This window comes from Pavona decussata, unplaced genomic scaffold, assembly GCF_977016875.1.
Source record: "Pavona decussata unplaced genomic scaffold, jaPavDecu1.1 SCAFFOLD_202, whole genome shotgun sequence".
Classification (NCBI taxonomy): Eukaryota; Metazoa; Cnidaria; class Anthozoa; order Scleractinia; family Agariciidae; genus Pavona; species Pavona decussata.
This window is the reverse complement of record NW_028145610.1, coordinates 1,430,943-1,715,000: the sequence shown is the minus strand read 5'-3', so window position 1 is coordinate 1,715,000 and position 284,058 is coordinate 1,430,943. Positions and strand designations below refer to the sequence as shown.

At 39.0% G+C, this 284,058-nt stretch overlaps 18 protein-coding genes, 1 long non-coding RNA gene and 1 pseudogene across 38 annotated transcripts in view; 10 read left to right on the top strand and 10 right to left on the bottom strand.

Annotated features, from left to right (window-relative positions):
• LOC146461068 (uncharacterized) overlaps positions 1–773 on the bottom strand; it is a 177,152-nt gene extending 176,379 nt beyond the window's left edge. For 2 of the 3 annotated variants that reach the window (XR_014857482.1, XM_085087316.1), the window contains exon 1: positions 319–773. The gene's annotated coding sequence lies outside the window, so the exon portion shown is untranslated. The remainder of the gene's footprint in view (positions 1–318) is intronic. The other variant, XM_085087314.1, reaches the window with a different exon arrangement.
• A 1,121-nt stretch (positions 774–1,894) lies between these two features.
• On the bottom strand, positions 1,895–10,438 carry LOC146461067 (ADP-ribosylhydrolase ARH1-like). Of its 3 annotated transcripts, none has more exons than XM_085087350.1 (5): positions 10,341–10,357; positions 10,154–10,236; positions 9,659–9,984; positions 6,262–6,490; positions 3,104–3,718 (listed from the first exon to the last, which is right to left on the bottom strand). In XM_085087350.1, the coding sequence occupies exons 2-5, from the start codon at positions 10,197–10,199 to the stop codon at positions 3,159–3,161; spliced, it is 1,161 nt and encodes a 386-aa protein (XP_084943476.1). In that variant the 5' UTR covers positions 10,200–10,236; positions 10,341–10,357; the 3' UTR covers positions 3,104–3,158. The 3 variants fall into 3 exon arrangements, with proteins under 3 accessions (XP_084943477.1, XP_084943476.1, XP_084943475.1); XM_085087349.1 differs by having other exon boundaries at positions 10,154–10,239; positions 10,341–10,356; XM_085087351.1 differs by lacking the exon at positions 10,154–10,236 and having other exon boundaries at positions 1,895–3,718; positions 10,341–10,438.
• Positions 10,439–10,482: 44 nt separating this feature from the next.
• On the top strand, positions 10,483–16,408 carry LOC146461066 (uncharacterized). 3 transcript variants are annotated; one of them, XM_085087327.1, is made up of 2 exons: positions 10,483–10,561; positions 13,024–16,408. In XM_085087327.1, the coding sequence occupies exon 2, from the start codon at positions 13,053–13,055 to the stop codon at positions 16,146–16,148; it is 3,096 nt and encodes a 1,031-aa protein (XP_084943453.1). In that variant the 5' UTR covers positions 10,483–10,561; positions 13,024–13,052; the 3' UTR covers positions 16,149–16,408. The 3 variants fall into 3 exon arrangements, with proteins under 3 accessions (XP_084943453.1, XP_084943454.1, XP_084943455.1); XM_085087328.1 differs by having other exon boundaries at positions 10,500–10,579; XM_085087329.1 differs by lacking the exon at positions 10,483–10,561 and adding an exon at positions 10,822–10,867.
• A 15,274-nt stretch (positions 16,409–31,682) lies between these two features.
• Positions 31,683–38,023, bottom strand: LOC146461065 (uncharacterized). Its single transcript, XM_085087318.1, has 2 exons — positions 37,412–38,023; positions 31,683–36,677 (listed from the first exon to the last, which is right to left on the bottom strand). Exons 1-2 carry the CDS (start codon positions 37,992–37,994, stop codon positions 32,233–32,235), a joined length of 5,028 nt encoding a protein of 1,675 aa, XP_084943444.1. The 5' UTR covers positions 37,995–38,023; the 3' UTR covers positions 31,683–32,232.
• Positions 38,024–40,878: 2,855 nt separating this feature from the next.
• On the top strand, positions 40,879–42,523 carry LOC146461064 (uncharacterized). The gene is made up of 2 exons (XR_014857492.1): positions 40,879–41,382; positions 42,214–42,523. It is a non-coding gene; the product is annotated as an uncharacterized LOC146461064 (long non-coding RNA).
• Positions 42,234–53,643, bottom strand: LOC146461063 (ADP-ribosylhydrolase ARH1-like). 3 transcript variants are annotated; one of them, XM_085087338.1, is made up of 5 exons: positions 53,493–53,643; positions 53,306–53,391; positions 52,811–53,136; positions 50,658–50,886; positions 42,234–43,607 (listed from the first exon to the last, which is right to left on the bottom strand). In XM_085087338.1, the coding sequence occupies exons 1-5, from the start codon at positions 53,510–53,512 to the stop codon at positions 43,048–43,050; spliced, it is 1,221 nt and encodes a 406-aa protein (XP_084943464.1). In that variant the 5' UTR covers positions 53,513–53,643; the 3' UTR covers positions 42,234–43,047. The 3 variants fall into 3 exon arrangements, with proteins under 3 accessions (XP_084943464.1, XP_084943465.1, XP_084943466.1); XM_085087339.1 differs by having other exon boundaries at positions 53,306–53,388; positions 53,493–53,641; XM_085087340.1 differs by lacking the exon at positions 53,306–53,391 and having other exon boundaries at positions 53,493–53,621.
• On the top strand, positions 53,626–68,627 carry LOC146461062 (uncharacterized). Of its 4 annotated transcripts, none has more exons than XR_014857485.1 (3): positions 53,626–53,731; positions 56,200–60,739; positions 60,876–62,105. XR_014857485.1 is itself a non-coding variant. In XM_085087325.1 (3 exons), the coding sequence occupies exon 3, from the start codon at positions 63,786–63,788 to the stop codon at positions 67,143–67,145; it is 3,360 nt and encodes a 1,119-aa protein (XP_084943451.1). In that variant the 5' UTR covers positions 59,348–60,739; positions 60,876–60,938; positions 63,774–63,785; the 3' UTR covers positions 67,146–68,627. The 4 variants fall into 4 exon arrangements, 1 of the variants encoding a protein (XP_084943451.1); XR_014857484.1 differs by having other exon boundaries at positions 53,646–53,713; XR_014857483.1 differs by lacking the exon at positions 53,626–53,731 and adding an exon at positions 53,972–54,017.
• LOC146461061 (oxidoreductase-like domain-containing protein 1) lies at positions 67,964–72,949 on the bottom strand. The gene is made up of 3 exons (XM_085087370.1): positions 72,738–72,949; positions 70,809–70,854; positions 67,964–70,202 (listed from the first exon to the last, which is right to left on the bottom strand). The coding sequence occupies exons 1-3, from the start codon at positions 72,801–72,803 to the stop codon at positions 69,952–69,954; spliced, it is 363 nt and encodes a 120-aa protein (XP_084943496.1). The 5' UTR covers positions 72,804–72,949; the 3' UTR covers positions 67,964–69,951.
• Positions 72,950–73,017: 68 nt separating this feature from the next.
• LOC146461060 (uncharacterized) lies at positions 73,018–80,041 on the top strand. Of its 2 annotated transcripts, XM_085087358.1 has the most exons (7): positions 73,100–73,193; positions 73,974–74,064; positions 74,222–74,361; positions 75,090–75,219; positions 75,740–75,819; positions 76,727–76,806; positions 77,937–80,041. In XM_085087358.1, the coding sequence occupies exons 2-7, from the start codon at positions 73,997–73,999 to the stop codon at positions 78,165–78,167; spliced, it is 729 nt and encodes a 242-aa protein (XP_084943484.1). In that variant the 5' UTR covers positions 73,100–73,193; positions 73,974–73,996; the 3' UTR covers positions 78,168–80,041. The 2 variants fall into 2 exon arrangements, with proteins under 2 accessions (XP_084943483.1, XP_084943484.1); XM_085087357.1 differs by lacking the exon at positions 73,974–74,064 and having other exon boundaries at positions 73,018–73,193.
• A 3,113-nt stretch (positions 80,042–83,154) lies between these two features.
• Positions 83,155–130,416, top strand: LOC146461056 (arf-GAP with dual PH domain-containing protein 1-like). Of its 3 annotated transcripts, XR_014857516.1 has the most exons (12): positions 83,155–83,309; positions 83,969–84,102; positions 98,988–99,079; positions 99,360–99,442; positions 101,086–101,198; positions 102,229–102,375; positions 103,016–103,099; positions 104,079–104,141; positions 104,589–104,657; positions 105,473–105,698; positions 107,070–107,530; positions 130,279–130,416. XR_014857516.1 is itself a non-coding variant. In XM_085087504.1 (11 exons), exons 1-11 carry the CDS (start codon positions 83,210–83,212, stop codon positions 107,168–107,170), a joined length of 1,212 nt encoding a protein of 403 aa, XP_084943630.1. In that variant the 5' UTR covers positions 83,155–83,209; the 3' UTR covers positions 107,171–110,037. The 3 variants fall into 3 exon arrangements, 2 of the variants coding, with proteins under 2 accessions (XP_084943630.1, XP_084943631.1); XM_085087504.1 differs by lacking the exon at positions 130,279–130,416 and having other exon boundaries at positions 107,070–110,037; XM_085087505.1 differs by lacking the exons at positions 83,155–83,309; positions 83,969–84,102; positions 130,279–130,416 and adding exons at positions 95,636–95,790; positions 95,921–96,054 and having other exon boundaries at positions 107,070–110,037.
• On the bottom strand, positions 87,753–95,626 carry LOC146461059 (uncharacterized). The gene is made up of 3 exons (XM_085087502.1): positions 95,517–95,626; positions 88,895–91,781; positions 87,753–88,343 (listed from the first exon to the last, which is right to left on the bottom strand). Exons 2-3 carry the CDS (start codon positions 91,763–91,765, stop codon positions 88,041–88,043), a joined length of 3,174 nt encoding a protein of 1,057 aa, XP_084943628.1. The 5' UTR covers positions 91,766–91,781; positions 95,517–95,626; the 3' UTR covers positions 87,753–88,040.
• Positions 109,069–116,751, bottom strand: LOC146461058 (N-acetyltransferase 9-like protein; annotated as a pseudogene). Its single transcript, XR_014857517.1, has 7 exons — positions 116,662–116,751; positions 114,150–114,259; positions 113,510–113,569; positions 112,174–112,251; positions 111,380–111,439; positions 111,067–111,161; positions 109,069–110,766 (listed from the first exon to the last, which is right to left on the bottom strand). The product of XR_014857517.1 is annotated as an N-acetyltransferase 9-like protein (transcript).
• On the top strand, positions 116,845–129,947 carry LOC146461057 (putative sodium-coupled neutral amino acid transporter 12). Its single transcript, XM_085087503.1, has 10 exons — positions 116,845–117,000; positions 117,395–117,516; positions 120,324–120,408; positions 121,458–121,533; positions 124,248–124,303; positions 124,965–124,995; positions 125,982–126,081; positions 127,084–127,174; positions 128,244–128,337; positions 129,090–129,947. The coding sequence occupies exons 1-10, from the start codon at positions 116,959–116,961 to the stop codon at positions 129,830–129,832; spliced, it is 1,440 nt and encodes a 479-aa protein (XP_084943629.1). The 5' UTR covers positions 116,845–116,958; the 3' UTR covers positions 129,833–129,947.
• A 2,562-nt stretch (positions 130,417–132,978) lies between the features above and the next one.
• LOC146461055 (uncharacterized) lies at positions 132,979–150,362 on the bottom strand. 2 transcript variants are annotated; one of them, XM_085087252.1, is made up of 15 exons: positions 150,132–150,362; positions 149,214–149,364; positions 146,031–146,356; positions 144,439–144,586; positions 143,323–143,688; positions 142,129–142,464; positions 140,686–141,058; positions 139,696–139,785; positions 139,075–139,137; positions 137,098–137,157; positions 136,343–136,396; positions 136,161–136,220; positions 135,768–135,797; positions 135,363–135,435; positions 132,979–134,197 (listed from the first exon to the last, which is right to left on the bottom strand). In XM_085087252.1, the coding sequence occupies exons 2-15, from the start codon at positions 149,314–149,316 to the stop codon at positions 134,159–134,161; spliced, it is 2,121 nt and encodes a 706-aa protein (XP_084943378.1). In that variant the 5' UTR covers positions 149,317–149,364; positions 150,132–150,362; the 3' UTR covers positions 132,979–134,158. The 2 variants fall into 2 exon arrangements, with proteins under 2 accessions (XP_084943378.1, XP_084943379.1); XM_085087253.1 differs by lacking the exon at positions 150,132–150,362 and having other exon boundaries at positions 140,686–141,064; positions 142,150–142,464; positions 149,214–149,579.
• A 6,075-nt stretch (positions 150,363–156,437) lies between these two features.
• LOC146461054 (uncharacterized) lies at positions 156,438–160,227 on the bottom strand. The gene is made up of 2 exons (XM_085087297.1): positions 159,975–160,227; positions 156,438–157,626 (listed from the first exon to the last, which is right to left on the bottom strand). The coding sequence occupies exons 1-2, from the start codon at positions 160,225–160,227 to the stop codon at positions 156,494–156,496; spliced, it is 1,386 nt and encodes a 461-aa protein (XP_084943423.1). The 3' UTR covers positions 156,438–156,493.
• A 5,184-nt stretch (positions 160,228–165,411) lies between these two features.
• On the top strand, positions 165,412–201,143 carry LOC146461053 (putative pyridoxal-dependent decarboxylase domain-containing protein 2). Its single transcript, XM_085087333.1, has 28 exons — positions 165,412–165,559; positions 165,807–165,862; positions 169,927–169,980; positions 174,873–174,941; positions 177,654–177,803; positions 178,065–178,120; positions 178,537–178,606; positions 179,078–179,141; positions 179,368–179,398; positions 180,298–180,335; positions 183,192–183,270; positions 183,846–183,930; positions 184,301–184,349; positions 184,977–185,048; positions 185,160–185,189; positions 185,917–185,998; positions 186,236–186,279; positions 190,567–190,620; positions 191,410–191,533; positions 192,293–192,381; positions 193,058–193,163; positions 193,645–193,703; positions 194,064–194,176; positions 194,606–194,777; positions 195,669–195,746; positions 195,886–195,978; positions 196,925–197,027; positions 197,958–201,143. The coding sequence occupies exons 1-28, from the start codon at positions 165,455–165,457 to the stop codon at positions 198,101–198,103; spliced, it is 2,271 nt and encodes a 756-aa protein (XP_084943459.1). The 5' UTR covers positions 165,412–165,454; the 3' UTR covers positions 198,104–201,143.
• Positions 201,142–205,467, bottom strand: LOC146461052 (ribonuclease H2 subunit C-like). Its single transcript, XM_085087368.1, has 4 exons — positions 205,246–205,467; positions 204,305–204,417; positions 202,756–202,875; positions 201,142–202,027 (listed from the first exon to the last, which is right to left on the bottom strand). Exons 1-4 carry the CDS (start codon positions 205,421–205,423, stop codon positions 201,974–201,976), a joined length of 465 nt encoding a protein of 154 aa, XP_084943494.1. The 5' UTR covers positions 205,424–205,467; the 3' UTR covers positions 201,142–201,973.
• A 54-nt stretch (positions 205,468–205,521) lies between these two features.
• Positions 205,522–233,309, top strand: LOC146461051 (uncharacterized). Of its 2 annotated transcripts, none has more exons than XM_085087324.1 (27): positions 205,522–205,615; positions 205,708–205,765; positions 207,074–207,133; positions 208,343–208,404; positions 208,537–208,568; positions 209,313–209,388; positions 209,924–209,968; positions 210,454–210,682; positions 211,616–211,711; positions 212,230–212,355; positions 212,931–213,170; positions 213,847–214,044; positions 214,893–215,054; positions 216,224–216,553; positions 217,658–217,732; positions 218,613–218,756; positions 219,449–219,602; positions 220,367–221,258; positions 222,488–222,588; positions 223,296–223,813; positions 224,598–224,761; positions 226,218–226,376; positions 227,297–227,515; positions 228,069–228,206; positions 228,866–228,980; positions 230,129–230,262; positions 230,645–233,309. In XM_085087324.1, the coding sequence occupies exons 1-27, from the start codon at positions 205,607–205,609 to the stop codon at positions 230,750–230,752; spliced, it is 4,644 nt and encodes a 1,547-aa protein (XP_084943450.1). In that variant the 5' UTR covers positions 205,522–205,606; the 3' UTR covers positions 230,753–233,309. The 2 variants fall into 2 exon arrangements, with proteins under 2 accessions (XP_084943450.1, XP_084943449.1); XM_085087323.1 differs by having other exon boundaries at positions 217,655–217,732.
• A 15,414-nt stretch (positions 233,310–248,723) lies between these two features.
• Positions 248,724–263,120, top strand: LOC146461050 (uncharacterized). Of its 3 annotated transcripts, XM_085087249.1 has the most exons (13): positions 248,724–249,073; positions 251,548–251,586; positions 252,899–252,925; positions 253,623–253,676; positions 253,958–254,048; positions 254,444–254,479; positions 254,695–254,730; positions 255,658–255,687; positions 256,099–256,261; positions 256,946–256,981; positions 259,828–260,186; positions 260,720–260,943; positions 261,663–263,120. In XM_085087249.1, the coding sequence occupies exons 1-13, from the start codon at positions 248,924–248,926 to the stop codon at positions 261,903–261,905; spliced, it is 1,488 nt and encodes a 495-aa protein (XP_084943375.1). In that variant the 5' UTR covers positions 248,724–248,923; the 3' UTR covers positions 261,906–263,120. The 3 variants fall into 3 exon arrangements, with proteins under 3 accessions (XP_084943375.1, XP_084943376.1, XP_084943377.1); XM_085087250.1 differs by lacking the exon at positions 252,899–252,925 and having other exon boundaries at positions 248,791–249,073; positions 261,663–262,066; XM_085087251.1 differs by lacking the exon at positions 256,946–256,981 and having other exon boundaries at positions 248,791–249,073; positions 261,663–262,066.
• An 18,785-nt stretch (positions 263,121–281,905) lies between these two features.
• Positions 281,906–284,058, top strand: part of LOC146461049 (actin, cytoplasmic-like) — a 3,632-nt gene continuing 1,479 nt past the window's right edge. Inside the window, exons 1-2 of the mRNA XM_085087508.1 lie at positions 281,906–282,160; positions 282,241–282,351. Of these exons, the coding sequence (XP_084943634.1) occupies positions 281,906–282,160; positions 282,241–282,351 (366 nt within the window). The remainder of the gene's footprint in view (positions 282,161–282,240; positions 282,352–284,058) is intronic.

Genomic DNA, 284,058 nt, shown 5'->3' with positions numbered 1-284,058 from the left:
GTATACAGCGATAGTAAAATCAAAACAAAGTATCGCAGTCTAAGATGTCCTCTCGAATGAAATCGAGAAATGTGTCCTCGATCAAAGTAGGGAGTAGTACAAATGTCCGTAAATGGGAATATGCGAATATGATGCTACTAGTGACGAAAAGGCGCAAACAGTCCTTAAATTCCACCTTGAATTAACAACCCGCTTGCTTTCGTATGCAATATCCAATTGCCGTCCGGATGGAGTTATGTCACAATTTTGTCAAAAGATCTGCAAGCAAAATGACTTATGGAGTATAAATTGCAGAATACCTTGCCACAAGCAACTTACCTTTGAGTCATCGGAAGAGAAAAATCGAACTTAATGCAGAAAGGCGCTGTTGTGCTTCCCTCAGTTCGTCACTTCCGCGGCTGATGAGCAGAAAGTGAAAGTGATGAACGTCGGGAAGATGTTCACCCATTCCCATGGTGCCATTCGGATGCAAGTCACGCGATAAGGGATTCATCACGCAAGCTTAATATTTCTGATCAGGCTAAGGTCACGTCATTTACAATATTCGGATGCGTCACGCGATAACGGATTTTAAAGCCGGCTACTAATTAATATTCTGATCAAAGCTAACGCACGTCATTTATATGGTCAGAATGAGTTCTGGGTAATACATAACAGGGGGTGGGGATTCTGAGGTTAAAAACAGGTTGGGTTGCCATGAAAAACAGTCCATGGGGGGATTTTTTATCAGAAGGATTTTGTGTCTGAGACTATAAGGGGGTGAAATACATATGGTGGGAGGTTTATATTCACCAAGTCCGATCTTGTGAGTTTACGTGATGGGGAGAACCGTGCGTCCCTGAACAAAACCACACCCTGAAGTTTCTTATTTAACTAAATTGTGTAATTCCTAGTGAGAAATTAGACTGTTCAAGTACACATGTATTAAACTCACCACCAGATGCCCTCCAAACCTGTGGAATTATTTTTAGTACCCCTTCACGAAAACTTCTATAAATCATATGCTTTTGGTGATCTTGGAACTGATCTGATTCTTCTTCAAAAATAGCTTATATATCATTTGGAATTAATTTTAATAATCCTAGTCAATTCTGCTGTTCTATAGATTTTCATCTCAAAATTTTACACCTCTTTTTTTCAGTTGTTCTCTTTTTCATATAAATGAGCAAGGTGTTACTTTATCAGACAGCTTACTAGTTATGTGCTGAAGCAACTGGTGAGACAGTGGTTCAAACCAATTTAGTTTGGCTGATTTGAATAACCTCAACATTGACAAGCAGTCTAATTTTTAATAAATTTGATGTACGTATCCACCACAGTTAACTGTGCTATCTGAGGGTGGTGTTAAATTCAGAGTCCTAAGGGGGGAGGGTATTTGGAACCTCTCAGCCCTGAAACTTCAGCCGTGGAGTCAGGAACCTGAAGCCTTCCTCTTCTTCAAGCCTGGACAAAAATGCTAATTCTAGGTAAAGGAAACCCTGGGGTGAAAAACATAGAGCCCCGATATTTCTGTCTTGGAACGATAGAGACCTCCATTATATGGGATGGAGTCCTGTGCCCAGTTATATAAAGCATCTTAATTAAAGACAAGTACTGGGAGGCAGTTTTCTGGAGTCATTCCTTGCCTTCTGAAGGATTTTCTTGAGTACTATGTTTAATCACTCAGCTTATCTAAGGCAGTTTATTGATGATAAAGAGCACGAGTAAATCATTCAGAATGCAGGGAACGACTGCAGAAAACTTCCACTTATCTTAAGATGTTTTATGCAACCCAGCACTAAAGCCCTTTGGAACCCTGAAATAACCCAGTATACAGTCCAAAATAAATAATTTATACTGCAAATGTAAATGTTTCAGGAGGAAGGATATTACAATGAAAAGAAAATGACAAATGTGTTCTTGATCTATTTTTTTTTTTTCATACTTAGGTAAAACTGTTCACAAACTAACATAATTTACAGTAATATGGTCATCCCAAAGACAGCTTCATAAACTTATTATATTTTTATGACTTAGATAGGAATATGTGAATTGCCAGTTGCAGTTCACAAAGATGTACATACTTTTTATCCTTTGATCCTTTGAAATGCACATCAACAGGGCTAAATTTTTCCTGTTTATGTCCAAGAAGAGGACACCAAAAAGTTTGGCTAATAATCACAAAATTTCATTGATCTCGAAGAAGTTTGAGTGATTTGGTTGAGAAAAAAAAAAAGAGTTAATTACACCAAAACTAAGAAAGTCAAGGACACTAACAATCACTACTGGAATGTGTATTGGTCTGTGACTAATCAAAGGAAAACTAGAAAAAAAAAAAAAGAAAAAAACACAAAATAATTACCATTCAAGCTTGGATTTGTTAATCTTGGATCTATCTGATTGGTTTTCTTCACCAGCATAATGACCATCTCATTCGAGAAATATTTCTAGTGTGTTCACTGTTTTCTTAGTTTCAAATAACAGAAAATTAATCTGACGAGAAGACACCTTTAGCTTACAAGCTAATTACTGCATCTCTTTTCTTCTTCTCTTTTTTTTTTGGAGGGGGGTGGGGGGGGGGGGCTAGGGGGAGGGGGTGTTACATTCCAGAAAAAAAAAAATTTGAGGCATCATCATTCTACTTCATCATCTCTGCAGCCATGATCATTATGAGTACAATAGTGATTGCCATTTACATCACTGGGTTGTCTTTGAAAGGGGTAACTGGCTATTATGGCCTACAGCGACTACAGGTAGCTAATACTTTGAGTTTGAAAATGACTTATAGGCAACAAGAAGAAGAGACTTTGTTGTCAGTGTTTATAACTGGCTACCTTTCTTTGAGGAACTGGTTTTTAACCAAAGCTTAATATGATACACTCTAGTTCAGTCATTGATCATCATTGTCATGTTAACTATCAGTTGTAATCGCGATCATCATCTTCATCATAATTATCATCACCGTTGTCATCCTTCTCCTTCTGCAGACAACATTACCACCCGCCTAATCACCACAAAATAGCACCACAATATATTTATTACAATATCTGACATAGTTCAGCTATTATAGACTGTACAAGAGTAATCACTGCTTCTGGACCATTAAAAGTACCGAGATTTGAAGGGAGGTCATCAGTGTCATCACCATGAAAAAAGTGCAATGGTGCAGATTGTCTGACCTAATGCATTTCTTTTGCTTTGGCAAACAGGTCAGTAGCCGCTTTTTCAATTCTTTTTTTGTATTCCAAATTCTTGTAATTACCCACAGGAACCCCATCCAAACCATACAAGACTCCCCACCAGGCCCCTGCCATCACTCCTGTGCTGTCACTGTCACCACCATGAAACATGGCTCGGCTACAAAGCTCATCCCAGGATGCCCCTGCTCCAAGAAGTGCATCATATGCAATCATTGGTGCATCATGGCCACTGGCCCCAGCCCATCCCTGCCGATAGCTCAATGATTTGTAGAATGCATCACGGTCTACAACAGAATATTGCTCTGGAAACACAGGATCACTGTTGCCATGGAGAATTCCCCTTGTTGTGAGATATGCAGTCCAGGAGTCCGTGAAGTAAGACCAGTGCTCTTCATTCTCCTTGACATCACGGCCAACATTTTTAATGTAACTCATAGCTTTTGGGAGGGTTGATAGGAGTGCTGCACCCCACTCCCGGACAGGTCGGCCTTGGACGGCAAATGAAGTTGACAGAGCAGATGCCAGGGAACCCAGGTAACCTGGAAATAAAAAAAATAGATAAATAAAGTTTGACCTTTTGTTGGCCAAATTCTCCTTGGATAGCAGTTGGATCATGTTCTAATACAACAATAATTATTGATAAATATTCCCACAAAGAATAAAATATTATGTTAGTGATCTTTAATTTGTATAATTTATATGATCTCTCACTTGCAAAGACCTGAAAAATTCTGATGAGGGCAGGAATAAGTGGACATTTATGATTGAAAAGAAGCTGGAATTTGTCAACAAAAAATTACATTGTCAGGGATGACAGGGACATTCCTTAATGCAAATATATAAGGCCCCTTAAGGATATTTGTGATCATAACCATTTATGTGTTCATAATTCATGTCCCAATGTCCAACTATGTCATGTATGAGCATGTGTGCATACTTAGAAACCTAACCATATAAATTAAGGGCTGGTAGCCATTTCCTTTAGTTTACCCTCTCAAATGGTCAGTGAGCCCTACTTCATTTTGGATACATAATTTTCTTTTCCAATTGATACCACGGATTTGTGAAGACATGAACAAAAATCAATGCAAGAAGTTGAAAATTGTCCTCTTCTTCTACCCACACAACATCTAAATCCTGGCCCCAGTTGTTCAAAAAATGGTTAAAATGTACTCCAACCAATACATTTTATCCGCCGCATAGCGAATTATCTGTTGGATAAAGTTATCTGCTCTTTGAACAACCAGGCCTGCTCAATAATGCATGCTGCTCTCAAGAATTGCAAATATATGGTCATTCATAAACTACATTAATTTTACTTTAACGGAAGTCCAGTTAGACATATAAAATTAATGGTATAGAGAGTTTAATTCTAGGGATTCATTTGCAATATTGTTAGTAGACTTAAAAACCGACACTGGGGTCAGATGAAGTAAAGAAGACAGATCTTTCCAAACTTAAGGGTGGTCCTTCAGATTTATCATACCTCCGAAATGAAGTGGGTGACCCCCCATTTTTAGCATTTCCGACACAAGTAACTCACTACCTAGCAACAGCAAAAGTTTTAAATGAAAAAATGAATGTTAGAAGACTTTCGCGGGAATGTTCTTAAATCTTTGAAGGGCTCTTACTGGGTGCTAATTGAGCCAATTTTTTCCCTGTGAGCAAGCTTTCTATTTGGTCAGCCACGAAAGGATATAGCATGAGAGGATTGGAGTGGGGGGCAGGAGAAAGGCCCCTGCACAAGCCCAATCCTCTCGAGGCTTAATTGCTTCACTCGGTGCTCGCGCTATATCCTCTTGCGTCTAACCAAATACACAGCTTGCTTGCTAGCAGGTTGGTGTGTTATCTGATCAGGATTTTACCGACCTAATAACATGTAAATGTAAATGTAAATTTCTAGAATAATTAGCCCTGAATGGTTCTCTCTGCAAGCCCAGCACATTTTGACCAATTTTTTAGAAACTCCGTCTTCACCTCACAACAAAATGAGGCTGAGCATTAATGGACATTTAAAATTATAAGTTGAGACCTTCAGAGATACAAGTATTGAGGCCATCAAATCTTAACTTACTTTTTAATTTCCTACTTGAGATCAAACGGCTATACAAAACAATCTAGTCTCCATGATAGTTAGGTTCTTGAGAAAAATGAAGGCTCTGAGAGACTAATGTTTGGAAAGACCATTTGTCAGGAGTGTACTTAAAATGTACAGTAGCCAGGAGCTCATGCCCCAAGGCCTCTGTGTCTCATACTAAGCCTCGGAGTCAACTTTTCCCGAGTAGTATATTTTTAGAATGGGTCTCTGGGGACCTTTGGAATGCCAACAGCTTAATTATCAATATGTCCTGACTACCTGTTTAAAGTGCTCAGTTCTAAAAATAAATTTACTTGGGAAAGGGTTGACGCGAGGAATTAACCCTTTGTCTCTTAACATCAAAGAACAAATTCTCCTATCTTGTCCCTATGCCTTTCTTATAAAAGTACCGGGGAGAAGTTATCAATTGAAATGTCAAGAAAATGCACCTTGCTGTTGGGTGATCATTAATCCTTAATTCTCATGACCTCAGGGATTGAAATTAGTATATTTGATATTACAAGGAGAAATTTGATGCTGATCACTGTTAGGGCTTACAGGGTTAAAATTTATACAGATATAGGCTCCTGTCACAGCTCATATTACAGTCAATCCAGGTCACACGTAAACAGTAATTCCAAGAATGAAATGAACATTCGAATTTCTCTTTGTAATGTCCGACGTGTGAATGAAATGTTGAACATCTCTCTGGAAATCGTTCCGAAAAAGACACATTAACTGAAAAAAAGATTCAAAATACGTGGGAAACAATTGTTGTTCTTGAAATATTCAATTTTGCAATGTAAAGAAGAATTCATAGCTTTATACTGTCAAGAAGCTAGGGAAATTTATACGGGAACTCTGAAATCTCGTTGGCGATTTTGAAAACTGACATGCAAATTTCAAAACTCCGTTCAAATTTCAAAAATATCGTTCACGCGTGACCTGGGTTGACTGTAATACTATTAAGTAAACATGAATAAAAAACATCACAAAGTACAGTACCTGTTGGGTGGTTATGAGTCATTCGTCCACTTTCAATACTAATAGCAATGAGATCATCAAGCTTCTCAGGGGAGTTATATAACAGGCCTATGCACATCGACCGCATGGCTGCTCCACATCCACCCCCACGGGGATTAAATGGCACCACATATCCTTGTGGAATGCCAGGTCGGAGCCTTGCACAATTTGACATTGTAGTATCCCCTGGTGCTCGACCGATCATGTCTTCCTAGAAACAAATATTCAAATATAACAGTTATTAAGTATTAATCAAAGTTGTCACTTCTGGACATACCATATTTTGCAATCAATATATAATTTGTAAACTACTACGAAAATCATTCTCTCAAACGTACATGTAAGCCCCCAAAATCTCAGATGTAAATGTCATTCTCATAAATGATATTATTTAGCTCTCCAAAATATTTCTTTTTGACTTAAAAGTCAAAAAGATGAGGAGTGTTTGGGACAAATAATTTGGCTTTTGTGTTTCAAGCTGTTTTGATCATTCAACCCATTTGAATGCAAAATTCCCTTCAATAATAAATTTTTAAAAAACTTTTGTAGCCCTCCCTCCAAGTAAGATCCAAAAAAACTCCATTGCAGAACTTATTTTTGGGAATTAACATATGATAAAAGGTGATTTCAGGGCTTGATAATGTTTTCAGACAACAACAAAACTTTAAATTACATCTGCACAAGCAAATAAATAAGAGAGATAAGTAGCCTAGTACTGCCTAGCTAGGACAGTATAATCTGCACTTAATTTAAGCTCAATTTTACATGTACAGTCGAACCTGTATATAACGGCGCTGTATTAAGCGGCCACCCTCTATTAAGCGGCCAGTTTTTAAAGTCCCGATTTTTTGCTCATACAAACGCTGTATTTGTTACCTGTATTAGGCGGCCACCTCTATTAAGCGGCCGCGGCCACCCTGTAGCAGTCCTATGTTTGTCTTTTTTTTGTTATTTTTACCTGTATTAAGCGGCCACCCTTGAATGAAAACTAAGCCATATGTTATTTTATGCGGTATTTTATTGTGTTTAAAATGCAATCCAGCATCACTATAAAGAAACAACATGTACAAAGCTACTGTAAGCTGATACTCAGACGTTTAATGTTCGCAATGTGCTGAAGTACAGTACCATATCACGAACGCTAAAAAAAGGTTTGTTTTGAATTTGCTTCACTCTTTAGCAAGAAATTCCTCTTTTAGTAACTTGTTCTTCAGCCATGTGACATTGAACATTGTTGATTGTCCTATTGTTTCCTTGCATGAAGTGTTTTTGTATGATACGCCATTAAAATTGACATTAGACCACACCCAGTGAGTATTTTTAGTGATCCTGTATTAAGCGGCCACCTGTATTAAGTGGCCAGTTACTCAAGTCCCGAGGGTGGCCGTTATATACAGGTTCGACTGTAATTATTTACAAAACTCCCAGTCAAAACTGATTGTGTGGGATGGGAAACTCTTGAGGAACATATTCATACCCATATCTTGAAAAATGCTGGGCTAACATTTTTAAAGTTCTCTCATTTTTGTTTCCAAGATGCACTGGAACAAATCACAAGTTGTTCCTTTCAAGAATTGATGTGAGTTCTTTCCTCTTGTTATTCCTCGCAAAGCGAGGTTAATATAAATTTGTCCGGCGGAGCGGAGCTAAGCCGCACGAATTCGAGCGAAAAATATATTTATATATATCTTTGAAGATGTCTGCATTGTTGCCTAGCAACAGTGAAAAACAAAGTATGAATGACGTCAGACAAAGAGAACGTTGCTAGGCAGCAGTAGGTTGGGCCGACACACTGGCGTCAACAGTTTGCTGGAGCAAAATTTGCATACATCGGGAAAGTTTGCTTTCATTGCCGAATCAAATTTCAACTGCAATGTTCATCAATATTCACTGAATAGAAATATCTCTGCAGAATCTTTCCCCTTTCTTCCAGAAAACTTTTTTGGGAAAGATTGCATTGAAGAAATTACACATTTTTCGCCGCTGTAAAATTATTTTCCGTGGGAAATAAATTCATCAAACACGACAGCGCTGCACGCCGTTGTACATTTCGTCGTGTCAGAAATAGATGTCAACCGCAAACTAGCCTGTGGAACTACCAAAAGACCAGGCTCATCAAAATAGTTGCTATGCTCAGTAACCTTTTAATCTCCTCATTTGATGCTACAATACGAGTAAAGAGGGCTTTCCAACCAGACCCAGCTTCGCGAGGTTTTGCGAGTCACATATTTCTAGTTCTAGAATTGTTTTGTAGCTAAGTGAAGGTCTTCTTTCACCTTTTTCTGACAAAAGAGGAAATAAAACCCCATGATACTTCCTGTTAATTAAGAAAAAAACTGTAGTAACAAAAATTATCATGCTTTATCTAGGTTGTAACATGTCACAAGAAAGAATAAAGAAACAAACAAGTAGATTTAATTAACTAAATAAATAAATAAATAAATAAATAAACAATAACTAAGATAGGAAATAGAAAAAAAAGGATCACTTAGCATATAGACATCTAAATATAAATGACCATAATGTGCCCGTTGTAGCTAAACAGTCACATAATACAAATACCCACCATACTGGAGAGACCCTGGAGAGCAAGCTATGCACAGTGGGACATCCAAAACTAAGAAAATTCAAGTTTGGCTGGATTAAGGTGACTCCATACAGTTATTTGGCGCACAGCGACTGGGTTCTATAATGGGGCAAACAGTTTTCTAACTGATACGGGAATTTTCATTATGCTGGCGCACAAAACAAGGCCAGTTTTAGGATGAAAAATAAGGCTATTTTAATGAGTTTTCCACTGTGAATTTTTCTGAAAATTGGCTCAATGTTAGGATAATTTTTAGCTGGTATTTGTACTCCAAAAAATCTTAGGAAGAATTGTACACGGATCTTTAACAACTGGAATAAATGGCAAAAACGATAATTGCAGAAATTGGCCAAACGTCATACATGTATGTACAGAATTTGTTCTGACTTTACGAGGAGACATTTTGGAGTTTCTCTCTTCTTTACACAAAAAATAACGGGATTTTACCATGCGATATTCAGACAAACCCGTTTTGAAACTAGCTAGGAGTGAAGGAATCAACAGATGTATCATCGGCTAGTTGCCATGGAAATGGAGTTTACCAGTAGTAACAGTGCTCTTAGTTTGAACCCAGATATTTTCACAGGGCTGAAAGAACCAGAACATCAAGAAAAATATATATATTACTACTAGCGAAAACTGAAGAAACGGTATAGAGCCACCTTAAGTCGCTTTGTTTTAGATGTCCCATTGCAAAACTTGCTGTCCAGCATGGCGGATTCTGTACCATGTGACCGTTCGTTGTAAAGGGCTCATTCTGTTGATGCAGGCTTATGATATAGATCGACTTACCATACTTTCTTTGTACATGGAAGCTAATGTGCTAAAGAGCTCCTCATGTGTCTTCCAAGATGACACCAATGCCTCGGCGGTAGCCAGGTGTAAAACGGTATCATCACTCACCATCCAGCCTTTGATCTCAATATTCTGGAGGCCACCAAGCTCTTGCAATTCTTTATGGATATCTTGTCCAGAATGACAAAATTCCCAGTCGCCATTCTTGTAGCCCAAAGCATCTCCTGTAGCACTTAGGAGCATACAAGCTTTAAACTGATCCTTAGAAAAAGGCATTTTGAAATTGGAATCACCTCTCAATGCAGCACTACCCTTACTGTGACCTAGAAAATAAAAGGAATTAAGTTCTGTGTGAATGGGTTAAGCAGGTTTTAATTTAATATTCAAAGAGATTTCCGTGGACACTGGAACCCTAGAATGCCAGAAACCCAAATCCTTCCTTACTAGTTAGTACATTCATGGCTTCATGAAGACAGCTGAAAGTTAACTTACCGAATACAATTAAGTTATTAATTTTCACCATCTGAGCTCCCTTCATCGGAGTTATCAAATAATTTAGTAACTGTTGGCTGCGCCTGCTTGAAACGCAAAACCAGTAACAATTTTTCAGCGACTATCAAACTAAGAAAGTGTTTAAGGCTTAAAAGGAGTCATACATTTGAAAAAAAGCTCTACTTACGTGCTCCAGAGTCGGGCCATCGCTGGAATATTGCTGTGGATTGTCAATTCTTCCGAAGTAAGCTTTCGTAGGAGAAGCGTACGTGCACACAATCATGCTAGTCGGATCCAGTGTTTCTCGGTTTAATTTGTCACGCGATTTCTCCTACTTGTTCCAACTCTTTGAATGCTTGATCACGGTGGAGAATTTTGTCGTTCATCACACTTTCTCGGCTTAAAAAGGTGTGTTCTTATAACCAGGTAACACAATTTAATATCAATTTAAACCTTTAAAAAGTGTTCATCTTGAGTTTTCTGGGGCTTACAGTGTGTTTTAACATTGGGCTACTCCGGATTTTCGCAGTTTTTGAAAAGATTCACCTATAATGGTGTAAAATCTAAGCGCACAATTTCAGTCGTATAAAGATTTAAAAGTTGAAAAAAGAAAGGAAAGAGAAAGTACTGACAAGAAAGTGCAGGGTTGATGTGTCTATTCGTCTGTTCCTCGATCAATAGACAGGGAGCATCGATCATGAGTCGTACAGAGAGGTAAAAAAGGACAGAATTTACGCTTATGTGTAAAACTATATATAAGCTAATCATTTTATTAACAATGAGATTTATTATGTACAGAACAATTCAGATATAACGCAGATACATAAAACGTCCATATGAGTACTTCATGATTCGCATATTTTTAACAGTTATCCTAAGAAATCGCCCCTAATAATGATATTTATCAGAAATACACCGTCTATTCGGTCGGTAGAATATTCAATAAACGGCTCAATATTATACATCTTAAATATATTCATCTCTCTTTGGACCAAAAGCGGCCATTATCCCATGACGTAACGGCCGCGTTTTGTTCTGCATTTATAGTGGTGGGTACACACCGAACAGCGGCCTCAAAAACAGCTTCTGTATACAGGGAATACAGCCGGACAAGATTGTATGAAAACCGTGACACGAGGTCATACAGCCGTAGGTCGTGTTGGCTAAATCACGCGACATTCCGCAAGATTGAGCAGAATAATTGTTTTGTTATTCAACGCGGGTGCAACAAAGGAAATAGGGAACGTCTGCACGCAGGCTATACATTGATAACAAAGCGCAGTTTTCTTGCAGAAAAGCTGGAGATGATCTTTTTTTGTCACCCTCAATATTCGTCATCTTTATACAACATTGTTTTAAAAATATCAATTGTGTTAAAATTATAGATGATGCTGAATGTTGAGCACATTGGACGGCGTTACAATTTGTTATATGCATACAAGTATATTGTATACCCCAGCTATGTCACGAAATCTGGGTGACTTTAACCCGAAGTTAGTTTTTGTCTCTGTGCGCTTGACAAACATTTGGAACAATTTCCGTCAATAATGATACATGTGGACTTCCATCTAGAGAAAGTGTTCGATAGTCCCAATTTCTAAATCTTTTGGCAGTTTTTCTGTTTTGTTTTTTGCTTTTTAATTTTTTTCGGAAGTTATATCAATAACTGTCTTTAGTTTTAAAATAAAACTATTACAGTTAATTCAAACTCTCTGCAACGACAACCTTCAAGGGGCACTGTCACGAAATTTTCCTAACATGTAAAAGCCAAAAGATATTTTCATCAGTGAAAACCTGCAAACAATGATCCAGTTTCGTAAAAAAGTGGTCTGCCAAGGATGATGCATGCGGATAAATTGGGACTACAACTTGAAAATGTTTGCCTAGCGTTTTCAAGTTTTCTCGTTTTGAGTGGGAAATTTCTCCAGAAAACAACAGAGGTTTACTCTCCCAAGGATAATTCCGTTTGATATCGTCCTCCTGCGGTTGCAGAAACATTTCTTGCTTCAACAAACGTACGGTGGCATGATTTCACCACGGTTTTACAAGAAGGCAGCAAAATTGTCATGACAGTGTCCCTTTCAGACAGACGTTTTTGGTCATCATAGAAGGATTATGGGGTGGTTGTAAATTTAGATTTAGTCAAATTCGTCACTAAGTGTGACGGGGGAAAGAAACAGAACTTTCGCAGTTCCTTGCAAACTAACCCCCAACTATTGCACACACAAAGACCAGACCAGCACACCGGGAACTCCATGCCCTACTCTTTTCGATTACTGTGTGGTTCTTTAACGTCCCACAAGGTTATGAACATGGAAGTGTTGTGAGACGGGTCCTACGGCTTATTGTCCTTATCCGAGAAGACTAGAAAGTCTAGCCATTTGCAGATATCAGAGCAAAGGCAGAGGATTTGTATGAATGAATGACTAGTCAGGACAAGAAAACATGCAGACAAGTGGCCGTAATTTGGAGACTGCAGCCATTAGCAGAGGTTTGAGTGATTGCAACATTGTAACACATCGATACATGTTAGGAGAAACAAATATTTACAGGTTCTGTAAATATTGTTCTCGTAGTTCTCCAACCTCGTTCCCAGGCTATCTCTTCTTCACGTCCCAGGAGAGGCTGATTGTTCTCCAGTATTTCTTGTGGTTCTAGTTGGGAGAATTTGTTTTTATCAATTCAAGACAATATCTTCTTTTTTCCTTTTTTTTTTTTTTTTCATTTGTGATCATTTTACTTTATTCTCATGATGTATGGCATGCCGTGTACCATCGAGTTATGATGTTGTAAGGTTTACAGCATTAAACTTGAGCAATCAGTTGGCCCTTTCTTCAATAATAATGTCTCAAATGGATTCCCTTCAACAGAAAACAAAACTGCAAAGTTACCTTGCAATATGTCGGACAAAGAATTTACTTTGGAAGAGCTCAACTACTTCCGTGTCTGCTACATCACTGCCAACGTCATCCGGAACGGACTGCAGTCCGTGTTTAAACAAGAATGGGACAGAGTCCACGGATGGAGGTTGGGTCCATGGCAGGACACTGAAAAAAATGGACAAGACTTTTTTAACATGGAATCCCCAAAAAGTCGAAACAAGAACGTGAGATTCCTGAGTATCATACAAAATGGAAATACAAGTGAGTGGGACTGTTCATGTTTCTTCTTTGCAATTCTCTTTTCTGATTCGCTTGGATCATTGGCGAGTCCTACAGTTGCCATAAACGTCGATGATCTACGTGTTTTCCGAAACAGAGTTTTTGCACATCTTTCTCAAGCCAGTATTTTGGAGACTGACTTTCAGGCCAACGTGAAATGGGTCTTGAAAACGTTCACAGCTCTGCATCTTGACACAAAAGAGCTACAGGAAGTCAGTAAAGTGAACAGTTTTCCAACTAGGGAACTTCAGCAGCTTCGAGAGCAGATTGGTATCTTGGAAGTGGAACTACAAGCCAAGCCTAAATCCTTCATGTGCCTTCCACCTAAGCCATCCCATCAAGTAACTGAACGAAAATCAGAAGTTGAAACTCTGATGCAGACGTTCATGGACCTCCAAAACACCCATGAAGATGGGTCCGTTGTGACGGTGTATGTCTCCGGTAACCCCGGTTGTGGCAAGAGTCAGATTGCTCGTGAGGTCGGGAAAAAGTTCTATGATGAGGCAGTTTCTGACGGTAACCAGGACGCCTGCGTATTTGTAATGACCTTGAATGCTGAAAGTGAGCAGTCGATACTAGATTCATACTGTCACCTTGCCCGTGAACTTGGGGTTACAGAATACTCGCTGAATAGTATCACTGGGTCAGATTCAAAGTTGAAGCCTGATGAAAGGATTGCCCATCTTAAAACCCTTGTTTCTGCCAAAGCAAAAGACTATTCCACGTGGCTGGTAATATTTGACAATGCCAATGACTTGAGGGGCATACGGAATTGCTGGCCTGATGACAAATGGGGTGGACGTGGTAAAGTTCTCGTTACCACTCAGGACAGTGCCAGTGTACCATTTGCTGATCCTTCCTGTGGACATATTTCCCTTAGTCGAGGAATGCAAATGGACGATGCATTGTCTCTTCTCAGAAACATTTGCCAGTTTTCATGTGATGACGAGGAACTAGAGCAATCTGTTGTCATGGAATTAGATTTACAACCCTTGGCAATCGCTTGTGCCGCACTCTATGTTCGCTATTTGCAGGCCGATGGAGTCACAAATCACGTCAGTCCGGGGACCTCTACCTGGAAGAGTTACCTCAAGAAACTAGGAAAGGGAAAGAGGCATTTGACAGAGAAAATTTACGAACAAACAAGCAAGAATTACCCATTGTCAATGTCATCAGCCGTCACAATGGCTGTGCTTAAGCTTGTGGAGAATGAAGCTTTCAAACACGTAGTCGATTTCCTGGGTTTGGGTGCACCAGCACCAATTGACCTTGACATCATTGTCAGTTTCGTGACAAAACAAGAACCAGATCTTGATGAGGATACGACTGCTGCTGACATAGCGAAGTGCTCTTTGTTGATTCCGCTTGTTCTGGAGGATTGCCGAAGAACTGTCATAAAGGTGCATCGGGTCGTTCATGATGCCTTCAAGAACTACATACTTGACAAGTACAGCAAGGCGAAGATTGCCTCTCTCACCTGCAAGTTCACGGAGACATTATCTCCTTTTGCACAACATAGTTTGTTTCAATTTGACCTGGAGTTTCACATCTCTTCAAAGCAGATGGCTCCTCATTTGGAATCACTCAGCACTTATTTGGAGGCACCATCCAAATGTTTTTCAGATGTAACAAGTCATGAAAGATCTGTATTTAAACATTCATTTCTTAATTTTGGTGATATTTGCAGACAACACGACCTTCTTTCCGCAGCCCAAACGTATTTTGAACATGCCCTTGAGATCTTTAATGGTGCATGCGGTGGTGACGATAGCCAAATTAAGCTAAAAGCAACCATCCTAAACAATTTAGGCATTGTCTATCATGACTTAGGGCAGTTTAAGAAGGCTCAGGATCACCATGAGGATGCTCTGGTTTTGCTGGAAAGTATAAATCCGAACAAACCATCTCATGAAAAAGCGGATTCTTTAATCAAACTTGGAAATGTACTTTTCAGTGTTGGCAACCTTGAAAAAGCAAAAGAATATTTTTGCAAGTCTTTAACAATGAGAGAAATTCTGTATGGTGATGAGCACTCTACTGTTGCTGATGCACTTACCAACCTTGGGATGGTCCATAGCGTGTTGGATGACTTGCAAAGTGCCGAAAACCTTTTCCTAAGATCCTGTACTCTGAGGGAAACAATTTTTGGGAAAATGCATCCACGCGTTGCCGATTCTTTGAGTAATCTTGGTGTTGTATACAGCAAATTAAGCCAGCATGAGAAGGCAATACAATACCACACACAAGCTCTGGAAATGAGAAAAAAACTTTTTTTTGCAAATCATATATTGATCTCCGATTCTTTCAATAATCTTGGTCTGGCTTACAAGTTTGTTGGCAAGCTGGAACAAACCAGGCATTGCTATGAATGTGCACTGCGAATCAGGGAACAAACGTTGGACAAAGAACACCCAGCCGTAGCAGGAATGTTAAGCAACCTTGGTGTGTTGTATATGGATTTGGGTGAATTACAGAAGGCTAAAGACCTGTTCCACAGAGCATTGCAAACCAGGATCGAAGTATTGGGCCTTAATCACTGCGTTGTTGGCGATTGTTTGTTGAACCTCGGACTCGTACACGAACGTTGCAATGAGTACGATGTTGCATCCAGGCATTTTCAGAGAGCTGTGGATATCTATGGATTGACTTATCATACCGGTCACATGTTATACCAGTCCGCAGTTGAAGGCTTAGCACGAGTTTCTCAAGACAATGAGCGTTTTGATCCAACAGAAAGATTCAATTCCAATCCTTCAATTCCATCTCGCTCTGCTGTTCGCTTTCGTTACGCACGATCCAAAAGCAGTAAACGTTCACGGTGTTTGATCTGTTAATTTCGAATTGATTGTAACTGATATATATTGATGGTGAAACACAATTTTTTTCAACGTTTCTTGTTCTAGAATTCAATTCACTTTCTATATTAAAACCCATAACAAAGGCCGGAATTTATATGTAAGCTTTATTTTGTTGAATATTATGTCTACATACTTGGTCTGTTTCACAACTCGCACATTTTTTACTTACAGTGAAGGTTCATGTTGGGAATGTGATGAAAACTGGAAAAGCAACCATTAAAATATTTTGACCCAGGCTTAACAGTTTCTCAATCCTGGTGTTTCTTCCTTGCTTAAGTCAGGTTTGGTACCGAACTCCCCAAGCTCACGGTTGACGTCACATTCGACCGCGTATCAAGGACGCCTGAGAACGAGGCTTCTGTTGAGACAACAGGGTCCAGAGGAGACTGCCATCTTCGCATAAGCCTCGCATACATCTCTCATTGGTGACTCTCATTGGTGCTGTGGCCCCTTATCAATGCAAACTGTCTTCTGTTTCTTTTTGTTGGTTGCGCGGTTCCTTTCACAGTTTATTTTCCACTACAAAAAAAAAAACAGAAAGCAGACGTTGACCACGGGGGCAATATGCGTTGCAAAAAGGGCAGCAAATTTTGACATTTTATGAGCGAGACATGAAGGACATGTTCGCGAGCGAGGCATGAGAGACATGTTCGGTCAGAAGGCCTCTCAAATTTTTACACCAAGTGTTTGAAGCCGTAACTCGAAACATGTCTTGATGATGAAATACATGTCCCACTAAGCTGTTTTGGTAAAAAGAAAAATTTTGAAAAAGTAGACTACATTTTCTACTGGTCAGCTCACTTTGCTTCCTTTTTACATCATGCTGTGTCTACCCATAAATCTTTTTGCAATAGTTGAGTGTTCTTCACTGTAAAAGTCCATCTATACGTTTAGTATTTTATTTTAAATGAGCCCTCCACCCGAGAAGAAATAAAGCGCGTTTTCACAAATAACCGAAAAGCGTTTCCAATAGATGGGTTTATGATGACCATTTTGACCGCCTGTGTTTTATTGAATGGAAGACGTTGGCGAATAAAAGAACATCGTTTTGCGTCTACAAGTGAAGCGTATAGGTGTGACGTAATCTTGTGTGTACTTAGAAATATACGTTTATTTTTATTAAAAAGTCTGATAGTTCAGTCCAAGAAATTAAACCGCCCGATTGCGCAGAGTTTCCCAGAGTCCTAGGCGTATCACTTATAAAGCCGGGAGGATCTGGGGTCGAGAATGGCCCCGGTATAGAGTGACGCATCCGAATGTTGTAAATTACGTGACGTTTGCCTCGATCAGAAATATTATAAAACTAGCGTGATAAATCTGTTATCGCGTGACTTGCATCCGAATGGCTCCATGGGAATGGCAGTGAAAAATCACTTTCACTTTCTATTCATCAGACGAGGAAGTCTGACTCGTCCCCAGTCGTCTCTCTTGTTGGGAAACGCAGAGCGCGAAGTGTGATGGGAAGGAAGAAAGCGAAGCGCTCCCCGTCACGCGAGACAAGAGAGACTAGAGACCGACTGGGGACGAGTCAGCGCGGAAGTGATGAAATAGAGGAAGCAAAACAGCGCCTTTCTGCATTAACTTCGATATTTCTTTTCCGATAGCTTAAAAGTAAGTTGTTTGGGGCAAGGTATTCTGCAATTTATACTCCATAAGTCATTTTGCTGGCATGCAGATCTTTCGACAAAATTGTGACATAACACCATGCAACGGCAATTTATATTGAATAGCATAGGCAAGCATGCGGGTTATTAATTCAAGGTGGAAATCAACGACTGTTTACGTTACTAGGGGCATTATATTCGCATATTCCCAGTCACGGACATTTGTATTGCTCCCTACTTTGGTCTAGGACGCATTTCTAGGTTTTATTTGAATGACCCATCACAATCGAGGGACATCTTTGACTGGGAAATTTTGTTTTGATGCTGTTATCGCTGTAGTCTAGTTAGTTCCTGTGGTTTATATACCTTGCGTTCGCATGCAGTTACTTGCAGGCTTCAAAATCAACTTGGTTTTAATTATTCGTGTTAGCTAGGACGCCAGTTTTGTTTTATGTATATACGCCGCTGTTGCGGTAAAGGTTATCATCGTCAGGAGAGAAGAGTTGGGTATTTTTGTCCATTTTGACCGCCTTTGTTTAATTGTATGGAAGACATAAACGAAAATAAGAATGCCGTTTTGAGTCTATTTTTATTAATTATTAAAAGGTCTGACAGTTAAGTCTGAGACTTCAACTGCCCGCCTGTAGGTTATTTTAGCTGTTTCCAAGGCAGCAATTCCATTCAAAATATCAGTCCCCAGTTGTTCAAAGGCCGGATAACTTTATCCGCTGGATAAGGCACTATTCGGGGTCTAAAATATGCTTCATGATAAATGTTGTCCAAGGTTTTCGTACACTCCTAAACTAGACTGTGGTTAGAGTGTGCAAATTCGCTTGTACACGACAAAATACTGAAATCTTTGCACAGATTGAAACTGTCGGATAGTGACTTATCCACTGGATAAAGTTATCCGGCCTTTGAACAACTGGGGCCAGATATACAGAAATTTATGCTAAGTATGCCGGATCCAACTCAGCGATCGGTAATTTAACCGTGATCGGGTAACATGTTTGTTCTACGTTTTTCACGTGCAGAGATGATGACAAAATTCGGGAATTTTGTACTTCACGAAAGGCTTCCACGGTCAAAAGATGCTCCTTGGTTTTGAACAGGGAAGAACTTGCTCGTGTCAGATAGAGCGCTGTATGACAGTAACAAAGGAAAACTTGTCAAGAAAACTCGTCAAACGTGTACAGGAGCAAATATAATTTCAAAAGGATAACTGACTCGGCAACCCTTTGCAGACGAGCAGATGAAATTTGTCAGAAAAGAAAAAAACTTGTCAAGGAAAACTGGGTTACAGTCACAAAATATCATGATGGAATCATAATGGAAGAGTTGTTCACCCTTTACTTGAACAATCAAAACTTTTCAAAATAACTTGTCAAGCAAAGCGTGCCGTGTATAAACTAAGAACATAAATATGCAAATTCAAGATACTTTTTTATTGCACTGACGAGTCAGTGAAATTTGGCTAAATTTGCATAACGACACAAACACAACAAGCGATGCCCCTGGGTAGGTCTGCGTGATCGATAGAGATGGTTAGAATTTTCCTATTGACACTTGTGATGGCGTGGAGGGCCTGGACGCGTGGAGTGGCGGGAACATTATGTATTCACAATATATATTCTCACGTTTTGCACTATGTAGATTAGTATAAGCGGAACGCCGAACGGGCATTAACGGTTGCCCAGGATTAAGCGTGTAATATGACTAAAGGACATTAAATTGGCGACGAGGATAAAAGTGGAATGGCCGTCAACATTGAATACAAGCAATTTCCCGAATTCGATGTTCGGAAAGACCCTGAAAACGTCTACGCTCGTTTTGTAAAATATGCCAAACGATTCAAAGACAACCACTTGAAAGCCTACAACATCACAGACAAGGCACAACAACGGTCGTTATTCTTAGATTCGATTGGTGAAAGCACTCTCGATATATTTGAACAGCTTGGTGACACAGGAACGGATCTGGACGGAGCCATCAACGCGCTACTAAACAAGTTCAAAGAATTGCAAAAACCGGCTCTTCAATATACACAAATTTCGTTGCATCAAACAAGGCAAAGACGAAACCTGGGATTCGTTCATCTCTAAGCTCACAGCAGAAGGTGAACACTGTGATTTTCCGGCAGGCTGGTTAGATACTGAGATACTAATGGCTATGATAGAGAACGGTAAATCGAAGAGGGTGGGGAGAAAGTTGTTACAAGACCAGCTAACGTTAGTCGAAGCTCTTAAATACGCCAGAGGCCTCGAAAGCACCGATCAACACGCTACGAAAGTAGAGAGTCAAGCGCCAAATGATGTTGCCGTCAAGCAAGAAGTCGATAAAATCACAGCGGACAGAAGTAAGGAAAAATCGTACTTTGTCTGCGGGAAACATTGGCCGCACCAAGGTGGACCAAGAAAATGCCCGGCTTTTGGAAAGCAGTGTACACAATGCGGGAGAAGAAACCATTTTGCGAAATGGTGTAAAAGCATGCAAGAAGTTAAGGCCACAAGGGACCTAGGGCAAGCAGGCGAGCAAAGATCTGACACGTCGTCTGACAGCAGTGACGAAGGGTCCACGCGCATTCTGTAAGAGGTAAACCCTATGGGACCATCGGACAATAGGCCCCTAAAGAAAGTGCTAATTAGTGGCGTTGGCGTCAAGGTACTACCTGACAGCGGTGCTACGGTCAACGCTATGGATGAGTCAACGTTCAAGAAATTCGGCCTGGACAAAAAAGTAAAGATTAGAACATCAAGATGCCAAATAAGGCCGTACGGGGCTGCTTCAGAGGCAAACATGCTACCGGTGCTGGGTTGTTTTGAAGCGCTTACGGAATCTAAGACGAAAATGAAAGTGGTCACGTGGCAGCTAATAAAAGGAGATACCCAGACCGCACCGTTGCTTAGTTACATAGACGGAAGAGACCTTGGAATGATTCGGGTCGCCAATGCGATTGCAAAGGAAAGCAATCAATCTGAAGAAACCGACAATGTAAAAGAAATCTTAGAGGAATTCAAGGACCGGTTCCAAGGAATTGGAAAGCTAAAGGGAATTCTGGTCGATTTGAATGTAGACCCCGACTTTAAGCCGGTCGCACAGCCACCACGCCGACAACCGTTCAGCGTACGTCAAAAGATGGAAGATGAAATACAACATCTCATTGACCAAGACATCATTGAAAACGTCAGCGAGCCAACGGGATGGGTGTCACCACCTGTGGTTACCCCCAAGAAGGATCAGAGCCAAATGCGCCTGAACGTGGACATGCGCGTGGCAAATCAAGCAATACCCTGCAGACACACCCAGCACCCCACGATAGACGACGTGGTCAATGAACTTAGCGGATCAACTGTGTTTTTGCACCTGGATATGAGCAAGGGATACCACCAACTGGAGCTTGATTTGAGCTCGAGGAACATTACGACATTTTCGACTCACATTGGTTTGTACAGATATAAGAGGCTGAACTATGGTACAAGATCAGCAGCAGATATATTTCAAGAGACGATCAGGGAGGAATTGACGCACGACCTAAATGGAGTCTTTAACATTAGTGATGACATCATTGTACATGGGCGTGACACAAAAGAACACGATGCAAACCTGAAAGCGCTCCTCGAGAAGAGTCGCGAAAAGAATGTGACATTCAACGAAGCGAAATGTGAATTTAACAAAGATCGCGTGGTTTACTATGGCTTGATGTTCTCGAAAGATGGAGTATCGCCAGATCCGTGCAAGGTGAAAGCCATTAAGTCGGCGGAACGCCCTAGAAATGCCACGGAACTTAACTCATTCCTCTGCACAGTCAGATATAGTTCACGATTCATGGAAGCCAGCCGGTATCAGAGGGCTGCCTGCAAACTCGGTGAACTAGTTACGGGAAAATTCGAGTGGAAGCAAGAACACTCTGAAGCATTCAAGGAACTCAAGGATATGCTTAGTAGCGATACGATCTAAGCATACTTTGATCCCCAGGCGGAACACGAGCTCCACATCGATGGATGCCCTGTGGGGCAGGCCGCAACCCTCACGCAGAGAAAACCGGGGGAGCAGTGTTGGCGAGTCGTGCAGTATGCTAGTCGCAGCCTCACAGACCCGGAGAAACGGTACAGCCAGATCGAGTTAGAAGCTTTGGCCGGTGATTTCGGTTGCAAGAAATTTCATCTGTTCCTGTACGGGAGACCCTTTAAGATTGTGACAGACCACAAACCTCTGGAAAGTGGTCCAACAAACAACAAACTCACCCACACGACCTCGATCCGTGTCCAAAGGATCGTCAACCGTATGATGGACTATGACTTTGTGGTCGAGTACCGCCCGGGAAAGGAAAACATATCTGACTACACTTCACGGCACCCTGTGTCACTCCTCGAGTGTTCCAAGTTCGAAATGAGAACGACTAAGGAGGTACGCCATTATGTAAATTACGTTGTGACGTGCGACACGCCCAAAGCTGTCACCAGAGACCAAGTGAAGGAAGCTACTGATGAAGACCCGGCACTAGTTGAATTGAAGAAGTGTATCAACCAAGGCTGAATAGACACAAAGGTTTCAAGCATACAGGGACACAGGCACGTTTTCCATGAACTCACCATAGTAGACGGGATGGTCTTGAGAGGGGATAGGATTGTCGTACCGGCAAAACTTAGACAGAGGATGGTAGAGATAGCGCATGAGGGGCATCAAGGGCTTGTACGGACAAAACAGCTCCTGAGAGCACATGTATGGTTTCCGGGAATGGACTCCCAATGTGACATGTTTGTGTCCACTTGCATCGCCTGACAATCTAACACACCCCAAACACATCGCGAGCCACTGAAGATGACTGAACTACCTGTGGGACCGTTGGATAAGGTCAGCGTGGATTTTTGCGGACCTATGGCTAATGGAGACCTCGCCCTCGTATTCTACTGCCAATATTCCAGATACCCAGTGGTCGAATTCGTGGGATCCACTAGTGAAAAGGCAACCATCCCGGTGTTCAAGAGGGTGTTTGACACATATGGAGTACCAGAGGAGATCAAATCAGATAACGGTCCACCTTTCAACGGCCATAAATTTGAAGAATTCTCACAAGAAGAAGGGTCCAAGCACCGGAAAGTCACACCAGGGTGGGCAGAAGCCAACGGCGACGTCGAAAGGTTTATGCAGAGAATAAAGAAGACTGCACGGATCGCTGCATTGGAAGGCAAACCGGTGAGGGACGAAGTGCGCAGGGGAGTCAGAGCATACAGAGCAACTGAACATACAACCACCGAAGTCAGCCCGAACAAACTCATGTTCGGAAGGGAACTACGGGGAAGATTCCCAGATGTCAAGCGACAACCTAAACATCCGGACGACACGGTGATCCGCCACAACGACAAAAAACGGAAACTGAAAATGAAGCAGTACGCAGATAAGAGAAGACACACAGATGTGATGAAAATCAAAGTCGGAGACACGGTATTGTGCAAACAAGAACGGAAACACAGCTTAACGCCCCTGTATGACCCGGACCCAATGGTGGTTATTGGTGTCAAGGGAAGCATGATCACAGCCAAGAACGATGTGAAAATTCGTACCAGGAACTACGCGGATTGGAAGCTGCTTAAGAACGGGTGTAGAGAATCGGTTCAGTGTGACGACTCCGACAGTGAAGACGCATTTGAGCCGGACGCTGTTACCGTGGATAGAGCAGGTTCGGAGCAGCCCGGAACAGACCGCGGTGAAACGGATAGAATACGCGAACCTCAGCATGGACAACAGCAGCCCAGAGCCCATCCTCGATCAGACCATGATAGTGACCGTGAGCAAAGACATGCAGCCCGTGACAGGCCCAGGAGGAAAATAACGTCTACAAAGGACACTAGATACAAAAACTTTGTCTGTGAATAACAATATTTATTCGTTTATTTTGTTGTATTTTGCACCACATAGACTAATGCACCCTTGAATTTTATCCGCAAATGGGGGAGAGATGCGATGGCGTGGAGGGCCTGGACGCGTGGAGTGGCGGAAACATTATGTATTCACAATTCTCACGTTTTGCACTATGTAGATTAGTATAAGCGGAACGCCGAACGGGCATTAACGGTTGCCCATGATTAAGCGTGTAATATGACTAAAGGACATTAAATTATGTACATACTTAAAACGGCACAAACTCCACTAACAAGAGCATAACTGCCTCTGGGGAGCGAGCTACACAGCTTACTCGAACAAAACTCTGCTCCACTCAAATAAACTGAGCTAAACAACTTGTATTTATACCGGAGTAAATACGTACTACTTATGTGACAGGAAAAGGATTGTCACAAAACATACAGACCGATTACATAATAACTACGTACAATTTCATCACACACTACTTGATAATAAGATTAAAATACCAACGCCCTAATGACCTACTGATGTTATCATGCAGTGTTGCTACAAGAAACAGAAAAATGTCTTGTAATCCCGCATACAAGGAAACCAAGCCCAGGAAATAGTGAACCTTACGCAATGTAACACTTACAATACGTGATAAACTAAACCAAAGTAAACTCCAGTGATATGTGACATTAGTATAAATCTACTAGTGTTCTATCACGAATGCCGTTCTCTGATTGGCTACGCTACTCGCTATCTATTCTGTGATAGATAGCGAGTAGCGATTTTCAACAAAATGGCGGCCGCTTCTTCGCGTTTTCGAAGTGTCTGCGATGAGGAAAAAGATAATTTACTTGTTTAGTTTTGAACAACTAGTAGATTTATACTAAAACAATTAGATTATTCGCTCTCGATTTCTATGCGTGATAGTTGATTCGGGCTTCGCCCTCATCAACTATCACGCGATAGAAATCTCGAGCTCATAATCTAATTGTTAAATAGAACTCTCCAGACTATGAATGTAAACCGACTCCACTCGCGTCTGCAATAGGTCAATGATAAAAATAACACTTTAGACTACTAAATGTGACACAAGAATATTTTTTGAGAAATTGCCTTTGGGAACTGCAAAGTGACTCGGTCACACTGAAATACTTTTCTTCTAGCAATTTTTTGCCTTGTTCGTCGTCGACGACGCCTTCGTCGAAGAAACAAATTAAATCATCTCAAAGGCAACAAGTGTTTGCTCCGCCATTTTTGAAGTATTCTTCTCACCTAACCTTATGTCTTTACGTCAGTGTTCACAGATTACCGACATAAGCGATTATGTCGTTATGTCATTATGTCGTTATGTCATTATGTCGCAAGTGTGAACCAGGCTTAATCGTCCACGGTCGGCACATGATTTTGAATGTCTGGCCAAGAAACGATCTCAACAAAGCCGTTTTACCAGCGCCTCCGCTCCCCAGTAGTGCGATGCAATAGTCAAACTGCGGAATCGTTGCACAGGAAGCCATTTGCGGCGCGCCGTTTTATATAACCCCACGGATAAATTAACCAGCCTCAACAACTTTCTTCTTGAGGCCCTGCCAGGGAAGGGGGAGGGGGGTCCGTGTCGCTTGTCTGAATTTTAAAACGTCCTGTGTCGGTGTTTCGTCAGTGCTTCATGTCGCTGTCGGAAATTTAATGAAAATAGTTTGTCCTTGTCGGAATTTAAGGTTAGGAAAAACTACGCGTGATGCGGAAAATAGATCGCGAGCCGAGGTTCTTTATCACCTCAGAACTCTCAGACCCACACACGCTTACCTTGTGAAAAGGTCTGCTAATAATGCAAATCAACGGTAAAAAAGTATATGTACGAAGGCTTCACCACTCGCGGATGATGAGCCCGCGCTCCCACCAGAATTTTAGAGAAAATTTATTGTCTTTAGTTTTTATTGGTCAAACTTTCCCCTTGTTGGCCTTTACATCACATTAAAATTAGTGTAAAAACATATGAAATCACCGTTCTTTGTCGTTAATTCTCGGCCTTTAATATTGTCACTGTTGGAGTTTTGTCGAGAAAAGCTGTCTTTTGTCGCGAATTTATTTCATGCGCTGTCGCTACTTTTTGGGCCATGTCGCTTGTCGGAATTTACCCTGGCAGGGCCTCCTTCTTGCATCGAATTCGTCTCAGTGACTTTGATTCAATCTTAGATCTTGGACACGGCTTCAAACGTCTGCGACAATATGTCGGCAAATGCATTGGCATTTCTCAGGGGGAAAGAATTTTTGCGCTGGTTTTATGGATGATTTCATCAATAGTAAAATTCATCACGTCTCCGGAAATAAAGTGAATTTGCCGCGGATTTTTTAAATTTTATCGCCAGTATTGCAGTGTGCATGGTCTACATGCATGTGTACTCCAGTCCCATATTATATTTTCTAAGTAGCTCGCTGTTACGTGTCTATTGTGAAACCTGTTTATCACAGTCAAGACTACGAAAACAAACTCATTTTGTGAAATATTGGCAAAGAAATAGTAAAGAAATATTGATAAAATACTCTTCAACACGGTTTGAATCATTTAAATGTACGATCACTCTTTAGTCTAATCAACAGATCCAAAACCAAAAGTACCATGTTCAGTAAATGAGTATAGCACCACAGGAAATTCTTGATCAATAGCTGCCATCCGCAGACTCAAAAATCCTAACCACCTTGTTCGGTATCATAACCAGTCTCCCGGAGGAAAGCACTGCTAAGTAGCTTTGTTTTGAATAGCCAATTCGGTTTCAATCAAAGTGGGGAAACAAGGTTGCACAACAAAAGGATTGGCCCTTGACTGAGCGAGTGGGATAAATAAATATACGCCAAGAAATTTCTGGCACTGGCTAAACTGATTAATTCCTTTTCACTTGTTTTCTCTGAGATACTAGACATAAGTAAACAATGCGAACAGGCGACTATTTGGACGTTTTACCTCTTGCTGAGTTCTCTTCAGTTGACAGTTCAAGACAGTATTATAATCACGGCAAAGGCCAACTTTTGCGTATTTTCAATATTTGTCGGTCAGTTCTTATACTCTCTATTCAGTCGTTGATAGTGTTCATCTGTTAAATTGAAGTTAGTTCCCTGACGGCGTCAAATTCTTGATATCAGTGATTTGTTGATTTGCAAGCATATTGGGGTGTTGTTCTGCACTGATGCACGGGTCATACGATGATAATTATTTTTGCGATCACAGTTTGGCAATGTGAGCGATTTTGGAGCGAAGCACGCTCAATCGGACTCCGCCCCTGTGTTGATATGGCTGGTTTAAATAGTAGAGAATATGCCTTTTGCTAGAAGATAGGGGAATATATTTTTATCCTCTCACATAACAAGTATAATTTGCAACTCGCTTGGCTCAGCCAAGAGTCAGTAGTCTTCTGGTCGGTTAATAATCTCGTCTTCACTTGCCTTCTACTCCACTTGTACAATTTCAGAACAGCTTGTCTGGCTTTGTTATCGTTTACTTGAGCTGAATTGGAAGTGCCTTCCCATGCTATGTTTCGGCCGTACTTAGCTCTGTTCCACTCTTCCGCAGTTTCAATGCTATGTTCAACTAGCGAGCTATAAAACTACTAAGTCTCACAGCCCAACTACTGTTAACGACTACCATTTAACTACATCAGTAGATTCACCTTAACTTATACTGTAGTTAGTGTAAACATGTTGTCGATGCTATCAGTCAGCTCAGACAGTATGACCAGATGGCCATTCAAATGATATAGGATAAGGGAAACCAGGACACACCAGCAGGAACTATCAAGCTAACTGGTCTCTAATGAAAAGTTAAGTATTGATAAATGAGTGACCATCATCACAGTTGTGTACGCAACTTCAGACGTGAACGGGATTCGAACCTATGACCTCTGCGAAACCAGTGCAGTGCTCTACCAAGCCAACTGGGAGATGGTTATGTTGTGTATTTGTAATATGCCCGTAAAGTTAAGTGAAGTTAGTGATGGAGGTGAAATTTGTGAATGTTTTATTATTCTAGTTTGAAACGTCAAGAAAGGCTGGTCAAGATTTAGCGGGAACAGTGAACCTTTCTACACAGCACATTTCTTGAAAAAAAAAACAACAACAACAACAACAACAACAACAGGAAAGCGCCCTAAAAGGCCGACATTCAACGTTGACAAACAATGACACTGCCAAAATTGTTTCAAACCAAAATGACAACTAAATCAATGTCCCAAAATTGACATCACAACAGTATATGTCAGGGGCATTCAACAAGAATATTTAAAGAAGAGTGTTTCAAATTCCAAGATCGTATAATATTCGGGCGTTTAAAAGGGTAATTAACATTAATATTAATATTAGTCGATAAATACTTTGTTAATGTTTGCTTTCTATGTGCATTCAATCATAGGGTATGAGGCATCAAAAGATATGCTAGCCAAATATATAGATCAGAGTTTAAACAATTTGTTTTCTGATTAACAACTGATACGCATTATTACAAGACAGAATTAATCAGTGTGATTTATCAATTTGTCAGTATTGTACACGTGATTTTTATGTACAAAAAAAAAAACAAAATGGTAATCGTCTACATAATACATAATTTTAAAACACTTGAATGACTACAGTTGTGTAATGTGAAATATTTTGAGAGAATTACATGTTTTATTGGGCGCTGAGTCATTGCAATGTTTTGTGATTCCTCGTTGTTGTCATGGCAGAATTACCAAGCCCTGTCTTCAGTGGAGTCTCGGTTTCCTGTACTACTTACAAGTCACGTTTTGCTGAGGGTACTAACTGAACGAATAACAAAATATTGCGCACTTTCTGCATTCTCACGGATGTTGCGTCAATTTCAGTGCTTAAAAAGTTCTTGACTTACATAACCATTCTTGAAGTACTAAATATATAACTTCCCGAGAAACGCAGTGTGTGTTCGGTCTTCCTGTTGATGTTAGGAGTAATATTTTCTGGCCTTTTCTATCAAGGCTCATTCCGCGTAGAATAAGGTTCCACGAAAGATAACCAATGCAAATTTGGATCCAGACGCGAAAAACTGCGCTGACTGCTTAGCTGTTCCCGTGTAAACGATGCCTAACCCTTTTAAAATTAGATGGCTGTATGTATGATCGTGTCTTGGTTTGTTTTTCCTTGATTGGCAGAGCTTTAAAGACCCGATTGAATAAAAAAGTTACACAGGTCCATCTAATGCGGTCCAAGACCACTGTGTTTCATCATGTAACGCCTTCTCCGGATCCGGCACGTAATTATATACATTAATATTTTCTCTGACACTGACACTTTGCACCTTCCCGTAAAAACTGTTCGTTCACCGTAACATGTATTTCAAACGTCATGTTTTAAATTGAATCCGTAAAATAGTATATTTCCAATGGCAAGAACCGAACATTACTTTTGCAAATGTTAACGCTTTTTCACGGATGCGAGAGCTGACCCGTTTCCCGCTCATAGCCCCGGTGGGTTAGGCCTGATTAGTCTGATTCAAACAGGCAAGATCTTATATGTAGGCTCGATTACCAGCCGCTGTTCGGGAAATGAAAGCCGGACCCGAGGGACCGGCGGAAATCGAACCTAGACTTAATGGCAATTGGCAAAGGCAATAGCATTTGCCCATCAACATTGGGTTCGGTACGTTTGAATCAGGGCTAACCTAATCAGGTCCGAAAACTATTTTATATGCGTACTATTTCAAAAAACATCAAATTTTATTGATTTTGAATCTCTGTTACCACTTGTGTCCGATCGTGAGGAGCATTAAGACCACTCTTAGTCACTCTTAGGGCCAATAAAATGTTTGCACTTGTAACCAACAAACAATCTGGACCCTTGTTCAGATACTCATTGATCATGCACTTAGACATCGTAAGAAGTCTTAGCCCTTTAACCCCTAATATCAAAAAACAGATTCTCCTATCCTGTTCACATACACAAAATGGTTGTTTGAATTTTTGTACCTCTATTTTATACTTTCGTTAACCACCATTTGAACTTGACTGATGACGTAATAAAGACGTCAAAATGTTTTTCTTCAGTACTTCTGTGCCTTATTTTCAAGGAAGTTTGTCTGGCTGATATTAATAAGTATTACATATCATCCGTTCCAAACAATAGTTTTCAGGAGCGACACGGAGTAGTGTCTAAGAGTAAAGGCTTGTCTGTTTACGTAGAAACTGAGATAAAAGACCGTTTTGTTATGACAGCTGGGAAACACACCCGAGTTTCGTTTTGTTTTTTCAGTCGTGTTTCGATGTCATGAATCAAGATTCGTGACCAGGATGCTGTCATACGCTAAAATATTATATAGACTAAAATATTCACGTGGCACCCTAAATCTGTTGATTGACAAAATGTGTCGTTAGGGAGGGGCAGTAAAGTTTATAGTTGTCGCTTTCTCAGAAATTCCCGAGCAGCCAGCCGAATTTCTGCGGCTGGTAGGGCCCACCTGAAACAAATATATCGCTGCAAAAAAAGGTTGAGTGCCCCTGGCAGATTGCAAGGCGGCCCATGTTGTTTTGGGCTGATGGTGAAATTTTGAAGAGAAAAGTCACTTTGAACCAAGCGAGGAAATGGGGAGCAAAGATAACAAAATCAAAACCAATGTTTTGCAGTATGTCAGGTGAACTGTAATGAAATCTAATAAATCTTCTCTTGGTGAAAAACTACTCACTTGGACAAGCCTCCCGGGGGGCCTGATTCACAAAGCCCTCCTAAGTTTAGATATATCTGAAGTATTGTTTCCTAACAATGGAGTACTGTTGGAGTAACTATAAGCTAGTGTCAAGAAACAGTATAAATTTGGGTTACTTCACTCACTTGTTCCCCTGGCGCGAAAATGGCGCATAGGGCCTCAATTCGGGTTACATGTTAAGTTAACTTAATTAGGGGGGCTTCGTGAATCTGGCCAATCAGACCAACGCATTCCAACATTTGCTCCCCTAAGGTTTCTTTCTCACAGTTCGTTTGCTAGCTACAGACAAAGCCATCTTAATTTGTCAAAGCAGAGATAACAAAACTTTAAAGGCAACAAATAACGATTTCCTACAGCAGTCATCATTTCCATTACTGAGGATAATCGAAAAAAAAATCGGTCATTCCAATTTACACGAGCTGCCGTACAATACGTGTTTAAAATATGAGATTGTAAAAGTCCCAAAACCGTTTACAAATGGAGAAATCCTGTGTTTTGACCAAAACAAAGGTAAAACGCAGCCACGAGATACCGTCTGGCATACAGATGCTCTTTCTATGGGTCAACAGGAAGAAACAACTCTCCCACCCCACACCCTCTTCCTCTGAGGTGCAGTGGCTGTACAGTTAACCATAGATACGACAATATGAATTAAACTCCGTTTTGTCAGAAAATGAAGCAAACAGTCCGTAAAGCACCTACCATTGACGAAAAAGACGAGGTAGTAGGTTTGAACTTTTTACCAGCAAATTTTATTGAAAATTTGTTACCGCCGCGAGATAAACATCAACATGAAAAAAGTAATGAATAAACCTCACAACCAGAAGCAAGAATAAAAAGAGCAACCATGCTAGTACCCAAAAACGAAAACAGAGCAATGTTTCCCTGGCTTAGATGCCGTGGAGATTTAAAAATTTGAAAGAAACCAAGCGGCGAAGAATACTGTAAAAATTACAGAATCTGCCGGTCAGCGCTACGACAAGAAAATCAAATTGACATACCTGAGCCATGAAAGAGAACGCAGCAGAGCTTTTGAGGCAATATTTTCTAGAGGTAAGAGACATCAGAAAAGAAACAAATCCTTTTGATTTGAAAATGCCGTAGTTTATTGCAATTTAAGCTCATTGTTATTTACCGAGAAAGTCTTTTAAGTAAATTTCTCTTCATCGAATTTATAATCACTCTTTTTCGCTGACCTTCAAGAAAAAAAGTTGTATCCGCTGTATATGGTACATGTTCACCACAAAACATATATTATAAGCGGTCCTTGAACAGTTTCAGAAGCTCTGTAAACTTAAATGAAAAGAAATAATCAACACCATCCAACGTCGCAGGTTCATTCATTTTGATCTTTGTGCGCCGAACCCATTTAAGTGCCGTGCTGTCATGCTTAAATGACGGTTTTTGAGCCAATCAGAAACCGTCCCCATTTTGAGACGACATTATCGCAAAATAACGTGGTCTCAGTTCAATGGGAAGATCCCCCAGAATCGCGATAATGCTGAGCATCACTTTCCAGTGTTTACTTATTGTACAAAGTGGGGCTATCTTCTTAAGACGCTGTAAAAACGATATGAGGTCCCTAAATTGTGAGCATCCAAATGAATCGGAATGCACCCGTCGCAATGATTTTTCTTAGAATTGGATTGCTGTGCGCCGTTGGGAGCCAAAGGATCATCAGTTTCAAGATCACACACTTCCTAGTTTGGTTAGGGAATCAGTCCAAAAAATAGCGACGGAGGTAACTTTGGTAATGAGAGGAGCAGCAGAGTTCGTCAGAATTGGTATCCATTCACAAACCCTGCTACCTACTGGGAACCTTCAACGAAACCGTTGTTTCCTTTTCCTGGATTGTCGTTTCTTGAGCGTTCCGATGTCTTTTCTCGGGGCTTGAGCTGCGTCAGTTATGCCTTGCTCTAAAGGCACGCATTGCTATGTCCACCCAGTTTAAAGCATCTGGAATTTTTTCCAAGGGAAATATGCGATGATAGTAAACAGTGATAGTCTCAGATTCAAGATCAAAGTTTGCCAAAACACAAGCCGCCTTGATTCCCATCACTTGGTCTGGGAGGTGATGTCCGTGTCTTGCTACGAAATAGTGTGTTAAACCCTTTGGGCACTCCACCACACTACACAGGTGACGTTGAGGGCAGGCCAGGAGACAAAATTTATAAAACTTCAGCCCATGAATCAGCATGTCTGATGTCGGTTCAAAGTGTGGTGACATATTAAGCGAAGCGATCACACATAAAGAGATGGCATCTCCATTTACATCATTTTTTTCAGCAAGTGGTGGTGCGTCGTTTAGCTTTAACAATTCTAATTTAACGCATTCCTTGTTGGCTTCAAGGATGGATTTACAGACAGGATAATGAACAGCCTTAGCCTTGTCAAAACATTCCTGGTTACAGTACCTTGCTATGTGACAATTGGGACACTCGATCGCGTCACCATTTATTTGGAAATCCTTGCAGCACGTGCAACAGAAATTTGGTTCAACCTCAAGCAGCGCCTTGGAAGCTTCTAATACCCTATTTTCAAGTACAACAGGGGTCTTGAATTTACCGATGGACTCATAATCTAGTCTGGTATGTTCGAGAAAAGAACTCAGGTAAAGTGGCACGGGAATCTTCCAGGACGTTGACGCTGCCGACAACTGCAGATAACATTCCCGCTCGAAACGGCAAAGTTCATTTGAATCCCGGGGGAAAATAGAGGGCCCAAAATTCTGTATGAACTCGCATTTCTGGACCAAAACATTTCCCTTACCATTCAATATGATCCGAAGTCCTCCACAAAGATTGTTCTCAAGCACATTTCGTTCTAAATGTAAATTGCTTTCAGAACAGCACACAACACCCCAACCACAATTGTTGGAAATAACACTTTCCTCTATAGCTGCGTTGACTTTGTTTAACAAGACACCATTCTTGCCATTATTGGTCACCGAACTTCGTAATAACTTGCTTCCCTCAATAGTATTCATGGCCACCAAACCTGAAGAGATGTTTCCATAAATGCTATTCTTTTCCAAGCAAAACGACGAAGGGGAATCTATTACTATACCGTACAAATTAAATGATACGTCATTGTCATCCATAATGACGTGGCAGAATTGCTTTCCTTGAATGAGAACCCCAGTTCCATGGCAGGCACGGATTTTCGATGAGCTAACTGAAACAATAATTTGTTCGCGAGATGATTTAGCAAAATTAATCTTTATTCCCGTGGAGGCTGGACCTTTGATTTCACAGTGATCTATGACTAACGATTGCACGTCATTGGCTTCTATTAAGGCAGTAAGGTTTTCTTCAGTTCCGGCAGTCAGTTCCATTTTACCTGGCTGTGGTCCTCCCAACGTTAAAGTGTCAAACGTCTTAGAGGCACAGTAATCTTCCACATCTTTCTCCGTTATTGTGGCTGGAATCTCAAAGTCTTCCAACAGTGTAGTATTTCGTGCGAAAGTAGAAGCTACAGAATAAGGGTTCATGAAGCTAATGTTTTCAAACATAAAAGATCCATGCGATAAATGTAGCCCTTGGAAGCAATTGACCACTGCAGTACATCCAGGAAGGCCAACAAAATAGTACTGTCCTCCCGAAAGGGTCATCTCTTTCAAATCATAGTAGTCTTCATCTAAAATGATAGTAAGTGAACCATTTGAAAAGTCATTTTGGATTCCAAAGAGTCTTTCCAGTTCTTTGAGCTCGCTAACTTCAGACACAAACTTGTATTCAGTTCGATCAAGTATTCCAGGAAATTTCTTTTGCAACTTCTGTATGTCGTCTGGCTTGGAATTTGCAAACTTGAAATCTAGCACAGCCATTGCAGCTTGCGCTCTTGAAGTCAACTCGGATCTACCACCTTCAACCAGTTTGCACAAGGCATATACTTTCCAGTAGTAACCACGATAGTGGTGAATGTCTACGTATGTAGACGCAGTAAAGTCGTCTACAGCCGTCTGATACTTTCCAATTTGCAAATGCGCAATACCACGTTGACAGAGAATCTCTCCAACGGGAACGAAGTGTGGCTGTTTGTCTTTTTCGTCGAATGATCCACGACAAGGTTTTAAATTCGATATTCTAATAATCTCAGAGTATAACTCAACAGATGTTTGAAAATCGCCCTTGCTAAAGGCTTCCCTTGCCTTTGGTTCAATGGCCTTGATTGTTTTTAACAAATTGTCAGTTCGAGTGGCACCATCTGATGCGCCTGTACTGTCGTTGGTCTCTTCTCTGACAGCATCTGACCGCATTAACTTCCAAGAAATGAGTCCCCCCTCCCCAAATGGGAACAAAACTCTTGTTACTTTCTGCAGGTCGTCATTTTTGTAATAACGAATGGGTTCTTTTACTGCACAAAGAATTTCAAAGACAAGCTGTTGAAAACTGTAACCTCGAATCTCCATTCCAAGGGAATAACAGTATAAAGCTGCTTCGCAACAAAGCCTTGGTGATTCCTCACAAAAGAAACACTTTTTCAAAGTAGAATCCTGGCAGAGATTAGATACGAGGTGAAAAGCATTTATGGAAAGATTTCTCCACCGCCTTCCTTCAAGGGGGGCTGCAGCTAGAATAAAGTTGTGTAAGACGAATGCTTCCAAACGATTTGGTTTCTTCATTTTCATAGCCACTGACTTCACTTTGTCATACCAATCGCGAAGAAACTCTGTGCCACCTACACAGTTGAGAAATGCTTGGTGCATCATCCTTATAGCAGAAGATAAGACATTGTCAGTTTCACCTTCACTGTCACAACGATCTCTCAAGGTCTCTTGGACAAGGCGATGGATGCTTAAAGTATCATCCGACTTGCGTTTGAATAGTGAAAACTTAATCAATAAATCAACAATTTGCTGTGCACCGAGAGGCATTTCCAGACGTTTCTTCAGGTCCTCATGTGGCTCAATCTCGGGGGCGCCGACGTTCAGAACATCAACTGGTATATCGTCTGGGAACAGATATGCTGCGATTTTCATGAAAAAAGCGGCTGCCCCTCCAAGACCTTGGTCTTCCCCACAATCAGTGATGTAATGAAAATTGAGAAGCCACGTAGTTTGCACTCCAAGGCGTTCCTCGTTGTAGATCTCTGTGTGTGGTATGGCATTCTTCATGCTTAAAAGCTTCGCCTTTTGCGAACGATATTGCTGGAGGTATAACGGAATGGGGCATTGCAACGCTTTAATGTAGGCCGCGGCTTGTTCTAAGGCCAGAGGCAGTCCACCAAGCTCTTCGGCGAGTTCTTTTTTCCCTTGATCCTCATCTTCACAACAGGATTGTATTCCTGTGCGCTTGTCAAGGAACTCAGCGGACTCACTCACAGAAAAAGGGTCCAACTCGTAACAGTTTTCTGGCGAAAGGCGTAGGTCCTCACAAAGCACTCGGTGTCTTCTACGGGAAGTAACCAGAATGTCACCTGACGTTTTGCTTTTCCACTGGCCGAAAAACAGTTTCCTTGCACAGGAGCTAAGTTCCTTTTGATCCAGGTTGTCAACAAGTAAGAGCCACTTCTCCGTCAAATTACCTAGCCATGACAGAGTTTCAGTCAGCAGAACTTCAAACAATTTACCTTCTTTGCACCTATTGGACTGGGTGCTGTCTACGTCTACAAACTCTTCATGAATTCCCTGAAGAGATACCCTCATTAAATCATCACTCTCTCCGTTTACAACAAACACGCCCCCAGGGTAGCGTTCCATGTTGCGCCAAGCGTACTCGAGGGCAAGAGAAGACTTTCCGCACCCTCCAAGCCCGCAGATCCCACGGGTATTAATCCCTCTCTTTGGGACTCCACGGCTATTTGCTGTAGGGTTGACATCGTCAAAAGCCCTTTCTAGGGTCTCCAATATCTTCTTTCGGCCTGTAAAGTACTCATTTCTGTCGAACGCCCCAAAAAACACTGGACACTTTGTACGCTCTTCACCTTTCGCATCATTGCATCTTAGATCTGCCACTTGTTGCTTCAAGGACTCCACGTCATCCTTTATCTGTTCAACTTCCCGATCTGCCACTTGTTGCTTCAAGGACTCCACGTCATCCTTTATCTGTTCGAATTGCTGATCTGCCACTTGTTGCTTTAAGGACTCCACGTCATCCTTTATCTGTTTAACTTCCTGATCTGCCACTTGTTGCCTCAAGGACTCCACGTCATCCTTTATCTGTTCAACTTCCTGAGGAAGTTCGACGAGCTGATCAAGAGAGCGCTTAACTCCAAGCAACTGAGATTCCAATTTGCCTTTTTGTTCGACAAATTCATCCAAATTTGAGGAAAGTAGCAACACTTCATTCTGAACCAAGTTTAATAAGGAAGGGTCTACAGGGGAATTTCCACAGAAGATTGTACCTGTAAGACAAAAGTACGAATTATCAGTGAAAATAATGAAGAGTTCTTCGTTACAGCCACGCTCAGGATGACAGCTTAAGTAAATCAGTAAGTAAGTGGTTTGTGAAACAACAAATATCATCTATTCGTCTATACACATATTACTGAGAGAAAGAAGAGTCAACTCTGTAGTGTAAATTTATTTTCTCACTAGCTGAAAACCGCGGGCAACATAAATGATATACAAATGATGTGTATAAATGATTAACAGGAATTAAAAGCTTATTTGAAAAATAGATATCGCTGATAACTCGTTCATCAGCTTCTCTTGGCAATTAGGTAAGGAATATGAAATACAAAATGAGAAATTTATTTCTTAAAACGTTTTGATTCGAACTTTTCGTATCCCCGGCTGTGCTCGAAACTCACTTGAAATTCAAACTAAATTTCTCCGTTTGTACTTCATATTTCTAACCTAATTGCCAAGAGAAATTGATGGAAGAGTTATCAGCGAGAGCTATTTCTCCGATAACCTTTGAATATGAAGTTATTAGTGAGAGCCGCTTTTTAAAAATTTCGCAAAAACTATTGAAAACACTCAGAGGCCTACTTGAGAAAGGTATCATTGGATCTCTCCTATAAAAAAATGTTTTCATCTGCCTTTGCTTTGTATGTTACCATGCGTCTATGAAAACACAGAGACTCGAAATCTAGCATTCTTAGAACACCGACTAAATTTAAAATACAATAAAAACCTTTGGTCTCCCAGTCATTCAACTCTGACAAGAGCCTGGTCTCATCCGCAGTGGGTAGGCCGATGGATTGGACAAGTTGCTGCATCTCCTGAAAACAGCTCTGGAACCTGGGTGCATCCCAGTCGGTGAAGTTGCAGTGGGCCCACTCATTTCTCACATGTTCTCTCACTACCTTGGCTGATGCTTGTATAGCAGGGGAAAACACTGGTACGTCACCAAGAAACAAAAGAACAGCAGAACCATCACACTTTCCATCAAATGCACTGAACTTAGCCATGAAAGGTTGAAGGTAAAGTTTGGCCAGGTCAACATGACTTGTAACTTTGTAGTCAAACTTAGAAAAGTCAGGTTTTCCTGAGGGAAGTTTGTGGTTGCTGTTTCCGTTAATGTTCTCATATTTCAGATTTTTGGGATGCTTCCTCAGAACTCCAGGTGCAGTTTGGGCATGAATGTTATGGCTGGATCTTAAGTTCTGATATTCTGCCTGTAAAGACTGTTCCACAAATGGGCGAATTTGCTGTACCAGCTTGTTGAAAGCGATTCCAATAACAAGCCAACGCTTTTGGTCTTCTGATACATGCATGTCATCCCCTAAAGATAAATTAATTATTGGAGCAAAATGTTTGGCAATAAATGGGTAACATTTGGCTGTTCGAACAATGGCACTTATAGAATATGACCAACGACATGATATGTATTCGGAAACGGATTATTAAGTTCTAAGTACAAGCATAGAGATTTTACGTTTGTCAAGGAACTATGTGAAATGTTACTTTCATGACTTTGCTTGCACTTAAGGGACAGTTCAATATTTATCGGAAGGGCATGGGAGAGAAAATGTGTGGGGGGGGGGGGGGACTTTATAAATTTTGCCAGTGCTAAAAGGGGGGTCCCGCACTACTTGCTGAGTTATTGAGGGGGGCCTTGGAATATTAAAGAGTGGCAATGTCTCAAACAAAGAGGCAAAATATACATAGTCCCAGTATTTTGGTGAAATCAGAAGTATGATTTATAGATATGATACAATGTGTTTATTTCGTATTGTCAATTCTTGAATAGAGGATTAGCTTATTATAGGAAATGAACGCTTGTGTTAATTACGGTATTTGAAATTAACGCGAATTGAAAGAAAAATTAGTTCCCCATAAAAGAAAGAGGTGCAAAATTTTTTAAATGATTCAAATTAACGCGCCTTACACAAAGAAAAAGAATTGGTGGAGACAACAGGAAAAAAATTATTTTAACACTAAGTGTAAAAATCCGAAATGCAAACAATGTTCGTGGAATTGTCCCTAAACATAGGAATAAAGCGAAGGAATCTAGCCACTTTGACCTACTTTGAGCGTTCTTCACATGCAGTGTCCATGATACCAGCAGATTCCATCCTGATAAAACAATGCTTTCTGGAGTGTATCGAGAATTTGGGACGAACGTTATGGAAATTAAGGTAGCAGAAATTAACGCGCCACTTAATTAACGACAGGGAAATTAACGATAACAAAAATCAGTAAAGCGACTTAAATTAACGCTAATTTTTAAAATTCGCGTTAATGTCCTACAATAAGGTATGCAAAATGCTATTCAGATCTCAAAATGCCTAAATGCCAAGCTAAAATGTCCTAAATGGACATAAAACAACAAGATCTCATGACACAGAAATGACCTTTGAGGCATGAAATGGTAATTATGGTCGGCAATTGAATCATTTATCTTTCTGACGCTATTTGATGGCATTTCTTTGTAAAATAACCATTTCACAAACAAAATCTCGTGGTGATTACTTTCACCCTTTCAAGATTTCCGGTTAAAAACGCATAATCACCGGTAATTAGTTGCCCAAACGTCTGAGTTTTGTAAAGATCCAAAGTATGCATTACATCAAGCTAAACATATATAGCATCAAATCGCAGATTTTCAACAAAAATACTCATCTATGAAGCAGCCAAAACCAAAATTTTACTCTAAATGCACATCAACTAGAACACAAATGTGCAACTCAAACGCTATTTGCCTTCACCAACTACTGAATACCGCTGAGGGTGAAATCATCCATAAAGGATCAAACAAGTTATGACTCAAACCCAAAGACGCCATTGACTTGTTGATGGTGGAATTTTAATCTCGAAAAACACCGGAAAAGAGTCAGTACCGGATTTGCATACAACCATACTTTGAATTACTTTTGATAACAGAAAAGCAACAAAATAACGCAATGAGGTAACACAGGCTGTCTTGACTTCTAAAACTGACTTAAAAGCAAATCAGTTTATCTTCAGGGCAACAAAACAACAAAACATAACCGAAAAGGGCCTATTACAAGTAAAGCGTACATGCATCAGTAGCCTTTCCATTTGCATTTGATTTCTTTTCAGTCGGTACGAAAACAACTCAGCTTTACTTAAATAATATTCTTTTTTTGCTAACTTGCTTTTTATCAGAAGGATTTTGTGTCTGAGACTATAAGAGGGTGAAATACATATGGTGGGAGGTTTATATTCGCCAAGTCCGATATTGTGAGTTTACGTGATGGGGAGAACCGTGCGTCCCTGAACAAAACCACACCCTGAAGTTTCTTATTTAACTAAATTGTGTAATTCCTAGTGAGAAATTAGACTGTTCAAGTACATATGTTAGTCTAGGTTCTCTTCCGCTTTTATAAAGATTTTAAACTCACCACCAGATGCCCTCCAAACCTGTGGAATTATTTTTAGTACCCCTTCACGAAAACTTCTATAAATCATATGCTTTTGGTGATCTTGGAACTGATCTGATTCTTCTTCAAAAATAGCTTATATATCATTTGGAATTAATTTTAATAATCCTAGTCAATTCTGCTGTTCTATAGATTTTCATCTCAAAATTTTACACCTCTCTTTTTCAGTTGTTCTCTTTTTCATATAAATGAGCAAGGTGTTACTTTATCAGACAGCTTACTAGTTATGTGCTGAAGCAACTGGTGAGACAGTGGTTCGAACCAATTTAGTTTGGCTGATTTGAATAACCTCAACATTGACAAGCAGTCTAATTTTTAATAAATTTGATGTACGTACCCACCACAGTTAACTGTGCTATCTGAGGGTGGTGTTAAATTCAGAGTCCTAAGGGGGGAGGGTACTTGAAACCCTTGAACCCTGAAACTTCTGCCGTGGAGTCAGGAACCTGAAGCCTTCCTCTTCTTCAAGCCTGGACAAAAATGCTAATTCTAGGTAAAGGAAACCCTGGGGTGAAAAACATAGAGCCCCGATATTTCTGTCTTGGAACCATAGAGGCCTCCATTATTTGGGATGGAGTCCTGTGCCCAGTTATATAAAGCATCTTAAGACAAGTACTGGGAGGCAGTTTTCTGGAGTCATTCCTTGCCTTCTGAAGGATTTTCTTGAGTGCTTAATGTTTAATCACTCAGCTTATCTAAGGCAGTTTATTGATGATAAAGAGCACGAGTAAATCCTTCAGAATACAGGGAACGAATGCAGAAAACTTCCACTTATCTTAAGATGTTTTATGCAACCCAGCACTAAAGCCCTTTCGAACCCTGAAATAACCCAGTATACAGTCCAAAATAAATAATTTATACTGCAAATGTAAATGTTGCAGGAGGAAGGATATTACAATGAAAACAAAATGACAAATGTGTTCTTGATCTATTTTTTTTTTTCATAGGTAAAACTGTTCACAAACTAACATAATTTACAGTAATATGGTCATCCCAAAGACAGTTTCATAAACTTATTATATTTTTATGACTTAGATAGCAATATGTGAATTGCCAGTTGCAGGTTAGATCACTTCACAAAGATGTACATACTTTTTGTCCTTTGAAATGCACATCAACAGGGCTAAACTTTTCCTGTTTATGTCCAAGAAGAGGACACCAAAAAGTTTGGCTAATATTCACAAAATTTCATTGATCTCGAAGAAGTTTGAGTGATTTGGTTGAGAAAAAAAAAAGAGTTAATTACACCAAAACTAAGGCCCCGTTTATATGGAGAAAAGTTGTCCCTGGTAGAAGGGTCACCCGCCTACCCGAGCTACCCTGGGTGAGCCAACTTTTCCTACATTTCCTTACAAAACTTGGCGAACCATTTGCATGAGAAACAAAAAGTTGGCTCGGCTAGAAGGGTGACCCGGCTAGGTCGGTCACCCTTTTGCGATGGTAGGGTCACCCTCCTAACTGGGCCAACTTTTCTCCATATAAACACTTTGGCTCGCCTAGCTGGGTCAACTCCGTCAAGGCGAGACAATTAGAGCATGCGCGAGCTCTGTTGTCATTGGGAATGTGCGAGTTCAATGCCACCGACTTCAACGCCGACAAAGTCAAATTATATGAAAAGGTATATAAATCATTTGGCGTTTAGTGTTATCAAGTCATGCCACAACAAACACTTGTATCTCAGTTTTGTGTGATTACAGACTTAACGACAGGCGAAATTCAACGCGAAAAGAACTTGAAATGTCACGCAGCTAGATTCAGTCAACCACGACTTGTGTAGCCTTCGCAAACCGATTTTGCCCGGGAAGGTTTTAACTTCAGAATTGTTTAACTTGGTTTCAAAAACCATAGGAACCAGAATTTCTTGGGTATAAAAAGCCAACGTTTGTAAACTTACGAAAAACAACCGATTTGATTTGCAGACTTCGAGGCGGTTTTTTTTCGCATGTTTTCATGATCTCTAGACGGTCAGCTCTTGGCTTGGGCAAAAGGGTCAACTTTTTTCTCATATAAACGCTCGCTAAAGTTGACTCAGCTGGGAGGGTGACCCTCTTGCCCGGGACAACTTTTCTCCATATAAACGGGGCCTTAGAAAGTCAAGGACACTAAGAATCACTACTGGAATGTTTATTGGTCTGTGACTAATCAAAGGGAAACTAGAAAAAAAAAAAAAAGAAAAAAACACAAAATAATTACCATTCAAGCTTGGATCTGATTGGTTTCCTTCACCAGCATAATAACCATCACATTCGAGAAATATTTCTAGTGTGTTCAAGGTTTTCTTAGTTTCAAATAACAGAAAAATTAATCTGACGAGAAGACACCTTTAGCTTATAAGCTAATTACTGCATCTCTTTTCTTCTTCTCTTTTTTTTTTAATTGGAGGGGGTGGGGGGGGGGGGGGTAAAAATAAAATTTGAGGCATCATCATTCTACTTCATCATCTCTGTAGCCATGATCATTATGAGTACAATAGTGATTGCCATTTACATCACTGGGTTGTCTTTGAAAGGGGTAGCTGGCTATTATGGCCTACAGCGACTACAGATAAGATAGCTAATACTTTGAGTTTGAAAATGACTTACAGGCAACAAGAATAAGAGACTTTCTTGTCAGTGTTTATAACTGGCTAGCTTTCTTTAAGGAACTGGTTTTTAACCAAAGCTTAATATGATACACTCTAGTTCAGTCATTGATCATCATTGTCATTTCATCATAATTATCATCACTGTTGTCATCCTTCTCCTTCTGCAGACAACATTACCACCCGCCTTATCACCACAAAATAGCACCACAATGTATTTATTACAATATCTGACATAGTTCAGCCATTATAGACTGTACAAGAGTAATCACTGCTTCTGGACCATTAAAAGTACCGAGATTTGAGGGGAGGTCATCAGTGTCATCACCATGATTGTCTGACCTAATGCATTTCTTTTGCTTTGGCAAACAGGTCAGCAGCCGCTTTTTCAATTCTTTTTTTGTATTCCAAATTCTTGTAATTACCCACAGGAACCCCATCCAAACCATACAAGACTCCCCACCAGGCCCCTGCGATCACTCCTGTGCTGTCACTGTCACCACCATGAAACATGGCTCGGCTACAAAGCTCATCCCAGGATGCCCCTGCTCCAAGAAGTGCATCATATGCAATCATTGGTGCATCATGGCCACTGGCCCCAGCCCATCTCTGCCGATAGCTCAATGATTTGTAGAATGCATCACGGTCTACAACAGAATATTGCTCTGGAAACACAGGATCACTGTTGCCATGGAGAATTCCCCTTGTTGTGAGATATGCAGTCCAGGAGTCTGTGAAGTAAGACCAGTGCTCTTCATTCTCCTTGACATCACGGCCAACTTTTTTAATGTAACTCATAGCTTTTGAGAGGGTTGATAGGAGTGCTGCACCCCACTCCCGGACAGGTCGGCCTTGGACGGCAAATGAAGTTAACAGAGCAGATGCTAGGGAACCCAGGTAACCTGGAAAAAATAAAATTACTAAATGAAGTTTGACCTTTTGTTGGCCAAATTCTCATCGGATAGCAGTTGGATCATATTCTTAAATACAACAATTGATATTCCAGTAAAGAATAGTGTTAGTGATCTTTAACTTATATAATCTCTCACTTGTAAAGACTTGAAAAATTCTGATGAGGGCAGGAATAATTAGAGGACATTGAAAAGAAGCTAGAATTTGTCAACAAAAAATTACAAATTATGTAAGGGATGACAGGGACATTCCTTTTTGCAAATATATAAGGCCCCTTAAGGATATTCGTGATAACTATTTATGTGAACATGCTTCATGTCTCAATGTCCAACCATGTCATGTATGAGCATGTGTGCATACTTAGAAACCTAACCATATATAGGGCTGGTAGCCATTGCCTTTAGTTTACCCTCTCAAATGGTCAGTGAGCCCTACTTCATTTTGGATACATAATTTTCTTTTCCAATTGATACCAGGGATTTGTGAAAACATGAACAAAAATCAATGCAGGAACTTGAAAATTTTCCTCTTCTTCTACTCACACAACATCTAAATCCTGGCCCCAGTTGTTCAAAAAATGGATAACTCTATCCATGCCCCAGTGGATAAATCGCTATACAGCGGATAAAATGTACTCTGACTCCAACCAATACATTTTATCCGCCGCATAGCAAATTATCTGCTGGATAAAGTTATCTGCTCTTTGAACAACCACAGGCCTGCTCAATAATGCATGCCGCTCTCAAGAATTGCAAATATATGGTCATTCACAAACTAATTACTTTAACGGAAGTCCAGTCAGACATATATCAAAGGCTCCTGTGAGCCAACTCATGAATGCAGATGACACATAGTAAAATTTAGACGGCTACAGAAACTTCCTTGAAAGCTAAAAGAAATTATATCTTTGCCCGATTATGTAACGAAAAATAACCATTCTTGTACTATAAAAATGATTGTCATATTATTCTGTACAGATTGAATAAGCCGATTATTCTGATGCGACGATTAAAAAAAATCATGTGTTTTTTTTATTGAAAGTTCATAGAGGCACGCCATGTGCAGCTAGGTCATGGAAATTTGTGTCCCCGATAGTCCGGGGCTACTGGATTTTGCGATCGGGCTAGTGGATTCTGACCATCACTTGCCCGATGGGCAAGTGAAGTTTTTTTGGGAATTAAAATTACAAAATTACTGTAAGGCATACTTTTTTTAACTTCTAGGTAGATTTCTGTTTTTTAAGCCGATCTCACAAAAGGAAATCTGTTCAACAAAGTATCGCATTACATTTCATGCCCGACATAAATGCCTGAAATTTTTCCTTTGGAGTTCAGTCCATGCAATCCTCAAGTAAAAATATTGAAATATGACAAGCTCTTGCTAAATAAGAATTATTTATCAACCGCATCCTTTTGCTTTCCCATAAATTACCAGTTGTAAATTGCGAAAATGAAACATTTTTTCCCTTTGAAACCTCTATGAAAGCTGACAACATCTTAAAGTGTTCATTTCACCAGAAATTTGCGTAATTTTGTTTACGACGTCACTGATGCGTGACATGGCACTTTCCGCTTTCTCAGGCATTCTTTCTGACTAAAACGATTCAGTTAGTTCAATCGCAAAGGGAGTATGGGTTAAAAAATCGGTGAGGCCTACAATAAATAAGACCACCAGTGCTAAAGGTAAAAGCTCTAAAAAGCGTCTTGTTTATTCAAAGTCCATGCTGACAATTACTTTTAAATTAAATTATTTTTTAATTCAATTATTTCTAAATTAAATTATTTTTAATTCTTAAAAGACACCGATTTTTGTGGAAAAAAACATAAAAACCTATAACTGCTCAGATTCAACAAAAAAATCTCCATTCTTACACTAAAATGATTGTCAAATTATTCTCTACAGAATGAATGAGAGAATTCTAATGCGTCGTGAAAAAAATTTTTACGTTTTTTTTTTCACTAATTGAGTTTACGACCCCGGACTTTCGGAAAAACTGAAAAAACTTGTAACTTTGCTCAGATTGAACGAAAAATCTCCATTCTTGCAGTAAATGATCGTCAAATTATTCTCTACATATTGAATAAGAATTTCCTGATGCGCCGTGAACAAAAGATGTGCGCGTGTTTTTTCCACTAATTGAATTTAAAACTCATTCACTGCGCATGCCCGAAAGTTAACTAACAGAACCCAACGACCAACCAACCAAGTCAACAGCCAGCTATCGCTATAACTCGTTCATTGCGCTACGCGCATTCACGAGTTAAAAATTAATGGTATAGAGAGTTTCATTCTAGGGATTCATTTACAATATTGTTAGTAGACTTAAAAACAGACACTGGGGTCAGATGAAGTAAAGAAGACAGATCTTTCATAACTAGGGTGGTCCTTCAGATATATCATACCTCCGAAATGAAGTGGGTGACCCCCATTTTTAGCATTTCTGTCACAAGTAACTCACTACCTAGTGACAGCAAAAGTCTTATGAAAAAATCAATGTTAGAAGACTTTCACGGGAACGTCCTTAAATCTTTGAAGGGCTCTTACTGGGTGCTAATTGAGCCAATTTTTTCCCTGTGAGCAAGCTGTCTATTTGGCCAGCCACAAAAGGATATAGCATGAGAGGATTGGAGTGGGGGGCAGGAGAAAGGCCCCTGCACAAGCCCAATCCTCTCGAGGCTTAATTGCTTCACTTGGTGCTCGCGCTATATCCTCTTGCATCTAACCAAATACACAGCTTGCTTGCAGGCTAGCCAATTTCTAGAATAATTAGCCCTGAATGGTTCTCTCTGCAAGCCCAGCACATTTTGACCTTTGTTTTAGAAACTCCATCTTCACCCCACAACAAAATGAGGCTGAGCATTAATGGACATTTAAAATTATAAGTTGAGACCTTCAGAGATACGAGTATTAAGGCCATCAAATCTTAACTAACTTTTTCATTTCCTACTTGAGATCAATCGGCTATGACAAAACAATCTAGTCTCCATGATAGTTAGGTTCTTGAGAAAAATGAAAGCTCTGAGAGACTAATGTTTTGATAGACCATTTGTCAGGAGTGTACTTAAAATGTAGCCAGGAGCTCATGCCCCAAGGCCTCTGTGTCTCATACTAAGCCTCGGAGTCAACTTTTCCCGAGTAATATATTTTTAGAATGGGTCTCTTGGGACCTTTGGAATGCCAACAGTTTAATTATCAATATGTCCTGACTACCTGTTCAAAGTGCTCAGTTCTAAAAATAAATTTACTTGGGAAAGGGTTGACGCAAGGAATTAACCCTTTGTCTCTTAACATCAAAGAACAAATTCTCCTATCTTGTCCCTATGCCTTTCTTATAAAAGTACCGGGGAGAAGTTATCAATTGAAATGTCACGAAAATGCACCTTGGGTGAACATTAATCCTTAATTCTCATGACCTCAGGGGTATATTAGGATATATTACAAGGAGAAATTTAATGCTGAATTCACTGTTAGGGCTTAAAGGGTAATACATATGTGAGGCTCCTATCAGTCAGCTCATATTAATGCTATTAAGAGCAATTCTCCAGGAAAGTGAAGCAAAGTTGGAAATGAAAAATTTTAACCCCGCTTCAATTTTTGTGTGTAGGTAGGTTACCTTGGGGGATATACAAAAACAACCATATTTGGATTGGCAGATGTATCATTGCCATGGTAACCGCACTATATGACGTCGGCCTTAGGACCATGTTTTGAGCAAAAGTTCCACTCTCAAAAAGTAAAAGTAAACGAGTCTGGTTCTCGGGTGCATGTGAACCAATTCAAATGAAATTCATACAGATGTTAGAACCACTCTCCCTGATTATAAAATTGGCCGTTACAATAATTTGGGTTATATAAACAAGAAGAAAATGCTCGTCTTACTATGTTCCTTGTCAGCCATTTAAACAAGTAGGAAAAATAAGCACAACGATATTCGTTATTTCTCCGAAAGTATTCTTTCCACATAAACCAAATTAGCAGCAGAGATTACATAGATATTGACGTTTCTAAATATCATAAAATCAATTTGCGGAAAACTATACTCTGGCCATGGGTGCTGAAGACACCTGGGACAAATTGCAAAAAATTGCAAAATTCGTAATTTTGAGAGCTGTAGTATTTAGCTCAAACAGGCTTTAGAGAGAGAAAATCAGCTTCAAAAGTATCTTTTATCATCTTGTCTGCTACCTACATTTAGTAAATAAGGTTTTGGCCAACAAATTTGATGAAATATAAATTGATACAAAACTTACCTTAAGGGTTTTGGGAATTTCTTCAGGTTGCTTTCGTCGCGTGGTTCTCTCCATGCACGTTCCGTCTTTTTGACCAAATCTAGCGCAGACTAACAGTTACTCCCATCGAATATCCAGTTTGCTGTGTTTCAGACCAGGGATGATGATACAAGTAGCCTGCATACGCTTGACAAAGAATAGTTGACAAAGTCCAAAACATGGTCGTAATGCTTGCGATTTCTGCCGTCGAGCACCTAAATTCATCAATATTATTCAGCCAGGAAGTAAAGGAAAAGTGTCGAGATCGATGTACAAAGCAGATGCATGCCTTTGAACAATCCAAAGTAACGTCTTTAGCTAAAATCGAGTCAGATATTGCGATAGTCGACAAGCCAAGAATGGTAAATAAACTGAACGCATAGGTCGGAAGTCCGAGAAGCACGACTGCTGACCGGATGTAACACAATGTAATGGGATGTAACACCGGATGTATGTGTAATGATATCCTCTTGTAATGGGGTTGTTTCACAATGGCAATGGTGAAGAAAGCCAAAAAAAAAAATAAGGAAAAAAAAACAGAATAACCGAATGAAAACAAAAACAAAGGAAATGAAGCTGAACTGAAGCTTGGGTGAAAATTGAACGCAATAACAGCCGCACCCCCCGCCCCCCCAAAAAAGGATTGCTCTTTAGACTGTGAAAATGCAATTACAAATTCAGTTATGATAAACTATTCGTTACAAGGGAATGAAAACTTTGCGCGTGAAATGTTACATTTATTTACCTGCACGGCAAAGAATAAGATCCATTTCGTCGCTGATTTCATCACGGTTTATACTAAGTCCGTAGGGTTGCACGTGCCTGGAAATATCCCTTTGACATTAACTGAGTTTTATATTGTTTCCACTGCACTCACAAACCGAAACGTCCCTTTTGGGATTTGAAAGAGACCAAGTTTCCATTGTCCCGACCAGGATATTTTCCTTCGCACGACGATATGCAAATTTCCCTTACAGTGTTTTTTATCGACGGCACAAATTTACGTCCGGTCACCCCTCCCCCTACCAAAAAAAAAAAAAAACAGCAAAAAAATAAATAAATAAATAAATAAATAAATAAATAGATAAACAGAAAGAATGCCAAAATTTGGGCAGGTATTAGGTACTGAATGTGAAAATTTATCGGCTTGGAGAGGACTTATTTATTTCTGGAGGAGAGGTGGGTCAAAAATTCCAACTTCGTAACTTCTCATGTGTACGCTAATGCCCCAGATCAGCGACGTATCTTACATGCAGGCCATCCTTAACATCCAATAAGCAATGAATTAGAAAAAAAACAAAAAACAAACAAATAAACCCAGGAAACATGGGCGGCTTATGTGATTGCGTAAAACGATCAGTGAAGCGTTTTTATTTTGTCTTCTTTATTCACCACTTAAAAACAGTCATAAAAGCGGATCAAAAGTCGTCTTTTTATCCCCTATCAATGATATATTGTACCAAAAATGTCTAAAGAAGAGATAATGCCATTGTGACAATTAGCCGAAGCTACAAAAACAAACAAACAAACAAACAAAAAGCGCGTATATCGCATTTAAAACTACATCCGGTCAGCAGTTTTGCTACTCGCATTTCCGGTCTACATACGTTTGGTCGTAAACAGGTCGTAAACAACGATTTCTTCGCTTTTCAACCATGCGCCACGGAATGTACGGCTCGATTTAGCCAAAGACTTTATTCAGAATCGTCGCAGGCATGCATTTGCTCAGCTGTGATCTTGATGCATCTATTTAACTTCCTGGATGGATTGTATTGATGAATTATTTCGATACTCGACACATGACTGTTTGACCTGTTCGACTGTTCTTTATTCGGGTTAATGCATCATCATCTTTGGTCTAAAAGTAGATGTTCGGCGAGGCTAAGCAGTTAGATTTGTCCTTTCCGCTAGAGTCTGTGCAAGATTTGGTCAAGAAAATGGAGCGAGCGAACTGAGGAGAGACCCATCCTATACGACGAAAGCATCCTGAAGAAATTCCCAAAAGTTGCAAGGTGGGCTTTGATTTAATTTATATTTCATCAAATTCGTTGGCCAAAACCTAATCAATCAAATGTAGATAACAGATAAGATGAATGAGAAAACCTCTGAAGCTGATATTCTCTATCTAAAGCCTGTTTGAACCAAATACTGGAGACCTCAACATTTCCAATTTTGCAATTTTTTGCAACTTGGCTTGGATGTCTTCAACACCCATGGCCAGAATATAATTTTCCCCAAATAGATTTTATAATATTTATAAACTTCAATATCTATGTAAGCCCTGCTGCTAATTTGGTTTATGTAGAAAGAGTACTTTCGGAGAAATAACGAATATGGTTGTGCTTGTTTTTCCTTCTTGTCAAAATGGCTGACAGGCAACATAGTAATACGAACATTGTCTTCTTGATTATAGAACCCAAAATACTCTAACAGCAAATTTTATAAACTGGGAGGGTGGTTCTACCATCTGTATGAATTTCACTTGAATTGGTTCACATGAACTCGAGAACCAGACTCGTTTATTTTTACTATTTGAGAGTAAATTTTTTAGGTCAAAACATAGACCTCAGGCCGAGGTGATCAAGTGCAGTTTCCATGGCAACGACACACCTGCCGATCCAAATATGGCTGTTTTTGTTCATCCCTCCAGGCAACCTACCTCCACACAAAAAATGAAGGGGGGTTAAAAATTTTCATTTCCAACTTTGCTTCACTTTCCTGGAGAATTGCTCTTAAGTAAACATGAATAAAAAACATCACAAAGTACAGTACCTGTTGGGTGGTTATGAGTTATTCGTCCACTTTCAATACTAATAGCAATGAGATCATCAAGCTTCTCAGGGGAGTTATATAACAGGCCTATGCACATGGACCGCATGGCTGCTCCACATCCACCCCCACGGGGATTAAATGGCACCACATATCCTTGTGGAATGCCAGGTCGGAGCCTTGCACAATTTGACATTGTAGTATTCCCTGGTGCTCGACCAATCATGTCTTTCTAGAAACAAATATTCAAATATAACAGTTATTAAGTATTAATCAAAGTTGTCACAAGTTTCTGGACATACCATATTTTGCAATCAACATTATAATTTGTAAACTACTACGAAAATCATTCTCTCAAACGTACATGTAAGCCCCCAAAATCTCAGATGCAAATGTCATTCTCATTAATGATTTTAGCTCTCCGAAATATTAAGTCAAAAAAGATGATGAGTGTTTGGGACAAATAATTTGGCTTTTGTGTTTCAAGCTGTTTTTATCATTCAACCCAATTTTGAATGCAAAATTCCCTTCAATAATAAATTTTTAAAAAACTTTTGTAGCCCTCCCTCCAAATAAGACCCCAAAAAACTCCTTTGCAGATCTTATTTTTGGGAATTAACATATGATAAAAGGTGGTTTCAGGGCTTGATAATGTTTTCAGGCAACAACAACAAAACTTTAAATTACATATGCACAAGCAAATAAATAAGAGAGATAGGTAGCCTAGGACTGCCTAGCTAGGACAGTATAATCTGCACTTAATTTAAGCTCTTACATGTAATTATTTACAAAACTCCTAGTCAAATTAAACTGATTGTGTGGGATGGGAGACTCTTGAGGAACATATTCATACCCATATCTTGAAAAACGTTGGGCTAACATTCTTGAATATCTCTCATTTTTGTTTCCAAGATGCACTAGAACAAATCACAAGTTGTTCCTTTCAAGAATTGATGTGACTTCTTTCCTCTTGTTATTCTAGAATTGTTTTGTAGCTAAGTGAAGGTCTCCTTTCACCGCTTTTTTGACAAAAGAGGAAATAAAACCCCATGATACTTCCCGTTAATTAGGGAAAAAAAACTACTGAGAATTAAGTGAAAGAACTTAAAACAAGCTGAGTAGTAACAAAAATTATCATGCTTTATCAGTAGGTATGTAACATGTCACAAGAAAGAATAAACAAACAAACAAGTAGATATAAGTAAATAAATAAACAATTATTAAGATAGGAAATAGAAAAAAAAGGATCATTTAGCATATAGACATCTAAATATAAATGACCATAATTCACCCATTGTAGCTAAACAGTCATATAATACAAATACCCACCATGCTGGAGAGATTAAAGCTATGCACAGAGGGACATCCAAAACAAAGAAAATTCAAGTTTGGCTGGATTAAGGTGACTCGATACAGTTATTTGGCGCGCAGCGACTGGGTTCTAAAATAGCGCAAGCAGTTTTCTAACTGATATGGGAATTTTCATTATGCTGGCACACATAAACAAGGCCAGTTTTAGGATGAAAAATAAGGCTGCATTTTAATGAGTTTTCCACAGTGAATTTTTCTGAAAATAATATTTGGCTCAATGTTAGGATTTAGCTGGTATTTGCACTCCAAAAAATCTTAGGAAGAATTATACATGGACAACTGCAATAAATGGCAAAAACGATAATTGCAGAAATTGGCCAAATGTCATAGATGTATGTACAGAATTTGTTCTGACTTTACAAGGAGACACTTTGGAGTTTCTCTCTTCTTTACACAAAAAATAACAAAATTTTACCATGGGATATTCAGACAAACCCGTTTTGAAACTAGCTAGGAGTGAAGGAATCAACAGATGTATCATCGGCTGGTTGCCATGGAAATGGAGTTTACCAGTGGTAACAGTGCTCTTAGCAATAAGGACTTAGGTACTCAAAACTATGTTTGAACCCAGATATTTTCACAGGGCTGAAAGAACCAGAACATCAAGAAAAATGTATATATTACTACCAGCGAAAACTGAAGAAACGGTATAGAGCCACCTTAAGTCGTTTTGTTTTGGTTGTCCCATTGCAAAACTTGCTCTCCAGCAAGGCGGATTCTGTACCATGTGACCGTTCGTTGTAAAGGGCTCATTCTGTTGATGCAGGCTTATGATGTAGGCTTACCATACTTTCTTTGTACATGGAAGCTAATATGCTAAAGAGCTCCTCATGTGTCTTCCAAGATGACACCAATGCCTCGGCAGTAGCCAGGTGCAAAACGGTATCATCACTCACCATCCAGCCTTTGATCTCAATATTCTGGAGGCCACCAAGCTCTTGCAATTCTTTATGGATATCTTGTCCAGAATGACAAAATTCCCAGTCGCCATTCTTGTAGCCCAAAGCATCTCCTGTAGCACTTAGGAGCATACAAGCTTTAAACTGATCCTTAGAAAAAGGCATTTTGAAATTGGAATCACCTCTCAATGCAGCACTACCCTTACTGTGACCTAGAAAATAAAAGGAATTAAGTTCTGTGTGAATGGGTTAAGCAGGTTTTAATTTAATATTCAAAGAGATTTCCGTGGACACTGGAACCCTAGAATGCCAGAAACCCAAATCCTTCCTTACTAGTTAGTACATTCATGGCTTCATGAAGACAGCTGAAAGTTAACTTACCGAATACAATTAAGTTATTAATTTTCACCATCTGAGCTCCCTTCATCGGAGTTATCAAATAATTTAGTAACTGTTGGCTGCGCCTGCTTGAAACGCAAAACCAGTAACAATTTTTCAGCGACTATCAAACTAAGAAAGTGTTTAAGGCTTAAAAGGAGTCATACATTTGAAAAAAAGCTCTACTTACGTGCTCCAGAGTCGGGCCATCGCTGGAATATTGTTGTGGATTGTCAATTCTTCCGAAGTAAGCTTTCGTAGGAGAAGCGTACGTGCACACAATCATGCTAGTCGGATCCAGTGTTTCTCGGTTTAATTTGTCACGCGATTTCTCCTACTTGCTCCAACTCTTTGAATGCTTGATCACGGTGGAGAATTTTGTCGTTCATCACACTTTCTCGGCTTAAAAAGGTGTGTTCTTATAACCAGGTAACACAATTTAATATCAATTTAAACCTTTAAAAAGTGTTCATCTTGAGTTTTCTGGGGCTTACAGTGTGTTTTAACATTGGGCTACTCCGGATTTTCGCAGTTTTTGAAAAGATTCACCTAATGGTGTAAAATCTAAGCGCACAATTTCAGTCGTATAAAGATTTAAAAGTTGAAAAAAGGAAGGAAAGAGAAAGTACTGACAAGAAAGTGCAGGGTTGATGTGTCTATTCGTCTGTTCCTCGATCAATAGACAGGGAGCATCGATCATGAGTCGTACAGAGAGGTAAAAAAGGACAGAATTTACGCTTATGTGTAAAACTATATATAAGCTAATCATTTTATTAACAATGAGATTTATTATTAACAGAATAATTCAGATATAACGCAGATACATAAAACGTCCATATGAGTACTTCATGATTCGCATATTTTTAACAGTTATCCTAAGAAATCGCCCCTAATAATGATATTTATCAGAAATACACCGTCTATTCGGTCAGTAAAATATTCAATAAACGGCTCAATATTAAACATCTTAAATATATTCATCTCTCTTTGGACCAAAAGCGGCCATTATCCCATGACGTAACGGCCGCATTTTGTTCTGCATTTATAGTGGTGGGTACACACCGAACAGCGGCCTCAAAAACAGCTTCTGTATACAGGGAATACAGCCGGACAAGATTGTATGAAAACCGTGACACGAGGTCATACAGCCGTAGGTCGTGTTGCCTAAATCACGCGACATTCCGCAAGATTGAGCAGAATAATTGTTTTGTTATTCAACGCGGGTGCAACAAAGGAAATAGGGAACGTCTGCACGCAGGCTATACATTGATAACAAAGCGCAGTTTTCTTGCAGAAAAGCTGGAGATGATCTTTTTTTGTCACCCTCAATATTCGTCATCTTTATACAACATTGTTTTAAAAATATCAATTGTGTTAAAATTATAGATGATGCTGAATGTTGAGCACACCATGACCATGTTTGGACGGCGTTACAATTTGTTATATGCATACAAGTATATTGTATACCCCAGCTATGTCACGAAATCTGGGTGACTTTAACCCGAAGTTAGTTTTTGTCTCTGTGCGCTTGACAAACATTTGGAACAATTTCCGTCAATAATGATACATGTGGACTTCCATCTAGAGAAAGTGTTCGATAGTCCCAATTTCTAAATCTTTTGGCAGTTTTTCTGTTTTGTTTTTTGCTTTTAATTTTTTTCGGAAGTTATATCAATAACTGTCTTTAGTTTTAAAATAAAACTATTACAGTTAATTCAAACTCTCTGCAACGACAACCTTCAAGGGGCACTGTCACGAAATTTTCGTAACATGTAAAAGCCAAAAGATATTTTCATCAGTGAAAACCTGCAAACAATGATCCAGTTTCGTAAAAAAGTGGTCTGCCAAGGATGATGCATGCGGATACTTGGGACTACAACTTGAAAATGTTTGCCTAGCGTTTTCAAGTTTTCTCGTTTTGAGTGGGAAATTTCTCCAGAAAACAACAGAGGTTTACTCTCCCAAGGAGAATTCCGTTTGATATCGTCCTCCTGCGGTTGCAGAAACATTTCTTGCTTCAACAAACGTACGGTGGCATGATTTCACCACGGTTTTACAAGAAGGCAGCAAAATTGTCATGACAGTGTCCCTTTCAGACAGACGTTTTTGGTCATCATAGAACGATTATGGGGTGGTTGTAAATTTAGATTTAGTCAAATTCGTCACTAAGTGTGACGGGGGAAAGAAACAGAACTTTCGCAGTTCCTTGCAAACTAACCCCCAACTATTGCACACACAAAGACCAGACCAGCACACCGGGAACTCCATGCCCTACTCTTTTCGATTACTGTGTGGTTCTTTAACGTCCCACAAGGTTATGAACATGGAAGTGTTGTGAGACGGGTCCTACGGCTTATTGTCCTTATCCGAGAAGACTAGAAAGTCTAGCCATTTGCAGATATCAGAGCAAAGGCAGAGGATTTGTATGAATGAATGACTAGTCAGGACAAGAAAACATGCAGACAAGTGGCCGTAGTTTGGAGACTGCGGCCATTAGCAGAGGTTTGAGTGATTGCAACATTGTAACACATCGATACATGTTAGGAGAAACAAATATTTACAGGTTCTGTAAATATTGTTCTCGTAGTTCTCCAACCTCGTTCCCAGGCTATCTCTTCTTCACGTCCCAGGAGGGAGAGACCCTAGGAACGAGGCTGATTGTTCTCCAGTATTTGTTGTGGTTCTAGTTGGGAGAATTTGTTTTTATCAATTCAAGACAATATCTTCTTTTTTCCTTTTTTTTTTTTTTCATTTGTGATCATTTTACTTTATTCTCATGATGCATGGCATGCCGTGTACCATCGAGTTATGATGTTGTAAGGTTTACAGCATTAAACTTGAGCAATCAGTTGGCCCTCTCTTCAATAATAATATCTCAAATGGATTCCCTTCAACAGAAAACAAAACTGCAAAGTTACCTTGCAATATGTCGGACAAAGAATTTACTTTGGAAGAGCTCAACTACTTCCGTGTCTGCTACATCACTGCCAACGTCATCCGGAACGGACTGCAGTCCGTGTTTAAACAAGAATGGGACAGAGTCCACGGATGGAGGTTGGGTCCATGGCAGGACACTGAAAAAAATGGACAAGACTTTTTTAACATGGAATCCCCAAAAAGTCGAAACAAGAACGTGAGATTCCTGAGTATCATACAAAATGGAAATACAAGTGAGTGGGACTGTTCATGTTTCTTCTTTGCAATTCTCTTTTCTGATTCGCTTGGATCATTGGCGAGTCCTACAGTTGCCATAAACGTCGATGATCTACGTGTTTTCCGCAACAGAGTTTTTGCACATCTTTCTCAAGCCAGTATTTTGGAGACTGACTTTCAGGCCAACGTGAAATGGGTCTTGAAAACGTTCACAGCTCTGCATCTTGACACAAAAGAGCTACAGGAAGTCAGTAAAGTGAACAGTTTTCCAACTAGGGAACTTCAGCAGCTTCGAGAGCAGATTGGTATCTTGGAAGTGGAACTACAAGCCAAGCCTAAATCCTTCATGTGCCTTCCACCTAAGCCATCCCATCAAGTAACTGAACGAAAATCAGAAGTTGAAAATCTGATGCACACGTTCATGGACCTCCAAAACACCCATGAAGATGGGTCCGTTGTGACAGTGTATGTCTCCGGTAACCCCGGTTGTGGCAAGAGTCAGATTGCTCGTGAGGTCGGGAAAAAGTTCTATGATGAGGCAGTTTCTGACGGTAACCAGGACACCTGCGTATTTGTAATGACCTTGAATGCTGAAAGTGAGCAGTCGATACTAGATTCATACTGTCACCTTGCCCGTGAACTTGGGGTTACAGAATACTCGCTGAATAGTATCACTGGGTCAGATTCAAAGTTGAAGCCTGATGAAAGGATTGCCCATCTTAAAACCCTTGTTTCTGCCAAAGCAAAAGACTATTCCACGTGGCTGGTAATATTTGACAATGCCAATGACTTGAGGGGCATACGGAATTGCTGGCCTGATGACAAATGGGGTGGACGTGGTAAAGTTCTCGTTACCACTCAGGACAGTGCCAGTGTACCATTTGCTGATCCTTCCTGTGGACATATTTCCCTTAGTCGAGGAATGCAAATGGACGATGCATTGTCTCTTCTCAGAAACATTTGCCAGTTTTCATGTGATGACGAGGAACTAGAGCAATCTGTTGTCATGGAATTAGATTTACAACCCTTGGCAATCGCTTGTGCCGCACTCTATGTTCGCTATTTGCAGGTCGATGGAGTCACAAATCGCGTCAGTCCGGGGACCTCTACCTGGAAGAGTTACCTCAAGAAACTAGGAAAGGGAAAGAGGCATTTGACAGAGAAAATTTACGAACAAACAAGCAAGAATTACCCATTGTCAATGTCATCAGCCGTCACAATGGCTGTGCTTAAGCTTGTGGAGAATGAAGCTTTGAAACACGTAGTCGATTTCCTGGGTTTGGGTGCACCAGCACCAATTGACCTTGACATCATTGTCAGTTTCGTGACAAAACAAGAACCAGATCTTGATGAGGATACGACTGCTGCTGACATAGCGAAGTGCTCTTTGTTGATTCCGCTTGTTCTGGAGGATTGCCGAAGAACTCTCATAAAGGTGCATCGGGTCGTTCATGATGCCTTCAAGAACTACATACTTGACAAGTACAGCAAGGCGAAGATTGCCTCTCTCACCCGCAAGTTCACGGAGACATTATCTCCTTTTGCACAACATAGTTTGTTTCAATTTGACCTGGAGTTTCACATCTCTTCAAAGCAGATGGCTCCTCATTTGGAATCACTCAGCACTTATTTGGAGGCACCATCCAAATGTTTTTCAGATGTAACAAGTCATGAAAGATCTGTATTTAAACATTCATTTCTTAATTTTGGTGATATTTGCAGACAACACGACCTTCTTTCCGCAGCCCAAACGTATTTTGAACATGCCCTTGAGATCTTTAATGGTGAATGCGGTGGTGACGATAGCCAAATTAAGCTAAAAGCAACCATCCTAAACAATTTAGGCATTGTCTATCATGACTTAGGGCAGTTTAAGAAGGCTCAGGATCACCATGAGCATGCTCTGGTTTTGCTGGAAAGTATAAATCCGAACAAACCATCTCATGAAAAAGCGGATTCTTTTATCAAACTTGGAAATGTACTTTTCAGTGTTGGCAACCTTGAAAAAGCAAAAGAATATTTTTGCAAGTCTTTAACAATGAGAGAAATTCTGTATGGTGATGAGCACGCTACTGTTGCTGATGCACTTACCAACCTTGGGATGGTCCACAGCGTGTTGGATGACTTGCAAAGTGCCGAAAACCTTTTCCTAAGATCCTGTACTCTGAGGGAAACAATTTTTGGGAAAATGCATCCACGCGTTGCCGATTCTTTGAGTAATCTTGGTGTTGTATACAGCAAATTAAGCCAGCATGAGAAGGCAATACAATACCACACACAAGCTCTGGAAATGAGAAAAAAACTTTTTTTTGCAAATCATATATTGATCTCCGATTCTTTCAATAATCTTGGTCTGGCTTACAAGTTTGTTGGCAAGCTGGAACAAACCAGGCATTGCTATGAATGTGCACTGCGAATCAGGGAACAAACGTTGGACAAAGAACACCCAGCCGTAGCAGGAATGTTAAGCAACCTTGGTGTGTTGTATATGGATTTGGGTGAATTACAGAAGGCTAAAGACCTGTTCCACAGAGCATTGCAAACCAGGATCGAAGTATTGGGCCTTAATCACTGCGTTGTTGGCGATTGTTTGTTGAACCTCGGACTCGTACACGAACGTTGCAATGAGTACGATGTTGCATCCAGGCATTTTCAGAGAGCTGTGGATATCTATGGATTGACTTATCATACCGGTCACATGTTATACCAGTCCGCAGTTGAAGGCTTAGCACGAGTTTCTCAAGACAATGAGCTTTTTGATCCAACAGAAAGATTCAATTCCAATCCTTCAATTCCATCTCGCTCTGCTGTTCGCTTTTGTTACACACGATCCAAAAGTAGTAAACGTTCACGGTGTTTGATCTGTTAATTTCGAATTGACTGTAACTGATATATATTGATGGTGAAACACAATTTTTTTCAACGTTTCTTGTTCTAGAATTCAATTAACTTTCTATATTAAAACCCATAACAAAGGCCGGAATTTATATGTAAGCTTTATTTTGTTGAATATTATGTCTACATACTTGGTCTGTTTCACAACTCGCGCATTTTTGACTTACAGTGAAGGTTCATGTTGGGAATGTGATGAAAACTGGAAAAGCAACCATGAAAATATTTTGACCCAGGCTTAACAGTTTCTCAATCCTGGTGTTTCTTCCTTGTTTAAGTCAGGTTTGGTACCGAACTCCCCAAGCTCACGGTTGACGTCACATTTGACCGCGTATCAAGGACGCCTGAGAACGAGGCTTCTGTTGAGACAACAGGGTCCAGAGGAGACTGCCATCTTCGCATAAGCCTCGCATACATCTCTCATTGGTGACTCTCATTGGTGCTGTGGCCCCTTATCAATGCAAACTGTCTTCTGTTTCTTTTTGTTGGTTGCGCGGTTCCTGCCACAGTTTATTTTCCACTACAAAAAAAACAGAAAGCAGACGTTGACCACGGGGGCAATATGCGTTGCAAAAAGGGCAGCAAATTTTGACATTTTACGAGCGAGGCATGAAGGACATGTTCGCGAGCGAGGCATGAGAGACATGTTCGGTCAGAAGGCCTCTCAAATTTTTACACCAAGTGTTTGAAGCCGTAACTCGAAACATGTCTTGATGATGAAATATATGTCCCACTAAGCTGTTTTGGTAAAAAGAAAAATTTTGAAAAAGAAGACTACATTTTCTACTGGTCAGCTCACTTTGCTTCCTTTTTACATCATGCTGTGTCTACCCATAAATCTTTTTGCAATAGTTGAGTGTTCTTCACTGTAAAAGTCCATCTATACGTTTAGTATTTTATTTTAAATGAGCCCTCCACCCGAGAAGAAACAAAGTGCGTTTTCACAAATAACCGAAAAGCGTTTCCAATAGATAGGTTTATGATAACCATTTTGACCGCCTGCGTTTATCGAATAAAAGAACATCGTTTTGCGTCTACAAGTGAAGCGTTCAGGTGTGGACATAATCTTGTGTGTACTCGGAAATATACGTTTATTTTTATTAAAAGGTCTGATAGTTCAGTCCAAGAAATTAAGCCGCCCGATTGCGCAGAGTTTCCCAGAGTCCTAGGCGTATCACTTATAAAGCCCGGAGGATCTGGGGTCGAGAATGGCCCCGGTATAGAGTGACGCATCCGAATGTTGTAAATTACGTGACGTTTGCCTCGATCAGAAATATTATAAAACAAGCGTGATAAATCTGTTATCGCGTGACTTGCATCCGAATGGCTCCATGGGAATGGCAGTGAAAAATCACTTTCACTTTCTATTCATCAGACGAGGAAGTCTGACTCGTCCCCAGTCGTCTCTCTTGTTGGGAAACGCAGAGCGCGAAGTGTGATGGAAAGGAAGAAAGCGAAGCGCTCCCCGTCACGCGAGACAAGAGAGACTAGAGACTACTGGGGACGAGTCAGCGCGGAAGTGATGAAGTAGAGGAAGCAAAACAGCGCCTTTCTGCATTAACTTCGATATTTCTTTTCCGATAGCTTAAAGGTAAGTTGTTTGGGGCAAGGTATTCTGCAATTTATACTCCATAAGTCATTTTGCTGGCATGCAGATCTTTCGACAAAATTGTGACATAACACCATGCAACGGCAATTTATATTGAATAGCATAGGCAAGCATGCGGGTTATTAATTCAAGGTGGAAATCAACGACTGTTTACGTTACTAGGGGCATTATATTCGCATATTCCCAGTCACGGACATTTGTATTGCTCCCTACTTTGGTCTAGGACGCATTTCTAGGTTTTATTTGAATGACCCGTCACAATCGAAGGACATCTTTGACTGGGAAATTTTGTTTTGATGCTGTTATCGCTGTAGTCTAGTTAGTTCCTGTGGTTTATATACCTTGCGTTCGCATACAAGTTACTTGTTGGCTTCAAAATCAACTTGGTTTTAATTATTCGTGTTAGTTAGGACACCAGTTTTGCTTTATGTATACGCCGCTGTTGCAATAAAGGTTATCATCACCGGGAGAGAAGATTTGGGTATTTCTGTCCATTTTGACAACCTGTGTTTAATTGTATGGAAGACGTAAACAAATAAAAGAATATCCTTTTGCGTCTATTGTTATTAATTATTAAAAGGTCTGACAGTTCAGTCTGAGAAATTAAACCGCCCGCCTGTAGGTTATTTTAGCTGTTTCCAAGGCAGCAACTTCATAGACAGAAATTTATGGTAAGTATGCCGGATCCAACCCAGCAATCGGTAATTTAACCGTGATCGGTTTACATGTTTGTTCTGCAGTTTTTCACGTTCAGGGATGACAAAATTCGGGAATTTTGTACTTGGCGAAAGGTTTCCACGGTCAAAATACATCTTGCGTGGTTTTGAACAGGGAAGAACTTGCTCGTGTCAGGGAGAGCGCTGTATGACAGAAACAATAGAAAACTTGTCAAGAAACTCGTCAAACGTGTACAGGAGCAAATATAATTTCAAAAGGATAACTGACTTGGCCACCCTTTGCAGACGAGCAGGTGAAATTTGTCAGAAAGAGCAAATCTTGTCAAGGAAAACTGGGTAACGGTCACAAAGTATCATGATGGAATCATAATGGAAGAGTTGTTCACACTTTACTTGAACAAGCAAAACTTTTCAAAATAACTTGTCAAGCAAAGCGTGCTCGTGTGTAACCGCGTAGAAACTAAGAACATAAATATGCAAATATAGGATACTTTTTAATTGCATTGACGAGTCAGTGAAATTTGGCTAAATTTGCAGGCGACACAAACACAAGCGATGCGCCTGGGTAGGTCTGCGTGATCAATAGAGATGGTTAGAATTTTCCCATTAACACTGGTTTCGCCACATTACAAAGTAATAGTTTGTTATTGTAAGTTTAACGCTTTCGAAGATTTTCTGTAATATGAATGCACGGGTCACGAAGGGCGATCAGATTTTATTGGACTCATTCTGGCTGTTACTGTTAATGCTCTGTGTACGTGAAATCCATGGTTCCTGTTTTAACGGGAATGGGCGTTTTCAACTGAATTTACTGCGTCCCAAAGGAGATGGAAACCACAAGCTTCTAGATTTCGTACAAAGAGGCAGTGAAAGCATAGTGTTCTGATTGTTTGAACGAAGACCGTGATCGTTTGAAAATATCATGGCGATCTAGAAAGATAATAAGTAAGAAGGTTCTCGCCGCACTCAGTGCAAGCATTTAACTCGGTGGCTAAGGTAACGTTTAACCATTACCTAGCTGTTTAATAACTGAATGCCTTAGAGTCGTTTGAAATGACCGCACCGACATGGAATAATTTGTTATAAAAATCAAAGTGCTCAAACAGTTTACCTTGACAGTCGACATGCTTCATTGGGCCACCACAGGGTGCTTAAAGAATGTTGATTAATCATCGTTTTGTGCATTGAAGCAAAAGAGATACTGAAGTAAAATAGATTACCAAGTGCTTTTGTCGAGATCTTTCAGGATATTTGCGCTTGTTTAGAGCTGCCGATGGATTATGCACTGCGCCCAGAGTTGTAGGATTACAACTCAGTTGCGAAAGCTGGTTTCACCACTTAGCCATCATAACACTGTGATACTATAAAAACTGGGGTGGAGAACCTTACAGCAAAGGAGGGTATATGGCCGCTTAACATTGATGCGAGAAGAGATAGTGGACGGTCTGGTGGTAGTTACACCTCGTTAGGCAAATAAGAATCGCAATGCCACCGACACTCATCATTGCTTTTAAGTCCAAGCAATGGAACTGACTGGGATACGATCCCACAACATACCTCTATAAGGCCCGCAGATTACCCTGAGGTATTTCGGGGCCAGTAATTATTGATCTTATGTAACGTACTTGCTACTAGCCACCCACCCAACAATCCTTGATGAGGGCTATAATGCGGAGTATATCTAGGAATACTTTGTGTTGGTACTTTTTTGAAGGATTCGTTAGTATATTGCCAGTTTGCAGAGTAATTAAGCACGAATAGACAGGTTATGGGAATTACTGACTCGATCGCGCACCTGAGAAGAAAATATACTCTATCGGAATCAAATTTGAGCTAAAAGAAAATGAAATGTGTATGAAAAGGTCCTGATAGGGTCTTGTTGCAGCTGTTGGTGATATGAAAAAATGCGATTATGCAGTCTCGTTTTCTTGCACTTCAAATGAGTAAGATTGGCAATGATGTTCCTAAATAGCTTTTATAGAAGGATCTCAAGCAAAATTATTTTAACAACAAGGCTGCTGAAAACTAAGAACTGGCATGTTTGCCAAAAATGGGATAGACTGGGTGGGCTCAGTCAAATCCAGCTGGACTATGACAACGTTTGAAACATTTTCCTTTAAAAATTGATTTTCTTAAACAGAAAACTTCTAGGATGTCTGGCAGAGAGTACACTTTGGAAGAACTGAACTATTTCCGTGTCTGCTACATCACCATCAAGGTCATCCGGGATGGTCTGCAGACCGTGTTCAAACGGGAATGGGACAGAGTTCATGGAAGCACCTTGGGTCTATGGCAGGACACTGCAAAAAATGGAAACGATTTTTTCAACTTGGAATCACGGAGCAGCCGACGAAAAAATAACCGACTTCTTGGCATCATAAGAAACAGCAACACAAGTGAGTGGGATTCAACAAGTTTTTTCTTTGCAATTCTGTTTTCCGATTCGCTCGGGGGACTGGTGACTCCCACAGTTGCCACTAACGTTGATACTTTACGTGTTTTCCGCAATGGATTTTTTGCACATCGTTCTCAAGCCAGTATTTCGGACACTGACTTTCAGGCCAACTTGAAATTGATCTGGAATGCGTTTACAGCTCTGCACCTTGACACTAAAGAGTTACATGAAATCAGCAGCCAGGGAAGCTTTCCAACTGGGGAACTTCAACTGCTTCAAGAGAACATTCGCGTCTTGGAAGAGGAGCTACAAGCTAAGCCTGAATCATTCAAGTGCCTTCCACCAGAACCATCCCATGAAGTAAATGAGCGAAAATCAAAAGTCGATGAGATCTTGCAGATATTTAAGAATCTTGAGAAGAACGATGATGGTTCCATTGTAACAGTTTATCTCCATGGGAACCCAGGATGTGGAAAAAGTCAGATTGCTCGTGAGATTGGGAAAACGTTCTACAAAGAGGCAGTTCCTGATGGTACCGAAGTAGACAACTTCGCATTTGTAATGACGTTGAATGCTGAAAGTGAACAGTCGTTGCTAGAATCGTTCTGCAAATTTGCCCGCAAACTTGGAGTCACAGAATACTCACTGAATAGTATCACTGGGGGAGATTCAAAGTTGAAGCCTGATGAGAAGATATCTCATCTTAAAACCCTTATTTCCGCCAAAGTAAAAGACTATTTCACATGGCTGGTAATATTTGACAATGCAAATGACCTTGAGAGCCTTAAGGGTTGCTGGCCCGATGAAGATTGGGGAGGATGCGGGAAAGTTCTTGTTACCACGCAAGACAGTATCAATTTACCGTTTGGTGAATCTTCTTTTGAAGATATTTCACTGAGTGACGGAATGCAAGTAGAAGATGCGTTGACTCTTCTCAGAAGCATTTCCCGTTTCTCCTGTGATGACGAGAACCTAGAGCGTTTGGTCATCGAGGAATTGGACTTCCAGCCATTGGCCATCGCTTGCGCTGCACTCTACGTTCGCCATGTGCGTACCGTTCCTGGAGGCTTCACATGGAAGGACTATCTCTGCAAATTAGAGATGGGAAAGAGACACGAGACAGACAAAATTTACGAAAGGCAAAGCCGGAGTTACCCATCGTCAATGACCTCAGCCGTCACAATTGCAGTGCAAACGCTAGTACAGAATGAACTTTTTAAATATGTGGTTCATTTTCTGGGACTGGGTGCGTCAGAACCAATTGACCTTGACATCATTGTCAGTTTAGTGAAGAAACAAGAACCAGATCTTGATGAGGACGTGGCCGCTGCTGACATTGCCCAATGCTCTTTGCTGATTCGGTTTGACGAAGACGATGGTGCAAAAAGTGTTATAAGGATTCATCAGGTCGTTCATGATGCCTTCAGAAGACACCTCCTTGCTAATTGCAGTACGAAGGAGATCACTGCTCTCAGTAAGATTTACATCGAGACATTAGCCCCTTTTGCGCAACACAACTTCCTTCAAATTGACTTGGAGTTTCACATGTTCTCAAAAGTGATAGCTCCTCATCTGAAATTGTTCAGTACTTATTTGAAGACATCGTCCAGCTGGATATCGCCGGATGTGACATGTGACGAACGAAAACAACTTAAGAATGCATTTCTTAATTTTGGCGACATTTGTAACATTCACGGACATCTTTCTGCGGCAATTAAGTACCTTGAACATGCTCTTGACATTGCGAACGAGGAGGGCGATGATGGTGAAACCAGAATCAAATTTATTGCCACCATCCTAAACAATTTAGGCATCGTCTATTGCAAGCAAGGGAAGCTAAGGGAGGCTAAAGATCACCACGAACGTGCTCTGTCTCTCTTAAAGAGTCTAACTAATCAAAATCCAACACCAGAAATTGCCGATTCTCTGAACAAATTAGGAAATGCCTGTTACAAACTCGGCGACTTTGGAGAAGCGAAAAATTGGTTTTGCCAATCTTTAGCAATGAGAGAAGATTTCTATGGCAGGTACCACACCACAGTTGCTGCTTCATTAAATAACCTTGGATGTGTCTCCGGCGCACTGGGTGAGCACGACATTGCAAAGGACTATTATCAGAGATCACTGGCCATAGAAGAACAGGTAAATGGGAAATTTCACCCCCGTGTTGCCGATTGTTTGTGCAACCTTGGAATTGTGTACAGTGAATTGGGCTCAACAGGAAAGGCTATTCAATACCATGAACAGGCCCTTAAAATGAGAAAAGAACTTTACTTTCCAGACCATTTCTTGATTTCCGAGTCTTGTAACAACCTTGGTCTGATGCTCAAGAGCATGGGTCAACTTGAGCAGGCAATGAATTATTACGACGCTGCACTGCGCATCAGAAAAAAGGTTTTACACGATGAACATCCTGCTGTAGCAGAAATACTAAACAATCTGGGGCAGCTATATATGGAGATGGGAGAACTTGAAAAGTCCAAAGAATTCCACTATCAAGCACTAAACATCAGGAGGGAAAGTTTAGGAAGTGACCATTGTAAAGTTGGCGACACAATGCTTAACCTGGGCCTGGTGCGTGAACAATGTTTTGAACTTGATGACGAGGTATTTTATTTCAAAAGAGCTCTGGAAATCTACTCAAAGTCTTATCCGATGAGTCATCCATTGTGCCAGACCGCGAACGAATGTCTTCAACGTGTCTCACAACAACAAGAAGACCTACGAGCTCACGATCTCAGGAGCGCAAGATTTGTTTTGTCTAGTACGCGAATACCTAGGGCTGTCAGGAGGTCTAGAATTTTAAATGCATTTTTTGGCTCACACTGGGGAATAAGAGTACAACACACTTCCGCTAACACATTGCAGACATTGGATCTGGACCTGATCATTTCTTGCTTTTTGTCTTACCTGTTACTCAAGTTTGTGGAAAACTACGTAGGTGAAGCTCAAAAAGGACGTTTGAAAACTATATGGTTGACAATCCCTCACTTTGTTTATCTTCAGTTTCTCCTCCGTAGCATCACTGGTGAGACGATCAATGCCCAGGATGTTAAGTGGTTTCTGTTTTGGCTGTTTCTTTTCATCCTGGGCTATTTTTTGCAATCATGTTTTTAGTCAGTATATATCGAAATTATGACCCAAACACTGAATTTCAGGGACGATTTTTGTCTAATATACAGTATAGTAACATTCTCAGAACCTTTCCAGGTTACATCTGGTTAATAACAATTAATGCAACGGTTGGTCAAAAGTTTTAAAGGAGGATTCTGCTATGTTTTGGTCATAAAATTACTGTAAAAAGTTCCTTTGCTCAAAATTGAAGTTGCTTTTAGAGAACCAAGAAGAAAATATCAAGTGAGGAACAAACTGTACTCACTTTTTACTGAATTTTCCAGTGCGCAAGTTGCAAACTATTTCCATTCTAGCCATCCGCGGCCGGCAAAAGATAATTAATACTAGTTTCTGTGTAGTAGCAGGGTAATTCTAAACGAGGCTTGACTATTATTTTGAGGTTTCCATTGACGTAAATCTGTTCTCCGACCATACAAAATGACCCTAAAAATAGGTAACCTTGCGCGTTTAACCTTTGAGAATCAGTTTATTTAGTGAACATACGCAATTGGGTAAAGACAGCCGAGGGCAGAAGACGGGAAGATGTAGCCTGCGAGAGACGGAAAAGGCGTGTGCTCTCGCAGGCTCGGCAGGATGACACCTGAACGGATTCAATAACTACTGAGCGTGTTAGTTGATTACCTAGGCATTTTGAACTTATCTCCCGGACTGAAATACCGTTCACTGGTCGATTACAACGTGCAAATAACTTGAGAACGTAAGGAATGGTTGGACAATGTATATAGCAGTCGCACAATTTGCATGAAGGGCTAGCGCTTGAAACGTCAGCCATAACTCAATATATAAATAAACACATTGCATAATTTGAATAATATATTTGAAACTAACCATAATTCTACTTGACAATTTTTTTTTCTCAAAATTATTCACTAGTCAGGTGACTCAGGTCTTGTCATTCAGTGTGCTACCCTGGGCGCCGGTCAGGGGCTTTTCTTGTACAGTTAACGATTCCCGCCAAAGTCTCCATCCCGAAGTCCTTGTGGTACTGTACGTGAGAAAAACCTCTGGCACGGGCTTAAAACGGGCTTAAATATCTCATGTAATCAGAATGAAATTTTCAGCCCGGGCTGAAAAACGAGGTCACCTGGGTAGAATAGTGACGTGGGCATGCGCAATGATTTGTTTTCAATGAAACAAGATGGCGGCTAGGGCTGGCAGCCTGGGCTGAAATTCGCCATGTAATCGCAACAAAATTCCAGCCCGCCTACCGGGATGAAATTTCAGCCTGGGCTGAAATTCGCCATGTAATCAGCCCCTAAGATTTACATGAAACAATTGTTGATTTATTGTAATTCCATCCGTAAACTGACGATGTTACAGGAGTTGCCGAAACATGTTTTCAAAATGTAAAAGTCTTGTTCTCTTCATCAAGATTATCACTAAATTGCTGCTTCTACGTCCTTTTGTCAATAATTATAGTTTTGAAGATTTAGAACGCAGCAATAAAAAGTTGCGAAAACTTCAGCCAATGGCTAGCCAATGACCGTGAAAGAAACTTGACAGTTACTGAAGAAAATATTTTTTGAGATAGTGTATTGCATAGTGCATATTTTTTGTCTTACTATATAGAATTAATAGCCTTGAATATCTATAGTTACCCTGCAAGCAGAGGCCCTTCGATCTTCCTGACTTGTCTACGTGTAGGGAGATCGAAGGGCCTCTGCTCGTAGGGTAATCTGTAGTAAACTGAGAAAGATTTCCGCACAGCCCTGTACATTAAACCCTTACAGTGATCAGCATCAAATTTCTCCTTGTAATATCAATGCTCATTCAACCCCTGATGTCATGAGAATTAAGGATACGATCACCCAAGGTGAATGTTCTTGACTAACTTCTCCCATAGGAGAATTTGATATTAGGGCTTAAAGATTAATTATACACGCACCACTGTCATACCAACCATCTTCCAAAAATGGCGAGTGTGAATAGAGTTTAAGTTGCAAAATGCACACATAATTAATGTTTGGAGCCGTGCGGAAATCTTACCATAAAATGACCTGAAAAACCCAATGGGAGTTCGTAATATTTAAAGCATTATATTATTATTATGTGTTAGAGATAGGTTCCAAAAACCTACATTTATGCACTGTTGAATTGTTTTGAATTCTTGCATTCAGAGATTTATTCATTAAGGGTGGTGCCTACTATTGTTACTGCGCATACGTTCTGTGCATCGCAAGAAAATCTGGTTTCCTATGGGTGGTCCCTACTAATACCGGGAAGAACTTAGCAAATGCTTTTGGTGTGTCAAAAGAAAATTGGGGGTAACCATGCATTTTTCAGAGATAATTAAACCTCAATCTAGGAAAAAAATCCCATACACTGCTTTATATTTGGGCGCTTTTTAGAGATATTATTGCTTAATTATCTCTGAAAAATGCGAGGTTACCCCCAATTTTCTTTTTGGATTCCAATAGGACTTGCTAAGACCTGCTTTTCCCGCATAGTCATAAACCGCACAAAAATACTTCGGTATTATTAGGCACCGTCCTTAACGACACCGTTTGAAGCCCTTTTTGGCGTGAGCCATTCACTCACAGAGGTGAACTCCAGTTCTCAAAAGCTCAACTCCCCAAAACCATGAAAAAAAAAAGTACATACAGATTTGTTGCCAGACCAAAGGCTATATCTGGTCCAAACTTCCCCACTCCCAGTTACACAGTCAAATGTGCACCCTATTGAAATAAAGTGTCATTCATTCAAATGCTTGGGGTACACTGTGTGCCCATGAAAGGGGAGGGGGGGTGGTAAGGAGGGTTTAATTGATCATGCCTCTTTTCACTTCACCTTACTTAAGATTCAGTTCTATTTTGAGAAATGCTTTCAAATTCTCATCAGGTATTTCCTCTATGGCAGCCCTGGCAGCCGTGTCATCATCGTAAATCCTTAGCATCTCCTCTGCATGTTGAATCATCACACAGTTCTGACATCCACTCATACAGCACAACTCCAGAGGGGGTGGGGCTGGGGGAACTGGTAGCATCTTCTCTGAACTGGCATCTTGCTCAATTTTATCTGAGGGGGCTTCCTGTTGTGTACCTAAAGAATAATATAATATGCAAATATGTAGTAAAAACAGGTTCAGTCACGTAGTCAGCGATTTTAAGATTATGCATCTTGTGTCATGAGGGTGAAACCTGCCCTTGTTCATAAAATGATAGATGCAAATATAACAATGCAGAGCTGCAGTTTTTGGAAAAGGATCATTAGGCTTCATTCAGTACAAGTACAAGGCTGAGTTTGACTAACTGGTAATGTATTTATATACTGTGCGTATCACATAGTCTCATGGCAGTTTACAATTCTTCTGTGGGGTGAGATTGGACATCAGCATGTAAAGGCACCACTGGCAGCCGCTATCAGTCCATATTTTGATCTCACCCACCCACCCACCCAACCCATGTATGAATGTGAAAGACAGATGAAATCAGAGATAGAAATACACCACCACACTGGGGACTACGTGCCCTACTCTTTTTGAACAGTGTGTGGGTTTAGGAACAAGTGTTGTGAGATGGGACCTACGATTTATTGTCCTTATCTGAGAAGACTGGAAAATCTAACCATTTCTAGATGTCATTACAAAGGCAACACTTTCTCCCCTCAGTTATTTAAAGACACTGGGTGTTGTTCTAAATAGCTTACTTTCATCGCTGGTCCTTCTGTGGGATACAGAAAAGAAGCAAACACCCTGCCAATGTAATTAATAAAGAACATTTAGAGGTCACTTCGTCAAACTTCGCTTGAAAATAATGATGATTTACATTACATAATTTATGTAGCATTATTAGTCACTGACAGAAGCACAGCAGATTTAATTTTCTGTTTGGTCACAAATAGGTGTGGCATTTACCAGTTGTTCATATACGTTAACACTCAATGACATTGCAATTATCCATTGACTGGTCACTACTTTCCAGATTACATTGTGATCGATTAACCGGCTTTGGCTGTTGAGAGGATTATCGTTAGCAAGCAATTTTAACAAAAAGCCATTTCTGAGTTTCCGAAGGCCTCTTTAATTAATATCAAAGCAAAGCTATTCAAGTGAGTTCTAAATGCATGTGAATGAAAATATCTCATTTTTCTGTGAATGTTGTGCCTGTTTGGCAAGCTGGATGGTTAAATTCCTTTACCAAGTTCCTGTTGAGCCGTGCATTTGCTTTTGATATTATTCACTGAAACATCTAATTAGCAAATTGATGGCAGTTTTCTATGGTCTACTCTTATAGACCATAAAATGATACCATAAGATGTTGAAAAATTCAACCGGATACATGAGCCGCAGGCGAGTGGTTTCACTGCCAAGGTGTCATTTAATGGTCCATAAGCGTATTTATGGACCATAGAAAACTGCCGTTGATTTGTTTTTTTACAATAACATGGAAAAAGTATGAGTGGAATTGGCTATATTTTCCATTCAGAAAGCGTGTGTGTCATATCTGACATAATTTTTATTGTCTGCATTCTTGTAGACAATAGCTACCTGCCAATCAGCCTGCAGGAATTTTGACAATATTATTGTAAAAGGAAATATATTGATTCTTTGAGTTGACTGCGGGACTGTGGAACCACCAGGCTGCATTTTATGTAGGTTATGCCAAAGATCTTATGTGGGTTTCTAAATCGCTTGGTGTACTGGCGCACAATGGTGGTCTTTGGTGTAAAGTGGCGTAACACGAAGTTAATGCCTGGCATTACATTAACTCATACACGTAATGGCATGACAAAAAATTACCCAGGTTTTTAAAAAAATTCTATCATTCAAACAAACTGTTTTTGTAAAAAAGTTTCCTTGATTTCTCTTGTGTAGAAATTTGAGTGTACAGACAGTCAGCATAACATTTTCCTGGCATAGGCACTAATCAACGGCCATTTGGCATGAAAGTTAGAAACTCTTGGCGTACCTTGGGTGTGGGACGAAAACAGAATTCACCCTGATGGAATCATTTTTTTTATGTAAAGAGTTTCTGCACAACCCAATACATTAACTAGAAATATGTGACTCGCAAAACCTCGCGAGGCTGGGGCTGGGTGGACAGTTGATTTGAAGTGAAGGAATCTGCTAAGGCAGCTAGAAAGTATGAATCGTCTCACTCTTTATGATAGTGATTGAGAGGATAGTGTGCCCTTTGAATAGCCTGACCCTTAGGCAAGTTGTATGATGTCATCCCCATAGCCTGTGGGAGTGATACACTGTAATTAGCAGGGCATTAGGGATGCACATCACTTTCATGATACCCCTCAATCAAACACAAGCAGCGGGCGTGAATGGAGTATCAATCGTCAAATGTATAAGCATTTTAGCATGCATAAGCTTAATCAGTGCAAGGGGCTGTACGAAAATCTTGGGACCGGCTGGACTGCTAAGTTTTATAGTCTAAACTCGCAGGAACAGTAGATTTGTCCCACTGCAAGTGGGTCGTGTATTCTGAAATAGCTTCTTTCTTCTGAAATTGAGTTTTACTCGCTTGTACATTCGTAGTTTAAAATTTTGAAACGATGGTACGCACAGTTTAAAAGTAGACCAATTCAAAGTAGTGTAAGCTAAATAAGAAACTTACGTATACTTACATTCCTGAATTTACAGAGGGCCTGGTTTCCCTGTACATGTAGCTTTCGGCGAACAATTCTCAACATTCACGCATAAAATGCTGGGAGTCTTTCCTTCATTTAAAACTCAGATGAAACAAGTGAAGAAATTCGTTCGCTAAATCAACTGTCTCTACTTGTCCCCTTACAAATTGCAACTTGTTTACGCGCCATCTTGGATTTCATCATTGCCCAGTCGACCCAGTCCCTACTCCCTACTCCGATGGTCATTTTAGCAACCGCTGACCAAATCTTTTTCCGCTGTTTCTTGATTTTTGATTTCTTAATTTTGTTTCTTATGTTTCTCATCCGAATTTAGCTTTAATTCTTCTAAAGCAGTTTATCACTTGCAAAAATGGGTCGCATGAGTAGATATAAGAAGATCAAATCGTGTGATCCATTTTACAAAGGACCAAGAAAAGACAAAAATTCAACTTGGTAAGTCCATCCACGTGGTACTCGCGGGAAACCTTACAGTTTGTTTACCAGCAACTTAACCAGAATTAACCTTATTTAGGTGTATTTGCAAGGTGAATTACTGCAGGTTTGACTTTTTGAGATAGCCTCCCTGACCACGGAGTGACCGGTCACTCGGCCAGACAGCCTAGGATACCCCAAGAAAATGTAACAAAATCTTTTATATCAATCGATATAAATCGATATCGTAAATCAATTGATACAATCGATATCAATGGAAATCAATTACCGACTGCTATCTATTGATATCAGTTATCAATAACAGTCAATCTTGCACAAAAAAAATTGTTGATTATTATCAGAAGCTGTTGTTATCAAATGTACTAGTAATAATCAAAGATTAGGGAGCACGTTCAGTAATCTCGATCCCAGGCTCTCCCTCCTTTGTCAAGTTGGTGATGTTGTCATCCACTCCTGCATAATCTGTGGGGGATGCCAGATATACAGGCTTATGGCTCCCTTCTTGGTCAGCAGCTTGTAGCCTAGTATATGGCCTGTGGTGTGGCGTCAACGGCTCAGATATTTTCAGTCAGTGATGTATCAATGTGCATACCCTGATGTGGTGATTGGAGCAGGTGTAAAATGCCGAGTTTGATTCGTTGACCACATCAAAGTTGCACATGGATAATTTTTTTTCTGATAAATTAGATTGCTAGTCCAAACTATAAAATTAATAATATCAGGCTGTGATGTGAGGCTCCAGGCCAATAAGATAAAACATTTACTTTACTTTTATACGAGCATGGACTGTTCCATAGGTTTGCATGGTCAAAAATGAAAAGCAACGAGCCTCTGAGAAGATAAAGGGAATTGAACACTTGGTAATCTCAAGGTCAATTTCAAAGCTAAGTTAGTACATGTTTAGAAATTATTAGTGAGCACAAACCACCTTTTACTTGAGTTGTCACTTATTGACCAATTTAAGCATACAGTGCAGACGACTGTGCTTCACAGTATTGAGTCACTCAATGCAGTTTGTTTTCTTGCAGCAATAAACCTCTGCAAAAGAACGACAAACATGGTACTGAACAAGGAATGCCCAGGGCTGCAAAGGATTTGTTTAGAAGACAGCTGGCTATGAAAAACCAAACTATCATGAAGAAACAGGATAAAAAGAAAAAGAAACAAGGTCATTATTTTTCTCCTTTCATAATAATTTATTATAAAAGAATCAGCTGTATACAGTATGCAGAACATGACTTACAGTACCATAAGATTTTTTCAGTTATGCCTTTTCAAGGGGCTATTTTTGCTAAATATACAAACAACTGGATCTATCAGATAATTTTCCAACAACCTAGTTTTATTTAGTACGATTTCACAACCTTTTTGAGAAGAAAATTGCTCACATTAATTATAGTTAGCTGCCACAGCTTAATCGTGGGATAATGACGATAACACCAATACATCAGCAAAATTCTTGAATAATATGACTTTGTCGAGTAAAGAGGAGTGAACTTCAGGACACCTCATTGATTATTGTGTGACGGTGAAATAAAGAAATTATTGTCTGTTCAGTACAATTACCAGCAATGTTCTAGTAATTGGAGGGTCTTAGATTCGACTCCTGATACAAGTACTTGATTTTTTTTCCAAGTATGTTTGTGTCATTTACTGATTAATACATCATTCTCATTTATTCACAAGGCTTATCATATTCCATCACATTATTTCCATTGCACATATGTCACACATGACATTCCAATCCTAGCAGTATGCAGGATGTTTGTCCCATGAACCTAGTTTAATGGCCTTAGCTCCCACGAGTCTCCTGTAGCTCAGTGGTAGAGCAGAAGAGAGTAGAATTGAACTTATTGTTCAACGTTACACAATTTTACTGTGGTTTTAATTAAACAGCAGTAACAAAGTTTCAACGGCTTCCAGGAGAGAGTAAGAAACAATATTTTGACAGGATTGATCATGAGGCTGCCCTTGAAGTTGCAGTATCTTTAAAAGAGTCAAGGAAGACGAGAGAAGGAAGAAAAAAGTAAGCTTTATGCCCTTGGAAGGAAATGGTTTTATTTTAGGAGTACCGGTAATTAAAGCACACCATGAAACATAGGAATGTCTGAAAGGTCCTTGAGATTCTGTATGGCTGCAGGCACCATATTTATGAACAAAAGTGGCATCAAATTTTATTGTTTGGCTTTGGCTTAGCATATTGGTGTCATGTTTTACAACCTCTTGGTCCCAAATGAGTTTTCATTTTCTCTTTATTACGCTTTCTTAGTCTGCACGTAGAAGCTCTCTGAGATCATGTCTTTCCCTTGATAAGGAGAACAGTACACTAATGTTCAAATTCATTTCTGTAAAATTATACCATCGGTGACCTATTAACATGTATAAGGATGTATTTGTTTTCAGACTAAAATCCTTTCTGAAACAGTCAGACAGAAGGTCATGGTATCAACTCGTGTTAGGAGAACTCGTGTTTTTTCTGAGTATCCCTGTGTCAATGACTGAAAATATATCTCTATCATTATTTTATTCACCATATATTTTCTCAGGCATTTGGCAGAAAGGAAACAGAAGATGAAAGAAAAGAAAAGTTCATTGGACAAAAATGTCAACTTTGACTCCAAGGAAGGTAACCTTGCCATTTGAACTTGTTCCATACTCGCTCCATGTTTATTGTCATAGACATCATTGTCATCATCATTCCATCTGAGGCCCACAGGCCTTCAACAAAATATTATACATATAAACTTTATTTTAAGAGGGTAACACTGAATAGTGTACAAACACTAACAAACCTGTAGCCCTCTATCTAAAACTATAAGAAAATAAGTTAAAAACTACACTATTCTAGAAATAATATTAACTACCGATAAAACCTGCACGTAAAAGTCCAAAAAATTTGATTGTTCTTTAAAACATTTACCCCTAACGGCACATTTAAAAGATTTAAGCGATGCTTGTTTCTTTATAAAAGCTGGCAAACTGTTCCATGTTCGTACCGCTTGAACTAAAAAAGTTCTTCCACCTTCTGTTGCCCTACTTTAAGGAGCACAAATAAAATAAATTGTAGTTCTAAAATCTGGTATTCTGTGTGTGTCGTGTGCTATTAAGATTAATTGAATCTATAAAATTATCAGGAATAGCAAGCTGTGTCCTCTTGTAAAGAGGGCTAATCTTTTCCACTCCTCCCAGTCGGCCGCTTCTTTGCAAGATTTCTCCCTCTCTTCAGAAAAATAAAATATGAGTTTAAATGGAAACAGCTTGGGCCACATGTGGTGCAACAAATCAGATGCAACTGTTACATTACCTCAAAGCGAAGATTATTGTCAGGGGTTCTAATCTATCATTTTTCTCAAAATCCTGAAAACAGCCGCCATAAGCATAATTTTCCTTTCTTCAAACACTTTCTTCTTGGATGAAACATGTTTTAGGGCACTTGTATTTCCCTCTGACAGGTGCTTCACTCGGGCGGCCTGGTCTTCTTCAAATCTTGCTGACTGCTCTGCTGTACTAACTGGTGTAAACTGTATATTTAGATAACGTTCGTTTTGGAGAAGTAGCTATGGAACCTCCTTCCTTGACAGCAAAGCCAAGAAAAGCGGCAAAAACAGGCAAGGTATGGATAAACCCTTGAAATCCCAAGAGTGAATCCCTGAGCAGGAAAGTACTACAGAGCTTCATCCACAGATTCAAAACTTTGAACTGTATAACAAACAGGACCACAGGAAATTCCGTACTGTTCAAGAGCTTTCACTAAAATGCCTAGCCATACTTTGGCTCCCCCCCCCCCCCCCTGAAGTTAGGACATTACTTAGATCTTTTGAATCTTTATCATCTCCATAATTACATTCAGTTGAAAGACTTTTTTGGGATCGAAGGAGCACTGACTGAATCAAGAATTTAAGCGCCCACTTTTCGGGATGTACCTTGGGTGCCAGACTTGAGGATCTGCGTAGGTCAACTTAACACTGACTTAAGGTTACCCGGTACCTTCAGAGGTGTCTTGTGTCCAAGCGATGTAGCGCGTCCGGTTTAAACTGTAGATACCTGAACCCTTATATCAAATTAAGGCTTATAGAGCTGGCTATCCAACTAAACCAAGAATTTTGAAATAATATGAATTGCCGAATTTTTAGCGCTGTTTTCTCGAATAAATTTTTTTCGCTTGGAGGAGCCACTTCAAAGAGCTAAAACTCAAAAGGAATTTGTTCGTTTGCCTTCAAATTTGGACAGTAGCTAGTTAAACATATAAACAACAAAAACGTGTCTGCGAATTTTTTCTTTCGAAATCTTTTTACTCCGAGAGTGATTTTTGTACGATTACTCCACATTTTTTTCATCCTATTTCGAAAATGCTCAATAACATTTCACTGCGATTGAATATGGCAAAACGCAGACACCTTTTTTGGCGCTTTGGGTCCGGAAACTGAGGAGCAAATAAAATTAGCAAAAAACAAAATTCACTTTGACTTGTAGCTTTAAAAAGGTGATTCGGACGCTCGCAATTAGAGGTCGTGAAAAATTCGACAATTTATTTTATTTCAAAATTCTTGGTATGGTTTGATAGTCAGCCCTATAAGTTTTAATTTGATATAGGGGTTTAGGTATCTACAGTTTAAGCTGGACGCGCTACATCGCTTAAACGCGAGACACCTCTGAAGGTCCTGGGTAACCTTAACTTCGAGGTGTTCAACCTATTTAGCAAATAGCTTCGTTCAAATGTTCTTTGTTTTCATCTTGTTTCAGGGGTCGAAGCCACTGCTTCTCCACTCTTTATTCTTCCAGGAGAAAGAAACGAACAGTGACATCAAAACGCAAACTGAAAATTCGGCGGACTCCGGACTGCCAAAAACAAAGAAACGCAAACATATGACAGCTGCGGAGCGGGAGAAAGCTGACAGGGAAAGAGAACGTGCTATAATGGCGTACAGGTTGATGCGAAAACAACGATTGCAAGAAAAGAAAGAAGCTATGTGAAGCAAGAAGCCGAGAACATCGCGCATCGAGTTTGGAGACCGATAATACGTTATCGTTGACTTGGCGTTTGAAGGAAAGCTTTGAGCGTTTCGTCGCAACGAAAGGAAAGGATGCAGTGGAGCAAGTTAAACTTGCAACCGATGCCAACTCTGGAAATTATGCAACCACTTCCAGTTGCGGATAAACATGCAACCGGTTCCAAGTGCGGAAAACATGCAATTGGCTCCAATTGCTGGGTAACATGCAAACGGTTCCGCGCAGGAAAACGAGCAACAGTTTCCAAGCGCGGGAAAACATGCAACTGGTTCCAATTGTGGGGAAACATGCAACCGGTTTCAAGTGCGGGAAAATATACAGTCGGTTTCAAGCGCGGGAAAACATGCAACCGGTTCCAAGCGCGGGAATTTGCGAAAATCGAGCAAAGTTTTTGGGTTACATTTTTGCGGGTAAACTATTCGCCCTATTTGGTGGTACCTCAACAGAAATAGAGAAAAATGAAAACCTCGATACAGCACCGAAAATTTAGTTCGTGTCGCCAACAACACAGTTTCCCATAGCAAATATTCATCGGCTAAGTGTTGGATACATTACAAACGTACATGTACATTTGTGCATTGTGCGATATTCATTAGGCCTTGTACCTCTGTTTCAAAACGAGACTATGTGCAAAACGTTCCATGTGGATATGAGTTTTAATTTGAATGATTTTGCACCTGAACTCGTTTTGAAAACGAGACAAAGAACAATTCAGAACTGGCCAAAAACTAAAGTAATTAGCCTGCGTAGCAGTCGTTTCCGTTTCCTTCAAGCCAAGCGGGGCAAGCGCGCGAGGGCCTTGGGCAAAAAGGAGCAAAAAAGTAGGAGCGGGGGGCCAAATGGCCCAAATGGCCCAAATGGCTTTGCTCCTTTGGGGCCTACACTGTCACGTCAAATGTCACATGAGAACCAATCATTTTTAACTTCTGGTAAATCTCAGCGAAAACAGAATCGCGGCGGGCAACTTGTTTACTTGTTTACTCCAAGGTGCAGTATTTTAGAAGATTTTCTCGAACTTTACGTCTCTCGAACAAAGCGTAGGTAAAATTACTTATGTCTGAGAATATCAACTCATTTGCTTACAGCTGGAATTACGGACAGAATGAGCTTGTCCCACATGGCTAAAATACTTCCTCGCGTTTCCAGGATAAATTTGTATTTCTCGTAGCGTGAAATACAAAGTCGTTCTAAATATTGAAAACTTCCTTTTTAGACCGTGGTTAGAACTGAAATTTTCCTGCAAAGTATTTACTTGAGGCCTCCTCAATCTATTTATGATTACAGAGTTTGAATAAAAATTTCTTTGTTCGTACGCGAAACAAGCTTTCAGACCAGCCAATTTTGCTTCCAGCTTTTCGTGTCTTTGAGAACGCCTACAGCCAGAACAAATTTTCTTAAATTTTTAAAAATTCCGGCGGGATTTCAAAAAACGAATGACACCATGTTTGTTGAAACGATAATACCCACCAACGAACCAAAGCGCCATGAAAACGATATTTTGAGCGTGACCGACAATTCTTAAAGCAGTCCTTTGCTCCGGTTTCAACTGAATTAACGTATCTCCCTGCGAAAGTAGTTTAGTCGTTTCCAAAGCAAAGCAAACTCGAAATCGAAAGGAAACTCGAGAGAGTTCTCTCGCTTGGGCGGGAAGATGAGAGACCCTGGGAACGAGGTTGCCATATTTTCATCTTTGATAAATGGATGTCGTTTTGGTCTGAGTTTGATTGGCAGACGATTGGCCAATGGTAATACATCATTGCCTTCCGTTCGCTGACGAACGGCGTTCGGTAAAATGTCTGGGCTCAGCGGCAGGCGTTTCCTTTCCTTCCCCGCCCCCCTCCCCCCCCCCCCTCCGCTCCTACTGTTTTTGCTTTTTTTTTTTTTGCCTTAATGCCCTCGCGCGCTTACCCCGCTTGGCTTGAAGGAAACGGAAACGACTGCTACGCAGGCTATAAAGTAATTTGACTGGCCAGTGATAACAGATAACACTAACAGTGCCGGCAATGAGCCAATCAGAATTCGAGTCAAATTGATGTAAATAAATAAATAAAGTTAATAAATCAACTTTGTTAGACTTAACAGTCTGTTACGACTGACAAACCTGTGGCCCTCAGATTCCAGATCGAATTGGAATTTGGAAATGTTGGTTCTTGAGGAGAGAGGAAAACTGGAGTGCTCTGAGAAAAATCTCTTGGAGCAAGGATGAGAACCAACAGCAAACTCAACCCACATATGACATCCAGTCCGTATATCGAATCCGGGCCACATTGGTGGGAGAAATCTTAGAATGTAGTCAACAGGATTGTAAACTTGACGTGTGATTTTTCAAACTTATTAGTAATTCAAGAAGCGAAAACGAAGGAAATCACTACGGTGAAGGAAGTTTGGAAATGTGATCTTAATTACCACAAGATTTCCTGAACTTGGCTTTGAATTTCACCAAGAATTTTTAATGATTTGAGCCCGACGAAACTGCCCGAGCCACATCAAACACTCGAAAAGTGTTCCATCCGATTTCCAAACCCCTCTAAGTTGGTTAGAAGTAGCCTGTGAAGCAAGCATTTCCGTAAGGTTTTCGGCGGTTTTCGCTGTGTGAAAGCGCGCAAATTGGGACAAAGCGAAAAGCAAACGGAGTTTCTTTTGCTCTCGCCCCAATATCCGCGCCGCACAAAACCTCACGCAACTTTTTGCTACGTAGGCTGGGTTAAAAGCGGATCGCATTCAGAACAGTTTATTTTGTGTCATGTGGTCCCCTGCATCCAAAAGTTTCGTTAAAAGCAACTCGGCTGCGCCTCGTTTTTCCAACCCACTTCTCGGCGTTTGGAAATTGGATGAAACACTCTTCCTTGTGTTTGATATCTTACGTAACCTTCAGGGGGGTATCGAAGACACCACATGTCTCATGAACACTACCGACAAAATTTAATTGACCTTAAAATTTGAGTTGACACAGAAACATTCAGCTAGCAAGAGCCAGCATTGTTAGATTAACAATGCTTGTTTGCTGCTGAAAAGAGGGGTGGCTATGCATCTTTTAAGGTCGAAGAAGGGTAGTGCAAGCATAGACAACCATCTATTTTGTGGTTTGGTGGGTCATGTTCAAGTATGGTAGTCATTTTATCACTTCCGTTATAGATGGAATCTTATGCGGGCATAGAAATTTATATCTGGTACAATGTGAACGGAATTGTAAAGAGCGACTCAAAGTTCAAACTATACCGGAAAGGTTTCGTGTTGAAGTAAATGCGTAAGATTGTGTTGCGCCGATCCAGTTACCTGTCAACGTTATGCTTACCGCGGCACGGACACCGATCTCTCACCTTGGGTTCCATTTCTGTGCCGAAGGGCAGGTGATAAGCCCTTCATGTGTAAACAAAAGCCATATACATCCTAGGCTCGATTACCAGCCGGCGTTCGGGATGAGCAACCAGACCCGAGGGACGGCGGCTGATGTGGTGCAAAGAAGTCCTTCTCTATAAAACTGCGACAAAAGACCTCTTAATTTCATTTTGAGAATCAGTCGTAAAAAACAGCAAAAAAATCGACGACGTTTCAACGTTTACTAAACGTCATTATCAAGTCAAAGTATGAAATGAAAGTAAGTCTGTAAATACTTATAAAATAATGGATAATTAAGAAAGGAATGTTCAGTTAAACAAAGTGTTTCACAAGGACAGAGTCAGTCAGTCTGTGTGTTCAACTTGATGAACAACATCTCATAAAGAAGGCAATCTAATTTCCGTGACATTTTCTCGATGCGCATAATTCGCTTTCTTGGAGGAGATTTTTATCCTCATGGGCGTCCAAGAAAACCTTGAAATACCGGTAATATTCAAGGTAACAATATTGAATATATTACGTCTTGGAACGATCTTTGTTTGGAGAATTCTTGTACAGCTTTGCATGGCAGGTGTAGAAATGCGAGGATAGGGGTATAGTACCAGGTGATAACGGGTTTTTTCCTATTTGATACTAGCTTCCCACCCCTCCCCCACTGCACTTTGATTGTGTGCCTACTTTGTACAGTCCTGTTTGAGGAACTATTTGAAGGCTCTGCTATACGATAGGAAACTAAAATATGGTTATTATTCATTGTTTATTATTGTTTATAAAGTCTTATTCATTCAAAATAATGAGTTGATAATTTTTAACGTAGAAACTTGTGTAATGGTATTTTTTCGTAATAGCGGCGTCAGTTCTTTGCAGATGTATTAATTAGAGAACGCTGATACTGAGAAAGTTCACATGCAGTTTAAGAACACGATTTAACTGGAATTAATTTATCTTATTCCGTTTTCATTTTCGGTCTCTACGAAATTTTGCAATTTACTAAGAACTGGAACAGCTTTTGATTTCTTTCCAAATTTGTTCTGCTCTAATTTTGTAAATTTCACTGAGGGCGAACGCTAAAAATTACATTACAAATATACATTGTAATGCTTGGCTGGCGATTGTGAGCAGTTATAATGTACTATCTTTCCACATAAGGATGGAACTCGACCTAATTTACACGATATACTTAACGTTACAACGATAGATGCAATAAATACTGGATAATTTACAAAATGCAGTCTTTACTCTTCGTGAAAATATTTAATTCTTCTGTATTTAGCGTTTCGTTGTTCAAATCAGTGACCTTATGCAGATTAACATATGTGATCATAAGCTACAGGGACTTTCGGTTTCAAGCCTTCAGCCGGCAGGCGGTCAAAATTGACCTCGTCACTAATATACAAAACGTATTTTCTACTAATATAGCCAGTTTGTCGTCTTTGAAGTCTGAACAGGATGGGTGACATGACACACGCGGACTTCCGTATTTTCCCTTGGCATATTTTTACCCTTCATCGACCATCATGTCCTTTTATTCTCGGAACAGTCAGTTGACATCTGCCAATGAAAGCTAACTAATTCACAGTTTGAATTAGCATTTGTCATTTTCGTATTTTTAGAAGTTGTGTCCACTTGAAGATAATTTTTACGCCTTTTTTACGTCGTGGTAAGAAATGTCGATTATAAGAAAACACGCCGAGGAAACCAAAGCCGCTCTGTTAAGGATTCGGGACGAAAATGGGAATGATTTTTGTGCAGATTGTTCTGAACAACGTAAGTTGTATGTTTGTTTATAAATGCTGTCTAAATGCTGTATTGGAGATGAGAACTTTGCCGGCGGACTTCCGTGAAAGTTGCAACCGAGCAAGCGTTCCCCTGTGTCGCTCTCTTCTCTAGACTTGAGAGGAAACAATTTCGAAATTGACAAAAATTCAAAATTTTAACTTATCTGGTAAAGTGATAAACAAACCACGCCAAGGAAAAAGTTCTGTTCTGTTGGTTCCATTTAAGTGAATGGTCACAGTTCACGAGTTCACCGGGATGCTCAAATGATAAAAGGGAGAATTTATTTATGTTTTAGAAGTATTTGGCATGGATTGCGAGCTACTAAACACAAAATTCATGTTGGTTTCGTTGAGTTCCAAAGCCAAGGAATCTAGTCTGTAAGCAATAGATTCGGATGCTATCAATTTTGATATTTCAGGGAACAATGTGTTTTTGATCGAAATCAATCGATTGTCGTAATAATTAGGAAATCTCTGGGTAAACTGAGCGGAGAACAAGGAGACTCAAAACGACCGAAAAAAGGGGCTTAACATGTAGCAATAAAATTGCGAAACGTTTGTGAGGAGTTTGCTCTACCGGAACAACATTTTGAGTACACTAAACTGACTCATGAGTGCTATAATTGTGTTCGTTTTCTTTCCACCTAGATCCAAAGTATGCTTGCATCGTTAAGGGATTGTTTCTATGTTTGCATTGTGGTGGCTTGCACAGAAATTTTGGGACTGAAGTTTCAAGAATTAAATCGATAGATACTGATGTCTGGTCGGGCGAAATGCTACGGGTGAGTAGAAGAAAGCCACTTTTGTAATTAACATATTTTTAACCCTATTTAAACAACTAACTTCCTTTCAGTCTGAAGGGAAATTTACCGCATGAATGACGTGCTAATGAATGCATTCATTTAAGGTCACTGCAAATGACAACTTTGGAAAGTAACAATGCATGCATACTCGGCATTCAGATTTTGGCTGTACGTATGGTTATCCTATACTGCTGGCGTGTAGACAAGACCTTAACCACAGTTTTGGGTTCTGGGACACGAAAACCCGTGGCGTCATGTTCTATAATTTCCGTAAATTTCAATACAGACTTAAAAACTTATTAACAGTATTAACTTAAAATTGTACTGATCCAACTTCAGGAGTACAACTGTGCTCATAGTATTCGGTTTTGATAGTGACTCAGAAAAGCAGAAATGATCAGAACGTTGTTTGTTTTGTAAGAAACAACTTCCGCGACCTCGTTCCCAGGCATGAGACGGCATTTTCTATCGCGCAGCTTCCCGCTCTTTCCACAAAAAGTGTTGGTTCCTGGAGACTATCCAGACATGACAGGCCCGTAGCAAGGCTAAAATAACTAGGGGAGCCGAGCAAAATGGTTAAACAAAACTACTCCCCCCCCCTGCCCGTCACCCCAAAAAAACAGACAGATTAGGGAGTTTAAGATGCAACGAGAACATAAAAAAGCAGTAGATTTAGTAAGCAAATCAATAACTTTGCACCTGCGTCACACTTTATGGTAATTTCTTTGCAGTTTTTTTTTTTGTTCTTTTTTTTACGCGAACTACCGCGTAAATTCCTTATTTCTCGTTTGACGGAGGAAGTAAACAAACGAGGACAAATTTTTCTTCCTCTTTTTAAATTTGGAAGCTGGCAGTGAGAATCCGACTGTAGGAGAATTCTGCTCTTGAGAGGACATATTTGTGTAGCTTTCGACAACGCGCGAATACTAATTTTTTTATAAACTAAGGGCATTTATATTGCTATCAATGAGCGGGTGTCTTAAAAAACAAGTAGTTTATTTCAACAGCTTTCACGGTTTGAGATTGGTTGATTTCGATCCATTTTAGTTCTTTTTTCCGATTCACAAGGTAGGAGTGCCTTCGTTGCTGGTATATATAAACTGAACAAACTGTTAGCGAAAGAAACTGACAGGTAGTAAACAAATTATTGAAGGTTGTGAAAAGGCGCTTGCAGCATCAGAGTTCAAGACTGATTGATCAGTGCAGATTAATCTGTTTTAATTATCATTTTTTGGCTCATCGTTTTTTAACTTCCAAAAATTCTGGGGGGGCTCAAGCCCCCCCTGCCCCTCCCCTTGCTACGGGCCTGCATGAGCCCACCGCACACTAGCGGATTTATCTTCACTTGTCGGTAAGGGTTAGACGATACCATATGTTTCAAATCGATCCGATACCAGTATGACATTTACCGATACTTTCGCATTTTTTTTGAGATCGAAACTGGTGACGTCATCATTCAAGACTTTTCTGGATGATGTCACCTACACTCTTCCACACTCCAAAAGGCTCTCACTGATCCGCATGCTAGATATTTACGATACTGCCCGGGCTACAAACGAACCACCGAGACCACGTAAGTTACAGGGCTGTGATACTTCCTTCGAGCATAACTAGCAACAGCACCTGATACACAAACGGAAAAATCTTGGTTTTCGGCGCAAAAGCAGCCTTCAATATTCAAGTGAGCGGTCACGTGAGCAGTATCGAAAGGGATGGAAACAGCCGATATTTCCCGCAAGTATCGATACTTTTCAAGGAAACCTTAGTGTCGATAATATAGAGTATTTGGTATCGGTATAGGTTTACCCTAACTTCACTTGTACCCAAGTGCACAGCCAGCCTACGACAAGAACGGAGCTTTTCGGGCAAAATCGAGCTGGCAGGCAGTGCTTGATCTCAAAACTTCTTGTCGGGCCAGTCTTATCGGCTAGTGTGCGGCGGAGTATTTGTGCGGGGTCCACTCCCTTCGTACCCAATTTAAAACCGTTAATTGTAATGACATGCCCAAAATACAAAACTGAATGCAAGGCTGGCACTACGGCAAAGGGCAGATTTATTAGTAGCCAATATTTCGACTAATTATTATTAGTCGAAATATTGGCCACTAATAAATCTGCCCTTTGCCGTAGTGCCAGCCTTGCATTCAGTTTTGTATTTTCACGTTCAAGTGACGCCTGACACGAGGTCTTTCACAAGAGAGATCTGGCAAAATTACCAGCAAGTTTAATTCCAAAGTTGTGTGGACCTCTGCATTCAAAAGTTTTCGACATGCCCAAACTGCAAAACCAACATGGCGGCGAATATGAAACTGAAAAATACTTCTATTTCAAACCATATCATTCTGCAAAATAATTTTACTAGTCCTCAAAAAATAAAATAAAATAAATAAATAAATAAATAAATAATAATAATAATAATAATAATGATAATGATGATGATGATGATGATGATGATGATGATGATGATGATAATAATAATTTTATTAAACTCTTCTCATTGAAAAATTAAATACTCTGAAATTTAAATAAAAGTTTTGGTAAAGCTATCGAGACTTCTTGGTGGTCTGGTGGTTTTCAACAGAGCAGATATAAACAACTGTCTATAAATTAAAAAATGAAAATTTTTATGCACAACCCAATAATAAAGTATCTATAGCTGTTGAGTCTAGGGAAGTCCTGCTTGACCTTTCTCTATTTCACGATCACTGTCGTTAACATCTAAGTTCCTCCTTCTCGGGGTTCTCGATCCCCTTAGGCATAGGAGCGTGCTCCTATATAATAATAATAATAATAATAATAATAATAATAATAATAATAATAATAATAATAATAATAATAATAATAATAATAATAATAATAATAATAATAATTATAACGTGAAGATTTCCGAAAAATTTCCTTTTGATAAGCGAAAGTAACACCCAGATTCAGTTGATCTTTCTCGCAGTTCTTTGAAGGTATTGCTGCCTTTTCTTCGTAGTGTGTCGCTCTTCTCCCAGATTTTCTTTTCAACGTTACAGCGTTTTTTATTTTATCCTCCTCGGCAATAAAGGGGCTAGGTCCGGCATTTTGGGTGATCGTGTGCATTTTCGTTAATCACGAGCTCTGAACGTGGAAATGGCGATGCAAAATTCATTTATTGATGAAATCACGGCCACATAACAAATAAAGACGATTTCTGAACATTTCATAGATCAAACATTGAAATAAACTAGAAAAAAGTAAATTCAATCTTTTTTAATCTTGTATACGTTTGCCCATCCACGCTCCTTTTCAGCTTTCTTGTTTTTGTTTTGTGTTTTTCTCGAGGTTTCATCCAATTCTATGACCAGTTTGAATGTGTTAAATTCCCAATAATTGCTTGACCTTGCCCCTTTAACAACACAAGATGGACCAGGTTGACCAGATTCGTTATTTAGTTCGGCTTCGTTGAGAGGGGGTCCATTTTGGGGCGCAGCACGTTCGTCGGGAAAAAAAATCGCTTAGTGTGCGACTAGCAGATGGTCCGACAAACTTTTCTCCGATTTGGACCCGACGAAAAATCTGCACTTTTTTCCCCGGACGAAAACTCGGATAGTGTGGGGCGGGCTTTAGGAACTGTACCTATCAAAGTATACGAAACAAAACATATCAGCAGAAGTTGTACAAAGCGATTTTGTTGACTGAAAGAATAAGCAAACTCTAGGTGATATGTACCAGACAGTATCCAGTTTCCTTTGTACTTATGAGCTGACTGGCAAGCACACAATGTTCACCTATCTAACGTCCGTGCGCAAGTCTTTATTTGTGTTCTCCAAACACGCATCTCACAAAGGGCTTAATCAAACCTGTCTTTGCCCATTGACAGTGTCACTTTATTTAGAGCATTACAAACTTTACGCAGACTACGATCACCTTCATACAGTAAACTAGTGTAACTTATAATTTCACTGACTTGGAAGCGCTTTTGTCAATATAAAACATCTTATTGCTTGGGTCTTCATCCGGGTTATACCCCAGCCCCAGTCCCCTCTTGTTCCTACTGCAGTCCATGGCAGCCTCGTATTGCTGCTCTAGTCGTCTCGTCAGGGACTCTTCAGTGCCTTTTGTCATGCATCGAATTGAAGGCGGGCTGCTGACCGCAGTCGCCTGCGTCGATGGCTTCTTAAAAGCTCCCATCAGACGAAGAAATTTGTCCCTGCGTTCTGGGCTACCGAAATCAGTTTCGCCCCACTGCCCAAGCTGGAAAAAAGAAATCGAGCAATTGTAATTTTTTTTAAGAACACGTGTGGATAAATAACTTAAATAAATAACAATTCCAAAACAAGACATATTTTCTCGAGCTTGGCACCAGTTAAATGTTTTCCTGCGCTTAGCACCGGCTACATGTTACAGTTTTAAAACTTCTCGCGCTTGGCACCGTCTACCCTGCTAGCTTAGCAAGCTGACTACGCGAAATTCAGAAACGAACGCTCTGCTAGCAGGGTAGGCACCGTCTGCTTTTTTTTCCCGCGATTGGCACCGGTTACAAGCCTTCCCGCGCTTGTCGTCAGTTACTCGTTTTTCGCACTGGACGCTGGTGGCACACATTCCTGCACTTACAATCGATTGAATCTTTTCCCGTTCTTCGTTGCATCTTTTTAATACACCGTTTGATTGCATTTCCATCCTTCTACTTTTGAGCAAAGAAATGTGATTTGAACGGTTTCACAACAATTCTCAAAAAACTCTCTGTCTATGATTAATTAGGCTTACCTTTTTAAATGTCAAGCGACAATCATTTTAGTTCTTACCTCAGGTGGAGTCTTGTCTTCCTTTCCCTTTTTCTTAACGCCTTGTTCCCTTACAGACGATTCCTCCATTTCCGCTCCACTCTTCGCCTTTTTATGATCGCGCTTCGTTTCTTCTCCGGCGATTCCATCATCCACCTCACCCGTATTAGATTCCTGTTCATCTTCTTTCTTAGCCGCTTTCTTCTTCCTCGGCTTCTTGCCGCCATCTTGGCTTTTCGACTCTTCCCTTTCGACAGCAGGTTTTTCATCACGCGTTTCTTCCTCCTCTACCACAGACTTGGCTTCCTGTTCACGCTCTGTTCCTTCTGCGGGTGAATGTTCTTTCCTGTCGCTCTTTGTTTTCTTGCGGTCGCTTCTCGACTTTTTCTCAGGGACGCAATTTTCAGCCTCATTTTTCAATTCTTTTTCACCTTGAACCAGTCCTCGTTTCCTCGACTTTACTTCATCTTGTTTCTGCTCGCTTCTCCCGCTGTCACCTTCAATACTTCTTCTGACATCATTATCGTCTTCAGATAATCTTGCCGCGTCTCCTAGCTTACTTTTCTTTTGGTCGCGCTTCGACTTTTTCTCTGTATGTTCTTCTTCATCGTCGACAAAACCACCATCCACTTTTCGTTTCTTTTTCCCCTTTCTTCTGATTTCCGTACCGTCATTCAGTGCAACAGCTTTTTGCTCGTCTCTCCTGTCACTTATGTTTCCGTTTTCCGTACAATCCACTTCTATAACCTGGCAACTCTTTACTTTCTTATTTTTAAGTTCAGTTTTCTTCACATTGGCTTCCTCCTTAGTCTCGGTCACCTCAACAATCGCATCGTTTTTGTTAGCATTTTCGTCTTGTTTGCTGACTATTTTTTCCGTGTTCTTTCCTTCTTCTTCTGCAACAGACTTTCCTTTCATTTCCGTTTCGTCAGAATCGACTTTTTCCTCCTCTTCCGCAACAGTTTTTGTCTTCTTCCGTCCACGTTTAGTCGTTTTCTCGGACAGATGTCTATCTTTTTCCTTTACATCAGCAACACCCGAGTGATCATCACTCTTTGACTTCTTCTTTTCAGGCCTTTCATCCTCCTGACTAACATTTGCCTTGGCATCATCTTTGCTCACCCCTTCCCCTGCTACAACAACAGTCATCTCTTTCCTCCTTTTTCTCTCTCTTTTACTGGTGAAGCCAGAGTCTTTCAATTCGCCGGCAGCTTTTGCGGTTTCCTTACTTCCGCGATTGGACTCTTTGTCTTGAATTTCACTTGTGTGTTCTTCAGTCGTTGAGTCTGGTTCTTTCTCTCTGCCCTTCTTAGCTCTTGTGAAGTTTTCGTCATTTTCTCCATCTTGACTTTCCAGCTCCTTTGATTCTTGGTCACGATTTCGTCTCCTCTTACGATCATCTTTAGACTTTCTTTCGTACTCTTCCCCTTCAATTTTATCCTTCTGTTCCTCTGCCTCGCGACTATCAACTTTCAAAGGTTTGTTTTCTCTCTTGCTTTTCTTTCCTTCTTTTCCGCCCACTTCCTTTGCATCAACATTCTTAGATCCCTTATTTTCAACTTCAGATATCTCGTCTTGCCCTTCCAGATTTTCTTCCTTTGATATTTTCTTAATTCGCTTGCTTTTCTTCCCTTCATTTTCTAACTCCTTCGCATCAGCAATGTTTGTTTCCTTGCCTTCATTCTCCGATTTCTTGTCTTCACCCTCGCGATTTTCTTCTCTCGTTGTTTCCTTTTCTCGTTTGCTTTTCTTCCCGTCTTTTCTCACTTCCTCCTCGCCGAGTTTTCCTTCCTTCGATTTTTTCTTTCCTCGTCTGCTTTTCTTTCCTCCCTTTTCTTCTATTTCATCCGTATCGTTACTTTTGGTTTTCTCACCCTCACATTCCTCGATTTCTCCCTCAAGATTTTCTTGTTCTAACATTTTCTTTTCTCTCTTTCTTTTCCTCTCTTCTTTTCCCATTTGCTTCACAACGTTAGCAGCCAGAACTGTTTCCTTGTCTTCCACAATAGATTTCTCGCCTTCTCTCTTCACATCTTCCTCTACTGTTTTGTTCTTTTCTCGTTTCCTTGGCTTCCCTTCTTTTCCCATATCTTTCCCATCAGCATTTTTACTTTCCTCGCCTTCAACTTTAGAGTTCTTGTCGTCTCCCTCGGCATCTTCCTCTACTGTTTTCTTCTTTTCTCGTTTGCTCCTCTTTCCTTCTTTTTCCACATCCTTGGCATCAGCATTTTTAGTTTCCTCAACTTCCAATTTCGATTCCTTGACCTCTACCTCCAGACTTCCTTCTTTCAGTGTTAACTTTCCTCTTTTGCTTTTCTTTTCTTCTTTACCCATTTCTTTCACACTAGAAGCTTTTCCTTCCTTGTCTTCAACAACAGATTTTTTTTCTTCTCCCTCGACATTTTCCTCTCTCGGTTTTTTCTTTTGACGTTTGCTCTTCTTCCCTTCTTTCTCAATTTGCTCAGCATCAACATTTTTAGTTTCTTCAACTTCAAATTTAGATTTCTTGTTTTCACCTTCGAGATCTTCTTTCGATTTTTTCTTTTCCCGTTTACTTTTGTTCTCTTCTTTTTCCAGTTCCTGATCTTTCACTTCTCCTTCCATTTTCGAGGTTTTCTTTTCTCGTTTTCCTCTGCGTTCTTCGTCGCCTCTGTTTGTTTCACTGGGCTCATTTTCTTCTCCACCTTCTTCCATTTTCGATTTTTTATCTTTTCTTTTGCTTTTCTTTCCATCTTGTTCCATTCTCTTGTCTTCAGTCAAGGAAATCTCAGCCTCTTGTTTAGCTCTTTCCGTTTTCTCTTCTTCAATTGCAGTACTCAGTCCTTCTGCTTCCCCACTCTCCACTTTCGATTTGTGACCTTTTCGTTTGCTTTTCTTTTTTTCTTTTTCCATTGCCTCCAGGATATAGCTGGGAGAAAAAAATAGAGAACGTTACTCAGTTGGAAAGTTCCTAATCGTTAAGTTAAGATATAAAGCGACAGAAGCGGAAGAAACAGAAAAAAATGCAACAATGAAAGCCCATAATTTAAGAGTCTTGCACCACTGTCACAAGGCCATAGCCTCAAGTCTGGCTCAAGTTTTCCAGGCTTTCTTTCTTTCGGGTCCCGTATAGCCTCCCACACAGTCGTTTTTTGGGAAGGAGGGTAATATGATTGCCCCAAAAAAGCACGCATAGTCTTAGATCTGCCATCGCAGTTATACACCTGGACAGAGAGGGACAATATGAAGAGTTTCTCGTCAAATGAAACAACACAAAAAAGACAATGCAGAAAGTCCTGATGTGCTAATTGCTACTACAGCACCAACAAACCTTGTGAATGCCTTGCCTCATCTAAAAGCGTTGTTACATGAGGCAGTTTTTTTCTGCAGCCTGCAATATAATGCTGTTCCAAAACAAGTCAGTTAAAGATGAAATTGCATGTGTCACAATCCCCTTTTTCACAACTTCTTTTGCAAATGAAACATTGCCTTGCGAGTTGCGAGTAAAGCAGACTTGGTCTACTCTCCTACCTTTTGGTGTTTTTGCACTTGCAGCATAATGCTGATGAGAGCATTGTATTGCAACTTGCAGAGAAAAATTGCCTTATGTAACACTGCCTTAAAAATTAAATGTGCCTAATCCTGCTAACATGGCTCATTGGACCTGGGTGCCCAAAGCAATTCTTTCCACAGCAATTAAAGTAACGAAGAAGTAATATAATTACTACTTTCCCCCAATGAAGCTGGTAATGGTGTGTGTGTGTGTGTGTGGGGGGGGGGGGGGGGAGGGGAGGGGAGAGAGAGGGGTAGATAATGTTTTATGGTCATGTGCCATTTTAAGGATAATGACATGATAATTTTAGGGTCTGTTGGTTGAAAAGAGGAACTAAAAACCCAGGCTTTCTTATTTTGACATTTGTGCCACATCCAATGAAATGGAACCATACCACCTTTCTTGCATGCTTGTAGCATGGTCAAAAGTTAACTTCAAAATGAAATTAAGGTGGCTGAAAGAATCACAGACTGTGAGGTACTTGGCTATGCAAAAATTATTGCATTATATGCATGTAATAGTAGGGACTGGATGCTAGTATATGAGGGTACTGGTGCATGTTCTGTAGACCAATTAACATGGTGTGGTGTGGTTGACAGTTCTTGTTTGGTCTGTGAGGAACTTGATGAGTTATCTCTGTCTGCAGTCAGTTCAGGCTATATTATTATTATTGCTGTCATCGATTAGTTATGTTGATTGTCTTCAGTCTGTCTTTGAGCTTTGATTCAATTATTGATCAGTCTGTGGATGTTGTGGAATCACCAAAAAATTTTATTTTCCTCTTTTGGGTATGTGTCATATACAATCCCAATTTTTCTTTTTTTTTTTTTTTTTTTTGGGGGGGGGGGGGGGCAGTTCCTGATACCCAATATAAGCTATAGAGGCATGTGCAGCACCAAAGGGTATGGTTTTTGAGGCATTTTGGTCTGAAAGAAGAGGGTATAGATTTGCCTACAGACCAAAGCATCCTAATTCTAATACTACAATACTGGTAAGTTATGCGTGTTAACTATCCTTGCCTCTCCAAAAAGTGAAGTTGCCCTTGTTGATATTGATCTTTACCCAGCCGTTTTTTTTTTCTTTAGTGTAAATGGAGGCCAGATTTCAAAAAGAGTACCTGAAAATTACTTATTTTTGTCTGAAATAAAGGGGCAGGGTTTGGAGAACCGAGCCGTACACCTATACTCACCTAAATTTTTTTTGTCCTATATTTCTTCAGGGAGCATTTATCAGATATGTGGTGTTATTGTACACTACTAGGAGAGTACAAGCTCTGTGTACCAAGCAGATGGCTCTTTCAAAATGATAGAAATGCATCAGTTGTCTAAACTGAAATTATAAAGACATTTTTTCTGGGGGACAGGAAATAGGACATTTGCCGGTGGCAGATCTATGGGAGGGCCCCAGGGGATAGAGAAAATAAGGCCTTTTGCATGCCAGTGGATCAGGTGATGATGAAATTGGAAAAATTAATTATTAATATTTAAATTCTGGCTAAAACACTAACACCATAAATAAAACACAAAGGGAGGTGATAAACATAATAAACTTGCACATTTTATATATCTTGACATTTCCTATGCTAGTAGACATTAACATTTTCAAAAGTGACCGTTAAAATTTTTTACAACTATATATATAAATAGTGAAAAGGGGGTCTGGAACCAAGACTAAGAAAAACAATCTTAATGAATCTATAAAAAGCTACGGCTAATTAATTAAGCATCAGCTTCTCACTGCTGATGTTGACATTAAATTAAACTGGCTTTAGTTTTTGAATAAACAGAGTTTCCTTGATTTTACAATAAAATTCCATTTTTAGGCATCCTTGTTAATTATAGCACCGAGTGGTACAGTTTTTGAGTTATTTTGGTCTGAAATTAACGGTATACTGATTTTAACCATTTTGGTCTGAAAGTGTGAAAACGGGTATGGATTTTACTGAAACGGTAAATGATTTTAGAGACCAGCTCTGAGAAGCAGTATGAATAATTATTATTGAGGCCAGGTCGAAAGTTACATTTTTGGTCTGAAATGTGATCAGGGTTTGGAGAACTAAGCTGCACCCCCCAGCGCAAAATGCGCCGTTCCAGAAAATATCCATACCCACCCCAAGGAAGGTCATTTGACAATTCCTAGGGGGGAAAGGGGGGGGGGGGTATTAGAGGCCACAATTTTAGAAGCAAAATATGAAGCTAAACTGGAATTTCTTGGGGGGAGGGAGGAAGCAAACCAAAAAGACCTTCCGTGGGGGGAGTATGGATATTTTCTGGAACTGTACAGCCCTGTTTACAGTGTGAAAGTAATTTTGTTCCATACTCAGTCTGTTGCGGGATTATTCAACCCAGTGACATGATATAGACACCAAAACAAATACCTGAGTGAAGGTCTCAGGTCAAAAAGCTGAAAAAGCTGGCTTCCTAACGCAATAAAATAGAAGATTTGGAGAGAACCACACCCATTGACCCATCAAAATTCTTCATTGACCTCTCTGACTGCACCTCTCTCCCCCTAAAAATTAATACTCTACCCGCCTCGACTAGCTTCAGCTATTTGCGGGTAGGAATATAAACACCTTGTAACTGTCTATTTTTAATAAAGTGTTGTTGTTGTTATTGTTGTTGTTGTTGTTGTTGTTGAAGAGAAGTGGACTAAAGTGTACCTGTCCCTGTTGGCTGTTGTCTAATAAGGCATCAGTTTTTAGCCCATATCAGAAAATAAAGGCAATGACAGATTGGTAGCCTCTTGCTTTCCGCTCCCCTCCCCACCCACAAAAAAATTAAACCCCACATGTACAACCCCGGAAACGAACCTACAATGTAGTTTCACGTGTTTAATCGAAAAATATGGACTAATATGGTAAGAATGCCAACAACTCCGAACTTTTCGCCATATTTGCCAATTATGTTATATTTAGAGTAACTGAGATCATGAGAAGACTGTAAAATGATTAAGCTTGAATATTGGCGCCTTGACAGCTTGAATTAAGGCGTTCGATTCAAACGCTTTGCGAGGTGAAAGTTATTATCGAAGCTTGAAAATAATTATTGCTCTAATCTTTGATATAAAAAGAAGCTGCTCTCTTATGCGTTCAATAAATCAGTTACCTACCTGACTATTAAATGCAGAAGAAGTTTCCTGACTTTCTCAGTGCAGTAATACTGTGTAAAACTTCAAATTTATAAGCTTTCTTCGAATTTGTCACACACGTGTTTTGGCTTCGAGTTGCGCGGAGATTGGGAAGGATTACAAGTGAGGAAGTGACAAGCTAGGGACCAGTCAGTCGCTGATGCTTTGTCCAAAATGACGGAAAAGAATCGAGCTACGATATTGGAGCTCATGAAAAGCCCTGGAAATAACACATGTGCAGATTGTGGAGCGCCAAGTAAGAGTTTTGAACTCGTGTGATTGTTATAGCGCCATGGAGAAGTAGTATTCCGGGCTCTTTTATGTATTTATAATTGATTTTCTCCGCGACTTCCTGTAAGCTTGGGTTATGTCGGTTATCACTACAGATCCTGAATGGGCTTCAGCGTCGATGGGGCTTTTCATTTGCATCTCATGCAGTGGAATTCACAGAAATCTAGGTGCTCAGGTATCTGTAGTCAAGTCTTTGAGGCTCGATACGTGGACAGACGAGAAATTGAAGGTAAACATCTCCTTTCAGTCCGTTAAAGCGCGCCGTCAGTAAGTCTGTAGGCAGTGTTCTCGTGAATGAAATCTCAATGTCTAATTGTCCTTGAGAATGCTCAGCTAATTTCTTTAATCAGTTTTCAAGCCCTCTTTTCGAGTCAGTTTTCAAGTCCTGTGGGTCACATACGTTTTCATACAGTGCTGCTGCCCCGGGGTTGTAAATGTACATTTACTTTTCAACGCTTTACTGCAATCAACACACAATTTCGATTTGACGATCGCGAGTTATATTAAAACTTTTCTCGGTACTTAAGCTTAATGTTTTACGTGTTACCAGCTGACTCAAGAAAAATACAGTTTTTTAAATTGACTGTACGTAATCAACTAGTTTTTCCCAGTTCTTAAAATTCATTTCCGTGCCGCAGGAATTTAAGTCATCTCGAAGTTAATTACTAAACACATCAAGTAAGATAATTGTCAGGATAATTTAATTCATTTCCATAATGCAGTGTATTGAATCATTAAGCATTATTAACAAGTGTGTTTAACTGAAAACAACATTAAATTGAAACAAATATATACACATGTGTTATTGTATAACAACAGGTTTCCTCACAAATTAACAATCAGAAGGAAACATATTTACTTTGATCCATGCAGATATTGCTAAAATTTTAAGAATGGTAAATCTGCAACTGGCTTAAAACGAAAATGCAAATGCATTTTGGATTTCTAGTTCAGGTTTGCCTCATCCAGGTTCTTCACAGGACTAATTCTTAGCCTTTGGTTAATACCAGGACAAGTACACAATAATAAATAATTATCCACCTCCACTTTAATAGAACTGTCTTAAACACAAGAAAAACATGCATTTTCCCTAATGATTCATGAAGTTTTGAAGCTGTCATAACATGTTAAGTTTCCCCCATAACCCCCTAATACATTGCCATTTGCCAAATAAGGAAATATGTGCATTTCAGAAATTAATCCGAGGGTTATATATATGACATAAATGAATCCCTTTCCAGGATGCTGGTACATCAGATAATAATGCCCTTGGCTAAAAGATTGTTCTAAAGATATAATGGTTGCCCTTAAAGTATTTTCAAACAATATTTCAACCTCAGGCATTTAATCCTCTGATATACTTGTCACCTGAAGTGAAGGGCTTTATTTACTAACTATTTCAAAGTTCAATATTTACTGGGCATATATGACATCTGAACTTTGGCAAATACAGTCAACTCCCTTTATTGCGGACACCCTTGGGACCGCGAGTTAGTGTCCTTAATAGCGAGAGTTTGTAATAGCAGGAATTTATTTCAGTCAAATGTCTGTTATTTATTATTGCTAGGGATCTAGTTGCTGTCCGTATTATCGGGGTGTCCTTAATAGCAAGGTGTCCGCAAGGCGAGAGTTGATTTAATAGTTTATACCCCTAAAAAGGGAAAAATGCAAAACAATAATTATTTGAATAATGAAATAACATTTTCGTTATTGACTATTGGCAATAATTATTGCTGCTGTAATTTTGAAGGAAAAACACAACTTACACTTTTAATAATTTTAAAGACATGTGTCAGCCATGCTGTTTTTTTTCTCTAAAATTATAACTTGGTTCCTGTTGTGAAGACTTTAAGCAATGTTATTGCAGCTGTAATGGAATGATGATGAATATTATTGTAATTAATCATAACATTTATTGTAATTGCGTTCGACATAGAAAAAACGTGCTCCTAATACAGATTGGAGTCGAGATTGTATGGGACAACTAACATTGATTGCGGTGAATGATGGATTTTGGGAAGTGTATGATCTGGCATCCTCCACAGATTTTGCAGGGGTGGGTGACATTATCACCAACTTGGCAAAGGATCGAGATCATCAAACACACTTCCTAATCTTTGATTATTACTAGTTATAATAAAATATTTAACTAATCACAAAATGGTTAGAGTTATAATACTCTAGCCTGCTTGACCCTACCTGTCTTGCACTCTCAAAATTTGAGATGTGTGGTTCAGAAGTTATGTATTAAAATAATAAATACTTTCCTCCCTCACCTGCACTTGATTGTCGCAATAACTACAGTCAACTCTCTCATAGCGACCACTTCTCATAAGCGACCACCTCCCGTAAGCGACCACTTCGTAAACAACCGTTTTGTTTCATAGTTAAATACTCTTCTAAGAGCTCTGTCGTAAGCGACCAACACTCAAATGTCTTAAGGGACCGTGACCACTTTTTAGGCCAGAAATTACACATTATTTAATTCTTTTGTTTTCTATTTCCGGTAAGCAACCACCCAACATAATCACGTATGATCGTTAGTAAATCATTGCTCAGAAGTGACAAAAAATCAATTTCTAATGACGCTACCCCAGACTGCAGACAGATAATAACAGTTTACAGACAGAGAAGATGGCTATAATTAGGTCTGTAGGTAAACGGGAATTCTTACAGTGATCTGTTCCAAAATGTTATACGAAGTTTCATCAGAAGAATGAATACTGGTAGATGTGAAAAAATCAAATAAATTGGTTTCTATTTGCCTAATTTCAGCTGCTAAGGTAATATTTTTTTGTAATTAATTAATCAATCCAGTATTAGGCTTATTTTGTTGATCTTTCCCGTAAGCGACCACCTCCTGTAAGCCACCACTTTGTCATGCCCCAAGGGTGGCTACTTACGATAGAATTGACTGTATTAGTAATAACTCACTTGCCCAATTTGGCCGACAAGGTCACTTACAGGGATATTAAGAGCAGTGCAAGATGTGTGTGGGGAGAGGAAGGTAGAAGATCAAGGGTGGGGTGACCAATTTCATATCTCCAGGGTACGGCTCCTCTGCATTCTACATTCGCCAATTTAAGCCACTGTCAGTGTGAAATTTGTAATGCTTCTACTTTTTGTATGATTTACAATAAAATTGGGTATCTTTTCTTGCAGTTTATGGAAGAACATGGGAATGACAAAGGAAGTGCCACATGGGCCAAGAATGTTCCAGTTTTTTATAGAAGACCAAAGCCTACAGACCCACAGTAAGTATAAATATATGCTAGTGATAATAATTATTGTTTCTTTATTATGAACTGGCTGCAAATACCTTTTATTCCGCATTGTTTATTTGCAGAGAATCCATTTAAAACTGAATGCATTATTAATAGTGCTTGTCATACACCATCAATGCACCCCCTTAATATAACTAAATAAAAACTATTTTCAGATGAGCCAGACTGAATTAAATGCAGTTAATCACACTATGCCCTTTTGAACAATTATTTATTCATGCTTATGATGGTGGATTGATTCAAATTACAGTGTTCTGAAAGAGCAATGGATTAGAGCAAAATATGAGCGGAAGGAGTTTGTCGATGGAGCACCAGAACCAAGCTATTTAAATGGTAAGTTTATGTACTATAGAATGATGTCCTAAAAAGTATCTGGGAACAATTTTAGAGAGCGGTTTTCAATAGAGTGTCATAAAACCAAAACCAACTGAAGGTAATTACTCTGACCAGTCAATCACAACAGATGTAAACAACACCACAAGCCAATTGATCAGAATTTGAAGCAAATACATGTAACTGGCGCAAAGCACGGGAAAATGTGTGCAGCGAAAAAACAATTGATTTTGGCTTGGTTACCCATTGGTTGAAAAAGTGGTGCAACTTTTGTTAATCAATCACAGTGTAGTAATGCAAAACCAAACCAAACAACACTCAATTGAAAGCCACTCTAACCCTTTAAGCCCTTAGAGTGGTCAGCATCAAAATCTCCTTGTAATATCATTGCTTGTCCGACCCTTGGCATCATAAGAATTAAGGATATCATCACCCAAGGTCAATCATTGTCTGGATATTTTGATATTATAAACATTGCTGTGGAATATACACCTTTCAAGGAAACAAACTTTGTACTTGTATCACTGTGTTAAGTCATTCTGGAAATTTGTCACAAATAAATTTCTTTCCTTCCTTCCTTCCTTCCTTCCTTCCTTCCTTCCTTCCTTCCTTCCTTCCTTCCTTCCTTCCTTCCTTCCTTCCTTCCTTCCTTCCTTCCTTCCTTCCTTCCTTCCTTCCTTCCTTCCTTCCTTCCTTCCTTCCTTCCTTCCTTCCTTCCTTCCTTCCTTCCTTCCTTCCTTCCTAATCCTTCTAAAGACAAGATGCCTATACTGGCATTTACGCGAGATGCTGTGGCTGATTCATTTATTCCAACTGTATGCTTCGCCAATTGATAAAACTATCCTTGCTAGTGGAATAGTTTGAGTCACGAAGATCGCGTTACGTTGTTTCCCTTGTGTTACGCTACCCAGGGTTTCACCGGAAATTTTGGAAATTCCATTATGATAATGTAAGCTTTTCAATGACCTCTTTTTAGTCTGCCATCGTGGGTTAAGACTGTCAAACAAAGCACGATTCCTTTGCCAGGAACTCTCCAATTTCCACCGTTTTAAATGTCGAGTGCTTCTTAGAAGTTATTCTTTTGATTTACCGTTTCAAAATGGTGAAATTTCCGTTTGAAAATAGCACACTTGAGTCCACAGCATGTTTAACAATATGGCGTACAAATTTAATCCGGTTTTAATGAATGAATCAAATGATGCTTTGACTTCACACAGGTAGGGGGTGAGTGGGTCTTCTCCCTCGCGATATACGCAACAAGAAATTGGATTTTGATTGGCCTGCTTTTGTTGAAGACAATCAGAACAATACATCCCGACTAGGAGAGGGGAGGGTTTAATGAATAAATTAATGTGCAGATTTGTAGCTACTACGAAGAAAAAAAAAAGAAATCGACCTGTTTTTAGACACGGTATGCCCCTCAGGGCATCCCGTGTAATTAGCCTCCTACGCAGGCGTTATGAGGGTCGTCACACAACAAAGGGAAGAAGAGTTGCGTGATGAACCTAACAATGACTGCATAAGAGACTATTCAAAAATTTGATAGTAAAAAGCTTTTTTCAGTAATTTCAGAGAATACTTCTTTCATCAGTAGTTCATTAGACCCTCTTAAGATCATTATTAATAATCCTTTCTTAACTTAGGTTCAATGCGAGGCTATTTAAGGAAAAAGGGAAAGGAAGATAGCAGTTGGAATCTGCGACTATTTGTCCTGTCTGCAGATGAAAATTCACTCTCCTACTTTATCAAAGATCAGGTTTGTGATTCTTAGGATTCTGTGCCTTGTACTAATTTGGCTCTTGGCAAAGTTTTTTGGCGCATTACTTTGCCATGACTTTTTTGACACCTCTTTGATGTTTCTCTGATACACTGTAGCACTGGTTTTCAGTGGGCAATCAAATTTCCCAGGCTGAATTTAACCATAACTTGAGGCCACAGGTGCCATTTTTGACCAACATATCAGCAAATTTCAGCCAAACTATGGTTTACTCATCCACAATAGATGAGTTTGGGAGCTGGTGCCTAGAAGGTTGGTGGAGCCAGGCAGCAATCAGGCACGGGGAAGGAGGTATCCATGGCAATCGTGTGAGCGGCCACCATCAACAGCACCATCACACTGAACCCAATCAGTGGAATACTTACCAGACTCGATACTTACCAAACAGAGGGCAGAGAAAGGACAAAAAGAGGGGGGGGGGGGGTTGAAAATAAGGCAAGCAAAATGACCTATCTCACAGGCCAACAAGCAAGCAAATGCAATCCACACCATGGTGCAGCCTCCAGCAGAGAGCTCAACGGTTGCCCCTAAGCCGTGACGAGAGACAACCGCTGACCTCATTGAGCCGACTTTAACCTTGCCTAAATTACATTTAGCCACATAAAACACTGCTCACCAGTTTCCTTGAGTTCGTAGTTGGTACAAACAAGTTTTTCAAAGTTTGCATTATCCAAGACCCCATATTTTTTCTTTTGTTTGTTCTTGCTTTTTTTTTCCCTGGTTGTGCCTTAAGTCTTCTTTCTTTCTGTCAGAGAAGTATTCACACGAACCTTGAGGGAAGTTGAGGTTTTTATTGAATAGTGCTTGTCAGTTGGTAGGCCAAATTTTTCTTTAATTGTCCGGGAAAATGTTTGTTCCCAGCATTGATTCGTTCTTTGGTCAGATTACCACAAACTGGTCCATTGTGAGTTTGACCCATGCCATACTGTGTATGTCACATTTAAAATATATCTTGCAAGACAGAAAAATGCTTGCCTAGTGACGCATGCTTTGTTTGCTTGTGTTGTAGGATGAAAGACCAAAATGTTCTTTTAGAGTCTCAGACATCAACGTCGCCTTTGCTCAAGACAGAACAAATAAAGACAACAGTCTACAAATAACGTACGTAACAAAGGGCTTGACAAGAAACTACTTTGTGTACTCAGACTCTGGAAAGGTATGGTGGAACAGTTTATAATTTTTATTATTCTTCATAAACATTAAATAGAGAAATTACTTCTTCAACACCCTCCCTTTTCTAGTTCCAGAAAATATCCATTCACCCTAACAATTAAGTCACTGGAAATCCCTAGATGGAGGTTAAGTATGGAGCTAAGTTAGAATTTTCAGAAGGAAGAGGGGGTGCAAGTAAAAATAGTCCTCTTTGGGGAGGCGGAGAGAGAATGGATATTTTCTGGAAAAATGCCCCCCCCCCCCCCCCCTCAAAAAAAAAAGAAGAAAAAAAAAAGAAAGAAACAAGAAACAAATTCTTTCTCAACCAGTCAAGACAGTGGAATGCTGCTTTTCAACCACACAGTTAAATATGTTTTTGAACACCTTGCATGGTAATTATGGCCATTTGCAGCACTGTATGGTGAAAGCATCTTGCTAGCTTGCAGCAGTCACAGTCTAACGGCTAAAAATTATTTATGAGCCAGGAGAGTTGAAAGTTATATCTTCTGACGAAGACAATCTTGGAAAAGGAACCCTGGCATTAAAATTTTTCCTCATAAAAGGTAGCCATAATTTTTGAAAACACACAGGATGTGTATGCAGGTCGTGTTGGCTGTTTTAAAACCTGTTGTTGAATTTGACAGGAGGTAGTTGATTGGTATATGGCCATCAGATCAGCAAAGCTCAGAATACTAGGACAAAATGGACCTGGAATTGATCATCAGAGGGTAAGTAATGAGAATTTAAAGTTTATAAAATCGACGCTGTTAAAAGAGTTTCAACTGACATTTCAGCAATGCTGCCTTCTTCAGGGTACCCTGAACAAGGCAGCATTGCCAAAACATCAGTTGAAACTCTTTTAACAGCGTCAAATTTACAAACTTTAAATTCTCATTAATTAACTACGCTGCGCAGTATTTCAATCTTTATTATCAGAAGGTAAGTGATAAGACTGAGATGCCAGTGTCTAGCATTCCAGCCCTCCTCAACTGACATCATGAAGGTGCCTTTATTAGTCTAGTGGCTTACACGCCAGACTTGGAATACCTGCCAACTCATTTTCATCATATGCAAGTCTTGTATCCATGGATTGAAATCATTGATCTCATGTATGCATGTCAGTTCCTCACCCCTGACTCCCAATTCTGGACTATGAGAATGGTGTATTATTCAGTAAGTGACACAGGTATACTAGGAAAAAGGAAACCCAAGTACTCCTATCAGGAGTCGAACCTAAGACCTTCCGATTATTGGTTCGGATGCTCTACCACTGAGCTGCAGGAGACTCGTGGGAGCTAAGGCCTTTAAACTAGGTTCATGAGACAAACATCCTGCATATCGCTAGGATAAGAATGTCAATGTGTGGCATATGTGCAATGAAAAAAAAAGACAGCTATTAAATAATCAGGGTACAAGCAGCATGCAAATTTGATTCAAAGGGCTTTAGCTGGAAGACTCATGAGGACCTCACCTTTCTTTTGTCCGACTGGTTTTCATTAGCTGAGTGGGGATTATATTTCAACCAGGGTATTTTGCAGAACACCGAATTATCCATAGAAGTCCTATAATGTCAAATGCCATGACAACAAAATTAACATGGTTAGGCGTAAAATATGTCATTCATTGCTTAACCTTAAATGCTGTAGACGAGCATATTAAATATTCTGCATTGCATAATTGTGAAGATTGTTTGCTGTACCTCTTCAGCTAAATAGAGAACTTACAAGAGATTTCACAATGGAAGGATTTCTTGAAAAGAGAGGACCTAAGGTAAGATTCTCATGGTTTGTAAATTTTAACTATTATTTAATTGGTATTTTCTCAATGACTTGTTTGAGTCGGCAGACAAATGTCTCATAGTTGGCCGACAAATGGCTGACAGTTGGCAAACACTTAGTGGACAGATGGCCAACAGTTTATCCTCATCGTAAAATAAGGTTAAAACCAAAACCAGGTGGGACAAGTATTGCTTGGGTGTTAGTTTGTGAGCTCTCTGGTTGATTATTACATTTCAGACCAAAGTCCGTTGTGATCTTACAACTTATTTCTTCATGTTACCTTGTCAGTTATCTGTTGGTAATCTTTTGGCGAACTGTTGGCTGACAGATTTGTTGTTCTTCAATATTACCAAGTAATGTTGCACATATTAATAATTTATTAATAAACTTTTATGAAACAGCTTTTAACTTCTGTTTTCATACTCAACCCTTTATGTAGGGTGAACCCTGGCAGAAAAGATGGTTTACACTTGATGGCAGAAGACTTCTTTACTTCAAAGAACCAATGGTAAGAACATGTTGAGAAACATGCATGTGGCCAAAAACAGAAAACTAGGGCAACATCCATCATCCAGGGCTGTCAACTGTCCCGGATAATCCGGGAGTCTCCAGATTTTGAACTGTATCTCCCGGTCTCCAGATTTATGTCTGTAATCTCCAGATTTTGAGGTGTATCTTCTGGTCTCCAGATTTATCCAGATTTATGTCTGTAATCTCCCGGATAATTGACGAAGTGTGTCATTTGTCGTATGCTCGACTCTCTTACTGAAATGTTTAGTAGTGTTTATTTTACTGGTTAATGTACGCTTCCTTCCTCCCCCCTCCCCTCCCACTGAACCCGTGAATTTGGCCTTGATGCGACGCCTCTGTACGGTGATACATGTATCAAGTGATTTTCTCAAAAGGAGAACTGGTGAACCGTTGTCATGAGATGTACTGCAGAGAGGCCAAACTGAACACAACTGATACTTTATAAGCACACTTTATTCAATATCGCAAAACCTCACGAGCACATGGAATTTACAGTAATTGCACATAGGTGTGCAGGAAACTGGAAACTGGAATCCGGAAGTCTAGCTACATTTAACCTAAACTATGATAAGGTTCCATAATCAGTTTTCAGCAATTTTGTTCATGACACAAGAAAGGAACTTGCATGGCAGAATGAAAAAGTATTGGTCCAGTCTTTTTCAAGTTGTGATCCATTTCCATCCTAGCCAAAGATGCTTACTTATAAATGTAATACATGTAGTTTCAGAAAACTAGCTTAAGTTTCAGACAACTTATTTTAACAGTACTTCTGATCTAGCCTTGTCTTTTCAGGACCCCTTTGCAAAAGGTGAGCTAATTATTGGTTCGCGCACGGAAGGCTTTGCTATCCAAGAAGGTGACAAAACAAGGAAGCATCAAGAAGAAGACTATTGCTTCACACTGTCAGTGCCTGGAAGGGAATTCCTCTTGAAAGGGAACACAGAGAATGAGAGAAAAATGTGGATGGACTGTATATCCAAAGTTATAGCCCAACCAATGACAGATGAGGATAAGGAAGGTAAGTGCTCTTTAATTTCTTTTTAATTTGCACATTCAATACCACACAGTCAATAGTCAGTTAATTCTCCTTCTCCTTACTTTTGGAAAAAATAGCCGACAGGATTGTTTGGATGAAGGTGAAGTTTGAGCGGTGGGCCCACAAGAATGAGCAGCTGAGCTGCGAGGGAACGGGCAGCAGGCAGCTTACGTTGCTCAGTGTCTGCCGCAGTTTACAGTTTACAGTTTGTCAGTAGTTTTGTAACAGTTACAATTTTAATGAACTCCATTATTATAAGCAAATGAACAAAGGGAGTTAGTTTCTAATCAATCTGTTGTGCTGCATGGATGGGAGAGTTGAACCAAAATAAATTGTTCATGGTAAAGTGATTAAAAAGGTGAGTGCTAGCCCTTCGTCAGGGTGTATCTGTGTATCTGACAAAATGCAGGGAGTGATGTCCCCCTTCCCCAACCCCCCAGGGTCAGGAATCCCCAGGGTATACAGGGTTAATTGAGTAAGGGCCTGTTTACATGGACGGATGGCCATTTCTTGGCTAGTGGGCTGATCAACCTAGCAACATACCTTTTAGACAACATTTTTTTTACATGAGGAGGGTTATAGTTGACTGTCTTTCTAGGATTATGCACAGGTAGAACATCCTAGCCAAGAGGTAGGATCGTCCAAGCAAGATGGTTGACTTTTTTGTTATGTACAAGTTTACTTTAAGCACTTTAGTTAGGCTTAACTTGCCTACCTAAGGACAACTTTTTCAATGGCTTTGACAGGAAGTTCCAAAATCTTAAAAAACATCAGTAAATCGACAGTAAATTAATGCCAAATTTACTTCTTCTGCAACAGGAATTTTTCTTTTGAATGGCAGTAAACACTTGAAACAGTTGTTGCAAAAAGCTGCCAGTGGTAACCAAAATTTCTCATTTGGTAGCTGCCTAACCTAAAGCCTTATAATTAAGTTTGAACTCGCTAAAAGGTCAATGTATGCAAATGTTCTTTTTTAATGGAAGTTAAGCTGAAGTAACAAGTGAACATAATTTGAACCAGAGCAACAAGAATCAATATGGCACCAAAAACAATTTCCGATGGCTGTTTTTAGTGATGCTCAAGTACATGTACATACAACCTTGAGTCAACTGATTTTTAACGCTCATGCCAGAGTTAATGCATTGTCTAGTTTCCCCTGTATTAAAATAAAATGCAAAGTTCCTTCTCTTGCTATGATTACTGTACCATTTGAATCACCCTCTCTCCATGCAAACAGGCCCAACTTCAAAACCTCAGCAATGGTTTTGTGATGGTACATCTGCATGAGGAAAGTCCAGAAAACAATATTTCATTTCATATTTATAAATAATAGACGTGTGTTTTGCCTTTTAGAAATGAAAGTAACTCGTAAAGGAATGAAAGAGCTCAAATCAAAGAGCTTTACAAGAACTCTCAGAAGGGCATCATTCGCCAGAGACGAGGACTCGCCATAACCAAGACTTCGCGGGAATACAAAATTGCAATTGTTGTAATTTTATTATTTTTGGCTGGTTCCAAGAGTGCAATACAATATTAAAATTTAACCCAAGTATAAGAAATAGAACCCTCTTATATTATTGCACATGAACAAAGACTGTGCTTTCCTGCAGCAGTTTAGTGTGCTTAAAGCAGGCATTTTGTGGGGTTTATGATATAGCACAAGGCAAACATGACTTACACTGAAGCCCTGCAAAACACACGTTCAAGAAATGCTCAACTGTCTGGTTTTGCAGGCTTTACAGATATAAGTGAACCAACCAAAATGTCAAATCTAGCTGGGTTGCTGGCTTACATTAGTTGGTCTTTTACTACTGGTCTGCACCAGCTTGCATTGCAGCAGGCATTTTGTGGGACTCATGAGGCAAATGCGACATGTGTGGAAGCCCCTGCAAACACATTCAGGAAACTTTCAAACCTTCTAGTTTTGCAGGCTTGACAGATGTAGGTGAATCAACCAAAATGTCAAATCTACTGTAGGTGGGTTGCTGGTTTATAGGAGGTGGTCTTTTATCAGTTGTCTGAAAACAGAGTCTAAATTATTGTGTTGTAATAATATTATTATGACTTTTTAAAGCTGATCTCTCCAGTGTACAGACTTGGGATTTTCAAACATGATTCATTGGCAATAATAATTATTTGTCTTCATGATTTTAGAATGATGCAACAGTGATAACGAAAGTGAACATCCTGAAATATTATATTTTGTTTAAAGGTGCCTTTGATTGATGCTATTCCAGAATAGGAATACACACATGTACAATGATGACAAGAAATCCCTCACAAGAGGTTTTTGGAGTTACATATTGGGAGTTCTAATCACTCTTAAATTATCTGGCATGTGTCAGAGAAAGTTTGCAAATGTGTTCCCAAGTACACTTAAGAGAGTAATTTAACACCTGTTCCACTAATTCTTATTCAGGAATATGGCTAATTGATCAAAGGCAACCTAAAACACCCACAGAAAAATGGTCTGAATTTGTGACACCATAGTCTGGAGAAATTATGGCAGGTGAATTGTGACACCAGAATGATTGTATCTGGTGAATAAATGTTTGAAAAACTCAGGTCTGCTTGAAGAGCACTGTGGAAGGGTGAAATGCAGCTTATCACTCGTTTTTGGTGTAACTGAAGAGCTCTGTGCATAAAAGGCAAAAGAGAGAGATTGGCATTGCAAACGTTTCCAACTTAGATTTTATTTGGCTTGCACACTTGTCATCATGTGTAACCTAGTTGGGCATCAATTTTCTGACTCAAAGGCAAAGTCAAATTAATTTTGGTGAATCAATTAACAACTTTTGCAAGAATAAAACAAAACTGATAAGGAACATGCATAGCTAAAGAACTGGTAATTACTTTGGTTTTGGTTTTGCAACACTCAAATCAATAATTGTTGAAAACCACTTTATTGCAACCATAAAATTGCACTTTTTGCCTCATAAGTTACAATGTAACAAAGCCCATGGGAACTTTCACTTTCAGAATCTATAAAATATAAAATAATCCAACATTGGTACAAATTTTGTTAGTATCAATTATAACTATTTCAACAAGAATGTCAAATACTAGTAAATATACATCAGGGTATGATATATAATCTTTAAAAAAAACTATTGTGTAGTCCCAGAAAATATCCATACTCCCCCATGGAAGGTTTTTGGTTTTGTACCCCCTATCCCCCAGGAAATTCCAGTTTAGCTTCATACTTTGCTTCTAACATTTTGACTTTTAAGACCCCCCTCCCCCTAGGAATTTCTGATGACCTTCCATGGGGTGGGTATGGATTTTTTTTGGAACTGCACATTACTAGTAAATATAATTTTATATTATATTGTTATTTTCTTAGATGTTATTATATATTGTTTTTAATTTTTTTTTTTTTTTGCATTTTTTAAACTAGATTTTTACATTGTAGCCTTGACAAAGTCAATTGCTGGTATGTTTTATTTTTGGTCAAATAAATTAACAGTAATGGGAAAAAGAAATACATTACATAATAATACATTTAAGTATCTGTATGCATGTGTAATGCTTAATTGAATAATTTAATTATGATAATTTAGTACATTTGCATGAAAAGGTCAAATAAATTGGCAGTAGAGGGGAAAATTATTCTTACTACAATACTACAATATTTAGTATGTATGCATTTATGTTGTGTCTATTACAATCATTCTTGGTTGTATTTGCATAAAAAAATGTGTCATAAGCAATAAAATCAGTGTAGTAGATCTGCTACATTACAATTTAAAAATAAAAGTGGCTATGTACAAATGGGGATGTCATCTCCACAGAAAACAACAATAACAATAATTTACCTTGGATATACCAAAATAATATAATAATAATATTATTATCGTGCTCCAGGGTGCAGTTGATCAAAGCATGATAAAGCTAATCCAGGATTAGAGTGTGAGCTTCAGTTCTAGTTTGATCATAGTGATCATCAAAAAATATCTTTTCCAAAGATTTTTGTCCTTCTATTTTGACCTATTAGACATTCCCTTAAAATAAAATTAGCCTAAGAATATTTTCAAATGAGTGAGATGAAAATGTCAGTTAACTTTTCATAGTGGATTAGCATTAACTGGCTTTTGAACAACCAAGCCCAGGTTGCATTCCTTGTAGTATAAACCCTTTTTGCACATAAGGTTACCATAATCCAGCTGTTTTGGATTTTGTGGTACTACTGAAGTGAAAATAGGAACAAAAGAATAAACCATGTTTGTCTGTATTCTGAATAAACAAAGTGCTATTTATTAAATAATTGTGCATGTAGGACAAGATCTAAGTTGACCAAATAAAGCAACACTGACAACATGTATCCCAGAGCAGATTCAGACACCATTGCTTTACATGGATGGTCCAGATTAAAAACCAAAAAAATCTAGTTTGTCCTGCCTGCTAGATTCAAACTGGCCAAAAGGAACTTCATAACAACAACTACAACTAGCATTCTTGTTTTCAATAACTTCAACCCTTAATTTTCAACCACTTTGACACCAATAATGCCTTCAAATGGTTAGATCTTCACAATGTACATGTACTGACAGCATGTTATAACCACCTCTGCATGGAAAGACTGAAGACCTGCGGTGCTTTCCATTTGCCCAAAATTTTTGGTTTAACCAGCTGAAATGCAAACTGTTCATGCACACCAAATGGAAGTTTTCTGGAACAAACGGACGACCTTTAATTTGGAGGACTACTCCACTTTCTCCATTCCAACCAAAATTCAGTTTAGCATTGATCGCTCACAAGTTCTTGTACCTACAACATTTAGGCATTCTCTCTTTTAGCTGCCTCATTGCCTTAATAAAAGCCTGAAGCGGTGTGTTGTTGGCCACACATTTAGTTATGGCTGGGAGTTGGCCAGTGTCGATCTGTGATTTCAAGACGAGACCATACACTATGGACCACACCCAGTGTGGTTTGGTCTGTGGGGATATTTGTGGATACAGACATGACTGGTGGCCTGAGCAAGCCAATGTTGAATGTCTTGTGATATTTGGATCCCTAAGGTCACTTCATTGAACACTTCACTTACAGAAACCTGAAGTAAGATGCAGAGTTAGTTAGTGTGAAGTCACAAGAGAAAAATGGGGCCTACTTCACGTAACCAAAGTCTGACGCATTAATTTCTTGACCACTACCCCATAGGAAATTAACACTTGTGTCAATAATTTGCCTAATTTTCAATTGTGTCAATTTCAAATACCTCAATAATATTGAGGTATTTGAAATTGACACTATTGAAAATTAGGCAAATTTTTATAGAAAGACTGCAAAAGAAAACTAATTAAGGTTTTGGTGTGAAATCTGTGATAAAAGGAGTCAAAAAATCAAACCAAACCTCAACAAATCCCAGTTTGCGGAAAAGCCTTAAACTAGCATCATTGCTGCAACCGATCTTTGCTTCATATTTTTGGATTCCTAACTTGGTTACACCTGAGGACAAAAAAGATAATAAAAACAAACTCCCAGTTACTTAAATTAATATTATTTTATTAAAATCATAATTTTAATTATGTAGATAATAATTATTTCCAAAAAAATTAATTTGGGAAGCAAACATAGGAAGCAAGCTGTCAAGAACAAGCTGAAAATCCTTGGAATCAGTGTTTCATGACACCAAAGGAAACAGAAATGGTAAGTTTTGTGCATACCATAATTCATCATGGCTAAGAGAGCTTCTTTTCCAAGGCCGTTCCTTCGACAAGATGGCTCTGTTGAATTAGAGGGTCAAAATTTAATTGGGTGATATAGCAACAGTGAGGGAAACAATGGAAATAGTTTGACTCTCAGTGAAAAATTATTCCTCACTGAGAACTGATTGAATCTTTTTCAATTTGATAAACATATTCTGGATCAAAGCCTCAAGTCTCAACAGAACAGTCATGGGTCCATAGCTTCAGTTGCCCTACAGTCAATCCATGTCACATGTAACCTGTACTTTTGAAATCCGAACAGAGTTTTGAAATGTACACGTAAGTTTACTTTATTGAACATTGCCAACAAGATTTCAGAGTTCCTGTAGAAATGGCCCTAGTTTATTGATGGTATAAGGCTATGAATTTTTCGTTACATTACAGCATTAAGTAATAATTATTCAAGAATAACAATAATTGTTTCCCAAGTATTTTGAATCTTTTTTTTTTTTTTTCAGATAATGCATCTTTTTTGGAAAGATTTCCAGAGAAATCTTCAACATTCCATTCACACGCCAGACATTACAAAGAGGAATTTGAATGTTCATTTAATTTTCAGAAATACTGGTCATAAGTGACATGGATTGACTGTAAGATAACCCAGACCTGTATAACTTCTACCCAGTAACACAACAACACAACATGGGTCTGCAGCTTCTAGCCCTAACACAACAAAACCGTCCTTTAATGTTATGTGAATGTCACCTAAACTTTATTAATTTTCATTGACTGTTGAAGCTTGAATTTTTTACCTGCTATCATAATTTCTATCTCGGCAATATCCTGTTGACTGTCATTGAGGAAGAGATTTACATCACCTGCCATGCATTCTTCAAACAACAAAAACATTTTTTGAGTGGTGAAGCAGTATTTTACATGTTATTACGTAGGCCAAGAACTATTAGGAGGAATTTTACAAGAACATGAAAGTTTCATCAAGTACTTTCCTGTGGTTTACAATAAACTACTCTATATACCATCAGTCAAACATCTCACCAAATTAAGAAAGTTTAGTTCAACAGGGGTGACCATAATTAGACAGTGTATTTCAACCTGTTTATTAATAATTAATTTTTCATGGATCTGTTGAATCTTGACATTGTGGTGTTCCAAAAAATTGCCCACACCCCTTCCACAAAAGGGTGTTTTTGGTTTGGACCCCACACCCTACCCCTACAAAACTTCCAACTACTTTACAACAATAAACAATGAGGAAAGTTACAATAACAGTGCGATACAACAACTAATTTTATAGCTGCCAACTCTCACACATGCGTGAGTCTCACACCTGCGGACTAAACACATAGATCTCACGCATCGAGGACAATTTCTAACGCATGACTCACAAATCTGGACGAGCTGTTCTTAAAACAAACTTCGTATTAACTTGTTTGAAGGTCGTCGGAATATCTTTGGGCATTTTCGGCAACATTCGTAAGTCTTCGGAAAATCGTCGGAAATCGTCGAAAGTGGCTCAGACAATTTCGGAAATCCCGGTCATGACGAGCCAAAAATCTCACGCATTTGACTCAGAAAAAGTTGACAGGTATATAATTTACATAACAGTAACAGTTCGTTAGCAGTTACAAAGGGTACAGGAATTACAGATCTTTAGCATTTAACAATGTATTTATTGAGTAACAGAGTAATAACATAAATACCCCAGTGACAGGAGAATACATTTTGTGCCAATAAATTAAAATTATTATAAAAAGAAAAGCAAAATAATTGCACATGAAAGGATGAGGCCTCTTCTCTATACAGTCAATTTCTCCAGAACATATTTATGATTCACTCTTACTATAATTAATAAAATCTTGGAGGAGGAGTGCTTCTTTGTTCAACTTTTTCTTATAAATGTAATACCGCATAAATAAAAGTGTGTAGTTGAATTTCTTATCGAATGATGTAGGGCTATTAAGATTTCCAAAGAGTGTCGCTTCCATGATTTCATGCAAAATATAGATGGCATACTAATCCTAACGACAGAGGTGCTGAACTTTATCGAACTAAACAACAAAAGGTAGAATAACTTACTGATGCATACCTATTATATTATTGTAATTATTTTGTGCAGTGCTAACAAACCTATTTCTGTCATCTCAGATTGCAGCCATCTGTTTTTGTCCAAGATAATAAATGTACACTCTAAAACAACATGCAAATCATAAGTGAATCAAATATCAGAGAAACTATATTTCAGAATTAAAAATAGTTGGGACCTACAGTACTTGCTTCATATGGTATTCATTTTACATGACTGCACAGTGTGTATACTAGACAATAATTATTATTAATATTTTGTGATTCCATTTGGTTTGTAATAAACTGTAGCCACCAGGTCCCAGTTGAACTCAAAGAGCAGATAACTTTATCAGTGGATACATCTTTATCCAGCAGATAAAATGTACTCCAACCAATACAATTTATCTGCTGGATAATGATGTATCTGTTGTAGGTTAAAATGAATCCAGGTTAAAATGATTTCAACCTAGGTTGATTTGTATTTTCCTTTGTTAAGGTTGGGTAATTTACATCTGAAACAAAGGAAAATACATTCAACCTAGGACTCATTTTAACCTACAACATATCCACTGGATAAAGTTATCAGCTCTGTGAACAACTGGGGCCTGGTGGCTACAGTGTACAGTTGTACACACAACTACAAAAAAATTAATTATAATTCATTTTGAATTTCTCAAGCTTGAATTCATTGACAAAATCTTACTATTTTCATCCTGGAACCAGCTTTGTTGCATTTCATATTCCTGGTCGAGAGTAAGTCTTTCAGAAGCAGTTTGTTCTAACAGTTCAGGAGACTGCATCCATTCATGGTATCTAAGGGTATTAATTTAAAAAGAACAAACTAAGATGATAACCAAACAAGTGCAGTTGTTTTTTTTTTTGTCTTAGAAGGGCGTAATTATTACTCAAATCGCACAGTCAAATTCAACATAATTTGTTGATAAATGTGTTATATTTAGAAATGAAAAACTGCGGTTCAAAATATCATCTTTATATATCAGTAAATGCAAATTTATTGAATGAATAATAAATGCAAAGAGATTGTCTCTTCTCATCTTGTCCCGCTACTCGCCCATATTATTCACAAGCATCACAATTTGCATTACACTGCTTCTCATTATCTGAATGCCTGGAACAGGCTAAATATTTTTATAATTTGGGTCCTAAATCTTAAATCCAGACCTTTAAATAAATTTTTTTGACCAACCTCTCCATGCTTTTTGAGACCAAAGGAGGCACTCATGCCAACTCTCCCGGATTATCCGGGAGTCTCCCAGATATTTTAGGAACGAATCTCCCCATCTCCCGTACGGGTGACTAAACCTCCCGGATAAAAGCGACTTGGTGTCTTATTTGTATAATAGGCTAGTATTTCAACTCAAATGTTCCATAAATTTAAGAAATATTGTGTCATGGCTACATTTGCATTACCTGTTATACCCAATCTGTCACAAACTTTGACGGAAACCAAAGAAAATACGCTTTTGTCATCATTGCAATATAAACGACTTTCTGATTGGATAAACGTTCAACCAATTAAAAAGCAAGACAAAAAAGCTCTTGTGTTGTGCGAAATTTGTGCCAACTTGGGGGGGGGGGGTAAGTGCATCAATTTTGTTTTGGGGGGAGGATAGGGTAATAAGGGGGGTGCTCGGAAGAAAAAATTTCCAGATTTCAGATCTTCAGAGGTTGGCATCTCTGAAGAGGTAATTAAAAAAAGTTACTTTTTGTGGCCATTTGTACCTGTCTCATGAGGGACATTCCCCCCCTGCCCCACTCCACCCCTCCAAAAGAAAACTGACTGATCAGTAATATTAATAATAATAATAAATTATTATTGTATTGTCAATTGATCACGAGTTTTACAATGAAACAAAGACTACGGATTGATCCCAGCAGGTGGTGGCGATGGGAAATTCTAGCTGCATAGTACCGGCAGAATTCGACAAGATCTCACGTTTGTAAGCTTATAGAGAAATGAAAAATGGCATTTGCTGGACTCGAGGGGCCATTTTCTGAAGACCATGCACTTGTCATGCTCTGCAGACTGGTTGACGAGGAATTGAAACCCAATTTTTACATTCTTTCATGTGATTTTGGTAGTTTTTGTTTTGGCTTGCTTAATATTATGCACTTGTCATCGGCTTCCCCGAGGGGGGGGGACCCCGGGCTGATATGGGGACTTTGCTAATTGTGTATTTCAAAGTTCTTGTATTTCCCCACCCGTGCGGGATTTGTTTCTTGCAAAGTCCCCAGTATTTGGCAAACCCAACTGGATTTGAAGATGCACTTCAGAACTTTATTTGGGTTCTTTAAACAGTCGGCAAACACTCGGACTTTGCATTCTGATGAAAACTGAACTTTAATTATTTTTTCTCGAATACTCCATAAGTTGCTATAAATCACTCCTCTTACTGTACATGCGCAGTATGGTGAAAATTTCAACTTTTCATTCAGTCCTGAATTCCCCAGAATCTGTTTTCAATCTATCCAGACTGATGAAGAACAAGGGAAAACACACTATCATGATGGTTCATTGCTGCTTCTAAACACAACTTCCTTAAGTTTCCTGAGTACTCTGAACAATTGCTGTGATGTTTCAGAAATTAACATTCTTGTGAATATTTAAAAGAAACAACTTTTTCTATCCTTAACAATTTAACAGACCGCTTCTATTATATCACTAACAAAAGACGACCTGTTGACCTTTAACAGTGACCTCTATAAACAATAATATATACACAGAGGAATTTTAAAGTTGCCTATGCGTACAAATACGTACAAATTTTTGACGGATGGTCTGTTTGATAGACAAAAAACAATGGATTTTAAAACATACCTTCTTGTTCTCCTCTGCCATCTTGCCATCGATCGAGCGAACAAAAATCGTCCCCAATCTCATCTCAGTTAAACATAAGCGAAGTCCCCATATTTTCCCCGAGAGTAGGGCATTCAAAAATCTAAGTCCCCATATTTCCCCCACCACAAGGGAAGAAATTTGTTGCAAAGTCCCCATAAAGTCCCCGTATTTCCCCACATCAGCCCGGGGTCCCCCCCCTCGGGGAAGCCGATGATAAGTGCATTATTCTGGCAGGTACTAAGCTTAATTGTTGCCACAACCCAGCACAACCTAACACTGATTTTCAGATTTTGTACCTCACCAATTCATAACACACACGTTACCAATCCAAGTTCTTTTACCTGCCACAACTAACCTTGGAACATGTTCTTTTCTGTAGGGAACCAAAACAATCTTGTCCCCTTCCAACAGTTTCACTGTTGATTCTCATACCGTTCGTGCACGAGCCTGAGTAAAACAGCCATGTTGGTATCGTTGACAGGTTCTTACATGAAGTGTCCACATTCCTGAGTCCTTTCCAGTCTACACGCGAGCGAGTCACGCGCCGGAAGTTGATCTTGTGACTTGCAGCCATTAGTCAATCTTACAAATATTACAACAGCAAGTTGCAAAGCGCCAATTTCGACCATCACGAGGAGAGTGCAGAGTTAAAATGGCAGCTGTAACTGAGACTGGCTCTTTGTACTCCTCACCCGTAAGTAGCTTAAGAACTGTGAGTGAACTTTGAGACTTCATCATCGACTAAGTTCCTTTCTTCGTTCGCAAGCTGGTGCCGGCTCCTTCCTGTGTGATGTTTTTTCAGCCACTTGTTTGGTTTGACAGAGTTCTTTAAAACATTTAAATGTATTCAGGTTTAAACGACCCTCTAGTGTACCTAATTGTGGACGAAAAATACGTAAAAGCTATGATTTAGGAAGAATTTAAGCGTGCAGCGAACACCAGCTTCACACCCCCGCATTCCCTCAGCTGTGTATTGTCACCAGAAGAAGTTGGATTTTTCGCTGGATAGCCCTCTCCCGAACGCATGAAATTTGTATTTAGGAGCAAACTCAATAACGTGTCTCCATTTTTCTTCTTTTTCAATTCAGGTTGCCTTTATATATGTTTTTAATCTTATTATTGGTGTGGGAGCATTGACGATGCCAAAGGCTTTTGCAAGTGCCGGCTGGCTTGTGGCGATAATTCTTACTGGCGTTTTGTGTTTAATGAGGTGAGTTGAAAGTTTTTCTTGGTGCTTCACTTAAACCAGTTCAGGGTTCTTTGAATTTAAAAAGAATGTAACTGAATTTTGACAGTGTTTCAGCAAATTTGTGTTGTTTACCCAAAACAAACGTAAACAAAAGGTTTCTGTTTGTGCTGAATAACGAATAGGCCAAAATAAATCAATTAACTTTTGTTTCATACGAGTCATAAAATGAACTTATTTTAACCTATTTCGATGGCAGTGATGATGCATCAAAACCTTTCTTGATATTTTTAATGTCATGAACAAGATTTTGCAGGTGAGGAGGATGCCAATGCAGGAAGTACTGGCTGTGACAGAATTTTAAAATTACACGTGTAGAAACTGCAAGAGATTATATTTGGTTACGAACCTTCTGATTTTGAGATAATAAGAATTCAAAACTGTGTTTCAGTTTTCAATTGTATTTTTCCTCACTTCAGCCAAAACATATATATTTTTTATTTTGTTTGTTTGTTTGTTTTCATGAAGACCTTTAAATTAAAGCCCTCAAGGGAAACGTTGTTTTGTCTTATGGAGCTTTCTGTTAGCTGCATGTGTACAACAGAACTTGCTTTATTTGCTTGATCAAATCTTCATGATGTTCTCGTATGAAAATAAAATTGCATATTAAATTCATTTTTCTTTACCGCGTTTGTGGTATGTGTCAAATTTCACTTCCATTTGGGTACAATACTGTGCAAGATTCGGCACAGGTGGTAGCAGGGCTATGATATGAATACAGATTGCTAGTTTCACTGTTTCTTTAGACCTCAGTTGTTTGCAGAGGAAGAAAGCTGTGTGGATGAAATTATGAATCATGGGAATATGCTGAATGCTCAGAATGAAACAACTAAGGGATAGACAAACCTTGAAAGTAGCGATCCTGTATTAACATCATAGTTATACTATCCTCATTCTCAAATATTATGGGGTACTGTATCCCACCGGAAGTAAAATTTGACGTTTTTATACACCTCAAACACAGGGAAGAAAAATTGACAAGGAAATTTCTTTTAAATATTCACACAAGAACAACATCAATATTTTTTATCAAGAAAATAAAAAAATTATGTCACAAAGACTTTTAATTAAGAATATTATCTGGATTTGCTTAGGCTGACAGATGGCTTGCACATCCATATACTGTGTATGCCAAGCCAGCCCCCTAATGCCCAGACATGAAGGGGAGCTTTCCAATCGGCCAAACATTCTGGTTTGAAGTTTCAATTAAGATAAGATGCCTAAAATTAGAAGCTTAGCTTAGGATAATTTCTGGTTAGTCACAACTGATTTGAAAACAAACCCATTCCTTTCATGACTTTTCTACAAAATAACGCATCAATCAATTTATAAAAGAAATGATTTAGAAATACAAGCATACCGATGACGTCATCCGGATAGCTATCCCCTATAAAGATCAGGATGCTGCAGTGTCTGTCAAACGGCAACTTAGAGATCTTAGCAGCAAGGTGGGAAAGACCATTCAACCCGTGTTTACTAGCCGTAAGCTTAATCAAGATCTAAGCCTGCGTGAGCCCAAGCCCAACATTGTAACCCAGCAATGTGTTGTTTATTTATTCAAGTGTGACCTGTGTGATGCAGGTTATGTTGGGTATACAAAGGGCCACCTTCACACGCGCGTTGAGGGACACCGTCAAAAGGCGTCATCAATCTGCAAGCATTACTACAGAGAACATAACACTGCTGTTCCGAACAATTTCTTAGCACGCTTCAATGTGCTCAAGAAATGCATGAACAAATTTGACTGCCTTGTCAATGAAATGTTGTATATTCAAGAGCTTAAACCAACATTGAATGTGCAGTCCGATTCTCTTCGTGCAAAAGTATTTAAGTAATTAGCTTGCCGCTATGTTATGCAAATTCGCTTCAACTTAGCCTTTACAAACCGCTTTTTATCATTAATTATGTACCTTGATAATGGCGCAAGATGCACCGAAACGTCGGTTGCTATCACGCATATTTCTAGTTTCAATCAATTTATGTTGGGGAAACTGAACCTGAGATGGAATGGCCGAATGGAATGGAATTTTCTGTTTGTTCTCATTAAATTCCAAAATATCAGGACAAGGTCCTGGTTAGCCTGCAAGAGCAGAGGTGGTTTTCTGCGGCGGGTGAAACAAAAGCCCGAAAAGGCATCTCCTCTCGCAGGCTAGGTCCTCTCGTTAGGTATACCCAAAATTCCCAAACGTTATTCCGGAAAATTTCTCTATTCAATTCCTCACTCAGAATTTCCAGAAGTTTTTCATCTGATGTAAAGACGTGCCCTTATTACTTAATGGGAATAATTTTTTGTTGTACAGCATAGTGGGGTGGTTGCCCACTGGGAAATGCCCATCAACAAGGCCATGCATAAATGAGCTGTTCAAGAGCACCATGTAGTACGGCCAAAACAGAAGTCAGTTTTTTTCACTGTGGGCATACATAATTTGTAAATACTAGCTACCAGAAGTTGATTCAGCAAAAAATGTAGTAAAACACAAGGCAGTCTTATATGCCAGTATTGTTCTGGTGATTAAAGTCACTGTTATGGCTTAAGGGACTAAAAACAAAACATTATTTTGTTTTCACACCCCGGCACTGATGCAACACTGCATGTTCTCACAGTGGAAACTATCCCCCTTTATTGTAAGAGGCCAGTTAAGCTGCTGTTGAACAGTACATATTAAAGTTTTTCATTTTTTTTTTTTTATATTTAATTTCATTAAATAATAATTTGTACTTTAAATTAATTTTACCTGTATACCCTCCTGATAAGTTTTATTTCTGATCAGTTTTATTACAGCCACTTTCATGGTGGAAGCAATGGCTGCCGCAAATGCTTTATTGAGGCTGAGAACAAAAGACAAGAGTTTATCAGTAAGTATTGCATTTTGCAGCTAGTTGTTTTTTATTACCAGGAGTACAAAGCAACAATCCTGTAGGTGCAAATATAGGTTGAAAAAGTATTTCATTTGATGGTTGCTGTTTGTGGTGGCATTGATGTTTGGCAGATTGTTGTTGCCTACACAGGAACTCGTCAATCATTTTATCCAAATCCACAATGTTTTAATTTTTGATATCACTGAAGTCATCACCCCAATTGGTGAGACTGGCTTCATCAGTGTGATCCAAAACAACAATATGGAATAATGACAGCCCAGATCCCAGTGGTACTAATATTAATTGCCATTCACAATATGATCAAATTCTACATCATCGAAGGTTGTTTAATTTGTAAGTATTTCAGAGGTCTGTGCATAGTTAATAAAAGGCAATGGTTATGAACCCTGACAAATTTCTTTGTTATATGTTTTTGTTAGCATTTTTGGCCTTGACAGTGCACAGACGACAATAGATTTTGAAATATATTGGAGCAACTGACCAGTAGAAATGTTTTTGTCAAGATATTCAACTGTAGTGTGAACATTCAAACAAAGGATTGTGCACTGTCGTGGCCCTTCCAACATAAATTGCAGCACCATTGTTTTCATGGCAAAGTTTCTTAGGCAGTCCCTCAATTAACTATGGTTGGCGGTACAGGATGTGCAGATGACATACTGTGTGGCAGCGATTGCAATGATGTTAAGTTGTAACCAAAACTTTGGAGTTACAAAGAAAGAACCTTGGTCTTGAATTTTGCCAGTGCCATAATGAGCAAATTAAATGAGAATGAAACCAAAGGATAAACAGCATCTAGACCTGTGAATAAGACTTACAGGGTACATGTAACATGGTCAGGTTAGAAGTATCTCACTGGACCTGTACTTCAACCCCTAAAAAAGAGCTTTTATTTAATTAATTAATTTTTAGAAATGCCAAAGGAAACTCGGAGATCCTCCAGACACCTGTGAGGATGCCCAATATTGGCCTGAAGTTTGACTGGTATAAATTTTTCATTTGATTCTTTTTGTCATGTCACTGTTTAGATACCTCCTCCTCCTGGTCAGCTTAATCCTAATTCCAATGAGACAGGCTCAGATGAAGAGCAGCCACTGCTGATAAGTAAGTGTAGATTGATCAGTGAGCATTAGTACATGGTTCGAGGTGCGGCAATACAGGTGTAGTGGTTAATAGTGAGCTTAACGAAACAGGATGGCTGATGGAAGCGGACGTTGAATTATCGTTGTATGACCACTTGATATCTTTAGTTACTAAAGTACCTTCACATTTTTAGGCGATTTGCAACTAAAACTGCTGTTCTCACATCTGTTACAACATGAAGACCACAAGCAGTAGGAATGTTACAATTTAGAGTCGTAAATACTTCCAAGGACGTCATGTTGGTCACACAAGGACAATTTGCCGTCCCACCACATCAGCCATCCTGTTTAGTAAACTCCCTAATGTCTACAGTAATCAAGAGTTTTTAAATAAGTGTGATCATGGTGATTTGAACACTATCTGGGGAGGGTTGATAGTTAGGAGCTACTGATCTATCGTTATGATAATCATGATCATCATGGTAATTCCTTACACAGGAAACTTAATAACTCCAAATAATTATTCTCTCTCTGTCCAGCTGTAAAAATTGCAGGGTACTGAAGGGGTAAAATGGCAACTGGGATTTGTCTCTTTTTGTACTGGGGAAATGGGATTTGATGCACTGGAAGTGGATTTGATTAATATTAAATTTGGGCACTGGGGAAGAAAACTGGGGCAAGATGTGGGCTGGAAGCACCCCTCAAATAAGCATTAGCAAAAAATGACTGTGACTAACTCTGCTAAGGACTAGCATTTCATCCAGGGGAGAGAAATAAATACTCCTTGTCATTTCATGCTACAGAAAACGGGTAATCTCTGGCAATATGATAATAATAATAATAATAATAATAATAATAATAATAATAATAATAATAATAATAATAAAGAAGTTTAATTCCATCATCATCGCAGTTAATCTGAATTACAATGTGGTTACAATTGTACAACTATAAGAATTACATACTGTTAATCAATCAATGAGGGACTGGGTTACAATAAGTTTCATATCAAAATTACAAATAAATTCATACTTATGCAAGTTAAAAATTGGGTATAAAGTCTAAAAATCTAAAGATCATTGAAAGCTAAAATAGTGCTTGGGAAAAAACTATGGCGCAATCTTTCTGTCCTGCATTTAATGAATGTATATTTATTAGCGCTTCTCATTTGATAGTGATGCATGTGCTCTCTCGTTACTGGAAGATGTTTAACAAGAGGTCCTCCTCTTGAGATCTTTTCAAGAGTTTTAACACAAAGTTCACTACGTCGTTCGTCTAATGTACTTAAATTTAGGAAATGAAGAGCTTCTGCGTAGGAAAGCGCGGGAACTATGATTTTGAACGCACGTTTCTGTATGCGTTCTAACTCTTGTGAGAGGTAGGAGGGAAGAGCGTGGTGCCATACTACACAGCAATATTCTGGTAAGGATTGTATCATGGGCTACATAGGCACCAAATGTGACTTTACCGTAATTAGTTTTTAGATAAGCACCACAAAGCATTTGCTGCTGGTTCATTTTTAACAAGGAGATAGCCTGTGAACAGGCTCGACCCAACTGGGGTATAGCGCAAAGAAAAAAATCAGTGATCGGAACGAGTCGAGTTCAGTCTAGGGTGAGAAAGAAAGGGAGGGAGCCTGTGGACATTCTTTTTATGCTGTTTTTCCGCCTCTTGTAAATATTAACCTGTGAGTAATTGTCAACAAGGTAATTATCTACCTATCAATCTGCTTGATTGAGTCAGGCTGTCATTATTCAGAACTGTCTTGCCTTTATCAAACTTTTAGCTACACATTATACTTTGGGCAATTCCTCCTGCTTTTTTTAAGCCCAAAGATATGAGGAAAAGATTCACTCAAATTCTGCCTCTCCAAGGTTCAAGCGAGCTCTAGGATTCAACTTCATTGACAAATTATGAAAATTTATGCCATGCGACATTCAAATGATTCAAAATGTCAATAATTTATTCTTTGCAAAGCTAAGCTGTCAACAATCATCTATGTAACCAATCAGAAACCAGAATCTGGTATCATGAAACAGTGGCAGCAAAAGAATATCCACCAGCTCCTTCCCTTTCTTTCTTGCCCCCAGACCAAGCTTGGCTCCCTCTGTTTGCCGATTTTTCTGTTTACCCTTTATCCTCCTTGGGAGCCTATTCACAGGTGCCAAGGAGGGAAACTGTGTGATGGCTAAACTCTGATCGTAAGATCCATAGGCCTATTAGTTGCTGAGCACATTTGACCACATGCATATGGCAAATGTGCCAGATAATTTCTATTCCTGGCTTGATGAATGTTACAGAAATGTATACATGTATAATAATTTATTATTAAGTACTACACACCCGTCCGGGGGAGGTACTCTGTAGATTTTTGGATGGGATGTGTTGCTGGAACTCTGAAACCCTTACCCTATACCAGGCCATGTTTAGTTACATTGTGCAATCCTATTCTAGACTAGACATCAAAATCCATACCATGTCCTAAACTGAGGCTTAATTTTTATTCTGGGGGCCAATTCCAGATAAATGTTTTTCAATCATACCCTTTTCTAGACCAAAATCCTCTTATTTCTATACCCTCTCCTAGACTAGACTGCTTGAAAGCATACATTATATATAGAAATACTACCCCCTCACCCCCCTGAGCGTCATACTCTATCACCCCCTTTTTTATTCAGCATCTCTTGTAAGCCTTCTAAGAAGTCTTCAATCTGATTTTTCATTCACATCCAACAGATGCAGAGAGGTCTCAAGGAACTGACCTGTATGATATAACCAAACGGGTAGAGATGGTACGTAATATTGGTCTTGTATCACAGTACTGAGTAACACACAAAGAAACAATTTTCCCAACTTGAAAAAGCAGACACTTTTGTGTCTGTATGTACGTGTGTTTGTTTGTTTGTTTTGCTTATGAGACTTTACGAATACTTATGGCTGCAAGAATGCTAATTGACATGACACTTTTTGAAATATGAATATATGAAACATAGATATTTGAACTGTGGGTGAAAGATTAAATAGAAGAAGGATCCTTGCATTTGTTTAGTAAATTACCCAACTTACATTTTAAGTAGTTACGAAAAGAAAGCCTGAAAAAATTCAGGCCTTCAGAGAGCCACACAAACAAGACAAATGTACTTAAACCTTAATTTACTTAGTCTTTGACTTCCTTGAATTAATGTAAGTTATTAAAAGTAATTGAATAGGTAAATGTTATTGTCGCAATACTTCTATCACAGAATATTTTGTGTATGGATGAACTACATTGCATGCATATACAATGCTATACCCTGTATGTTTCGTGTTGATCCATATGTAAGAAATTGCTAACAAATGTTAAATCATAACGCAAATTTATATGAAGTAAACAAATAAAGAAAGAGCTTAGTTACATTTCTTTCTGCCCTGGTCCCACTAATTTCATTTTTTCTTTGCTTTGTTTTAACACAGGGTCAAATGGCCAATTTCTTTTTCAATAAAAGTGAGTTTTTAGTAGTATAACCAAATTTCTATAAAATCTCCCCCCAAGAGAATCCCTTGCCACCCCTTCCTGCTTAGGGAATGCAACAAGATGCCATTGTCTTTTAATACTTTCTGTTTACCCTTTAACTGTTTCTGGAGTCAAATCTTCAGTGATTCTCAGCTGACTCAACAGTTAATTTGCTAATGATTGGACCCCAGAGGTCCCAGTGTGGTTCTGTTGACTAATCAAGTCAAGTCTTGAAAGTTTATTTAAAACTCTCACACAAACAATTGGTAAGGGGTTAGTTTGTAAAGAAAATGCATCGCTACATCGGACATCTGGGGAGCGGAATTTAATGTCAACTGAGTTGATAAGGTAATTTGGCTACTGTAAAGAGATTTGAGAGCTGACAGTACCTTTTACCTTATCAACCACATTCATTTTGATAAAACCAAACATTCATCCCACAAATATACACACATTACAGATAGAGCAGTTTCCAGTTGAGTGTCGAAAGTTATTACGCATTTGCTTTTCGCACCACTTTTTCAACCAATGAGAAGCAAAACCAAAACCAATTATGACTTGGTTGCACGCGTTTTCCCGCGCTTGGCGTCAGCTACATGTATTTGCTCTGAATTCTGATTGGTTCATTGCGCTGTTTGTGTCTGTTGTAATTGGTCAGAGTAATTACTTTGGTTTTGGTTTCACGATACTCAGTTGGAAACCGCTCTATACAGTCAGCAGAATGGTAATACATCAATTTATTAATTAAAACAATAAGTAAAGAAATTCAGTATATTAGTAAATGGTTTTTCTAACAGTCGAGTCTGTGGGTAAAATCTAAAGTGTCTATAATTAGTTACTGTGATCTGAGGAAAAAAGTACGACTGCCTGCAGTCTATAGTATTGATGACTTTATCGGGAATCGATGAACAGTTAAGCAGTCACTTAGGCCAAGCCATTTTCTCAGTTATTTCAATTTGTTGTTTTTATTTCATTAGTTGGTGTTCGTCTGTTTTACTTCTGCATTGTATTGTACCTTTATGGTGACTTGGCAATTTATGCCGCAGCTGTTCCAAAGTCCCTCACACAAGTTGCATGGTAAGATGCCTTCAATTTAATGTAAAGGTGGAGGGGGGAGGGGGTGGGGAGCAGGTGCAATCCTATGGCCTGAATATGGATCAAATCAGGTTCCTCACATCTTGTTGAAAGATGTCATCCATTTTCTATGATGTAACTTGGCCTTTGAATTAAGGTGGTGCATATGGATTGCATATGTCCTAAAAGGAGCCTTGTTGAAATATTTCATCCAGTTTATTTAAGTTTCTAACCATGCTAAGCCAAGGTACTTTTTACCAAAGAATCTGAATTTGGACTCAAAAGTGTGAAAATTAAGTAGTTATCTTGTTTTCTTGACTTTGCGTTTCTTTGAGAAGTTTTTTGGTTTGAGCTACTGAATACTTATGAATAAAGGATTATTCACGTAGCATACTGTAGTAGCTACCAATGAAATAACTTTTCAGTGACTTAAAACAAAGTAGTTATACGCAGCTTATAATAAGGAATTGATCAATTAAATAATCAAAAGTAATGTTACATTCACACTTGCTGCCCGAACACTAGTACTCGGCTACAGATTTTTGCTCGGGCACCAACAAAAAGCTTTGTTCAGACTCGGTGCCCGTGCCCGAGAACCGGACACGAGCACCTAGTCTGAACAGAGGCTAATTTAAACAATGGCATTACTATTAAGGCCCGTTAAAACGATTTCAACATTTGACCAACATTCATTCAACAAAAGTTGAACGGATGTTAGGCAAATGTTGGATGAGCGGAGTATTCAAACGGTTTCAACGCCATTCAACATTCTCAAGAACAAAGGAAATGTTGAATCGATGTTGAATGAAAGTTTAAACGAATTTCAATTTGATTCAACACACTTTCAACGAGCTACACTTTCAACAATGTTGAACGACCTGTTCAAACGCCCCCGAGTCTTGGTTCTTGTTGAAGCAAATGTTGAAACCGTTTTAAACGGGCCTTTACCATTAACTTGTAAGCAAGGCGTAACTTACTCTTTTCTGATTAATATTTTATCCCTAGCGAATCGCTGAGTTCAAATAAATCTTCGTTCAATACCTCTAAACCCTGCTGGGGTTCTGTTACAGAAGACAACGTCTACAGAGTATTTTTAGTAAGTAAACGTTACCTTACAGGGCTTGTAGACACTTGTTACAAGCTTTTTTTCTTGATACAAGAAACAAGTATTTGTGCTCTCAGTTATCTCTTCTCTATAAGCTTTGTAAGGACGGCTAGAACAAGTTCGTTTCCAGGGTCTCTCCTGTTTTCCGTCTCTTCCTGTTCCGGCGGCAAAACTGAGTAGAACCCTAGAAACGAGGCAACCTCGTTCCCAGACGTAAAGAGGAGAGACCCTAGGAACGAGGTTAGAAGAAAAAGTCCATAAACCCGGTATTTCAAACTGGAACGCACAAGGAAAACAAAACATGATACCAAATTAGTGGATAATGTTTCTCGCGCACTGACTCTGATCGGCTGCCTAAACTCTGGAAGTGAACAGTTCTCCTCCCAAATCGCGCCGAATATCGTACTTTTATGTCGATTGCTGCTTTAAATTTTTTAATCATATACTCTGACTCCCATTGTAATGTTTTATTAATTCTTGTTTCGATTTTATTTTAATTTGTTAACCCTAGCGGGATGAATACCTGTAAACTATAGCTGTTGAGCTAAGAGGATATCACTATAAATGAAGTCTATGTAGTCCTGTTATTTTAGTCCACTCGGTACTATAACAGGTAGAATCTAAAATGGGTTATTTCTTAAGATAGAGAGAGTTTCAAGATAGCCAGATACGTGAAACCTTGATTTAACGAACCTCTATATAACGGCCTCGGTACAAAGAACGATATTCTCCAGCCCGGCCTTTTAAAATGTATGGACAGGACCTCAATGTAACGAGCCAATTTTCCTAGTTCCTTGGCACTTCGTTCCACTGTCTGTAGACAGTTTTCATCTCGCTCGCTAAAAATCATATTAAAATCCAATTTAAGCTAAAGTGAAAGTCAAAACCGGCGAGCAAATGTGAGCAATAGTGAGGCCATCCAGCTGCAGTGCTTTCTTGTGTTGCTGTTTGGTTCTCAAGATGCGCTTGCCGTTTTTGCTTTGGTCTTGATCGTGTTGGAAGTTTAATAACTAAAGTGGCTGATGTAATGCAAGCTAAACAAATATTTTGCATTTTGCAGGCAATTTTTACGATCACGTTAGGACCGTTTGCATTTTTCAATGTACAGAAGACGAAATACCTGCAGATATTTACCTCACTTATGAGATGGATAGGTGAGTGACAAAGGGCCATTTCCGAGTTGCTCTGAACCTCATTATGAAAGCGAGGCTAAAGGCAAAGCTATTCAGATGAAAAATAAGTTTGCAAACAAAACTAATTTTTACATGAAAGCTTTGCACTTAGCCTCGCTTTCACAATGAGGTTCAAAGCAACTCGGACATCGCCTATTAGAGCTAGCAGTCAGGGGCAGTTGACGTTTCTTCTCAGATCAATTTCAGTTAATTTTGATATATAAAAAAACCGCTTTGTGTGGGTGGGCTGTACTAGTTTTAAAAGGGCCGCGATCTTTTTGCCGTTTCACCGGCGCTATTGCGCATGATAGAAAGAACTCAGTTTGGGACCACTTTAGTTCGAGGCTTAGTAACCCTTAAAAGGGGCCCGTTTCTCCGAAAGTTTCCGAGCTTCACCGAGTTTTACCGGTGCAAAAGGGGCCCGTTTCTCCGAACGTTTCCTAGCTTCACCGAGTTTTACCGAGCCTAAAAGCTAAAGTACATACTTCTCGACAAGTTGTAAAATCTTGAAAACAGACTGTTATCATCTATAGTAATCTTAGCAGAAATGTCAGTGCACCTTTTTCTCGTTATTCTTTAATTTACTATTATTATTTAGTTATTTTTTTTCTGTTGTTTAGATTATGTTTGGAGTGCTGTGGATTTTATGTCTGAATGGAAAAATAAAAGTTAAAATAATGATTTTAAAATAAGCTGCTATTACAAACCTTGTTTTTGTGGTTTTATTTCCACAGCATTCATCCTAATGATCATTCTTGCATTGGTGAGGATCAATAAAGGCAAAGTCTGGCACAACACACCCGCTGCCGACTTATCAGGGCTTCCCAATCTTTTCGGCGTCTGTGTTTACTCCTACATGTGTCAACACTCCATCCCATCCCTCATAACACCAATGAAAAACAAGTCACGCGTCACGAGACTCTTCCTTGCTGACTTTGCTATAGTCCTGGTGTTCTACTCTCTGCTGTCGTTCACCGCCATCTTTGCGTTTTCCGCGAATGACCTCCAAGACCTGTACACGCTGAATTTCTGGGGCAACTCAGGGGCATTCGTGGGCTATTTTCTCGCGCTGTTTCCTGTTTTTACCCTCAGCACAAACTTCCCGATTATTTCCATAACCCTCCGTGACAATTTGAAGAATTTGTTCTACCGAGAAGGTCGCCCTTACCCATGGCTCGTGGACAGGATTGTATTCCCCGTCGCGACCATTACCCTACCGATTGTAGTAGCGTTCATCACTCACAACTTGGAAATTCTCGTAGGGGTAACAGGGTCGTACGCCGGGGCCGGTGTCCAGTATATCATCCCCGCGTGCCTGGCGTACTTTGGCAGGAAGAAATTAAAGGAGCTAACTGGTTACTATGAGAACAAGCATCAGTCACCATTCGGCCGTCCTGTGTGGGTGATGTTCGTCATTGGCTGGGCGGTCATCTGTATAGCTTTTGTGACTGCGAATCACATAATTACCAGGAAATGATCTGGCAAATTGGGCTGCAATTCAATTTGATAGAACAGAGGACTTTGGTTGGGAAAATGCAGAAATTGAATAAGCTTAATTCTAGTCAATAAAATTAATATATTTTTTGTATAAATGTCGTTTTTGAGATTTTAGAAAGTTGTTATTAACGTAAACTTTATGAACATTCTCCAACTTCCGTGAAGTCGTCCATCATCTAGACTGCAACGTTGTCCGTATTTTTGCGGCCACGAGTTGTTAGGCCCGGATTTCGGTATTGTTGGCTTGCCTCCACAACCCGAAATTTTCCATTGCCCTCTTTCTGCGGTAATTACGAGTTCAAGAAATGACTAACTGCAAATAGAGCAGTTGGTAGAGTCCATGGCCGGGTTCGATTGCCGTCCAAGCCTGGATTTTTATAGGCTTCATTTATTAAATTCTCGGGATTGACTGTCCACTCAGATCAGGCCCCAGTTGTTCAAAGAGCGGATAACTTTATCCAGCGGATAAGTCGCTATCCAGCGGATAAAATGTATTGGTTGGAGTACATTTTGTCCGCTGGATAGCGGTTTATCCACTGGATAGAGTTATCCGCTCTTTGAACAACTGGGGCCTGGTGAATACCTTCCCTGAGGAAGCTCAAAGGCAAATGTGAAATACAGCTGGGTTTTGGAAGCCATTGTCGAATTTTGATAGAAAAGTTACCAATTTATTCGTGTGCTTTCAAGAGATGGTCACATCCTTTGCACTGAAAAACCTTCGGTTGGAAGTGGCGGTGGGAGGAAGGATTTCTAGTAATTGTTGTTTTCGAGGTGAAATCGTTACCGCGATTCAAAGCCTACGTGTACAATGATTTACCAAGGTGCTGAAGCAGAACATACTAGTTCCCTCCTCAGTGCATGCAAATTTTACTGGGTCAAGTTGTACAAAACTACGCTGGCTGCTTTCAAATGCCACAGGGTACACTAAAGTCCGGTTCCCTGGATGGACAATGAGGGAAAATGCCCCACTAATGCCCGGGAGAGGCAACTTCGTTCCCAGGGCTTTCCCTTGTAAATTGGGAGGGTCAGGAAAAGACCCTGGCAACGGGGGGGGGGGGGGGGGGGTAATTGACTGATGCGTTACCTAAGAATAAGCACTTAAGTCCATACAAACACTGAGGAATGCAAGCACGGCAAACGTATTCAAGTAGTTACGTTTGCATTTTATGCGTTGCTGACAAAAGCCGCGCTCAACCGCTAAGGACAGGCCAGACGTCAAGGGAGTCTGGTTGAATTCTTATGAAACAGGGTGTCATTTTAATAAAGAATTGAGAGAGGGATAAACATTTTGTACACAGGCCGTAGAAAATGCGGACGATGATAAGTTCCGCAAATTATTATTTATGATTTTCTAGAAATCCGCTGACCCGAGATGTAAATAATATCATTCATTCAATGAACGAGGTTACATCAAATAAATAAGTGAAGTGAAGTGAAGCCACCTTGCCAGAACGTTCGGGTTGTCAGCACTGTCTTGACGTCCATAATCAAAAAAACATCTTGCCTTTTTTTCAGTTTCCCCAAATTCATCAATTCTCACCTTTGTCTTCTAAATAAAAATCCTAGAAATCATTTTAAAAAAATTCTGAGAGATCACTGTTGATATTTTCGACTTGCTTATTTAAAACCTGGAGATACACCGCTGAAAGCTCATAAAATCATGGCATCTAACCACCCCCCTCCCACCCCTGACGTCACGTTTTGACACCTTACGAAAGCACAACGACAACGAAGACGTCAATTAAAAAAATAAATATTCACGTTTTTCACTCTATTTTGTGGTCATTTCAACCCGTTCAACTTGCAAAATATGAACGAATTATCCAGGAGCATGATTAGTGGCAACGACGTTCAGGGCCAGAAAGAGAAAGAAAGATTCACCGTCGTGTTTCCACGTTCTCCTTAAAACTTCATGTCGTTGTCTTCCAGAGGACGTCGAAGAAACGTACTAATTCTTTATCACACTTGCAGAGCCATTGTTTTGCTCATAACCTTCTGTTATTTTTGACGTTTTCGTTTCCGTTACCGTTGTCGTTGCTTAAGTTCCCTTTTCCTAAACAGGGACAAACGTTCTTTGCACTTTGGTTGGTACTCTTTAGCTACAATTTGCATACTGATTACAAACTTTTTTTTTTTTATTTACCACATCTGCAATGTAGATATATATTACAACTTCTATGCCAATAAATTACTATTAAAGATTCTATATGTATAAGCGTCCTGGAAAGGGTATGTTGGATTGGCCGTATTCCGGAATGACAATACACAAGAGGTTTTTAGAGTCGGTACCGTTATACAAAATTGGTCTTGAATATAAATACAGCAAACGTTTGCAGATTTAACTACAGCGAGAAATCTAGAAGCAGTTCAGTTTAGGCCACATTTTTCTGGAGCCATTGTAGAATGAGAATACTTGGAATGACGTTTTGGGTCTTATTACCTTTTCTCATTCTAGAATAGCTTGAATTCTGTTCCAGGCATTTTGCTCCTTGCGGCATAAAGAAAAGTTTTCATTGGCCACTTCCGAGTTACTTTCAACCTCATTATGAAAGCGAGACCTCGTGCATTCATATGCAAACAGAACTAATTTTCACATGAAAAGTTTTGTACTTAGCCTCGCTTTCGTAATGAGGTTCGAAGCAACTGGGAAATGGCCTGTTAGTCACTCAGAATGGTCGTTCTATATTCTTCTATGTTCCAGTTAATCTATCATTCACATCTGGTCCATTCTCATCCCAGAAAAGACCATAAAAATGCGTCCTTAGTCTTATTCCGGAATACGGCCAATCAAACGTGTCCTAAATTATTGTCTCCTCTCTCAAAAATACGAAGACTGTAAAGGAAGTTGTGGCCTAAATAATGCTTGCATTTTTACTTCCTTTGGAGTAAACCTTGAATAATGTGCTTCCAGCTTTTGCCTGTGCGGTTGAAACCATCTAAGTGAAAGGCACCGAGTATTTTTCCGTGGTTTCCAAAATGTGACTATATGAAAGCTACTGAGCAGTACTTTCCTGTAATGCTCTTTGATACTGTCTGAGGTGATTCCAACTTTGTCTGTGGTAAAGAAACCCTATAATAATGTGATCATTGAAATGAAAGCTCTAAAGCAATACTTTGATGTGGTACCTATGCTTATACGGTATTAGGTGGTACTATCTCTTTTAATTGATGAAACCCTTAAGAGTGACCATCTACATAAAAGCCATATTTAAGCTAAAGGACAGTCCTTTTTGGTGACACTAACCATTATGATGTACAAGGAGGTTCCGTAAAGTACCAAGACCATACAATGTAAAGCAGTTTTCAAGTGAGTGTTGTAAAACCTAAACAACAACTACCCAGCTAGCCAATCACAGCAAACGTTAACGACACAATGAACCAATCAGAAATCGAAACAAATACTTGTAACCGACGCCAAGCGCGGGAAAATGCGCGCTAGCAAGTAAGGATTTGGTTTGGTTCGACGAACTTAGATTCGGGCTCTCAAACGAGGTGCAAGGTAAATTGTCGGCTGCGGAAACAAACACGATTTACTGTTCAAATGCTATCACACGATCACACAATTGTATATTAACCAATCTGCCGGACTAGCTGGCTAGACTGGCTGAGCTGTTGCTAGGTAGCAGGAGATGACCTTGAGACACTCAAAAAGGCAACTGAGAAGGAAGACAGTTCACAAAAAAAATATAATAATATAATAAGCCGGATGGGTGTCCTGCCAAAGCAAATCCCACGAAGACAATTTAAGATCGCAAAATATCAATAACAAAAAACACTTTTTCACTCTTTTACAACCTTGGGTTACTTTTGAAAACTTAACATACACAAACGCTCTTTCGGCTCATCACGCAATCTTTCCTCCCCAACGAACGAGGAGGAAAGCTGAGGAGGAAAGATTGCGTGACGAGCCAAAAAAAGCGTCCGCGAGGGAGGATATACGCACTCTTGTTGTAATCACTTCAACCAAACTCTAACACTGGGTTTAAGAGAAACAAACTGGAGCTACGAAGAAAACACATCGGCGAAAAGCCTGAAACTGGTTATTTATAAAACTACAATAAACCAAACCTAAAAAATAATTCACTTTGCTTAGCCCACTACAGACATTCTTTGGGGAACACCACACAATTAGCCTCCCACGCAGTGGTTTTTAGGGGACTTGTATGGGGAGGAGGTAATACTAGACCCCTAAAAATGACTGCGTGGGAGGCCACCACACAATTGGCCATTCGTCCCTGTCGGGAAGGAATACACCAATTTTTTAAGGAACGAAATGCTTCACACTTCACACCTGCTGCCTGGCAGGTTAACACTTGGAAACATCTGGAACAGCATATTCATGACTCTACAAAGAAAATAATGAAAATAAAGTGACTGTGAAGGTTAGAAAAGGTGCTCTTTGTTGTATCTAGTTCTAATGTAATATCCCCTAGTTCAGTCAGTCCACAAGCGTTCCCATGGGAAAAGAACGGTACAAATGTGGGATGCGTGGAGTTGCAGTGGTGTAGTGGACGTACTGCATTGTCATGTTGTTTCCTTGGACAAGAAACTTTGCTCTGCATTGTCTCTCTTCACCCAGGTGTTTAAATGGCTACCGGTGACATACTACTGGGCGTAACCCTGTGATTAGCCTGCGAACGCAGACGTAATTTTCCGACTATCGAGATTCTTTCTCGGCGGAGAGAATCTCGTCAGCCGGAAATACGTCTGCGTTCGCAGGCTACCCTGTGATGGACTAGCATCTCATCCAGGGAGAAGGGGGGGGGGGGGGGGGGGGGACAGCAATACAAAAACCGGGTGAACCGGAAAAATGCCAATAGTGTAAAAGAAAATTCTCGCTATTAATTTAATGTGAAACTAGAACAATTTTGTTTTCATTTCTTTCTGCACCAGGGAGTGGGGGGAGGGGGTGGGGGGTCACCCGGAAAAAATAAAACATGACTCCAAGTGGGGGAAGGGAAAGAGGCAAGCAAAAATAATTTTAGTAAGGATGGAAGTGCACCAGTTCCCCTTACACTATAAAAATTGAACGGTCTGTAGGTTGCCCTCGGTTCATTGATTAGGCGCCGTTTTGAAGAAAGGAGAAGGGACACGGGGAGTTCAAAAACTAGTTCTAAATGTATACCAGGTGATAATGATAATCTAAAAGTACCCTGATTTTCCACTGAGATGGATGAATAAAAAATAGGTACGCATTGCATACATGTGGGTAGTGTTGTGCACGCGCTGCGGACCTGTTTGTTATGGAAACTCACTCACTCACTCACTCACTCACTCACTCGCTCTTATATGCCTGACGACATAGTGGGTAGAGCACTATACAGTACACTACCTACAAAAACAAGAATACTGCTTTCCAAGTAATATTTACAATTTACCTACTCGGGGACCCAACACGTAAAGACACTAAATTTTTCACCTTTCTAGCAAGCTAAGCTGCATTAGATTTACGTAGCACATTGCAAACTCCCGTTCAAGGTTACGAAATGATTCAACAAAAGTGAACTTACCATGAAAGGTAGAGTCTGTTCGTAGTTTGGGTTGTCAATGGATTTGATCTTTTTGACAGTTTCATCTGAAGGACTAAAGAAAGCCTGGACGTTACAACATACTACAGATGTTTTCAAACGACTGCCTTAACACTAAACGGACAATGTTGTTATAAAACTTCACAAACACTTCAATGATGAAAGGATAACTGAAAACGGAAAACTAACCGGCTGTGCGCGAACTAAAAACATGCAACAGGAGTAAACAACTCTAGAAAGTCTTTCAAGAAATATAAAACAAAAAAAAAACTTAGTCGGTGGCTTTCCAAGGTTCGCCGAAGGCCGTGGGGATCAATGAACGCCTCTTAAAAACTAGATACATTTGAAACTGCAAAGCGCAAAAACTAACAAGTGTTATTACAATACCTGTCATGTTCATGAGGCGGTGGTTTGACCCTGAAAATTTAAACAAAATACAGTGTGAATGTATGCAACCTACGTGTGTTAAACGACGCCTAGCTAAACAATCTAGATGGATTTTACGCCCTTGGTTGGTTGGTTGGTTGGTTTACAGATTCTCCCAAACTTGTATGCGTTTGCAGATCAGATCAAACGCTCTTCCAAGTGTTCGATAAAGCTTTTCAAACCATTAATAATTCTTGGAGAAATTCAAAGCAAGAGGTCAGCAAATTTTAAGATAATTGAGATCTCCTTTCCAAACCTCCTTCATGGGAGCAATTTCCCCATGTTTTCGCTTCGTGCATTATTACTGAGTTTGAGGGGATAAAACTAAAAAAGCTACAAACTGGCAATACTTACATATCATACCCCCTTTCAGGTCCTTCAGCATTCGTACCGTTGGCGAATGGTGGACAAACTCTAAAAGAACATACGCAATGAATGTAGATTAACACATCATCGATCGACGAGGCAAGCGAGGCTGGTCCAAAAGAATAAATTAATATGATAAATAATCGACAGAAAAAGAGATTATTGCTTACCCGTTGTAAATTGGATTTTCCGTTATTTTGGGTAAACTTTCCGGCACTGCACAACTAAAATAGAATTAAAACTGGTCAACAGTAACTCTTGCAAAACCCTTTTTAGTACTGACCTACTTTCTATACGAACCCAAAAGACTGAACGCTTTGATAGCACCCGAATCCATTACTAAAACTGACCCTGGACATTCACTTGAAATTACATGTGGTGGTACTCATTTCAAACTTAGGAGGAAAAGAAGAAAAAAGAAGCAAAAAAAAAAAAAACAGAATAATGTAAATCTAACCCTAACCCTAACCCCGAGCCGTTTACTTCATTTCTTCTGTTCATAACCACTACACTATTTTCGTATGTAAATCCAGTTAAACGTCCGTCCGACAGTGGAAATTCACTTTAAAACTATACTGGGTTTCCACCTCTCTTGTATAGCTTTTAGTCACAACCGGGAGGCGTACTATTTTCGGTATTTGTTCATTATTATTTTCCGTACATCACTGAAACTCCTACATTATTTGTTATAACCGTATAGCAGTTTCTTGCATGACGAAAATGTAAACACACAAACATCAGCACAACCTCGTTCCCAAGGGTCATCTCGCTTCCTACTGGAGCGAGGGGAGGGAGGGTTGACATGACCAGTAACCCATAATCTTCGACTCATGAAAAGAGATAGCACGCACTCAAACCATTGTTAATAACTATGCTCAAACTTAGAAAAACTGTGATACCACTCCATTTCAAAAATATACTGTACCTTGCATATGGACTGCCATCTTCGCCTTTGCTGTTGCTCGGGGCAGTGGAGCTATCAGCACTAAACAGCAGAGAAAAAACGACATTAGGCACGACACAAGGCTTTACTTTTTAAGGCAACTCAAACATGCCAATGTTAATGCCAAGGAGTTCCTGACTTTTTACATCAATTGTAATTGTCCTGTGGATGAATACGTTGGTCAGTTATTCAATAATGGTTTGCCCAAATACCTCTCAGATAATCCAGAAATACTTTAGCGCGCTTTACGCATTAGGGAGCTTCAGGAAGACAACGAGAGCGTCCATAATAACCAAAACAACAACTCTGCACGTGCACGCGTGCACACTTTTTGGTACATTTCTTTGACGTCACTGTACAACTAGGGCGCGAAGGACATTTTATGGAGGACGTAAACACACGACGACGAATTTTTTTTTCTCGTTCTAAACTTGAGTGCGGTCATCAAAAATTCAACTCCAAAAAATTTCACCTACATTTGACATTTAACGCGACAATTAATTTTAATAGTGACGTTTTCGCTGCTGTCGCCGTCGTCGTTGCTAAAGCTCCTCATTATGTTCCTATGAGTGACACTACTTTACACTATAGAACAGAAGCCTTAACAAATCGCTTATTTCAGGAAATTGACAACAGTCACAAACTCCATTGCTTGAGGCCCGAGAGAAATACCAGTACCATATCGTTAAGTTTGCAAGACAAACAGATATAAGAACAGTCTTATCATGTTCAATGCACCTCCAGACCTTTCTTCTTAACATAACATCGCTTTATCGACCGGTAAAAGTAAAACACGCCGCATTGGCCTTTTGTCCACTCATTAACCGCTGATTTTAGCACGAAATTTGCCCCGGAAAACCGTGCAGGACCCCTCCAGTATAATAGGTAGGTTTCGGGCCGCTTCAGCGCGTATTGAGTGCTTGTTTAGTTCAAGTGAGTGTAACGTGAACAAGTAAGCAGATAGCCGCACGACATACAAGTTGTTTTACGGAGCAACTCAGAACGAAACCCTTTGAGTACTGTGTGACCAACCGTACGCCAAGTGGATCCTAGAGTCCAAACGTAAACGCCGGTTCATCATCTTTCACAAAAAAAAATCTTGCTGGCTACATGAGTCACATTTCATGGCAAATTAAAAGTCAATTCCTGTTTTAAGGGTTAATAATGATTATGGAAAATTGCGGCTCATGGCTTACTTAGCAAATCACAATCCCCAAAAACATCTTCGATCCGAAAAACTACTTTACGTTGTGCACTGCCAGAAATTTTGAAAGAAAAAGTTTTACAACACAGTCGACTCCCGATAACTAACCTAACACATTTGGCTAATTTGCATGAAATCTCTTCCGGGGAGCTTTGAGAAACGGGCCCCAAGAAACTTATCCCTCCCCTAATAAATTTATGAATCCCCTTAAACTGTGATTCCTAATGTCGTTCTCGAGATCTGATTCCGAGGAGCGATAGAATTAACTACTGGTGAATAGGCTGAACGAAAAGAAACAAGCGAAAGAAAACAACGACAACAATAGAACAACAGCAAAAGAGTAGTGGAAAACGATTTTTTCGTTCAGTTTCCCTGTTCATACTGCAACATTGTAATTAATCAAAAATAAAAATAAAAAGTAGAGTGTGTGGATAGGTTGTTATCTAGATACCTTTTTAGTAGTGCAATGTAAGTGGCTTTTGTACTGTAATGTAAGTAATGTCATTAATAAAATTTTATATCAAAAAAAAGTAAGTAGTGAAGATACTGTTAGTATTGTAAATAGTGTATTTGTTAGTACCATATAGTATGGTATAGTATGCTCATATTGTAAGTTACAGTCAGTACTGTAATTATCGCAATTAGTGTTAATTAGTGTTAGTAGTGTTTAGTATTGTATTATTAGTGTTACGTAAAGCTAATAAAGATCCTTTCTTTAAAAAAACAAACAAAAAACTACAGGTGAATATACCAACCTTTGATACAAGATGTTTACAGTTTCATACGCATTACGACTTCTACCGTAATTCAATGGACACCTGATAAAGAAACAAGTGAAAATATTAATTTCGGAACGCGGATATGTCAATGTCGCTGGACAATAAAACAGAATAAATTGCTGGGCATGTGCATTCATGCGTACGTGCAGACATACAAGAAGATGCTCATTTTATGTGGTCAGTTATATTTCCTATTCCACTTAAAGCTGGACTTTTAACCCTAGCCGTCCCCCCAACCCACCCCCAAAGCAAAACACATACCTGAAAACGGACTACAAAATACAAACAACAAAAAGATTTCAGCATATTATAAGTAACCCAATGTGCTGTTCCAGAGTCTATTCATATCCCTCACACACGGTTAGACCCTCCCATCCCCTGCAAATTCCAATCTTGCTTCATGTTTGCATTCAAATACTTTTTTCTATTTGAGATTCCCCTCCCCCTGGAATTTCCGATAACCTTACGTGTGGGGGAGGGGGAGAGAGGGGGAGAGGGGTAGGGGTATGGATACTGTCTGGAACTGCCACAGCAGGTGAAGAAACACAGTAGGATAATGAGAAGATATCTCAATCACGGAGATATCTCAGCCATTACTTCTCTCCTGCACTACTGTTGTTTGGCACGCTATATTCTCTCTCAGGGATGTATTCCACTTTAAGGTGATCTCCTTTCTCTTTTCTCTGCCTGTGAGGTGTAAAATTAGAGTAAAGACAAGAGTTAAACAGGAAATTCCGGTATAAAAGAGGCCTGGCCTGGCCATTCTCACCTTCAGTTGTCATTATCAACCATCAGAGCCTAAACAACTGACAAACAACATGCGCCTTTTTCTACGACCTCTGCTGGTTTAGTTTTGGGGATAACCCTGTTAACCGAATTAGAAACCGAGGTCTTAGTTTTTTCAGAGGATGCTTTAGGTCGATTTTGTCACGACTGAACGGCGTCTAAATTTGCATTTCACGCCCACGGAGGTGTGAAAGGAAGGAGGGGTTTGCCCTTTTATAGCGGAATGTCTTGTTTTTAACATCTAATTATACCTTTGTGGTTACGCATTTAACCATGGATCTTTCTAGGATCCATGATTTAACTAACACGATTCTAAAATGCAGTTATACTTAAAAGTTTCAATTGCCAGGCTTGGAAGAATGCAGTATCTAACAGTAAATAAACAATAACCTCTCCACATTTGGTGGGAAAAAACATTGGGGCAATGCTACCTGAAGTAATTGAAGGGCCGACAGCATAACCGATCCAAATGACTTATAATCAAATCACTCTTTGTTGTTTCAGCTTAGATTCACCGGGAATTTTGCATGTGACTTTGTATTCCTTCAGGAAATGCTTCTCCAATGTTTTATCTGCTGCTTTGTACTTAATTTTGTGATAAAAACGGAAATCTTCATAGGTTTTATTCAACGAAGCTCAAAGCAGTGGATAAAACATTAGAGCTACGTTTCTTGAAGAAATTCAATGCCATATGCAAAAAGCTCCGGTGAATCTGAGCTACACAAACAAAAAGCGATCTAAAAAGCACAATAGGTCCAAACCAAACTCTTCAATTAAAAACAAGATTACACCACTGCATACCTTTTCTTTCGATAAAGGAAGAGAGTAAGCAACAAATATATAGCAATTATCACTGCAATGATAGCTGCCACGACAATTCCAACCATTGTTCCAGCTGCCATCCCCGCACCTGTCTGAGCCTCCACCCCACCCAGTGGTGGAGCAGTTGTACCTTGCGTCACTGACACTGGAACATCAGTTCTGACAAAGGCTACTTGTGATGGTGTCGTGGTTGGGAGTGTGACTATGGGCTTTGTTGAGGGGATCATGGTCTGAGTTGGTGACTCAGTTGTATTGCCTGGAAGTGAATGCGACGGTTGGGTATTAGTGGTGATGGGTGGGGCTGTTGATGGTGCTATAGTGCTCCTTTGTGTTGTCGGTGGCGACGTTGGTGCTGGTGCTAGTGAAAGAGGAAACAATTAAATAAGGCAGGTTACAAATGGGTGTAATTTACAAATAAAGTGCAAAAGCATGTGTGAACAACTGATGGAAACTTATGCTTTTGCAATTTTAATAACCAATTTGGGAATAACTCAGGTAGACTGCTTGCAGTCCATTTCTCTCTCCAAGTTTGTGTAGTGGTAAAAACACGCACTGAAAAATGGCATAAGGAGGATTGGTACTCGTCCCAATAACTTCTCATTCATACTCCTATTGTAGCTCACGCTCTACAGATTGATTAACACTCAACAGATATTAGGCTGATTTAGCAACAGAACGGGAACGTCATTAATTTGAGGATGTGAGGGCACGCAGAATAGTCTGGATGCGAGTCTATTTCGACTATCTCATGGGTATAATTCTTGATGCACGCTTGGACTGCATGCATGCAGTTCAAGCTCAAGAATCCCAGAAAAGTTTCAAGGTCAATTGCCCATGACATACAGTACAGTGTAGGTGAACTTAATTGAGTGATGTTTTTGATAAGCTACCCTCAAATACCAATTAAAAAGCCATGTGCACTGCTTTTAGTGGTTTTAGTGAAGAGTTGAGAGACTCTTGACTAGTAAAATGACATGACGTGATATTCACGACACATCAACTCAAACATGACGTCATATTTGTTTTACAAATAATTAAAATTGGGAAGATGGAAAAATTTCTGTGAAATGGAAGTTAATGTTTATAATAACAGACTGATGATTACAGAGATTTCAGCTCTGGTTTTTAGTTCCTGTGAGTTAATTTTGCCCATGTGATCGAAAGTGGTGGTTATTCAACATGTTCAAATTAAACTAGCCTGCAAAGCAAGTGTTTCCATGCAGTTTTCTGCACTAAAAAGCCAATTTGCCTAGTTTGGAAGTGCGCAAAATGGGCTGAGAGCAAAAAAGAGAGGGGGAGGGGAGGAGAGAGAGGGAGTTTCCTTCCTCTTCCCTCACCCCTCCTCCATTAGTTTCGCTCTTGTCCTAATTTCTGCACAGTCAACCAGCAAAAAATGCACAAACAGAAATGCTTGCATGCCACGCAGGCTAAAATTAAACTTACTTTTTACATTTCTGCTTGTACACTGATAAAAAACTTCCAGTTGACGTGCTGCACTTGGACAGCTTTCACCAGACAAAGACTCACTCACAGGAATGCGGCATTCTCTGTAGTCCTGGCACCTTGACACAACCTTGCTCTTAGCATCAAAAGCTGGACATGATGCAACTGTGGTAGCATGTTGCTGTCCACAGGTGTGAGGGAAAGAGCCAAGGTGGTACCAGGCATGAAGAACGTTGATCGTAAAGTCATAACTTGAGCAATTTAATGCTAACATGTTGCTGTCACAAGCTTTTACTGCAAACACATCATCTGATCCTAAAACAAAGGAATTAACATTAATTATGCATGTAGTAAGTGTTCTACATCATTGCATCGTACAGTTCCAGAAAATTCATACCTACCCCTTGGAAGGTCATCGGAAATTCCGAGGGGGAGGGGGGACTGGAATTTCCTAGGGGAAGTGCGGGGGGGGGGGGGGGGGGTGCAAAACAAAAACCAACTGTGAGGGGAGTATTAAATATTTTCTGGAACTGCACATTGTTAGTTGCTAATTTAATCTAGAACACAAGCACATTATTTTATGATATACATGTATGTTTGCCCACTCTTTATTAATTCACATTCTTTTGTGCTATCTACCCCCCTTAATTAGATCTCACAAGTGACTTTGGCCTCTATCATCAAATTCAGCATGGCCCAGACTTGTTATCCAGAGGTCCCAGGTTAAAGCCCTCTCTCTAACCACTAGAAAGCTCTATTTCATGGTAGTGCCCTGTTTAAAATTCAAAGTTGAATTTGAGTGGACACAAAAGAAACCTTTCAAAGGATGAGCATCGTTAATTGCTTATTAACTCATGTTATAGAAACCAGACTGATGGGCGGCCTGCATGTCAACCATAATTTGTTATGTGTACTAGCACATGCCCCAGGTGAAGGGGGGGGGGGGGAGATTCTGGACAGGTGTAAAAGTGACAGTGGTGGACCTTCCCCCCCCCCCCTCCCAAGAAAAAAACAGAATTAATTCTGACCACTCCTTTTAGGGGTTCTTTTCAAAATTTCCGATGCTCACCCCCTCAGTTTCACATGGCAGTCCCCTCCCCCCCCCCCCACCCCGCCGGGGGTACATACAGGAACTGAAAAGATGAAAGTTATAGGTCTCATTATTAATAATACCTGGAATCACAGAGAGGTAATGAATCTGAAATCCTTTGTGAGCCAGGCTGGCGCTACCCGAGTGGAAGTAGATTCGCACCATGTTTCCTCTTGTCGTTATTAACAATGTTCTATTCCCGTTACAATATTTTCCACCAATCTGGGGAGATATATCCGTTAACCCACTCCTCACTTCTAAAAAATCGTCACTGCAGCTCTTACGATTTGCACCTTGGTAGACATCAAACTGGGTAAACATGAGAGAAATCTTTTTATTGCCACTAACTGAAACAAGCCATGTGCAGTCCTTGTTAGCTGGATAGCTGTCAGGGTAGAGAGGGCTGGTGATAGAGCCACTGGGATTTGTAATTAATGTCGAGCAATTGTCTGAAAAAAAAAATGCAGCATGAGTTTAAGCCTGGGGGGGGGGGGGGGGATAATCTTTATGGTGGGCTAATACTGGGAGCTATTAAATATTGATTTCCAGGCAATTAATCTAGTCTTGATAAACTGTGCTTAGGAACCAAGGCTCCTTTATGGGTATATTGATATCGTATACGCGTGTTACACGCATTTTACTCACATATTTTGGTTCACTTATCTCTGATCTGTACTGTATTGGGGTCCTGGGGAGGGGGGGGGGGGGGGGGGAATTGGGTTCAGTTTTGCTGGGTATGTGCCACTGGCCTCTCAGAGCCCCTGCCCCATTATAGTCTATTCTGTGGCCAGTTATAGACCCCTTCTTAGTCACTTTTGGGAAAAATGTAATTTTCGCCATCCCAACTAATCAAGTCACTTTCTATTTATGCATCTACTTCGTTCTGGACCAGTGGTTTTGTGCTATTGTGTAACTGGTTAATATTGAAGTTGTGGTTTCAAGAACGGAATGTAATGTGAGGTGATTCTTACATTTAATAAACAACAACTTTCTGAACTTTTTAACCGAAACCATTTTGAATCCCTACTTAATAGAATTTTCTTACCCCAAAAATCTGAAAATGCGCGACCCTATTCTAGTAACTCTTGCTTTAATTTCTCTTTTACTTGCTTTTCTAAAGTCCTGGTCTGGCTATATATGAGCCAGCTGGAACTTAAATCTTTTTTTTTTAAATATTATATAGACAGTGTAACTCAAACCTGCTTGATCACTGCAGCCATACAACTCCACTCTAAGGCACATGTCTCGGTGAAAACGCTTGGGACGTATTCTGAGAAATCTTGTCACAAATGTTTCTCTGAAGTAGTTATACCTTATGTTTTTGGCATCACTGTTGCCTGTGAATGTCTAAATTGAAGATGAAACAATAAAAGAAAAGTTGCTCACGTTTGCTTAATATGAATCTCTCATCTCATGATCAGTGCAGTTCAGAAACACCAATATTTTGTATTATTTGTATCGACACAGAGACTGTCATACCCTTGAGTCACATTAAATCCACCCTGTGAGCAGAGCATCCTTTTGAGTTTTTCTTTACTGAGGAGGAGAAAAGGAGGCTCTGCCTGAATCGCGTCAACTCTTTGAAGCCGTTGCAGCCTGAAGTTCTGTACTAGTTTATCTTGCTTTCTCTAGTCAAACTAGTTTTTCCAGCGCAAGCATCCGTTTAGTGATAAAACCGATGGTTATTAATTGAGCCCGCTGTACCATGAAAAATCAAGATAGTAGCAAGATCTGCTCGAAGCCAAGCACCAGTTATTATTGACAAAATTTAATATAATATAATTAATAATAAAGAATTAAAAATTAATATAATTGGTATGTTCCACGGATTACATGATTTGTCAATACAGCAGTCAACTGCCTTAAAGTCCTTTGTTTCCGGCCATGATACTTTTGTTTCTCTTCCTACTGGACATGGTAAGCCCTTAATTTATCAACTGGCGATTCCATTAATGAAAGAGTTATCCAAGCGGTCAGATGAACTTTCGTTTCACATTCCTTTGCACCCAATGTTATTGGTGGTTTCTCTTCTCACTTCCCTGATAAATGATCAGATTAATTCTTGTGAAAGGCTCGGTTTGAAATGCTGTACGTTGGAGGACTTTTTTTATTTTTTATTTTATTTAGACAGGAAATTTTTTATTTATATTTTATTTATAAAGGAAATCTGGTTAAATAGGAAATGAACAAATAACAGAAAATCAATACAAAATAGCACACTAATAAAATACATAGAGACGCACTATCATAAATATCATCAAATAGCGGTATCATTAATATCATCAAATAGTGGTGAGCGCACGCCTATTAGGCTTGGGTCCGAAGCAACAAGCAGCGCATGCTCAATTAAGATCTTACACAATTCATTCAGAGTCTTTCTCAAGAACACCAAAATTGAGCAAGCAAAAGAAAGGCTCTGCTAGCAGGGTGCATTAAATCTAGACCAAAAGGCCTACAGCAAAATGCTCCACCGAAAATAACTATTAAAAATATAATTTATGTAATGTAACAAGTTAAAAGAATTCACAAGAAAAATACAAGTATAATCTTATCCATAACATTTGATGAACCATATTGTTGGAACCAAACCATTAAAGTAAAGGAAAGGAAAATATTAAAAGGAAAATTAAATCTACCTGTTTTGAAAAATTTGAAAAAGCAGCCCCAGTTGGTAGGTCATTGTGGCCAGCTAGCTGCTAGTTGTCCTGGCATGAAAGTTATTGACTGGTTGATCATGATTTAATTTAATTAATACACGTATGAGTTAACAGTCAAGATAGGTTTCCCTTACCACATCAGCGCCATTGCTTTCTTCATAATAGAACCATCTTCTTCCATCATAACTGTATTGTATCATGAAGGTTTCAACATAGTAGCTATAGGATAATAAAAGGCTTATGTACGTCTTCACTCCTTGTGTAGCGATGGCTGAGACATGTCTGATTTTCAGCAGGTCAATTTGAAGGTATTCTTCCCAGTGATCATTTTTACCACTACACCAAGCCTTGTCATTATTTAGCCGGGCTTTGTAGGCATCCCAGTTGTCATGGTGTGTGTAGGAGCTCAGTTGGGAATTGGCGATTTTTCCGTTTTCCAAACCAAGAGGATTTGAGCAATCTGTATGAAGAAATGTGCAGTAACAAAGCTGTCAAATAGACTGCAAAAAATACCTTTTTACTGAGGCATTAAAACTCATACCAAGATGTTCTCTTTGAAGCAGAAGTATGGAGAAAAAAAAAAAAGAGATGGAAACTGAGGCCACAGAGAGTTGCCAAAAAATATGGACTGTCAGTCCACTAACCATGCAGTCAAGAAATTCACTTGATTTTGCTGTTAATGCAGCAACAAAAACTTCTCATTGGTTGAATTATGACACCTTTTTTATCAGATTTGTTTTCTTTACACCTCATCAGAGACTTTAGTCAGACAACTTAATTTGTCAGACAAAATAAGGATTTGTTTGAACAAAAAAGCCTGATAATTTTAATGATTTTGTGTGTGGATTATTTAGGATATCAATGGACAGAACTGCAAGCTTGTTGACTTAAACTGCAGTCGAACATCCCACAATCATCAATCGTGACGCAGCTAAAATCCAATGAATTTATAAATAACTTGACTGGACTTGTCTAGTGCTGACAGCTCTCTCTTCCTCTGCAGAGGTCTCTTTCACACTTGAGTGGAGACAAAAATAAACAGAGTGGAGCACGCAGGGTCATCAGTGGAGACAAATTAAAGGGACTGGACATCCCCCATGCCACTTTTTCTTTGATTCCATTTAATTCTTCCCATTTCCAACTTTTCGCTCCTGATTTTAAAAAGGAGCCTCACCTCTGGGGAGGAGAGACTGCTGACAGTGAAACCCAGAATAGATATGGCAATGTTAAATGAGCTTCATCAGTTATATCAACCGTCTCATGCCATCACTATGGTTTTTGTCCTCACCTTCTCAAACTCATTAATAATTCAAAAGCCGAAGACAAAGGAAATCAGGCACCGTGACGTGTTTGGATATCTGATGAAAAACTCCTCGTTTTTGCATCCTTAATTTCTCCTTCAAAATCAGTTTGTTTGAGAAGTTATATCAAACACTCGTTACAGTGTTTCATCATAATATAAAAAACCTCGAAGTTCGTCAAAAATACTCCGCTACGCGTCGCATTTTCATCTCTCTTCTCGGTGTTTGATATGTGATGAAACACTGTGTCTTGTGTTTGATATATTACATGAAGCACGCATTTTCAGCTCACTTTTGATCATCCATCTCTGTTTAAACAGAACTCTTTTTATATTTGGTAATAAAAAATGTCAGATTGTCTTTGAAATCTGGTGTCAACTAAATAAGAAATAGACGTACAACATTAAATTAGTATTCATAACTATGATATTTTTTTGCAAAATATATACATTCATGAATCGACTGATTTGCTTGTCACTGACAGATGGCAACCAAACAGCAAGTCCTGAACTCTCTCTTGGTTATGTAAACTGTATTTATTTTTTTGAATGTGCACAACTTTTAATAATGATATTTTCCAATTCCACTCGTTTGATTGTCTACTAATTTTAAAAACAAAAAATATTAGCCTAAGGATACTTGTCTGCAGTTACCAGACTGCATATCTAGGTACATGAAAGATTAAAATCTTTCAAAAATATTTAGATCTGAATCCAGTACGTGTGCCATTAGCAGGGGAAAAAAGCTATATAATTTTGATAATCTGGACAACATTTTTTTTTTCAAATCAGCATACCAAAAATTAATGAAAGAGGCAGCACTTTTGCTAGTATGCAAATATCCTTCAGTGATAGAATGTCAATGGGTGAAAATACAAATGATGTACGAAATTTCCTGATGTCCATGACCTGAGACAGGAATAATGTCCATTTCCAAGTAATGCTTCAATGTACCAGTGATCATTAAGAAAGTTTATTCGCGTAAATACGGCAGTTTTTATATGAAAATTAGTTTCATTCACATACAAACAAAACTAATTCGATCCGCATGAAAAGCTTTCCACTCAATCAGTTTTGCTTTTGTAATGTCAGGTTCAAAGCAAAATGGCCTATTTTTTTACACCTAGGCCACCTCCAAAGCCTTGGTTTCCCAACTGAATTAAATTTTTGATTTTTCAAGACATGCAAATGATGATTGTCACATTCCCACCCCACTCCCACTACACTCCCACAAATGGAAAAAACAATAAATATCAAAGCCATTTGCAATATTGAAGGGCACAATTTGAGCTTCAATAAAAAACAATAAATATTTTTAATTATAACAAAATTGCCACGCAAAATATGACTTGATAAAATTTCTAAAAAGAAAATAAAAATGTCTGTATTACTTATAATAAACAGATTTCAAACTTCTTTGAATTCGAGTTAAATTCTCAGAAAATATAATAATGTAAATATTGCTGAGATCGAATGACCACTTATCGACGAACGATTTGTAAACTAATACGGTCTTCCCCTAATCAATATAATTAATGTTCGGTTTAGTCTTGATCTGCTGGCAAAAAAAGTTCAGCCCCCTGCTTCAAATCAAAAGGTTTGCGTTGAAACAAACTAAATAAATGAGACATCACGGACGTAAACGAACTTGTTGAATCATGTCCCATTCTACGACAGAAAACCTTTAACCTTCAACTCTAAAAGAGTTATGTAAGAACCTGATCAAGAGTGGATTAGAAGTTAGTGAAAGATCAGACAAGAGAAATGAATCTTTCTTGAAACTTCTCTCGTCCGAGTCATTTGTTTACACGAATCGCCCTCGGGTTAAGCAGTATAGGAAGAAGAGCAGGGTTGTATACGTCCATGTAGGTGATGGGACGGCCGACTCTGTTGATTCCCGTGAAAAGAAAAGTTGTTTAAAATTTATATTTCCAAAAGATTCGAGTTCTCCTAAACTTACAACGTTTCATTTATGAAGTCTGTGAAGGTTATATACCAGTCAATTCAATAAGCTTACCTGATCTCGAAGACGCAATGATTGAAATGCAAACATCGCTGACGAAGATTGCCGCACACAAGAATAACTGTTTAGAGAACAGTTCCATCTCCTTGAAACCCATTTCACTCCTCTTTCCAGTTCACCATGTTGAAACTTCAAAGTTCCTGAACTTCGTGACGGTGATAAGAGATAGCAAATAAAAAAATAAATAACTACCACCTCGAGGTAAGGTTACACGCAAACACGCACACAGCCAGAAATTAATTTATGCTGCTTTGTTCAAAAGGTATCGAGGTCCTCCAAGCCCCTCCTAAGTGGGGTAGGGCAAGTTCGTCCGGTATTGTGAGGGCGGACGTAAACAGCCCTAAACACTGATCACTACTAATGTGGAAAATGTTTTTGCAGCTATTTCATAACCTCTAGGATATGGGGAAAAAATAGAAAAACAGAGGAATGTTCATGCTGGCTATTCAGTGAGCACCACTTCTCACATCTCAAGAGGTTTAGTTGGGCCAAAAGAGAAATATAAAAATATATGTAATATTGCTATATAAGATTTAGCGGGAAAATGAAAAGTAACTATAAATAAACAACATAAATGGCAGGACTTCTGATGGTGCTTAAATTGTTGCTTTTCATGTGTTTTTTGGCGTTTATTCAATCCCTTTCATCGCGCCAGTCAATATTCTTAGACCAGGAGCCCGGTTTAGATATACAGAATTGATCTACAGGTCGCGGTTGCGCCAGTCAAATAGACCAAAAGCCCCTCTACTTATGAAAATCACGAATCCTTGACCAACTGTTTTCTCGGCATTTTGAGCAAAGAGACAGATAAGAACGGAAATGAAAATTCTTCATTTCCATGTTATCAAGTGGTCTGTAACAATGTTAACAACTGTAGTTTTTCTTCACAAAGATAAAAAGAAGCTCACTAACCTGCTAACTGGCGCTGAACGCAGGAATTATTTGCTCGGGGATTCACAACAAAATACCTAGCGGAACTCTTGCGGAAGCCTTGTCTTGTGACCCTCTTAGTGAAACTGAATACATTTGCTATATGAAGCGAGCTGCTCGCGATATTTGCTTTTTCCATTCGGGATCGTTACAGTATTTTATCGCTAACTGCATTGGCATTTTCATAGTGCTATATCTTGCATCCGCCATCTTGCCTTCATTTCAACCCAACTCCACGATTGAACTCGGGTTGGGGGGGGGGGGGGTGGGGAAGGGCAGCAGGGGGTAGTCCCCGGAAATTAGGGTAGGTGGATGTGGCGCGCTTCTTGAAACCCTTCAGCCCAAAATATCTCATTTTCCGGACATTTCCGGGGACACGAAACAACGAAACAGCGAACACGTGTTCGAGAATAAAAAAAAAATAGCTGTTTCGTGGTTTAGTACTGTCTGGATTTTCTCTAGCCTATTTCAGACCATGCAAATGTTCTAAATCATCATGTTAACCCGCTACAATAAATACTGGCAAAAGAAGCTAATCGCGTCGAAAGACTGAGAGTGAAAGCGGAAAATAGGTGACGTGACTAGAGTTGTGTAGGCCTTCCAACCCCATTTTATTCGTGAACCATACCCTGTCCCATACTAAAATGGTCAAAATCTATACCATATTTCGGATCAAAAAGGCTCAAAAACCATACCATACAAACCTATATGGCTTATATGGGGGAGTACCCTCCCCACCCCCACCCTCGTGATGATCTACGTAGTTTGTACACGGGAAATCAGTCAGGCCCAATTGTTTCAGCGCTTTGTTGAGTATTTCCCTAATAAGAGCCGGATGTTTGCCAAGAAAAACAAAAATAGAGCTCGAATACAGGTAATTACGTATTGGAGTAGAACAGAGACTGTCCAACATTGTGAACCCCTTGAGATTAGACTTTATAAGGAAACTCACTGAGACTGAGTACGTCGAGTAAAACTGAAAGTCATTAACGAGGATTCTTGGTTTGCGTACGTTCCAGGGCCGGGGGCCGGGAGCCGGAGGCCGGGGCCGGGGACAGGCTTTCCGATCCGCTGCTGCACATGATCATTCTCGACTCCATAAATCTAATGTAATGGTTATGTAAGTTCCAAAAGATTTCTTGCTAATGACTTTCTACTTTTGCTGTATTGGACCAAGTTAGATTACGTAAAGTAACATGCGAGCATGAAGTGATATTTTTCTTGCGTTCAAGACGTTCAAGGACTTTAAAAATATTGTTTATCCCCTTAACTAGATATAAATCGAATGATAATGGTGCCAGGATGCCTCACGTTAGAAACACGTTAATAACTAAAAGATATTTGTTCCCGTTCCAATTGTTAGCCGCAATCGTAAATCATTGTGTGACTTAACAAGTGAGGCGAGCCCTCAATATCCCCTTTGGATGCATTCAAAACACTTACAGTGTAAACTGCTTATGAGTTTCTGATAAATTCCTCATACAATGCATTTCGATTGCGCGCGCGTTGCTGAAATATTATACCTTTATCAAAAGCTTATTAAAGTAATTGCTATATATAACCAGGAGGCTCTATATACGAAAACTTCTGGAAATTGAAAATTGCACGTCAGAAGATGTTAATGATCTACAGGTTGTGAAGGGATGCGCCGCAAAAGAATGGCGATAGAGACTGTAGCAGGTTTTGCTTGAGAAAAGAAAACATAAATTTGTGCATCAGACTGACCGCCTTCGAGCGCTTTCTATTTTCACATTATTAAAGGACAGCCATGAAAGAATCGAACGGCCAAACATGCCAGCCAATCAATATTGCAAAACTCGTCAGTTAGACAAGAACTTCCCATTGCTTAAGCAGCGCCTGACGACCAATACGTCAACATTAAGGCCTGGCTAAATTAGGAAACATTATTGCGGAAACATTATTTCTTGTTATGTTTTCGGTGTGGCTAAATTAGCGGGAAGCAAACAAAATGTTTTGCTTCCCCGGTGGCTAAACGAGGAAACACTGTTTCGGAAAACAGAGGGTCTCGCATGCGCATAATAATAAACTGACTTTGTTTCTAGGAAACATTTTTAATGAGCGGCACTGGAAACTAGTCAACATTGCTTTCATTGTGGCTAAACTGGGAAAAATATGTTTCGGAAGCAAAATTTGTGTTCGGGTAGCAAAAATGTTTTTGACCTGAGGCAAAAACATTTTCTTGTTTCCGAGCAGCAAAATTGTTTCCGGAACATACGTTTCCCGCGCGGCTAAATTGGGCAACACTTGCCTCCGCGACAATGTTTCCTAGTTTAGCCAGGCCTTTATAAAGCGTTTGAATGCAGAGGACCACGCGACGCGCAAATAAACTGTTTTGACTACGTTTCCGTTTGCCGGATCTCTTGTAGTAGAAATGCACGTGCCGGACGTCACTTTACGTGTAAATAAACCAAACTGATTGCAGGGCTGACACTACAGAAAGTATTGGCCTCAAACAACAAGCTCTTTGCCGTAGTGTCGGCCCTGCAATCAGTTTGGCTTACTAGTTGTGAGTTAGGCCCTAGTAACTATCTCCAACCAGGTCCCAGTTGTTTAAAGAGTGAATCATTTCTCCAGCGGCTTAGTGGATAAGTTACTATCCAGCGGATAAAATGCACTTTCATCCGTTGGACAGCGACTTTTCCACTGGATAATGTTATTTACTCTTCGAACAAGCGAGATCATGTGAGTTAAGGACGGTACCTACTAATTCGAAGGTATTTTTGCACAGTTTATGACTATGCGGGGAAAGCAGATATTAGTATGGGATACTGGAAGCAAAGCAACAATAATTTAAAAGAGTGGCAAAATACAAAGCAATGTATGGAGTTTTTTTTTTTTTTTTTTTTTTTTCAAATTAAAGCTTTATTATCTCTGAAAAATGCATGGTTCCCCCCAGTTTTCTTTTTGGATACCAAGAGTACTTCCTAAGTTCTGCTTTCTCCGCATAGTTTTAAACCGCGCAAAAATATTCCTGTATTAGTAGGCACCACCCATAGGAAATCAGAGTATCTCGAGATGCGCAGAACGTACGTATAAGCAGTACGTAACAAAAGAAGGCGCTGTCTTTAAGGGTGAACTAGCATCCCACCCAATGGGAGCTAGTGACCATGCCAGCATTCACGTCATATGTTAATTGGAGAAAGCACTGAACTAAGGTTCTAATAATCTGTTTCAGAGTCTAACTCAGATTCCTGTTCATGATCTGCTCACAACTCCCTAGTCCAGTGGATCTCGGGATGATACGAGCAACCGTGCTACTAAATAGATAATAAATAAATAACTGTATTTAAGTTTCTATGTTTTTAGCGCAGAGTGCTAATTGGGGACGCTCTCAAGATCGAATTGAAATTTGGCAATGTTGGTTTTTGAGAGAGGGGAGCAATTACGAGAACCAACAACAAACTCAACCCACATATGACGCCGAGTCCGGGAATCGAACCCGGACCACATTGGTGGGAGGCGAAAACACTCACCACTGCGCCATCCTTGTTCCCCTCCCCAGATAATACAAAGGTATTTTTGCGGGGCTTATGACTATGCGGGAAAAGTAGATCTTTAATTATTATTATCATCATAATCATCATCATCATCATGCATCATTATTATTATTATTAAATTAATAATCTCTTTATTAGCATATTCCAAGTAAATTGCTATTTACAAGTTAAAAGTAAAAAAAGCACTATTTAAACCTATTTACAATTCATTTCGATTTAAAAAGAGAGTACTTTCGAGCACAGATTTTTTAAAGAAAAATGAAAGAATTATTTTATTATTATTATTATTATTATTAAATTATTTATTTCTATTATTATTATTATTATTATTATTATTATTACTATTATTATTATTATTATTATTATTATTATTATTATTATTGTTGTTCCACTGTTCCAACATGTAAATTACAGTATAACTCTGATAGGAATCCTTTTTTTAACTTTTGCAGCCTACATAACAAAACGTTTTATACTAAACAAAGACAAAAAAGAACAGCGGCTTAACTACCCTGAAGAAATACTACAAAATTATTATTATGTTATTGTATTCCACTATGATCTGTTACAATTTTTATGGGACAAACCACTTGCTATGATAATTTACAAAAGGTTTGATTAGAAAAAGAGTTTCCAATATGCCATCAGACCATTACACTTTACAGCTATCAAATTTTCAGTTTTACACTTCCTCAGTTTTAACCATTTCACTACTGAGATGAGAGCAAGGAAGAGTATAATTTCTGCGACAATACCACAAATGTTGTTTTATTAATCACACCAATTAAAACCGACTGCAAGTCAAGATTCATTTGTTCATTGGATAACCGAGACCAGTGACCTTCAAATTCTTCCCAAATTGACGTGCATGTGTATACGGACTCTATACGTGGGTATACGTAATTACCAAGACCCACATTGGTAAACCAGTAGGGTTAAAGAGGCTATTCACATAATACTTCACCCTGACAACATCAACAGGGATAATGGAATTGAAATTCCAGAAGCATGGATGCCCACGATCAAACAACACAATAGCCGATCGGTACCAAGGCGGACCGCCGAGAGAACAATTTCTAGTCTGAACGACCAGGATTGAAATCCTCTATTCAACAACAGTCTAAGAGAGGACCGAAACGCACCAATCAACACAAATTATAAACCAAGGTGCTACTTATACAATTACGCAATCACACCATCGCCTGAGGAAGACCAGCAGTATAGCGGTCGAAACGTCGCGATCCACATCTATGTGACTCAATTGTGAGACACTGAGACAAACGATTAAGCTCAGCTATTAATACTTTCGTGTTAATGAAAGTAAATATATGAAAGATATATTTTGAACTGCGGAATTTTTTTCAGGCTTTCTATATGTACTAATTGCGAGGATCTTTCATCTATTTGATCTTTCATCCGCAGTTCAAAATATATGTTTCATATATTTACTTTCATTAATTCATTCTTCACGGGTATATTACGAACCCACAATATGACCAGCTCCCAGTTGGCTTGATAGCTCAGTTGGTAGAGCACTGCACTGGCATCGCAGAGGTCATGGGTTCGGATCCCGTTCAAGCTTGAATTTTTTTCAGGCTTTCTTTTTCGCAACTGCTTAAGTTGCGTACTACTGCGAGGATCTTTCTTCTATTTGAACTTTCGTGTTAGTTGACACCGTCCTTAACTTAGTATTCTCATTGTTGAATCGACTAATTTTTGCTAACAATAGACTGAGGAACATTTTATGTTAAAACCTGAAAGAGGGATCGAAGAGGACCAATCGTTTACAGTCCTCACAGTCCGCATGGCATACAGCCGACCAATAACATTTTGACTTTAGTTGACCAATCAGGTCTTTTGAGACATTTACTGGACGTATCACTATTCACTTGACTCTGACGATGGCTTAACTCCGCTCAGTTGTCGAAACGTCAGTCAATCTTTAATACCTTAAACAGCTGTCCTTCTCAGGACTACATTCACCCACAGCCTGATTCGCCCGGATGATCATAGCTTGTACTTATAAATTTTTTTGTAAATTAAAGCATTCTTTCGTTCGATCACGAGTCAACAATGCATGCTGCGATCTTGGCCAAAGGCCGTAAGACACCTACAAAAGACCTTGAAATAATTCATGGACCTTTTCTTCCCTCGTGCAATGTTTATTTCAAGTTTCTATATATTAAAAGGGAAGTATCATGGGGTTTTCGACCTCTTTTGTCAGTTAAAATGGTGAAAGAGGACCTTCACTTAGCCACAAACAATTCTAGAACAACGAGAGGAAAGAAATCAGCTCAATTCTTGAAAGGAACAACTCGTGATCTGTTCCAGCGCGTTTTGGAAACAAAAATGCGAGAACTTGAAAAACGTTAGCCTGACATTTCCCAAGTTTCAATCCATTCCGACCTACTCTGTCTCTGGCCAGAGGCACTAATCGATAGTGTTATTGCACTGGGGTGATAATTTATAACAAAACTAGACGTCAACTATTTCTTTGTTTAAGTTGACAGACAAACATTTTTGGGTTTTGAGATGACATTAAATTCGCGTGATACTTCCCTTTAAGTTCTGAATCATTCCAGTCACTGTCACAGTTGATTGGGGGAGACTGAGGTCCTAAATAACATGACCAACGACCTATTATAAGTGCAAATTTTTGGGCACAGTCGCAAATATGTATTTGATCATTCTTGAGCGCGATTTTGCAAGGTGTCCCCAAATGTTTTTGGCTTTTATGGTTCCAACCTCATTCCCAGGGCCCACTCCGCGTTCAAAATTTTAAAGCCTTAGCTGCACCAGAGATTGAGTTTGTACTTTCCCTACAGATCATGGGAAGTGTTTGTGAATAAGAAAATTCCTCAGTACTGATGGTAAGGGAAGCCGCTGGACTTTACTTGGTGGAACGCAGGCGTTTATGACTTGTCGGCATAAGAATTTCAAATCAAAAATCATCGGTAGCTGCCAAATTCGAATGTAGCCGTCGCTATAGCTACCGGCAAGCTCTTCACCGCTTTGTGTAAACGCCATGTGAAACACACCGGCTTCACTGTGAAATTCTGGCGGCTGTTGTGACGTGTCTAAGACAAAACTAATTGTTCCGTCCTCAGTATTCACACAAGAAATAGTGCCATCATTTGCTCCCGCAGCCAAGATTGTGCCATTCGGGGAATATCTGACAACGTTCAAAAGCTTTCTAAAAGTCAGAGTGTGCTGGATTTGGGCAACAGCATCCTTCATATCGATACCTGACATGCGCCATATTTTCACGACCCCTGCATACATGACGCACGTGGAAAACTCTTGAAAGGGAAACCGAGGGTCGAAAATACAGACCGACTGCGTTATAAAATCTTCAAGATTGCTGTCGGCAAGATCCGGGACTTTGTACGGAGCAAGGATTTTCATGATTTCTAAACTGTTCATCAGAGCCAATCGAGTGGTGCTGAGGAAAAACACGTGACCACGTGACGAGGTTACTGCAAGATAGCGAGAGTTAGGAGAAAAAGCACAATCTACAACAACGCCGCGAAAGCCAGGACATACTTTGGTCACTTTCTCAGAGCAAAGCGTTTTCCCGTTTCGAGCACTGGTGATTGACAGATGAAGGACTCCGCTTACTACTCTGATGGAAGCGATCATGTTTCCATCACGTGAAAACGGGCAGCCTTGAGGGTAGACCCTGCGGTATTCCGACGTACCTCCAGAAATGTTGCACGGCGTGCATTTCTGTGGCGAGGAGTCAACCTTGCAAAGGAAAAGGTCTTCCTCTTCTTCTATGCCGTGCTTTGTTGCTAAGCAACACAGCTGCAAGCCGTTGGGGGAGATTGACCAAGGACCGGAAGTCAGTGTGTGGTACTTGGTGATGGCAGTTGAAGGCGAGGATGCCAAGTCCCAAGTGCGCGTGCGTGAACTGTAGGTTGGGTTTTTCGCCAGATGGCATGATGGCTCGACAACAGCACCTTGAATAAAAATACTTCGATTTAGAGGTTTTGAAACGGTCTTTTGAATACAGATCCTAGCTGTATTCATTACTCATACTGGATGCACAGGCTTTTTTTGTTTTCTTTTCTTTTCTAACTTTTTCTCCTCTTGGAGTTCGAAGTGTGCGGTTGAAGGGCGTTGAGGTGGGAAGAGTACTTCAAGTAACGCCACGAATCGTGTCCCTGACGAAAATGTACCCATTTGGTGAAGATAAGACTTGGGCTTTGCCTTACTGGAATGGGCAAGGTGCATAAGATGTGGTGTTTTAAACACCCTGAATGATGTTTCTGAACAACTGTGCTCATGTTTCATGATTTAACACTTTTGGTTTCGAGGATTTGCCCACGACAGGGTAGGTAAAGGGTCTATGACTTGAACTTCCTGAAATTATCAGAGGATAATCGATCACATTAAGTACCAACATGAATCATATTATCTTCAAAAAGTCAAAGATTTTGTACAATTACAATTAAGTAAAGCGCTAGGGCGTACAAAAATTAAGTTCTTTTTTTGTTTCGTTGAACACGGGTCGAACACGTTTTGAAAGGCTATTGAACCAAACGATACTCCTGTTACGTTTCGATATGTTTTGGTATCGATATCGTCCCACTGTCTGGGCCGCCAGTGGGGCCTGAGTATGTTGTTGTTCAATGAGATTGACGAAAAATTTCATCACGGAGGACGGTGAGGTTGGGGTGCCGTACAAAACAGCACCAAACAAACAGCATTAAAAACAATTAAAAATAGCTACTGGACTTGCATCCGTCTGTTTGTGCAAAATATAAAGCCATACGGTTAACTTCCTGTTTGCTGAGAAGAAAAAACATTTTCAGAAATAAGCATGTGGATTAGAATTGCACCTGCATGTCCCAGAGTTCTTTAGAAGTCAACTGAGATAGCTTAAACCGGATGGCTTTACGTATTCTTTTAATCATTTTATTTTTTCTCAAGCTTGTTCGCCTCCGTTAATGTTTAATATCTCGGATTTTGTGCAATATGCTAGGCGCTGTTCGGACTGCATGCAAGAACTTTGTATTCCACATACTAAAGTCGCATCAACATTGTTTCAGCGTGTTTGAATAGCGCCGGACTCAATGGTCAATCGATTATTTTGCTTAATTTACAATTTTAATACGTTTCTCCAGACTAATGAACTGAGGTTTAGTCTGTTTAGCGCTCATTTGATTCATTCGTTAAATTTTAAAAATTCATCGTTATAATTTTGAGTGGCTTGTTAAACAACCTTTATTAACAATCTGTTTGTCCAGACTAAATAATTTGTGGTAGGGAATAATATGCCAGCTCCATCGAATAAATACAAATCAACTGACAAGGATTTAGAAAAACATTTCGGTACAATGATTATTTTATCCGTTCTTATGTTGCTGTCTACTGTATTTTTGTCTTTTATAAGTAATTTTGAATTAGCCGGTAGCCCAATTTTCTGGTGACGATTTCAGGTTGACCGAGTGCATGGTGAAGCGGAAAAAAAAATCTCCACTTACCGATATACATATATTTGCTTTTGCTAGGGCAAATCTCTACGAGGACAAAACTCTTGGAGACTTAAATATATTTTCATAATTACTGATTTTGTGATTTAGCCTAGTAAACGATGAATTGGGTTCGGAGAAAATCTTTCGTGTGACTGAATTATGATGTCGGAGGCACGCTCTTTGATATAGATGATTTCACGGCCAAAAGCTACGAAAATTTCGCCTTTTAAGGCCGGGACGACTTCTAATTTATCAGCCTAAACAGGGAAAAATCCTTTTCACTGATGTCAAAGTTGAAGCGGACGATATACAAGGCCAGTCACAATTAATTGCCTCGAAGCGGCATAATTAATGTTTGTTTCAAACATGTATTTTATACATGAATATATCGAAAAATTAAGCTGAGCTGTTGAAAAACCGCAAAATAATTCAAGTATACAGCGGCGTGTAAAAAATCGAGAAAGGAAATTAACGAAAGGAAAGGAATAGAGAAATGCAAGCGACCGACACAGGGTCATGAATAACTGCACTAGGTGCAATGCCGTGTAAGCTATTTTAGTAAAAAAAATATAATTATATATTTTTTGGTTTTGTTTCAGCCGGTTCGAAAGAGAGTTGAGTTAGAGTTCAACGGAGAGCGCGAGTTCAAAATCTGCTCGGTTGTGATAAAAATTCGAAAAGATTCAACTCTGATAGGGTACGATAGTCCGAACGAGAGTGTATCAAAGACTGTAATTAAATGATAACGGCATTTCCTAAAATCTTGTCAACTCTCGGTCAATCGTTCTTGTTCGTAGCAAGCTAATGGATGTAAAATGTATTCTTCTCACCGTATATGAGTACTGAATCATCCTGCGCTGCAAACAAACACTGATGTTGGTAATGGTACCGTACTGAATTGATCAGCTCGTTCATATACCGCTGAGGATTACTGCTTGCAAGTCCTTCACCGGTTAATTGCATAACAACAGCTCCTCGACTACATCTTTTCTTCTTTGGAAATGGTTTGTACAGATTTGTAGAGAGCGGGGAAGGATCCTGTAAACTTTGGGGAAAGTGATGACTCGAGCAAGTTATACCCATCGTGGTGTAGAAAGTGGGAGAGACGCGCGACTGATTGTGAAATGTTAATCGGTCGGGAAGCTCTGATCCGCCGCGCGTGCAGTCTCCGCAAAGTAACTGACGTCAGTGCGGAAGACAGTTGAAAAACTGCGCAAAGAATATGGCTGGCTTTTCTGCTCGAATGCCAATACAATTTTAAATTTTAAAGTATTAGTTAGTATAGAAAACCACTAGACATTTTGACTATAAAAAATAACTAGTGTATGTTGCCAAAATCTGTCAATGCTTTGACAATTTTTTTGACTGCAAAATCCGATCCCTGACTATATCAAAATTTCAACGCTGTACGAACACTGCACAAATACCCTGTTCAGGCGCCCTTACATGATAACTGGTGTCATATATCTCACTTAATTTTTCAATTTTCCAGCTACTTGCAGCTCACCACTAAGTGAAAGGACCTACTCTTACCAGTTACTTCTCCCCTGTGCCTCTGCCTTCGGTAACCCGAAAACTTCCGGCCACCTTTTAAAAAATCAGCTCAGATATAAGTTTTTCATGTACCACACCCAGCGGCTACACCCGAGGTACGGCAATAGCCTGTGGCAATGGCTCGGCTCGATTTTGGGCATCAGGTTTGAATTTGGCAGAGCAAACAAAATGGCAACTGGTCGAATAATACAATATAACCATTTTAAAAATTTCGTCCCTGCATGCATTTACATTTCTCTCCTCTATTAGAGGAGTCTGGCCCTATTCGTCAAAGACTACATTCGAACTCCCCTAAACGAGGTTATGAAAAATCTGCTTCTTGAATGGGCTCCCGTGATTGGCCGCAGGAGGAAGAGGGAGAGAGGCGCCTGTCAGCTCCTTGTCTCCTACGCAGCCGTTATTAGGGTCGTCACGCGATGCTTCTTTAGTGGGGAGAAGCATTGCGTGACGACCCTAGTAACGGCTGCCTAAGGGACGGACCATTAGAAAAGTGATGGGGGGGGGGGGTGGGGGATTTTCTGTTTGCAGGATTTTTTTTTTTTTGCTCAGTGCTTGTGCAGGAATTTTTTTTTCGGTTGATACCCTCTGCACGAATTTTTTTGTTGTTGTTGTTTTCCAGAAAAAAAAAACTTTAAATAAAGGATTTTTTAAAAAAAGTTGTACTTTGTGGGCTTGGAATGATTACCTTTAACCCCTGAGACAATATCTAAAAATTACAGCATAATGGTCAAAACTAAACAAAAACAACGAAATTAGTGTCTAAGTAGTATCTAGTGCTGCTAGTAAAATCAGAGTCATACTTAAATAAAAGACTGGTCATCACTGGTATTGACAATGAGCCACAGAGCATTTTGTGGTGAATAAAGTGAACACTTGCCCTTTAATCTAGATGCTCCTACAAGCGTTTAACAGAACTTCTTGAAAATGACTCAGTTTTTTAAATTTTGTAACCATAAAGCACTCTGTGGCCCAACGAATAAAACTACAAAGCGCTTTATGGATAAGCAGATATGTTGGAAGCATTTTACTGACAAAATCGTTTTTCTTCAAAACTAATTGACCTATTGCTCGTGATTATTGGGTTTACTACCAGTTACAAACAGAAAACAAAATACTGAGTTGTAGTAAGCGTAAATTCCAGCCACGACACAAAATGTGGGGTTGGTTTGTTGTTCATACAAAACGAACTTCCACAAAAAAAATTAGATTTTCAAAACATTAAAAAGGCCATTTTGGGGCATTCTGGAAGAAATTTTCTGTCATTAAAACACTTAAAGGTATTTTCTATAATAATTCCTTAATCCCCTTTGCAAGAATTTTTTTTTCGGGCATTTTGGCTTGCACAAATTTTTTTTTTTTTGTATTTTCCCCACCACCCCCATCACTTTTCTAATGGTCCGTCCCTAAGGAGACCAGTCAGCTCCCTAAATTAAAATACCAGATTCTGGGGGCGCTCAGTATTTCTTTCTGAGAACTCAAGGGAGATTAATTACTGGACACGGGCGCTTACTTCTTTTGGGACAAGCATTTAACAGTTTTACTGGTAAAAACTCCTAGTAAACAATAATAAAATAAGATAGTAAAAATTGTAACAGTGACACATACTTTTTATTATTGTTTGCCACCAAATGTAATTTACAGAATTGTAAACTAACTAAAGGAAAATGACGAGAAAGCCCAAAGAAACCATGAGGCTTATGCAGCACGTGCTTCCTCAGCTAATGTACAAAGACTAATAGAACGACAGTGGCGAGATAGGTAAAATAACAATTAGTGATAATATACAATTTAACAAAAGGGAAAGAAAAAAGGAAACGCAAAGGGAAAGTAATAATAAAAAGGGGAATAGGGGAACGTAGAAATTAAGTAGGAAGGTACTTCTTAAACTTGTTTTTAAAAGTTGCAACACTTATTGAATTTTGATGGGCTGGGCTGAGCGAATTATGAAGTAATAAAAAATAAATCAAAAAATAAGTGAAATATTAGCGAACGAAAGGTCTGGAGCGAGTCTAAAAACGAAGAGGGAGAATGTGTGTGAGGCTCGCGCGCTTCACACGCGAGGATCACGCTTACGGCGCTTCGCGCCTTCCGAAAACGTCCGAAAACGACTGTTTTGCAGTCTAGTAAAATATCACCATCTTCAAGGGGCACTTATCGGAAAAGGGGGTTTGCCCAGCTAGCTTGCACACTTGGACGTTTATCAGGATAGAGACACTTTTAAGATAGGAGGCGCTTGAAACGGGGCGCTTTTTGGAAGGAGCTAGCGCTAAATCGACTTTTTATCTAAATACGAATAGTATGACCTTCTCTTTTCTTTGAGCACATGACTATTTTCTCAAGCATTTCTTCATTCGTTACGAAAATGCCAACGCCTCCTTTGAATTCAAACTAGTTTAAGAGATTTTCAGAGTTTATTTCCAAATATACTAAAAGTTAAGGATATTTAAGGTATTGAAAAATTACGAGGATAAGGGCATGAGGAAAAGTGAATGATTAAATTTAAAAATCTAAGATACATTAAAAATACAATGATAGGACATAATTATTCATACGTCTTAAATGCTTTTAGAGGGTGCATAGTTGCTAGGGTTTCAGGTAGCGAGTAAATTCCACAAAGTTCCCAGCGTAGTTGCTTGAGGGCAGTATCTCTGTAATTTGTCGCTGTTTCTAAATACACCTGTAACTAACCGCGATCAGGATCAAACCTTCAAGGGAAACCAGAAAAGGTTCCAGTATGGGAACAAAGGCGCTACAAGTTCATACTAGTTGCCCGTGCCAGTGCCCTGTATCTCAGACTGGTCAATGAAAAGGACGCTGACAGACTCCTTGGAGAAATCGTATTCTCGTTCGTCAATAGACCCAAAATGGCGGCCGAAAATTCAAATAAGTTAAAATTAAAAACGTATACCAGCACTTGAAAGAGCACTTTTACTTTAGTAACCTTACAAAGTTTCAACATATCAGGTGAAATATCAGCTGAGAAAATGTAAGTTGAAAAATGAAAAATTCACTGAGACGTTTGTATATCTAGTCATACAAACGTGTGTTAATTTGTCAAATTTCATCTTACATTTCCTAGGCTTATAACACCTTATATGCTGAAACTTTGCATGGTTACTAAAGTAAAGGTGTTCTTTCCAGTGCTGGTATCAGTTTTTCATTCAGTTCAATTCTAACTCATTCAAATCTGGCTAAATCTGTTGCCGCCATTTTGGAGAAGGGTTTTTTTGGCGGCCGCCATTTTGTTTACTGTATCGTAGGGAGGCATGAGGGAAAAGCGCGGGAACTGACAAAATCCTGTTCAGACCAGTGACCGTGCCCAGAAACGGTGCCCGAGTACTGCCCTTGGAGGTGGTGACCGTGGTCGGGCCCTTGAAAAGATTTTTTGCTCGGGCGCCAACATAAAGCTATGTTCGGACTAGTGCATGTGCCTGGGCCAAAGAACTATACGTTTGATTTCTGTTCGAACAATGTTTTTAAACCGGTAGGTTTATTACGAAGAATTAGTCTGAAATGACGCGTTTTCAGTTTGGGAGAATCTTTCAATCCACAAACAGCGTCTCCAAATTTGAGTAATAATGTTCGTTCATTGAGGATCAGGCATAGAAGTATTCATTAATTACGGCGTGACAATAATAACGAAACGGAACAGAAAATATATACTGTGTGGACAACCAAAATTATACAGCCAGTGAAAGATTGGCATGAAAATTTGCGTATTGAGTGAGGGTTTTTCTACAGTGTGATATGTAGCGCCTCCTTGATTTGAGCTGGAAGGAGGTGGAGGCGGTGTCGAAGTCCAAGATGGAGACACAATCTTCAGAGCGAGCTTTGTGAAAATACGACATTTTGTTTCTGAAGCTAATTTCGAGTGAAAATAGCTATTCAGTTTTACTTTTCTTGTCACCTTGTAATTAGTTACACTCTTTTTTACTTTTGTTTATAAAAACGTCTAATTTGGGGGCTGATACGAAGCTGAACGTTCTTATTTATTTTTGGCAATTTGAACCTGAAGAAGTTCTTAAGATGCCCTTAAATACAGCTTACGTTAGACATAAAATGAGATGTTCAACTATGTACCAGGTATGCAATAAGAAATCCATTTTTAATATTAAAATGTGCCCTCTTATCATTTGGGCTAATTGGACTGTATAGACTGAAGTTTTACATGTATTTTTACATGGTTTATTTTATAAACATTAATTATTTTTTCATAATAAAATGTTTTTAACTGACTCTCAGTCTGGATTGTATTCTTAGTATGTAGTTAAATTTTAGTTACAGCCTCAACGTTCTTATAACAAAGGTTCAGTTCTTATGTGAAAACTGAAGAGAGTGTGTATACGCTTCACATTGATCTACATTTATTGACATGTTGTAATTAGTTATATTCTTGACTCTATTGTATCCTTGCATTATATCACACCCAGTAGCGGGTTCTGTTACTTGTTCTGAAGATGGATGAAGTTTCATCCATGTATACATAAAAAAGTTTTGACCTTTTTGGAAGTTATTTCCTGTCTGCTGTTTCTGTGGAAATTGGAATAATAATTATTATTAAATTTTCGACAACTGCGGCTGTTCCAAGTGGGCAGGGTATTCTAAAATTGCTCCAAGAAATAATCTAACATTTTACGGCACGGAAGTTCCAGGTTCATATTTGGCGCCATCTTGTTCACCTGGTCAGCCGTGTCCGTGGAACACTGGGAATAAGTCGTGACGTTGCGAGTGACTGCGTGGCCATACCAAAATCAAAATGGCGGACGGTAGCTCACCGGCGCTGAACGAAAAGAAACAACCTTTTACAGGCGATAAGAAGCAGTCTTCAAGTCAAAATAGTGTGGAAGATACAGAATACCTGGTAAGCAATTTATCTGTAATTCGATTCCGTTTTCTCCGGACACACTTGAAACTTTTAGTTATTTGAATACGACTGTTTCCCTGTCTTTACGTGTATCGTACAGGTACAAGTTAATTTGTTGATGGTTTAGTGAACCAGCTGTACTCTACATTGTTTACTGTGTAACAGTAAAAGCAACAGCAGGTTGCGGTGTTTGTCGTGAACTTATGCAGCTCGCTAAATTGTTTGGCTGTTATGTCTCTTTCAGGAAACATACAAAGATATTCTCCTGTGTGTGAAGTCTATATTTGATTCACGAGCCGGGTGAGTTACGTTCGTGCATAAAATTTATACAGTTTTGAAAGTATTCGTCATCTGTTGTTCGAAAAATAAAAAGCTGATGGATTATAATGTCTGGGTTGAGGTGATACTGTTGCCAAAGTCTTTAGTAATGTTTCTCATTTGAATTGCTCAGTTGAGCATGTCCTGTCAAAGGTTTGCAGTGTACACAGCTGGCAATACGTCACGTAGCCGAAAACAACAAAAGAAGCGCTATTTTAGTTTATGTTTCATGACTAGGAGTTCTGCAAAATCACCAGAACTGTTAAGTATTTTTTTTCTGGCATGATCAGTGTTTAAGATGAGGCTAAAAATGAAAGGCAAAAGAAGTCATGTTAGTGAGGCCTACTGATGTCTTGAACACTGCCTTTCTCAAACTCTCACTGTCTTGGATGTCATTAAAACTTACACTGTATTAAGTGTCTAAGGGCTAATATAAACATACTGATTAATCAGGCTGATTTGGCCCAATTTGACAAAGAAAATGAGTGACAGACAGGACAGGACAGGACAGGCCAATTTGCACCCCATGCTACATCAACCCCCCCCCCCCCCCCTCCAAAAATAAAAAAAAATCGGCCAACATATTGTAAAATGTAAATTGGCTGATGCAATTGGACTTACTAATCAGGTCAATAAATCAGTATGTGCACATGTAAATTATCCTTAAATTAATGTTTATACATTTGTTCCTTGCAAGTTGACATGTGACATTTAATTTGCAAGTGCTAATCCACTCGGTATAAGTCCCAAAGCATTTCATGGACGTTACACAAAAATGGCTGACATTTTGATATTATTTTGTCTACAATCAAATTAGCCCTACTAGCCTCGTTCAAGGTAAAATATTCTTTTGATTTTTGAGCTCAGGAACGAGGTTAGTTGGACTAATTTGAATGCAAACAAAAGAATATTAAAATGTCAGCCATTTTTGCATAGGGTCTATGTGGTTAAATTCTGAATGTAAACTCTTCTGAAACTAAGCCCATGCCAAAATAACCCCCCCCCCCCCCACCCTACAGCCACCCACACACACACATCAAGCTTCTTCCAAATTATAATGAGCCTCCCCAAATATTAGCCTGTGAGCTGTTAGGGCTAGTTTATTTAGGTATCTAACTCAGTGGTTCTGGCTGTTTTAAGCTCTTTTCAATGTCAAGCACTTAAGGACGGTAACCCATAACACCTGTTACCGTTGAATACCCTTGAAAGAACCTTGATGTTATGGGTGATGTTGACAGCTTTAGGGTCATTTTACTCGGAAAGCGTGTAAGACTGTAAAATATAGGTGTGAAGCTCAATTGAACCACAGGCAGCCCAAGCTCAATATCAGAGAACCGTTGAATATTATAAGGATTTGTATGGGAATACAACGGATTTGTGTAAAATGGCAGGAACTAACATCGTTTTCTCAATAAAATCAACTTACCCTGTTTCTACTTGTATTCTTCGTCATTTATCAGCTTTTGAAGCCGATTCAAAGCGATTTCGGCGAGTTAGCGTCATTCGGGATTCCACTGTTAAGTGTAACGAAAGGCCGAAGAGTATTTCAGCCGTGCCCGAAGCACGAAACGGAATAAATCCGTTGAAATCATCCCTAGTGTCCCAATTCCTTTATAGAATCAAAGTAGAGATGCATATCTATCCTGCCAGTGCAACTCCGACTCAATTGAAGCCGTGTCACGTTTGCTAGAAAGATTTTCTTTCAAGTCAGCTCGCTTCTGAGATTTCGAAAGATGCGCGGCCAGAACGCCATGGACACATTGAACGTTCGAACAGCACGCTGGGTAACAAAGGTTCCCTGGCACGGGGGGAACAGCGGCCAGCATGCAGTTGTCCACAGGCAATCAGATTTGTTCCCGGGGCCTCCCCGTGTGCCAGTACTACTGAACTATTCAACCTAAATTTCCGGCACAGAATCAAATATATGGACAACCTGTTGTCCTTTTTCCCGGAAATTTGGAAATTCGTCGAATTTTCCTTTCCATTGGTCATACCATTTCACCAGATGATCAGCCCCAGTTTCTTACGTGATTTAAAAGTTACCCTTGCATTTTCTGAATAAATTTGCAATTCTACTCATTTAGTTTGTGTAATGTGGCCAAACTATCCAGGAGCTTACGTCGTAGGAGCGGCATTTTTATTTCTGGGTAGTCCACCGTTTCTGTAGAAGTTGAACGAGTTGAAATAATCGTGAGGCAGCATAAATGAAATAAAGATATATTTTCAGGTGACTTTTTCGTTATCGTTGGGACGTGCAGAGACGACGACGACCACAACAAGAACGTCAGAAAACAATAGTTTTAATTAGCAAAACTCTGGCTCTGCACGTGCGTTATAAATTTGTATACCTTTCTTTGTCGTCATCTACAAAACAACGACGTGTAATCACCATTCAAGGTTTTATGAAAAACGTGAACACATGATGATTTAGTTTCCTCTCTTTTAAAGCCGCTCCTACGACGTTAGCTCCTGAATAGTTCGACCACATTACACAAACTAAATGAGTAGAAATTATCGCAAATTTATTCAGAAAACGCGAGTGTATTTTTTAAATCTCGTAAGAAACTGCGGCTGGCCCAGTTATTCAAAGCCCGCTAATTCTGGATTAACAACAACTTTGGTTAGAGTTTAATTACATAACAATAAAGATTTTTCAAAAAGATTTTTGTCCCTCAGTTTTGACGTTGACTTTTCTTTACCACTGGCTTAAAATTAGAGTTAAAAAACAATTTTAACGAGCGAGCAGAAAACCTTTCCGTTAATTTTTAATTGCGGATTAACGTTTATCGGCTTTCGAACAACCGAGCCCTGGGCATTCGGCGAAATGGTATGACCAATGGAACGGAAAATTCGAGGAATTTCCAAATTTCTGGGAAAAAGGACAACAGGTTGTCCATATATGTGATTCTGTACGGGAAATTTAGGTTGAATAGTCTGGTAGTAATTTTGATTGTCGATGCCGAAACAATGGTCTTTCGACGGTCTTGACAAAAAGGACACCAGGAGGCCCCGGGAACAAATCTGTTTGCCTGTGGACAACTGCATGCTGGCCGCTGTTCCCCCCGTGCCAGGGAACCTTTGTTACCCAGCGTGCTGTTCGAACGTTCAATGTGTCCATGGCGTTCTGGCCGCGCATCTTTCGAAATCTCAGAAGCGAGCTGACTTGAAAGAAAATCTTTCTAGCAAACGTGATACGGCTTCAATTGAGTCGGAGTTGCACTGGCACGATAGATATACATCTCTACTTTGATTCTATAAAGGAATTGGGACACTAGGGATGATTTCAACAGATTTATTCCGTTTCGTGCTTCGGGCACGGCTGAAATACTGTTCGGCCTCTCGTTACACTTAGCAGTAGAAACCCGAATGACGCTAACTCACCGTAATTGCTTCGAATCGGCTTGAAAAGCCGGTAAATGACAAAGAATACAAGTAGAAACAGGGTAAGTTGATTTTATCGAGAAAACGAGGTTAGTTTCTGCCATTTTACACAAATCCGTTGTATTCCCATACAAATCCTTATAATTCAACGGTTCTCTGATATTGAGCTTGGGCTGCCTGTGATTGAACATGTAGCCAAAAACCTGAAGCAAGGCTAACTAATTTTCTCCAATTTAAGCCCTCTCTCCAGTCACTGAAAAGGATCCATTCTGAAAAATAATCACCTGGAAGAGTCCTCTGAATGATTATAAGCCGGGGCTTCAATTCAGAATGTTTTTGCTTGTGTTCAACCTTTCTGGTATTATGAGATGCCAGATGGGCCCCTTATATATCCTCTGTCTCGTTGGCAACAAGGCATCACAACACCAATATTGTGGGTGCCAGATAGTAATGCTCATAGAAAATACTGTCAATTTGATAGGCTGTTTCTGAGTTGCTTTGAACCTCATTATATTATCAAAGCGAGGGTTCATGCATAGTCTTTATTATGAAAATAAATTTTCATATGAAAAGCTTTGTACTAAGCTTTGCTTTCCTAATAAGGTTCAGAGAAATTCAGAATTGGCTTAATAATATTGTTTTATTATTATTTTGTTTTCAACCAGGTATAAAGAGCAAAATGAGGAGTCTTCACCTGAAGATGCTGTGGAGCCACAATCGTAAGTTGTGTTATTGTTGGCTGAAACAGTCTTTCCTCTGGAGATTCAATACTACATGTACAGTGTATCATGTCTTTAAAGTTTTTTTGTGACACTTATTGTTTTTCCGCTCTGCTCATGGTCCACGTGAATTGAATTGTTGGCCTGCCTTTCATCATTTGCATTCTGGATCACACATGTTAACTTTTCAAATGATATTTATTTATGGTCCCGATATAAAATCAAGAACTGTGTCATGCACATTTGATAACTGGTAGTCATAACGCTTGTGGCCCATTTATCAAAATTTTTGATATTTATTCATTTGTTCTCCTTATATTGTTAAACTTTTCTCAGTTATGAGCAGTCCTCAATTGTATATATTAATTATTCACAGATTTTTCAAATACACGTTTTACTAGGGAAGTTGTCAAACCTCATATGATGTGTATTAATAATAATTATTTTGTTAAGTTAATATATAATACTGAGAAAAAAGTGTTGGAGTAGTCAGGAAGCCAAACCTTAAAAGAACATTAGTCAAAACTTAAATAACATAACAAACAAATAGAAGGCTTTTGATGTTTAATATTCATTAACACATCTATGAAAACTCATTACATTCATTTTGTCTTATTTAGATTGAAAGTAAATGTTTGGTAATAAATGTTTATGCCTTTGTCATATTTAATTAAACATGTTCATCACTTAGTTTTACATTTTGGTCAAAGGATTTTTTTGTGATGTCCTTAATATTCTTTTCTACCAAGAAAGTACAGATATATATGGCTTGGGTTATGCCTTCTTCCTTTACTGACAGCCCTGTATACACAGGAGGTAACCTGTAGATATAGCTGCCTCCTATTGTTCATGGCTTCAAGAGGCTTTCATATGAGAGATGTGCAAATGCCCCTTAGTGTGACCAATAGCAACAAGAATCGGCTTTGTAGGCTATGTGAAGCTGGCAATTTAGAGTTTTAGAGTTCAAAGGTCAAATAACATTGTCTGTGACAGATCCATCACATGTTGAACACATGATTGCTGGACTTTGAACCTTGAACAGAACTTGCTTTCAATGAATGTTGTGTGGAATGAGTTGAAATGATTTAGAATCCCATTTAGATTTATTTTGCTTGTTTATTGTGCTGTTTTTTTATTTTGTTTTTTTTTTTTTACTGGGAAATACAAACTAAGTGTTCTGAAGGAAGAGAAAAGCTAACACAAAATACAAAATAAAAGATCAGAATTAATTTTGTTTGGCTTTGTTTAAAGTGAATAATTAATTAATGGTGTAAAAAAGCTATGGAACTGATGCAGAATTTAAAGTTTGTTTTGTTAACAAATCAAAGAGCATATTTTCAAAAAGAGTTCTGTCCCTTTGGTAACTCACTGATGTTTTACAAAGATTATTTATGACAAAAAATATTAGATTCAACTTCCTCTTTCTAACCACTGTCAAAGATATTTTTGTAACCAATGTTTGGTGTATTTCTTCTTTATCTCTTTTGGTTTTCCGTACCTGTTATTTTACCTACCTCCTAGCAGTGTTCCAGATAAGAGGGGGGTCTCAGGTCAAAAACCCGAGAAGCCTGGCTTCCTGACCCAACAAAATGAATGGTAAACTTAAGGACGGTGCCTACTATTGTTACTGCGCATACGTTCTGCGCATCGCGAGATAATTGGGTTTCCTATGGGTGGTGCCTACTAATACAAGAATATATTTTTGCGCGGCTTAAAACTATACGGAGAAAGCAGAACTTAGCAAATGCTTTTGGTATCTCAATAGAAAATTGGGGGTAACCATGCATTTTTCAGAGATAATTTAGCCTCAATTTAGGAAAAAATCCCATGATACATTGCTTTATATTTTGGCGCTTTTTAGAGATATTGCTGCTTAATTATCTCTGAAACATGCGTGGCTACCCCCACTTTTCTTTTTGGATTCCAATAGGCCTTGCTAAGATCTGCTTTTCCCGTATAGCCATAAACCGCACAAAAATACTTCGGAATTAGTAGGCACCGTCCTTAAGAAGATTTGGGGAGAACCAGAGCTATTGACCCTTCAAAATTCTTCATTGACTCTCTGATTTTGAAAGTTATCTGGAACACTGCTCCTAGTGCCAAGTGGCGCTTACAGTTGTAAGGCCTCAGCTTGTTGTACACCATGCTGTAAAAATTGTTGTTAATTGTATATTATGTGCTATAAATTATTCATAAGTTTCTGGGGTATTAATTAAAAAGACGAATGCTTAAAACAGAATATGAGTAGTCTGAATAAAAAATGTTACCTCCGTACAAAACTATTTCTTTTTTCCCAAATTCAAAAGATCTTTTAAGAGTGGTTGTTAAATTGAATTAATAGAAAACAAGGAAGCATTATTTATAAGTAAATAAATATTGTGTGACTGTTTAAGTTGCCGAAAAGGGTGCCAGTTATATGACTTGTTTAATTGTCATATTGGCAATTAGGGTTTCAGTCAATACGTTGTCCCAGTTTCCTCATGATGTTAATACCTAACAATTAGATTTGTGAAGTGTTTGCTACATGTGTGTAGATGTTGTGGTTTAGAATTGTTTACAATAGATTTAAAAATTTTTCAAACCATTGTAATTTTTATTTTCCTTTTGCAGTATTCATTATCATATTCCTAGACAAAGGGAAATAAAAATCAAGCTGGTTTGAAAATTTTAAGACCAAAAAAAATTTGAACCATACATGCAGTATAATCACATGTATTATACTCTTTCTTAGTCAAACCTTTTGAATGTGTGGTTCCAGAAAATATCCATACCCCCACCACGGAGGGAATTTCACATAGGACCCCCCCACCCCCCAGGATTTTCCATTTTCGAGGTATTTTTTTAACCCCCCACCCCTTCGGAAATTCCTCAAATACAGAACACACCCCCACCCCCCTCTGGAAAAGTTTTATTTTAAAAGAACGCCCCAAAAATCAGTTTGATGTGAACCTTTCAGAAATATCAAGAACTGCCTACACGAGGAGAAAATATGCGTTATCGAAGAGCGCACGCGCCGTTCAATTTCACTGGTAGAGTTTGCCACAAAGCTCTTGATACGGAAATAATTGTTCTGTTTTATATTTACCTGTGGTCATTGACATCAAACTTTACTATCAGCTTTGCTGAAGATTTTAAATCTAAATTGTTGGAATAAGTCTGGCAATGCAAAAATGTGTTTTCATTTAATTTGCATATGTCATGTTTAAGTTTTTATGCAAATTTGTAGGAGATCAAAAGGATTATCCCTTTAGTTCTACTCAATCAATTTTTCTCGTGGTAATCATTCAGTCTAGTTATGTTAGTCAATAGCTTTCCTATTGAATCGGAATAGCTTGGACAACATAACCATTAACAGGGCAGGGAGACAAATTGACCTTTCAGATCGTAACTTGAAACCGCAGACGAAATGGAGCCACAAAACGAAATTAGCATGTTCACGTTCTTATGCAAATTTTGTATGAGATCAATAACGCATTAAAAGAATGTCGAATTGGCTCTATTTTGTTCAATTTTGGCATAGAAATTAAGGTAATAGTTTTGGACTTTGAGTTGAACACGGGTCAGTTTTGAGAAACCAGTTATAATTGACCCCGGGAATTGACCTTTGCCTGTAACTCTGCACAGCATACAAAAATAACAAACAAGTATTTCAATGTTTTATGTAAAATTGGGGCTTTTTCTTTATAGCCATACAAAATGTCCCCTTTATACATTGATACAAATTCAATTGTTGCCAGTGAACAATATTTTTCTACGCGAGAAAGTTTCACAAACAACAGTTTTAAAATAACTGAGTCACGCAACGCAGACATAGATTTCTTGTCTCAGTTGGAGTACTTCGCTTACAATGGCTTTCCAGAGAAGGGAAACATGTTTTTAATGTAACAAGGGTTTCTTTAAAACAGTTAAACAAACTAACGTCTTCAAGAAAGATCTACGAAGTTGCGAAGTTGGTAAGTTACAATTTTGAACAACTATGTCTGACATGAACGTGAAGTTGACCCTCTGGAAACTAATCCAACCATTCACCCCTCCTCCCCTCTGGAATTTCCTGGGCCATTGACCCCCCCACCCCTCTGGAATTTCCAATTCCCTCCGTGGTGGGGGTATGGATATTTTCTGGAACCACACAATGTCAATAAGTGGTACATGTACATGTATATATATCAGTGTTCCAGATTCAACTTTCAAAGTCAGGGAGTCAATGAAGAATTTTGAGGGGTCTCTCCAAATCCTCTTAAGTTTACCATTCAGTTTCCAGTTTTCTCTGGTTTTTGACCTGTGGTCCCTCTCTTGTCTGGAACCCTGTATATACCTCACATTTCTTTCACATACATGTGCATACAACTCCTCAACATTAAAATCGTAGCAGTGTGTGAGATGTTTGTCAAATGAACAAGAACCTAGTTTAATGGTCTAGCTCCCATGAGTCTCCTGTAGCTCAGTTGTAGAGCATCCAAACTAGTAATTGAAGGGGTGCGCCGAATAAGGCCCTAAGTGACTTTTGATGTAAGGACAAATTCTTGTTTTGTTTCACAAGCGAATACAAGGTAATTTGGAAGGAGAATCTAGCAATTTATCAGAAGTCACTTAGTGCTTTTTTCCAGGCACCCCTTCAATTGGAAGTTCAACTCCTGTTGGGAGTACTCGAATTTTCTTTTTTAGTATGCCTGTGTCACTTATCATTTATTCACTAGGCTAAAAACATTACATCACATTTCTTTCACATCCCTGGTATAATGTGTATGTCAGATTGATTGCAGTGTGATACATGTATGGTACATTGTACATAACTGTGCCAATCTTAATCACTCCAGTGGTTGGTTATGGCTCTGATCAGTTCATGTTAACTATTATCTCAAAACTTTTTCATTTTATCTTTTAATATACAGGAAAACAGAGTTGAGAAAAGTGCTGTCGCAAATTTCTGACTTGGTTAATCATGAAAAACCACAAACACAGTAAGTGATCATTTTAGCATTATTTTGTAGCTAGTTTTTTTTAAAGTCTCTAAGAAACCTGGGGTGCTTTTCACTTACAGTGCAGCCAAAAATGTTTGGTTGGAAATTCTGGAAACTTCAAGTGGCATGTGGAAAGGCTTCATTCGTTCCAAACTTGCAATCTTGTTGGTAGATCTTCAGTGAAGAAGGGCCGCGTTTTCTAGAGTGCATGGCTGTCGAAACAAATGCCGAAGGAGTTTTTCTAAGCCAGTCATGGATCACAATTAACTTTGACCCTCATAAGTTCCTACAGAGCCCCTATATTTTAGGCAGGAGGGCCCTGGGACCCCCCAAGGCAAAATCCTAGTCAGAACACTACCCGTGTATTTTTGGTGATTATCACTTTTCTCAGGGGAACTCCAGTGTCAATGATATTGGCACACCCTTAGCAAATAGCCATTGGCAGTAGAGCTTATCAGAATTTAGCATATTTGCACTGAGATAAGATTAATGTAGGGGTATCACTACCCCTTGAATGGGATGCTAGTCCATTGCAGGGTTACTCCCAGCAATATGTCACCAGCACCCATTTATTCAGCTGAGTGAAGACAGGCAATGTGGAGCAAAGTTTCTTGCTTAAAGTGCCCCTAACCCTTCAATTTGTTTTCTTTTGGTAGATTTCCATATCTGTGAAGAACTCATTTTCGAAAAATTTTTTTAGAAAAATTGAATCCTTTTCTTTTTACGAGCGCTAAAAGTTACTGAAATTTTTAAATTTTTGCGCGCTTTAAGCCCCGCTGGACAAATTTTTGTCTCATGGGCTCATTAGGAACAGGCCAATGAGAAGCGTCCGATATTTGACACTTTCTTAGCTGTGACGTAAGAAAAGGACACCAGAAGGATTCTGAAGGAATCTTATGCACGCTGATTCCTTTCTCTACATTTCGAGAGTTGCCGCATCGAAAAACCACGCATTGTTCAACCATTATCTCTGTTTACAATTGAAGCATTACCACGAATCTTCGGATATTTTTGCACGATGTTCTTTTCTTACGTCACGCTCCATATTTGGCAGAGTGGGGGACTAATGCGAACGATAGGTGAAAATATCGACAAGACTGCCTTCACTTCTAGTGCTTGTAAAATCAAAGGCTCCTGTGAGCCAACTCGTGAATGCAGATGACACATAGTAATTGCAATTTAGACGGCTACGGAAACTTCCTCAAAAGCTAAAAGAAATTATATCTTTGCCCGATTATGTAACGAAAAATGACCATTCTTGTACTATTAAAATGATTGTCAAATTATTCTGTACAGATTGAATAAGCCGATTATTCTGATGCGCCGATTAAAAAATATCACGTGTTTTTTTTATTCAAAGTTTATAGGAGCACGCCATGTGCAGCTACGTCATGCAAATTCGTGTGATAGTCCGCGGCTACTGGATTTCGCGATCGGGCTAGTGGATTCTAACCATCACTTGCCCGATGGGCAAGTGAAGTTTTTTTGGGAATTAAAATTACAAAATTACTGTAGGGCAAGCCGATCTCACAAAGGGAAATATGTTCAACAAAGTATCGCATTACGATTCATGCCCGACATAAATGCGTGAAATTTTTCCTTTGGAGTTCAGTCCACGCAATCATCAAGTAAAAATAATGAACTATGACAAGCTCTTGCTAAATAAGAATTATTTATCAACCGCGTCCTTTTGCTTTCCCATAAATTACCAGTTGTAAATTTCGAAAATGAAACATTTTTTCCCTTTGAAACCTCTATGAAAGCTGACAAGATCTTAAAAGTGTTCATTTCACCAGACATTGGCATAATTTTGTTTACGACGTCAATGATGCGTGACATGGCACGTTCCGCTTTCGCGTGAAAACTGACAAATTAAATTATTTTTAATTAAATTATTTTTAAATTAAATTATTTTTAATTCTTGAAAGAAACCGCACTTCGTAGAAAAAAACGAAAAAATCCTATAACTTTGCTCAGATTCAACGAAAAATCCCCATTCTTACACTAAAATGATTGTCAAATTATTCTCTACAGAATGAATGAGAGAATTCTGACGCGTCGTGAAACAAATTTTCACGTTTTTTTTTTTTTCACTAATTGAGTTTACGACCCCGGACTTTCTGAAAAACTGAAAAAACTTGAAACTTTGCTCAGATTGAACGAAAAATCGCCATTCTTGCACTAAATGATCGTCAAATTATTCTCTACATATTGAATAAGAATTTCCTGATGCGCCATGAACAACAAATGTTCGCGTGTTTTTTTCCACTAATTGAATTTAAAACTCATTCACTGCACACGCCCGAAAGTTAACGACAAAACCGACTGATCGACTGATCGACCGACCAAGTCGAGAGTCAGCTATCGCTATAACTCGTTCATTGCGCATGCGCGCATTCACGAGTTAAAAAAAAAAAAGGATTCAAATTTCTCAAAATTTTTTTCGAAAATGAGTTCTTGAAAGATTTGGAAATCTACCAAAAGAAAACAAATTGAAGGGTTAGGGGCACTTTAAGGAAACTACACAGTAATAAAGAGACCAATCTAGCCTCAAAGTCCACTGACCCTCCGATCTTCTGACTGTCCAATAGTTTATTGAAAGTCCAACACATTAACCACTACACCATTGTACCTCCTTATATTTACTCTAAGAGTTAGGAAGACAAGATCTATAATAATAGCTAACAATATATTATTTGTTTTGCTCTGTAGGTTCACCTGCTCTCCAGATCATTTCACTCACACCAGTGTCATTGCACAAACTCTGTCATTATACTTGTCCTTGTTGGATGAATCTTACATTAAAAAACTTTCAGCCTGTATCAAGTCAGACTGTTCACACTGGCTATCAAAACTTTTTGGGTAAGATAATCTGTTTAATTTGATAAGAAGGGCTGTTCACTCTTGTTATCACAGCTTTTTGGGTAAGGCAAGATTTCCATTAATGTGATAAAAACCACTCACCTGTCTGTTCACACTGGCTATCAATAATAATTGAAGCTTTAATTTTAGGTAAAACAATCCATTAAGCTGGCAAACAGCACTCTGTGGCAATAAGTTTCTGAAATTAGTTGATAACCTGTTTTTTGATTACAAGTGACATTACGGGCCTTCACTTTTTAGGTATGAAAATGCATTGTCCTGCTTCCATGAACATCAATGGGATGGGTTGGTGCGAGGTAAGATTTGCTGTTAAATGATCATGTCAAATGTGTGCACCATGTTTGCCACCTGACTCTTGAAAGAAGCTTTTAGTTTGTTTCCGATATTGATTTACTAGTCAAACAATATTTTACAAAGCTTGATCCTCATTATTCTAGCAAGAACAATTACATTTTAATGTGAAGAACAATAGAGTGTGCACTTGTTGATCGCCTTACAGATGTTACTTATATGACCAACGCTTACAAAAACTGTATTTAGAATATTGTGTGTGTTCCCTGTTCCTCATGTTAGCATTCAATGATTTTTATTAGCATCTAAGGATTAAGGTTTGTGAGGTTACTCACTTACATGTACTCAGGATTAACTTACACTAGAGCCTACTAGTGAATTGAAATTGACCTTACACATTGTCTGTAATACCGGTATCTAGTTTGCAGGCTTGCCTTGAGAGTGAAATATCCCAAATTTGGAACAGAGGGGTTTACAGCTCTCTATACCAGGTACGCTGTTAAATGCTAGATGCTACACATTACTTACATATACTGTAAAATTTCGAAATACAATGTAATACAAGCCCTGGGCTTATACTTGCTTGTAGAACTCTTTGAGGGGTTATTTTTAGGGAGGACTTTTTGATATTTCAAAATTTGTTGGGCTTGCCAATAACAGCACATTGAAACTGCAAGACAATAAAATTAATAATTTATAATTTTTTTTATTATGTTTTGCGCTGTGTGGCCTTCTTACCTACAGTGTACATGTAGGTTAGATCGGTAATGGTGGAATGAAAGGGGAATGTACTAAATAATTACTGGTCATAATCCAGATTAGAGACTAGTGAGCCATCCAGATGGTTCAAGTATGTGAGCCACCTGTGGTTGAAGATTTGCATGACTTTATATTACATCTAGACGGAGAGAGGCACTGAAAATGTAATCTGATCTACATTAAATGTAAATTGTCAATTTCAGGCCTCCTGTTGTTTACGTCAGCTCATCTGCTTGCAATGCGTTAGGACATTATTTGTGTACTCAGGTATGAATTTGATTCCAGTGAAGGCGTTAGTTAAACTGAACACTCTAACAATGACAACAGTACCTGAAACGAGTATGTAAACTCTTCAAAATACATTAAGAGATTCCTTCATGCATTTATAGATTTAATTCATGATGTGAATGTTTTGTGCTACTTTGAAAATCAGAAAATTAACAATAAAAGTTATTAATACTCTATTTTTATTTGTTTTTCTATTTTTTTTCAGCTTGGTTTACCACAGTCCAGCATTTGTAAAGGTAAGGCAAATTACAATGTAGATTTATTTTAAAAAAATTGATTTGTTGAGTTTGGTACTGAAATCCTGATACTTTGAAGTTAAAAGAGAGTAACAAACTGGCCAGTAGATCTGTACATGACACCTAGGAGTACTTTCCATTGGCGAGAACTGGCTGGCCAGTCTGTAATTTGAATGCATTATTTTGAAGGGAAAATCTTGACAAATAATCACTTCAAAACTGGTACGTACAAGGGGGTGTACTCTCCACTACAACGAGTTAAAAATAGCAGATTTGCCTCACATTAAATTCTACTTTTTCCAAAACATTCTGTTGTGGCATGTCCCCTACTACTGGCCATGTTCCTCCTGCAACAGTATCTCTCTATTGTTCTCTGTCTTGAGTTAGCCTCTCCAGCCATGCATGTCCAGGTGTGACCCAACCTCTTGACATCTCTTACAGCACAATTACCATGCCCCCTGACCCCCCATAAAAGCTCACACCATCTGGCCAGCCCGGGTTTTTGAAAAATCCTTTATCTGCATCGCTGATCAGAAATAAGCTTCCCTCAGGTTTTTGAAATACCAGTCAACTTCAGCTGGACAGCAACAGTCCTCTCTAGAATAACTCTCACCTTTAGATCAGATGATTCTATCAACAGACTATTTACCCAGGGATGTAGCTAAGAAAAACCTCAGCAGGCTTATTAACAAACCCAGCCAGCTCTTTTGGACTGTACACCTTTAAAATTAGCCTCAAGTATTTGTGTTCTGTTGAAATTTCAGCCGGTGATAAGATCTCTTTCAGACGGTGAAATTTGCTGGTAGCCCACTCCCAGCCACATCCCTGTGTACCGTAATAATAATGTTTGTTTTTAGAATTGTTGCTAAAAATTGATCATGTGTTTACTGTTTGACCAGTGCCATGCAACACAGTGTTTGGATCACCACACACCATGGTGAGTTGAACATTTCCAGGATATAAATCAGCAATATCATAAAAAAATATGAAGGCGTAAAAACTACAGTACCGCTCAAAAGTAAGTTACCACCCTCTCGCGAGACGCAATTCTCGTCTCGCGAGACGAGAATTGCGTCTCGAGAGACGAGAGTCTCGTCTCGCGAGAGGGTGAAAAAACTGTAAGTACATTTACTAAGGCTTGACTTTCTCGCGAGAGTTTCGCGACAATATCAAGTTGAGTGTCAGTGTAAGCGAACGACGGCTGCGAAGAAGACTAGAGAACCTGTTGATCAATCTTGTCATTGCGCATTTATTCGGAAGTGGCACGTTGGGTTATCGGCTATTGGCTAGTAAATCTGCAGAACCTTAATAAAGCGTCTTCGTGTAAATGGAAAATGTAATAAACATGATAAGTTGGATGTTTCATAGTTTTTTTTGTGAAGCCATTGCGTTACACTTTCTTGAACACATGTTTGAGGATGTCTTATGTTTCACTTGAAAGTTCGCGTTGATTTGGTTTTCAAGTGCAAATTGTTTTGTTGGTATTTTACACATACAAGTTCATTGCGTTTGAAGGCGAAATCGCAATGCTTGCAAATGAAACTTTCCGATCAAAGTCTCCGGTTTTGAAGGTTGAGATGTATAAAGCACGGCGCGGTAACCTTTGACATCTTCGGGTTGCCGATATGCAAATTCGATGCACAATGAACTGAAATCAATTCTGAACCAGAACTACACAGTTAATGCCAGCTCTTCAACAACGTTACCGTTTTCGATTTTCTTTATTCACAACTTTGTTTTCTCTTGGTAGAAATCGCATTTGCTTGCAACCACAAAGATTGAGACAAGTTCGATTCCGTAGCGGTAATTAGCAAAGCACGATACATGTCACGTATGCAAATTTGAACCGCGGTGAACTTGAAAAACATTGAAAGTTTCAGCGTTTTCAAAAGGGTGTCAGTAAAACGCGGGGTCGGGGTCATTTTTTTTCTTTTTTTTTTTCTTTTTCTTTTTTTTCAACACCACAGGTCATTTGTGGGTCAAATAAGGATTAAAGCCAATGTAAAAAAGTTAAGTCTCTAAAGCTTACTAGCTTAGGATAGGTCATCGGTGACAACACTCGATACAGTTCCGTATTCTGGCGGACTTTGGTTCCGTGAATTGACTACATTTTATTCTTCCAAGAAACGAAATGAGGCAAAAAATACAAGGTACGAGACAATATATTTCCTTGAACTAACCAATTCGTGAACTAGAATGTGCATGAACTTACTATGAACACCCCCGCCGCCTTCCATGATCGTGTTCGTTTATTTCCAAGAATGAAATAAATTTGAATGGAATGTAGAACATTTCTCTGGAAATCTTTCCGAAAAAGACGCATTGACTGACAAAAAAAAAGATTCAAAATACTTTAGAGACAATTGTTATTCTTGAAATACTTGTGCAGTAATGTAAAGCAAAATTCATAGTTTTATACCGTCAATAAACTAGGTAAATTTCTACGAGAATTCTGAAATCTCATTGCCGACATCAAAACTGACATGTAAATAGGCCTTATCACCGTTTTCGACGCCATTTTGACGAGTAGGCAAACAGGCTTGAAATAACAGTGTTTGTATGGAAATCCGATGTCAAATAATTTTCATAAAACATCGCTGCTGAAAAATTTATGAATTGTCTTTTTCGGAAAGATTCGAATTCCAGAGAAATGTTCTACATTCCATTCAAATGCCGAGCTTTACAAAGGAATTCGAACGCATGTTTATTTCATTCTCGGAAATAATAGTCACGCGTGACATGGATTGACTGTAACAAAGGAGCACGATCATGGAAGGCGGCGGGGGTGTTCATGAGTTCATGCACATTCTAGTTCAAGAATTTATTAGTTCAAGGAAATATATTGTCTCGTAGAAGAATAAAATGTAGTCAATTCACGGAACCAAAGTCCGCCAGAATACGGAACTGTATCAAGTGTTCTCACCGATGACCTATCCTAAGCTAGTAAGCTTTAGAGACTTAACTTTTTTACATTGGCTTTAATCCTTATTTGACCCACAAATGACCTGTGATGTTGAAAAAAAAAAAAAAGAAAAAAAAGAGAAAAAAAATGACCCCTGACCCCGACCCCGACCCCGCGTTTTACTGACACCCTTTTCAAAAACTGTTTTATAGATACAGGCACAGAACTTGATTTTAAAAAGGCTGGTTTTTTAATGTAGGAATTGTGTGTGTGTGTGCGGGAAAGTTTCAATTGCAAATTGATTTGCTGGCGATCGCTTTACAAACTCGTCGCTTTTTACACTGTATGTAAAACGAAACCTTCGAAGTGACTGAAGACATGAGCTTGCTTAGCGCATCGCTTTGCAAACTTGTCACTAAACGAAACCTTTCAAGTGACTGAAGACATGATTTTTGTAAAATAAATCATCTCTTACATTGTGCACGAATCGAAACTTTTGAACTGGATGCATGAAGACAAAATTGTTTCGAATCACATAAAGTCATAAGCTCTTAAGATGTCGACGGAATCATCCACTGTTGGCACGCGTTTAAATAATGGCACGGATAAATGCATCACAAGACAAGTGCGCGAGAAACTCGGTTGTTTTCTTCTCACGAGAAACTCGGTAATATTCCAAAATTTCCGCTTCAGTGATTTTCACGAGACGAGATTCTCGTATCGAGAGACGAGAGTCGCGTCTCTTGAGACGAGAGTCTCGTCTCGAGAGACGCGACTCTCGTCTCGCGAGAAACGAGACGAGACTGGTAACTTACTTTTGAGCGGTACTGTATAGTCACTAAGAATTCTTTGTAGCTCTGTATAATTAATATGTGAACTGTTATTTAACAGGACATTGCTGCATTTGAGAGGCTTTTCAATGATGATATGTCCTGTGGCAAGACTCCTCTCCTCCTTATTGCATACGCTGGTGAGTCTCTTTCCCTATACACTGTACATCCCAGAGTATCCAGGAGCAATAACTGAATGACATACACTATAAAAAATAGTTAATTAATCAGGGATGGTGCAGTGATGAGAGCACACACCTCCCACCAATGTGGCCCTTTATAACTTGATTCCTAGCCTTGGCATCATATGTGGATTGAGTTTGTTGTTGGATCTTGTCCTTGCTCCAAACTGCTTTATGCTTGTCTATAGAAACAAGAGTAAGCTCTAATATTAGTGGGCCATGTGAAAGCTTTACCTCCAGTGACAGAGCTGTCATTAAGGGCTGTATCCTATAACACTATCCTGTTATTGCTGAATACCCTTGAAAGATCCTTGAGGCTATGGGCAGCATTGACTGTTGTGGGTCATTTTACACAGATAGTAATAAGACTGTGATTGAAACTTCCAAGGGGGAGAGGGAGGAAGGGATCATTCAAACAACCCAAACATCTGCAGAGGGGTATGGATATTTTTTGGAACAACACAATATTGTTAAAAAAATCTAATGTGAAGGCTATAGTACTCACATAAATTTATTTTGCTGTTACTTCACAGGAACCCCAGTGGCTGGCCATACTGATAATCTAAGTCGATTGAGAGAACTTTGTACACAAAATGGACTCTGGCTTCATCTGGAAGGGTATGAAACAACTTATAGTTACAGATGTTGAAAGCATGTCATTTCATGAGGTGTGAAAATGAAGTCTAGCAGCTGCATTTTGTTAATTTCTTTGTACATGGAAATGGAATATATTATCAGAAAAACATGCATTTCAACTGTGGATGAAAGAATGAAAGTGGGAATGATCATTGCAGTTTTGTCATAACTTATTCAAGAAGTTCTGAAGAAAAATGAAAGCCTAAAAAAATTCTGTCTTGAGTGGGTTCAAGCCTGGATTTTTTCAGGCTTTCTTCTCACAACCACTTAAGTTGTGTACATAACTGTGATAATCATAATTTTTACATGTTATCAAGTGTGCTAATAAAAGTGATTGCCCCTTTTGTTTTAGGGACACTCTTGCAACTCTGTGTCTTGAAACAGTTCCCACTTCTTTGAAGGTACATACCAGTAACTATGAAATAAAATGCAAAGTGGTCCTTGTTATAACAGTTCTGTGACAGGCATGTGGCCTCTAAGGGTGTAAAACACATTAAAATGAGTACGTTGTTAATAAATTATGAGCCGGATTGTATCACACAGGTCTGTCTTAGTTCCCGTGGCAGCTCAATAGTTACAGTGTACTCTCTGTTTTGGAACAGAAAAATGCTGTGTAATAGACTATATTACATTTTTGTATAATACAAGAATTCTTGGTACTGAACTGGATCTGGCTTGCAATGGAAGATCTTGCAGGGGGATATATATTAAAAAAAAATTGCAAGTGAAAAGATTCCCCTGCTTAGAAAGCCTCGTGTACATGCTAGTTCCAGTCCTATACAGAGGATGCGAATACGGTCTCTTTTATTTTACAGCTGGCTTGTCAGGAAAAAATTGACTAAAAAAAACCCGTAGGTTTATATTTAACAGTTATTCCATGAGTGTGCATGGGATATGAGATGATATATAGCCAATGACGCGCATAGTGCAAAGTTTTATTAAAAACAATCAAGAAGTGTTGCTAGATCTTGCTGATTTCATTTTGCAAGAACAACTAGAAGAGTGTTTATGACTTGATTTGTCAACAGAGTGCTCCTGCTTGTGACAGCATGACCCTGAATATAAGCAAGTGGTTTGCTTTGCCCAGTGCACCTCACTGTGTATCCTTTGATAAGCTATATTAGAATTGAAGGCAAACAATCACAGTACCTGTAGACGTGAAAAAAAAGGTCTAAATTATTATTCATTTCCCTTAACTTAAAAATAATTAGACTTTCTATAGAGCTAAAGATTTGGATTTGGTAAGTTCAAATAATAAATAGATATGTTTGTCACATGAACCTAGTTTAATGGCCTTGCTCCCACAACCCTTTTGTAGCTTAGTGTTAAAGCATTCAACCTAGTCATTAGAAGGTCACAGCTGTTCAACTCCTGCTGGGAGAACTCTGATTTTCTTTTTTCTGATTGCACCTGTGTCATTGACTGAAAAGATCCATCTATAATTCAGATAAATTATTTTTTGCTTAATCTAGTGCACATACCCCCTTTGATCACCCTCTGCAGAACTAGTTGCCCCTTAAACCATTTCCAGCCGACAAATGTAAGTAATAAAGTACGCAAGTAACCTCGAAGAACATCCTGCAGTTCTCAGTATTTGAGTCAACGACCAGAACAGGATAAGGAGTTTCCTATCAGGAATCCAGTAGCTCAAAGTACAATAGAAACTGACATAAGCACCTAAGTTTTGAACCAGAAGTGAAATACATACTTTGTAAGTTAGTTTTGGGTGGGCCACCAACATTTCACAGAGGCCTGAACTCCTTACTTCTTAGGTTTGATATCTTTGGGATTTTCTTAGCCTAAGGGGGAATTCAAAGATGCCTTTATATTATCAGTGTACACTATTTGTCTGGATGTGCCTCTAAATTCCTAGAAAAAGTATTGATAGACTGTATGCTAGCATGTAAGGAGAATGGTGATATTAATCTCGCACTTATTGGTTGCCATTTTGTTGCTCTTTTTTCTCAGGTGGAGGCATCAGGACTGAGTCAAAGCCATGAGCCTGACCGACTGTCTGTACTCCCTCTTTGGATCAGTCTTCAGACTGTAGGTGAGTTAATAATTACATTTATTTAGCCCTGTCACTGTCAAGCCTCCTCATAAGTCTCTGATCTTTCTAGTAATCCTCCCTTACTAATAAGCCCTGTTTTAATAGACCCCTCTTCTGGCATTAATATACATGTAGTAGGCCAGGCCCTCACCCTCCCCTGCAGTGTTTTATTGTAAACTCATTCTTGACTTTAAACTTGCATGGTTATCGTGTCATTCTTTAATATTTTTCTTACAGGTCTAGATAAAATGAGAGAATTGATTTTACACTCTGCACAGCTGGTAAGTGCAAGAATATTATCACAATGTACTGTTCAAATTAGGAATGTACATTTGCGTACATAAATGAGCTTGTAATATTAGAGGTTTGTGTTATTGTTGTCTTTCTATGAGGTGTGTTGTGTATCGCAGAAGATAGAACCGTATTCTATCTCCTGCGATCATCTGCGATCAATTGCGATTGTTTGCGATCTGCGATCTGCGATCCACGATCATATGGAAACCAGCCTTTAAGGCTGGTTTCCATATGATCGCGGATCGCAGATCACAATAAGGTCTGCGATCATCTGCGATCATATGGAAACTACTTCTGCGATCGTCTGCGATCCTGCAATCGTGATCGCAGACGATCGCAGAAGATAGAACCATGTTCTATCTCCTGCGATCGTCTGCGATCAATTGCAATTGTTTGCGATCTGTGATCTGCGATCTGCGATCTGCGATCATATGGAAACCAGCCTTTAGATAGAACATGGTTCTATCTTCTGCGATCGTCTGCGATCACGTTTGCAGGATCGCAGACGATCGCAGAAGTAGTTTCCATATGATCGCAGACGATCGCAGACCTTATTGCGATCTGCGATCTGCGATCATATGGAAACCAGCCTTAAGTGTTACGAAATATAAACGGAAAAATAGACGATGATGAGACGGAAAAGTGTGGACGCGAAGCTTAACGAAGCAAAGGTAGCAAATGACTATTATTGTTCTAAAATCCAAAAGAAACATAAAAGTCTTTTGTCCATACAGTATTTCACAGAACCAGAATGATTAGATGGTCCTTGCCGTACCAGACTGAGAAAATACTAATTTTAGTTGGGCAGAGACACGAAACTTGAAAAAGATCTTTATATCTTTCTCGATTTGCATCAATTTAATTTCAGTGAGAAGCAAATTTGTTATCAAAATTTTGGACGATTTCCTTGCCGCCTTGTAAGCTTCGTGCATTAAGTTTGGTTACTCAGACGTCTCAGGTACCTTCTCCGTAGCATAATCAGACCAAGCTTCGTTATTTGCTGTATCTTTTCTTGTGACACTTGCCACTTGATATTCTGCGGAAAGTAATTTGTGTTGAGAGCTTGGAAATGAAACTTTGTTTGATATTATCAGAAGCTATAAAAGGAGTGAATTATGCTTAAGACTAGCAAGAGACCATATATGGTCTCTTGAGCTTGGTCAGAAAACAAAAATACAATAGTAGTGTACAGTACCAAGAGCAATAACGAGTTCTTTGATAAGAGGATTTTGTCTTGAAAAAGAGTTCGTCTTTCACTGTCGAAAGGGTATGTATATGTCTCTACAAATGAAGACGTCTTGTTAAATTTATTGTTCAGAGTGCCAAGCGCCATCCTCGTGTGATAGATTTAGACAGAGGGAAAACATTGGCAAAAGGCAATGTCCATTGTATGAATTTTTTCTTAAGTCCTTATTCAGCAGTCTAAGACCCAGACCAATTCAGTAGAACAGTCACTGCAGTTATGTTTAGCTTCAACAAACTGAGTCAATCACGGCAGAGAGTCACTGATATATACTAAAAAAAGGGCAACATGGTGTAAATATATTTAAGAATTCGGGAGAATATCCACGTTTTGTAGTCAAGCTAGTCCAGCAGATCGTATTGCATACAGTTTAGAACCGGAACAAAATGTTACCGCAAAAATACATTTGAATTTGTAAACGGTGGCAGCTCTTTCTGTCCAATTAAAATGAATTTTATCATTTTATGATATTTGTTTTTCTGTCGGAAAACTCGATCCCTGATCCCCCCGTAGCACTACTGAACTCGATCCCACACCTTGTGATCCCAGATCCCGGGCCTGTGATCCCTGATCTCACCCCATTTTTTGGCTTTGATCCCTGATCCCATCTACCTCGTTACGACCCTGATTGTTGGGTAATGATGACATTTTATTGTTCAAGCGCGCAAGTAAGAGATGGTCAGGATGACGTAAAACAGAAAATTCCCAGAGTGAGTTTGTGTATTGTGACATCACAAAAAACAGGGTAGCAGTTAATCAAAAATCCCTATTTTGGGGGGTGCAGAGTATTATGAAAAGAATCGCGTGGTTTGATGTTTGTGTCAGCGCGTCATGTCGTGTGATTCTGGGGAGCAGCTGATCTTAAGGTAAGAAAAACAAACTGAACTTTTCATCGCATCGTTTCGGTGTAGTTTTTTGACAAAGCACTGTTATTAATCTGACCACGAAAGCATAAGGTTCGTGTTTATTCAAAATCTGGGATAGAGAGACGCTTAGTAAGTGAATAACTCGAAGAGCTTGTCAGTCACACGTTCATCATCAGCTACAAGTTTATGACTGGAAGCGATTTGTCAGACACAAATCACTTTGGAGGATTGAAAGATAATCCACAAACAAGAACATTTTGCTAAACAAACAAGTAAACATCAAACGTAGAAACAATACTAACCACTTGTCAGGAGAAATCGCGGAAGCATCCTAGAGACTCGCATGACAGTTACCGACTGTCTTAGCTCTATGGAGATACATGTCAGCTCTAAGAACATAATACTTGTCTTTCAGTCACGAAGCAACAGAGCTGAAAACAACTTCAAGAGGCCAAAGCTCTCGAAAACGAGAGACAACAATGATCAACTTTGTCAAAAGAGGTGGATCTGTTAGACTCTCATATACGAGATAAACGAACACCATGCAATCTCACTACTGATAAATAGCATCAGCATGAAATCACGCGTAACGAATTCCGCGGATCCTATGTCTTCATAGATGACATATATTTAGCGCTGTCTCGTAAAGACGTGGATCTATTAGACTCTTATATACGTGATAAACGAACATCCTGCAATCTCAGTGCAGATAAGCATGAAATCACGAATTACAAAATACACGGATCCCATGTCTTTTCAGCGCTGTCTGATATCTTGCAGTTAATGATCCGAGCCGGTACTGAACCTAAACAAATGCCACAGAGCTACAATAGCGTACCCAGTGGCATATGAAAAACGTCACCTAACGGCTCGAATGATCATTAAGAAAACCTCCATTCAGTATATTTGAGTTTTTCCCTTCATGATCAAGATAAACATCAAGCAGAGCTAAGGTTTGAAGGGTTTATTAGAAATTTATTTGCGAACTGCAGGAGTCGCTTTGGCCCGTCAACACTTTTAGTAACTCACCCTTGAGAAGGACAACAAAGTTTTTTCACTTACTACATTCCCAAAAGTGGTCTCTTGGTGCTTACAGGAAGACGTTTTTTTTAATTTCAAAGAGGACACGGAACCACTAATTGAGAAGCTGTTGCTTCTGGAGTATGTAGATTTTCAACTGTCACAGAATGAAAAACGTGTTACGAAGATGCAAAACCATCAACAGCGGAGCAGTGACTCAAGTGACAAAAATAAACGCTCTCCTTTTAATCCCTATATAGTTAGTTCTAAATCAGAATGACAATTTCTGTTCTTTATATAGGCAGTAGACCCGTTTTGGATTTAGGATTTTTGAATTAAATAGCACTGAATATATTAATACTGTCGATATATTACTTGCAACACGGTACCATAATAAACATATTTAGAAACAATTTGAAACTCCATCAATTTACTATACCCTGCTCATTCCAAATTGTACCCATTCTAAACACAATCCATGAGGCTGAAACAAAGACAACAAACCGTAGTTTGCTTCCTAGGATATATTGACGTCTACAAACATTCTGATTCCGCAAGAAAATGTACAAATGGCAGGTCCTCTAACAAATAGTTGACGGCCACTTTACGTTTTCCTGTGTGTACAAAATTACAGTTGACCTGCGTTCAGCTTCCCTTGCTTCCTAAGCCCATCACCTTGTTGACCTTTTCTACATCTCCATTGAAATAACACTACAACATAACAGCACGCAATACATGTGGTATCAACTATAACCACTGGCAAATGAAAATAAGGACGCTCTTTACATCACGGAGGCAGTTGTAGTTGATAACTATTAGTGCATGTTTTATTATCTCTACCGGGGGTTTAGGGGAGCTGAAGTTGAACTGATATTAGACATTTTGTTGTTTAATTGCTGTGGTTTTTAATAAGGGCCAATGGCTAGCAAGCTAGCAAAATTTACCATCTCAAGTGTCATCTTCAAGCTGATTCACCTGAGTTGATTATTTTCTCTGGAACAGCTAGATGTTGTAGCTGCACACTAAACAATTTTTACCATATGCTCTTTAGAAAGCTCGTTGAAAACCATGCAGGTGTTCAAAGTGTCATGTTGTGTGGAGCTGGATGAAAACTTATATATTTGTTGTTCTCTGTCAATTTCCAGGCCCAACAGTTAAGTATCAGCTTGGACGGCATGCCAGCTACTGTGAAGAGGATGGTAAGTACCTTCTGTAATACATGAATACTCTGTGTAAATTGTCAGCAGTATACAAAAGGATCTGTACTCATTGCAAAAAAGTGGAATAATTTTTTAGTTTGATTTAAACAGAAAGTTCCAGCATAAAAGGGTCCTGGCCTGGCCATCCTCACCTTCAGTTGTTTATCAACCATAGAATGTAAAGAACTGACAAACAATGTGTATTTTTCAACAACAGCCTTTACTGGTAAAATTGGCTTAGTTATCAGAATAAATGTTGTTGAACAAGTTACAACTTGATATCTTATATTGTGGTGGTGATAATTATTATTATAAAATTTTGAGGCACATTTTTTTGAGAGGACGCTTGTGTCAACAACTTGCCATGGCTGAACAGCATCTAAATTTGCATTTCATGCCCACGAAGGTGTGAAATGAAGGAGGGGCTTGCCCTTTTATAGCGGAACTGCTTGTTTAAGTCCTTCAAAACTTACAGTAATCTGACTGATGTTATAATAATAATAATAATAATAATAATAATAATAATAATAATAATAATAATAATAATAAAGAAGTTTAATTCCATCATCATCGCAGTTAATCTGAATTACAATGTGGTTACAATTGTACAACTATAAGAATTACATACTGTTAATCAATCAATGAGGGACTGGGTTACAATAAGTTTCATATCAAAATTACAAATAAATTCATACTTATGCAAGTTAAAAATTGGGTATAAAGTCTAAAAATCTAAAGATCGTTGAAAGCTAAAATGGTGCTTGGGAAATTACCCATGACTGTTTGCAGTCCCAGCCACACTGTATGTCACCAGTGGTAGTGTTCAAGTACAAAGCAGCTCCAGTGTCCCCTGGGGAATCTAGTATTCTTGAGGGAGCAGGAGACAATGGATCAGACCAGGATGATGAGCAAGGTAAGATGTAATAACTTTAGATAGCTCTCAGCTGGTAATCGTTGACTGAAGTTAGGTGACTGGAAAGATACACACTGTCCCTTACCTTAGGCTATGTGTACACTATGCTGGATTGCTTTTTATGTCGTTGTGAAAAATACTCCGGCCTGGTGTGAACAGAAGTGGCCCAAAACCTCTGCCATCTTTCCACTAGAATGCAATCCTAGCTCTTCGTTGTTGACTTCCATTTTTTGGTTTGATTCTCTGTCCACACTACTCATTTGTCAAGAAAGTGTCACAAAAATCTATCCGATGGGTGACAATTCACTTTCAAATTGGCAGTTTGGGTGTGAACAAAAGCCCTATCCAATATCTTTTTGGTGCCGGCACAAGAGCTGGCCGGTATAGTGTAGACATAGCCTATGCTTCAATCCAGCCTTGGTCCTGTCAAAATGATTGTGCTGGCAGCCAGTGGGTTTTTTCCCACAAACTTGTGATACTATATTGTTTCAGCTGTCATCGTTTGTAAGTTGAGATATGGAGGACAATACTCTGGTGTAGTCATGAATAACATAGAACGTTGCTGGTGAAGTGGATGATTTTTTCATCTGGCATGTTGAAGAAATATGTGAAAATTTGTAAATCGATGATTAACCCAATTTTCTGTAGCACGAAGAGGCCAACAGTCAGGCCATTGTCTTTTAATTTCATAAAATGTAGTTGACATGCATAGTAGTTGCGTTGCACACTTAGATGATCAACGCCTCCCTTATTTTGTAGATGATACAGAGCTGTCATCTTCATCACACTCCTCTTCCCCTGATCCAAGTTGTGTTCCCTCGTCTGTGAGAGATTCAATTAACCAACAGGTAAGAGAAATGATGCAGCTTTAAAATCATTGCACAGGTGGTTCATGTCATTGTCATCATCACAAACATTAGGGACCCTCAGATTTGACTATGAGTGCGATATTGAGTACAAGTAAGACTTCTCAAATCTAGTTTGCATAGTTTAGTTAACTGTTTGTCACACCAGTCTTGTTTCTAGAGTCTCTGTATCTGCTGGTAAACAATGGGAAAGAGTAGTCTGGAGGTCTGAAGGTCCCTATTGTCGTTTTTACATGTGTCATTCTCATCAGTAATTCCCTTATCTTACTTGCCGTTGTCATCCATATTACCATTGTTATAATCATCAGCATCAACATTATTGTCAACATCATTGTCATCATTGTTTCCATCATTGCCATCATCACCGTTGCTGTAAGTTGTCATCATCATCATCACCACCATTATCACCGCTGTTGGCATTTTTGGCAAGCTGTGTTGTTTAATAACAACAAAAATGATACTCTTATTGACATTGCATGGTGAGCGGGCTTTTCATCGACAATATATTGTTTTATGTGTACAATAATATTATGAATGTTCAATATTGAAGCCTTTTATCTGGCTCTTATAATCATTATTTCATGTTATTTATACTGCCATGGCTCTGTAAAGATTTGTGTTATTATCTCATCTTGTTTGTACGTTTTTTGAATATCAGCTTGCCAAATACCTGGCTCAGCAGATACCATCTGTAAAAATCGGCATGGTGGATTTACCTAAGGAGGGATGTTGCATCAGATTTAACCCTGTTCTTTCATCCAGAAGTAAGTTGTTTGGTTGTTAAGCTGGTGTGTAGTAATTTGCAATTTTTAATTAATCCAAGGTGTAAACATGGGACAAGCTTCAGTTGGTTAATTTGAAACAGTACAATGTTACCAGACAGTATAATAATTAGTATAATAACTAGTAATCAAAATTGCGCTGCCCAGATAAGCTCTGTTTTTGGCATGGTTCAAATTAATACTTGAACCTTAACAGTTCAAGTTTGAAGTTAGGCCTCATAAATAATCATTGGGGAAGTCTGGTCTGAAATGTCCGCCATCTCCTCCCTCTAACCCCAGGACTGCGGGAACAAAATTACATAAATGATGTAACCAGACAGCATTATAGTCATCGGAATTCAGACATCTCTCTCTCCTGTGCCCCCCGTGGGTTACGGGGAGGAGACAGCCGACATTTCAGACCATGGGGAGTTCCATAATTTGTGACTTTGCTAATACTTTTATTTTTAATTTCACTCCTCAGCATGTGGAACAACAAGTGAAAATGTAGAAGATTTTGTAATTTGTCTTAAAGAAGAAATGGTAAGTTGACGTGAAAACAGTATTTTTTTTTAATAAAATTTGAGGCTTACCTCAAGTTGTCTTTTTTTAAAGTGGTAGTACATTTTGTTTTCATCTCAAATTAAGGTGTTTGTGTTACCTTTATGTTATTCTTACTTTCTGTTATTAAATCTAACCATCTGACCTGACCTCACCATTTGCTAGACTGTAGGCCAATATCTCTGTCAGACTGTCCTTCTTCCTTCCTTTTGTTTCTTCTATCCTTACTTCCTTTCATCTTTCATTGAGTCTCAGTCAGTCAGGTCATTTGACCATATTTGTATCATTCCTGTTTTCAGTTTTTTTCTTCCCTTGTTGACTTTTTTCTACCTCTTGAATTAGGCCAGACTAGATGCTGCTCTTCTATGCCAAGAGGAATTTAGGATAGCTGCAGAGGGCAAAGAACATGTTGTTATTGTAGAAACTCATGACACATCAACCATTGGAGCTCTGCTGTAAGTATTTCTTATACAGCTTACCAGTTATAGGACACTTGGTCTTACAATGATAGGGATTCCTATGGGAGACCAGTATGTAGTGAGAGTTTTTTAACAAAGCACCTTGTTTGGGAGGGGGGGTGGGGGGTTGCAGGATGTCCTCACAGATGGCTTTAAAATTCTGACCCGAGGCAGGGTTGTCCTGTTAACTGTGTCCTAACATTTTATTTCCTAATAAAGAACTTTATTTAACAAGGTGGGACATGACCAATAGGCCATAAGAAAGAGTGGTAGTTCACACTGGTTCAATCATTTGCAGATACATTTGAGAGCATTGTGATTATTTTAAATTTTACTGTAAAATGTGAGGGTACTTTAGCTTGTACAACCAACAAACCCCTAGACAGTTACTATAATTAAATCATAATCTATGAACTTGTCATGTAGGTGTGTCCCTCGATACTGGACTAACAACGACCTTGGGAAGCTGAGGGAGGCTAAGAAAGTCGAACTGAACGACTGGAATAAAGAGGTACTGGCTTTGATCACAGATGGAATGCCAGATGTTTTCAGTAAAGGACGCACACAGGATGGCCTGACTTGCATCATCATTGACAAGGTAGTAAATCAATGGAAATCTAATAAATTAGGGGGAGTAGGGATGGTGCAGTGGTGACAGCACTCACCTTCCATCAATGTAGCCTGAGTTCGATTCAAGTTTTAAGTTTTATTCAAGTTTTATTTATTTACAACAGAACCTTAAGTTATAACTAGGCTGGCTTGCAAATAGCAAAGAGAAGATTGATTCCTGGTCTTGGTGTCTTATCCAGGTTGAATTTGTTGTTGGTTCTTGTCCTTGCTCAAGGAGGTTTTTTTCCCTGGGTACTCTGGGTTTTCCCTTTCCTCAAAAACCAACATTTCTAAATTCAATTCAATCTGGAAAGAGTCCCCAATTAATGTTCTTGACACTTAAATGAAGTGATTCTGATTTATTTATAAGTGCAGAAGTATTTACCTTGGCAGTGCTGATAAGAGGCACTGTAAATGAGAGAATTGTAACATTACAAATGAAACATAAGCATTGTTAAAAATCCCAACTGTCAATCAGGTCAGTTGTCCAGTTTCAAGCATTGCCCTTGAATTTGAATTTACAAGACTACAAGCACTGTGAAACAGATCCAAGTGATAACTTCTCCCCAGTACTTTTGTAAGAAAAGTATGGAGACAAGATAGGGGAATTTGTTCTTTGATATTAAGACTTAAAGGGTTAAGTGAGCCTGAATAGTAAGTGGCTACACCCCTGGCTGGATGCTGTTTTGTATTCTTTTCCTCTGAAATGAAATTATCATAATCAAGAGACAGCATTGCCTGCAACATTAAAAGTTACTTACTGTGTAATGTGTTACATAATTTTTGTTATTTTATTTTTTTTATCCCGAGCCTTGTGAAAGATTTGGTGTATTTTCAAAATGTAATTAATTGAGTTGTATTTTGTGCTGTCATTTTGTAGGTACCTTCATCATCCTCTGCTGAAGCCGTGGTAGATTTTGTTTGCAAAGCAGCAACAGAACTTGAAAGCTCAAGCAAAGTAAGTTATTGTTTCACATTATTTGAACCCATTTTACAAGCTTTTAGGTCATCAATTTTGACGTAGAAAAAAAAAAGCTGCAACCTGCTGTAAATGGTATTTTATTGCTGATAAAAGTGTTTTGCAACTCTATTCTTAGTATCTGGAGCAGATGGCAGATGCAGTACAGAAAGGCATTGAAGCAGCACAGCAAGATTTGGTTAAAGATGCTGAGGACAAATTGTTAGAAGAGGTACATGTTTTAAATCTGTGAAGCTCACTGAATTTTTTATGCCGTTCTCTGCAACTTTTGAAGAACTTGCTAAGCTCAATGTGAGGATCTGTAACTCTTAAATCTTTGAGCTGCATTGCATTATTGTTTTCATTTATCGATCATTTTGTATTATGTTATTTTAATAGTTATTATTTGTTTCATGTATTGGTCACTTTCAAATTTTAAACCTCTCAAGCTTTGCTACACACTACTACACCCAACGGGTACTGCATATGATGGACTATAAAGGGAGACTCCGCCCAAAAGGGGTACCTTTTTCAGGCTGGAGGTATACAGCTGTTTCGACAAAGGTTGTCCACAAAAGTGTAAAAGCGTACGCGGCAATGCTGAAAGGTAGTCTGGGAAATACCCAATAAATTCAATAAAAGCTCAGAATCTATTATGCCTCGACCGTACAGCGAAGACTTGAGATGGCGGGCAATATGGATTCTGATCTTTTATTGAAATTTATTGGGTGTTTCCCAGACTACCGTTTCGGCAATGTCGCGAACGCTTTTACCCTTTTTTTGGACAACCTTTGTCGAAACAGCTGTATAAAAGGGAAGGGATTACACGAGCTGAAGTATAGACTGCAACAGGTGGGGAAAACTGTCATTTGGGTATTCAAAAGGGCCTTGAACAGACCCAACGAAAAAAAAATTGGCAGTGTAAACTTCTACTGTGGGCATGTGAAAGGGGTACCGTTTCATGTGGAAGGTATATGAAACTTGGGTTACCTTTTCTGTCAAAACTGGTACATAAAAGGGTAAGGGTTTGGACCTCAGGGCAGAGCCTCCCTGTACAAAACTTTCTTGAGTTTACGTCTACAACTTAATCTTATTTAACACTGATCATTTTGCACTCTCTTACCTTTCTAGTCACTATATTTATTTGTGACTAACTTTTATGTTGCTATTTTTACAAGGGCCTGTTGAGACAAGTTCCACTAGTCAGTTCCCTGATGAACTGGCTATCGCCTCTTCCTGAAGAACCCAAAACAATCGGAAGAGCATTTAACTTAACATCAGGTAAATCATTCAAAGGATACGGGGGCTTACATGTATAATAAACAAATTCACTTGTTTAACAAGCTCACATTTCTGTTAGGGAAGATATAGATAAAGGCTGCTCACTATGGCAAATTTGAGGCAGTCCACAAGACAAAGAGCTGTGAAGTATTAGGTGCTACACGTACAGCGAAAGCTTTACAAGGCTGTTTATTTTTCAGCCACATGTTGCAATGAGTTACACACCTGTTACATTCAAGCTAGAAAAGAATATTAAATCAGTGCCAGGGCACTTGTTTGAGGAAATACATTATCTCATGATCCCACAAGGCTTGCTTTCAAAACTCTTCACAGGCCAGTTACTTGGGGCCTGTTTCTCGAAAGTCCCGGTAAGTTATCGGGCCCAATAAGTATATTTTAAAATGTTTTTTTGCCGATTACACAGTGATTAGAGACATGATACTTTTCCAATGTTTTCATAGAATTATAACGTTTTAAAATTTAGTATTCAAAGCTAACAAAAATGGACTTCTGCTAAGAAACATTTATCACCAAAGACACTTACCGGGCCCGATAAGTTATCGGGACTTTCGAGAAACAGGCCCCTGGATCCTTCATCAACTTGAATATGAAAGTGGCCAACTCAAAAGCCTGTGCGACTTTGGCCACTGTGCAAAAATTAACAAATATTTCATATATTTATTTATATCCCGCCAGGGCTGACTTGTAATATCTCCTTGCTTCTTTTGCAAATAGTTCTTAACAGTGTGTAATTAACTTGACAATATTAATTAAAAAAAACACACCTGAACCCCAAATTAAAATATTAATAGTGAGGTGCCTTTCCCTCTTCTGGGACTGATCGTGATGTGTTCCTTTGTTGGTGATATGTTTGTCTTAGAGATTGAAATTAACGGACTGTAATATTTGTTATTGCTCATTGAATTACAGGTCATCTACACAGCACAGAAAAAATATACAAATACCACATGCAAGTCCAAGAAGAGGATGAAGAGGAACCAGTACCAGTGACTCCGACAAAATTCTCACCAGCAGCTACGCCAACAAAGCCTGATAGTCCATCAACAGCAAACTGAATTATTTAAATAACTAGTAAGAATACTGTATACAAATTTGGTGACATTAGAGCCATTTGTGTGAGAGAAATGAGCAGTGGTTTAAGCAAGTCACAGCTTAGCAAAGTTGCAAACTTACCATAATAATTAGAAGCTGGGGCTTATCAGATAGATACAAAACCTAGTCTACATATTAATGGCACATTTCCATGTGCTTTGCAGCTTAGACTTAATTTCTCTCATATAAATGGCACTGTTCTTCATGTGTGATAAGCATCACAAACGTCAGGCCATGGTTGTTCAAAGAATGGATAACTTTATCCAGTGGATAATTAAATCCCTTAGTTTATTACTTTCTGCTCCACTCATGATCCATAGAACCCTTAACTTATGTTCCAAATATCACTTTTCCAACAGACATGCGATGACGATAAAGGAGAAGGTCGTCAATTGAAAGATAAATGTGTTGATGTTTAAACAAATTCGCCTTCCCCACCCCCCCCCCCCCCCCACTCATCCAAGCTCGTTTTGTGCAAATGTAGAGAAATGTTGATATCATTATTTTCTTTGTTCTTATAGCCGCACCTTACCTTAATCTCAGTCCACATTTAAACAATGAAACAAAACTTGGCCAATAGTTATAGATCTGTATCTCGGGCTTTCCTTGGTTAATGACAAGTTGATCCACAGAATACTCACTGTTATTACTCTTTTTTAAAATAACATTCCAACTGCTGGTTAAAACTTTATCCATTGGATATTGTCATCCATTCTTTGAACAAGTGGACCCGTAAAACATTCGTTACTGGTAAATATTTTAATAATATACACAATTATTGTGTATACAGTAATAAATCATAGGAAAAGGTTCAAAGCCAAGTACAAAGTAATGTTGCTCCATATCTAGAAAGGTAATTAGGTGCTGTTAAAGAGGTAGACACATGAATGTACACCATAGATAATTTATCACAAGGAAGTATTTAATATGTCAGTAAAATGACATGTGTAAGAAGTGGTCAAGGAATTCCCAGAGTTTGGTAGTATTCAACTTGATGCTTAAGCCTGATGCCAGTCAGGTGTCAACAATTAATGTGAACATATATAGCTTTATGTGAGTGCACTTGCCAGGCAGTCCTTGGACACAACATCTCTCAACTGGGCATGTTCACCAGTCTGCTCACAATTTCTGTGAGCACACAGGTGGTGTATCCACAGATGAATGTACTTACAGTGTTATGCCTGTGTTTGGGCACTGGTATCAGTGGTTAGGCTCAAGACTGTTATCCAAGATGTTGACATGAATGCCTACTTTTTGCTGGGGCCATCCAACTCTTTCCACCCCAAGCTAGTAACATTTGAGCTTTAGTCATCTTGAGATATAACTTGGGTAACAGCCTTGGTTCTGGTGCATGCATCTGGCTTTTTGGCAACAAGTATATCCATTTTAAAACTGCATATTGGACTTAAAAGTGTAACTACCCTTCTCAGTTCGTTCCCCAGACAACGGAACAAGAATTAATTAGGAGGGAAGTCACTGTTTTGAAGTCAGGCAATTACTGAAGTCCAATAATTTTCACTGGTAATTTTTATTTGCTACATGCAAACCAATTTGAGAGGTTTTACAAGTTACCAACTACTACCCTCAAGCAGCTTTCTGCCAAGTTCTTTAAGCTTCCACTGGTTGCTGCGGTTGTGGGTAAAATCCAACCGTCGATTCAGTTCTAACTTCAAATTAATTTGCATCTTACAGTTCCCATGCCTGCGTGGCATGAAGAGTTTAATTGTAATATGGGAAATAACCTCCCAAATAGTTTATAAGTTATAATGCTGTTGTTTTTTAAAGGGGCTAGGAAAATCTTGTCAAGTTTTCTCACTTTGCAGACAAGTGAAGACAGACTAATTTTTATCAGCTTATGAAATTGGGTCATTTGGGTTCCCTTCAGAGAACTCACTTCCATCAATCAACAAGATTTTTAATTTCATTCTAACTTACTTTCCTAAGAGTTGATGTATGGTTATGCAAAGGAATTATTAGCCTAGCAAGGTGGAACCTTAAGTTTTCTCCATGGAAAAGTTAGGAACAATAATTAACCTAGAGATATTGTGTAAACTTAGAAAACTGGCAATTTTCATTGTTATTATTCTCAGAACCTTATTGTGCAAGCTTTAGGCTGACATTTTAAAATAAGTAGAAAAATTAATTTCCAGAGAAACTAGAAAAGCTGCTGCAATAATCTTAAATAATTTGGAATTCTTGTTTACAACATACTTACAACAAGGGATCTGAGCAAGAGCCCCTTAGTCTGGTTGGCTTGTATCTCCAAAACTAGTTTATTGTTTCTCTGTAAAATGCAAAAGAAAGGGCCACTAAATCTTGTCAAAACATTGCCAGATTTAGGTTGACTTGTTCACCTAACTTCAAGAAATCCACAATGAGTGTACTTTTTAGCTTGCAAAATTTGGTCTTTTCTGGTCAGAGCTCTTTGGGTTGTGTCGCTAAACGAGCCCATGTCAATAAGTCAGAGATTTTTTCCATTCTTATTTCTATCCACCTATTTTGCGCATTAGTTAGCAGGAAAGCAGAATTTAAAAGTACCGTAAATGTAATGTAAGTTTATTTAGCTATGCTGGAAAAAAGCCTTTAGCCACACCGTATACAGCTGTTTCAAAAAAGGTTGTCCAAAAAAAGCGTAAAAGTGTACGTGACAATGGCGAAAGGTAGTCTGGGAAATACCCAATAAAATTTCAATAAAAGCTCAGAATCCACATTCCCCGCCATCTCAAGTCTTTGCTGTGCGGTCGAGGCATTATGGATTCTGAGCTTTTATTGAAATTTATTGGGTATTTCCCAGACTACCTTTCGGAATTGTTGCATATGCTTTTACGCTCTTTTTGGACAACCTTTGTCAAAACAGCTGTAGAAGCCTTTGTTTACAAGGGATTATATTCTTGACTGAAGTAGCTTAGTCTTCATGTTATGGTTTTAAATCTGACAGTAAATATTGTTTCTAAATTGTTGGGTTCTGAAGAAAAATAAATCCATAAGACAATGCTTCAGCAATTTCACTGGTATTTTGTTAATGAATTAAAAGAAATACAGTCAAATCTCTCTTCGGTATTCACCCTCGGGAAAAGTTCTACCTGCCTGCCTTCCTTCAACGGCTGTCCACTGTAAAAAGTTACAGACAAACAACTGAAATTTAGCCATGATCAGCCAACTTGACAGTGTTCACAGCACTCTGAAGATGTTTTCTAGTAGTGGGCAACAAAACAGGTCAAGTAGACAGAAAATGCTAAGTCCAAAGGTTCATGGGGAAGATTAGGGCCAACTAAGCAGCAAATTGTTGTCTTGCCAGCTGGTGGTATAATTAACAAATCAATGGAAGTTTTCTGTAGCCTACACTCTTATAAACCATAAAGTGATGCCATAAAATGTTGACAACTCAAGTGGAAGTACAAGCCGCATGCGAGTGGTTTCACTGCCAAGTTTGGAACATTTATGGCATCATTTTACAGTCTATAAGAGTATAGACCATAGAAAACTGCCATCGATTTGTTTTTTCTACAATAACATGGAAAAAGTATGAGCGGGATTGGCTTTATTTCCGTTGAGAAAGTGCATGCATTACAATAATAACATCTGACGTCATTTTTATTGTCTGTACTCTTACATACAATAGCTACGAGCCAAGTATCAGTTAATGGAAGTTTGACAGTTATTGTAAGATATTATTTTGAGAGGGTTGTGCCTGCCTCAGAGTGGCATCTGAGTCAACTGTAATTGTCCATGGTCATTTTACAACTTCATTGCCTTCATACATTTGTGACTATCTGTTCTTGCCAAGAGAATTTGTCTATTAAATACTAGGCTCTGTACAGCAGACTGTGTCATCATCTGATGTTCTCTGGAGTAGCATACTCATTGTCACTGTCACTGCGATGGAGCTAAGAAACGAAAGCAAAAAGTAAAAGAACCACAAATTAATATCGGCTTGATGTTGAACACATTGCTACTGTCTTTCTCAGCCTTCAAAATGGCAGCAAGAAGAGACCTTGGAAAAGGGGATAGTTGACTTTGAGATTGAGTGAACTTCTTTGGCCAAGGTGTCTTTTCACAATATCTTGAAGACTGAGAAAGACCCTGGAGATTATACTGACAGGCTGTCTCAAAAGGTTCATTGTCTTAAAATTTGTTGGTCATTCTTGAGAGCACTCGCCTCTCATCAATGTGGACCGAGTTTGATTCCCAAACTTGGCGTCACATGTGGGTGGAGTTTGTTGTTGGTTCTCAACCTTGCTCTGAGAGGCTTTTCTCCAGGTACTCTGGTTTTCCCCTCTCCTCAAAAACCAACATTTCCAAATTCCAATTTGATCTGGAATCCAAGGGCATTCCAGCAGTCTCTCAAACTTTAAAATGAATCTGTATCTGTATTTCAGCATTTCTGGAGGGGGTAGGTTATGTAGGTCCTACCACAAAGGGTCTGTCTAACTTATCTTAGGCCAATAGCAATAGCAATGGTTACCACTTCCCTGATCATAATGAACTTCCACTTGTGGGTTACTGTATTTTAAGACCAACTACCCACTAACTAGTATGCAAAAAAGTTTGTGTTCGGCACTGAAAGGTTTCACCCTGCACTCAAAGAGCTCCATGCAGTGAACTTATCACTTACTGCAGAGGCAATGTTTATCCACTGCATGGCTTTAGCAATAGCATCATTATTTGACGCTGGAGTCTCTAGGTTCCAGTATGTGAACTGTGAGAACTTATGGGTGGCCTTCATCACACGATCCTAAACAATAACCACAACACATGTATAAGATGAATTCCGCAGGTAAAGAAACAGGGAGCAGTTGTATAATTTGACCAAAGTGGGTTGGAGGGGGGGGGGGGGAGGGGGAGGTCTTAACATCCCACTTTGTAAACTGCTGCTGTTGGTACAGTGTAGCATGACTGACACATTGCAATCATTTACAACATTACCTTCCTTGTGGACTGCAGTGCACAACCTAAGGTTTCAGGGTTTAGAGTTTAGATTTTTTATGGCTTTTTCTATTACTATATATATAGCATTAAGGTATATAATTATTTGTTTTTCTTTGTGCTCTTTTTTGCTCAGAGCATTAGCATGTAATTATTGCTAGAGGGCTAATCATCACAGCCTGAAGACTTTTGTCGAATGGAATTGAATTCTCGTGCGTTTCCTAAAAAGCTCTGCAGTAAGGCCCTGAAAGTCCAAACAAAATGTTGGAAGTGAGCAATGTGGCAGCCAGGGCACTTGCTCTTTCACTCACTTCTTCCACCAGGGGTAACAGACAAAAAGCAAAACAAGAAGACAACAAACTACCTAACCCGGTGTGGTGATCGAGGAGAAATATGATTGTGATATACTATCCTAGCATGTACAATCATTCATATATACCTGAATGGTTAATATCATTAAGGTATGTAGTTATTTGTGTTTCTCTGTGCTTTTGTTTGATCAGAGCAGTAGCATGTAAATTGGTAGAGGACTAACCAGCCCCACAAACCTGTGGGCAAAGAAAGTGATTATAGTGATAATTTTGGGTTTCATGACACTCAGTCGAAAACGGCTCTAAAACTTAATAGGCCTTATCACGGTTTTCGAAGCCATTTTGACGGGTAGGCAAACAGCCTTGAAATAACAGTGTTTGTATGGAAATCCAATGTCAAACAATTTTCATAAAACATTGCTTCTGAAAAATTCATGAATTAGAAACTTTTGGCAATAGGAAAAGGATTTTAAGGACAAAATTGGAGGGATGTAGCTGTGACAGAAAGCATCCAGTCGTGTTTTGAACTTTCGATACATTTGTCTGTATAGCGAACCAGCTGTGAACTGCTACTAAAAATAGTTCGTAGGAAAAAATACAGGGAGATGTATGGAAAGTTCAAGACACGACTGGACGCTTTCTGTCGGAGCTACATCCCTCCAATTTTGTCCTTAAAATCCTTTTCCTAGTGCCAAAAGTTTCTAATTCATGAATTTTTCAGAAGCGATGTTTTATGAAAATTATTTGACATTGGATTTCCATACAAACACTGTTATTTCAAGCCTGTTTGCCTACCCGTCAAAATGGCGTTGAAAATCGTGATAAGGCCTATTGAAAACCGCTGTGATCAGTTTGTACTGATACCAGTTGTGTTGAAACTTGTACAAGAAAAACAGGACATGTTTACAACGTTTCAACTCAGTTTACCTCTTCATCAGTGAAGGGTCTTTTCTCCTCTTTCATCACATACCCTGTGTATCCAGCTGGTAGATTAAGAACACAGCCCTTCAGACTACGTCCTCGGAATGACGCACTCAAGGCTAAGTACATGACAAAAACATACAATATTAAAATCCAACATTCTGGATATGATATAAATCTTTCAAAATATATAAGTTATCACCAATTTATTCTAAAGAAATTATTTTACATACAGTCAACTCTTGCCTTGCAGACACCTTGCATTTATGGACACCCCATAATATGGACAGCAGCTAAATCCCTGGCACAAATAAATTACAGATGTTTGACTGAAGTAAATTACCGGGACAATAACTTGTGGTCCCAGGGGTGTCCACAACAAAGGGAGTTGACTGTACATGTTTTTTATTTTATTTTTTTGCCATACTTTACAAATACAAAAGGTGAGGAAACCTTAAAAAGAAACCATGAGGTTTATTAAGACTTAGGTTCCCTCACAAATTACAAGATTGAATGTAGTTATATAAATGCAAGTCAAGAGTTTGAAAAAGGGCAAAATGCACACAAAGAGAAAACTTAAGATAACTGGTAAAAAAATTAACTGCTTGGTAATAAAGAAGTTTTTAAACATTTTTTGTGTGAGACAAAATGCGCAAAATATTCTGCTAGACCAAAAGAGAAACCTGGTTTCAAATTCCCCACTCCCTGGACATGGTACATGGGTCAAATGCTCCGGGTATGCCATTGGGAGGAGGGGAGGGGGGGGGGGATGTCGAAGGTTTGAATTGATTGGTGCACAACAACAGTGCCTGCTGTGATAAGGTGGACCAAAGGGACCCTGCTATTGCTCCACTGTACTAAGACTACATGCACTCCCCTCCCCCAAAACAAACTCTTTCTCCCCCCCCTCCCCCCCCCCCTGCCAACTTATCTAATGTCAAGCTTACTTTTCTCTCCATTTTGAACTCCTGGATTCGTCCCTTCCTCTCGCACAGTTGTATCAAAATAAGACGCCACTTGAGCTTCTCCGTCATGTTCGATCTCACAAGCCATCAAATGAACTCGGTTGGACTCTGGGCAGCTAGAAATGGCGGCCTGAGAAATACTGACGCCACCAGACGCCATTTTATAATACGAACACAGAAAAAGCAGTCATAAAACACCAAAAAACGCGGGAAAACCGCGGAACTGATTGCAATTTCCAGCGGGCTTACACACAGTGAGCATGCGTTTGTTTACCAGCGATTTCAAAATGGCGGACCGTCTGATTGGAATTTCCCTTTGAAAAAATTTGAAGATTTTAATGGGATGAGAAGAGTAAGGGTCATATTATTTGTATAGACAGAAGCGCAAGACATCGTTATCAACAGATTTTGGTTATTTTGATAAGATTTTCTTACTGTTCCTAGGGTGGTGATACTTTCCCTGGGGCAGGATTTGGTCGCAAGTCGACCGTTGGACGCAATGGTAAGCTAAATTTGTCAAGCTTGTTAAACACTTTTTCTGTTGAGAATCATGCAGGATTAAGGCAGAAATAATGTGTAATAATGACTGGTAGAACGCTGCACACTGTGAGTCATGGAAAAAATATCGGCCAGAAGCGTTTGAAGCAGAAATGGTTGTCAGTGGAACTCGCGTAGATTTGGCTTTCAGTGACTTTACAAAGATTGTTATTGTTATTTATACCCTAGCCTCTGGCCTTTTCCAGTTCACATGTCATGGTCAATACTGGATTGATACTCTAAAATCCAAGGTCTTTGGTGTACTGAAAAGTAATTATACTATATTTTAGAGTGCAATTCACGTGTATATGACTATTGTATCTGCCTATACATGTGTGTGAACATACAATAGTAGGTACACTGCAAGGCAACACTTGAGCCTAGGTTGCTCACATGGCCGGAGCTGAATCCATTTTCTGTAGCATGAAACGACTAGGAGTATTGCTACTCCCCCCTGGATGGAATGCTAGTCCATCGCAGGGTTATCCCCAGCAGCTTGTCACCAGTACCCATTTATGCACCTGGCTGAAGAGAGACAATGTGCAGCAAAGTTTTTTTTAAAGGAAACAACACAGTAATGATAATACCAATCTAACCTTGAACCACTGACTGTACATTCCTTCTGACCGTCCAATCAATAGTCTGACATGCTAACCACTACACTACTGTTCCTCCACATGTATGAACAATTATTGCTAACAGCAAAGATCACTGTGATTACTGTCAGGCCATCACAGGGTGCCCACCAGATGGTGACAAGTTTGATTTAAACTCATCACCAATAGATGAGCTTGGGCGTTGGTGCCTAGAGGTTGGTGGAGCCGGGAAATGCACAGCACCGTAAGAGGTATCCAATGCAACCCTGTAAGCGGCCACCACCACCAAGGCACGGTCACACTGAGAGAAAACCCCTCAGTGGAATACTTACCGACCAAACAACTTACCCGATCCAACCACAGCCCAAGGGAGGGTGGGCTGGGCAACAAAGCGAGCAAGTGCAAGCTAGCGAAACTACTGAGTGAATGACTCTTTGCGAAAGGCTGCAAGCAAGCGATTGCATGTATGGGTCACGAGGTGCCCTTGCAAAAGGCCAAGGCCCCCCGCACCACCTGGGGACAAAAACCGCTGGCCAGCATTGCTTCAAGGTTAACTTTGCCTAAATTACATTTTAGCCACATTAGCACACTCCCTTCTTTGATCAATATAGACACTGGCTTTGCTTTCAGTGACTGCCAGCATAGACTGATTATGTTGCATGTTTTTAATTTTGCAGCATCAAACAGAGCAACTTTGGATCTTGATTTAGACTCCATTCTGAGTGGTGGTAATGATGGTGAGCTAAGTACTTACTTGTTTAATTGGTTTATAATTTCCAAGCTTGGCCAAGAAAATCAGGCAAATGAGACATGTGGGGCACTCATCAACAGCTGCAGACCTGTGTATCTTTGGCAGGCTTGTAGCTAGAATTTGAAAAATGGTGTTTTGGGTCCAGTTGTTCAAAAGCCGATTTGTGCTTATCCCCAAATTTTAACTGAGGTTTTCATCTTGTTCATTAAAATGTTTTTGAAAGCTAATTTTAAGCTACGGTAGAGTCTTAAAGAAAAGTGTAAGTCAAAACTGAAACAAAAATCTTTTTGAATAGTCTTCATTGATTAGTAATTAAACTTGAATCAAAGTTCACGTTAACCCAGGATTAGCTTAATCGGGCTTTGAACAACTGGCCCTGAAGGCATGGTTCTCAAGTGAATTTTCTAAGAATGAAAGTGGGCAATTGAAGGGGTGCCTGGAAAAAAGCCCTAAGTGACTACTGATAAAAAGCTAGATTCTCCTTCCAAATTTCATTGTATTTGTTTGTGAAACAAAAGGAGATTTGACATTACATCAAAAGTCACTTAGGGCCTTATTCCACGCACCCCTTCAATTAGGATCCACAGGTGCCTTTCCAGATAAATCCTTGATCCCATCCCACATTAATACTGGGATATCCTTGGACACATGATCAAGGTGACCTTCCGGTATACATGCACACTGCATATAGGGTGTGTTCAGTACTGAAGCTAGTTTTTTTATAATTTGTTGTTATTTCTTAAGCAAGGTTTTAGCCAGGAAGGTGTCCATTTAGTCTATGGACATCCACCCTTTGAAAACAATTCAGAAAAAGTTTGCCTTTAGTTTGTTATCTTTTAATGAGAAACATCGAATTTCCAATACCCTTCCACTGGGGGGAGTATGGGTATTTTCTAGAAGCGCAAATGAGATATTTTTAGATGTTGGTAAGGTAACAATGTTTCAGGGTCATTTCAGAGATAAGGAGTGTGTACAAAAATAATATAATAAGTTTGAAACAATCATTGTTCAGTATCTCAATGTGGCTCCATTATGATAAGAATAAAAACACGTCACCAGAGACAAAGTTTCAATCATATGACAAACTTCAATAATTTAATAGCTGTACTGTCTGCATATTTCTTGATTGAACAAAATTTCCCATAATTAATGTTTTCTCATATTTGCAACCATCTCAATTTTTCTTATTGTTTAGATGACATCTTTGGTGCGAGTTCCCAGCCACAAACAAAATCAAAGGGTACTACAGGAAAATCAGTAAGTTTTTACAATGATTATATAATTTACAACAGTAGATTAAAACAATATTATTTTCATTGTTTTCAAAATTTTAGTAGAGTATGCTGACATTGACATTTTTCTTTCCTTATTTTCTTTCCATATTTCGAGGCTCTGAAGAAGAAAGGATCTCTAACTTCAGGGTATGTGGCAGTACAAAAATTAATAAAGCGTGGAGTTACAAGTACACACAATTCAGATTCAACATAACTACACATAGGTTTAGATGCGCATGTGCCTGTACATGACAAGTTAGATATTAATGTCTGACAGAAGCACATCACCTTAATAGTGATATGCTTCAGTGTCTGACAATAAATAAGTACAGCAATCATTCAGACATCGTGAATTCATTGTATGACCCACCCTAAAATATAGAATGATACATTTTCTCTTTAGGCACCTTGATAAGTTATTACTCTTTGGAATACAAAGCCATTGTTAGAAAATTGCTGAATTCTTGTAATTAATGGCTTAAGATTTGATCCTTGGCCCTGCCTTCTTATGTTGAGTTAAATGTTGGTTCTGTCAATTCTCTGCAGTCTCTTGTTTTTCTCTCTCTTCAGAAAATAAATATAAATGCTAGGACCGAGTTCGTTAAAGTTGGCAAGGATTTGCAAAGCAAATTTGCAGTCAAACCCCATTTTTATAGACACCATTGGGACTGGAAAAAATATTAATACATATTACAGAGCTAGCCCTTATCAAGTGGGTTTCCAAAAAAAAAAAGGAATGGTGTGGGACCTAGAAAACTGTCCGTAAAAACAAGGTGCCCCTACATATATTTTAAGTGGTTGTGTGTTAAAGTAGGGTTCTACTGTATAACATTTAGTAGCTGGTAAAACAGTGGTCAAATTTAACAGCAGTTCAATGTTTGTTTGTCATAGTGCCACAGATGAAGATTTTTACAGCAGTTTGGCACAGATGGCTGGAGAAGGGTTTGATGATGAAGATGATGACGAGGTAATAAAAAGAAAAAGATTGAAATATTCATGGAACGTTTTGTGTAACCAAATGAATTTCCAATCAGCCACACTCATCTAGAAAATACTTAGTACGTATATATTTTTACATTCAGCCGTATAACTACATGTATGTACCAGATGATTGTATAATTTATTTTGAAGTGAAATCATGTTAGTCATGGAGAATAGAAACTAAGGAAGCTTTCCGTTTGTGAGAACTGGCTGGCCAAACTTGACAGTTCACAAAGGAAATGCAGAAATTTGAAGGCCTGGTTGACTATGCTAGTCCTTTGGTTTTTATTCAAAATATTGCATACCATTTTATGGGATTTTCAAGTTTCAAAATTTTGTAGAACAATGCCTTGAAAATGACCCATTCTGTTAACAAACTGACAGGTCCAACCAGACAGTTCTGACAATGGAAAGCATTCTTACATGTAGGTAATGAGGTTATGACATCCCAAAAATAATGCAAATCTATTTATTGGTGTGTCATCACTAAGGTTTGTCAAATTGTGTATGTTTTTTAACAGTCATTCTCTGAAGCAGATGCCAAGAAAATGGCCAACAGCTTGGCAGTGAGTATAGTCTACCAAAATTAATGTTGTCAGTTTTAGAAGACACAACATTTAATTTTGTTAATTCCTTCTGATTTCTAAATACTGATGTTCCATCAATAATTATGCATGATTATTTAATTATAATGTTATTTACTGGACTGGCAGTCCATATTGGGAAAAACTGTGTGCGAGGTCTTGGGCTGAGGGCTGTACTCAAGACAGAGGGCACAGTTTTTCCAGTACAGACTGACCTAAGCCAGTGAATAACATTTAAATTTATTAATTTTTCTTCAAGAATACAAGGCCCAGGTCTTGCAAGCAATCACACAACAAATCCACCTGGGTTTGCAGGCAAGATCTAACAACTCGATACATTGCCAGAACTAATCAAGACAGATTACATGATTTTACAGGATAAATATTATTTCTCCCACTCATGCACTGAGAAATATAAATTAAAATATTACAACAATTTAAAGTTTATTTCTATCAATCTGCCACAGGGTTTAGATGACATGGAATCTGACCTCTTTGGAGGATCACTTGGAAGGAAGGCCACACCAAGCAAATCCTCCAAGCCTGCGAAGACACCGTCAGACTCAAAGGACAGGGCAAAGAATGACAGTAAATCATCTCCTGCTAGGGACTCTGCTAAATCAGGAAGCAACACCACACCAAGAAGCATTTCTCCAGAACCAACCAAGTCAACAGTGTCTGCCTCATCAGCAAAAGGTACACCCATAAGGGTTCTGGATCCTGTATTTCCTGTTTATCCAGTAAATAAGTTACCACCCAGCTGATAAGATCAGTTTGTCGTTTGTAGCTGGCAGCTTACTAGTCAGCCATCCTTGGAGACCAAGGGTCAGTCGGTCAGGGGGCGTCAGGAAATGGAGCAATGAAAGCTTTCAAGAACAGGCATTGTGCCACTTTCCCCACCCCCTGACTGACTGCTGCTGGGTCTCAGAGGATGCTGACTACCATGACCGGCAATTGTGCAGTGAAGATTGCCGGCTTAACTCAGAGTTTGAAAACAGCTGACAGACAACAAGAAGGTTAGACCTGTGACCAGCTGTTTTCTTTGTAAAGCCTGCTTATGGAAATCTTAATGGTAGCCCTCAGGCTGATAAAATAATGTACTCCTATCTGAGTACTACATAAATTTTTATCTTCCACTCAATGGTTTATCCACTGTATAGCATTTGAATCCACCCTTTTAACAACTGGGACCTAAGTGATCATGGTTTCAATTTGTTTTTGGTTTAACATTTTTCCAAACTCTAGCCAGTTTAATTTTATTTTCCTTCATCACCACCTACATCATTACCATCGTTGCTGTTGTCGTCATATTTGTCATCACTACCAGCAAACATCAGCATTGGCATCAGTATCAGCATCTTTTATAATCATGATCATATAGTACAATACCATCGTCATCATTATCATCCTTAACTTGTTGTCTTCACTATCATCATCATCATTATCACGTCCAACCAAAAATGTTCACAATGCAAAATGTTTGTTCCCTTGTTATCTTAGATTGTTCTAGACACATTGGTTAATGTATGTGTGGCTGGAATTTACATAATCAGCCTCTGTTTGCTGTCAGTATTTAAGGACTGGTGGTTGGAGGCAAGCAAATAATTTCTTTAAATTACTTTACGTTAGCTGCTGAGAATTCAGGGAAAACAGACACCAAACAAGACACTGGAGCTGCCAAGCACAAGGAAGGACAAAAACCAAGGAAAAAGTTTGATTTTGGAGGTGTGTACATGCAGCAGTAGCTTAAGGCAACTCCATCATGACTTATCCAATTGGGACTGCCTGACACTGAATTGGTTATCTCAGTTGGTAGTTTTGCCTGGACTACAGTGCAGTAGGTCATGAGTTCCAATCTTAGCCAATTTAGCCCTCAGAACCCCCAATGAGAAACTGTGGGCAAAGGTGCTGGCTTTATAGCTTTATAGTCAAACTCTAAACTTCTACACTTTGGGACTTTTACTGTTTTCTTCATTGATCAGATTGCCCCAGGTTTTGGCATGTGGCCTATGACAGATCATTAATTTTTCTCAAATTTTGAGAAACCTAAGCCCGTTTTCCCCAAAATTTGGTCACAGTTTTGATAAAAACCACAAATCAACCGAAAGTTCAGCATGGCCCTTAAGTATGCCCCAATCCCTTCAACTGTAAGTGGAACCCTCTGAGATTATTGTATGCGATATGCCCACTATAATTATACTAGGCATTCTCTCCATTCATGTATGTCGACATTGATTTTTCAGAGTTTGATGAAGATGACCCATTAGCAGGTCTGTTGTCTGATGAAGATGACAATCTTGATGCTAAACCAAAACCTAAAAAATCTTCAACTGCAAAGAAAACCAGCACATCAGGAATATCCAGTCAAGGTGCATTCACTCATTATTACTTTGGAATTGATCTAGTCTGTAGTTGTTTATAAGGGGTTAGTGTAGAGTTGTATTGAAATACAACTACAGTACATAACAGCATATTACACATTGAAAGCTACTTAGTAGCTTCCAATGTGTAATATGAAATTTTGCTGTTTTATTATTTTGTGATTGAAGATCGAATGGTATGAAATCGTGTGTAACACAGTCACTTAATTGATTAAATCAATGCAAATGAGGTACAATTTGGGAAAGTTTGATTATCTGGTGTATTCTCTGACTTGTTGCATAAACATGTTGGATCAATATCTTAACTGTAGGTAAACACCGGTATGATGCAAAGTAATGATTACACCATAGCCACTTCCAAACACTGCTGAACAGTCTTGTTTAGGAGAAATTGAAAGTGTTCATTCAAATTCTTCCGAAACCTCCTTTTATGTGTTTGCACAGGTTACGCATCTTTATTATTTTACAATGTCCATACTGTATGATCAACAATGACTGTACATTGGAAGAACTATGTTATCTGAATTCTGCTTGATTACATGTGTCTTTTAACATTTTGTAAGATTCAACTGAAGAAAGGCCAAAGTCTTCAAGAGGACGTCGACCAGCCAACCAGGAGCGAACGAGTTCACCATCCCCCCCTGCCACACCAGAGCATCAGCCAGCTATCAGGGGAGTCAAAGTTGATGATAAAAGTCCAGCTTCTCCTCCTGGTTCACCAGAGTCTAAACTAGACAGCAGGGGGGAAGATGTGGGGTCTCCTCAGGGTACCCCTCGAAGCAGAGGGAACCGAGCGTCTACCGGTATTACATTAAATTTTACTGTTAAATTTACACAGTCAGTGGCAATCTAAGTTACTTTCAGTTTAGCAGCCTTTTATACTGTACTACTAATAATTTATTGTTACTTTTGGGGGTTGGTACTTTTGGATAACTCGACATGTAGGCATGATCATTAATTATTAAGGCTGCATTTGATTGGTAATATTTCATGATTACTAAAATCCTTTGTGAAAGGTTTTAAAATTTGTAATTATCAGAATACAATTAATGGGTCTTGAATATCAGTGTGTTCAAGCAGAATTTTGAAGATATGTTTTCACACATTGACCTAAAATGAGATATCTAGAGGCTATTCCATTTCTTATTATTCCGGAATACTGCTGATCGAAAGCATCCTACATGTAAGTAACAAAGCTGAGACATCATGCGCTCAATTTCCACTAGAAGGTTTTAAGGTATCAATTAGTCGTTACCCAGGCAAATATTAGAACCACCAGGTTATAGAGAATAATGTTAACAGTTCTATTGAAAATTTTACGAATAGCTTTCAATGATTAAGTTGATTGGATAGTATTTCATTGGCGAACTCAAAAGTTGACACACTTATGCTACAGAGGCAGAAGATACAGTATTTGGCTATGATATTTTTCTAATTTAAAAAATCTCATATTGACTTTACATTAATTTGTCTTTTAAGCACAAAAAACAAAACCAAGCAAAGATGAGATCAATTTTGATTCAGATGAAGATCTACCAGGCCTGGATGACTCTGACAAAACACCAAGAGATTCACCCTCCCCTCCCCCCATAAAGAAGCCGGAGCGTACCAGCAGACGGAACAGTCAAGGCTCCTCTGGGGATATTTTTGGTGATGACAATGATTTACCAGATCCAGGTACAGTCTTGTTGAAAAGCGGAAATACATCATGCAAGTCAGTATTTGTTTCAGAAGGTGAAGTTGGTTTTCTTCAAATTTTCTCAAATGCCACAGTCTGTTATAGTGCATAGCTAACCTATTCGTCTCTCTGTGCTATCCATGCCCAGAACGGTGCCAGGGCCTTTGTTTTACATCCAGTGCTGAACACCAGTCTGGTGGAGATATCTGGGTCGTTTGGACAAAACCAGATTATGTGGTTCCAGGAAAATTTCCAATTCTCACCCGTGGAGAATTACCAGAAATTTTGAGGGGCAGGGGGCTTTCAAAGTACTACTCATTGTTAACCAGAACCATGCAAGTGACACCGTAAATGAAAGGAACTTGTGGTTGCATGTAATCATTTAATAGACATTATTTACCAATCAACTCTCAATTTTGAAAGTACTCTTCTACGCAGCCGTTATTAGGGTCGTCACGGAAGGCTTCTCCCTACTGATAGCGAAAAGACCTTAGACCTTATTTTCCAATCAACTCTCAAAGTAGTCTTCTACGCAACCGTTATTAGGGTCGTCATGAAAGGCTTCTCCCTACTAGTAGTGAAAAGCATTTCGTGAACCTGACAACGACTGCATAGGAGAAGGACATAGGAGAAGTACAATAATTTAACATTCTTCTCTTGCCATTCAGAGGTACCAACTACATCTGGGTACATCTACACGGAGAACTGAGTTGCAACTATAACTTTTTTGCAATCACTCCCCAAATTAATTACGGCTGTGCCATTCCTAAGGTTAGCGTTAGTCGTGACAGGCTTGTACAATGATTTCACTGAGCTGTTGATGCATTTGCATTCTTATACAAACCAGAGGACAGGAGTGAAAGTCCTTCAAGACAATCTCGATTTAGTGAGCTACTGGGTAAAAAGGATAAAGATGAACCAAAGAAACAAGTGCCTAAATCACTGGACGACTTCATGGCCAATATTAGCACCAAATCAAACGCAGGGTCTGCTGCAGCAAGCAAGAAAGGTGACACATCTTTTACATAAATTACTTATTATTACAAACTGGATCATTGGATAATACAATTCTAAAGTTTTGATTGGCTTAGCAGCCAGGATACCATGTCCCACAAGTCTGCTAAATGTTAGACTGCAAGCAGTCCCTTTCTGGTTGGTCGAGAGGGTGCGCTTGCAGCCCAGCGAGACTGGAGCGAGGAAAAATAAACGTTTTCCTTTCCCCTTTTTCCCGCCTCTTCCCAAGCCCCCCTCCGCTCGTCCGCTCCAGTTTTTTCGTGCTCGGCTATTTTGCTTGACCTCTCGACTATCCAGGAAGGGACTGCTTGCAGTCTAGCTAAGTGTACCCATCAGAGGGAAAAGAATATACATGTATAACTGAAGCAGCAAGAATTGGCGATATTTCGTGGCTGTTTTGTATAAAATAATATTATTCCACTTTAGACTAGTGTTAGCTGCATAGGAGACAATCATAGCCAACTAGGTGTGTAGTCCCTCATTGGCTATCTATCATCTCGTATTCAATGTGCGCTCGAGGAGAGAAAGCAAAAGTAATATCAGAGTCAGTCACTTTGGAGTGAATAATTATTAGGTAATAAACTGACAGGGCCATTAGCTCAGTGCAAAAACAATGACAAGAATTCACGTTAAGAGTTCATTATTTTGTTCAGCAAATATGCAACCCAGTGGTCCATCACAGGATTACCTTCATTAGCAGTTACTCAACGTCAAGTCTAATGCAACTGGCCCCAGATCTTTGGGTCAACCTGAGGTCTCATCCTCACTAATACGGATAATCACTAATCCCTGCCACACCTTTGTTTTTTGTCGTTTTTTTTTCCCTGTTCACACTAAAATGCTCCCTAACCTCTTAATGCAAAATACATGATGGAGCATGCCCACATTACTGCCCTCTCTGTTTTCACTCTGCACAACGTTTTCAAAAAGGTCAGTTTTTAGTGGTCGAGAACGTCGTTTAGCAGTGTGGACAGAAGTCCAAACAGGAGAAAAAAAGATGCGCTATCTTTAAAATTACATACCTCAACTTCTTCCATGCACACTTAACATTTCTTGCATACCGGTACACTATGCATGGAAGATGTACAGAACCTAAAATGAGGGGAAAAAACTTTGCCAGGCCCATTTTTTCTTGCTATTAATTTGTGATATTTTTTCTCGTAGTTTCAAGCCCCACCTCTGAAGATTCCTTCCAATTTGGTGGTTACACGCCCTCTGCAGCCGCTAGTGGCCAGTCACGCAGCCGGGGAGGTCTGGCCCGACCAGACACTGCCCCCGGCTCCACCAAACGGTCTGTGAGGTTTTCTGATGAACTTGGCCTGGATGATGAATTGTTTGGAAATGATCGACCCTCCACTGCTCCCAGTGAACGATCCAACAGAAGGCAACCGAGAAGAGATGACGGAGACGCAAATAGCAGTGGGTCGTTTGTGGGTGATGAGAAGAAACCCCCTTCAGGGAATAGGCCGGTTAGACGGGAAACAAAGGACAGTGGTGAGTGCGAATTACAGTCGAACATCCATTAACCCTTTAAGCCCTAACAGTGATCAGCATCAAATTTCTCCTTGTAACATCAATGCTTATTCAACCCCTGAGGTCATGAGAATTAAGGATATGATCACCCAAGATGAATTTTCTTGATATTTTAATAACTTCCCCCCAGTACTTTTATCAGAAAAATATGAGAAAGTATACAGAGATACAAAAAATAACTTATAATGTTATCCAAATTATTGCGAAATTCTTTCTTAGAGCTTTTACCTTTAAGAAGTCCTGATTTATTACTGCTCCATTAGGATGAGAGTTTCATTTTGTGAGAAACAAAATGGCAAACTTGACGTGTAGAATTAGCTTCCATCAGGGCATGTGTGATTCAGCGCGCTAGCTTACAGTGCCCCCCCAACTGATCTCATAAATGAACGTATGCCCACCTTACTCCCCTTTTTCAAAGCTGGCTACCACTTGCCATTTCCCCGAGATTGACTGCTTTATAGAGGTTCGATTTTAGTTAGATTTTTTTTTTTTTTAATATTTCTAGCCTTTTATCAGGTGTACTGGTATAAAAGCTACCTTACGGTTTACGTGACGTGGGAAACTTAATCCAAAAGATGACGTTAATTTCTTCCATCTTAATTCATTTCAACCTTCCCCCAATTGTTAGAAATTTTCCAAAAGCTTTAGAAAATCCAAATTTCTTCGTTAATGTTGTTGTCTAATTAAGCAACGAAGCAATGTAAGTTACATGTGTGTCCACACGAAATTCTCTTCTCACGTTTAACTAGATATCCCTGCTCAGTTGCGAGTTAGAGCGGTTTTCAACAAGTGTCGAAAGTAATTGGTTATGCTTTACTACGCTCTCTTATTGGTAAGCAAAACTCGCGCCACTTTCTCAGCCAATGAGAAGCAAAACCTAAACAAATCGTGACTTGCTTCCACGCGTTTTCCCGCGCTTGACGCCGGTTACATGTATAATTATTACTTCGAGTTCTGATTGGTTCGTTTGTTATTTGTGCTGTTTTGATTGGCGAGTGTAATTAGTTTGGTTTTGGTGTTAAAAAGCCGCGCACCCATGTATTTGCTTGTATTTTTATGTAGCAGAAGTCAAACCTGAACCAACAAAGGATGTACAATCGGAGAAATCACCAAGAGCAGAGAAGACACCTCCAGCTTCAGGTAGTTTACTATTGTGATACAAAAATGAATCCCATGGCCATATCTCCTATATTCTTCTTTACAAGAACGTCAAATCAGGTGCTTACACAGTATAGATTAGTCAGCAAATAATCTTTGAAAAATGATGAACTTTATTTTCCGGCAAAAGTGGAACTTGTTTCTAATCAATAGGCGTGTGCGTTTTGTATGCCCAGTGGCGAGGTGGTAGTTTTGTGGTTACCGCTTCAAACGGACCTTTCGCTCAGAAGGTGGGTGTTTAGAGTTTGGTCTCTGCATCGTGTTGCTGCAAGCTTGCTGCATTAAAACAAAAAATTCCCTCCAAAGTTCTCTATCCACCACAGTGTATTAATGGATACCAACAAACTAATCTTAGAATGCTGGGATGGAGAAATGATGCTATCAAGTCGCTTTCGGCAGTTTTGAGTCCCTAGTCGTGTGAAGATTTCCCCTGTAAAGTTACGATGAGTAAAATTCTATTCTAAGGGTCACTATTCAGTTGCGACATTGCCATTGTTATACACGACGACAATTTTTGGCGCAACAATATTGCGCAAAAATTTGATGCTATATAGTACGACATTGGTGAGTGGATCTGTGTAATTTTTAGCCCAATTTGGACGCTACCAGCGCGCTGTAAGTTTTTGAATCAGCTTCCAGACTTCGGAACATGCAGAAGTTCGTCGACAGAAACTTGTTACACAACTGGAACTTTTCGCGCAACTTTGTCGTGTTAAAAAAATCGTCGTTACGAATCGTCGCTTGTAACATCATTTTCTCACTATTTCGGCTACGTTTCAGCAGAGCAATTGCTTATCCCATGAGACTTTCACTTTTTAACTGGGGAAAGAATTCCTCTCTGAAGCCGTACTTTTCTTATTAGGGTCAAAACCAAATGCACGTGGCGGGGGAGACTGGTTAGGTCTTGGTGATGATGACGATGGGGGCCGGAATCAGAGTAGTGCCTTGCCTAAGACAAGCACCCCACTCCCAAAGGAGAGCAAAAAGGATACTTCCAACATACAAGGTACAAATGCATGTGCTGTGCTTGATGTTGTTAAATTCGCGGTTTGGTGTTCGTGCAGACAGCTGGCCGAAAATACTAAAACGTATTCAGAGAGGGACCCCCAGACGCCGGCATCATCTGCGACCGGACGAAGGGATAGCGCTCGAAGTGTTGGCTTTTGTATCTCTTTGCAGTGGCCAATGTACCTTGTCAACTCAGCTTTAAAGCCCAATATTCGGGGTTTCATCTGGAATGTTTCCCACCTCCCCCCTCGCCCCCGACTGAGATTTGGAAATGCTGCTTTTCACGAAAATAACAAAATTGGAAAACCTGGAGGGTAACCATTGGGGCAAGGATAAAAACCGACAACAAAGGCAACACACGCGCGTGTCTGGGATTCCAAGTCGGAAAAAAAAACTGCTGAGAGGTGGCATTGTTCACAGGCATCGCAGAGGTCATGGGCTCGAATCCCGTTCAAGACTGAATTTTTTTTTTTTTTCAGGCTTTCTTTTTTCGCAGCTACTTACGTTGCGTACATAACAGTGATATTCATTCACTTATTCACGTTTTGTTATGTTGAGGCAGATTTAACAGAATCTGAAGTTGAAGGTTTTAACTTTTGGTGATACTTCAACCTCCCTCCGTGATCTCTAGTGGGCTTTGTACAACTGCATATCGTAAAAATGTCATTTATATCACTGCCCTGTGTTTAGGTCCCCCGGACAGTCAAGAGAGGCAATCATCACCACCTAGAAGAGCCGGCCGGCACAGGGGGGAGGGGGATAATGATGAGTTTCTACGCATGCTTGGAATCACACCTGAAGAACCACCGAAACCCAAACAGGCAGAAACTACTGATGGCGGAAAGTAAGTTTGTTAAATGTGTCGGTAAAGTTAAACTCGTCTAAAATAATATTACGAAGAGGTGAACGAGCGAAGACCGAAGAGCACTTCCTCACGAATGCGTAAAGCTGATCAAAATTTATTAATAACACTAATGAAGGTGGGCAGATGTCATCGAAATTTTGTGAAAAAGCTACTGTAGAAATAGATCTGGTTCACCGTTATAAATCTCTATTTTTCTTCGTTTATTGATTCATTCATCTGTTTGGCTGACAGATTGATTGATTGGATTTATTGAAAAAATATACATTTTAATTGAACAATGTTAGTTGGTTGATTAACATTTCGATTATTTGGTTGGTTGCTTGACTGCTTGCTTGACTGATTGATACATTGATAATCGGTTTATGGACCATTTGATTGATTGACCGATCAATTAATTGATTGATTGATTGGTTGATCGATTAACTGATTGATTGATCGGTCCATCGATTGGTAGGTTGATCAATTGGCTGGTTAATCGATTAATTGATTGATTGGTTGATTGGTTGATCGATTGACTGATTGATGGTCGATCGATCGATTGATTGATTGATTGATCGATTAATTGATTGATTGATCGATCGATTAATTGATTGATTGATTGATTGATTGATTGATCGATCGATCGAGCGATTGATTGATTGATTGATTGATTGGTTGGTTGGCTGGTTGATTGATTGATTGATTGATTGATTGATTGATTGATTGATTGATTGATTGATTGATTGATTGATTGATTGATCCAGGTCTTCCTTGTTTCCGTGGGAGTCTCCAGGAGGCAGCCCCAGAAGAGGGAGACGGTGGCGTGAACAGGCATCTCCGCAGAGCTCACTGGATAAACCAGATCACGGTCCCTCACAGGGAGGACCCTTGGATGGGCCTAATGAGACTACTGCTCCTAAGGGGGATCCCATGGAGAAAGAGGACATTAGGCAGAGAGGTATGCAAGATAAGCGACAAGTATCAATAAACCAAGACACAAGTTCAGCAGTAGGACAACAAGCGGTTGACAGACAGAGTCCCGCTACAAGAGAACCTCAAGCGCAAGAACAGTTTAAATCGCCACAGTACCCTGCACAGGCGAATACTATTGCTCCCTCCACACCTGCCTCAATTCCACCCCCTGAGTCGACTTCATCACAACCTGGCCCTCCCCAGCCGCACCAGCCATATGGAACCCAACCCATCCCCCCTCAGGCTAACATTCCGCCGCAAGTGGGAGCCCAACCCTACACCCCACAGTCTTATCATCCACAATACCAACCTCCTCCCTTCACTTCACCTGCCATCCAGAACTTGCCCCAGTCCCTTCCTTACCAACCTCAGTACCAGTCCCCTGCTGGATTCCAACCCCCACCCCAGACCCCTCAACCGTCGTTCCAGATCGTTCAACACTCGCCCCACATCCCTCAACCGTCGTCGCTGGAGAGGCTGGAAATGACGAAACTGAAAGCTGAGAGCGAGGTACAGCAAAGTCGTTTGATGGAGTATCAGGTGGCAAGCGAGCACCAGGAACAGCAAAAGACCCAGCTAGAAGAGGAGGTGAAGGAACTGATGAAGAGAGTTCAGGAGATGGAAGGCATCAAGCAGAGGAAGGAGTTGGATGCCGCGAGTAAAGTGTCAGAGTTAGAAGGAAAGGTGAGAGGCCTTACGGGTGTGATGTGCCTCATTACACGATGCTTGATGATACATGATCAGTTTGTGTTCTTACATGATGCATTGTTCTTGCAACCTGTCCCCCTAAACTCCAGGGCCCGGTTGTTCAAAGCCCGATTAACTTAATCCCCGATTAAAAAGAACTTTGACTCAATTTTAATTACTACTCAATAAAGATACTTCCAAAGATTTTTGTCTGTAAGTTATGACTTACGACTTTTCTTTACCATTAGCCCAAAATTAGCTTTTGAAAACATTTTTTAACGAGCGAGATAAGAACCTCGGTTAATTTTTAACCGGTTGTTCAAAGCCCGATTAAGCTAATCCAGTCCTGGTTTAACGTGAAGTTCGATCCGAGTTTAATTACTAATCAATAAGAATTTTTCCAAAAGATTTTTGTCCTTCAGTTTTGACTTAGACTTCTCTTTACCTTAAGCTAAATATCAGCTTTTAAAAACGTTTTTAACGAGCAAGATACAAACCTCAGTTAACTTTTAATCGAGGATTAGCGTTCATCGCCTTTCGAACAACTGGGCCCAGGGTAATTACTTTATAAAGTCGCCACCAAATGCGTCAATAGAGAGATTTAGAATCGCTTTTACGGCAAACGACAAACGTGAGTTTCGCGTGTATATTTTCTTTAAGTAATTAGTACACAGCTGAGATTAGTACAAAACAATTCTGGTCTTTCATGCTGACGCAAAACTACTTAATTTTATTGAGAAACTGAAAACAGTGAGCGGCAAATGAAGGATAAACATGGTCACTTGGTTACTTCTTGCTTTTCTAATTTATCACCCCGTGTGACCACAGTGAGTCCGGTATTTATAGAGATACCATGTTCAAAACTTCAGTTTTCAGAAACGGTCGTATGTTTTTATACTTTAGAGGACTTCACCAATCTTGGCAAAGTTTTCGGAAGAATTGCACATGCGCTCCATGGTTGACCGCTGTGAACGTTTTAAATGTGACTAGAGAATGGAGCCTTGAAAAAAAAATAAAAAGCCAAATACCACAAGAAAAAACTGAAAGTATTCAAAGGATAGCCAAAAATCAAATTAAAATTTGAGAAGACTGAAAAGGTGTTACAAAACTGACGACTTGGATTCTTTGAAATTAACAGATTAGGTCAGTAACTTTTAACTCTGCAACTGTTAGTGTTGAGTTTTTAACTCTGCAAGGTAGTTTTACAGGTTCTATTCTGCCTTCAGGTTCGTCGTTTAGAGCTTGAGCGAGAGCAGCTGTTGACTACGATCGAGTCGCTGAAAACGAGGCACAAGGATGAACTGGCTAATATCGATATGTCTCACCAGTAAGGCCATGAGATTTTTCAACCCTCTCTAAGCTGAAGGATAGCATTAGATAAACTACTGTAAGAAAATTGTTGGGGGAAGTCGCATTTTTTTCGAGTATGCTTGGGGTGTGATAGATACATCGTTTTCATTTAGGGTGTGTTCGATTGACCCTATTCCGTAATAGGAATACATAAAAGGATGGCAGGAAATCCCTCATAAGAGGTTTTTGGAGTTACTGGAGTACAAAATCGCTCTTAAATTATCATATGTTAACGAAAGTTTGCAGAAATGTCTTCTCAAATTTACTTAAAAAGAGAAATCTAACAGCTATTCCGCTTATTCTTATTCCGGAATACGCTCAATCGAACGCAACCTTGATCATCAAGCCAAAAGCATATCATCACTTTTCTTTCATTACGTATATGTCACGCATCGACATTCGAATCTTAGGAGTATGTAGGATGATTGCCACAATAACTTAGTTTAATGGCCTTAGCTCCCACGAGTCTCCTGTAGCTTAGTGGTAGAGCATCCGAACTAATAATCGGAAGATCATAGGTTTGACTCCTTTTGGTAGAAATGATATCTTTTCCCGAGTATGCCGTATTCCTGACTGATGAATACATCTCTCTCTCAAGAAAATTGTTGTTCAGCTATCCAAGTGAAGGACCATGTTTTCCATTGTCTGATTCATTGATTAATTTTCGCTTTATCGTTTCACAAGATCTCATTTGAAGACCTTGGAGGAATCTTTCCAGCGACGCGAACAAAGGCTGAAGGAGGAGACCGATCTCATCATCGCCCAAAACAGCGAAAAGTTCAAAAACCTTGAAACGGAAAAAGCTGATCTACAAGCATCAAACAACCGGAAAATCTCAATTCTAGAGACAGCGAAAAACAATGAGATAGCATCTTTAAAAGACATTCACCGGAGAGCTTTGGACCAACTTCGGCAAGAACACGACGAGGAGATTGCGCAATTGAGAAGGCTCAAGGAACAGGAGGTGTCAGCGGCTACTAGCGCGCATGCGCACACCAAGTCGCTGCAGTCCCTCATGGATCAAGTGTTGACTTCGACTCGTGAAGTAAGTACCTTACGTCAGAAGATCGAAGTAACGCATAAGAGCGGTCTTGAAGAGCGGGAGCTGTCGGCAAGGGCCCGGGACGAGTACCTGAAACAATTACAGGAGAGGTTACTAAGGCAGCAGTCGGAAAATGATGAGGAGAGGACGAGGTTACAAGGTAAGTGACCGAGTGCCTTTCGGTCAACACTTGTTCCCATATCTCAAACTGACCTTGGACACGTTATGAGGTTTACACAAGGCCGTATTCCTTATCGCCTTATAGCTTAGTAGTAGTGGTTCTTAACTTCAAATCTAACCTATGATATATAATGGCCAGCTCCTTGTGAGGAGATCAAAAACCCAAAAATACACAAAATAGATAACAAATCGGGAATGCATTATCTTCTAATATCGAATCTTTCTCAAAGACGAGGCAATCAAGAATGTTTCTGAGTGGCCTCCTTTCCCCTTCTCCGTTTATACATGGGTGACTTGTGCACAAATAAGTTGCCCGTTCCAAAGTTCGTAAAGCAACTGGGTCCTAATTAATTTACACATTGTTCAAATTGCGTCATATGTATAAAGAAATGAACCACATCGCAAGAAATATCACATAAACATCAGTACGTTTGCCAAGTTTGGTTGTATTTCATTGCGTAGTAACCAGGCTGTGACCTGTCAAAGGTCACCCAATTTCCATACAAATGTCTCTAATTCTGAGATGGCGACTCCAAATCCATGTAGTCTCTTATTTTCCCGATTTTTGAAAGCCTTCTAAATGGTTACAACTAACGATAGAACCTCCAACTTGGTAAACTGACTAATTTTGATGTGATCTTTCTTGTGATGGACTCCAATTTCTGATTAAATGAAAATTTAAAATCTCGTCCCCAGTCTCCATTTAAACTTCGGAAAGGGAAATAGAGTTTACAACGGTCTCAGGCACGTTCTCTATCACACAGGCCTAGTCGCAAAGATGGAACTGCACATGCGCGAGCAGTCGCGCCAAGTGGATCAAGAGAGATGGCGTTTGTCACAGGAGGAGTCTCGACTGAAAGCCATGCAGGCGGCACTGGAGGACGAGCGGCGGATCACCATGGAACAACTGTCTGCACAAAGAGCAGAGGTAATGCTAAGTGATAGTGTTATAGAAAAGATAGGGGTCTCAGGTGTAAAACCAGAGAAAAGCTGAGGCGGCAAATGGAATGGTAAACTTAAGAAGATTTGGAGGGAACCACACCTCTTGACTCCACCTCCTTTAAATACAGTAAAAACCCGCGTGTAAGAACCTACTTTTTTAGAGTTTGGCAAAACAGGTTCTTATATTTTGGGGTACTTACTGGCATTTTAGGCTAAGTAGGTTCTTAATTAGGTTCTTAATTTTTACGGAGTAGAAAATACTGTAGTATAATTATATGGTTTGTTCTTCATTATAAACTGTTACAGTATTTTATAGAATAAATGCTTATAATCAAGAACAAACCAGTTTCAAAAAAATAAAGATGATACAGGCATGGAACACTGAAACCAAGACTTAGATTACATACAAATGATACATTCTTTTAATTGTAGCCAAATTGTTTTATAACAACAGTTCACATTTAACATACATTGTGCATTTTTAGTTTCACTGTGCAATTTTTTGATCTCTAAAGACAACCTTTTTGGTTTAACCCCGCATATAAGAACCTGTTGGAATTTTTTTGGCTAAACAGGTTCTTATATTTTGGGGTATTAAAGTAGCAAATTTCTGGCAGGAGGTTCTTAATTTTCTAGGTTCTTACACGCGGGTTTTTACTGTAATTCATTTACGCCCTGGCTTTGAAACGTATCTGGAATATAATGACACTTGCTTTTCACCAGCGGCCACACTATCATAATAGCCTTGGTCTGCTCAAGCCGCCAGTCATTTCATTGTAGACGCTGAGCTGTGAACACGCGGCAAGGATGTAATAAAATATTGACAGAAAATTTTTGAAATTCACATTCGAACTTGCATCGTGGAAAAAAGTCAGAGGTTTACTCAAAAAGCGATCATTTCTACTGTTGAATAGGAATAGTTTTAAATCCTACGACAATCGTAGCTTTTGGCAATGTTGAGTGGCGAGAGTTGTAAAGCGAGCAGCGCGCTCTAGCATGCGACAGTCGTAAGCAAAAGTTGTACGGTCTAAATCCTTCCTTTAGTAAATCCTTCTGAGTTTCATGTCCACTGGACTAGAAGGGATACGGATCACTCAGTTACAGCTGAAGACTTTCTCGCCAACTGCATGTGTTTTTTAGTCCGGAATTTATACTAGGGCTCTGATAGTTTTGGGAAACGTTGGCTCCGTAAATTAGGTAACAAGAACCACCACATTTTTCTTGGGTCAAAATGAACGATAATTCTACCAAATGGAGAAAACGCACGCACGATTGCCCTCGACTATTATAGCATATTTCACGTGAATTTGAACTTATTAAATAGCTTAGCAAACGACATAAACAAAAAAGCATGTACCGATAGTTGATTCGACAGTCAATCAGAACTATCCGAGAAGTATTCATTCTCAAATGTCCAGCATTATCGTTTTTTGTGTGTTTAGGTTCAGCGTGCCCGTGACGATCTGGTGCGAGAACAGAGAACCACAATGGGTCAAATTCAAGAGGAAAGAAGGACGCTAGCTACGGAACGGGCCCAGCTCTCCTCGGCTCACAGAGACCTGATCAGCAGGGAGAAGTTGAAGACTGAGACGAGCGTGCAGGTACAGTACATCAATACATTTGTGGGTGCAAAATCGTTGTTTCAGTTAGATCTGGCTGGGAGTTTCTCTCAAACCTACTAAGAGTACCCAATATTTTTTTTTTTACTATTTTGGGCTGTTAAATGAAACAGGCGGCCCAAGCTCACTATAGGAGAGGTCGGCGGGTAAACTGTGGCTGTGTTTTGTAACACTATTGACCGCCGAGATTGATAACAATTGTAAAATAATTGATATGGGTTGCGACTTAAGGTTGCCATTACGATTTTCTAACTCATGATTATATACATTAAGATGGAGGGTCAATGGTTCGAGAACCGGGGTGCATACCATTTACCCAAACCACCCGGATGGAAATTTTCGGCATAAATACGAAAATGATTTAGCTTGTCTCAACAGAAGATGGTTAACATGTATGAATATCAGCTGTAAATCCCAAAAGGAGTAATAAAAATGCATCACTTTGACCAGAAGCCCATAATTTCAGTAGTACTCCAAATGGAATGATGCGTACCATTTGATTTTCCAACTGGAATTTCCGGGTTTTCCACGTAAATGGTAAGCACCCCGGCCTCTGCATCCTGTCTTATTGGTTCCTTCGACAAGCAACGTAACTACACAATGTCCCTCTTTACCCCGATGTATAAATAGGTTCTGGGACCCGCAAGGAAACCCTGACAAGATGCAAAATGCCAGGGGAGGGAGGGAGGGATCGGTAGTAGACTAGCATCACATTTATGAGGGGGGAGGGGGTGGTGGTAATTATTTCAGAAACCAGATTGGACACTATTGGACTAAACCTTATTCATCTTGTGCCCTGTTGTCTGGTTTGGTGTTTTTTATGGTCAAATGTTTTCCTTCCTTTTTTTAAATTTCTCGGTGTTATTTACGTCTTGTGCAAAGTCCTTTTCCCGTTCACTTAGGCTGAGGCAGACCTGGGAGCGACTGCTGTAAGGATTAAGGAAGACTCCGCTGCCCTTAGTGCACGGGAGGCTCAGCTGAAGCAAGAAGAGGAGAGACTGAGGAGAGAGAAGCAAGAATATGAGCGGCAGCGGAGTGGATTTGATGACGAAAGAGACAGGATTGGGAAACTGGGTCTTGAAGTACAGAAGAGGTCGCATGAGATTGAAGAACTGTGCTCGGTAAGTCACTGTTTTACCGACTGAATACCATTTACCAAAAAATGTCCGAATTTTCTTTGTCTTTTTTTTTTATTATTTCCATCCAGAAAATGAGTTTTAGACCAATTATAGTCCTTTTACAACAGAGAAATTTAGAATCGCGTTCACAACGTGTGATTCGCGTTTATGTTTTCTTGAAAAATTAGTACATAGATGACAATAGTGCAAAATAATTCTGACTTTTGATGTTAACTCAAAACTACTCAATTATACTAAGAAACTGAAAACAGCGAGCGGTAATTGAAGGATAAACAGGGTCACGTGGTCATTTCTGCCGTTTTCCGTAAGCATGCTTCTGCTCCTTCCGAACGCGAATTTCAACCGGTACACATTGTTCTCGACGGATAATTTTAGACCAGAGTTTTCAAAATCGTTTAGTCTGTGGTAAACCACCACTATCTTTTACTGTGAATCGCCTTTACCGGCTTTCCCCAGCAACAGCTACAACTGATGCACTTGTATGTGTGAGTAACACTAACAAAATACTAACCTTCGCGCTTTTGTGCCTACCCAGGATGCTGCTCGGGTGCGTGATGAGGGCGAGCAGGCCCTGGAACTAGCGGAACGTGTGCGAGTGAATGCTGAGAGTCAGCGGGCGGAAGCTGAGGGAATGTTACTGGTGGTACAAGAGAAGGAACGACAGCTGGCACAAGTAATACGATCATTATTCTTCTTCTTTTTTTTCTTAACTGGAAATCATACATCCCACGGCGGTAGTGCGTGCTCGTCCCTGTTTTGGGCTTGCGGATTTTGCACCATATGCCTAAGCATGCAAAGGGCGCATTTGTTGTTGCTTTCTAAGGACCCCTTTGTTGCTTACAGTGGGAAAACGGTCCACAGTAATTATTAAAGACCTTCAGATCTGAGCACGAGTTCAAGATTGAGTGCGAGTACGACTTTCAAATTTCACACAAGTTGTTTACCAGTAGGTAAGGAGACCCTAGAAACAAGATTGGTGTGACAAGCGGTTATCTTAACCACACAAACTAGATTTGAAAAGTGGTACTCGTACTCAATCTCGTCTCGTAATCAAATCTGAAGGTCCCTACTTTCAAAGGGAGGATGTCCTCTTCGTAGATTTCACTTCAGCAATGGGCCACAGCCTTGTTGTGTGGTTAAAGAGCGAGAGAGACATCAACTTTGAAAGCGAGAAAGACATCAACTTTGAAAGCGAGAAAGACATCAACTTTGAAAACGAAAAACTGAAGGTTTTGGTATAAGCCCAATTTATTTGTTACTCGTTGAAGTACTTCACTGACTTTAATAGCAATCAAAATTAAATTGCATTTATCATTCTGTCAATGTTGACAGGACCGTCTTGCTATTGCGCATGAGCGGCGTTTACTGGAGAAAGACAAACAGACGGGGCGATGTTGGCAGTGCGACGGACGGCGAAGCAGTCCCACTGAACACACGCATGCTGCAGGTAAATACTGTTACCAAACCTGCTGACGCTTTACACGGGATAGGAGTCAAGGCGTATTTTAGAATAAGATGGGTCCTAATTATTGTTTGAGTACAAAATCTCGGTATTAAAAAAACAATACTAAGATTGATTTTAACTTAGAGGATCTCTATGAATCCGGCATAAAGCAACAAGAAGTATTTCTACTCTCCCTCCCTCTCCAGCCCTTTTTTTAAAGGATTTTTCCAGAAATTGGCTTATTAGTGCCTATTGTTTTGAGGGCCTTGTCGGCCACCTTTGCAGACTTTAGAGGGCCTTTGTTCATGAGATAAGTCCCAATATATTTGAACTGCTCGTACCCAACTTTAGTTTAGAACTTATAGCCGAGTTAGCTACAGTCATTTCATATCCAACAAGCGTGAGTGGAATAATTGTTATATTAAATACAATCAAGAAATATTGCTAGATCTCGCTGATTTCGCTTTGCAAGAACAACCAGAAGACAATTTAATGGTCGCTATTTCTCGGACATGGTATAATGGCTCATATACCATGGCCGCTAAGCCAATCGAATGCCCGGCATTGCATTATACAATTATCCAGTTTTTAATTATAAAAAAGCTATTGCCGGGAATGTCAAACTTATATGTTAACGCAACATAGGCTGCCTTGGCTTGGTTTTGCGTGCTAGTTTTGACGCTCTTGAACACAGAATATGCAGCAATATATTTTCAATTGCGGAAATCCCGCTATTCCTCACTCTACAATGAACCCTTGGTATCAAGATGGTGATCTCCTCCACCCACCCCTTCCCAGGTATTTTCTCAGTTTAGTCTCGTCAGAGAGGAAGTAAAATAGCGTGCAGAGTTAGCAGAATATCGATTGCTCATTCAAAAATAAGTTTAAAAAAAACCTAAGACAGGCGCGCATCCGGCCAAAAGTCACCGAAGAAGTAAAATTCAGTGGGCATGATAAACTGGCTCTCAGGTAATTCGAGAATCGCATTCCGATCTCGGAATATCCGTTCTGATTGGGAATCGATATTCTGCGCATTCCGTTTTAAGAATGCCCTTACTAAGAATTACAAATCCCCAGCACTCTTCAGTCTTTATGTGTCCGACGATTTTCAGTTTTTTGTTTTTGATTGCATTTTCGTGTTGGAATCACAGATTCTTCAGCAGTAGAGACGGCCATCCCTACCCACCGCTCCCTGCCAGTTTCTGCTCCAGGGACTCCTGATTTGTTGGTAAACAGTCTTGAGTTGAAAAGAACGCTAAGGAAGTGGTCCCACGACAAAGAAAAGGTAAGTCTGTGTCATGAATGCCAAGTTCTATGAATGAATGCAGGCTCTTAGTCTCCTTCGCTGCCGTTATTTTGGGTCGTCACGAACTTTTCTGAGGCAGAGGCGTTGCGTGACGAGACAGGTAACGGTTGTGACACGTGATCTTAAGTATCCATACTACGATGCTAGTCTCATTTGTCCGACAAGATCCCTATTTTTCCCGCTGAAAGCAAAACAGTGTTGTTGAGGTTTTGGAGCAATACCTTGGTGAACAGAATTTTCATATTTATTTTCTTGAAATATATATTCTTTCAGTACATGATATCTTCCCTTTAAGCAAACACTTTTCATGGTTTGACGCTCAAAACAACTGTCGCAAATTCCTTTCGTTTTCTTTTTCCAGGATGAAGAATTCCTTGAACAAGAAGCACAGTTTCTTAACAAACTTCAGAAGTCACGTGATACCAGCAGACATAAGTCAAGCTTGCCTCTAAATTCAACAGTTTACTAAGCTGGTCAGTCTCGTCGTGAGTCGGGAATTTTCTGTTTTCCCAGTCAACAGGCGTTTGCTCTCATTCGGCTATTGCACTGCCCTACTCATGAAGCGAGTTATTTCGGTATATTATTTGTTCTTTTTTTCTCTAAACTGGGAATGTTAGTCAGAGGTAGCGATACTCATTTAGGAAAATAACATGGCACACGTGCTTCGGCATCAGCTGATACAAGTATTCCATGCGCCTTCTATATTCAGAGTTAAATTACAAACACGCATGTAGTGCAAGCCCATTGTAAAAGACAGATAGATTAAGCCCACGTTTACAGCAACGGCAAACGTGAGATTCGCGTTTGTGTTTTCTTGGAAAAATGAGTACATATATGAGAATAGTGCAAAATAATTCTGGTCTTTGATGATAACGGAAAATTACCAATTTTTACTGAGAAACTGAAAGCAGCGAGCGGCAAATGAAGAATAAACATCACGTGGTCGTCACGTGGTCATTTCTGCCGTTTGCCGTAAACATGGTGCTTATCTTTCTATTCTCAGAAACCAATAATTTGTTGATGGTCGCTAACGCAAGTATAACGAGTTTTCTTTTTCTCGAGTTTTCTGAGGTGCAGTCGTTACGTAAGGCCGAGGAGCTGTCTGAGTTTTATCTCTCACGATATTTGCGGCAACGGTAAAATACGATATTGTCCGTTGTAGGGCATGTTAAACTGTGCGATTCGTTCTTTCAGCTCACGTGTATCGCAGTGTTGCTGTTAGACGAGTTAAACGAAACGTTTTACATTGTGCAATACCACCAGAAAGGCCTGATGCTTAGAGCGTCAATACGAAAAGGCTTTGATGGCGTTGCAGTTGGCATAAAGTGCCGATAAACACTTATCCAACACTTATCTCGCTCTTGTAGCCATAACAGGCTCTCACAGTAGTCATGCAACAAGCTGAAATGTTGCCATTGTACATAGCAATTGAAAGGCGACTTTGTGGCGCTGCAATTGTAAACCTTGTATTTCCTATAGTGGTCAAGTTTGAATTTAAAAACAAAACATCAAAACATTGAAAAAACGAACAACAGCAAGTAAAAGTACTGCTCAGTAGCTTTCTTTTGAATGGTCACACTTGAGAATTTCATCCAAGGCCCCACCTTGTACAGCATAATAAACAGCACCACAGGAAAGTACTACTCAGTAGCTTACATTTGAATGGTGACACTTAAGAATTTCTTCCTCGGACCCACCTTGTACAGCATCATAAACAGCACGTTCTTTCTACATCCAACGCAACGAGTTATATTTCCAGATTTGATTTCATTTGAATGGTCACAAGTTACGACTTTCATCCACGGACTAAAAAGTTAGAACCACCCTGTACAGCCAAATAAACAGCACCACAGGAATTGGCTTGTTTCACTGTAACATTTTAAAAGATAATTTTGAAATTTGGGTTCCCTGCTTTTAGAGTTAGTGGGCTAAAAATACTTCATTCCAAGATGACAAATGATCATATGGAAAGTACCGTACTACACAACTCTGACATACTGATGTTAGATTTGCCTGCTTCTGGAGTGCTTATTTCCTGTCTCCTGCTTGGCATGGAACTTTTGCGACTGGATTCACAACTCACAGTTTGTTTTACGATCCGCAAGAAATCGTTAAACTTTGCTCGAAATAAAGAAAAGAACTTTTGCAAAAACTTTTACCCCAGTAAAAATAAAATACTGAAGAAATATCACTTTCAGCCTGGCTGAAATTCCCCAAATTCCTTCATCAGCAACATTACCTCCCGCAATAATTTCCATCAAGTGTACTGTATTGCTTTGATATTTTAGGTCATTTACTAGAAAGCCTCGATTTCTAGAAAACAGGCTAAAAACATACTCCTATCTTGCGTACAAACTCAACACGGCAATTTGTGTCAACTAAATTTTCAATTTATGCTCGATTTTTCACATCATTGGTTGGCTTACTTGTTTAACACCACTCAATTGTATCTTTTTTGGATTGTAATTAAATGTTCGGTGAAAACCATTACTTAAAATATTTCTTGTTGCTCGAGTCAAAACACTTTGAGCGATGTAATTTTTTGATAATAAAAAGCAATCGAACAAATGTTCTGGAAAGCTTTTATATACATATTTTTGTTGTATATAGTAGACTAGAGATTTTTGTGGAAAAAATTCATTACAAGTTATTCGTTACATTTTTAAACGTCAAACCATGATCGCGATATTTGCCACACTTGTAACATGTTTTGTAAAATTGAAAATAATTCGTCAGTTTACTCAAACGCGCAAAAAGACATTTTTGAATGTAATAATGACGCATTAAACTAGTTTTATCAAAGAAAGTCTGTATTAAGGCTGTAAAAATATTAAACAAATAATCTAACTATTTATTCGGTGATATGTAGCTAGCAACAGTGTTTTAGCGCCAAATGCCTACCAACAGACCAGACTTCCGAAGCCGTGATTATATTGTTAATTACAGAGAAACAAAGTGATTTTGAGTGGTTTCTTTAAGTGAAAACCATTAATAAACTTAATTCTAAATAAACATTTCTCAGCTAATTTGTTGGTAAATTGTAACCAGTTTTGATACAGTCAAACTCTTAAATACAGACACCAAAGGGTGACAGTGTAAGTGAATTGAGGAGGTTAGAACCGTCACTAGAGAACTTTACTAGATTCTAGTATGAGTACAACTACGAATACCGGAGATTTGACTTCAAGATTTTTAGCGAAGTACTAAGAACAGATATATCCCAGAAAGCATCATTTTACTCTTTGTGAGCGACCAACTTGACGCAGTTGTTTTGAATGATGCTAGCTAAGCCGTTTGTGATTCCAAAAAGACGAGATTATCCACGTTTCGAGGACGAACTCGTTTTCGCCACTACGCCGTTCTCGTAAAATCTCGAAGTAAAATGACGAAGGCTCTCTCTTTTTTCCCGCCAAAGATGAATTTGGTTTGTGCGCGCGCTCTTTCTCCATTGGAAAAGCTCGTAGTCGTACTTGTACTTGAATCTCGAGTACTACTAGTAACAATCAAAGATTAGGGAGTGCGTTAAAACTTCTTTTTAAGGTGGTGTTACAAGGAACGATTTTTAACGCAAGCTAGGGTGTTAAATTATTGTTGTGTAACGTAGCGCGTGGAAAGGTCTTAAAGACGTAATTTGCTTCGGCAACGCATTGCAAATTTTTTTTTATCTGTCTTCAAAAACTTGCAACATGTTGTCGCAGCAAAGGGTTACGTTAAAGGTTGTCCGGCCGCCTTCTTGCGTTAAGAGCCGTCGTTAAACATTGTCCCGTGTAAACATCACCTTTAAGCAGTGTACTAACCTGAACAATTCTCGCAAAAGGTTCAACTCAGTTCCTGGTCGACTCCCAGAAACTCAATTTCGAATTATGCGTCTGTGGCATAAAGTTAGTAGTTTCCAGTCATCTGAGATGCATAAGGACTGTACCTGGACAATTGAGAATTGGATTACTGGACAATGCTAATAGATCAGTCGGTAGATCTGTGAGAAAGCAAATGTACAGACTACTAGAAACTGTTGTTGCTTTTCTCATACTGGGTTTTGGCAGCCTATTGTCCCTGAATTTTTCTTTGCTCGGTGACGTCACTGAATAACAAAGTGAGATTTAAGGTGGCTGGCAACCTCGTTCCCAGGGTCTTTCGGGAAGAAGAGAGACCCTGGGAACGAGGTTGGGTGGCTGGCACCAGTTTCTAGCACTTAAACTTTGACGAATCAATGCCACCACTTCTTATCAGCTCAATAGGCCTTATCACGGTTTTCGACGCCGTTTTGACGAGTAGGCAAACAAGCTTGAAATAACAGTGTTTGTATGGAAATCAGATGTCAAATAGGACATTTTCACTATGGCGTCATTTGACTACAACTACCAGAATTATTCAGTTTTTTGTTTTTCTCATGCTAATTAGAGCTATTGTTCCTTGCTCTCCACTGGGATTACTAAATTTGAATTTGAAAAGGAAAACAAAATGAATTCTGGTAGTTGTAGTAAAATGACGCCATCATGAAAATGGCCTATTACTTTCATAAAACATCGCTTCTGAAAAATTCATGAATTGGAAACTTTTAGCACTAGGAAAAGGATTTAGGAAAAAAAGAATTGGAGGGATGTAGCTGTTCCAGAAAGCGTCCAGTCGTGTTTTGAACTTTCTATACATTTGTCTGTAAAGCGAACCAGCCGTGAACTGCTACTAAGAATAGTTCGCGGGAAAAAAATACAGGGAAATGTATGGAAAGTTCAAAACACGACTGGACGCTTTCTGGCACAGCCACATCCCTCCAATTTTTTTCTTAAAATCTTTTTCCTAATGCCAAAAGTTTCCAATTCATAAATTTTACAGAAGCGATGTTTTATGAAAATTATTTGACATCGGATTTCCATACAAACACTGTTATTTCAAGCCTGTTTGCCTACTCGTCAAAATGGCGTCGAAAACCGTGATAAGGCCTATTCAATTATTCAATTTATTATTATTTCCAACGAATATACAAAGCAAGAGAGGATCCATCCTCTCTTGACAAAGACAATTTACACAACCCGCGTATAGCATTAACTAATCTTGGCGGACGTTAGTAATAGACAAAAATTAAGACTACAATATTGCTACAATATCAGCTCATACAACAATAATGATATCAAGCAAATGCCTAATTATTGGCAAACAAGTCATGATGATCTCGAAAATTCAAGGTGGCTTTGAACCCCTCCCTAGAATTTCTTTTAAACTTTGCAAAAAGTTGTATCTAAACATGCTGATCACAGTTCCATAATAAAAAGTGGGGGTCACCGAGCTCGTTTTTGAGTTGTAACCACATAAAGCTAAGATTAGGGTTTTTTTAACAGCTTATACTGATGCTACGGTAACCTATTATGCCGAAATTGACCATATGCATGACTTGTACACCAATAATTAGGCATTTGTTTGATACCATTATTGCAGTATCAACCGATCAAAAGTTGCAGTATTAGTACGTCAAAGTGTAAGCGTTAGAAAGTTGTGAGCCACCTTACCCCAGGCTTCACGCCCGTTTCAAATTCCTCGCGGACAGATGCAAGAGAGAACGCCTGGGGACTAGCCTGGATAGCCTGTATTTTCACTAAGTCTCTTGACTTTTTGATAACCTGTACGTTTTCTTGGAATTTATCGCAAAAACAAAGAAAGAGCAGAATACCTATCTATCTACTTAGTCACACCTACCTAGCTATGTCTTCGCCGACTAAAAACATCTCCGCCAAACGCTATATTTTTGTTGCGGTTGTCGGCTGTTTTACTAAGAGAAAATAAGTCTATTTAGTGCTTTTAAAGCAAATGAAAGCAAGAGGACCGGATATCCTGCGATACTAATATACTGTACCGACATATTGAAAGAATTACTCCAATCCTTCCTACCTGTTATCTGTGTTTTTCTCTTTGCGCGGTGAGGGGACTTAGGCAAGTGCAAATATCGTGTAATATTGGTATTTAGTTCGCTTGTTATTTGTACCCTTCCGACTCTAGCTTGGTAGAAAAACTGATGTTTTATGGTATTCTACGTAGAAATAATTTCTATTTTCATTGCCGGAATCCTTGAGTAAATAGGCCGTGTCCTAGATGCCTTTCTTTCCTATTTCCAAAGGAATTCCGATGCGGAACATTTCATATTAATATTGTTCTCTTTTCACATTTGAACAAACCTCATCCACAGTTAAACACCAAGACTAGCTTCTAAAGCTTCCGCGGAAATGGCGCATTATTTCTCTTTTCTCAATATCCTGCGGTATATTGTTAATTTAATTTATTTCAAAGCTTTGTTTGTTAAGTGGAGTATTATCATTCCCATCACACGTACCGCCACCTTACCTTCACAAACCACAAATTGTTGTTATTGTTAATTTTCTTATTTTGCCTGTTTATTCTCGAGAGACATCAATATCTAGTTTCATTTTATAATATGCAGTGTGTGACTTCACTTATTCTAAGCGGTCACTTTTTTGAAAGTGCTAAGGAGACTATTTCTATCGTCTCTATATTTAGTATGGCCATGTTTCTCGAAAAGTCGCGAAGATAAATTAAGCAGGTGTAATATTGCACATGTTATCTTCTTTGTTTCTTTACCATCGCAAACAGAGGTATAAAACGCCTTATGGCCAATTCGTGTTTGTAAGTTTTCCTTTAAGCTAATTGTATCTTAAAGCGTTCAGAATACCCTTCTCCTTGGCTAACTGTTTAAGGACGGTACTTTCTAGTACAAAGGTATTTTTGTGCGGTGTATGAATATACGGGAAAAGTAGATCTTAAAAAGGCTGGGTCAACCATGTATTTTCCAGAGATACTTAAGCAACTTTAATTCTAAAAAGCTATAAAATATAAAATGTTTAAAAATGTTCATTGCATTTTTTTTTCACCAGGTCTGAAAAATGCGTGGTTATGTAACACAACTTTCCTCAAGTGGATTTCAATAACCCTTCACTAAGAACTTTTCCCACACCGCAAAAAATCCGAAAATAGGCCTTTCCTTCGTATATATGCCCCTGCAGGATATAAGCCTCGCAAATTCGAAACGCAAAAAAGACTCCTACAGTAAGCCCTCCGAAGATAACCCCCCCCCCCGCCCCCCAGGGAATTATACACAGGAATTGCCCTCAAAGCAAATTATTCATACTATTATGATCAAGCCTATTCTATTTATAATTAATTCCGTACACTGAACTTTGAGCTGCCGGCCGTACAGTATAAACTATGGTTTGAACTATTAACTGGTATGACTTTTTCTGTTACATTTTCATTAAATTTTATTGCTGTTGTATTTGAAGTTGGCATGTTCACAGGAATGAATTGTCATGAATCTCGATTTAACGCATCATTATTATCATTTTCACATTGAAAAGTTGCCGACACAAATTTCCAGCCCAGTCTATTCTAAAACCCGAATTTCCCCCCTATAATAAACCTCTCTGTATATCAAGCCTCCTCCGAATAACCTCCTCAAAAAGTCCTTTGTAAAATATAAGCGCCGGGGCTTATTTTCGGAATTTTACGGTAGACGCAAACCGCGCAAAAATTCCTTTAAGGCACCGTCCTTAATAAACCCGCGTTTCTCGGGACATCCCGTGATGCGCAGAACGTATGCGCAACAAGAAGCTTAGCAATCTCGTACCCAGAGTCCTCAGGCTTTTTGGTCAGCGGGTGGACGCCAGTAGAGACTCTGGGATAATGGAAAAATTTAATTTTTTCGATTGGTCGTCTGCATAACAATGGAAGACGGACAGGAAGTCCGTTGGTCATTTGCGGAAGTTAACCAGACCGGAAACCCCCCAACCAACTTCCTTGTTTTGGAGGGAGATTTGAAATGTCAAACTCGCTGTTTTGTAATTTTTATGTCTGTGTTTATGTTATTTTTTTCATAACAAAAATAAGAAGGACTCCAATTCAAAGACGGGTTTTGTATTATGTCAGTGAAACAATTTATAGCCGACTAAACATTAGCCGTTTTATCGTAGGACGTTTGCCACTACTGTCATACGACGGTAAAATGACACGGCCAAATGCGAGCAGTTTAAAGTGATTACTGTCGCTGTTGCAAAAAATTGTTTTCGGAAAATATCATTATCTCAGTCAGTTTGGGAGAAAAAGCGGTAGGAGAACGAATTGGTGAAGCCGTTCGCAAGTATGGAAACATTAAACGTATTAGAGAGGACATTGGTGTCATCAACGTACTTAATATTTCGAACATGTTATTTACTAGTGAAGGTTATCATGGAAAAATAGAGAAGTTCTTCAACATCTATAAACCTTGTCGTGGATAAAAATTTGGAGATGACTGATCTGGTGTGGAGTGGAGTCCATCTCAGGTTGCCGTTTCGATTAATTCCCTTTCGGTTTTGCCACAAGGGAAACGCCGAAAACATCTCTACGATGATCAAACACCGCACACGAGAGCAAAGGTTTCACTTTTGTCAGTCATTGCCCATGGCCAGCTTGCCAAAGAAAAATAATTCAGAAAAAATTGCCCCTTTGAGGCGGAGGTAATGGTGTGTTGAACATTTTTCTTAAATTTTAAGATTTTGTTTTGAGAATTTTGGCAGATTTTGTTCTAACTGTTTTTTCCATATTAATTCCATGCAAAATAAAAACAATTAGTTATTTGTCCTAAAAAGTATAAAGGGCCGTGGTCTTAAGTTACCTTCAGATGAAAGTTTAATCTCAAATGTAATAGTACATACAGATTTAAAGATTACTTTTACAGTATAGGGGCAGTTGAGAATAAAGTAGACTTGTTGTTTGTTAATTACTTACTACCATCTTCTCTGCAAGAAAGTCAACACGTCCACTGTGACAGTGAAGAGCCACCCAACTTGACAAGTCAAAAAACAGGTGTAGATAATACTGAAGCCTGAAGCTGGACTTCGAAATGCAGAAGTACCTTAAAATCTTTGCATTTATTTATTTCCCACATGTACACATACAAACAATGAAAAGAAAAAAACTCAAGTAGTGGAGTCAGGAGGCTCAATAAAAGAAATCAATATGAGGCTTAAGCCTCCTCAATCTTAAAATGTACAAAAGTTATAACATAATATATTGCTTGGAGTTTTTATATAACTCAACAAATAATGTACACTGAGTTTAAAATAAAGATGGCAAAAATTTGAAAGCAATGATAGTTTAACTGTACTCTGTTAATGTGCTGTACATTAATATATGTAAGTAAAAATAATCTAACCGTTTTAAAATATTATTTTTCCCTTCAATTCTGAAAAAACATGCAAATACTCCATTGACGAAGTATGAGACAAGAAAACTGTGGGTTCCCTTGCAGACAAATATTCCTGTTGAGAGGCCAAAGCAATTATGCTGTTGCAAAGTGTGAAATCATGTCTAAAGTACCATTTGTTGTTAAAAAAAAAATAGATGAGCGGTGGTGTGACTTTCTGTGCTATATGTTATAAGGAAGAACACCAAGTCTTCCCCTGAAGGGTTCAATTGGGACGCTATTATTGAGGAGATACAGGAGAAGGCCCCTGCTCGATTTCATTCTACTGCAAGTGTACCTGTTGTACATAAACATGGAAGCCAAGTACCCCAAGTTTGTGTGGCATATGACCTGTAGATAATGCTTGCACAGCCTTGTGCAGAATTACGTGACCACTTTCATCATAATTATATCCTTATCAAACACTCTACTTGTAATTTATTGGCAAATTTACTAACATAATAATTATTTTGGCAGTGGATGGATTTTACTGAATAATTTGGTGAAAAGAACCCCTTCTATCATTTCTTCAAGTAATATTCATTCATGTAATTATTATTGCTAGTAAATATTAGCAAGAAATTTGTGGTAGCCAGCAGGTTTTAGCATGAAAATTATACTTCTTAGTGAATCATATCGTTTATTGTTATTTTGCACTGATAATCAAACAAAAGAAAAAACTTTCAGACACTACAATACTAGCTTGCAAAAAAAACTACATTCAATATTTACTAAAGAATGACAAGTCTATAAAATGTATATGTTGAACATTCCAAGGATTCCAATGGGTCCTTTGCTCCCTCCCCCTTCTCTGTTGGGGGTAACTAATAAAATTATGTGTAACCATTATCTCATCAAGTATATAGAATTTTTAAGTATAATTTGTTTTCAAAACTGTTAATTATAGAGTGATTATAGATGAAACATAAAGTTTTACAGTCAACCAGTCAACGCTTGTTAGACCCCCCCCCCCCCCAAAAAAAAAAAAATAAATAAATAAATAAATTACTATTTAATATATTTTATGGGTTAAAGAAACATCACTAGCCTTATTGTTTATTCTGTTAACAAGCTTAAAAGAAATTTGAAATATCTTTAGATACAGTTTTGTAACTGATGGTATGAGAAATTTGTATGATTTTGAATTATTATTCTGAATGTGTATTATTATTGTTCTAGACCTTTGATCAATGCAGCTCACTAGGCTTGGTCCAGTCCCACAAACATTATGCAATATGCTGGATGACTTAGATTGTGGCCTAATAGACAATCAGAGCCCAGGAAAGGCTTGAACTAAGAGTCACGTTTGACAATTTTCAGTTTTAGTTCTTAGCTAACATTATTGTCAAGGGACCACAAATTCCGACAAGCACTGTATAATTTACACAGTTCAGCAAAGGTCTCACCACACTGTGCCAATCATTCAGGATATTGGGGAGTTTGACAATAGTAATTATCTGTCGTCAAAGCATGAGCTGCAAGATCAGAGAAGAGATTATATTATACTATTCAGCTGCAGAGTGTTGGTTGAGTATAATACTTCCCTTGCCTGAAGTCAATTAAATGTGTGATACCTAATCACATCACCATCGAGCCGACTCAAAAGAAATGGCAAATCATTGAGAAATTATCAATTTACCAGTAATGTGCCCTAATCAATCAGAATACATTAGGTAATGTATGTCAGTATCTGAGCTATCTGGCTCAGCTCTTGGTTTAAGTGTACACTCCAAGACCAGATGAAGTCAGGCCCCACAAAAATTTATGTCAATTTAATATAAACCCAATTTTCCCAATCTATTGACCCCTTCTCTGTGCTTCCTACACTGCACCCAAATTTATTAGAGAACTCACATAAGATAGTTTTAAATTATTTTACCTAGGTTACATGTATACAAGAACAGACTAAGGAGATTATATGCATGGTATAGAAATTGGCTGACTAAATGAAGTTAACCATAGTGGGGATATCAACAGTCTCTTCACAATCACATTATAACCAATTTACTGATGAGAGGTGGCATGATTACCACGCTCCATACAGTTCTCATATACAATTATTACTCTGTGGTTAGGCAGAATAGCTAACTAATTAAACCTCAACACAACTCACTATCCTTATTTTCAAAGCCTGTTGGCTCAATTATCCAATCTCTGTTATACTACTTCATTTTATTTCTAGATATATTATTAGTATACCTGGGAGCAACTCTACAGCACTAGAAGCATGCAAAATGTGAGCACTCTCTATCAGTTTTGCCAAAAGCTAGGCAAAAGGAATGTTTATTCAGAAAAAAAAAATTCACAGCTGCTCTTGAATTCATGGCATGTATTAATTATGCTGATGTTGAAATTGTACTTAAGCTTGCATTCGAACACATATGACATTCTTAAATTCACTTTAAGAAAAGCGTGTACACAATTCAGTCTAATAAAATTAAAAAATTTTGAGACGAAAAAAAACTTAATTTACAACAGTAAATATTACTTATATTAAGAGGTGATTTAAATTATTTTCAAATGGTAACATATATGTGTTCATTGAATCCCATTTGGAAATAAACTGTTAACGGAAAGGGAGAAGGTAATTTGAACATAAATTTAATACACAGTCAGCTGCTCAGTTCTGTGAGAGGAGAAGTGATGGTTCCTTTTTATTTGTAAGTATAAACAGTAATAAAGAAATATGTTACTTGTCTGTTGTAGCAAGGTCGAATTAAGTCCACCTTTCGCTCGCTCTTACATGAAAAAAAATCCAGTTGCTTCAAATGATCCGCTCTTACGGGAGAAAATCCAGTTCCTTTTGATCGCGTGTAGAATCAATTTTGGCTTTCTCGAACACTTTCAAGGCGCGATAAAACCTTCAGGCCCAATAACAGTAACGCGGCTGCCATTTTGGGGCATTTGACTTCCGCTTTAATCTTAAGCATGCGCACAAAGACCGGAATCCCACGTTTTCTGGGATAAGAAATTCCATTATCCCAGAGTCTCTCCTGGCGCCGCCCCGCTGACCAAAAAGCCTGAGGACTCTGGGTACGAGATTGGAAGCTTAGGCGAAGTAATTAATACAGTATTGACTGTATTCCCTTTTAATTAAATGGGAGTGTTACCTTGCTCTTATACCGCAGTTCGTTGTTCCCAAACGGTTCGCCGTAGTCGATCATTTATACACCCGGGTCAGGCTGCTTAATGCAGAATGAAGCAAATCCAAGGACCTCTTAAGGATCAATTTTGAATTATGTTGTAGCTTAGCGATGAGAATTTGAATTCTTGTTCTCCTGTTTTGAGCTAGGGTAACTTTTAAACTAGAAATAAAAAATTATCTGAGAGAGACAAAGACAAAAAAAACTCTCGGACCATTTTAGTTCCGGATTAAGGTTGATCGGCTTTCGAGAAAACGACCCTTTGTTCAGCAAAGGCAACAATGCGACGCAATAATCTCTTCATCGCCGAGCCTCAAGGGGATACAGTATTGCGGAGAAAGTGAAAAACAGACCCACATTTTAAATTGAAGCGAACATAAAATAGTTCTGTCATGGGCAACACGGAAAATAATCATACGCGCGTGAAAAGTTCCTACAAGGAGGTATCTATCAATGAAGACAATAACGATTTTTTCCCAATTTTTCCAATTTAATTATTTGCCCTCTCAACGTGAAACTTTGAATCAGCTCGTGTATGTTAGGCAAAATTTCCTATAGGCTTTTAACTTTGAATCTGTGGATGTAAGCTACAGAACAGTACTTTGTTCACAACGTTTGCAACGCATGCGCTAATCAGATGCATGTGGGGTGAAGCCAACCTCTTACCCAGAGTCTTTGTTCCCCATTGACCAGCGGTCAGGAAACGAGCGTTTCGTTAAACCTGCGCAGTAAGGAACGAAGACTCGGGAAACGAGATTAGGGTGAAGCGTCATATTCGAGTGTTATCTGAAATTGTTGGGTTTTTACTTACAAATGCATAAGAGACCTTACACGGATGCGGCCACGGTAGAGATAAACATCTGGCCCCAGTTGTTCAAAGAGCGGATAACTTTATCAACTGGATAAGTCGCTATCCAGCGAAGCAAATGTACTCCAACTAATGCAAGTTTTCACACAATCCCATACTAAAATTTGATTTGACATATACTTCTACTCTATCCACAAATTATGGGGCTATCGGGAAAATCTTGCACACATTTCACTTGCGGGATAGCGACCTATCCAGTGAATAAAATTATCCGCTCTTTGAACAACTGGGGTCTGAATTATACAATGATGCGTAATTGTGAGAGAACGTTTAATAAGGGAGTTGAGGGGAGCATAGAATAGTGGACGAACCAGTTTGTGTGCCAGGGTGGAGGGGGAGCCCGAGGCGCCTAACTGCTGGGGAGTGGAGCCATGTAACAGGCACTTATATGGGACTTAATACCCGGAGAAAGAATGATTTCCGTCTCCCACTCGTCCGAAAAAACCACTGAAAGAAGAGACTCCTTTACTAGGGTATTAAGGAAAGGAACCTTTTAGAACAGTCTTTTGAAGACATAAACTCATTTTTAATTTTTAAGCCACGCATCAAAAAGCGTGTCTTTAATAGCTAGTTTTTAATTCTTATTCCTAAGTTTTATTCCTTATTGCTGTCTTTGTATTTTCTATTTTTAAAATATTTGTCATTTTTAAATCATTTGTAAGTTTCAGATCCGCAGCTATCTACAGCCTGGTTTATCATCGTTTCAATAGCTAAAAACTGTGCCCAAGGATCGCAGTTATCGTATGAAAGCGATCGTAGCAATTGGAAACAATGCACGGATCTCAGCGATCATGCGGTGAACTTGCTTAGGGTCCAGATTGGAAATTCCTATGTAGATTCTCAGGAACGTATTTACGCACAGGAGGGGAGGAGAAGGGCGTATTGTGAAAGAGCAATAACTGACTGAAGGTTGCGTCTTTTGCGGCACAACTTTAATTCGGCGGTTCTGGATGGGTACTGGAAGACGTTTTAATTTCCCTCCCAGTTATGCTTTTCTTTATTACACGGAATGCCCGCAGGGCATGACGTGTCTAGGTTTCGGTCGGGTATCTTTTTCTTCATCGGTGTCATAAATGTGCACATTAATTTATGCATTAAACTCTGTCCTCCCCTAGTAAGGATATATTGTTCTGATTGTCTTCAACAGAAGCGGCCCAATCAAAATCTATTTTTCAGGCACATATCACGAGAGAGGGGACCCACTCATCACTTCTGTGTGACGTCAAATCATCATTTGATTTATTCATTAAAACTAGATTAAATTCTTCCCTCTCCCAAAAGGGATCTATTGTTTTGATTGTCTTGAACAAAAGCGGCCCAATCAAACTTCATTATCTGCGCGTATATCACGAGGGAGGGGACCCACTCATCTCTACTTGTGTGACGTCAAAGCAAATCATCATTTGGAAAAATTGTTTTCGTTCAATGGCGGCCACATGTCTGAATTTAAGACTCCGGATCTGCCGTTTTCAGAGAGAAAACCAACCTTTTTCAAGCAGTAAATCGAAATAATAACTTCTAGGTAGTACTCGGCCGTTGAAACGTAGGAAATTGGGAGAGTTCACAGCAAAGAAAATCCGCTTTGAAAAACAGATCGAATGATCAAAGAGAAGGATTAGAGCTAGAGGAGGCCAGACCAGTTCAGCGGGGTCATGACGTTATTGCATAGTTATTTCTGGTATGATTCCTAGTAACACAACGATAAGTATCACGCAATATATCTGAATAAAACCATTCAGACAATTATTTCAATGGCGAAGGGAGGATATTTTTTAAATATCTGCGAAACATACAATGGGGAATAATTGAGGTTACATTAAGCATTCCGTGTAGTGCCATTAGAGGGGCATCTTGTTTCTCTTTTACGCCAGCTTAATTCACCCACTAGGGCTAGCCACATCGAAGTTTCACCCGTTAGTGGTCTCAGTATTTTGTATTTTGAAATGGCGACTTGATATTGAGCCTCTAGGGAAATGAGCCCACGCTCAAAGAAAATTGCCAGAAAGCGGCGGAAATCAAGCCTGGTAACTCGGCGGCAGCAAAACGACGCGGCGTTTTGCGATTTGTTTATATTTGGGACTTCGGCGAGTCGGTCGGCTTGCCGACCAAAGCACGAAAGCTGAAATACTCAAATTCATTAATTGAAATTTGCATAATTTTTTCGTTTAAACGGCCGGCGGTAGCAATAACCCCGCAAATGACAAGAAACCGCTAGCGCATTGGTAGCGAGGAATGAAAATTTGTTGACCAATCAGCGCTGAAATAGCTTCCAATTCATTTCGTTTGCGTGCCGTTGTTGTCGCGTCACCTAATTAAGGTAACAGCATCTATTTCATTGCTCTTTACAAATGGCTATTAATTACAAGTCCTTCATCTGTAAGTACAAAATTGATCGTGTTGGTTATCGGGATCTCCGTGTGAAAGTTCTGTGTTGGGTGCTCCGTTTATCGGCTATTTCCTTTTCTAGTGATTTCAATACTTAATTGAATTAACATTCTTTTGTGTCGACTTCTGAATTATTCATGAAAAGTATTTTTAATACGTGAAAAACTGCACAAGCTTCCTTTCGCCCTCCTGGAGCGCAACTGAAGTCATATAAAATAGTCCTTCCTTGTTAGTTCGTGTATGATAACCTAAAGTGTGACCATTCAAATGTAAGGTACTGAACAGCACTTTCCTGTGGTACTGTTCGATTTTTAATCTCTTCCAAATGAAAATTTAAAAACAAAATTGTCACATTTTGTCTTCAGGCACTTCAAGGATACAGAACTACGTGTGTTTTGAAACAAAGATTACAAATATAGGTTGCTGGGTACCGCCTCTGATGGCCGATATTAATCAGCGTTAAAATTAAACCTGTTACCTATAAACAACTACTTACAAGTGTTCCACACACGAAGGTATCTTTTCTTAGCATCTGCTCCGGGTTAAGAACTAAACCCACTTCGACACGTGCTCACTAGAAAACAAGGTTGGAAATATGTAATCCGAGATTTTCAGTTTACCAGCCCCGTGTGGTACATACATTCGCTGTTAAGGTCAAAAGGATCAATTTAAGTGTTCTTAATAAAAAGCTCTTCATTCGATTACTTGATACACAGGTTTATTGATCAATGCGTTTAAGTCTTGTCTGGGAATTTCACTGTCCGATCCGAGTAAATTCCAAATAGCCTTGAATTGAAGTTATTGAATTATACGCGGTGTACAGAGAATGGTTTACCGCCAAGCCATGAAAGACGTGGCCGACCTAACGATATTTCTTTTACTGGAGAAAGCTCCGACACTTCTTGCAATTTTCGTTTTAAGACAATTAAACAGGAACATCTAGTTCTCATATCCACACAGCATTAAATCCTTTTAAGCCGTTTTAAGAAGCAACCGGATATCTTGTGGATAAAATAGACAATAGTTGCGTTTTATTTTGGAGGCTCTGAATTGGAAATCAATAACTTAAAATAAAATAAAAAATTCGATTAAGGTGATATGTGACTGGATTAAATCAGCTTATGGATATGGAAGACCTGTATTTTAATTAAAAAAAGAATTCAACACGCAAGGAATAAAGATTACACATGGCGGGAAAATGAATATCCCCGCGATAAACTGAGAGCAAATTGAATTTCCTCCTTTAACAGCACGGCGACAATAACGTAAACTTGCTGATAATATTTTATTTCAATTTCCACATGCAGTAATTAAGATTAGTATTTTCGTGACTATGGATCAAAACTTTGGAAGTATCTTTAGGGTCTGTGGATGGAATCCTTAACTGAGATAATTTATATGCTAAAAAATACGAGGGTAGTATTTCCTTTCAGTGCTGTACGGCTTATAACTGACGCTACACTAGTTGAGCTATTTAAGTGTGACCATTAAAATGAACGGTCTTTATCAGAGCGCCCCTTTTTGTTGTAGAATCAGTCCGTTGGTTGTTTAAACTTTCAGTCTAGATAAAATATTTTAAAAGTGTGACCATTCAAAACAAAAAAGCTTTCTATCAGGAATTTCCTGTTCTATTTGTTGTTCAATTCTTATCTTTGCAAAATTAAATGCAATCTTCGGGAAAAGTTCAGCTAGACTTGAACTCACCCCGGGTAGAAAAAATGCCTGGTGCTTGCTAGTCAACCTATTGCAGTTTATTAGGCAGCCCTTGAATGAATCGTGTAGGCAGCAAAATAAAGCTAGCATATAAGCATATAATTGTGTGTCGACCCTTTGAATAAAAGTCCTGAAGCCCTGAATACCGGACATTCCTCGTTAGCAATTATCGCAGTGAATTACCCTTTTGTTTTACTCTCAAGACTAACAATCACCGTTGAAAATGCTATTTTGTTGTGACGGTTGTCTGCAGACGGATTTCTTATCTGGCGAATTTTTCGCAAGACCTTTTGAGCTCGCAGATGCCGGACTTGATAACAGGGACCACCCTTCACTAGCACTCGATCCTTCCCCGGCTGTTGTATCACCGCACAAATCACCACTGTTCGTGTTTTCAAAATCTTGCAACAATATTTGATATTGAGCGCATGAAAACTGTCCACTGACCCTCGTTTAATAACCAGCGATTATCATCCACATGTAGGCAACCTTGTTATCCAACACAACTGTCCTTGATTTACGTTACAGGATGGCAGATTTTTATCAAACCTGACGCAAAAAGGAAATCGATAGCTGCTAGGATTTGAAGGTTAAGAGCGTGTCAAATTTTTACCCGGGACAACAGGAGAACGATTCGCGAGGCGGAAATATTAGTCTCCGTGGTACAATTTCGTGACATATTTAACATAGCGGTTCTCAAGATGTTACAATTTATATTCCGCAATATTATTAATCCGCCGGTCTTCAGTGTGCATGCCAGAGAGCCGTGAGGGAGGCCGGGGTTTTTTCGCGTAGACTGGCCTCTTCAGATATATACATTCACCATCTTGTTAGCGTTTCCGGTGCTCGAGTCCCGGCTTGCATTGGAATGGCTTTCTTTTGGTATTGACTTCCGCTTGCAAATTTTCAGATTTGAGAAATATTTGTTGTTTTGTGTTTGGATAAAAAGGCCCGGAAATTTCTAGGGACATTGCGCATGCAGAAACTGTGGGCGTGTCCCAACCAGTTGTGTGCTTATCGCTCATTGGCAAGAGTGAAGCCCCTCTGTGATTTCTCACACTTGATTAGGCAGTCGCTGCAATTTGCATTTCGTTCAATCATCTGCGGTTTTGGGAGTGCGGACGCGTGACTTAGGGCTGATAAATCGGTGATATGATTTAATCTCGTCGTATTATATAATAACAAGCTTGGCTTGTGTCCCAACCGTTTAGTGCTGTCACCGACCGATCGTGTTTGAGTCACATCAGAAGAGTCTGTTCGCAGGATACCAAGAGTTTGAGAGCCGATCAAAGCTTCGAAGTAGAAATGGCCCGTTCTTCGGCGTTTTTTGTGTTATCCGTGTTTGTTTTGATAATGTTGCTGGTCCCGAACGTGCTGACAAGACGCCAATGCCCCAAGGCTTGCAGAACATATATAACCAGCGAAATAGAAGGAAAGCTTACTAGGGCTTTAAGGGTGAGTACCCTACTAACCGTTAGGTTTTGTACTTTGATAGCGTTAATTCTATATGTATAATGGTTTTTCTTTTAATTAGAGCGCGTTTCATTGTCTTTGTTGATTACAGAACGATAAAAATATAAGAGTTTGCGCGTTACCTGGCTTACTGAAAATGTAAAGTTCATTAGTATAATGTTCTATGGCTAAGTACAAGGTGGCTGTAGGGAAGTTTTGTCCTGTCAAGTTGTTTCACTTCCCAGAAAGATGTTTCTCTGAATGTAGTTGCGCAGTCACCCCCTCATTTAATTGGCAAACAACCTTCCCTAAGGATTTTTGCTCGAATGCTCATCTTAACTTAAGCAAGCTTTATCTTTTCGTTTGTCGTTTCATGATTGTCATGAGGTTTTCTGGATTCGTGCAAGGTACACTTTGCTCATCCAATTCACGCCTTTTTAAAGGAGCGCAGTATTGCATGTCTGTTGATACAGCGTATTTATTTTCTCGCTTGGTTTTGACGGGTTTGCTCGGTCGCATGCAAATTACAGCTTGGCGAAATCACAAAATTAAACATTGTCAAGACACTCCATTGTTAAGTCAAACACTGATAAGCCATGTCCGTGTTTTGATCCGGCGAAGAATGCTTGATAGGAAATAAGATCACTTTGTGGCAGGACATGTTAAATGTTCCCCCACAACCACAGCATTCCGTCACCAAGGTCTTGTATAAGCCGCCGTTTTACAGCAAGTTTTTAGACGAATCATTGGAGGGTAAATAGAGAAAATTCTCGCCGCTTTGTTAGATTGCAAAAACAGACCACTTGGATCGCTCTCCAAAAACGTACGTGGTTTGGCAGAAATTCGAGGCATTGTACTTTTAATTCAAAACACGACAACCGCAGAAAAGTCGAAAATGAAATTAAAATTGCAAAGACATGCCAAGGAAAAAATATTTTGTTTCCAATTCAGCGCGGTTTAGAGCGCGTATTGTCTACTACACATACAATGGATGTAAAATCGCGTTCTTTTACAGAGAAGTACCCGAGTGCTGCCCCCTCTGAGAGTTTAGAGCCCCGAGGCTGTTGTTTGTTCATTTTATCTTATAAGCTTACTTTAATGGTTTCCCTCGCTTTAATTATGCCTTCCTCCCTACCCGTGGCCAACTCGTGACGTACCTGAGTATTGACAAAACAAGGCTAGGCAGACAGAACAAAGAGACCTTTTTTAGCCGAGTCAAAAAAAAAAGTCACAATTTCCGTCTTGCTTGAACCTCTGAAACAGAGATACGCGTGAGCGGTTTTCACCCGAGATTCTATGCAATATACATTGTTTTTTTCCCCAAATGCTGAAACGAACAATTCTCGCGCGATGCTTACCCTGAATTAATAAATTCAGCCTTCGGAACTCGTAATTAACATTATATTGCTAGCTTTGAGTATATATAGCAGATGCAGGGAAAGTTGTAAACAATTCGGCAATATTTTCATTGGGAATTGAGTATTTTTGCTGGTGAACGATGTTGATCGTTTGAAATTGTTAATTGGCTTCCTCAAGTATTGCTATCAATAATGATGATATCAAACTTAAACCTGACTGTTAGGAGTGGCAAACCACTCCTCTGTTGTCACGAGGAGTCACTCAAGCAAAACGCGAAAAAATTTCCTTTTTTGGCCAGCGCTAAAATGTAAATGAAAATGAACCGTGACCTTGGATCTTGGATTTTCCCGCTGAAGATTCGGAGAAAAGCATTCAACAAACATTTCTAATTGAAACGTATTTCCACTTTTATTATTATCATTGATTAAATTCCCAGCGACCAACATCCCATTTCTTTTTTATGCAACTCAGTTTTGATATTGCCATAGAGACGAAAGACGAGAGTAAAAAGTGTCGTTAACTAGATAAAAAAATATTGTATTGATAAACGTCTCAATTCTCCCAACTGCTTTTAAACGAGCTGTATGACAATCAATCGGAGAATTAATATTACAGCGGTGCTACAACAAATTTTTGGCTCTCAAAGCCCAAGTGTCATCAGTCAAACGCATAGTTCGTGGATAAATTCCAAAACTGATACTATTGAAAAGAAAGCTTTTGAGCAACCCTTTTGTCTAATATGCTGTGTGAGGTGGTAGCTAGAGGCGTGAAATACTGATTTGTGAATGGCCCCTGGGCTAGCGGCATGAAGCGATGAGAGTTAGTTGTATTCGCAGACAACCATTTAAAAGAATATTAAGCAGTACGCCACACTTTCTGTTTTGATGGAAGCATGAACGTTTGAACTGATTCAAATACAAGCTGCTTTAAAAACAACAATATTTTCATGTATGTAATGACGCAGTTTGTAGCTAAAAATTTGGATAAATAAGATACCACATATATTTTTTCAATTCTGACTTTGGACAGGGTGAAGCGATTTTTAATACTTATTTGTTATGTCTTTTTCCCAGTCTGGGTGACCCATTTATTTATTTCATTCTTTTCTTATTATTTAGAGTACTAATAAAGGAAATCGTGGACCAAGAGGAAAGCCGGTGAGTTAGATTAAAATTATCAGATATTAAACGATTGCCCAGTTTCCGTTGGTCATTACTCGGTGTATGTAAGGTAAAGGTAAAGTCGCACAAGAGCCTAAGTGGCCCATACGGCCGGAGCTTAGCCCGGTTTCTGTAGCATGAAGCAACTAGGAGTATTGCTACTCCCCCCTGGATGGGATGCTAGTCCATCGCAGGGTTACCCCCAGCAGTATGTCGCCGGTACCCATTTATACACCTGGGTGAAGAGAGACAATGTGGAGCAAAGTTTCTTGTCTAAGGAAACAACACAGCAATGAAGAGACCAACCTGGCCTCGAACCAACGACCCTCAGATCCTCCGACCGTCCGATCGAAAGTCCGACGCGCCAACCACTACACCACCTCCGCCTCCACACTCGGTGTATGTAACTGCGTAATATCCCCGTGATCTTTGCCTTCTTTACTGTCTTCTCGTACATGCATTCATATTGAAAAGGGGCTGCTAACACTGTATTGTTACCAAGGTGAAGGTTAGCTGCTACACAACCCGGTAATGTAACTATAGCAACAAAAATATACAACAGCGATATTTGCTGTGTATGAACTCTGACGTCAACTTTCCTTTTCAAATTTTGACGACCATTAAATGAAACAAGTGTTTCTTTCAAAGCTGGTTAGAATTTTGATGAATACCTTAATAATGAGAGGTGACGTAACGTGAAATTTCCGGTGATATAGGATCATATAGAAACAGAAAATTACCAGGCATGTTTTCATTCAAACATACTCTGTCTTCTTTTTTTTTTTTGTTTTTTTTTTTTTTGTTGTTGTTTTGGATTTTGGCGGTTTCCGTATTCCGTTTTGGAACAACTAAAACATCTTATTTTTGAGCGCTCTTGCTTTTCGCGTAGCTCCTCGTAATGTCAGGATCTAGGAACTGCTGACATTATAGGAAAAACCTATAATAAAATTTCAATACTAAGCTGTTATGCGCCAGACCTTAACGGTACCTTCAAGACCGAAAAACAGCGTTTCCTCAAACACCCTGTCTGCTTTTCGTTTATCTCAATATCAAACATGAAAATACAGGCGGGTTATCGTCAAACGTTTTCCAAAGTCAGAAAGTCAAGGCATTCATTTGAAAAGTTTTCTTTACCGCTACATATTCAAATTCTCGTCATCAGTGTAACAAGTACTTAACGCAATGTAAAGAAAAAGACCAGTGCGCACAATGCGAGAGAATTTACTTGATGAACAAATGTTACTCACATTGTGCCTGTTAGATTTGGTTTCCTGTTCATTCTTATGCTTTTGTTTGCTTTTATTATCAGGGAATCCAGGGACCAATCGGCCCTCAGGTATTTAATATCACTGCTACTAACGTACTTGTATAAACACGCGTTCTAAATTTCGCTGATTGCTGTAAGGGGCTTTGTAGCATTGTTAGCTATCCGTACTGACTTGCCTCTAATCTGCTATAATTATCTGCTTCTCAACACTCTCAGCATTCAACTACTTCTCAATGCACTTACTCTTCGTCTATATCATCGGCAACTGTACCTCGTTTCATAGCCCGGCTCAGTTGCCCCGCTGTTGAGCTCCCCTACCCCACCCTGCACGGGCAGAGTTTCAGCAATTTGACTGAATTACATTCAGTTAAATTTTGGTTTCTTTGTAGAACGAACGAAACAATAAATATAATAACGAAGTGAAGGGTTTATTAAACGTATACTGTTAAACGGTATAGTTTACAGTGGCTTATTGTCAAAAACCAGTAAATTGCTCGGAAGCGTGCAACACCGTTTCCATTAGTATTAGAAAACATATACTCCTTCCGCAGAGCTAATTTCCTCAGTCGTCGGTGAGGGAAAGTAAAACAAGGTCTTCGATTCTGGTTCGACGACATACCAGCATTTCTTGCAATTTTAGCCTCTATTTACACCTCGTAACAGGGACTTCAACAGTCGTAATCCATCGACACTTGTAGCGAGCCTTCACTCACCGGATTTCTCCCAACGAGCTAACACCTAACCTATAAGGATTTATTTTTTGCAGGGTCTAGTGGGTCCCCGTGGGGAGCAAGGCCCAGCTGGTCCTCAGGGACCTAGGGTAAGTACGATTTTAGTGTTAGTGTTTTTTCGGTGGTACTTGCTTGTCATATATGACATACCAATCTGTAGTACTGTTTATAACGCTGAGCAAGACGTACGCCAAATTCTTGACCATTGAGATGAACTGAGCTATTGGGCAGTACTTACACGGTATTGGTGATCCGCGTTTTTTAAACTTTTAAGGTGGAAACTTTAATAACTTTCTTGAAAAATTTATATGCTTTCAGCCATAACAGTTGAAAAAGTACGCCCTTTTCATTGGCTATCTTCTCGTTTCAGGGGGAGCAAGGACCCGTGTTGTCCCTTCCAAAATGTGAACCTGGAGAATACCTCACATCAGATGGCAAACAGTTAATATGCGTTCCTTTTGGTACGTTACCGCGTAACATGGACAGCAATTTGTCTTTTTGTTCTGGACCGATGTAGTAATGATGACGTTGCTCGTTATATTGACCCTAATTTTCCGTACTACTTTTGATAAAAATAATTACAATTTACATCGAGGAAAATGATTTACACGTAACTTATCTGACGTAAATTGATCTTAATGGTTACACCCCCTAGAACGAAAAAAACGCAAGAGCGGGAATTAGTAAGTTCTATAAATCAAAATACACAAAATATACGATGATGTGTCTTTTGAAAAATTTTAATGACGCAAAGGAAATCAAGCTCCTTTTAAACTTCAAGCACCATTTCTAAATTTCCTTTTTTAAAAAATACAATTTTGTCAGCTAGATAAAAAAATATTTTATTGTCTTACAGGCAAAGAAGTCTGCAATGCTGTATCGAGATGTGAAGGTATACTTTGAAGATTTGTACCAGTCATTATTACATATCATATCTTTGCATCATCTTAAATATCAGCGCACAACATCCGAGTGCTTTGTTTGTTTTGCATGAGTAGCGTTGCGAAGTTCCCGTTTATTTTTATCAACTTTCACTTTAAACAGGATTTATGCTGATATCTCGTGATGGTGCAAGTTGTAATGGTATTATTTTTTGTCTGATTCCAGGTCGTCCAGCGCCAGCCACACCCAGCTTAGTCACAAGTAAGAAATGTTCCCTTCCGTAATCACTAAAAATACACGCGGTTATGCAAATTTTTATGTTTTGTGCTAGATCTTAAGCCGTAAAAATATTCCACTCGTAAATAACCTTTATACAACCAAAGATTGAAGAATAGACAGCAAATTTGATCAGCTTTCCGAAATTTCCAACTGACAAAAAAAAATCGGATGATTGGCAGCACGTAAAAACGTTCTGTTCACAATTTTTTTTATCGTGTACGTTATTAGAAACAAAAAAACTTTTATATGACTTACAAACCTTGGGTAATGTCTTATAATCATGGGCATGAGGATGTTACAGGAGAGAATTTTCTCAACGGTGTTTGATTTTGTGAAGGTTTCATGCTCTAAACAAAAATTAAAAAAGATATAAATACCCATGCCAGTGTTTTTCGTAAAACAAAATTAGTAGCCTTGGAAACGTTAAGCACATACTCCATTCCTTGTTTTGTCGCATACTTCTAACCTTTTAAGAGCTGCGTTCTAGAAAACAACTTATTGATCTTGGCTCTCTAAGTTTCTTGTGCTGATAATTTGCGGTTGTGGTTGATTTCATTCTCAAGCATCTAGGAACAAATAATTGCATTAACTGTCACATACTCCAGTGAGTAAATTCAAAGGTTGGAAATTGCGGTCACACGATAAACGCCTTCTAAAACCACAGCCTGGGATAGACTTTGTTTTTCAGGTCAACTAAGCATAACTTAGTTTGTTTTTTGGGCTTAAGAAAAATCGCGAAGTTGTCAGGCTTAGTAAACAGCATTTAACAAACGATCTCTGTTACAACGGCCTAGCTGTTAACCTTTGTTGTTGACAATTTCTTACAGAATAAGTAGGATTATCTTTAAACGTGTCTCTGAAAAGATAGTAGAACTCGCAATTTATAATTTCTTTCCTTTCTTTTTGCAGCGCCAGTTCCCACTCAGCCTAAAGTGAAAGGTTAGTCAGCTAATCTGGGGCGTGGCCTTTTTTCCCGGCTGGTCTGTTATATCCAAATTATTTACAATTTAGTTTCAATAGGACATGGAATATGAAAAGTTTGGAGACGCTGCTGTTACTATCCTTCGTAGCGAATGTTTGAATTATTTTGGTCGCGATGTCTAGGCCGCACGAAGGGTGTGTAACCTTTTCCCGTCCTTTTCCTCGCGCGAACTCCACGCGTTTTCTTGGCATCGCGCGCGCTATATATGTCTGTTGAAATCTCATTTTTTCATTTACAAATGGAAGTGAATTTTTTCTTAAAAATGGTCTTGCCGTTAGTTCACTCCTTCAACTTAAGCAGCACAGCGCTTGGCATTTCTTTTAATTATGTAGTTTTTGTGGCTAATTTATGCATCGTTACTTTTTCAGAGTACGTGAATATGACCCAATTCATGAAGAAATACATGATCCAAACACTATACATGGATGCGTGGGACCTGGGCACGTTTTACATCGGCGACCAGCTCTTTCTCGGTGTATCGCAGTTAGGAGGAAAGAGCTTCGTTATTTACAAATGGGATAGCCAACACAGGTAAGAAGCTGGCTTTTAAATTACTTTGATCTTTTAACAATGAAATTTAGGTCAAAATTACGCGAACTGTCAAGTTAAAAAGTTGCGTTTAGATTTCAGTCAGTTCAAACAGAAACCGAACATTACGGTCCTCGCCCTTCACGAGCTAATCTCGACTCTTAACGATGTTCTGTCGGCTACCTTCGGAATTACAGTCGAATTGCAGTCGTGACTTTTCGTTGAATTCCTCACCAAAGTTGCATTATTTTCGCTGCGCTCTTATTGGTTTTAAGTCAGCTTGAAAGTCAACGTTTATTTAACTTGTCATAGTTCGCCAAATTTTGGATCAACCTTCTCATAGTTTCCATACCTTTTTCCATCCTCACCGTTTAAAAAGCTTTTCTTTTCTCTTCGTATTTTTTGTAACTCTTGTGTGTTCTGAAATAAATAAGCAAGTTAATAAATTAATAAATAAAACCTAATAACATAAATTAATTTTCTTACTACTGAATAAACAGTTTAACAAAGCTTTTCTTGTTTGTATTTGTACTAAATCATTAGTGTGTCAACTGTTCGCTTGTATACCATTAATTGTCTACCTCATGTTCAATAATTCATTTAATTTGTGTACAGTAATTGTTGTTGGTATTTAAATCATCATATCATAAACCATGGAGTGAATGGAAATATCTTTCTTATATTTAGCGAGAAATCTTTGGAGCAAGATCCCAGTTACAGCCCGTGAGTGAACCATCCATACTATTAATAAAGCATCTAATCCACGTATATAATGAGACACCATCCGAGAACTAACCGCTCATATTCACATGGGGATCACTGCACATCTGATCTGTCTACCACTGGTGATGGTCGGCACTGTAAGCTGTAATGTTTTGTGTTAATGTAACCATAATCTGCTCTCCATCATAATCTGTTTTCACTGTGTTCATGTTGAGGGCTGACGGAAAGAGTGCTGTTGTTGTTGTTGTAGTTGTTTACTGTTGTTGTTGATGTATTCTGTTCTTGTCGTGCTGTTGTTGTTTTTGTTGATTACTGTTGTTGTTGTTGTTGTTGTTGTTGTTGTTGTTGTATTGTGTTTTAGTCTTGTCGTGTTGTTGTTGTGGTTTTTTGTTTAATTGTTTAGTCCTTGTCCCGGAATTCAATCCGAGTGCTTTAGCCTAATTTCAAGCAAATAAAAGTTATAACATAACTTAATAACCTGAAGTAAATTTCATCCTCTCGTAAGTGAACCGGTTTAACTAACCGAACTTGCAGTATAAATCCACTCGTTTATTTTGTCTTTCTAAATTTCCCACCTCTCTGCAGCAGACAGCGCCTGGGCGTGTCCACTTAAGACAGACATAATTCTGATCACTGTCATTTGAGTGGACTTCTCGCTTAACCTAAAATGTTTTAAGGGTGGACAGGTGGACGCTCTAAAAACAAACACAAGGTGGATTTCCAACTGAGCCAGGAAATGCCCCCACCATCCTTTTGTCTAAAGCAGAAAACCTCGTTAAGTAAACACCTTCTCAAGGCCGACACCAATTTGATGCGAAAAAGCTGACTTTGTTTTATTTCCTTCAGAATTACATAGTCTATCCTAGCTATCGTAAGCAACAACCTGAAACGTGGTAGTGCTCTAGTACAGAGATTTCACGGATAAAGAAAATTCAATATCTTCTTCGGTTATCATGTAAAAGTAGTCGCTTTAAATTGCGAGCAGTCTTTTTTTTTGCCGCTGTGTGCGCGAGCGCGTGATACACAACCCGCGACGAACAACAGCGGAAGCTCTCGAAGAAATTTCGTTTCCTTCCTCTCGCGCTTCGAGTTCGCAGCTTGGTCGCACACTGCTGGTCGATCACGCGCTCGCTTGATTGACTAAATGAAAATAAGAAACTTCTCACAGTTTAGTCTATAGACAGAGGTAATCGCTAAAGGGAGGTGGTCGCTTGCGATAGGTGGTCACTTGAGGAGGTTCGCTGCATGAACTTGCATGTTATATGAAGTTCTCCCTTCTAACTCCGTAAATCTTTTTTATTTATAACTCCCCATGTTGAGCTGTTAGCTCTTGGGATGCATGTTAACCCTTTAAGCTCTAAAATCAACTTTCAATTTCTCCTCTCCTATCCGCCGTCAACTGCACTCCTTATTAACAAAGGTACTTCAAGGAGAAATCAGTTGATCCTGAAACGGGCTGAAAGGGTTAAATTGCAAACACGTGACGGTTTTTAGCAAGACTTAGGCGCACAGCACTTAAGCTTATGTAACGTTTAAGAGACTTCAAGGCCTCAACCTGACAAAAATACGCTTTTGTTTATCAAGTCCACGAAACCAGTAATACCAAGAGTCTATTACTCAAATTTTTGGAACAGTTATATAGCTTAGATAGGGGAGTATCCCCCTCCCCCCCCCCCTGGGGGAGACTATATTGCCGCTGTTTTGTTGTGTTGTCAGTACGAAAGTGTCGAAAATACTATTGGACAATCCATAATCTATTTTCATCGCTGCAGTCTACAAAAGCGATTATTTCATTTCATATTTTCTTAAAAACTGTTATCGTTACTTGACTTTTTACGGAATCAACGGAGCTCTACGTTTTTTTGACTCAAGTTTTTCGATTAAGGCCTTGTTGTCTTTAAACGGTATCCTGCTAGCAGAGGTTTTTCTTCGTCGTTTCTGTTTTCTTTTATCTTTGTTGCTTCTGTTTAAAGGGACTATGTCAGACGGGGCACATGCGCAGTAGAGTCCGGTTGAGACTAATTTGCATACAACTCGTCGCGGGATTTTTGCTTTTCCGCCATTGCAAAAGCTTTCAAAAATATCGCAACAAACAGCTTTTTCAATTACTAAAGAACCTTTTGTAAGTAAAAACTTCAGCTAGCGTTTCGAAGATGAACGCTTTTCAAACAGATGAAAACGGTATTTGAAAAAGTTGGACCGACGATTTCAAAGTGCTTCTCATGAACGCGTGCATGCGCCAAGGGGTCCCATAGCACTGCACGAAAAATTGGATTGCCTCTTTTTTTTTTATTCGTATCAAAGATGAGGTCAAATATAATAACATTTTTGACAACGCATTTGATACGCATCAAAAATACGTCAAATATGTGACACCTTTGCATATACCTTTGACTCGAATCAAAAGTGAGTTCAATTTATGTATTTTAAAACAACTTTGACCCTACCTTTGACGCGCGTCAAATTGAAATCAAATAGGTGATGTCAAATGTAGTACAACTTTGACTCCGCCTATGACGCACATCAAAGGTGGATTAAATATCTTTACAAATATCTTTGATTCGAATCAAATTTGACTCCACCTTTGACGCGCGTGAATCAAATGCGGCCTTTGTCACCTGTGATTCGAATGAAAGGTGGCCTTTGACATTCTTTGACCACACATTTGATGTTACGCAAAGGCGTATTTTCGTGCAGTGTAGTCTCTTAAAATAAAGAGAAAACAGAAGCGACAAAAACAGAAACAACAAAGAAAACTTCTTCTAGCAGGATATGAACGATTCATCGCTTTTCGGCATCATATTTGTTAATGGTCTTGTAAATTCTTTGCTTTTTTCTCTTCAAAGGTTCCGCAGTTTCCAAGTCCTCAAAGTACCGTTCGCGCGGAAGTGGCGTCAATTTACCATCGGAAAAGATGTGTATTTTGCCGTGGCCAGCAACTCTCGATCGCACGACTCACCTGTGTTTAAATGGAACGGCAACATGTTTTCTCCGTTTCAAACGCTGCCCACGGTGAAGGCGTTTGATATTGAACCGTTTAAAATTGGCCAAGACACGTACCTGGCAGTGGCGATATACTATGGGCGGGGCTCTCTTATCTTTAAATGGGACGGCCAGAGATTCGTCAAGTTCCAAGAAATCGCTGCTGTAGGCGCGGATGTGGAACACTTTGAAATAAATGGGTCCACGTATTTGGCTGTTACAGGTACGTCTTTTGTGGTTAAGGGAATGTCGACCCTTGAAATAAATTCAGTGGTGTTAAAAGTTTTGGAAATAAAATCTCTTCGATCGATCATAACTGCAAATATTAGAGACATTTAGGATTACGTTTGCGACAGACGGCAAACGGCAGGAATGACCACGTGACCATGTTTATCTTACATTTACCGCTCACTGTTTTCAATTTCTCAGTAAAATTGAGTAGTTTTGCGCTCTCATCTATGTACTCTTTTTTTTTTCAAGAAAACATAAACGCAAATCTTACGTTTGCCCTTTGTCGTAATCGCAGTTGTAAATCTCTCTTATTAAATAGTCCATCCGCAGTTCATATGACATTTCTTATACTTCAGTCACTTTCATGTAATCAGTCCGTTGTCTTCTATGCAGTAAGACTACTTGTCTTCGTTATCTATAAATGATAAAAATCTCGCCTGCGCCTTATTGCGTATCAACTCATAAAACAGAACTCGGCTTCGGATTAATATTGTTAAGTAACACTTATCACTATTCTCTTCCCAGGTCCCTTCGCTCGTGGTTCGTACGCGTTAATCTACAAGTGGTCTGGTACGAGGTTTGAAGTGTTCCACAGGCTACCCACTGGCGAGCGTGCATATGGTGTCAAGGCACTGTCAGTTGATGGAGTCCCTTTCTTAGCAGTGGCTCGCTGGCAAGCACAAAGTTCTCTTATCTTCCGTTGGAATGGAACACAGTTTGCACTCTTCCAAGAAGTTCCATCGAAAAGGGTGAGATATTTATAACGTATAATTTAGCTCGTTTCATTATGCATGCACTGTGAAACGGCAGATGTCAGCTTTTCAGACATATATGGCTCCTATAAGTGGCACAAATCCAAAATGTAATGAAAGTTAACAAATTTTCTTGTCTTCTTGCGAGTTCCAAAGTCCATTCACCCCTTCGAATGGAGGATATCATGATTGAAGGAACGTAATGACCAAAACCAGCGGCCGACTCATAAAACCCTGGGTTTAATGTTTTAAAATATGTCTCAAGTTTTGCTGGGATCCAAAAGGCTATTGAACAAGTGTGGTCGTTCCAGGGCCAAGTCGTGCTCCACCTTCGTGAAATCAAGCTGGTCTGTTTGAGTTCATGCATACCAGTTGGATTTTATAAGCATGCCATTTTTAATTGCATTTATCTATTTTCAATATTTAAATGTTCGGTCCCATTAGCACCTTGTGGTATTCTATAAATACTTCTCCAGTTTAACTTAGGGACTTTTAACTGATCATAAAACCGTACCTTAACAAATCCAATATTTTAAAGTCATTTGATTCCGCTGTTGATATTCTTAACAAATAAGGAATTAGCTATGCTTTTTTAAAACTTCTCAGAGCTCTTGGCTTTTGAAATTGAAGGCAATAAGTTAGCAGCAGACACAACATTGTGATACTATGTATCTCCAAGATACACATATTCTGACCGCGTATGTTTACTTCGACAGGCGCGTGATTGGATCACTATCACTTCTCCATTCATGTCAAGTGAGAAAACATACCTGGCAATCGTGAGCAGTGACCAGAGTCCAAGTATTTACGCGTGGGACCGATATTACTCGAAAAAGTTCGCTAAAGTGCAGGATATTCCTTCTGAGAGAACTCGAGACATGGTGTTTTTCAACATGGGCGAGACAGTGTACTTAGCTGTTGCATCGCATCGAAGCACGGATATTTACCAAGGATCATAGGATGAAAAAGAAATTTAAAGTTTGAGAAACGAGAAAGTTTGAGTACGAGAAAACTCAGGACTTCTCGAACCTTTGGACACGCGTGTTAGTCACGCGTGAAGCAAAGCGCGCATACGTTTGACGTGCGCGATCGCCATTTCGTGGCTCGTTTCTCGTGCGCCAAAATCTGGTGAACATTCGAGAGAGAACGTCCGATGATTAGCATTTTATTGCAGAAAAATGGTAGTTAGATGCGAAATACTGCGAAGTTACACTCGTGTTATATAAGTAAACAACGCCGCAAAGCCAGATTTGTACTTTATATTGAACATATTTTACAAAGACAATTTTTCTATTATTTATAGCGTTACATGTCCCTTTGAACTTAAAAAAGGATTACCCATTTTTCCAAGGCCAAGAAGAGCGTTTCTTGTTAAATAGGATAGTATTCACTAACTTTATACTTGTTTCATAGATTTGTAATATATAAAATTCTTCAGTAAGTGCTATGTTTTTTCCGGAGGCATGGAGAACAAAATTTGTTCGAAGTGTTTTCAGAATCATGTCCTTGAATGTAGCTTTTGGAAAGTAAAATAGGTTCTTTCAATTTTGGTGGAATAGCATTGATGTCATATTGCTTCTGAGAGAGAAGCCTTCCGTATTGTAGTATATAGATTCGTGATCCAAAATAGAGTTCAATAGGCTTTACTCTTTGTAGGCGATTTTATTGAAGTAAACGTTTCTGAAGTGAAAGATAAAAGATCATGTCCTTTCCAGTTAACAGAGGTAATAGTCTTCTTACAAAGGACGTATGATGTGTGTCCGTGATGAGATCAACGCACTTACAATCTCAGGTTAATTATCTCCTTGCTGGCCAAGTATTTTGGCGGTCATTAATGATAAAACATTCCAACCATTATGAGAAAATGGGAGGGTTACAAAGCAGTACCATATGAACTATATCTTTAAGATGTCGCCAATTTTTCAAGTTGTCACGCGAGCAAGGAGACACGTACTCGATTCGAGAATGACGGAATAGGATATATATTTGTTGAGCTGGACAAACAACAGAAAAACCCGATAGAGTTGTCTGCCTTTAAACTGAACAACTGCATTGATAAATGAACTTTAGGATTACAATTTTATCTTCTTGTAAATACCTAGGTGCTTCATAGTTTTACTGATGTATATAAACTGATGAAAATGTCTTGAAATAAAATATATAGTTGAAACGATTAGTTTTGTATATTAAATGATTCATTCTAAGCGATAGACATTAGTATGCGGTTCTGCGCACGCATAAAAATGTGCGGAGCAACAGATTAAAGATTACAAGGTGGACCACTATTTAAAGTGGCTCCATTGGGTTATCACTGATATTGTTAGGGGAGCTGGAATGGCGCAGTGGTGAAAGTACTCGCCTCCCACCAATGTGGCCTTGGTTGGATTCCCGGACTCGGCGTCATATGTGGGTTGAGTTTGTTGTTGGTTCTCGTCCTTTCTCCAAGAGGTTTTTCTCCGGGTAATTCAGTTTTCCCCTCTCCTCAAAAACCGACATTTCCAAATTCCAATTCGATCCGGAATCTGAGGGCCACAGGTTTGTCAGTCGTAACAGACTGTTAAGTCTCACCCTTATTAAACAACGTTAATTTGATTTGATTGATTTTGAGTATGGTGTGCGCTGTTAGTATACATTAAAAGCCAATTTTCTCCATTTTTCTTTCTATCAATTCACTCACTAGAGCCAGCTAAGATGTAATAATCAAGAGAGAAAATGTTTAAACAATGGCTTTTAAAAGTAATTGAGTAATACCTCCCTAAATCCAGCCGTTAATCAATGTATATTAGGTTTTTATTTTAATTTTCTTCAATTTCCTTCAGTGAAATCTTTTGAAATTTTCATATACTGGATAGAATCTCATCAAAAGAAACTTTTAAGAGCGAAAAACGGGGTTGTAAGGGCAGGTGGTTATGAATTTGTTTCAGAATCGATCACATATCTGAGCAAAATACTTCTGTAACCAAGCGAGTTTGCTTTTCCATGTTGGTTGAGTTCGACGATAGATTTTGTCCCGATAGAATCCTCTTCAAGACTTTTTCATAAAGGCGATCAAGGTTGTTAGTCCTCTATCATTCCTATGTCATGAGATGGAATAACTTATCTCAATCTTAACAGTTACTTTCTAGTAAAAAAAATGGTGAAGCGGACTCTGGAATGTTTTCGATTGAAAGCATCGCTTTGAAGGTTCAGAAGACTTGGAATAGTCTCAGGGATAGTAAGGAGGGCAAGACACGCGCGCGCGCGCGAAAATCACCTTAAGGAGTAAAGAAGGTGCCCTTGGTTCCTGGAACAAGGCGCAAAGAAAAGAAAAGAAGCGACGCGCAGGGCGCCGGATGAATTTTTCTTTTACCCAGCGCGTCAGAACTGGCCCACCAGAATCGGTCGGTTCACAAAATGGAACAATTTAAACAGGTTTTCCACTCTCGCCTGCTGGATACTGGATCACTATAGCCGACGACGCGCGGGAGTAGCTATAATCCTCCTATAGCAGACTCGGAGCTACGCACTTTGATGGCTATCCAACGCGCGCAAATCTCTGAGTAAAATATGATCAGATGCGCATTACAATCATATGTGGGTTTACACAAAATTGCCGGCGTTTTCGTTTACCGTTTTTAATATTTTGTACTACGTCTTCAAAGCAAAGCAAAAGGTACTTATCTTTTCATGCCTAAAAATCTTTTTGCATTTCGCATGCGCACTTGGCCAGCACGTGCAGTACGTTTCTTTTTTCATGTGCGAGCAAATGTCGTTGTCAGCGATTGGATTCAGTTTCTAATCCATATTCATAACAGACTTCACACGTAGTTCGCGGACTTGTAAGAAATCCGTTGGAAAGAGCGGTTTGACGGTCCTCTCTAACGCAGAAAAATGATGAAATTCGAAGGCTTAAAGGATAGAAAGAAAGAAAGTACACGCTAAAGGTAAGCCCTGTTTTATAAACATTACTTAAAGTTTGTGTGAACGCTACAAACAAACCAGGAATATGTTGCTGACTTAACATGTGCGTTGGCTTGCTGCTCTTTGATGTTATCGATTGAAATTCCTCGACTGCACTTAAAATGGATAAAAGCTTGGTCTCGTTCTTAGTAGTACTGTTAATATTACTTCAAAAGTATAGAGAACACACAGACTGTTCCGTGGTACGTTAAATTTTGTTGTCCTTCGCCGAATAAATGCGTTCGTGAAAACTGGCCATTTTTGCATAATTTGACTGGTACGGCGCATAAATTAAGAAAAGCTGATCAAATTCAAAGACAATGCTCTTTGTTTAGCGTCGCAAATACGGCCACAAAAGGAGATTTTGAAACAATAGCTTTAGCGCCAAACAAAGGCTTATTAATTCAGGAGGGAAATTCAAACTCGCTGTTATTACAATAGCGAAATTCACGAGGGAAATTCAAAAATAGCCGATGACTGCACGAGTTCGAAATTTGCATATTTGGCGAAAGCGTCGCGTCGCAAGTGAAAGCGTGATGGTTTTAAACTCTTACCTCTTCTTTAAGAGCCACGCTAGCAACCGATGCTTTTGTTTTAAGACTAAATGACAACGACCACATTGATCCTTCTCAATCAAACGGTCTAATCGTGCGATTTTTCCAATCCAAAGCGCAAGTTTTCATAAACGAATCCTTTTCTTTCCTTTCCTTTTTTTAGGAGTAACAAGTTAGTTTTGAAATTCACAACTCTTAACCTGAAGTGAAACCATCGATAAAAGCTTCACTGTTTTGCGGCGTTGTGCTGCACGCTATTATCAACTGATCCAAAATCGTATAAAATAATTTAGCATTTCCAGGTTTCTTGCTTAGGGTCAATAACAATAATAGTAAACCTTCCGCAACTTTCCAAACCCCTCTCCGCTAGTGTCGCTAATTTGACACGCCGACAATTTTGTGACGATTTGAAATTCATCTTCGCCGAGTCTCAGAACAATTCCCTAAGCGCAATAAACAACAAAAGGCTTTTGTTTGGACTTGTGAAGACGAATTTGACTCACTACAATGGACCATTTCTTGATACGTGATAGTTTGTATTTTCAGAAATGTTAATCCGGTAAATTGCAAGGGCGTAAAATGAGGAGACTGAAATGTTGTAGACAAGATGGAATTACTGTAAAGGCTCTAAAGGTATAAAGAACTTTGTCATCATACAATAAATCCGAGGCCATTCCTTTAAGGTGGCTCGAAGTGGATCTTTTCGAATCAAAATTTCGCATGGAAGACATGTTTCGAAGTCCCTTATACTACACCGCCTTCTTAAGCCTAAAACCTACTCGAACATCTAAAAAAATTATTATTCTAACGGCTTATAAAGTAAAAGAAAAATCAGTAAAGGCGCTTTGGAAATATTTCGAATTATGCAAATCGCGCCGATTTCTGGACTTGTCTGTGCTTTTATTCTAGCTGTTTTAAAGCAAAAATATCTTTAAATCGCACCCACCAAAGAAGCTAGCGCTATGTACGCTTGGATTTAAGCTATGGTAAAAGAACCTTTCGGGACAGAAATGAGAAAGTGGTATGTTTATTTTTCTTGAGATTAATTAAAAGAGTAACTAAAATTGATTCTTTATGTACTTGAAAACGCTCTTACGGATTCTTTTCTAATTCGCCCACAATTACTCTAGGTGAAATAGTTCAAATCCTGAAAATTTCGAGATAATCGACGTCATCTAAAATGAACGACTTTGCTTTACCGTGCCATCTGTTTCCATGGTAAGAGCTGTCGCTTGGAAACGAGCGAAAAAATAAAACTGAATCATATTTTGAAAAGGTGGTTTAGTATGAGGGAAATCAAATTATGTATTTTTATTTGAAATTGCGATTTGAGAAGATCAACCCCAAAGCCAGAAAAAATGTTTTTTTTTTTTTTTTTTTTTTTTTTTTTTTTTTTTTGATAATAGTCTGAAATGTCAGCCGTCTCCCCTCCCCAACCCACAGGGGGCGCGGGAGAGAGAGACTCTCTTCCGCGCCCCCCGCGGGTCAGGGAGAGAAAAAATGTTGCACATTCTCTTCACTGTTAACCATATCTTTCATCTAGCACTAGTTAGGAGAATTTGTTTGAACATCAAGACATTTGTTCTTTGGTGATCAGTCCATTCATTCTCATGACCAGCATGCTGAATTCCAGTAGTCATATTATTCGATTTTCTTGTTATTTCTAGTTATTTTTCTTCTAAAAACAATAGCTTTCTAACTGGGTCCAGGGTCTTTGCACTGATAACATCTTAATTCCAGCTTCACCGTTCAACGCTTAGCTAAGATTGACGTTTTGGCCGGTTTACACTCCCTATAGCATCACATTTGCTGCAAAATTATTAAGTTGATTTTTTTAAAAATTCCAGGAAAGTCATTCAGCAAATTTCTAAGAACTGGAAACAAAAGGATGGAATCCAAGAGAAGCTGGAATCCGGAGAAAATTAAAGAACGGGCATGCTTTAAAGGTAAGAACTTTAAAATGATATACGGATTATAAATTTCGTTAAAAAAAATGATTGCTGACTGAATTTCTTTGCGATTTCAAAAAACTACTATTCAGTCGAATCAACTACAAATTGATCACTTTCATCAAGCAACGAAATAAACTGATTTCAGGGATAGATAGTCTTTCATCCAAATGCTCCGAGTCATGCCAACCACAAAGACTAAAATTCAAGCGATTTCATATTTTACTGAAGGTATTTACTTAAAAATTTTTCGCAGTTTCCATCTGCTTCTTTTTTTCTTTTATTTTAAACTTGAAGCAAAATAATGCCGGACCATAGTGAAAACGCCAAAACGAAAATCTGCTGTCTAGCTGTGACAAATTGATCGTATCGGTTGACTTAGCCTTTGCCGCAAAATGAAGCAAAGTTTGTTTCGTTCTTGTCTTAGGAGTTGATAGCCTAATTTTCTATTTGGACAAAACTTTATAACAAACCAGCATCGTTACTTAAAATTTCACTGTCTTAACCCAATCTAGACCGGGCTTTTTTGTGTATTTTCGGACTCCCCCGCCTCCATAACTTTGCAACTCAGTATAATATATATTGTTAAGAACTGAATCATTGTATAATGAAATTCGAGGGATTTGATTGGCTTAGCGGCCATGGTATATGACCGAGGAATGGCGACCATTAAATTGTCTGCTGGTTATTCTTGCACAGCGAAATCAGTAAGATCTAGCAATATTTCTTGATTGTTTTTAACAAAACAATTATTCCACTTGCGTTTGTTGGATATGAGATGATTATAGCCAACGAAGCGCTACGCGCCTCGTTGGCTATCTATAGGCTGGTTTCCATATGATCGCGGATCGCGGATCGCAGATCGCAGGTCGCAATAAGGTCTGCGATCATATGGAAACTACTTCTGCGATCGTCTGCGATCCTGCGATCGTGATCGCAGACGATCGCAGAAGATAGAACCATGTTCTATCTAAAGGCTGGTTCCCATATGATCACGATCGCAGGATCGCAGACGATCGCAGACCTTATTGCGATCTGCGATCCGCGATCATATGGAAACCAGCCTTATCATCTCATATCCAACGCGCGCTCGTGGAATAATTGTTAAAGATTTTTCTCCTCTGGGAGTTAACTTCCATTTTATGCAAACTATGCGAACAAATTTTCTTTTGTTTTGTAGACCAACATGACGGCAATGCAAACCATCTATTGTCTCTAAGCAATGGCTGATAAAGGTTACGTGGATTTTTCCACCTATCAAATTTGGCACAAGAAAATCAAAACTTTCAATAGTCGGAATTGGTACAAATTAAATCGTTAACAAATTGAGGTTTGGCCCTACGAATGTAACTGTTGTTTGTGAATTAGATTATAGTAATGGAGGCTCGCATCAGTTCTTGCTGACCTGAAGAGTGGATCTTTTGAAATCAAACTTCACATGGAAGGCTTCGATTTCAGCTTCAGCTAGTGTCACAAGCCTAAAAGTTTCGCGAAAGTCAGAAAGAATTATTCAGTTCTAAAGGCTCGCCATTTTTAAGAAAAGTCTTTTAGAATTCTTCAGATTTATGCAAATTACGAGCTGTTTGATTGATTTGTGTTTTATTTTTTAAAACAGTTTTTAAACATAAATACCGGTATATTAACATCGCAGTCAGCTTAGTAGCTCAATGTACGCTTCGAATGTTTTCCAATGATAAAACATCTTTGTACAGAAAAGAGAAATTTCTGTGTTCATTTTTCTTGAGATATTGATGAAAAAAAAAAACCCCGGAATAACCAAAACCGGCCCGCAAAAATTGATTCTTGATTTCCTGGAAAGCGCTCTTACAGATTTTTCTTAATTCTGCCTGCAAGTTGTATAGCTTACAATTCTGACTAGATATCGAGATAATCAACATTATTTAAAATGAAGGGCTATGCGTCAGAAGTTGAAGACAATTCTTACTACTGCTATTTGTGTTGTTGTTGTTGTTGATGTTGTTGTCATAAGATGTTTTATTGTAAGGCGTGAATGATAAACCCGTGAGTGGAGACAACCGTGGGGTACATAAATATTCATCGCACGAGAATAGCAGTGCAATTATTCTTCATTTACTTGAAAACGCTCTGGCACATTTTTTTTCTAATTTCGTCAACAAGTTGTATAGGTTGAAAAGTTTAATTCCATTCGTTGTAAAGTTGTTGACTAGATTTCGAGATAATCGACGTTATTTAAAATGAAGTGCTATGCGTCACCGTTGCTATGGTAACATCTGTTGCTTGGAAACTAACGAAAACATACAATTTGATCATAGCTTGAAAAAGTGGCCATGGTGTAGTATTTTCAAATATTTGAAAAACATTTATGAAAGCGAAGCAAAACCCAGGAAATCCATTCTACGGTTCAAATCGATTCTAGCTCTAACCTATATATTGAACATCGTTCAAAATAGTGTGCTGTTCGTGCAACAAGACTCGTTCAAACGACGACTGAGATCGGGGTACGAGATTACGTTCAAATCGGATGAAAAATAATGAAAATTGGTGTAAGAAACAGAATAGACAAAACTAAAAGTTAAAAAATATTGCAAAATTTTCAAATTTTTTTAAAAAAAGTTTTTTGTGGGGGCATCAAGATTGATCGATGAAACTAATTTCCCGTACTTGTAGCTTTGAGACAGTTTAATTCAGTTCTATCATTAAAAAGAAAAAGATTCATTGAATAAAGACGTAAGTTTGGGCTCAAAAATTTGCTGCGCGAAAAAAAAAAGGGAAAAAAAAGGTAAAATTGCTGGGCTGCATTGGAGCTTGAACCAAACCCATCCGAAGCTATTTAAATTATCAAGGCGTAAGTTTTACCCCAAGACCACCTTGATAAAGAACGGTCAAAATTTGCTAGAAATAGGTTGTGAGCTTCATGTTTTATTAATTAGTTCGTGTTGCCTTTACTGACAACATAGGTCGTGCGCGCGTGCAAATTATGTAAAAAAAGCAAACAAGTGTAAAAACAGCACTTGCGGGAAAAATTCATTGAAGGGGAATTTTCACAACAAACGTTGAGCAAAATTTTACTGTTTCATCATTGAAGAAGTCAGAGTTTCCAGCTGCAATAATTGTAATAGTTTTAAATAAAACTGAAGAATCAATGAATTTTTCTATGCAAATAGCCTTGTCGTGGTTCAGCTGGGTCACAGCGTGTAATAACAAAGATGTGAAAAATTTTTATTAACCGTACTTTTTCTCGAACGCAACTAAAGAGCACGTATTTGATTTTACAGAAAACAATCTGTTAAATTATTTATGAAATAGAAGCAAAAGCCGGGAAATCCGTCTATATGCGGTTCTAATCGAATACCTAACCTGCATGTCGAGCATTGTTCAAAATAGTGCGCTTTTCGCGCAACAAGAGTCGTTCCAATCGGATGAAAAATAGTGAAAACTGTTGTAAGAAACAAAATGGACCCAAGTTAAACTTGGAAAATACTGCAAAATTAATTTTCAAGTTTTTCGTCAAAACGTTTTTTTAATAGGGAGCACCAAGATTGATCGACGAAAATGATTTTCTTTGCTTGTAGCTTCGAAACAGTTTAATTCAAAATGCAAAGCTAAAAAGAAAAAAAATAATTGAATGAAGACGGAAATTTGTGCTTAAAATTGCTAAGCAAAAAAGAGAGAGTAAAATTGGTGGGCTGCATCGGGGCTTGAACCAAGCCCCTCGGAAGCTACTTAAATTAAACGACGGCAGAGATAAGGCCGTCGTTAATCTATTGAAAGCGTAAGCTTTACCACAAGACCATCTTGGAATTGCTTGATAAAGAATGGTCAAAATTTGCCAGAAATAGGTGGCGAGCCTCATGTTTTATTAATTAGTTCGTGTCGCCTTTGCTTCATAACCAATGACAACATAGGTCGTGCGTGCGTGCAAATTATGCAAAAAAGAGACAAGTTTACAAGAACAAAAACAACACTTGCGGTAAAAATTGATCGAAGGGTAATTTTCGCAACAAACGTTCAGAAAAATATCGCGGTTTCATCATCGAAGAATAGTCAGACTTTCAACCTGCATGTAATAGTTTTGAATAAAACTGGAGAATCAACGAGCTCGTCTACGCAAATATGTCTTGTTCTTGTTCAGGTCACAGCGTGTTATAACAAAGAAATTAAACTTTTTCATAAACCATACTTTATCTTGAACGCAGTGAACTAAGGAGCACGTATTTGATTTTGTAGAAAACAATCTATAATTTATTTGGCACTACAAAATGGAGAAATGCGAAATAAATTAATAATTAAGTTAATTATAGATGATGTTTGTGGCGTTACATGAAATTAATGTCAAATTCTTTTTCTTTTGGTTTTCAGTCTCAAGATGGACTGAATCACAAGATGAAGAACAAACCATCTCCGCAAGCTGGAAAGAATATGCAAGCAGGACAAGATAAAGACAACATCTCTAAACATTTTGGGTACATTTGTAGGTAGAAAATATACTGTTTTAGTGAGCTCTCCTACTGAACAGAAAGTTCCATTATAAGACTGAGTTGCTTGAATTACCTGAAGTTTAAAAAACACCAAGGGTCGATAACAAATTCCAACAAACATTCAAACAAAATTATAGTTTATTTTCAGGCTTTCTTTTCGCAGATGCTTACGTTGCGTAAATAACTGCGAGGTCTTTCCTCTATTTAACATTTCACCCGCAATTCAAATATATACTGTTTCATATATTCATATTCATTCAAACAAAATATAAGATTTAATAACAATTGGAACTAAACAAGTCTTTGAATTCTAAAATGTGAGACGCCTTTTACAGTGGAACTTCTTGTTTTAAGTGATCGTTACTTGAACGAACATTCACAGTTCTCTTATGAGTGTACGATGCAAGTTTCAAAAACTTTCTTTTCAAGGATGTTAACGGTTCAAAATTCCACGGCACAGGCCCTGGTTGTACAAAGAGCGGGCATCTTTATCTACTGGATAGCGAAGCAGCCACTCTTTGTACACCCAGGGCCACCCTGATTTGTCTTCCGTATTCTTTTATGTGACCAAAGTTTCAAATATTGAAATTACACTCATGCTTTTGAAATCAATTATAACAATTTTTTTTGGCAGCTTATCCAAACATTTATTTCAGTAGAAAATTGAGTCTTCTATCGTGCACTCATATTTTTCAATTTCTCTACGGTTTTGGTTGTTCACAGACATGTTAGTGATCTTTCCGCTGTTTTGAAACGCACTGAAACATTTCGTGAAATGCAGTGTTTGTATTGGAAGTCCACTGCAGCCAATTGGCAAAGTCAGAAAATTTTTGTGAACGTTCGATTTCCATACAAATACTGTATTTCACGCAATGTTTTTGATCGATTTCGAAGCAGCTGAATTATTACAAACTTGCCTAACCTCCGAAGAAATTTCGAACATTTTTTTGTGAATTGCGAACCAAAACTTAGTATTTAGTTAAAGATAAGCGATTTACGCTTGTTTTAGCTGAACATTTCCAAGCAGAAAGACTTATAAATTCTTCTGTTCAGTTGGCTTCATTACACAAGTTTTTGTCAACCAAAGTTGTTATTCACATTTATCATCTGGTTTAGATTTTAATACTTTGTATCTTAAATGATTCAAGTAGCAATTACTTATATATTTAATTAGTTACAACAATTTGTACTATATATACCAATTAGTCAATAAAGAATTTTATTGTTCAACTTTATTGTCTTGCTTGTATTCATTACAATAATAAATAAAAAAAAAAATTTAAAAAAACTCGCGCTTTTAAAGGGGACCTGGTAACTAGTCATTTTGTAGGCTATCTCTTTTACCTTTTTTTGCCTAGGAGGGGTTGCCGAGAAGATAAAAAGTCCTGCACTTTTAACACGGGGTCTAGCACAAAGTCAAAATATAACTTTGCTTTTGAAGGGCTAAATCTGTGTAAAACCTGCACAGATTTTTCCCGCCAGAAGACTTAGTTTATTTTTTACTCCATACCAGAACACCCCCATCAAAAGCACAGCGCTTTTTTTCTTAGCAAAGGCAAAACATGTGTAAAAGAAATAGCCTAAAAAATGAATAGTTATCAAGCCCTCTTTAAAAGCGCGTTTTTGTTTTCAACCCATATAAAAACTTTTTCCCGCCAAAAGACTTAAAATATTTTTGACTCGTGAATTATAAAAGCAGAAACTTTTTTCCCGCCAAAAGACTTAAAATATTTTTGACTCGTCTTTTGCTGCTTCTGACTACTTTATTATTACATTTCCAGACAAACGTCTTGAAAAACCTGATATTTTTTTCATTTATATCCGCTCAATTAGTTAGAATATTCCATTTCGCTCCTAAAGTATTTGATTTTCCAAAAATTGAAAACTCTTAAAAACGCGCTTTTTGGAGCTAGGATGTTAAGGTGGTTGTCCCTGATTTCCTGCACTTTTAAGCACTAATACTTCAACGGATCAATGCTAGCACCCTTTATCAGTTGATGCGCAATATAACAGTATCAATCAAACAAATGCCTAATCATTGGTGAACTGCAGGTTATTGATCCGTTAAAGTATGAGTGCTGGAGAGTGCTGAAAAACCGGTGCTAACCACCTAATGAGGTCGGTCGACAAAGCATGATTAAACATTTCCAGGAGTTAAAAGCCAAGATAAAATTCAGTCTCTAAAAATCAACAAAAAATGTTATGAACTTGAAATCGCTAATGTTGATTTGTCATAAAAAAAAACTCAACAGTGAAAAGTTTTGAAACATCCCAGCCGGAGAAATAAAACCTTGCTAATTTGTTTAAATTCAATCCTGGATAAATGCAAATCTGCTTTTGATTAACCGGGCTCCATACTTATACAATTATTAGGAACCTTAAGCATTACGACGGCAACGGCAAAGAAAACGTTTGTGAAAATACAAATTTACGTTACCAATTTCGTGACTTTTCCAGTCTTTCAAGAAAATTAATTGGTAGGAAAGGCGTCCAAGTGAAGAAGAATGATGAAAAATTCACCATCATGCGCTCCCGTTTCCTACAGAACTTTGAATTTGCTTATTTCACGTTGTTCAATTTTGCATTAGACGGCAAAGAAATGTATCAAAATGTACCACGCGCGTACAAAGTAATTGTTCTTGCCCATTAGATCTATTGTTTTTTGTAGCCGTTGCCAATACCGTGGTCGTTGCTTAAGTTTCCTATTTTAATTTGTGATGTCGGATCAGAGCTTTAAGCCTAGACAACAAGACCGCGAGGTAAACGATACAGCTTTCATATGAAAACTGTCTTTCCTCGATTAAGCACCCTCCTCCCCACCAACCCCTCCCCTTCCCAAGTAAACGTTGTTGTTGTTTGTTTGTTTTTTTTATTGTTATTTTGAAAAAAATTTAGAACGGATTACAATTACCCATATAACCATTGGGTCTTGTCTCATAGGCTTATTAAGACTTCAACGCGATATCTTTAATTAACCCTAATGCCTTTTTATCGCAGTGGTCACAATTTGTTTCAACACGAGTTTAGTTACGCGCACAAAATCAAGAACATTAAGAACAAATCATTAAGCCAAAATCGAACTGTGCGAATGTATACTATTACTGAATGTAGTGAGGTAGAATCCAAAACTTTTATTTGCATTGCTGAGAAACTACTATACTTTTACATTTCAAATTCTATAACTGTCAAATCATGTTCTATTCTGGGGTTTTGTCGTCATATTTGTATTTTTTCCCAGTCAGCAAATCTCCTCTCTTTGTTCGATTCTGTCATATTTCGTTCCGTTTCATTGTCATTTTTTCCCTGCATGTCTGTGTTGTCTATGTATCTGTTCCATTTTTAGTAGTTTTGTTACAAACAGGTGCAAAATGATCGATAGAGTTACCAAAATCAGAAACTTTCCAGGACAAAGTAACTCTTTCTTAGCAAAAAATAAACATTTCTCTTCAATGCTGATTCTCCTTTTTCCAAAACTGAAGATCTGGAGGTAATACCGAATCGTTCACAAAGTAGAAAATTATATGTCCTGAATTATGCTTGCCCCGTCATTAACTCAGTCGGTCTTGATCGACGTTATTTCTTTCGTTTATGTCTCGCTTCTCTGTAAGTTTGTCATCGTTTTCAGATTTTTTGACATTCAAGTCTCACTCTGTCTTGTTTATATTTTTCGAACCAAATTTGTCTCGTGTCTTGCATGACATGTTTGAAACGGTTGATTTTATTTCACAAAGTTACGTTGTTTTCCTTTCTTTGTCACATTTGTTTTAGCTTTTCTCTTGTTCTTTCAAATTGTTGTCTTTTGTTGTTCTCTACAGTTCTGTTCCCATATTTCTGTCATGTTTTTGCTAAATTTTCTGCAGTTCTACTGTCGTTTTTCTTGCCCCTTATTAGCCGTACAATATTATCTGTACTGTCCAAAGGATCAGTCGCTCTTCTTTCAATTACCTTTGTTTTTATTTTGCGCCATGTTTTATTCTTGTTTTTCCTGTCTGTTTTTCTGACGTTTCTCCAGAGGTTTACGTTTTTCTTGTCGTATTTTGCTCTCCTTTCTCTAAATTTTTAACAGTCTTCTGTCACGTTTTGTTCTTATTACTTTGCGATATGTTGTTCTTATTATTTTTAGATGTGTTCTCGTTTTCCTATCAACGTTTTTTGTGACATGTCAGCCTCATTTCTCTTCTATTTTGTTCTAATCTTTCCTAACACGTTTGTCGGTTTTGCTGTCTATTTCTTACCACGTTAAAAATATTGCAAGTTTCATCTCAAAATGTTGCTCTCCTTTTGTTTGTTTCTGTCATCTTAAACTTGTTTCTCCATAGCTCTCCTCTTGTTAACTGTCAGTTTTGTATCTATTTCCTAACTTTTTGCAAATCTTGCTTTTATTTCAAAGAGTTGCTTTCCTCTCTCTCTTGTTTGTTTCTGTTCTGTTTGTCGTCTTTATTTATAGTTTTCCTTTTTCCAAGTGCAATCTTTTTTCTTCCTCTTCAAACGTTTGTTCTCATTTTTCTTCCACGTTTTTTTTTTGTTTTTGTTTTTTTGCAAGAGTTTTCCTATTGTTTTCCTGCCATCCTTAGCCGGTAAGGTGTTATATATTCTGTCATCGTTTGCACTTCTTTCTCGCTAGCTTTGTGTTCATTTTTTGTTTTTTCTCTAGAGGTTTTACACTCTTCTTGTCATGTTCTGCTATCGTCTCTCTCAAGTTTTCTCTTTCTGTCATATTCTTTTCTCATTTCTTTATAGTTTTGTTCGAATTATTTTCCTTTTTTGCTCTCTTTTAGTCTTGTTCTCGTTTCCGTAATGTTTTGTTCTTAGTATAATTTAGCGTTCTCTCCCGTTATAGTCACATTATTCTCCTCTTTCCCTACAGTTTTGTTCTTGTTTTTTCTGTATTTTTGTCCTTGTCACTCTATAGCGTTAATCTAAGGCCTTCCTGTCACGAGTTGTGCCATATGTTTGGCTCATGCAAGGTTTTTCTGTTAATTTTCCCAAGGCCTTGTTTGTTTCGCGTTCTCCTCTGCACTTCTATGTCATGCTGTTTCTTTTGTTGCTCTATGTTTGTTTTTGTTTTTCAATTTTTCTCTTAAGACTATAGCTTTTGTTTTCTTTTTGTTTATTCTCTACGATTTTTCTCGGGCCACTTTCATTTTTATAAACTGTTACTCTTGAAACTCTATAGTTTTCCTCTTATTTGTCAAATTTTTTCGTAGTTACCTCACTGTTCTTTTTTACGTTTATCTCGTGTCTCTACGATCGTCCTTCCATCTTTGACTTTCTACCATTTCTTTATAGTTTTCTTTGTGTTATTTTTTCGTCTTGTATGTTAGCATCGCTTCTCCGTTATTTTGCTACCGTTTTTTCTGCTGTCTTTTCCCCGTCTTATACCTCAAATTCCGAGGTTTATCCGTTATTTCTCCCACACTCTGTCGTACCAGTTTGTTCTTGTTTGTTGTTAATCAGTCATCTATCACCTGTTATCTTTTCGGTGTAGTCTTGTTCTCGATTTCGTCGGGACATAATTTCTTCGTCGTTTGCTTTGTCATTACAACTCTGTTGCTATAGTTTTCCTCTTTTCTGTCGCTTGCCTGTTATCAATGATCTACAGTTCTGCTCATCCCAAAATTCTTACTCATCGCAAAACGAACGAAAATTAAAAAGGCATCAGGGTGATTATCAATAACGTTACATCTATCGCGAAATATCTTCTTATAAGAAGGTCTGAATAAGTTCTTATTATTATTTGAGAAAAAACTCATTCTTTCCGTGATAGCTAAGAAATTTCCTTCCTTGTTCCAATGATAGGACTCGTCGCGTGAATTTTGCCTGAATTCTGCGTTATTCTATCACTTCCGGAGGGAACCTACGAGTCAGTGCCATGCAATTTTTCACTTTTGAATCTGAGGATGAACTCTCGAAGCAGTGTACGCGAATGAATGCTAAAAGATGAAAGCTACTGAGAAGTACTTTCCTATGGTGCTGTTTATCATACTGTACAAGGTCGTTCTAAGTTTTGAGTCTGCGGAAGAATTGAAAGTGTGACCATTCAAATGATAGCTACTAAGCAGTAATTTCCTGTGGTGCTGTTCATTATGCTACACAATGCCCTCTCAATCAGACCTTCTTATAAATGAAACTAATGCAAAAAATGGTCATAAAGTTCAAAGCACGATCAAGCTAATCCAGAATAAGTTCCAATTTTGTAAACATTTCCTTTATTTCATTTTCGGAATAAGTGATTTATCTCAATTGAAACATAAAATGGGAATTGCATAACGCCTACTTCTTTTCTTGTACCTTTTTTGTCAAGTGAAACCATAGCCATAATCTGGATTAACTTTTGATTCGGTTTTTTGAACAATTGAACCATCAATTTTAAGTATGTAAGCTAAAGTTTTCAAGAATTAAACCTTAGGGCCAATTGATTCGGGTAGTCCTCCGTCCGCAGTCTGCAGTTCAATCCACTCTAGTCACTGATGTTGTTTCTGACTCTTGACTTGTAAATAGAACTTGTAACTAAAACCCAAGACAGGAAAAAAATATATTAATAAAATAAAACAAAGCAATATAGATTTTCTAAAAAACAAACAATGACCTTGCAATTTCATTGTAACATAAAGGCAATTCAGAAAAATTTTTCTACGTATATGATCACTGGCCAAAAGTTTCAGAAGTGTGTACAGGAATGAATTTTGACAAAAACTCCTAACAGTTGATTATGTAAAATTTGCCATGTAGAAATTTGATTCTAAGCACTCCATAATAATATCTCACCTTTTTAATATACCTTTATCCCGAAGTTGCGTCTCTGATTAGCCTTATCAAATTCCAATTTGAACCATTCTGAGTGTGGTATGTGCGTGGAAGGAAACAATAGTAGCGTGAAAAAATGTTTGGGTTGGCTCATTGGATTGGCATGGATTGACTCATATTCCGTCGCTGAATATTTTATAGTAAATTTTGTAGAAGCTTACAAGAGGTCCTGTAGGGTCGAGTTTTTAACTTAACTACAGTCGAACCTCTCTATCACGGACACTAAGGAGACAGGAATAAGTGTCCGTATTATAAAGGTGTCCGTTTTAGGCCAAGTAGGCTTAATTTATACCGATTTCGGTCTCTCATGGACCAAGTGAACTGTCCGTATTAGAGAGGTGTCCGTAAGGAGAGGTTCCACTGTATCCTGTCCACTCGCCAAAACGTTTCACTAAAAAAACTGAGCTGGTATCCGAATTCAACCATTGGTTCGTTCGGCAGTTTATTGAATCAAATATGCTACTGTTATAAAACTTGGACGTGATAGCTTCCAATCCGGCTAGCTCAGTACTTGACACAAGCGTCCCTGTCTAAAACCACCAACTCTTAGGAACAACGCTATCTACCTACTCCACTTTTGAGAACATAAAAAAATTAATTTTTGACAGAGTACTATGCGAGGAAAATAAGAAAAACATGTAATCTGGAGTAAATACCATTCGAATCTTGAATTCTTCCATGTTGAATGTCCTGGCACGCCGTCGGTTTCCGACCATCGGTTCAAGCTTAAGACAGGCTCAAGTGCCGCTGAACGGTTTCGAAGCGAAGTTAATCCGTGAAATAGACCGCAACATTAAAATTATTGTTTTGAATCATTTTGCCAGTCCAGGAAACATTTACAAGGACGGAGTTAGGTTTTACCTTTCTCCGTCTTGGTTTCAAGTTCCTCGTGGTGGTGATAGGTGTGAGAAAAAGACGAATAATTTAGCAATAATCTACAATTCAAATGTATAAGCCTCGAATTCGATTTCTTTCGGATGATGCTAAATTCGAAATGCATGAGCGTTGACAGGGAAAAATATGAAAATATAACAAATGGAAAACGTTGGGGGAACGCACAGAAATAATGGATAAAGGTATAAAGAAACGGGAACCTTTTCTGAGAAATAAGCCTGAAATAAACTAAATAAATTTTATGTTAACAAGAGTACCACTTCGAAGTTTTAAAAAACCTCGGATTTTCGATCGAATTGGAATTTAGAAATGTTATTGAGAAAAATCCCGGAGAACTAAGAAAGACAGAATCCTCAAAGCAAGGAGAAACTCAAAACGTGAATGACGGCGAGCTCCAGATTTAAAACGCGCCAATGGTTGGTACGTGGTAGGTGGCTAAATTGTCATCACTCAATTTCTGTTTTACTTAACAAGTTGACGTTAAATTGTTGGAAATAGCGTTTACTTTTCAAAGCTTAGTTTAAAAAGTGGAGATAGCATTTTAGTTTTGGCTCTTAAATTTTCTGCGCGCGGCCATTTGTAGCAGGGGGGACCTGTACCATTTGCAACGTCTTACATGATTGGTCGAGAGGACAAAGGAACAAACAACAGTACAATGCTCCCAACCCTAAAAACAATGCAGCTGCAGGTTATAAGGGTCCAGTGAAAGTTGAGCTTTTGAGAGGTACAGGTCTACGGATGTAGCTTTATTAGTCATGAGGGGTGGGATGGGACTACCGGGACGGCAACCTTAGCGCCATAAGGGTACCAAAACTACGAATTTTAACCCCTATAAACCCACTTTTATATGGGATCCCTCCTCTCCTGGGGACAAAGTACGGTCTAAAATTTGGTCTATGTGTCGCTCTCAAAACAACTGTTCCCTAAATCAGGAGGTTCTTCATATTTGAGTTCTAAATGCCTTTCTTTCGTTGCCAGGTTGAAATATGAGCGGCACACATGAAAAAAACAAACAAACAAACGAACAAACTGAAACAACCTATCTTGTCAGTGTTGTTGTTCAGAATAAACAATTTGGAACTTGATCAAATAATCAAAGATCATTAAAAAAAATGCTTCAATAACCTTCCCCCCAGAAAAACAACAACAACAACCACAAACAAAACAAATGCAAAATAGAGTGTGGCATTGATAAGGCTTCACTCCTAAACATTTCTTCTGTTAATGTTGTATTCATTTTATCGAAAAGTTAAACGCTAAAAGATTCTTTAAAAACATTTTAAAAACTCTAAAAAGCGAGCGACGTTTCGGCGTTACTCTACGCCATTATCAAGTCAAAACGGTAAAAGTTAAAACAAGAATATATAAAGGCGTAAAGCAATAAAATATTTGTGTGTCCTATGGGTAGAAGAAGCAAGTTCGATTGCCTAATATACGAGATGCTGTTTATAAAGGACATCAAGCCTTCTCTCAACACCCAATGTGACTCAATTCGCGCCAAACTTTTCACTTGACACTTTCGTTTCTTATTCTATTGGTTCGTTTTACTTTGGGTATTATACCCATAGCACACACAAATATTTTATTGTTTTACGTCTTTATATATTCTTGTTTTAACTTTTACCGTTTTGACTTGATAACGATGTAGAGTAACGCCGAAACGTCGTCCGCTTTTTAGAGTTTTCAAAATGTTTTTAAAGAATCTTTTAGCGTTTAACTTTTCGATAAAATATTTTTCCAAATCGCTCCTGTTACAATAGTGTATTCATTACCTTTATAAATAATCTGTACTGATCTGCTAGTTTTGAAGCTGAAAGCGATAAATTGAGTGAGAGCTTAGAATTGTTTTTGTAATATCGCTCCGGTGCGGATCCACTAGCTTTCTTTATAGCTGCTTTGTCTCGACCTGCATCTGATTGTTTTCTCAGCAAATGAGTCGTCAGCCTTTATAAAGAAATATTGTTATTGCCACTAACAATTAAAGTATACTTATTGTTACTACAAACAAAAGAAAAACCTGGGAAAAGAGAACCAAAGTTAATTTAACACAGGCAAACTTTTCGCCCAAACTTGAGCAAGCTTAATCACCTTCCTAATTTAATTTGGAGGAAGCCAATTAACACGACGGATTAAACGTTATTTAGGAGATGTACCAGTTTCTTGAGGCAATCACCAAGCTCCCAAAAACGAAAACAAAGGACAGGCAGATTACATAGCACCATTAAAACCCTCGTTTGAGACTAGCCAACCAGAAAGCAATTTCCATTGTTAATAGCTCATATTTTTGTGCTGATCTAGAAGACGTGTTCCGTTGAAGGTCTACTAAGTACGTTCTGCTAATTGAAAATCTTCTAAAATGGCCGATGGAGACGTTGCTGCCTTGGTCGTGGATAATGGCTCCGGTATGTGCAAGGCCGGTTTTGCCGGAGACGATGCTCCTCGTGCAGTGTTTCCATCCATCGTTGGCCGTCCAAGGCATCAGGGTGTGATGGTTGGTATGGGTCAGAAAGATTCGTACGTCGGCGATGAAGCTCAGAGCAAGAGAGGTATTCTGACCCTGAAATATCCCATCGAACATGGCATCGTAACCAACTGGGATGACATGGAGAAGGTAAGTTAATTTTTGCGACGTTGTCACCGAATTGAAAGATTGCCTGACGATAAATTCCCTTAAATTTAAATAAATTTCAGATCTGGCATCACACCTTCTACAACGAGCTGCGTGTAGCGCCCGAGGAACACCCAGTTCTGCTGACAGACGCTCCTCTGAATCCAGAAACCAACAGAGAAATGATGACACAGGTGGGTAAGCAACACAATATAGTTATCTGAGATCCAACTGAAGTTCAAAATAGATTATGGCTAAGATTTGCAGTTTTGTCGCGGGTTCAAATTGTTTTAAGTTGATCAAATTAAAAATGACCTACTTTATCAAAACGATGTACCAGTTGAATCTTCTGCAAGGAGACACCGAAGGGATCGAGCTTAGGTGTCTGCTAACGGGAGAATGAAAGGTTTAACCCCTGCACAACAGGGCGTAGGGTCTGCGCCTTCTTACTCAAATGTTCTAACTTTTATAATACTGTACAGTACTATTTAAATGAGAATGATGTATTATTCAAAGTGACACGGGGGAGGGAAAAAGAAATTCCGAGTGTTCCTACCAGGAGTCGAACCTAAGACCTTCCAATTACTAGTTCGGATGTTCTACCACTGAGATACAGGAGACTTGTGGGAGCTAAGGCCATTAAACTGTGTTCATGGGACAAACATCCTGCATACTGCTAGGATTTGAATGGCAACTGATTTGTGGCATATCCGCAATGGAATAAATGTGATGGTATATTTTAAGCATGGTAAATAAATGAGTCATGCGGAATGATGTATTATTCAAAGTGACACAGGCATACTCTGAAATATGGAAAAGCACAATCTAATATAAAGTCAAACAATTTAAAGTTAGAAATCGTAATTTTAGAAAAAGTGGAGAACAAACACCGAGATTTGATTCTCCACATCTTTTTCAATTTGCATAGCGTTATGAATGAAAAATATCATTACATTTTGCATTTTAAAGAATGACAAACGTGTTCCTTTCTGTACACTGAAAGATGGTTTTTCGTGTAAGTAAGTAAGGGACATTTCTGAGTTAGTAAACTTAAGCGTCATTTACTGGAGATTACTGAATTGAATGTTACCGCTTGGTTGATGCCCATATACGGCCAGAAAAACCACTGATTGGCCAGAATAAAGTCGACAAATGAGTTTACAGTCGGTTGAACACTTTGTATGTCTGGTCAAAGACTAAAAACGATTATTACATGCAGAAATTTGAAATTTACATCGCACTTCTTTAAGGACGGTGATTATAATACAGATACACTTTCTGCGCAGTTTATGACTATACAGGAAGAGCAGATCTTACTTATGGTTATTGAAATCCATAAAAAAAATGGGGGTGATGGCGAATATTTCAGAGATAATAGAGTGTGTGCACGACGGCCATATTGGAGGACCGAAACAATACAATGATTTTCCTTTGAAAAATATATTCTATTTTTATGCAAATATCTTGTTTTGTTTTAGTCCTCCAACATGGCCGCCGTGCACACACTCTATTGAACAACAATAATTTTAAAAATCTGTAAAATACTAAACAATTAAGGTACGGAAAATTTTCCAAATTGAAGCTTAATTATCATTGAAATATGCGTGGTTACCCCTAATTTTCTTTTTGGATTTCAATAACACTTGCTAAGATCTTCTTTTCCCGCATAGTCCGTAAGCCGCGCAAAACTACCTTTGAGTTAGTAGACAGCGTCCTTAAGAAATTAGGCTTTCTAGGACTATCCCGGCATGCGCAGAACGTATGCAAAGAAGCAAAAGTAGGCAGCGTCCTTAAAAAACGAGAGGCGAAAAAAACTTGCAAAAAGAAACGCTCTCCTAGCAGGATACTCTATTCATGGAGAAGATTTTAAGGTTAGATCTGACGCCATAGTGGTTATCATG

What these genes read in the sequence shown, in the direction of transcription:
- LOC146461067 (XM_085087350.1), bottom strand. Translation starts at nt 10,199, where the DNA reads ATGAAGGGAGCTCAGATGGTGAAAATTAATAACTTAATTGTATTCG. An exon ending in TAATAACTTAATTGTATTCG is followed by an intron (nt 9,985 to 10,153) that starts GTAAGTTAACTT and finishes TTTATTTTCTAG; the next exon opens with GTCACAGTAAGGGTAGTGCT. An exon ending in CCATGTACAAAGAAAGTATG is followed by an intron (nt 6,491 to 9,658) that starts GTAAGTCGATCT and finishes ATTTGTTTCTAG; the next exon opens with GAAGACATGATCGGTCGAGC.
- LOC146461066 (XM_085087327.1), top strand. Translation starts at nt 13,053, where the DNA reads ATGTCGGACAAAGAATTTACTTTGGAAGAGCTCAACTACTTCCGTGTC.
- LOC146461065 (XM_085087318.1), bottom strand. Translation starts at nt 37,994, where the DNA reads ATGCATGTATCAGAAGACCAAAAGCGTTGGCTTGTTATTGGAATCGCT. An exon ending in GAATGACTGGGAGACCAAAG is followed by an intron (nt 36,678 to 37,411) that starts GTTTTTATTGTA and finishes TTTGTCTTACAG; the next exon opens with GTACAATCTTCTGTGGAAAT.
- LOC146461063 (XM_085087338.1), bottom strand. Translation starts at nt 53,512, where the DNA reads ATGGCCCGACTCTGGAGCAC. An exon ending in ATGGCCCGACTCTGGAGCAC is followed by an intron (nt 53,392 to 53,492) that starts GTAAGTAGAGCT and finishes TTGCGTTTCAAG; the next exon opens with CAGGCGCAGCCAACAGTTAC. An exon ending in TAATAACTTAATTGTATTCG is followed by an intron (nt 53,137 to 53,305) that starts GTAAGTTAACTT and finishes TTTATTTTCTAG; the next exon opens with GTCACAGTAAGGGTAGTGCT.
- LOC146461062 (XM_085087325.1), top strand. Translation starts at nt 63,786, where the DNA reads ATGTCTGGCAGAGAGTACACTTTGGAAGAACTGAACTATTTCCGTGTC.
- LOC146461061 (XM_085087370.1), bottom strand. Translation starts at nt 72,803, where the DNA reads ATGTTGAGAATTGTTCGCCGAAAGCTACATGTACAGGGAAACCAGGCC. An exon ending in CCCTCTGTAAATTCAGGAAT is followed by an intron (nt 70,855 to 72,737) that starts GTAAGTATACGT and finishes TTACATTGGCAG; the next exon opens with GGTGTTTGCTTCTTTTCTGT. An exon ending in CAGAAGGACCAGCGATGAAA is followed by an intron (nt 70,203 to 70,808) that starts GTAAGCTATTTA and finishes ATTATTCTTTAG; the next exon opens with GTACACAACAGGAAGCCCCC.
- LOC146461060 (XM_085087357.1), top strand. Translation starts at nt 73,111, where the DNA reads ATGGGTCGCATGAGTAGATATAAGAAGATCAAATCGTGTGATCCATTT. An exon ending in CAACTTTGACTCCAAGGAAG is followed by an intron (nt 75,820 to 76,726) that starts GTAACCTTGCCA and finishes CTGTATATTTAG; the next exon opens with ATAACGTTCGTTTTGGAGAA. An exon ending in AAGCGGCAAAAACAGGCAAG is followed by an intron (nt 76,807 to 77,936) that starts GTATGGATAAAC and finishes ATCTTGTTTCAG; the next exon opens with GGGTCGAAGCCACTGCTTCT.
- LOC146461056 (XM_085087504.1), top strand. Translation starts at nt 83,210, where the DNA reads ATGTCGATTATAAGAAAACACGCCGAGGAAACCAAAGCCGCTCTGTTA. An exon ending in TGCAGATTGTTCTGAACAAC is followed by an intron (nt 83,310 to 83,968) that starts GTAAGTTGTATG and finishes CTTTCCACCTAG; the next exon opens with ATCCAAAGTATGCTTGCATC. An exon ending in TGTACTCAGACTCTGGAAAG is followed by an intron (nt 102,376 to 103,015) that starts GTATGGTGGAAC and finishes TGAATTTGACAG; the next exon opens with GAGGTAGTTGATTGGTATAT.
- LOC146461059 (XM_085087502.1), bottom strand. Translation starts at nt 91,765, where the DNA reads ATGGAAAAAGAAAAAAAGAAAAGCAAACGAAAAGGTCACAAATCGAAA. An exon ending in AAGACAAGACTCCACCTGAG is followed by an intron (nt 88,344 to 88,894) that starts GTAAGAACTAAA and finishes TCTTTTTTCCAG; the next exon opens with CTTGGGCAGTGGGGCGAAAC.
- LOC146461057 (XM_085087503.1), top strand. Translation starts at nt 116,959, where the DNA reads ATGGCAGCTGTAACTGAGACTGGCTCTTTGTACTCCTCACCC. An exon ending in GCTCTTTGTACTCCTCACCC is followed by an intron (nt 117,001 to 117,394) that starts GTAAGTAGCTTA and finishes TTTTCAATTCAG; the next exon opens with GTTGCCTTTATATATGTTTT. An exon ending in GGCGTTTTGTGTTTAATGAG is followed by an intron (nt 117,517 to 120,323) that starts GTGAGTTGAAAG and finishes ATTTCTGATCAG; the next exon opens with TTTTATTACAGCCACTTTCA.
- LOC146461055 (XM_085087252.1), bottom strand. Translation starts at nt 149,316, where the DNA reads ATGGGTTTCAAGGAGATGGAACTGTTCTCTAAACAGTTATTCTTGTGT. An exon ending in TGGCTGCAGTGATCAAGCAG is followed by an intron (nt 143,689 to 144,438) that starts GTTTGAGTTACA and finishes TTTTTTTTTCAG; the next exon opens with ACAATTGCTCGACATTAATT. An exon ending in CCGCCTCATGAACATGACAG is followed by an intron (nt 135,436 to 135,767) that starts GTATTGTAATAA and finishes GGCTTTCTTTAG; the next exon opens with TCCTTCAGATGAAACTGTCA.
- LOC146461054 (XM_085087297.1), bottom strand. Translation starts at nt 160,227, where the DNA reads ATGGGTATAACTTGCTCGAGTCATCACTTTCCCCAAAGTTTACAGGAT. An exon ending in TGATTCAGTACTCATATACG is followed by an intron (nt 157,627 to 159,974) that starts GTGAGAAGAATA and finishes TTTTTATTCAAG; the next exon opens with GTGCTGTTGTCGAGCCATCA.
- LOC146461053 (XM_085087333.1), top strand. Translation starts at nt 165,455, where the DNA reads ATGGCGGACGGTAGCTCACCGGCGCTGAACGAAAAGAAACAACCTTTT. An exon ending in ATATTTGATTCACGAGCCGG is followed by an intron (nt 165,863 to 169,926) that starts GTGAGTTACGTT and finishes GTTTTCAACCAG; the next exon opens with GTATAAAGAGCAAAATGAGG. An exon ending in CTTGCATCATCATTGACAAG is followed by an intron (nt 194,778 to 195,668) that starts GTAGTAAATCAA and finishes GTCATTTTGTAG; the next exon opens with GTACCTTCATCATCCTCTGC.
- LOC146461052 (XM_085087368.1), bottom strand. Translation starts at nt 205,423, where the DNA reads ATGGCGTCTGGTGGCGTCAGTATTTCTCAGGCCGCCATTTCTAGCTGC. An exon ending in AGTTCAAAATGGAGAGAAAA is followed by an intron (nt 204,418 to 205,245) that starts GTAAGCTTGACA and finishes TCATGTACTTAG; the next exon opens with CCTTGAGTGCGTCATTCCGA. An exon ending in GGATAAACATTGCCTCTGCA is followed by an intron (nt 202,028 to 202,755) that starts GTAAGTGATAAG and finishes TTCGTTTCTTAG; the next exon opens with CTCCATCGCAGTGACAGTGA.
- LOC146461051 (XM_085087323.1), top strand. An exon ending in GAAACTACTGATGGCGGAAA is followed by an intron (nt 219,603 to 220,366) that starts GTAAGTTTGTTA and finishes TGATTGATCCAG; the next exon opens with GTCTTCCTTGTTTCCGTGGG. An exon ending in AGGAACGACAGCTGGCACAA is followed by an intron (nt 228,207 to 228,865) that starts GTAATACGATCA and finishes CAATGTTGACAG; the next exon opens with GACCGTCTTGCTATTGCGCA.
- LOC146461050 (XM_085087249.1), top strand. Translation starts at nt 248,924, where the DNA reads ATGGCCCGTTCTTCGGCGTTTTTTGTGTTATCCGTGTTTGTTTTGATA. An exon ending in AGGGACCAATCGGCCCTCAG is followed by an intron (nt 252,926 to 253,622) that starts GTATTTAATATC and finishes TATTTTTTGCAG; the next exon opens with GGTCTAGTGGGTCCCCGTGG. An exon ending in TGCTGTATCGAGATGTGAAG is followed by an intron (nt 254,480 to 254,694) that starts GTATACTTTGAA and finishes GTCTGATTCCAG; the next exon opens with GTCGTCCAGCGCCAGCCACA.